A 288,358-nucleotide genomic window follows, 5' to 3' on the forward strand; every position below is an offset into this window, starting at 1 on the left:
TGCACACGGGGTAATAAGTGTTAGGAATTTAACTGTGTGTAACAATACTGGATATAATATAATGGATTTTTATATCATTGCATTTCATGTTCAGGGCATGGCAAAAAAAAAAAAAGAAAAAGATAAACAGCACCACCTGTTGGTGAGTGAGGGGGGGCACATCCTCACGCAAACCGTTTGTGAGATATGAAACAGCGGCTTCTACCAGCTCCTGCTCGTTCATACAATAGAAAGCAGCCCTGTGAAGATATCAGTGAACTGTGTGAGTCAAATAAACAAACTTAAGGAGCGTTAAAGGGGGCTTTAAACCGCCTTTAAATCGTGTTTTCTACGTCCACTACCTGGCAGCTTTCCGCTTTCTCTTCAGTGACTTCTTTTCTTGGATTGTCTCCTCTTTCTTTGCCATCCATGAAGGCAGCGACCGGCGCCTTTCTGCCATGTCGCTCTCTTTACGTACGAAAATCTACCATAACATTATATGAAAGGAAATCAGACAAACACCAACACACGAGCACTGCTGTCTGACCCAACCCACCTGAACCCTAACAACCAATCACAGCAGAGAGTATCCCTGCTATCACGGGTTGATCTAGTCGTTAGCGACACTTAGCGGACAAGGATGTAACAACACCATACAGCCTGTTCAACACTGCAGCTGTTTTCAGTGTAGCTACACAGACGTCATTGTCCGTCCGTTAGATGGCATCAGACCTCTATTTTTTTTTTTTTACTTTATTTTTTTCCCTTTTTCATTTAGAAAATCTATTTTAAAACTTGCAGATTTGAACCATTTCAAGCCAGCATCCATGGATGGACAAAAAATAAGACAAAATCATAACATGATGACACTTATATTAAAAAGATCAAAGGTGAACTTCCCAGTGGCATCATGATAATCTTGACAGCATTTGTGGCCACATTTTAAAGAAAAGATATGCTGCAGCATGAGAGATTGTGACCGTGTTTCACATTTGGCTTTGGATTCTGCATTGGTGCCCAACCTGAAGAGTGTGCACAAAAGGTGTAGAATATGAATCCAGACAGGCATGAAGGTAAACTCCAAATGGACTGGTGGGCAGAGGCATGAAACCCCAAGGCACTAATTTTAGTTTGAGGGAATGTAGCCAACCATGGTTCAGTATCTTCCTTGTGATGATTTCCTGTCAGTGAAAGTGGTGCATTTTTTAAGTGCAAACTCAATCTGCAATCATTGCCATCCACTTATAAAATGAAGAGGATTTATTTATTATGTATTAAGTACTGATGTTTATGGGTTAATCTTAGTATTTGCCATTTATACTCACCCTAATTCTCCTCCACTATCTTTATAAGAGGAGTATAGTAATTGTTTTTAAATCCACTATTAGTTACACCCCCCCCCCCCCCCCCCACCCCCCCCACACACACACACACAAAATATTAATCTCGAGCAAATAAGCAAATAAGAATGGCAAAATCAGCAGGATGTTAGTCTGACTGTAGCTGGATAGTGGCACATTTCTGTTAATGGTCATTGTGTTCCTCCAGCTAATGAATAAAGGAATACATGGGTCCTGATTTAAAAATATGTCATCTGAAAAATGCACAGTTGTATACAGTGTACACAAAATTCCACCATGATTTGTAAACCTCTTTCTCTTTCCATCTCGCGGCACATTTAGTCAAACATTTGTGCACACATATGCATGCTTTAGTTTCTTGGAATCAATCAGGGTCACAAGTACTGTGGGTGTGAATAAAGCTGTTGTAAGTCTGGTCATCTCATTTCCAATCTCTCACCCAGGACTTTTTATTGTCTCAGCTCTTCTTCAGTTTTAAGCCAGAAACAAAAAAGCAGACACAAGCCAATACCCCTTTCTGATTTGTGTCCTCCCCCTTTAAACATACGGTCAGATGGTTGCAGCTGTTAAAATGCATTCTGAGCATGTGTGGGCATTCACTGAAGCACTGGTGACTTCAAGCCATATGAGACATGGTCTTACAGGCCATCAGTAGATAATCTGTCCAGTTGCATGTCACATTTCTTCCTCACTCTTTCCGTTTTCTCCTTTCTCCTCCCTCTGTCCTTTTATCCTCCTCTTTAAATCACTGATGTTCAAAACAACCTTGCATCAGACTCTCACTTTCTGTCACTTTGTACACCAAAGCTGCCTCCTCTCACTCTGGCCTTTTAATTACGTCTCTAAAGCCCCTGCCTACAAGCGCTTAGGCTTTGATTGCAAGGACCAGCTTTGTATGTTTGACTAAATTAAAAAGTGGAGAAAATAGGGGCTAAAAAAAAATCTCAAGGCAGACAGCATGTTAACAGCGAGATGCACTCACAATGTCATTTTCCTTTAAGCGCTTAAGTTCAGTGCATTTTAAGGAAAAAACAATAATCAGCAGCCTGAAATGGTAAGAAAAAAAAATCCTCAAAATCTGCCACTGTATTATTTTTAGTTATTATTACAGGGGCTCTTAACCATCAACTAACTGTATTACTGACTCTAATTCTGCATAGCTTGGTTCTTTTTATGCTGGAATACAAAAAAGTCCACCAAGCATGAATTATCAGACAAAATGCCACCGATGGAACATGAGGGTCTCAGACGGTTCTCTCACTGAGCAGCTTCCACTTTGTCGCTTTTAAAATGCATCGGTAACTCTGTTCATAATCTTTACAACTTGTCATCATCATTAACTCACTAGCATCAATGCAAAAAAAAGAAAAGAAAAAAATGATCTAAAAACACACACACACACACACACACACACACACACACACACACACACACACACACACACACACACACACACACACACACACACACACACAAATCTTTGTAGACCCCGATATAGTATTGGACTCATCCTCCTCCAGGCTTGATGCCACATCCACAGATCAGGCTGTGCTAAGAAGATTTCTGTTTGCCAATGGATAGATAAATCTTGTCACTGCTTTTCTAGCCTGCTGAATTTGTGGGTCAGACATGCTCAAAATGTACTAAACTTGCTGACATGAGAATATCAATACCACTGTTTTGTTAAACACTTTTTTTTGTATTAATGTCTTTTCGGAGCTTTAGCAATAACCCTCTTTTTTTTTCTTCTTCTTCTTCTTCTTCTTTTTTTTTTTTTTACAGCATTTGCTTATATTCAGTTGTTAACCCTATAGATTTTTGTGAAGTGGAATAATTTTAAACAAACCTATCAGCTATGTATACTGTATACTACTGATCAGCACTATCATTAACCTAATGTTGTGCAGGCCCCTCTTGTGTTGCCAAAACAGCTCTGACCCATTGAAGCATGATCATGGGACCTCTGGGGATGTCCTGTCGTTTCTGGCACTGGGAATTTGGCAGCAGATCCTTTGGGTACTGTGAGACCTTAAGTCTCTGTGGATGGCGCTTGTTCCTGCACATCCCACAAATGCTCAATCACAACTGGGATTTGATGAGTTTTGAGGCTGCTTCATCATTTGGGTCTCAGTGCTGAATGTAAGGCGGGGCGCATTGTCCTGCCACATGGGAGTGCCATGGAGGAGATGGGCTGACGTGTGTCAAAGTGGCATCAGTGTGAATTCCAAGAGTTAAGGTTTCCCAGCAACACAAAGAACAATGTTGGTGGTTTAATCATGTGGCTGATCAGATATGTAATTATATAATATCTGATTTTCCATAGTCTTGTTGATCACATGTTCTTCTTGCTCTGAGGGCCCTAATTGGTATGAAGCAGAGTAATCTTATGGTTATCTTCCTGAGCTTAACCCTGATTTGAGTAAGGGTCATTGCCATTGGCCATCTGTCTCACAAGCCCTCCTTGTGATTGGCCATATGGTGCCAGAGAGTGAGATTTATGAAGAGCATAATGTTTAAATTGAATGAACATTTTCCATTGGATGATCTTATCTGTTGGAATAGACATAACACCTTCTCACTGTCGTATATCTGTGCTTGGATTTGCAAAGCTATACAATACCATGCAAGAGTACGTTTGCAGATGAAGCAATAGCTTTCTTTTTTTATGTGTAGCAACACACAAAGGAGACAAAACTTTAAGTGTGACTGACATTTGAGGAAAAGCAAAGATAATTTTTATGGGTCCCATTTGGCTTTGGTTACAAAACATATGGGAGCCAGTAATTCCCATTTTCCAAGGATTTGGATGAAAGCAACCATTCACTCTTTATTCTCTGTGTTTATGTGCATATGCTTTTTTTGAAGTGCATAGATATATGTTCAACTGGAATTCCTCATGACATAGATATGATGTGGCTCCCATTTTGCTGACAAGCAAATATGAAGGAGTACCATCAAGTTATAAACACAAGACTGAGATTAAAGAGAAACAGCTGTTCATCTTATATCGTTAGCACCAAAACTGATGTCATATGGATTTTCCCTTATGCTCTTTTGAACGCTTAATCTATAGTTCTCTTTCCAACATTTGTCTAATGAGGTCATTGTCCTTGCCCTTCTTTCTTTCTCTAATCTGTTGTCATGCAGGCCTGAGATCAGTATAGCGTTTAGGGTCAGTGCTTCCTGCTTCATGATATCACATATGTCTAAATCTCTCTAGGAATGGGACGTGTGTTCACACTCAATGGCTGGGTCTCCTGGGTCAACCTTAAGCTGGCTCTTATGTAAGGCTTCATCTATGAGGATGATTAAACTTCAAGATAAATTTCCATGTAGATCATGTTTTTGACCTTTTTGAGTACCTCAAGACCAAAAAAAAAAAAAAAATGGAAAAGGTCAATTATGTTGCAGGTCTGATGATGAAAGACTTTTATTGCCGCACCAGACAACCCAAGATGATGTTCTCAGCTGAGTGTAGGATTTAACACCGCAGACTATGCGTGAGGGTGATTAGTTGTGACATAATCTACAGTTGTAATATCCCATGCCCAAAGGCAATAAAATCTCCAGAGCAAAAAAAAAGAAAAACATCAATGTGATGGTAAATGAGGAGTCACTGGGATGCAGTAATCTGTTGCTAAAGTTGAGACTTCAAGGCTACTGTGTTTCCTCATCAGCAGTAATAGGCTAAATCCACAGGGATTTCCTGCCGATCACAGGCTTGTGGTGGTATCTTAATAACTTTCCCTCGGAAGCTGATAAAACTGCTTTTCTTTTTTTCCAAAATTCATCAGCCTGTTGTTTTTCACCATGACATGCAGCCATGCAAATAAAGGAACAGTGGCATAGATTCAAAGAAAGTCCAGACAGTGTGTTTCTGTGGCAGTAATGTGCTTAGAAAGGGTTAAAGATCCACTGGGGCTGCCTTACCCTGTTGTTACATGTTGCTGTTGAACTCCATGAAACGTCTTGCTATGTAACACGTGACCTTAAAGATGAGTCTTTCCATGACAGCTCCTTCAGATTAATAAAATAACAAAACTTTACATTCATAATGAGAAAAGAGAGACTAAAGGGAGCGAAAGTGGATTTCTCCAGCTCACCTGGCTCACTCATCCGTTAACTCTGCTAAATTGAAGATGCAAATTTCCTCTCTAATCACACGCTTATAGGAGCAATCACTTACCTCGTTAAGGCTCTAGTCAAAATGCTAATTAAAATTCCCGGCCCTGCAAATGAACTGTTTAGAATTCATTATCCTCTTTTGTGTCTCTCGTTTGATGTTTGTCGTTTTGCATTCAATTGCCAAATCTCTGTGACACTACAGAAAAAAGACAACATTACAGCTGGCCTTCACCTAACATTACTCTACAGCTGTTTAGGGGTGCTATTGATTCTGTGCATTAAATATAATCTGTGGGATTATTGTTCAGTTTTGCATGTGCCATTCAATTCATACTGAATATACTAAAAAACATTGGCATTCATTTTTTTTAATAAAATGAGAAACATTTTGAAACAAAAAAAACATGCTAACTTTTGTTTTGTTTTACATTTTAGTTCAGAAAATGCAAAGCAGGCATGACGATCTCACCATCAGCTCCTTTACTGACTGTTCTTGTGCTTTTTATAATCTTATTTGGCAGATGACTTTTGCCCAATTGTAATGGAATAACAAATGTTTGAATATCCTATTTGTGAGCATTTTTAAATCTTCTTGTCCACTTCAGTGTGAAGATGAGATGAGACCAAGATGTTATTGTTTTGTCTCAGAAATTGTTATAAAATGTAAAGAGAATAACAGACAAAGAAACTTGTTTTCTTTCAACACATGTATTATTAACCAAATCAGGTTGCTTGCAAGCATTGTATTTATATTAAATAGCCTATTTCATAAGCTTATTCACAGAAGAAGGAGCCCACACATAAGCAGGATGATTTTATAGATCAGGAAATCCTAAAGATCGGAGAGCTCAGAAAAATTACAGGACTGTAGTAATATGAAAGGAAATCAGAAAGACTGAGGAAACCTCAGTATTACTCAGATTTTACCAACATTACAGTAACTCACAGAGGAATAAAAATCAACAATACTGCTCCTGGCTTTTCCCTCCTGGAGCAGCAGCGCACCTTTTATTCCGCTTTGATCCCCGTCTCCGTCAGCCCTCCTAAAACCTCTGCTTTCTAGTTCTCTGATTACCTCAGAAGGAGCAGCCAAGACTCTAGTCTGGTTGCTACGGTAACAGAGATGGATTTGAATACCCTTGATGTGTGGTGAAGGTGTATCTGTATGTGTATTTATTTGCATGCATTTTACTGAGTGAGTGACAGGCAGAGGACCAGAGGACTGGCTGTGAGTGTGACAGCAGGCATGCAAAGACACTCTACCGGTGCAGTTCAGATTTCACAGAGCTCAGGGTCAAGTGGAGTTTCAGCACTCTTGTCCAACCAAACACTCTCCTGTTCAACCAGAGATACATGAAATGATTCATGTGTCTCCGAGACAACACCCTCACATTACAATCGGTCAAGGGGGGATAGTGTTGTTTTCAAACGCAAGCCCCGAGGACACATCTTTGTGATAGTGTGCATACTGCACGAGCAACAGTGTTTATCTCCTGTTGACGTATTTACCCTGAGGTTGATCCCGCCTAATAAATAATGATGGCCTTTGGCTTTGGTTTGTGTTGCTCTGTGATTGGAGGTGTGTTTGTGAAGTGTGGTGGCTGCTGATTTTCATCTGTTGTAGATTAGTTTAAAGTTTGATGTGATAAACAGAAATTCAGATAAACGGAGGTAAGTAAATATCCTTATTGTCACCACAGACTGTATACAAATGATGGACATAGCCACCATGGCCCAGTGGTTTGTGAAGTCCCGTTCTGAAGGCTTCAGGTGAGCATCTTGGTTTATTGAAACTGGATCTGAGGAGCCAGGGGTGGATCTGACCCAAACTAAGGGACAGTCAGTTTTTCTGATTGGAAGTTCATAAAATCTCATTCTAGGTTCCTCAGTCTGTTAGCAGTGAGTCAAATGAGACAGAAAGCTTTAAGCCATTTTTACCTGTTTTGCTAGCAGCAACTAAAAAGGAAGCATCTTCATATAACTCAAAATCATTGGAGAGCCATGAAGGCAGGACCTAAATGCTCTCTCTACACACAGTAACTTCTCATACTGTGCCTTAAAGCGCACCCTTCTTTATTGTGTATTTTACAGTACCATAGAGTAAAGTAACATAGTATTAATAAAGTTTAAAAATAATATACTATGCTGTATTAATTAGGACTTGAAGCTAATGATTGAGATGATAAACTCATCTGATAAACATTGACTGAGGTCATAGATCATGTTAGCAGTACAGTGACTTTCTCATAGACAATGGGTCTTCTTTTCTACCCACAGGAGTCACCCCCTGCTGGTCATTGGAACTGCCGATTTAAAGCACGTTGGCATTGGCTTCATTTTTCAGATCAGAAAGCTCCTATACTCTTTTACAAGCCCAATGTCAAAAAAGTTGATACACTGTGTAAAATAAAAACAGAATACAATAATTTGCAAATCTCATAAACCCATGTTTTATGCACAACAGAACAGAGAAAACATAGCAAATGTTTAAACTGAGACATTTTACTGTTTAATTAAAAATATTGATACTGGCTGCATGTGTTTCATCAAATGAAATCATGAAACCAAAAATACCACAAAGAAGACTCAGGACTGCTGAGCAGCTCAAATCCTAAATCGGGCAAGAACGGGACGACCTCCCTCACCCAAAAGTCCTCCTTAGTTCACGTGATGTGATGCTCCTGTTTAAGGACTGTAGTTAAAAGAAGAGGGGATGCTACACAGTGCTAAACATGGCCCTGCCCCAACTGTCTGAGATTTACTGTCATCAGAATCAGAACTTTTTTTATAATGGTATATTCTAGGGGGGGCAGGGCTGTACTTCAGCTGAACATTTCAATTTTCAGCTACTTTCAACTTTTTCTCAATCACATTTTTTAAGGATTTACTGTACATTTAACTCAAATGCTTTTACCTGATAACAGTATTTATTTTGCAACCTGAGGCTTTGATATATGATTATTTTTTTAACATAATAATTTCCCACATAACAAAAACTTGTACTTGTTATAAGTCATTACTTATAACAAGTACTTTAAGCGCTCCTGAAAATACTTGTATTTTTACTTAAAGAAATACTTTGTAGGTTCAGGAAAAAAAATGAGGAAAATATGATGATTTAGGCAAAAATAAATTTTCATTAAAAAATTACCCAGGCCGTTATTTTAAGAAGGTCACGAAATGGTATAAGACATGGTACCAGTTTAATATATTCAGATGTTTTTGCTAAAATAATTAGTTGTATACTTGCACTGCAAGTGTGAAAAGCAAGGAGGATAAGGAGGTTGTGACACATCTGTTCAAGTGAGAGGAGCATGGGTACAATGTCCCACTTCTTGTGCCAAGCTGCTGATTTAAAGCGAGTATATTCACCCATAAAGGTACAAATCCTCTGGTGGACGTGGTGAGTAGTTTTCAGTAGTTTTGTCGTTAAAAGCCAACACATCAAAGGGAACTCTCCACCCCACCTACACTTGGCTTCCATTTTCATCTCTTTCTGGCTCGAGCCAGCTTTTTGGGGCTTTAGGTGATGAGTGTCCTTGGTGAAAAATGAGAAGACTAGAGCCAATGTGTCCATGCTCCCTGCACTGAATAGAAATTCACAGCAGTGCACCGACAGACTTATGCTCAGTGGGCTTTTTGGCACGGTCCCCCCCGCTGTGTGTGTGTGTGTGTGTGTGTGTGTGTGTGTGTGTGTGTGTGTGTGTGTGTGTCTGTCTGTCTGTCTGTCTGTGTCTGTCTGTCTGTGAGAGTGAGTGTGGTGCCCAGTACTGGCTAATTAAAATTTGAAAAATGGAAGATCCCGATTTAATTCATCACTACGCCAAACGGGCGATTGGAGGTTTATCATATATCCCAATACTCATAAATGATGAGGCACATGCGCAATCAGCTTTTCCCCTCGTCTAGCGCCAACTGAGCTCAATCTTAAAACCGCAAACTGCCGCAGACAGATCATCCGTTTGTTTGACGTTACACTGAGATGCGCAGGAACCACTTTCTTTGCCCTGGAAAACTGTTCATTAAGCGAAGACCGATGATGAATCAGAAGTTCATCTGCTCGTTTTCGCACCAGCAGCCGCTCTCATTTTGACCAACAGGATTAGGATGGAAAGGTGAAAGTTGGATTTTTCCAAATAAGTAGTTTTAACGTGTGCTAATCCGCACCACTGATATAAACAGGGGATGTGAGAGACACACAAGTTTGAAAGCAAAACTCAGGAAACGGAGCGCAGCTGCGAGGATGAACCCAGGTAAGAGAAACCATTCATATCGGCATAATTTAAAGGAAACTGTGTATTTTCTTTACTGAGGGAAGGCGGTGAGAGTTGTTGGACACGCGGGGGGGGGGGGGGGGGGGGGGGGGGGGGGGGTGAAGTCTGGTTTTTAGATGTTGTTTTCTTGACTGTCTTCTAAGATGTTTGTACAGTTACCTTGTCCACACACAAAAAAAGCCACAAAAGATGGTGCAAAGGCGGAAAAACACATTTCTTTGTTTTGAAAGTTTCTCTTGTGCGTCGATTCGCGGTGCTGAAGTAACAGCTCCCCTCACTTGCTCAGTACACTGTGCTCTACGACTGTAAAAGTAAAGAAAAATAAGAGAAAGAAAATGGATGGTATGATAGAGATTTAAAAAAAAAAATCAAAGTAGGAAATCCGTTTTCCCCTTTTGCGTCAGCGTGTGGTGGCTCAGTGCCTGGGCAGGAGGAGGATTTGGGCTGCTGTTGCTGCTACTGCTGTCTCAGTCCTTCCTCAGCACTCAGCGTGTTCTCAGAGGAAGGGCTTTAGGTAAATTTAACGCTGAACAAAAATCCTTATTTTGTCATGCAGCATTATGGCAGTCAGGTACAGAGTGCGCTTTATTTACCTTATTGTAACACAGTTTTATTAAAATTTTCAGATTCATAGTGTAGTTCATAAATGAATAATAATTTAAAGATTTTAAGGATATTCTGTATTCACTGTAACATAAGAAATGAATATAACACACAAAGTGTCATTTGAACACAGAAAAGCGATTAATAACAAATCAACTCGAGTGGCTGGAGGACAGAACAATATTTATGGTGACGGGAAAATGGAGTTAAAAGCTAGAAGTCGGTCTTTTCCCAGGTCACAAGCTGTCATAGCCAGGACAAACGTCCACAGCCTATATCATAACTGTCATTTTGTGTTTTGCTGTTTGTCACTGGATGTGCAGCAGCATGCCAACTTGCCACTTTGGTGAAAACTCAAAGCAAATTCTAAGTAGACTGGTGCCCCTGGGCAAGATGATCTATTTAGGTCACATTTTATGTAATAGGTACAAATGTGGTGCAAGATATGATTTCATGAAACACAACTTTTTTTTTTTTTATTTACCATTAAATGTCCTTGAACAGATTCTTAGCAGACAGCAGATTGTCAACTGTCCTGCCTCTCACCCAGCATTACTTATAAACCTTGGGGGGGGGAATGCAAAAATAGGAGTAAGCATTAAGGAAGCAGATGGTAGAAGCAGCATGTTCTCTCGCTGTAAAGCTTTGAACTCCACACCCTTGCCATTTATATACATTCAGGGATTCTGCTGCTTGTACTGAAACAACAAGCACAGACAAACAAATCCTGCTAAGCTCTCTCTTTTCCTTTATTCCTTGATTGTACCCCTCCTCACTGTGATTTCACATACTGCTGGCTTCCATACAGTCTGGATATTTCTCCTGTTCATTGAGGGGGGATTTGCACTGGCACAAAAGATTAAAGGTAAGATTGTAATCTTTACTGTGCTCCTTGGATAAATGGACTTCTTTATACATATACATATTCTACTTTCATTCAAGATTCTTTTCATTTTTACACGAATATGTATATAACTGCATTTTAGATGCCAGCAGTCATTGTAACGATAATTTTTGTATGCTTTGATGCCACGTGCAGATGCAAGTGCAGGATCAAAAGCAGTTAAACCTTCTCAATGTGGAAACTGGGTACGAACCACTGATGGCGGCACCTTCAGTTCCCCAAACTACCCAAATATGTACCCTCCAAACAAGGAGTGCCTCTATGTGCTGGAAGGTAACTGACACAAGGCACACAAGCCTGCTCATTTCAGTCCCGTGAAAAAAGTTCAGATTTTGACTTTGATCTCTCTCAATTCTTTTGTTGGCTCAGATTTTAATTAAAGTGAATCTGACACTACCTCCACCATTCTGCCTTCCATCATTGCTTTTAAATTCTGAATGCCTGCTTTGGTGACACCGTCTAAGAAACATATGTATAACCTATTATGTGCAATGCCTCTTTTTTCTTCTCCTGTCCTTAAAGACAAAAACATGTTGTCTTAATATATTGTTCATTAACTTTCTGACCATCAGTAATGATATACAAAGATCACGCAAGACTGAGGAATATATGAAAGGAGCAAACATGTCTTTAGCATTATGTATTCCTGAATCATCTCTTCGGCAGTAAAAGAGTGCCAATCATTCCGCAGCCCTGCCTCGCCAGAGAATAGAACTGCTGTTTGATGAAGTCTTCCACATCGAGGCATCGTTCGAATGTCGCTTCGACCACATTGAAGTGCGGGACGGTCCCTTCAGCTTCTCACCGCTCATCAATCGCTTCTGTGGCTCAGCCAGTCCTGGACTTATCCTGTCCAGCGGACGCTTCATGTGGATCCGCTTTTTCAGTGATGAAGAGCTGGAGGGGACTGGCTTCCAGGTCCAGTACAGTTTTACTGCAGGTGACTAAAATTCAGTTGAGTTCAATTCAGTTTTATTTATACAGTGTCAAATCACAACATCAGTCACCTCAAGGTCCTTTATATTGTAAGGTAAAGACCCTACAATAATACAAGACAGCGTGGTGGTTAATTATGCTCTTACTGCTCAAAAATCAAATATCTGTTCTCTGACTAGTGATTCTGTGACTCTCTGATATGTCTGTCTGTGACCCCCAAAGATCCTGAATTTCATCTACATGTGGGAGGACTTTTAAACCCCATCCCAGGTAGTGTAACCACATATAAAAAAAAATAGCTTCAGGTGTGCTTCATTAGACTAATATGTGAAATAGACTTGTCATTTTCCATCTAATCACATGTCTTCCTTTTTGTTTCCACTTTTTTTTTTTTTTACCTTCTGTCACTGTGTCTGGGTCAGACTGTCAGTTTGAGCTGTCTGGAGCTGACGGTGTGATCCGTTCGAGTCAGGTGGACGAAGAAAACAAAGTGAAGCCAGACCAGGCAGTGGACTGCATATGGACTATACGCGCCCCAACAAAGAACAGGGTAGGACATTAAAATGACATTGTTAAATTTACATTTACACCAGTTATCTGTTGCACAATTAATGATAACTGGATGTTCATGGAAAGGAAAGGAAAGGAAAGGAAAGGAAAGGAAATGAAAGGAAAGGAAAGGAAAGGAAAGGAAAGGAAAGGAAAGGAATTGCTTCTCTACAAAATTAATTTAAGGAGTGGGGATATGATTCATTGGGAACAAAATAACAAACAGTACAGTGGCATGAAAGATGAGTCTGCAGCCTGCAGCTTATTTTCACCCTTCACCCCCTCCATATCTGTTGTGATATATTTTTCCATATTCTTTCCATTATTTTAAAGACAAAATGTGAAAAATTGTGCTTTTTTAAAAAAATATCAAGCAACCACTAATCTGCAGCTTGTGCATATAAATTATAAGCATATGCATCAAAATCTAGAGGAACCATCCAGCTTGTTATGAACACTCACTTAAAAAGCTTGCATCTCTGATGGTAAGGGGATGGTAAGTCCATATGGTATGGCACTTCCATAGAGCCTATGGAAGTGGCAACTTGCACATCTGGAAAGATACCATCCAGATGGCATCTTTTTCGAGGAAGACCTTGCATATTTCAGCAGCTAGATTCTAGCAACAGCTAGAATCCTCTATCAGACAACATTCCTTTCCCAAAAGTCTAGCAACTGGTCTCCTCAGTTGCCAGATATTTACTGACTGTTGTTAACAGAGTATAACAGTTGAAGTTGGATCTATATACACATACATGTCAAAACAATGAGCTAAAAATTTGAACTTTTATACTATTGCATGATGTAAAAACACTGATTGCTGAAATATTTCATCATTAGCAGGGATATTTTAAAAGAAGAGGGGATGCTACGCAATAGTAAACATGGCCCTGTCCCAGCTTTTTTGAGATGTGTTGCCAACATAAAAATCCACCATTTTTCTTAAAATGATGCATTTTCTCAGTGTAAATATTTGATATGTTTTCTATGTGCTGTTGCAAATAAAATATGGGTTTATGAGATTTAAAAATCATTGCATTCTGATTTTATTTACAGTTTTACACAGCATGCTAACTTTTTTGGAATTGGGCTTGTACATGGAAAAATTAGCACAATGTGCAGTGTATTCCTCTCCATTGCTTATTTCAGATTTACCTGCGATTCTTGGAATACCAGATGGAAAACTCAAATGAATGTAAGAAGAACTTTGTGGCTGTTTATGATGGCAGTAACGCCATTGAGGACCTAAAGGTAATTCATTGTATAATGTCATATCTGTTACTCTGTTCCTGCACAATGCACTAAGTTTGTCACACATTACACAGCAATATGCTTTCAGATCTGAGGTTCTTCTTCTTCTGCTACAGGATTTATCTCTCTTTCTTTGCTGTACATGCTCCTTTTTAATGACATGTTTAAATCAGAACTATGTAGCAACTGTTCTACAGACCTTGGCCTCATTGAGTCTACACATCAACAGCTATAAAAGAAAATGGTGTGTGGTTTCTTGCAGGCCAAGTTTTGTAGTACAGTAGCTAATGACATTATGCTGGACACTGGTGTGGGAGTAGTAAGGATGTGGGCCGATGAGACAAGCCGTCTCAGCCGTTTCCGGATGCTGTTCACATCTTTCGCTGACCGTGAGTGTCTCTATTAGATTATTCTTACCCCCCCCCCCCCCCCCCCCCCCCCCCCCAAATCGTTTTGCATTTTTACATTTTTACTCATGCTCCTCCTGCTTAGTTTCTTCAGCTATGATGGGAAAGTGCATGTAAAGATAGGGTTAGGGTTAGTGGGGTTAGGGTTAAGGTTACAGTTTTTGTGGTTACTTTAAATCACCGCAACTTGTATTGTATTAAAATATGACAAAATGCTTAGCAACAGAGCATATCCATAGTTTGACAGGCATTTTATGGTTGGATCCATGCTTCCCTGGCTAGGGCTATATGCCACAAATGGAGAAATTTCCTCTTTCTGCTAATAGCATTAGTTACTTTGTCAGGTTGTGCACATACTTCATACACACTTGTGTTTGTGTTTTAGCACCCTGTGTAGGTGGTGCATTCTTTTGCCACACTAACATGTGCATCAACACTTCTCTGGTGTGCAACGGCATACAAAACTGTGTCTTTCCTTGGGACGAAAGCAACTGCAAAGGTACCCCAGTTCTGCTGAAGTACTTTGGTAGAAATACTTCCTTTGGTCTGCTGTGCTGTGTCACATTGTGTAGTTGTGTCATGCTTTGTAAAATGATGGATGTCATGTCTGCCTTTGCTGTGTCACATTGAGTCTCCTTGAGGATCATTATGAAACACACATAGGCTGCAGCAGCTACATAACAGTTAATATCGATGTATTTCCACTTGGCAGGGAAAGCATAATCTCATCATTTTGATGCTTTTCCAACTAAAAGGCCTTCAAGGCTTTTTGGCTGATAAGTGGAACTTAAGCATCTCCAAAGCAGGGATGGGTGTTTGTCTGTGCTTTAGCTTTTAGTAAAGGTTCCGAATTGTTGCCGGCATCCAGAGATACAGAATTTCTCGAAAGGGGAGGAAACGAGTAAATGACTGATGTACTCTCAGTATCTCTGAAAACCTCTCATATTTTAACTCTTTTGTCTTCACCTCTATCCTCCAGAGAAAAAGAACAAAAGTGTTTTTCATCACATCACAAAGACTCACGGGACAATAATCTGTGTGTCTACGGGGGTGGTGCTCTTACTCCTAATTGTCTCCATTCTGGTGCAAGTCAAACAGCCACGTAAGAAGGTATTTAAGAAAATTCACTGTCAAATTATTCAACATCATCCCACTAAATTTGGTCAAAGAGGCATTTTTTTTTTTTTAATCATATTTTGAAGGTGTTGGTTCGTAAGAACAACTTGTTTCCCCGCGCTGACCTCCAGGAGGTGTTTGACCCTCCTCACTATGAACTTTTTAATCTCAGAGACAAGGTCAGTTTGTTTACTTTGATACATTATAACTGGTTCATGGTTCTATAATTTTAAAGCTTCTGATTTCATAACATTGTCGTTCATAGGAGATTTCTTCAAGAGACCTTGGCGAGTTGTCAGAGGAGCTCCAGTCCCTACAAGCGCTCAGGAGGTCCTCATCAGGATCACGCTGCATTCACGAGCACCACTGCGGCTCTCTGGCCTCTATCAACTCCATTAAAGGCAGTCTAGGTGCACAAGGCCTGGGAAGAGGATCCATGGAGCTTCCACCTTTCAGAGGAGACTTCCAAAGTTCCTTACCTCCCCTAAGGGATTTTAACAGCAGTCTCCGGAAGAAGAGCTGGCCTAGTATGAAATCAGGCCGAATACAGGGCCATCATGGGATGGGGGAGAGAGCTCTGGGACAACAGGACAGAGTTATGGAAGAGGATGAAGAGGAAGAGGAGGATGGAAGGTATGATGTGTATGTGCGTAGAGCAGGAAGCCGAAGAGGCTATGAAATGGCTCAGCAAAGATCTCTGTCCATGGACTTTTGAACAGAAAATGCGAGATCTGAAGTAGGGTAGGTAAACACTGCTGCAGACCTTTTCAGATTTACAGGAAAGAGGAGGAAGAAGGAAAATTAACTGTCTTTTGCCAGTTTTACACTGTCCTCCTTCTTACTAAGGTTGAAAAACATAGGCTCTGTTAAGGAGCAACATTCCATGAACTTTTTAAAAGATCCTCAGGCACTGCCAAATCTGCTTGTACACTGAAAGAGCAAACAGGGAGCTCTTATCATATATATGGCAAAGGTGTAAAAGTGAAAGTAGAAGACAATGCTGTGTACTGTTGTTGTTTTTGATGTACTCTGTTAAATACATTTAACTGTAAGGCAAATAGATGCTGTTGCAGTATTTTTTGAATCAGTGCATAGAAGAAGTGTGATTACAGTTTGCGCTGTCAATGACAAAACTACTTTTTGCACCATGGAGTCAGAAAAAGCCAGCTCAGAGTTAGAGTCAGTTTCAACTTTGCAGGAAGGAAGTGTGTGTTGACGTGCTGCGTTCCAATGGCTACGCACATGTGTTGTGATCTTAAAACAGAAGTATGCAAGTTGTTCTCTAAAGTTACCACAGAACTACTTACATAACCTTGGAGCTGGCACGAACCTCATTTAGAAAGCCTTGCAGTTTAGTCAGCATACCTCTGCGATCCATTTGTCATACTGAAAAAAAATTCACCGGGCAGATAATTAATGGAGCAACTATGCACAGGCACAGACAAACACCTGACAGTGCACTCTCAGTGCTAGTGTGTATGTGCGTGCTGTTAATGGCAGTTACATAATTCTCATCTGACAGGTGTAGTCTGATAAAATCAAGATTAAAATATTGCGGTGATAAAATGTTTGGATTCACTGGCTACTTTCTACGCAGAGCCAACACAATAAAAACAACTGATTAACAGTGTAACATACTCTGTTTAAAATACTTCCACAAGTTGTCCTTGTATGTAGGGAATATGAATTATCAGCTGTGGTCAACAGTCTTCTTTTTTTTAATCTCAATATCAATGAATAGGCAAAATATTTGTAACACTTCAGGTAAACCACTCCACAAATAGGTCAAAACGTGCAGAAAATGCAGGATTATCTCTGTAAAATAACTCAACTCTTCGCTATGTGAAAATCGCTAAGCTTAAAATCCAAGGTGTGTCATGGAGCTAGCCAATTTGAGCTTTTTGTGTGACGTATAGTTACCACAGAAAGTACAAAGACCACATTTGTTTTTTGTTTATTTTATTCCTTTTAATTTATTTAGGTGGAGGCCGATCCCTTTTAAATTAAAACTGTAATATACTGCAAACACTTGTGTTTTATGATATCCATCTGTCTTCTGCAGGTGAGTGCCTGACCTTCAGAAAAAGAACAATGCACAACCAGAACTGAGCATCAAGTTTATTTTTAGATTACAGTACAATAGGTCAGGTGATAACTTACATTAGAGCAGCAGGTTGGCATGCAGTCACTGAGAGTTCCCAGAGACAGATGCAAGCTTAAAGATGATCATGGGGTTTAGGGGACTTTAACATGAGACTGTGCTGATCTTGGACCTGCTGCACCTATGTTTTTATGCATGCGTAAACACTCATACATCAGGTATGCCTCATGTGTGGCCTCAGTTGCTCAAAAAACTCTCATTTTTACATGATAAACTAACAGTTGTGGTTTAACGGAGCAGACGCTCTGTCCATTTTCCTATCTGCAACAACTTAGTATTCCTCAGTGCTCCATCATATTGAACTCTCTAATGTAGCTGGGAAATGCTTCTAAAAATACACACTGTGAATGAGATTGGGAAGAATGAAGTCCAACACATTTAGCATAATTCTTGTCTTGAACTACAGGCAGTGCTAGTCCAGAATAAAAAGTACCTTACTGTAATTGTAAATAACGTCTTTATAAAACTTTGATAAAACAGCACAACAAAAGGTGCTAGTGCACTCTGACTGTTTAATACATGTCAACATCAGCAGCTGAAAATAAAAATACAACAGCTTGTTTAAAGTCTTTGAGTTTCCTTCATTATTTTTTTCTGTCTTTTCATCGCAAAAAAAAACCCCCCTTTCAGTCTAAAGTGTGCATGCAGACGGGGTTCTCAAGGCCAGAATGTTGCGTTGCAGCTCAACAACGTCCTTCCATGTGTTTATAGTCCGAGGCATTAAAGTGGGGTCCTCAGTGACTCATCAAAAAAGGGCATGTGGTAATGTGACACCAAGGGTGTGCTCTCCCCGAGAACGGCCTCCGTGAAGTTGGGTCGTCTCCAGGCGTAAACCATGCTGTTCAGGAAACCTTGTAGGGATACGCTGGCAGCCTGCAGTACACAAAAGCAATATTTTAACCTGCAACTCTACCAACAGTTGAAATTTTCACTTATTCATAGAAAATCAGTTCTTTTACTAAAACATACCTGTATCATATAAAAGCCAAATAAGCTGCGTTGTTCAACAGGTGTGTTCACCAGCAGGGTAGATAGCAGGATGAGGAAAAGAGCTAGAAACATAGATATTATCAAGATATTAATCTCAAGTTGATAATTATATTAGTTTTCAACGTTAATGCGTTGTGTACCTGGTGCCCAACAGATCAAGATGACCATCACCATATTCCTTGCTGTAGAAATTGCTCTCTTCATTCTCCTTCTTGAACGCCCATCTCCTTCCACTGGAAAAAGCCCCTCCTGCTCACGTCTTTCATGCCACTTACCGACCTTATAGTAAATAACCTGAACCAAAAATATAAATAAATAAAAATGTTTGCTTGCACTTGTATTTAGACACAAATTAAATGATCTAATTACTGCAGTACTGAAAACAGGCTTCTTATATTGCAGTAATGTGATTGTTAATAACTCACAGAACATGACACCACCACTGGTATCACCACAATGAAAAGAAAAGCTCTGATGAAAGCGTCATGGATTGTCTCCTGTGAACAAAAGAAAATATGTATCATAATCACGTATGTACAGTACATTGCATTTTTATGTCATACAAAATGCTACAATGCTAAAGAGTGCTGTAAATAAAACACACACTATACAACAAAGGTTTATGAGAAAAGTCACAAGACAGTTGTACACTCACATCTAAGCAGGAACCCCTCCAGATGTGCAGGAACAAAATACAACTGTGAAAAAGAAAAATCAAAAAGGTCAGAAACACAGGGGAACAGACCCATTTCTCTGCTGTAACATCTTTGAAAGATGGAGGCTGATTCTCTGGGTTGTGCACTCACCTAGTGCAGTATGTGTTATCATTACTGACAACCCCATTCAGTGAGTTGTCGGTGGCTGGAATCAGTGAAGAAGCTTTTATGAAAGGAGTGAGCACATACGCTAAGTAAAGTGCAAGTGGGACCAGCCTGTTATATTGGGCAGACAAAGAAGCTGAATTAAACTGTGCACACAAGATATTGCCACAACATTTATTCATTTATTTATTTATTTAAAAAAGTGTTTAAAAAAAAACAACTCACCACACAATGGCATATACAGGTATAACTACTACTTTTCTTCTATACATGTTCTATAAAACAAGACAGATAAGGAGAAACATGTCAGTGAATCTTTACAGTTTCTCCAAATGCAACCTGTCTGTCATGTCTCCTCACCTGTCCCTCCTCATCATCTGCTGGTCTTTCTCTCCATCCTTGGATCGCATTCTTTGACTTCCAGGCGTAAACGACCACCAGCAGAAATGAAATGAAATAAAATGTCTGGAACAGAACACAAAGAACAATGCAAAATGTGACCATTTTACCATTAATATGAATTAACTGTGGATCAAATACTAATATTTACATTAAATGTCAGTTAAATACAATCTCTGTAAGTATCGATGTGCTCCAGTTCTTAAAGAACAAGAGACATGACCAACAGACTTGTGTAAGGACAAAGGTCAGACATTTTCCTTTATCTTTATGAGGGCAATCTTTATGACTCAACGTGAGGACATTTTATTACTTGGTTTTACATGTGCTGCTTATAATTTTTTTTAGAAAGATGCTTCTTTACATAAGAAGAATATGAAGCATACAGCTGCTTATTTAAATGTGAATGAGGGATACAGTAAAGCTTTAGACCTGCAGCCATAAATGAGATACTAGATTAGCTGATTTTTGAAGTATAGAGTATAGTATAAAAAACATTATTATTTAAAACCATGCTCATTTAGTAGTTTAAGTTTTTTATCACAGAGATTGTTTATTACTTGTACAACTTCAGTTGTATTCTAATGAGGCTTTACTGGAGCTTAAAGATTTTCCATCTACATAAATAAATCTTAAAGAGCCTAAAAAAGAAGGATCCAGGTAAGTTCATTCAGAAACATAACCAGTATTTTATTTGTTTATTCATTTTATCTTGAACTTTTAAAAGGTTAAATATTTCCCATATCTGTATTTTAAAAGAATTCCACAATCTGAGCTGGAGGAATTTGAATAACACAGTGTTTGTTCCTACATTCTTTTTTCTTTTCTTTTCTTTTCTTTTCTTTTCTTTTCTTTTCTTTTCTTTTCTTTTCTTTTCTTTTCTTTTCTTTTCTTTTCTTTTCTGTAAAGTCTGTATCTACTCTCCTTAACACTCTAAAATCACGCTAAAATGCCATAATTCAAAAAAACTTTATGCAGTCCAGTTCACAATAGACAATTTAATGCTCAAAACAATTATTACAGCGAGCATGCTGTTCCTCCTCTCAGTCTGACAGAAGAATGTGGAGATACTTGCATAACAGAGGGCATGACACAGCAAAACTGCTCACTGTGTTGTTTTATAGAGGCAATACAAGAAACACACGGTTGTGATTTACTTCACTGTTTGAATGACGTGATGTGTACTCTGTACCTCTGAAAATATCATTTTGTTGTGTTATTAGACAGGGTTCGGATCTTTTACTGTAAATGTCGGCTATTTTAGCCAGAAGCACCAAAAGCAAAGTGAAACTGTCCGACCAGCATACCTTTTATGATTAGTTTAAGATTCAAAAACCGAAACAATTCCATTAATGATTTCTTTGCAGTGGTAAGAGCCCGCTCAAACAATGAAAGAAACTGTTCCTCACCAGTGACAGCGGCAGGCCGTACTGGCAGATGATTAGGCTGTTATTAATTGATACTTTGTTCATGACACTCATGGACATCAACACCAGAGCAGCCAGGAGGTCTGCGAGAGTAAGCTGCACCAGGAGGTGTACCTGCAAAACAGTACACATGAGAGGGTTGTGCTACTCATTTCTTCATGCACAGTTAATTTTCAACAAACTATCAAAGATATAATTAAATAATCATTTTTAATGCATACAACTTGACTCACCTGTTCTTTTAGGTGCCTCCATCTTACTATGGAAACCACCAGGACAGAGAAACTCCCAATCACACTGCAGTTAATCAGAAATATGCAAACTATTACACAACAGAAGCTATTTATTTGCATGACATATCAAAAGTTTACAAGAAATGAACATAATAAATTCAGCTTATTGTGATTTTGTACCAACACTGACACAAACCACAGTGAACCTGAATATTGCTCATGATATGTGAACTTTTCATATCCTTTACTCAGGTAAAACCATGACAGTCACACTGTAAAAGTTCTCTGTGAGATGTAAAAAAATAGTTAAAAAATACTTAGGTTAAAAGTATTTCAGTGTCAGCAGAACGATGTTCTCATAGTATTAAAAATACAGAAAAATGGCTCCTGTGATTGTTACACTAATTCATTCAGTGCCTAACAAACTTTTTTTAGACCACCACCCAGTGTAAGGTTTATGCCACATCTGCCCTAAATCTCCAGTACTGGTACTTAACAAAATCATTTTTTGTATTTTTTTATGCTTCTGTAATGGTTAATTCATTTGATCAAGATGCTAAATTACAGCCATTAATTTGCATTCCTGAACAGCAAAGGTTAGTTTTAGTGTCTGAATGTTGTGCTTGATTAGTTTCTGATTTCCAGAGTGCCGGCTCAAATTTAGGTCTAAAAACATTAAATAATTTTATTTTTTGCCAAATCAATAACAATCTGATTTTTAGTTTTAAAATATTTGTGTTTTCTTGTTTTTTTGTGACAGGTGGTCTAAATATAAATTTGTTAAGCACTTTACTTATCAATAATTATTATCACTTGGGTGGAGTTCATTTTTAACTATTTTAGTTAAATACAGATAATCACTATTTTTCATCAGGGATTACTCTTTGAGGATTTACTCCATTATTTCATTGTTTTCAATTGAAAAACTCTAAAAATAGTGAGAAACCTTGCCACAAGTACCCTAAATTCATCTTTATTCATAATTCATCCACCCAGATTTTATATTTCACTTTGTTTCTGTTTTACCTTTGTTTACAAGAAACAAAGGGAAATATGAGACTCTTCAGCAAAGAGTTAGTGTGTCTTTGTCAAGGAAGTGTTTAAATTACCGGTATCAACTGCACTAAGTAACCTAAAACTCAAACATATCAGACAACGGCCGTGGATTATGTAAGATAACTGAGGGAATTCAAAAAGAAAGTTTATCTTTGCATGCTGCCCCGCTGGTCACAATTAAGAGAGAAACTGCTATAAAGGTAATACTGTGCAAAATGGTGTTTGTTATGTTTGCAAAACTGAGCCTATGAATGTTACCCAATTCATTTTAAGAATGTTATATAATTCATTTTATGAATATTACATAATTCATAATGATAATAGTATGAGGAAGCACCTTACCTGGGAGTGAGTAACACTATGTACACCGTAGAGAGAATATCAATCTGAAAGCAGAATTCAAACACGTTTCAGAAATGTCTGGGAAGCTACTAAAGGTTTTTATACAATAGCACTTTTTCAAAGTATGATGTCAAGGACAGCAGTGAATGTAAGGCCTACCTGTTTTCCACTCAGCAAACCATTTAGCTCCATGCTGATAAGCAAAACGTCACATTCGGCATGTGCACAGCACCATAACCTGTCCCCATAACAGGCCAGTGAAAATGTAACATCTGTCAAACAGCACCTCTATATAAAGTGCACCTTGTGTTTTGACTCCACCTTCTTGTGTGTGTGTGTGTGTGTGTGTGTGTGTGTGTGTGTGTGTGTGTGTGTGTGTGTGTGCTCACGCTTGTGTGTTTACCCAGGTTAGCACTGTGACAATACTTGGTAATCCCCAGTTAGAGTGGATTTAGTTCCTGGTGTCTTCCAAAACACTAATCCATTTAGGAGAACTAGTAACACAGGAAAACTGGGGTTTTTCTGTACTCTTTGGAGTTTAGCTCCTTGTTATTCCAAACTAAGAAAATAATAGATTACATAATCTGACAAATGTTTTTAGCATACCTAACATTCTCCAGTTAAGGTGTGATGTCAGTCTAAAATGAAAGCATAGAGGAAATATAGTCACGAAACCCTCACGAAACTCATTTTACAGATGAAAACTCATGCACAATAAAAAAAAAATAATAAATACAAAAGTTTGCATGAACACTGCTGGCACAGTTCCCATAAATGCTCTTCATCACTTCAAGCTATTTAGTTTTTTTTTCACTCAGATTTTAGGTTACTGATTTTCTATAGGATTCAGTCCTGAGTAACCACCAGTGTGTCTTGTTTGCAGTAACTTACTGGCAGCCATAGCTTATATATGTACTACTTCCTCTCCTATTTAAGGGGTCATTTACAAATATCGACAGTTTCCAGAGCGTACAAAGCACACTCTTTTTCAGACCCCGCCCAAAAGCATACAAAGAAAATGTTGATCTTTTTTCACCTGGTTCTTTGGTATTGTAATGTACTCGGAAGTATTAAAAGAAAGTATTAAAAAGATTTACTTTTGCAAGATTTTGTAAAACTTTTTAATTTTAGGCCATGCGCTTCCACATTAATCTTGATATGGCGGCGTCCGTCAGGAAAGGATCGTGAGAGATTGCAGCAAAAGTCGCCTTTATTTTATAATTCAGCGGTTCCTGTTGGCTTAACCACACCAAAACTGTACAGGCATGAAGGAATGAACCTGACTGACTGTCTCACTCTCACGCCATCACTGCTTCACTGATTGCCACAAACACACACAGCGCTGCCCTGGCCCCTTCTTCTCTCAGCCACTCAGCTCATAAACAACCACAGTGATGGAGGACACACGCTGGTTTATCTATATCATATGTATATTCATAAAATAAAAGCTCAAGCTGAGTGTGTGTGTATGTGAGATCTCACAAAAGTACATCTGTCTCTTTTTTCCCTCGTTTTTTTTTTTCTCCCATGTCCCTTTCTGGGTTCTGTAAAACACATCCTGGTGTTGAAAAATTCTGTAGATCTTGGTATCAAATACTCTTTCCTACCTATTAATTGTTGCACTAATAAAAATCCATTAATTCATTCTCTTCAGCTTATCCTTTTCAGGATCGTGGGAGGGCTGGAGCCTATGCCAGCTGTCATAGTGCGAGATGCAGGATACACCCTGTAATGAACAGATATACATTAGGATTTATAGAGTGCAACAAACTGATTTGAATTTTGATGTGAATGTGTACTGCACTGCATGTACGGAAAATGTACCCACCGCCACACTGTACAGAGTGGCAGTGGAGCTATTTGTCATCTGAATAGCCGGTCTTGTGCCATCAGATATCGTTCCCCCAGTTTAACACAGGGGCTCAGTGTTGCCAACTTAGCGGCTTTTTTTTTTTTTTTTTTCAAAAAGCAACTAGCGAACACGTTCTCGCCATGTTTTGTGTACATAAAGCCTTCTTATTGCATCCCTTCGTACACTTTGGCATCGCCCAGCCCTTAATCACTTCGACTGCACCCTCCAACCCCGGAACCTTCACTTAAACAATGAACCTGCCTACTGGCTCCCACCCCTGGACCTTGCTTCAGCCTTTATCAACGTTTGAGTCAGGCAACAGCGAGTTTTCTTACACAAATTAGCAACAGTGGCCCAGATAAAAAAAAATAAAAATGAGGGTTGAATATAGCTAGCAGTCGCACCCAACAGTGTTTTCTTTAAATTTGATATTCTAACATTAAGCAAAACGGGACAAAACTGATATATGTAATGTGGGCATAGGCAAAGCATGAAAGTTATTAAGTTATTTCATTAATTTCATTTGTAGTTCTAAATATATTTAAGGTGTTTTTTTTCTACACTTTTTGTCTCTCCAAAGATAATATCTCTCCTACAGCCTCGATTGCAACTACATGCAAATGACCGATTATGGAAATTAGGGGATGACACTTTTATTTTCAGCAGCGGAAAATTTCCTGTATTTTTAAATACAAAACTTGACAGGTATGTCTGAGGCCATATCGCTGCAGGCCACGGTATGGTGCAGTAGTGTGGATGCCTCGGCCATCAGCGCTCAGATTACACAGACCGACCGACATTTTCTAACTATTTGAAAAGGGTAAGCTGGGTGTTATCCCCCTCCCCCCTGTCGTAGCTTTGTACGCTCTGGAAAATGTGAATGACCCCTAAGTATCACATGGTCTAGTAACACTCAGTGTGTTTAAACGATGACTTTTAATTCAGTCAGCAAACCTTAAAGTAGTTGCATGAACTTTTTTTTTTTAATTATTATTAATTTTAATGGCTTAATTTAATTTGAGTTCTAGGCGAACAGAAAATTCAACAAATTTTTAATCTCTAAAAAGTCCTGTTTTATATTACATTCAGTTTTTACTGAATTTTTTTAAGTGTTTGGTTTGTTTACGACTTGTACCATACAAGGTTATTCACTAGATTTGAACTTCATTTTTCATCACCTTGTTAAAATAATGGCTTAAATCATTTTTTCAGGCTTTTTTCAGGAAAAGGCAAAAAAAACTGAATCAAACATAGAAAACTAGATGATTTAGGCAAAAATAAAACTTTAGTTAAAAAAATAACGTGGCCAATTATTTTAACAAGGTGACGTAAGATGAGAGGTAAAATGGGATGCCCTGAACCCTTTTGTTTTTTCCATTCGTGTATTCAGCAGCTATAGATTCACACACATAGACACTCTCGCAGGCTGAGGACAACAGAGTGCGGCTGACTTTTTATGTCGATTTCTAGTATTAGAGCCCAGTAATTGAAAATATGTGTTACAGGGACACCTAGTGGTAAGAATTGCGCTTTACATTTGGTTCATATGAGGAAAAAAAAAACCTTATCTTATGAAATAATAAATACACTTTCTTGAGTGTTAAATACTTTCTCTCATAGCCAGCGTAACAGCGCTCGGTATGCCGTGTGACCCGACCACAAACGAGTGCAACATTTATCTAAAAAAGAAGCAGTGTCTGCTGTTTACAGAGTGCGTTGATAAAGTTTATTCAAACTTATGACGTCGCGTGTTCCACGTTGGCCCGGACGTGGCAGTAGCCTGCGCTCCTGTGGTGAAATCACGGTGTAAAAGCGGATCACTCAATAATACATCACACTCTAGTTGTGTGCTTCTTCTGTGGCTCTTAGATCTGCTCCCACGGAATCAAACGTCCTCGGACAGTCATGGGGCTCACCATCTCGTCCATCTTCGGCCGGCTTTTTGGCAAAAAGCAGATGAGGATTTTGATGGGTGAGTGCTAACGTTAGATAGCAGCGTTTCCTAAGCTACTGATGGACTTTAGAGTGGGAGAGCGGTTCTCAAACTTTTAAAATTTGGGGGGAAGGGATATAAAACAGAAACAAAAGCCGGCTAGATTCTTGTTAGAAGAAACAAACAAACAAAACAACCATTTTAACCGTGAGTTTTCTTTTATCGTCAGTGGTTCAAAAAGGTTTGGCACTGAAGTCTGCTAACAGCTTCAATTTGAATGGAATTACATTAAAATACATTTTTATCTTACTGTGGTTTTCACTGACACTAACTTTAAAAGAATAGGCCTTTGAAAGAATAACTAAAGAAACTAAAGTGATAACTAAAGTTGTCAATAACTATAAATACTAACAACTTCTTTGAAGGGAACTTGTTACGGCCTTTCACGTTGGTTAACTCGAGTAATTAAGCAATTATCTCCTGATGACGTTTGTTATTTGCGCAAATGACATATGAGAATACAGTAATTGTCTTCTGGTGAGTGATGACTAGCCCTAGAGGAAGACGCTGTTACGCAATTCACAGCTCACAGTAATCGTAAGCACTTAAATTCACTTTTAATATAAACGCTGATTCTTAACCGTGCCGTTTCCCTGCAGTTGGATTGGATGCTGCAGGAAAAACGACCATCCTGTACAAACTGAAGCTGGGTGAAATTGTAACTACTATCCCAACCATCGGTAAGATGTTTTTTTTTTTTCTTTTATATTTTGGAGTTCAGCTATGGTTATTTTATTTTTCCCTTCTGTGCACAGCAATATTAAGAGCTGTCCCTTTTCTTCTTCTTTAAAGGTTTTAATGTGGAGACAGTAGAATTTAAAAATATCAGTTTCACTGTGTGGGACGTGGGTGGCCAGGACAAGATCAGACCACTTTGGAGGCATTACTTCCAGAACACGCAGGTATGAATGTGACTGTCCCACAGCTATGGGACAACTTTGATTTAACAGCCCAAAGATAATTCAGTTCAATTCAAGTTTATTTATATAGCCCCAAATCACAACAGTCAACTCAAGGTGCTTTATACTGGATTACTAGAGAAAGAACCCCCAACAGTCAGATGATCCCCTATGAGCAAGCACTAGGCAACAGTGGGAAGGAAAAATTCCCTTTTAACAGGAAGAAACTTCCAGCAGAACCAGGCTCAGGGAGATTTAGCCATCTGCCTTGACTGGTTAGAGGTGAGGAGAAAGAGAGAAGAAAAAGGAGAGCATAAGGAGACAGAACACACCATATGAGAGGGAGAGGACATAATTTAGTTACATGCAGCAGTGGTGTGTATAGCCACCTGTGAAGTTAAAAAAAAAAAAAAAAAAAAAAAAAAAAGAGACAAGTAGAGAAGAAATGCACAGTTTATCATAGAAAGTCTTACAGCAGCCTGAGACTATAGCTGCACTACTAAGAGGTGCCTCAGGGTCACTTGATCCAGTGCTAACTGTAATCTTTATCAAAAAGGGAAGTTTTAAATCTAATCTTAGTGTATATCATGTCTGTGTCTCGAATCCAAGCTGACATTTCAAGTAAAATTCTGGTTAGACGCTATGTTACTGATGATTAAATAATCTCATGTTTAGTGGAATAGTGTGTCATTGAGCAGCTGGCAGCTAAGAAATAATCACCAGGTAAATCTATTTCAGTGCAACACTTTAATGAAACACAGGTCAAAGTATTGTCCTGAAATAGCAACAAATAGACTGAATAGTGCCAAAGCAGCCATAATATTTAATGAATGTCTTATTATATTTATCATAGTTTAAGTCATTGCGCTTTTTGCACCAAAACTGAGTTTTGTTAATTCTCCCAAGTCTTAATTTGTTTAGGTTGCAGCATGTTTAAATTCATCTTAAAATCTACACGCTGATAGACTGACTGTATTTACTGTTCATTAAATGAGTCACCTTAAATTCTAATGTCATCACTTCAACACTTTTTCTTGTCATGCAGGGACTCATCTTTGTAGTGGACAGTAATGACAGAGAAAGAGTGGCTGAGTCAGCAGAAGAGCTCTCAAAGATGGTATGTACCTGATATGTTCAGATCAGTCCCAACAGCAGCGCATTTTTAGTTTAATTTTGAATCACATTCATGTCTGACACTGGGAAATGGTTAAGTACGAAAAACTATTACATTCTTCTCCCTCCTGGCTCCTAAATCATGTAATGCTGTTCCCAACACGCATTATGAGGACTCATGATGTGAGCCTAGTCTTTAAAAGATGTACTTAAATCTCCCCTCTTGGACCTCCTGTCTCCTTTATGGCATAGTGATAGCTCTAATGCTAGATGACTGTCCTCCTTACTATAGGAGTCTGTGTGTAGTTTGAAGTGTTTATTGATTTGTTCATGCCTTAGTGGAGAAAAAAAAGGTTGTGTTCTCATAATATGTCATCTAAAAATCCTGTTTTAGCTGTGGAGTTCACTGTTCACCAATGAATGCTGAACAACGTTGCTATATTTACTTCTTCTGAGCCATCCAAAAGCAAAAAGTATCCACTCCATTAATTGTCATATTATAAATGCTTTTCTGGTGCCTTAGTGTTACTGACATAGTCCATGAAAATTATGTAAACTCTTTTGAATTATGTGTGCCTAAATCTGTCCCATAATATCAGATATTTATCCAATTTACACATATTTAAAATTTTACCTTGAAGTATGTAAAAATGTAACGTGTTACAAAGTAATCTTAAAGAGTTTACATATTGCTCAGTTTGTAGTTTGCTTATAGATTCAGATGATTTAGTTTACCAAATCTCTCCCTAGAAATGGTCAACAAAGTTGCCAACCCTCTACAATGCTTTTAAAAAGTGTTTAGTAGACAAATGACAATAATGTTGTACTGTTCGGGAAGAGCATGCAGAAGTATTTATGGTGTAGAACCATGAACCCATCGTCCCAAAAGTGAAGCATGGCGGTGGGTGCATCATAATTTGTGGCTCCTTTGCTGCCTCTGGGCTTCAACAGGGCCATATAGTCGAGGAGAAAATTAATTATCAAGTTTATCGGAACATGAAACAGGATAATTTTAGGGTAGCTGTCTGCCAACTCGATCTGAATACAAGTTAGATGCTGAAGCAGGAACATAAGTCTGATCATTGGTAACAAGACAAAGATGTAAATTCATTAGAGATGTTGTTCACCCCAGTTATCTTGGGACGAACATGAAACCTGTAATCTGATTTCTGCCCATGCAGCTGCAGGAAGACGAGTTGAAAGATGCAGTTTTGCTGGTATTCGCTAACAAACAAGATCTTCCCAACGCTTTATCGGTCAGCGAGCTGACAGACAAACTTGGCCTTCACGCCCTCCGCAGCAGAACTGTAAGTAATTTGAGTAGAAAACACAGTCTTTACACTAGTAGTAAGAGTCAAAAAATGTGTAGAGCTTTCACAATCTCACATTATCTAACCCCACAGTGGCACATTGAGTCTACCTGCGCCACCCAGGGCACTGGGCTGTATGAAGGACTTGACTGGCTATCCAAAGAGTTGTCCAAGAACTAAGGAGGGACTGGCTGAACAGAAGAAAGAGACTAAACGCCACATGATGGGACTGAAGGCAACAGACATTCAGTCCAGAAACATTACAGCACCAATGTTCACACAAAGGACAAGGCTGATGGACAATGTAGTCATCTTTGGGAAAAATTAATATCTCCTCATTTTTCTTATATTATCAGTAACATTAATATCTCTTGGCCTAGTGTCTATTCTTTTTGTTTCTACTTATCACCACTTATCATTTCCATTTAATGCCTTGGCTCCCGTCTAGGAAGCGTCTGCAGTAATCAGTTCCTTGTACTAGGACTTTATCTTCCTCGAGCCTTTGCTTGGGGATATATGAAAAAACAAAAATCTTTTATATAAAGACAATTTGTAGGCTACAAACTGTGAATGTTAAACCCAACCCTGTGTCCTTAATCTAATGCCAACTCATTTTTGAAAAAGCTTGTGGCTTCCAGTCTGAGGTGCGGGACGATTGCAGCGATTTTGTTAATAGTCTGGAATCTCATGGATCCACAAAGGAGCATCGTGCCTTCTGATCCCTCTTTGCCTAAATCTGAGTAATCCTTTCTTTAGCACATTGTTAGGTTATAGTCCTTCCTAAGATGCTTTTGTAAGACAAAATTATGCAACAAGACTGTTTTGTGTCAGATTGCATTCTGTGGTGCAGCAAACCAACACCAAAGTGAGTACAGATTTTGTACTGCGAGTTTGAACATCTGTGAATTTGGCTCATTTGCCTTGTATTGCTTTTTTTTTTTCTATTTTTTTTTTCCTGAACACCATGAAAAAAGAGGATTTAATAACAATTTAAGTTCTTTTATCCTGTGTTCTTCTGTCCTCCCAGACAGAAAATCTTTTTTTTTACTCAAAGGCGGAAGGAAGCATCTTTTCAGTGTTGACACAAGACCAGTGTCATTGCAACACAGTAAAGTAGCATATTTTTCTTTTTCTTTTTTTTTTTTTTTTTTTGTCACTTTTGTCTTTTTCCTAACAGTACATAGTACATAGTTGTATTGTGACAAATACTGTTACATTCTTGATTGTTCTGTTATCTTCAAACATACCATACCCATCAGTTTATTTAGGTATACATTCCAACTAGTGCTTTCAGATGCTGACACTTCTCAAAAATATTCTCTTAATATTTTCCAAATAAAGCTACTGTTAAACATGTTGTAGACTCCACTCATTGTTGAGGACATTCAGTTTTCTCTGTGTTTTTATAAAAGGGCAGGCTAGGTCACACGTTCTTAGTTTTCAGATTTGTTTCATCACTCAGCTTTATCAGGAACTGGGCTGCAGAGAGGAAGTAAAAGTTTTTAGTACCAACTCTGTTTTGGGCTGTAACTTGGACGGGGTCCTCGCAAACAGATCTCGTCTTCTGCCTGTCTTTGCTTATGTATTACAAGCGCTACGTTTTCCTCTTGTTAAATGTATCCTCGATGCTTGGGTATGACCCAGGGTTATCCGTGCAGCAGACTGTACTGCTTCTGCATGTTGAAAAGAGCCCCAGGCAGCAAAGTTTATTTCTGCTAATGTAACTAAGAGGTTAGAGGTGAAAATAAGCTGACTGTAATATAACAAATGGGGAGCTGGAGGCAGTACGCTGAAAATAGCTATCAGTGCTTTGAGTAAAACCTTCAGCCTACATGACCTCAGTGCAGTTTTCCTTCATTTTGATTGCTAATGGTATATGATGGTGCCTTGGAGAGAAAAGCAGCTTGAAGTATGTGTATTTCTTCTACATGTTAGTGCTAGTGTCCGGTCTGTTGGTCTTTTGTAACAATTTGAATGGAAAACGTCAAAGCTAAGAACCAGGCTCTCACAGTGATTTAACATGAATACAGATTGGGTAATAGAGCGGTTTAATCACAAATACTATGGTGCACTGGAAAAGGCAGAGCAGCTCATTCGCAGCATCTGCCCAAATTAACAGTCAAAGTAAAGAGTGGTAAAAAGTGGAAACAAAATTCACAAAGACAGTAATTTTGTAAAGATGTAGTTTTTAAAAGAAAGCTTTGTAATGTAGCGCTCCATGTTTCCCCAGTATGTCCTGTGCTGGACAGAATCAGATGTGTGAAATCTATCCACCATATGGTAACCATTTTTTAAAGGGGAGATAAGTGAGGGGAGGGCTGGAGGCAGGGTTTATCATCATCTTTTCATCATTACCATGCTGTTCTTGTTGCAGCACTGCAGGGGGCAGTATTGTCAAAGATGATTCACAATTGTGGGCAATAAGATTAAGATGTGTGGCAATTTTCTTTGGTCAGAGATGAAGACAGTCAAGTAAAATTTACTTTTGTAAATCATTAGATTAACAATTCAATTTCTCAGGACCTCAAGCTACACTATATTGCCAAAAGTATTTGCTCATTTGCCTTCACATGCATATGAACTTGAGTCACATCCCATTGTTAATCCATATGATGTCAGCCCACCCTTTGCAACTATAACAGCTTCAACTCTTCTGGGAAATTTGGAACTCACTGAGTTCCTGAGAGCGATTTCACAAAGCAGTCTCCATGCCTAGGTGATTGGTTTTATATACCTGTGATGAAGAAAGTGATTGGAACACCTGAATTCAATGATTTGGATGGGTGAGTGAATACTTTGGGCAATAATGGTGTAAGTAAAATCATGTATGAAGCCAGCTGCCAGGTAATTAGGACATACACAGTGTTTATAGGTGAACGTATAAGGATTATATACTTGGCTTGGTATGGTGCATGAGTGTCTCTCCTAATGTATTTATGACAGCTAATCAGGCTTAGTGGAGCTGGGTCATCACACAGTTTTGTTAGTGAGTGCATGTGGCGTGCATCAAGATAAATGAGCCCATGCGTACTCTACTTTGTTGATCAGCTTTTTTTGGTCATATTTCTTATAGCCTTATAGAAATACATTAAATGGGATTTACACCATCACTTTCCAACATAATCAGAAAGGTAAGCTTTAAATTTAATTGTGGTTTATTACATGTGGAGTTACACAACAAAATATAGTGGGATTGAGCTTAAAGCAGAAGTTAAGTTAATTTCAGAACTGAGACTCTTGCATAGTAAGCAAAATGGCCTAAAAGTAATACAAATACTGTCAGTTTGCAAACTGTATGTTTGCGAAAGGTGAGATATGCAAGAAGGCAAAGGGAGGCTGCTATTTTGTGCAGTTGAGGCATTCTTCACACTTATAAGAGCAAAGGCTGATTTTGTGATTTCCCTAATTTCACCTGTGCAGTATGATGCCATCATTGACCCCACACATATCAGTACCACAGCCCGCCTATTCCCAGGCCAGGGAGAATCTGGTGAAAGCTATCCCACCCAAGCTCCTCTGTCTACTGGCCTGTGGAGGTAAAGATTGTCGCTATGAAGGACCAGAGTGCTGGAAGTTAAACCAGCAAGTTATTCAAGGCACTTTCTCCTCCTGGTGAGACTGTTTGACAATCTCATACATGCCATTGTGTTGTGTGTGTTTTAGCAAAAACAACAATGGGTTCATACTGACTATGAACTTCTATGTGTCATAGGGTAACGGATGATATAATTGCCATGGCAAGACCATCCAGTTACCTAATTGAGAAGTACAACATCATACATCAATTTCAAAGGTAATCACTGGTCAATATTGTCTGTGTAGTGAGTGGATATGCATGGTGCCTGCATGCTTACAGGAATTATTACAAAAAAGGAAGGGCATAAGGCATCTTACATCACTTCTTTATAATGACATTTAATGACTTCAGTAGTTTTACAATTACTGGAACATCCATAGCAAGTAACTCACTTCTTTGACTTTTGTTCTCAGGTTAAACATCAGATCGATCATTAATATGCAGCTCCCAGGGGAGCATGCTCACTGTGGACCTCCTCTGGACCCTGAAAGTGGTTTCACATACTCTCCACAGACCTTCATGGACAATGACAGTGAGATCTTAACACACTGAAAGCAAAGCATATTAAAGAAAACAGTTTGTGTGTAGACATGCTGATAGCTTCTTATGCACCATGTTTATTTGCAGTTTACTTTTACAACTTTGGGATGCCAGATTTTGGCGTGTCATCTCTTGTTGGGTTAATTGATGCAGTGAAGGTTCTGGCCTTTGCGGTGAGGGAAGGAAGAGTGGCTGTGCACTGTCATGCAGGCCTGGGCAGGACAGGTGGGATTAACAATATAATCTATATACTCCATCTAATGCTTAAGTAAGTATTGTGTGTGGCAGCTTGTCCACATATAATGCTCTTGTGATGCTCATATTGATGACCAGGTGTCCTGATAGCCTGCTACTTAATCTACACCCTGCGCATCAGCCCCAGCGAGGCCGTCCACTTTGTGCGGATTAAACGGCCTCGCTCTATCCAAACCCGGGCACAGATAAGCCAGGTGTTTGATTTTGCTCGGCTGCTTGGCACACAGCTGGTTCAGTACCCAGACCTTAACCTGAGGCATGGAGCCCCTTTCACCCTGCAGCACTATCTAAACCGACAAGCACTGCTGCTGCATGGCCAGGAGGCTCGCAATCTCAGACAAACACCAAAGGTCTGGATTTTGTCATCATTATACATTAATCCTGTATCATGAAATGCCTCTCTGTACTCTGGAACAATTAACCTTCTCCTCTTTTCTGACTTCCACTTGATTAGGTAGTGTACCTTGTGTGTGTGCGTCTCTCCTGCTTGGCTCTGGGTCTCCCTTCTCCTCCAGAGGTCTATGCTGAATTGGAGAAAAGGTCTACAATTAGGGTCCTGAACAGTGCTGTAAGAGAGACTCTGGTGTCCAAACATTATTTGCCCTTGCTGAGAGGTCATAGAGGCTCGTGGGTGGGCTCAGGGTCAGTGTCCTCCTGGGACGATCCATTAGGGTTTTTGGAGCGGAAGAGAGAGGTGCTGATGGACAAACGCAGCTACAGTGACTCTGACCTGAGCAAAATCACAGTAAATGAGGTGAAATATTAAAATTATGCATCTAGAATTATTCAGTTATTCTGAATGTCTTTTGTAAATTCGGACTGATTACAGAGGATTTTTTCACTTTGTTGCATTCTGTACTAAAGGGACTGGAGGTGAATCCATACTACACCACAGCACTTGGAGATGAGAAACACTGGTGCGTACAGGATCTCATACGAGCTGATCTCAGACCAGTTAGTCCGGTCTTTGGTGGTCTCTCATCAGACTACCAGACCACCAAAAAGGAAACTCACATACTCAATATCCCAATGTCCAGCATGAAAACAAGCAGCAGCTGTGCTAAGCGATCAAAATGCAAGGCTAAAAAAGCTCTTCCAAAATACAACTCCAACATAGAGGTAACCCTACTCTAATTTTTATTTGGCTTGTTTTAAAAATTTTTTTGTTGTGAATGCATTCTAACCTCTGTCATGTGCTGCAGCTGTGCAGAAATCTCCATAACCCAGGCCACACCTCGATGGCTCGTCCTGTGGCGAAAGCAATGGCAGAGCAAGGTCCTCCAGGAGAAACAGTTCTGCAAAGGTCGGCTCTGCTGCAGGTAAATAGAACGAATAAACAATGATTATTATAAATTACAACATATCAGTGAATTAATACTACTACTCACCTTTTCAACAGGAGGAACTGAACAGTAGTGAGTGTGGGTGGGCTTTACTGGTCACTGAATCAGATCCCCATGTTCTCTGCTGCCTCTTGTGGACCTGGCTGGAGAAGTTAAGGGTTAGTGGCATCAAGCAAAGAATTTCTGATTAAGCTCCCTGTACTACAGTTTCTCTCTCAATTTTATCTGTTTTCTCCAACCTCATCCAGGAGCCTGTTCTGAGTGCCGAGGATATAGAAAGGTTGAGTATTGGAGCAAGTAACAGGAATCCTCTCAGTGTGCTCAAGAAGGTAAGCAAACAATCTCCAGAGTCTTCTTACCAAACAAGGTGCTCTAAATCTCCTCAGCAATGATATAAAATGTTATTTGGGATATTACATTATTACAGCCACAGAGACACACCATTTACTGTCTGCTGAGCTGTGTGAGCACAGTGACCAGCCTGTGTCCACACAGGGAGGAGGCAGTTCTTCACCGCCTGATGCGAGCACTTACAAGGGTAAGACAGTGTGGAAGTTCAGTAAGTAAATCCTGTTGTGTTTTGCTCTAAATAAAACGTTTTTTTCTTTTTCAAAGTAGTATAATTGTCTGGGTTTTTTGTGTGTGTATCTTACAGCGCCCTCAAGTGGAAGTGGAAAGCCTTGCACCTTTAATGAAAGTCCTGAAGGCCACTTTGAGAGAAACCTTCCATAACTACAGATACTTCACTAGAGCCTGCAGTACCAATGCTACACTTTGAAGAGCAGAGTCCATATAATAACAAAAACTGATAACCATGTTTTTTTTATAGCAGTATTTAATCCTGGTTACTCAGTGTGAGCAAAATCAGGAGGGATCATGACTTTTTTGACAAATCACAGTAGGAAAAGTAGAGGTGCAGTTACATCTAACTGCTTCAGTTGTAGGATCCTGTCAGCGTTCTCTGTCACACTGTTATGGCTTAGCCAACAATGAAGCTGCACTTGTGTTTCTTTTCCCAATATGACAAAATGGAAAGCCTGCTGTGGAAAAATGCCTATTATAGTGTGGTGTTTGGGGTGCATCTCGAGCAGAATTTGACTTCTGAAGACCTCCCTTCCTCTTCATATCTCATCTTTATTATCTTACCCTTTTTAAAATATCACAATTTCACAATAGATGTGGGCCCAACAACATGGCTATCTCCTAATATTTTAAATGTAACAAATAAAGTGTCAGCTACACAATCTAACAAGAACTATAAACTGTCCCACTGTCACAGTCTAAAGTGTGTTAATGTAGTTCAGTTTTAAGCGCTCTCTCTGACACTATGATTTTGTGTTTGTGATGTATTCTGCTGATACCATCACACACTTCGACAGTTCACTGAGGGCAATTTAAATGTACCGGTGTCTAAAAAAAAAATGAGCTTAAGATGATTTCCAGTAGAGGACATTAATATCAAGTCATCTATTTGTGTTTCATTGGATTCCAATGATTGAGACGCCTCCTTATATGAAGTCCTTGAAACAACAGTTACTAGGCAAAAAGTAAAAAAAAAAGTCAGGAGTGTACAGCTACGCCTACAACTTCATCTGTGCCATGGACTGGTCCTACATAGAGTGCTGGAAAAGTGGTTAAACTTGAAATAAAGTTAGAATTCACTAATAATTTTTTATTGCAACAAACATTTTATCGTTTAGTTTAGCCTTGAATAACATATCAGGTACTACCGTTAGTCCAAAGAAGTTAAATCCAAGCAGTGTGTCCACAGTTTGACCCTGTAGCTGAACAGTATTTCATACCTAATAAATCATTTACAACATCTGCATAATGTATTGCATGTATTTACACTTCCTGCATATCTCTGGTTAAATGTGAGTGAGTGAGACAGGCATTATAATACAGAGACAAGACACTGACTAGAAACTTTTCAAGGGTTTATTATTTTTATTATTAATATTAATATTGTATTTTTTTTAAATTGGACTACACTGGTTAAAGAACTTTGTATTCAAAACATATTGAGAATGAGTGTCAGAGAGTCATATCCATGGCAACGTTGTCATAGTGAAGTTCACAAGCATCAAACAATCTGTATTTGGGTTCAACGCACATGCTCAGTTCCGCGGAAAAAGCCGGACACGGACTCACAGCAGGATCGGGATTTTGTAAGTTAAAATCATGAATCTGTTTTAAGTCAGTAACTGAAGAAAACTCTGTGCGGTTATTCAGTAAATTAGCACGCACATGGTAGAAAGGGATTTCGTTAGCAGCTTTTACTGTTTTTGCTGTAGCACAAACTGTTATCAACCACAGGCCTCTGCCAAAAATGTATGCCCAAGTAAAGGAATTTATGATTCATGAACTTAGCTTGGTGCTTTATATAACTCATTAATATGCCAAGTGCTTGTGTTCACAGGTGAGTGCAAAGCTGTTTTATAATTGTTTATCACTTACGTTCAATCTGTGCGAGTTAGCAAATGATTGGTGTTAGCGTTCTCATTCATCTGGAATGAATTATTATTATTATATTATTATTATTCCAAATCTGTTGCTATTAGCTCCGTGATGTAGCTGTTGGAGCCACACTCCTATTACCAATGAGCCATTCAGAAAGAACTTGTACTGCATCAAGAACAAGTTCCCTAAAGAGAACTACCTTCATCCATAGTAATGTACTTTCTTAAAAGTTGTTTTTTTGTAAACTGCTGAAGAAATACAGCACTTACTGGGTCTGCAGTCTGATCTATTAGCATTTGTAAAGTGAGCTAAACTTCTAAGTAATAAAGGAAAGAGACCATGAGAAGGCACATGTCAATAGCTATTTAAAAAATATCTTAACCATACATTTTAGTGCCTAGATTTTTATGCTACCGCCTAACAAAAGATGAGCGTGGTTTCATATTATAGTGGTTTACATTTTCGCCTAAGTGGAAGAAGACTGGTTCGATCCTGGGAAGAGACACAAATCCCTTTGGGGTTGCAACAGGCAGGGCATCTGGTGTAAAAAAAAAATATGCTAACTCAAACATGTGGTGATCCCTTGTCAATAAGGGAGCAGCCGGAAGAAAGATGAGTGAATTGTTTGTGTATTTTTAGATTAGGTGCAAGTCTCCTTTTCTCATCCATTTTTTTCATGACTTAAATGCCAACCCATTTCTGTCTCAAGGTAATGATGAGGAGTGAGCCTTGGGTTGGTACCTGGAGGCCCCACAAGCCAAGAGGGCCTATAGCTGCCCTCTATGGTAGCCCTGGGCCCAAGTATGCACTGCCTGGACTCACAGGTAGTATCAAAATTGCATTTAAAATTTTTTTATTATTATTAGCACTATTATTATATTTAGTTTGACAGTAATGATGTGTCCTTGTTCTTTGTTAAAGGTGTGTCTAAACATGACCCTACTAAATACAAAGCCCCAGTATTCAGCCTTGGGGCACGTCCTAAGGAAGTAAATACTAACCTTTCCCCTGGGCCAATATACATGATTCCTTCCAACATCACCAGAGAGGGCCAAAGCGGCACACCTGCCTTTTCACTCCACAGCCGTCCAAAGGAACCCAAGTTCTTCAAACCTCCTGGACCAGGTCAGCAGAACTCCTCACACATTAAATGCACAATAAAATGCTTTACTCCTGGTCTCTTTATATAAATCTCTTTGTTGTGATCAGGGCAGTATTCCCCAGACCACTCAGAAAAGCTGACCTTCCGCTCCGCTCCTGCTTATTCTCTGTCAGGCAGGAACAAGGAATTAGGCGGTAACAGAACACCAGGTAACATTTGTCTTTGGTGTTGTGTGCTTACACTATGAATGTCAAAGTTTCATAATACAAAATCTGTAAACTTTATCTGTTGCTCATACTGCAGGTCCTGCCACCTATTCTCTTCCTCCTGTGATGGGGACAAAAACTGCAGTTGCATCTTCTGCTCCCAGCTTCTCAATAAGTGGCCGCTGCAAAACTGGAACCTTCTATGAGGACCTGAAGAAGGTACATAGTTCTACGAGTAACATATGTATCAAAATTTATATTTCACCAAAAATCCACCATCTATAGATGTTTGATTTTTTTCATGCTTATGTATATTTATTGTATTATTTGATATTTTTGGGAACCTCTAGTTTCTTTGTGCGACCTTTGACTTCACATGTGTAACAGTTGGGTTGCGTTCGGTGGTGAAGAGGAGGCAGCAGACGTACTTAGCAGACAGTCAAAAATGCACAACCACACTGGTACTGGGAATTCCACAATGTTGTCCTTTAATAAACATACTCTTCACCAACCTTATAAAGGCCGGTTGAACGGCTGCTGCATTATCATACATGAAAATAAGCAGTGTTCATACAACCTATAACTTTACAAAGAGTTAGGGAGATAGAAAAATAGAGGTACGCCTGGATCCATGCGTCCGTCTGCCAAAATGTTTCTCCCACGCTCTCTACAGAGGAGCGGTGGCGCACACTTGTGACATCACTAACAAACGCTTAGACTGTCGTAAAGAGACACCACACAATTATGACTGTTACACATGGATGCCACTTCCAGTGGTTTCCCACTATGCTCCTGTTAAATGCAATAGAAGTGCTAAAAAGGTGTTAAAACCTCACGTCTTACGTCTTGTTGTTGGGTGTTTTTAGTGTAAACTGTTGTTTTCTGCCAAGTAGCATCTTAATTTGCCAATCTGAAACTAGGCTGCAAGGGCATGCAGGTGGTTTCAGTGAGTGTGGAAAACACATCCAAGTCCCAAATATGCAAGGTTTCCTACCACTGCTTTGAGTATACAGACTAGTTTGCAGTAAGCAATTTTTGATGTCTTGTCTTCTAAATGTTAATTAATGTTGAATTAATACTGATAAATATAGATAGTTATGAGTATGAGAGGTAGTTATGAGGATGTGAAAAATAAGAGGGTTTTTTGCATTTTCTCTGAGCATTGCAAATTCTGATCTTGGGCTGAATTTGCTGGGATGTCCACTGGGAAGATTGTGGCATTGCGTTGAGGAAGTTTTTGCTTCAGCTCACCGCCAGAGCCGCACTTCACTTGGCATGCTGGTTAACACAATACCACAATCCAGACCAGCAAACTAACAAAACTTTTGCTTTTGTAGAGGCAATCACGCTTGCCAATAATCAGATAATCCGTTCATTTGATTATCAACATCTGGCTGTGACTTACTCTCTTAAGTCCAATAGAAGAAGGAATTTTTTTTACAGGACTGCATAGAGTCCTGTGAAAACTTTCTTTTTCTCATGACTGTAGCAGTAAAGACAGTGTTTAATAGTTGTAATGGTTATACATGGTTATAATCCCATTGCCATTTTTCTTTTTAATAAAATATATCTAAATCATTAAGGTTATGTTTTCATGTTTTAGATAAAACAGGACATGCTGTTGTGTAATAGTAGAGGGATTTCTCCAAAAATGAGTGCTGCAAAATCTGCTCTCTCAAATATTAATTAAGGATTAATTATCTGCCCATTCATCCATTTTCTTCCTCTTATCTGTGCCTGGGTTGTTGCTGAGGGATGTGGTCGAATGCCTTCTCCAAGTACACAAAACACATGTAGTCTGGATGGGCAAACTCTCACACACAGTTGAATATCCTCAAGAGGATAAAGAGCCGGTCTAGCATTCTGGAACAATGGCAAAAACTGCATCTGAGGTTCAGTTAATGGATGAACTCTCTTTTCCAGTACCCTGGTATAGACCTTCCCAGTGAGGCTGAGTACTGTGATCCCCCTATATTTACCTCTTCATTTATAGCATCCTCCCCAGCTAATTGATCCAACTCGCCACCAGGTGGTTATCAGCTGACAGCTCAGCTCCTCTTTTTACCCGAGTGTCCAGAATATACAGCCACAGATCTGATGATACGATTACAAAATTGATCATCAACCTCTGATTTGCACAGAAGTCCAATAACAGAACACCACTTGGGTTCAGATCAGGCAGGCCATTCTTCCTAGCCATGCCCTTCCAGGACTAACTGTGGTTGCCCATGTGAGTGTTGAAGTCTCCCAATAGGACGACAAAGTCACCAGACAGAAGGAAAAACTGTTTATGTTTCGTCTGTCTAAAAGAAAAAAAAAATGAGCCAATGTATCAAATTTTTAAATCACCAAATACCGTTATCAGTATCTTAAAAATGCTCTATTCAGGCTCTATTCTCTGTTAACAAAACTCTACCTTATCTTATCTTCCACCCACCAGTGGCAATTTCATATATTTTATAAATAACAATTAATTTAAAACAGTGAACATACACAAGTGTACATTACCACACTGAAAGAATTATGAAATAACATAAAACAAATATGCAAATATGGCATAAAAAATAAGGAGTGAGCTCACTCTCACTCCTAGCAATTCTGATTTCTTGTTGTTATCTATGCTTTTGATTCTCTTGACCCTAGACTCCTGGCCCTGCTGCCTATAAAGCTGTAGACCCCTGTATTTCTGGGCGGAAGCCTCCCCAATTCAGCATGACAGGCCGCAACTTCACTCCGAGTGAAGCCACAGGGAAACCAGGACCAGGAGCATACTACCCTGAGCAGGTAAGAAACCTCATCATGTCTTTTTGATCCCAGATGCCTCACAAATATGAATATTTCTTATTCATCAAGATTTTTTCTTCCTAGGTAAACCTTACAAAAACCCAAGCCCCGAGCTTTACCTTTGGACTGCGTCATTCTCAGTACATCGCACCGATCACTGTGGATGCTGAATACTGTCATCTATGATCTCTTAATTTACATAGAAATGACCACAGCAGTTTTTGAATAAAGCATAAAATACAAACAGCTCAGCTCAAAATTAAGATTGTATTTTAATCCCAAAAGTTTAGGCCACATTTTAATTGGTACTTGTCCATTTGTCAGTATTTCAGGTCAATTAAATACAATGAAGGAAAGAATTTGAAATATATATCTAAAAAAAATTATGGCAGCACAGGAACAAACTCTAAGCATGAGATCGATAGAGGCTGGGGTATACCACACAAGGCAAGACCCCAGGTGCAGACTGTGTAGAGATAGTATACAGGAACATTTGTGCCGAGTATGACCTGGAAGTCCCGAGGTCAAAATGGGATACGCCCCCACGGATCGTATCCCATGATAGAATGATAGAGCTAAGATCCTGTGGGGACTTCCAGATACAGGCAGATAAACTTGTAATAATTAACCATAGTATTTGTGGACAAGCAGAGGAAGAAAGCTGTAGTGATAGATGTTTCAATACCAAACGATGGTAACATCAAGAGGAAGGTACACGAGAAGCTCGATAAATACCAAGGGCTGAGAGAAGAGGTAGAGAGGATGTGGACGGTGAAGGTAATTGTTGTCCCTGTGGTAATCCGAACACTCGGGGCATTGATTGATTGATACACCTGTTTCCATAGAGAGCCAGTGTTACTCACAAATAAAACATCTATGTAGACAAGCACATTATTATATCAAGAACTTTGTTGCACCAATCACAAACTCCTAGTGAACACAACCTAACTGCACAAAGACCCATGCACCAAAACAGTGAGCATGCGTGTACCATCAAAGTCTTACAAGAAGCAAATCTTGCAACTTAGCACACATCTAAAAATACATCTGGGCACTTATTATGGGCATTTATTTTGAAGCGTTATCCAAATTAGCTTTAATTTCAATGGTGGCATGGCATAAAAACTGCCGTACAGAGTCACCAGTCAAATCACACAATGCTTTACAAAAGAAGCTGACTTTTTCCTAGAATAAGATTTTTAAGTTGTTTTTTTTAACCCAGGAAGTTATATTTCTACCACCTTTGCTGTTACATAATTCTCCTATAGAGTATAAATTCATTCAATTTTCATACTAAGCTTTATGGTACATATAAACTACATTATGAATGAGCTTCCCCTTCTTAAATTAGCCATTAAATTGTCATATACAGGTGAGAAAGGAAATTTAAGGCCTGTAGATCCCAATATCAGCAGCTTATGACACACATTTTTTTGAGTTGGCTTTTTAGTAGCCTGTTTGTATTAGAGGGAAGTGAAAAAAAAAAAACCCAAACAATCAAATATGTGGAAATGTCTAATACAGCTGTGAAAAAAAAAAGGTTTTCACAGGATTTTATGCAGTCCTGTGAGAAATTACTGCTTCCATAGGAATTAAGTGAGTAAGTAGCAGCCAGGTGATAATAATCAAATGCATTTCATAAACTGATCATCAGTAAATCATGCCCAGGCCTTCTTGTATACCAAAAGTCAAATGTGAGGCCATCTGTCCAACATCTTAAGCATGGACGAAACTGGGTCATAGATTAATTCAAATTATTGCTGCTAAAGCTGGCTAGGAGCTACTGAATCAGGAAGTGTACTTAGTTTTTCACAAACTGTTCATCTCAGGTTGTTTTTATCTCATTTTACGACCTTTTACTATGTAAGACCTTAGATTTGACAGAAGGTGTATCGTTTATCTTTCGACAAGCGCCCTGGTTTGATGTGCAGAAACTACAAATGAATCTACCAGAATGGTTGAAGATTTTAGACAGGCGCCTGTAAAGACAGCCAAATCCAAGACGAAGTGGTCCTGCGGGCGTCCCCGTTGCATAGAAACGAAAATCGTCGGAGACGTCGTGCATTTACACTTTTGAGCTACCTATAAACCAAGATAAGTGGAGAAAAGCGTTTTTCTTTTCATATGCTGTGAAAGAATAATATTCACACCACGTTTAGCGATATTTAAACGGACCTAACAACTGCAACCTACGCTAGTTCTGTTAGCTTACTTGCGACTAGCGGTCGTTCCCTCCTGTCTTAAGAAGTGAGCTGTGAAAGGTAGTGCACTTTTAGAACGAGAATGTAATCAGTGACAGGCTCAGTTTTGTTGTCAGCTTCTGTGAGCATCTGTTTTTGCTGACGCGAACCCCAACGAAACGATGAAATAAGTGAAGTAAAGGCGAACCTCAGCTAACTGATGGCAAGCTAGCTAATAATACTCCCTGGGCAATAGCCGTCAATCGGACCTCCTGTAGGAGCGTAACGGCATCTTTTTTCAGGGATTTATAACAGCAATAAAAAGGTGACGGGAAAGTAGGGAAATATGGCTGTCGACGCTGGCAGCATCCCTGAACTGGACCAGAAGAAATACGATGCAGAGGAACAGGTGAAAATCATCTGCCTGGGAGACAGCGCAGTTGGTAAATCTAAGTGAGTATTAGCGTTCAGCAGCATTTGAGCTTTTCTGAGCTATTATTTGTTAGCATTGTCTGTGGTGTTCACACTTTTCTCCTTCTCTCAAAGGCTGATGGAGAGGTTTCTCATGGACGAATAGTATCCTTTAGCTGTTAAATGGATCTAGAGAAAGCAGATGCTAGGGTGCCACAAGAGGTATGGTGGTACTGCACGAGGAAGTCAGGAGTGGCAGAGAAATATGTGAGGGTGGTGCAGGACATGCATGAGGATAGTGAGACGGGGGCGAGGTGTGATGTAGGAGTTACAGATGGGTACAAGGTGGGGGGTGGGATTACATCAGGGATCGTCTTTGAGCCCCTTCTTGCTTACAGTGGTGAGGAACACATTGACAGATGAGGTTAGGCAGGAGTCTCTGGGGACTATGATGTTTGCAGATGACTTTTTGATCTGTAGTGAGAGCAGGGAGCAAGGTGAAGATAAGTCTGGAGAGAAGAGGAATGAAAGTCAGTAGCAGGAAGACAGAATACATTTGTGAATGAGAGGGAAACGGGTATAACATTGAAGCTGGAAAGAGTAGAGATAGTGAAGCTAGATAAGATTAAATACATGGGGTCAAGCATTAAAGTCAACAGACAGTGCACATGAGAAGTGAAAGAGAAAGTGCAGGCAGGGTGGAGTGGTTGGAGACAAGAGACAAGGGGAAGGTTTACAAGATGGTAGTGAGGCCTGCTATGATGTGTGGTTTGGAGAAGGTGGCACTAACAAAAAGACAGGAGGCATAGCTGGAGGTGGCAGAGTTGAAGATGAAGGTTCACGGATGTAGTGAAGGAAGGCATGCAGAGGGTTGATGTGACAAGAGGATGCTAGGGATAGGGTGAGATAGCAGAAGATGATCCACTGTGGTGACCCCCAAAGGGAGCAGCTAAAGGAAGAAAAAGAAGGAGTTTATAAATTGAGTTTGTATCACTCAGTTTTAGAGCTTGTATTATACACCCTGAGTCACAGACACTTTCTCCACATACTTTTAAATTCAGAGAGGTGTGCTCAGATCAAAGAGGGAAATAACAAAGATGGACAAAGATTGTGTTAACCTTAAGATGAAGGGAAACAAGGTGCATATTGTTAAGATCCTTAACTCCTCATGCAGTCGTCCCCACCAGTTGTCAACCTATGCCTTGACTCTCTACAAACACACAGCCACTGTAGGAAACAAGTCCATAGCAGTTGGTAAGTATTGTGCATTTGCTGTGACCACATTTGCTTGTTACTAACATAGAGTATTTGTAAGCAGTTAAAAATAATCTGTAAAGCCTAAATCATCAAGGTCTTTTTTTTTTTTGATCTACAGATTTCTGGGACACTGCTGGTCAGGAGAGGTTTCAAAACATGCATCCTTCATATTACCACAAAGCACATGCATGCATCATGGTAAGAACACATTTATTCTGTCCTTTTGCTTCCTGCCACAAATGTGTATGGAGGGAAAATTGCATATTAAAAGTTCTCAGAAAAATGTAACCACACTGTCAGCAACAAAGGTGAACTCTTTGCTAAACCTTCCTTCTTTTGCTTAGGTTTTTGATGTTCAAAGGAAGATCACGTATAAGAATTTAGCCAACTGGTATAAGGAACTAAGAGAGTACAGACCAGAGATACCCTGCTGTGTGGTTGCCAACAAAATTGATGGTGAGTCTGCACATTAAAATCAATGTGTAGTTTTTATGATTGTGTGCAATGGTAAAGTTAAAATTGGATGTGTGGCATGACTTATTTGGTTTGCAGTAATTGTTTTTGTTTTTTTTTTGTTTTTTTATTTATTATTATTATTGTTTGTCCAGCATAAGTTGACTGTAGGTTTACAAATGTGATTATTTTTCTGCAGCTGACATGAAGGTCACGCAGAGAAACTTCAGCTTCGGGAAGAAGCAAGGACTCCCGTTTTACTTTGTATCAGCGGCTGATGGAACAAATGTAGTTAAGGTCTGAGCGTGTTTGTTCTCCTGCAGTTTTCTGGAATGTGACAGGAGTGTTCATTTTATAAGCCAAGTGTCAACTTAATTCAGTGTAATCTTTATAACATGTCAATCCCACCTGAAATGCTACTGCCAGCAGATAGTTGTGACTGTGTATCTCTCTCGTTAGATGTTCAGAGACATGATCAAAAGAGCAGTGGAGTACAAGGAAAACCCCAGCGACTTCATGGATGAAGTGATGCAAGAATTAGAGGTACACTGACTTCTCTGATCACTAATGTGCTCATTCTTATACAACTGTACACAGAATATTAATCTGATCAGCATCATCAGCTTAAATTTAAATTAATGTCTGCTGATATCTGTGATGTAAAGTAACACTGACCATGAACACCACAGTCTGTTCTGCACCTGTTTAACTTAGTGCAGGTGCAGAGCAACTGCACTAATATATATATATAAATATATTATATTATATATAATATATTATATTATTATATATATCATATATATATCTATATATATATATATATATAATATAGGCATATCAATATACTTCGATATATCATCCTCTCTCTATCTCTCTATCTCTCTACTATATAAATATATCTATATATCTCTCGCCTCTCCTCTCTATCATCTTCTCTCTCTACTCTCCTCTCTATCTCTCCATACTATCTCGCATCTCTAGATCTCTCTCTCTCTCTCGCTCTCCTCTCGCTATCGCCTATCTCTCCTCCTCTCTCTCTCCTCTCTCTCTCTCCCAGCTCTCTATCTCTCCCGCTCTCTGTCTCTCCCTCTCTCTACTCTCCCTCTCTCTCTCTCACTCTCTCTCTCTCTCTCTCTCCTACTCTCTCTCTATCCCTCTCTCTCATCTCTCCGCTCGTCTCTCATCTCAATCTCTTCGCTCTCTCACTCTCTCTATACTCTACTCTCTCTCCCTCTATCTCCCTGCTCTCTCTCTCTCTCTCTATCCTCTCTCTCTCTCTCTCTCTCTCTCTCTCTCTCTCTCTCTCCTCTCTCTCTCTCTCTCTCTCTCCTCTCCTCTCTCTCTCTCTCTCTCTCTCCCTCCCCCTCTCCCCCCCCCCCCCCCTCCCCTCCCCCTCCCCCCCCCCCGCCCTTTCCCCCGCCCCCTGCTCCCACCCTGTACCCCCCCCGTTCGTGTTTCGTGATGTTTGTTGAGCTGTATGAAAAGTTACATTTGAAATCAAATAAAAGTCACTGTTTATGTTCTCTCCTCTTCTGAAGTGCCAACTAAGATGATGAAATTCCACAACTTGAACTTTATTTACATTTGCACTGTGAATGCACCACAGGGATAAGAAGGAACAAGACTTGTGTTAAGGGTGTAAGCAAGACCATGGGATGTCATTGTTTTCTTATTACTCCATGCTGTCGGCTGGAAGCACCTCCAGGCTGCAGCACATGAAAAATTAAATCACTCGGCGGTATTATGTAGCTGTTATTCTTCCTATCAGATTTAATTACTCATTTGATGAAGGTGCTGGAATGCCATTCCGGATTGTTCCAGCCCACTTTAACCCCTGCTGCTAAATAGTGCTAAGCAACACACAAATTAAATCCTTGTTTCGCTGGCCAAAACTGGAAGATCAGAATTCTTACATTTATACAAAAAGCCCTATCAGATTATTGCATTAAAAATAGGTGAAGCCCAGTGGACAGCTGCCGACTACAACTGCCAGTGTTCACTTGTGTCATTTAAAGTGGCCCTAATTTGTAAGCTGTAACAAAATCAATATAGATTTATTTAAAAAAAAAAATCAAATGTGGAACATGAATTTACTGACACACTGTTATGGAAATTAATTATATCGAGCAATTTTGACTTTCAAAATGTTGATTAGTATTGTATCCTTCATTCCCTCTTTTCTTACAGAATTTTGACCTCGAGAAGAAACATAATTCAGAAGCAGAAGAGGACGGACTGAAAGCAGAGAGTCCGGAGTTGGGTTAAATGATTTGTGATGACCTCTAAAGGATAATTTATGCTGCTTCTACCCAGTGTCAGAGATCTGATTCTCTGTGAGTGACACCATCATCAGGAACACTTAATTGTCATTTTGGTGGTCTGCTTTTTAATTGATTGGAGGGTGCCACGCAGTCATTTAGTCATGTTTTAAATTACTGCCCTCCATCTGTCTAGTGACAGTAACAGGGAAATAAATGTGATGGAATGAATAGGATTTTTGTTGTTTACAGAACTCATTTAGCTGCTGTCATTCATACTTTGAACAATATCTACTCTTCTTATGGTAGAAAATGAATGTATGCGTAAGTGTGGCAAAATTACTTTATGAAGCATTGAAAAGTGACTCGCACGGCAAAGAAAACGTGTGATTATAAACTCTATTTGCTGCTGTTCTCAGTGTTTGTGTGTAGTGTTGTGTGCCGTGCCAGCAGGGAGGCTGCATCTGTCGGCTGCTTTAGCAGCATTAATTTTATGATTTTAAATTCTGTTTTTTATCTCTTCAATAAATGAAAACTTAATGTACCATGTAACCAAATCTGTATCATGTCTCTTTCCATCTTGCTGTAACGCAGTAATAGGGACAGAGCACTAAATAATCAACTTAAGCTGCCAGTTTTGTAAGTAGTTACGACTTCTCTGTGAAAGTGTTAATGTGCATTTGTATTTAAAGTATTTGGACAGTGACACACTTTTGTATTTTTGCCACCACAGTGGATTTTAAATCAGTCAACATGTGATTGAAGTTCAGACTTAAAGCTTTAATTCCAGGGGTTTTCCAAAAATGTAGCATTAACCGTTTAAGAGGAGTAACAGCCATTTTTAGACATTTTCAAAGGCTTAAAAGTAATTGGATAAACAAACATCATTTTAATTATTAGGATTGGTTGTAATACTGGGATGAAAATCTTTTGTACTCAGTGTTTCAGCCTGTTGACATCACTGAATGCTGCGTTTCCTCACTTTAGATGCTCCAGCAGGCCTCTACTGCAGCCACTTTGAGTTGCTGCTTGTTTGTGGTGCTTTCCACATTCAGTTTTGTATTTAATAATGGAAAACCATGCTCTGTTGAGTTGAGATCATGTGACTGACTTGGCCATTGAAGAATATCCCATTTCTTTGCCTTGAGAAACTCTTGGGTTGCTTTTGCAGCATGCTTTGGGTCATTATCCATTTGCTCTGTGAAGCTCTTATCTGATCAGTTTTGCAGCATTTGGCTGAATCTGAGTATAGCCCTGTACATCCTGCTACATCTATCAGCAATCACATCATCAATAAACACTAGTGGCCCAGTTCCACTAGCAGCCATACATGGCATGACATTAACTTGTCCATGTTTGACAGATGATGCTTTCGATGAGCTGTTCCTTTTTTTCCTCCATACTTTGTTCATGGTTTTATATGTTCAAATAATTTTTTTCCCCCAGAAATTGGCAGGCTTTTAGATGTTTTATGGAAAATGTCTAGCCTTGTTGCAATGAGTGGGTTACACCTTGTAAACCCTCCATATTGCCATTCATAAAAGCATCTCTCAATCATAGGGATAAGCTTACCTCCTCAGGAATGTTCTTGACTTGATTGGATGTTGTGAAGGGTTTTTCCCACCAATGAAAGAATTCTGAAATCATCCATTTTAATTGTCTTCTGTGGTCTTTTAGGCCACTGAGCTGGTAAGTGTTTTTTTTTTTTTTTTGAGTGTACCAAATTGTTGATTTGACCACTTCTAAAGTTTTTGCTTCTCTCTGATGCTTTTGTTTTGTATTTTCCAGCCTAATGACGGGCTTCTTCAGTTGCATTGACATCTCATTGGAACTTATATTGGGAAATCTAGTGAAAATACAAATGAAATTCTTGGAATCAACTCCAGGCCTCACCTGGTCATGAAACAGCCGATCAGTCGTCGAATTACTTTTCAGCCTCTAAAAAAATGGGGGACTATGTTTAAAAAAAAAAAAAAAAAATGTCTGTAATTCCTAAACAGTTAATGCATTTTTTTTTTTTTGGTAAAAACCCCTTGAATTAAAGCTCAAAGTCTGCATTTCACTCACATCTTTATTGTTTAAAATCCACTGGGGTGGTGTGCAAAGGCACAATTCCCAAAATTGTGTCATTGTCCAAATACTTATGGACATAACAGTATATTTGCCACTTTGTGTGGTATTTACATTCAATAAATCACTTAAGAGATTGATGGAGAAACAAGTACACAAGCCACCTCATGTTTTAATTATAAATTTATTACATAATATAACAAACATATATCTCTGTGGTGGAGATATCCTGGGCAACATCTCAGATCTTGCCTCAACTTATACTATCACCCTTACTCTGTTTGCATGAGGAATACTAGGTAGCTTCTGGTTAACTCATATTTTTTAACATGGGATTTTGTGTATTAGAATGTAGAGGGACTCTGAAGTGTGCAAAGGGAGAATAGTTACAGATGAGTTGCCTGGTCATTTGATGCTGATAAGGGGAAGTTTCACCTGTGAGACAAGGCTGAGGCGTTGCAGTGATACATCCACCAATCTAAACTTCACAGTGCAAACAAGGAGAAAACTGACAATGAAAGGAAAAAAAAAAAACCCTTTTGATGATAAGATCACTGGTTTCAGCGGGTCACTGGGCCCCAGTGGGTTTTTTAAAAAGGTCACACTGCTGCCCCTACGCTATGTAGATTGTGCTTTGTTGATTACAAAATAAGACTAAGATAACCCTTCACAGAACTTATTTGACCAAATGATGTGTGCGTCTGTTACACTTTGCTCGTTTTTAATCTGGATTTGTGATAATCTTAGCCAACAGTCCAACCAGGTATTTAGTATAACACTGATTCTCCTAACCAGGCCAGCCTGTGTCAAACTTCAGACTGCATATATTCACCCATTCAACACAGTAAATCAAGCAGTGGTCTCCAAATTTCATTTAAATTCATAATTTAATAAGAGATTTTATATAAGTAGACTATATATATATATATATATATATATATATATATAATATATATATATATATATATATATATATATATATATATATATATATATATATATGCCTACTTAAAAAAAACAATTTTTTTCAAGAAAATAAAAGCAATGACTGTACTTCCAACTGCAGGAAAATACAGAAGGATCTAACAAACATCTGTTCTCAAGATTTCCAGGAGATGGCACCATATTATCATATCTAACAGCTTTAGAGTGCTGTACCTAAGATAGTCCTAAAGCAAAGACAAATATACAGTTAAAAGTTCATTTACTTTTTGGCACATTTTTCCTTTGTGTTGTTTGTTCCTCACTGGATCACCTCATATAGCATATCCAAAACTCAGAAACTGAAGGTCTGAAAAAGGAAAAAGGAGTGCTGCCAGACAGAGTGGAGGGTAAAGAGCACAAATGCCATCTGGGAATGGGTGTACAAAACAGTGATACTGTATAAGCCATACCTACACAGTTACAAGGTGAGCTGTGGTTGTCTTAGAATATAAAATGTGACTGTGTTCATCAATAACTTGGTAATCTCAGTCTGTTGCTCTTGAGCAGAGCAGTCCACTTTATGAAGACGTCACATAGTACAAAACAAGAGTGCCGGACGATGATATTCAGTTTTGAAATGAAGATTAATGAATGTGTGCATTTTTATGTTTGTGTGCGTGTGTTTTGTGAGTGTGTGTGTTTGTGTGACACAGCCACTGCCGGCAATCTCTGATGGTAATACAGTAAGGCTATAGTGGACCAACTCCAGTGATGTAAACCCTAACAGTTAACCACACACATACACACTATCTCGGACTGTCGCATGCATTCTCATTGTCTTTCTCCCAAACACACAAAAATGGAGACAAACAAGCATTTACACACATACACACACACAGCCATACACACACAGTGAAGAACGACCACACAGAGATTCAGGGAATCCAGATGCACGCATGCTCTTGGACGATGGGTGGCTTTTATGTTAGCACCTTGTCACCTTGTTTTGTGCAAATCATCCCCTAGTTCATAGTTCAGAGTTCAAAAGTTCAAGAGTTCATAGAAAGAATAAAATCTGCTCACCTTTTTTTCACAGGTGGTTAACTATGCATATATGCCAAACATTCATATATAGATCTATATACTTTTTGTTTTTCAAAAATTTATATGAAATCTATTATATATACATTGCTTGTGATTTTTAAAAAAAGCAAATATTTGTAGTTTGTTCATTTTTACAAGTGTAAGTATGTTTAGAATGGACAGGAGATTTTTTTTTTCTTTTTTTTTTTTTTTTCCCAGTCACTCTAAAATTCAAATGAGTCAAAGATTGAAGTATCATGTTCCACACGCTACAAAATCTACCCACAGTGTCCGAGGGTAACAAATCAAACGACAAAAGAAGAACTGATAAGAACAATAAAAAAAACCCAAAATGTTCAAATGAGTCAGAGGACGTCGGAGTCAAAAATCAAAAATAATCAGTGAGGTCACAGTGAGGCAGTGAGTGCTATTCCTACAACCCAGATACAAGTTAAATTCCCCACCCGCTTTTACAAACTGCGAGTGAAAAAGAAACTAGAGATGCACGCACTTTTTTTTTTTTTTTCTTTTGCCAAGTGAAAGCGCCCTGGCATACTGAGTGGATTCTGCTGATGTACAGAGGTTTTTACTGGTAATAGACATTTACTGGCATCCTGTCAGAGAAAAGCTATAAAATGCATTTCGTTGTGTGAATAAAACTCACTGTTTCTCACTGCCAGCAGAAGCTACTCATGAGTACAATTGTAGATTTGTATTGGTAAAGGAAAATTCAGTCTTTTTTTTTTTTTAAAACAACCTGTGCCTTATTGTCATGAGTTGTGGCTGCTCCTGTTTATGATATTTTACTCACTTAGACAATGGTAAAGATAGAGGAAGGCAGCATTGATGCCAGGTTGTAAAATACTGAATTTTCTTTAAGACCTTACAGAGGCTTTCCCATCCCCACAGCCTGAGAAACTACAGACATTTCCTGCAGTGGTATTTCAGAAGGGCATACACATCAAGCTCATTTAAGCTTGTATGGCAAGTTTTTATTGGTTACACAGGTGAAGAAAAACAATTATTTGCTTTTTTTTTTTTTAACAGTTAAAGCTTATTTCTCCAGGTTCTCAGATCTGGAAATTGATACCAGAACTTGTGGAAACTGGTCTGAGTAGCATTATCAGGGACAGGGATGGAATCTTTACTAGCTCTCTAACAGACTACGGTGGTGTTTAATTGTTGAAATGTAACAAATGAAATTTCTAGTAACAAAACAGCAAGCAACCTCTTCATGCTAGTGCCCCAAACTTCCATCCCTGAGTGATAAACAGGCATAAGATGAAGAGCCCCTTTTAACCAATCAGCTTGTGCATAGGTGGCCCTTGCCCTTGGTATGTCATTATGGATACACAGACAGTGAGATCTGTTGCTGAAGCAGTAGGGATGGGTGTCAACTGGGGTCTCAGCCTCACATTATGGGATGCCCTTAAGTATGGAAGGAAGACCGTAAGAAAATAAAAACAAACAACAAACTCTTTGTCAAAAACATGAAGCAACTCGTCATGCTACGGTTCAAGAAAGGGTGACCATAAGGAAAGTTGGATACCTATGACAAAAACTTCATTTCCATATCTATATACTTTTTTCTTTCAAATATATATATATATATATATATATATATATATATATATAAAAGTATGTATATAATTGGTAGAAATGAGTAAACTATTGGTGGAATAGATTTAAAGATTTCTCTCTGCCTTCTATACTAAAAACCAAAAAACAGGTGCAGATTAATTTATTATATTTCCTCTTTGCAACATTGTCTTTTCTCCTGAAAGCTATATTTAGATACATATATATATATATTATATAATACCTATATATAATATTCCCTTTGGAAAACCAAAAAAATTGATTATGAAAAAAAGCCACGAGTGTTGGTTAAACATTCTCCAAATATAATAGATAGCACAGTCTGGGTACCAAGGCAGAGAGGGTTTTCTCCCACGGTTTACTTTGTGGAGCTCCAACTCTGGGCTCTAAAGTCTTCGGTTTAAAAACTGCACATATGCAGAAGACACACCTTTTCAGGGTTGTGTGTCCGTAGCACTGTGTTCATCACTGTTGATCTCTGTATAAATATTTTGAAAGGCAACTGAGCTTTCTGTGTGGAACAAAGATTCTGCCTCCTCCTCCTTTACTCGAACTGCAAAAAGGCTTTCAGTGGCCCAATAGAGGGACGGGTGGGAATTTTGGAGAGGAGAGGAGTGAGAAAGTGGGGGTGTTACTAAGGAAACAACTGAACCTTTCACAAACCAAATGTTTTAATTGGAGCTTGTCTGGCTCTTTCAGCATTTTTTTTTTCAGATATCATTTTAGGTCTGATTTAATTGGCTGCAAAAACAGGGAGGTGGGCAAGAGAAAAATTAATGTATCGACGACTCCTCTTCAGTGCATTGCCAAGTGCAGGGTGTTAATACAGAATGGAAACAGAGTGTGTCTAAAAGCCGCAGGTCAATATTTGTGATACCAAACATAAAAGCAGCCAGAGTAAAAGAGGAGTGGTCCCTATCGCATCTCTTATTTTCATCAGCTCTAAATCTGTCTGTCTTCACCAATCTCCATCTGTGGCTGTGTCTCAGGGCAGGGGTCAGCTCTCTAGCAGCTGTTTCAGTGCTCGCTCAATGTTCATGCGGTGTCCGACTCGTGTCACTCCCAGCTCTGCAAAGTCATCCTTGGTTAGAGCAGGGAGGTGAGAGCCTTCAATCTCATGTTCCTGAAACCCGGCTCTGTGCTCCCCCAGGTTGATGCTCTCCAACCAGTCTCCAACATCATACTTGTTCCAAAGGTGGAGGGGTTTTTGGTGGAAGGGCCGTAGAGCTAAAAGTGGTGACCCTAATCCAGGCGAATGGGAAGGTGAAGGTGATGGCGAGCGAGAACGGGAACGGGCGCTGGAGCTCCTCATTACAAAGCGGACCTCTTTAGGCTCCTGGGGTAGGCTGAGGCTTGAGGATTTGAGGATAGTTTGTGGTGGTGTGGTCGGTGAGGTTGGTAGGCCGTAGCCTGAGAATCGTCCAAGAGGGTCACCCCGATCAGGTGAGCCTGAACCTGGGCTAGGGGTGCGTCGGGTGATGGGGTAGCGACTGCCAGGGCGGATGGTGTATGTTGTTCCGTAACTTCTTTGAGAGATGGTGTGGAGCTCACCTAGGCTGCTGAAAAGTCTGGTGGAGACAGAGGCACAAGGCTTTAAGAATAAGGAAGACTGTGTTAACAAAGTTAAATTAAAGAAGAAAAAAAGAGACCAAACTTGGAGCTATACAGTACTGTGAGAAAGTATTTGCCTCCTTCCTGAGTTGTTGTTTTTTTTTTACATATTTGTCACACTTAAATGTTTCAGAACATCAAACCAATTTTAATATTGGACAAAAATAACCCGAGTGAATAAAAAATGCAGTGTTTAAATAATGATTTCATTTTATTAAGGGAAATAAGTTATTTAAACCTACGTGACCCTGTGTGAAAAAGTAATTGCCCCCTAAAGCTAATAACTGGTTGTTCCAGCCATGGAACAAGAAGTCCAACCAAGCATGAGTCAGTGAGTCTTTCACAACACAGTGGAGGGATTTTGGCCCACTCTTCTTTGCAGAATTGTTTTAATTCAGCCACATTGGAGAGTTTTTGAACAGAAACAGCCAAAGCATCTCAACTGAATTTAAGTCTGGACTTTGACTAGGCCACTCAAAAGCCTTCATTTTGTTTATTTGTTTGAGCCATTCAGATGGACTTGCTGGTGTGTTTTGGATCATTGTCCTGATGCATAGACAAAGTGTGCTTGAGCTTCAGGGGTCTCTGGAGCTTGAAAAAGGCGACTGGACTTCTTTTTGTTTCTTGAAGACGTTTCACCTCTCATCCGAAAGGCTTCTTCAGTTCTCAACCCTTCCCACCTGGGCACATGTGTTCAAGCACATGATCAATAGAGGGTCATAACCACCTCCAGGGGACTACGCCCACAGGGGTTTAAATACCTGGGTCTCTCCACCATTTGGTTGAGAACTGAAGAAGCCTTTCGGATGAGAGGTGAAACGTCTTCAAGAAACAAAAAGAAGTCCAGTCGCCTTTTTCAAGCTCCAGAGACTACTATGACCTGGATAACTGAGAATCTACACAGACATATTGAGCTTCAGGGCATGAACTGATGCGCTGGATAGTCTCCTTCAGGAATTCCAGGTAGAGAGCAGGATTCATAGTTTCATCAATTACGGAAAATTGCCCAGGTCCTGACACAGCAAAGCAGTCCCAGTCCATCACAGTACCACCACCATGTTTGACTGTTGCTACGCTGTTCTTTTTATGAAATGCTGTGTTAGTTTTATGCCAGATTTAATGGGATTCAAACCTTCCAAAAAGCTCAATCTTTGTCTTGTCAGTCCATAGAATATTTTCCTAAATGTCTTGGGGATCATTGAAGTGTTTTTTTTTTTTTGTTTGTTTTGGCAAATGTGAGACAAGCCTTTGTGCTCTTTTTGGTCATCAGTGGTTTTCTCCTTGGAACCCTCCCATGATGCCATTTTTGCCCAGTCTCCTTCTTATTGTTGAATCATGAACTCTGACGTGAGGCCTGCAGTTCTTTAGATGTTGTTCTGGGTTCTTCTGTGACCTCCTCAATGAGTTATCGATAAACTCTAGGAGTAATTTTGGTAGGCCAACTACTCCTGGGAAGGTTCACCACTGTTCCAAGTTTTCTCCATTTGTGGATAATGGCTCTCATTGTGGTTCGCTGGAGTCCCAAACCCTTAGAAATGGCTTTGTAACCCTTTCCAGACTGATAGATGTTGTTGAGTTCCTGTATCATATCGACTTCACTTTATCATACAGGTGATTTCTTGATTCAACAGCTCTGGCAGTATCTAGGCCTGGATGTGGCCAGTGAAATTGAATTCAGCTTTCCAAAAACTGTGGTTAATCACAGTTAATTCATGATTTTAACAAGGGGTGGAAATTACTTTTTCACACAGGGTCAAGCAGGTTTGGATAGTTTTTTCCATCTTAATACATGAACTCATCATTTAAAAACTGCATTTTGTATTTACTCCGGTTATCTCTGTCTACTATTAAAATTTGTTTGATGATTTGGGCCAGCATGGTGGCGTGGTGGTAGGTTTGAATCCACCTTGGCCCAGGCCTTTCTGTGTGGAGTTTGCATGTGCTCCCCCCTGTTTGTGTGGGTTTTCTCCGGGTACTCCAGTTTCCTCCCACAGTCCAAAGACATGCATTTACTAGGGTTAGGTTAATTGGTGATTCTAAATTGCCCATAGGTGTGAATGTGAGTGTGAATGGTTGTCTGTTTCTCTGTGTTAGCACTGCGACAGGCTGGTGAGCTGTACAGGGTGTACCCTGCCTCTCACCCTATGACAGCTGGGATAGGCTCCAGCCCCCCCGCAACCCTGGACAGGATAAGTGGAAGAAGATGGATGGATTTGAAACACATGACAGACATGTAAAAAAACTAAGGAAGGGGGCAAATTCTTTCTCACAACACTCTATAAACAGCAATCATTAATTTTAAGGTTAGTGTAGGAGAGAGGTTAATGGCTGTTAGAAAGATCAAATTAACAATCAACACTATGACTGAGCGGCACTGAGTACATCTAACTATGCAAGGGACTCTAGGGTAGTTATCCGGAATGAGAGCCCTAGCCCTAGGTTTTACTCACACCCATCCAACCCTTAGTCCATGTAACAAACATCTTTGTTCTATAATGAATTAAAATAAAGTTGAATCATACTGTACGCATCCCTGAAATGGTTACTTTGACCCACAAATAATTAGAAATGCAGTGTCAAACAGATGTATTGCTTTACACTGAAACTGCTGATAGCACTAACCTGAAAGCAGAATTCATTTTCTAATGTGTGACAAATTCTGTAGAAACAAATGCACACACACACACACACACCCACATTTAGATGCAGAAGGCAGATCTAAAAGTAGAAAGTTAAATTTGATTTTCAGCTCTGTGTTGCACATTAGTTACATTTTGTCTCACTCAAGAAAATTACATACAGTAAATATTCAATTTTATGACCAAGAATTACAGTGTATAAAGAAACAGGCGACAATTATGCTGTACAAGCCTTATTTAATCAAATGAGTGGCTGATCCTGAAAGTGTGTCTAACGCTTAATTCAATGCAGTATGTTTTGCATTTAGGAGCAAAGGATTAAGGGTCATACTAACATGAACACGCAGGTATAACCATTCCTTTGTCATAGAAATCTGATGTGGGACAATAGTTCCAATAAATTCTGGTCTGTTCATCTTTTTATATATCACCTTCTTTTGAAAACTATTAGAAGCATAAATCTGTGACACTGTCTTAGAGATTAAACATTACTATACTACTGATCTAATGAGGAAAAGAACATTAAGAAAGAGGGATGGATTAGATTAAGAGAATTTTAGCTACCTTGGTACAAGCAAGGAGAAGCTAAATTTTAATAAAGAGTTACTATAGTGGTATCTAATTCATGCATGTTAACATGTCTCAGTGTGTAGCACATGTTTTTCCTCTACTGCAAGTTTCTGAAGCATTTACTATGGGTGAGATTTGGAGTAAAAGAGTGTAATGGAACACGGGTAGCTAGGCAGCACACAGGCTGGAAAAATGATCAGACTACAGGGAGCCAACAGATATGAGATGAGCTCCATGCGCACTTACACAGTCGTCCTGCCCTCCTGGGCGCACAGTCAGTTCTAGACCAATCAGATCAGAGCAGCAGGGCGGAGCATGCAAGGTGAGCAGAGAGAGAGCAATGGGAGAGAATGTTAGCATCACTCAATGAGACGCAGCCTGCCAACCAGACTTATAGTCTGCCTCGGCCCACTCTGTTGTCTTTGACATGCTTTACCTATACGTACACGTGTATGTGACTGTGTTGAGTGTTTGCACTTGTTCATCAGTAGATGTGCATGCGTGCATTTCTGTCCTCGTGTTGCTAATGTGTCAGCATGACAAAGACAGCAGAGTGGGTTTCAGCACCGGAAGGTCTGACCAGTGGGCTACATGAGAGAGAAATGAGCACACTGTTCACATATCAAACACTGCACAAAGAAAAACGAACAAATAAAGAAACACAAAAGGACGGCACATGTCTCTTGACTTTTAAAGCCGCTTTTGTACTCATTTTGAAAGAACTATTGCACGTGCATTTATATAAGAATATACTCTTTTTTATTTTTTTTTAATGTACATTTGCATGTGCAGCATATGTGTTTTGGTGCAACATATTCAATTTTATCATGGTTTAAGAAACCTACAGTGTCCAAAACGCAAGACAGTCAGGGACCATGGCCATCCTCAAAACAAACACTGAAAAACAAAACAAAGTTATGCAACTTTCATTAAAAACAAAACAAAAACAAAACAAAACCAAAGAGCACAAAAGAAACAAATTAAGAAACACACTTTTGTAAATAACCCAAAGCTCTGATACACAACACATGAACAAGGTGGAGGCAAAGTTCAGCAGTGTAGTTTCTGAAGGGGTTTAAATGGGACACAGAGTGGATGGGGTGAGTGATGGAGGAATGTGACAATTAAGAATGCTGAGATGCCTGTGCTCTATGTGAAATGCTCCAGAAGGTGAAGAGACACAGAGGGAGAGAGAGAGAGAGAGAAATAATGGTGTGCGCAGTCATCTTTGTCACAGCCAAGAACAATCAACTGTCAGCTTGTAGACAGTGGTGATGTCTTCATTTGGATAACATCAGAAAGGCGTGAGCCCAGTCTGAACCGGGTGTCACTTGATATGTTTGATATCATGCGCCCTTCATATTTAATTTTTGGTCATCCAAGAATGCATAGTCTTATACAAACTGGGATGCAGGAGCCCAAACAATTATGTTTCAAATAATAGTAATGACATTGCTTTAAATACCTGACCTGCCTACATTTAAGGAGGCAAATCCAACATTCAAGATGTGCAAAATCAGCAACAAGAAGTAACAGAAAACTTCCAGGGATACCAAACTATACTCAACAGTAAGGATTACTTTAGATTTCTATGTGCCACTGCTCCTGTGAAGGGTCATTAACTTGCAGCTCTATGCTGGTTAGGTCTAAAAAGACATCTTATTGTTTTTTCTTAGTCAGCACTGTAACTGACTAGTGGATGGAAACATGAAAATGTGATGCACAAGCTTTGGTGTGTGAAGTTGATCCTCTTGCTGATGCCACTATGATGAGAAGACTGTGAAAGGTCTGTCATGACATCTTCATCAATCTAATATCTTCATATCTTTCAGCTCCTCTTAATCAGCAGCAAAGTATGGTGGAAGCAAAGTCTTCCATTCGCATTATTCACATAGACAGACTACAATGAAAGAAGACATTAGAGGAGAAGCAAGGCTGTGAAAGAAAATCCAACTCAACTGCATCAGAAAAGTGATCACAAACTTCTGAGCTCTTTTTAAGACTGAGACAGATTCATGACTCCATGATATTGCATTTAACATCAGATACTGTCAGTTTCATAAAATGAGTAGCTCTTCAACAGACTGCCAAAAAAGACATTGTCTGTCCTTCTAACATCAGATGTTAATTTCCAGCCTGTCATGCCATAAACATAGCCAGGCTGAAACAGGTTGTTTTTAACTGGAGGAGATCAAAAGAGAAGATCCCACCACGTACATGATAACGTGACTCTTGAGGACTTTTGACAATTGTTAGACTTTATCTGGTAATCTTGGCATTAACAAGGTTGTTAATGCCAAGATTTTGAGCGGATGGATTTCAACATGGCACACACCATTATAGTTCAGACACGTTCAAATACTTGTTAAAATACATCCCTGAACCTTTGAGGTTATCACTGATTATAAATTTTCTGGTCTTATCCAATTTATATCAGTGATGACCACAAAAAGCAGTGGATATGAGGATGTATTATGTATTATTTGAACAAAGGCTTTGGGAAATGCTGAAGGAAATGCTGGAAGGGAAGCTACTAGCAGGGTCATAGGCTAGAACCCAAAAGTGAGACTGTGCAAGAGATGAGGAGAAGCTTTCAGGAAGTACGTGCCTCGGAGCCCTGTTACCTTGTTTGCACCAACAGATAATACACACACTACTACACACACTCACACACACACATACCTCTAGCTTATCAACTGCTACTGTCTACTCTTACCAACAGAGAGCACTTAACAGGAAGCAAAGGAGTACAGATGTAACTATGGAAACAAGGAGCAGTTTAGACCCAAGACCAGAGCCATCAACTGTAGTACTACTGTACTGTACCTCTAAAACCAATCATTTCTTGAAAAGCATGCTGTAGTAATACTTCAATTTTCTTTTTAATTGAAACTGGAGAGATTCTGAGGATCAGTGAAGAGATCAGCTGATGCAAACAAGGTAACAAATAACAGTACAAAGAATATTCATGAAAAACAAAATGTACTGTTCTCTTTCAATGGGCTGATAGGCTCGTTATGTAAAATATAGTTAAAAAAAAGCTTTGGTTTACCCTAGGGTCTATAACCTTAAGGTTTACTGTCTTCGGTGTCCTCACATCTGCAGAAATATAAAGGATTTCATTGTACTTTCAGGTATTGTGTGAAAAAAGGAGCCCACAGACAGACAAAAAATGTACTTCAGATAATCCTGAGGTTGCTGTGTCAGACATTTTCTACTTAATGATGTTAAAACACAAGGTATGGCCTGCTGATGGGTATATATAGCATGTATTAACTATGTTGTTCTACTAGGATTGTTGGGGAAACTAACACCAACAATGCAAGTGACCTCTGATCTCATTACTACTTAGTATCGCAACAGACTTTATAAACTCAGTGCATCTTATAAAATGATGCTCAATAGAACATAACAGATACTGATGCAAATAAAGAGTGATACAATTAAAAAAAACTAGAGAAAATAATTAAACTCAGTGTCAACAATTTTAATCAATCAAAGAGACACAGTGGTTACTTGAATTTCTTTAACTCTCTGCCACTATATAAGTAAGGATAACAGCCTTTTGTTCTGTCACTTTACAATATCTTCTCTTACCTGGCACCTGCCACAGGTGACTTCCTCCCTGGATCAAGTGATGCTCCCAGCGGTTCCTCTCCCAGTGATCTAGTGTCTTTATTTAGCTGCTGTAGTCGTGAACTGAGCTCTCCCATAACAGATGGTTTGGCTCCCTCATCTGCACCCAGCCCCAGTCCCAGCCCACCAAGATTTCCCAAACTCCCAATTCCTAGCCCTACCCCTGGCCCACGGGGCTCCACTGGGTCCCCCCACAGCTTGGACCTCCGCTGGAAGAGGTAGCGTGGCTTGGTGGGGGCTAGACCAGTCACTGAGGCTGAACCACCTGGGGGGAGCCCAGCTCCTCCAGCTGCAGCAGCAGCCAGGGCAGCAGCCTGCTGCTGTGATAGCAGCTCGCTGTCAGAGCTCTGCTTCAGCAGAGGGTCCCTGAAAGTGACGGGGCCTTTACTGCCTCCTATCTGGGATTTCATTCGGGGCTTAGGAGGCACTGGCGGCTTGTCGAGCACAAAAGTCTGCCCGTCAGCATAGGAGGTGTGCGTGGTGTGTGTGTCGGCAGGCTCGCCGCTTTCTGAGGACAATGTGGACATGCTGGAAACCGTGGAGACGGTGCTGGTGGTCTCGAGATGGTGGTCTCGCTCTCTCTCGCTGGAGCTGCGTGTGTCAGCTTCCTCCACGCCTGAGTCAGCCGCAGAGCCAGATTCACCCACCGGTGGGGGCTCCAGAGGGTCAGAGGGCTTCCCTGAGACAGCTGCTGCACTGGGCGGAGGTGGGGGTTGGGGAGGCTGAGTGGGGGTTACAGTTGGGATTATTGGGGTTGAGGGTGTTTGTGGCGTTGGTGTTGCAGGGGCGGCAGGAGACACGGCAGGTTTAGCTGGAGACACTGGCACCCCCTGTGCCTGTAGCCCATTAGCAAACTCATCCGGTGGTGGAACAACTCCAATCTTACGTAGCTCCTCTCTTGTTTCCTCATCACTGGAGGATAACATGGCAGGGGGCAGGGTCACTGTGTATGGATCCACATCCTCCTCTGAGCTTCCCTGAGCCAAACCCTTCTCTTGGACTGGACTGGCAGGACGCTGAGCTTGGGGTAGGGTCTGGGGCTGAGCTTGGAGCTGGAGCTGGGCCTGGGGCTGGGAGACAGTGGGACTGGGGGATTTAGCGCGTGGACTTGGTGATTTACTGGGCTCCATGGAGGCTGGGGCAAGTGTTTGCTCTTGTTCTGAATCCACTCCAACAGCCTGTCCATTACTGGTTGCATGGACCATGATTAGCCCTGCTGTCTTCTGCTGTGATGTATCCATAATACTGATCAACATACTTTTTTTATCCTCTAATCTCTTCTCCTCCTTCCTCTCCTCTATTCTGGCCTCCATCTCTTGCCGGAATGATACAGGTGACGAAGATGTAGCCCACTGTGGCTTGGTGGGCTGTGAGGATAAAATTGATACTGGGGAGGATCCAACCCCAAACCCCGCTGCCTTGGCGCTTTTAGGTGAAAAGGGGGGAGATGTAGCTGCCCCCTCCCCACGTGGAGACTCTTTGGTCTGAGTGTCAATGAATATTACACCCTGGCCTACTTGCTCTTGTTTAGTCCGAGGCTCTGGGCTACTAGTTGGGGACTGGCTCTGGGAGGTCAGTGCCCTCTCCCTTGCGGCCAGCGCAAGAGCCAGTGGTGAATTGGGGTCCAGAGGCTTTCCTGTAAGTGGATGGATAAAGGTGGTCCCACTAGGTGAGGGGCTCAGAGCCAAGGCAGGGGGAGGCAACTGTCCCAGCTCTCGTGTCAGCATCCGTTCATCGATGGAGTGAGATTGAGTTAGAGAGGGCGAATCAGAGCTGGTGGTAGATGCCCCCTCCATGGTCCCAACGGAAAGGAAGACAGTGGATTTCCTCCGTTCTTCTAGGCGACGCTCACGATCCTTTACAGCTCCAGCAATTGCAGCGGCAAAGGGGCCCTTGCCCTGAAACATCATCTCTCCTTGGGCACGCATACGTTCTCGCTCAGCCATCAGCTGCTGCTGATAGTAGTCTGCACGGCTGGTGTGTGTGTGCCCGTAAGTATGTGGATGTCGTCCTGAGGGTGAGCTCTCACGTGAGTGGGCAGCAGCTAAGGCCAAACTAGCTTTTTCTTGTGCATCTTCCACCTGCAGTGTAGAGGTAAAAAAAAAAAAATCAGGTCAACATCAGTTTTGTTTTTTTTTTTCCATGAAAGTAAAAAAACAAACAAACAACAACAAAAAAAAAACCCCTAAATCAGATACCACCTGTAACATGCAACCTACCTGTAGCTGTTTCACCAGAGGACTTTTCTTTCTTTGGGGCTTGGTAGGTGTGTACAGTCCAATGCTAAACTGACCCACATTAGCATAAGGGTTGTCAATAACCCGGCCCTTCCTTTTGATTCGCTCAGGTGGAGTAGCAGCAGAAGGTCGTGGAATTTCTGTAGGTTCAACAGGTAAATGAGAAGAATCCTGCAGGATGATCATGGAGCGTGCTTTCTTCTGTCTCTCTATGTGTGTGGCCTGCCGCTGAGCGGCCTCGTAAGGCAGGTCCAAGGAGGAGGGCTTGAAGCTCGAACGTCCTGCAGGCTCATGGCCCTGACTCTGTGTTCTAGATGGAGGTGGAGGCGGGCAGAAAGCTGGGGGAGGACCAGTGTCTAGGTAGTAAGGAGGAGGAGGAGGTGCCGTTTGTGGAGGTGGAGGAATAGGATGGGGTTGTGAGTGGTCTCGGAGGCTGTCTGTCATAGAGGAACTGCGGGGAAATCGGTGCTCGCCTGCAAGAGCAGACAGCCGATCCTCCTCAGTGGCACCTGAGAAAAGAGCAAAGAGCACCTGGTGATCATCAGGCTCTTGAAAAAGGACCAAGCTGGCCCACATAAAAAAATGTACTGGAATGCATCCATCTGTAAAATCTGCTTACTTACATAGTCAATAATGTATCAGGTGTCATAAATGTGGTTAGAAAATATTTTAATAAAACATATAATTCAATCTATTTTTGACTCAAGTAGCAATTAATTAAAGATTCATTTAATGAGTATACTTACAAAAAGCAAAATGTTTAATAATACAGTTGAGTATTAATAATATATATGTTTATCTACTTTTGAAACAAGCTCTGTACTAGTTGAACAACTGCTTTCTAAATCTGCTCCAGTATCCAGTATTCATATTTACAAATTTTCAACATTTAATGCCAAGTAATTATGTATCCCAAACTGTCAACTGTCAGCACTTGTTAATCAGTGAACGTTCGACATGGCACATCATGTCTTATCAATGAGCTTCAGTCTCAGTCTTGCCTAGTTGCTCTTCTGATGCCTAAATGCTAGTGATACAATTTATGAAAACAGAATGAAGCTTTCTTATATTATATTCTCTACTTTAGGTACAATTACACTATCATTCACCTTATTTGAATATGTACAGGATGGGTGATTGCTTTACCAAAAGACTTGGTCCTGGACATGCCCTTTGGTAGTTGTATATGACCTCTCTCAATCCCTGGATGAAGACCTCCATGTAGAGTCATTCCTTGTCTCTCAAACAGTGACTGCATCACAACCCGACCCCCCCAAAAAGGTAATTTAGAATCTTTAAAGCACAGTATGACTCCTGCAAGTTAATGCCAATAATACCAAGAACAAAGTAGCACCAGGCAAAACGTGTATAAATGTGTGCAGTGGTGCATGTTGTGTTGGCCAGGTATTTTTGCATGTGTGCTGAGTTTGTATGTATGCCAGCAAAACAGCATATGCTGTCTGCCAATGTGCTGTGTGTAGGTGCACTCACACTGATCTCTGCTGGGGTTATTCTCCTGCTGGTGGGTCGTTGTTTGACAGTGGCTGCTCTGTAATCTGCCTCCGAGGGCTGAGAACGCAACATAGACTCCTGTGATGCCAACATCTCATCTAGTCTCTCTGTTAAGAAGAAAATCAGCCAGAACTAAATACTGAGACATAAAAATGCTGTGTCATCTTTTTGATGTTGACATCACCGTAATGAATACAAAGGCACCTCTAACATGTAGCTATGTGTGTGGAGTCATGCTCTGTGGCACTGCACAAAATCATTACGCTGTCTTAATGAAATAAAGGAAAAAGAAAGAAAGCGGAGACAAGTGACAAAAAGTGTAGACTGTCCTTCTGTTCTGCGCATCTATTCTAGTAAGTGTTACTTAAATTGACACATCATTGATAAATCATCTTTATGACGTTCAAAGAGGTGTCAATTTCTTTCTGCAGACTCACCTCCTCTTCTCCTCCGAGCAGAAGCTTGGTGGGAAAAAGATAGCGTCAGCAGAGGAGGGAAAATGACAAGAACAAGCCAACAGAAGTGACTATTCTAAAAGTTAGGAGACACACCAAGTTTTAATGACAAAGTGAAAGCAGAAATATGACAGAAAAGGAGGAAAAAGAGTGTCGAGCTTGCATACCACTTCTCTGGCACTCACCTAGTTCCTCCAGCTCAGCGGTCATGGACTTAGAGCGCAGTGTCAGGGTGGTGCTTGGAGCTCTCTTGGGTGGTGGTGGAGCTGTGGAGACAAGGCATGGTGTTGAGGATGAAGTTGAGGGGGATGAAAATCCTTTGGCTTTGCGGCTCAGTGCCCTCCTGGCATCCCCAAGGCGGCCAGCCCATCCTGTCTTTGCTGATTTGATTTGGTCAAATTCAGCTGAACTGGATGCTTCACACTTGGCCAGGACCTTGTTCACGCTACGGCTGGAGCCAAGCTTCTTCATATTTTGTTCTCTGTTGGTCAGATGGCTTATAAATGTATCAGTCTGTCTTGAAGACTTTTAGTTTTTTAGTCTTTGTGCTGCAAGAATTCCCCTCTGTTGAGGAGCCCATTGGGTGTAAATGTGCAGGTCAGTCCTCCCATTAAACAATGAACAATAGAATTTGTCCGCCACAATAGGCAGAAAAAGTAAGACATGTGCAGAAAGGAGAGGGAGAAAGTCGTCCATCTTACTTTTAATATGGTGCCTGCCTGGAATTTAGCAGATGTGTATCAGACAGAGACACACATTAACACACCAGCTTATACAAACATGCATATCCTCCCACAGAGAAAATTCCTCGAGGGTGCACATAATGACATGTGGGCTGACAGATGAAGAGATGATAGTAAATTCAACAGCTAAGGAAAAACAATGCGCTGCAGACTTTATATCCCACAGCTTGTGGGAGCCTCCCAATCCTACTATACACACAGGGCAACCGTCCCAGTCAAAGCAGTAAATCATACCTACCAAATATTAGCTTCAAAAGCAAACTGTAGATTTACAGGTTTCAAGAAGGCTTACAATGAGCACTGAAATTACCCAAAGGAAAAAAATGCAGTAATTTATGTTAAAATCATGTTAAATCTCCAGTAACAATCCCAATGTCATGCAGTCTGACAGTGATCTTGAAACCACATATAGCTGCATTCTCTACATGCTATAACCCAGCCAAGTTTCCCAACAATACCCCACAACAGAACTAGATGAGCTCACGCTATCTAAGATCGACCAGCCAACACTCCACTCAATGCACCACTGTAACGCGATAGATCTCCAAATCCCACAGATGCCTTAATGCCTTACTAGAGCATAACTATCATGCTGTCGTCAGCAGCTGCAGATCTAGTGTACATACGCCATCCTGGGTACTGTCCTTATCAAACATCTTCATTTCCTCACCAGCCTGCACATTCTGGTACAGGAGCAGGGAGCAGAGGAGATGGAGGAGGATGGAGAAAGAGAGAGGAACAGACAGACTCAGAGGGAGAGAGAGTTGCTTTTGCTGTAATGTAATGCTTAATTCAAACATGCAGTGTAGTCACCATGGCAACGGTGGCAGTAGTGAGGCCACGCATGGTGCAGAGAATGTGTGTTCGCTTGCGGGTCTGTGTGTGTCTGCATGTTTCTGTACGTTTGTGTAAAGGTGCAGCAAGTCCCACTGGAGGATCTGAGCAGCAGGAGAGGTTGTTCAGTACTGATTAGGGTGCAAAAAAAAAAAAAGGCATTTAAGAGAAGTTTGAAGGCGGAGTGAAGAATTTCATTCCCTCTCAGCTCTAAAGCACCAGATACACTCCATCTAGTCTATGGCTGTTTGCACTGTCTGTCTCTCAGTGCTTCCATCTGCCTCCACATTTTCTTTCCATTTTATAATAAACGAATCAGACCAATGATTATTTTTACAGTCTAATTCAGTTTCTCTTTCACCTACCAAATATCTATGTTCTTAGCAGCTTAGACACTAGCAGTGGTAATAAACCTTTAATGCTGGCCACAATAAAGCAGCTTTAGGACACAATATCACAGAAAGCAAAGGATGTGAACTATTAACAGGTAAGCCAACAAAAACTGGCCTACAGTTGCTGTGCATCTGCAAGCCTCTCTGCAACCCACATTAATGCCAGCTCCTCTTTGCTGTCATTTGGTCTGAATTAACAAATAATTAATTATATATTTATAAATACTGACAACGTGCTAAAACCTATACCAAGATGGTATTAGAAAAAAAAAAAAGCTTTAATATACAGTACTTAAATCAAGTAATAACAACAGTTGTGTAAAATAGATAGATCATCACCTTGGGAATATACTTTTACTGAATATCTAAGAATTAAATTAGATGGTCAATACCACTCTCACATGTCCGCTAGCTCGTTTAGTTTAGCACAAATGGTGACATCTGTCTATCAGCAAAGCCTGAGCTTAAGTATAACCCAAGTATAAACCTTTTTTTTAATACTTGCCTGCATTTCTTTTTCACTCTCCATGTGTTTATACACCACTGTTGCATTCAGAGATTTAAACCTCAAGTCTGGCTCTCTCCTATAGTGTGTCTTTCGTCCTCTGTTCTTCTGCTCTCTTTTCTTTCCCCTAACCCCTCAACTGCTCATGGCAGGTGGCTGCCCCTCCCTGAGCCTGGTTCTGCTTGAGGTTTCTTCCTGTTTAAGGGGAGTTTTTCCTTCCCACTGTTGGCAAGTGCTTGCTCATAGCAGGTGACTGTTGGGGCTTTCTCTATAAAATGCCTTGAGGCAACTGTTTTTGTGAATTGGCACTATATAAATAAAACTGAACTGAAACTGAAGGTGTAAATGGCAGAGTATTTCTTGGCTGGAACCAGTAATTGGACCCAGTGCTCTCTTTAGGGTCAAAGAGGAGTCTGACAAAACCTACATAAAAAGGCAACCTGCCATTTTTACATTCCAGTTTTTGCATAGACTGCATTAGTGTCAATATCGTGTTAAATTGTTTGGTTTGAAAGTACAGATTTTTAAATTACAGGGTAGACTTTAGCTGTTTACAATCTTTGTATTGAATTAAGTGCAAAGACTGTAACCGCTCATTAAACAGACAAGAATGAGAGAGGTAATGAGCTTCTTTTTTTTGTCTTCTTCTTTTTTTAATCTACATGTGCACCAGGAGATGGTGGACAAAAGATTATGATTGGTGTGGTTAATCAGCTAAATAAGACCATGACGAGAAGTTCAAAGGTTAAAAAAAGGCTAATAAGTGGAATTTTCAGGGGGTCAAAACATGTTAACTTGACTGCTACATAAATGAATGATGCCAAATGTCTAACAAGGAGACTGGGTTTGTTTAAAGGTGACAAGGATGAGAAATGTTATAAAGGCAAGAAAGACAGACAGAGGAAGAAAGAGAGATTAAGAGAGACCATTAAGCTCTGAGTAGCAGAATTAAGTTGATACAGTACTGTCCTAGAAACTGGGTCAAACTCATTTATCACTGTCTGTATCTAAAAAATCACAAAGGACATGCACACACCACTCTACTATGCATAAAAGCACACACACAGACAGACACACAGCAGTGTACACAATTCTGAGGTCATTGTGCCAGGACTGTGTGGGAGCTGAGTAATCTGAGCTGTGGTTGACATGGAAACTACATGAATTTACAGCAGGGAAATGTGGTAGAAATCACCCGGACAATGGATACACACACACATCCCGCTCTGTACATAAAATCAACATATATGTCTCCATTACATCTTAAATTAAATCTTCAAATGACAAACCTCCTACGAGAAGTTTCACATACCATGTAAAATATCTTGAAGGACAACGGAAAGTACGCTTTAATCAAGCCACTCAATATAATCATCATAATCATGTTCTACACTTCAGTTTAAGAATCGGCTAGAGTCCACTGTTTCATCAATGATGTAGATTTACCTGGGCAAAGGTGTGACTACATTTTGCATAGTCAGTGAACAAAGCAACAACACCCCCACATTTTTAGATGACCTTTTAATTGTCCAAATCAAAGGAGCAGATGAACGCATTTGTACTTGATACATACCCAAGACTTCACAGATTCACAGACCAAAACTGTTCCTCAAAATGGGTAAGGTCATGTTTTTTCACACAATCCAGCGCAACAGATTAATTCAATATTTTTTTTTTAAAGAGAAATACAATCCATAAAATACATATTACTGTGGTAATACTGTGCTGAATACAAATAAGGATGTACCTTTCTTGCGAACGACTTCCTCAGACTCCGGTTTGCGAGTGACTGAAACCACCTTCATCAGCAGTCTGTTGCCCCCTTGCCGGATCAAGGATACCACCTGCTTATGGCCCACCTTCACTACATTCACCCCATTTACCTGAGAGAAAATACACACACAAAGAAAGAATAGGAAGCAGCAAATATACAACTTAGTTGTATATTAGTATACAGTATAGAGTATTTGTATATTTGTATACTTAGTAAGCAGTATCTTAGTTATTAAAGAAATAGAAGTTTTGTCATTAATACTGTATTAGCAGACTCTTTGAAGAACTATTTCTTGTATGTCTGCATTTTGTTCTGGATCCACAGCTATGTCCACTTTTTTTCAGGAGTGAGATATATATATATATATATATATATATATATATATATATATATATATATATATATATATGTATATATATATATATATATATATATATACACACACACATGAAGATGAATCAAGAGCTGCCCTTAATTACCTCAATGAGGAAGTCCCCTGTCCTTAGACCAGCCCTCCAGGCCACTCCCTCCACATCAACGGACTCCAGATACTGAAGGGCAGGGAACGCCGGGGTGGGGGTGAACTCCTCAATGGGCGTCTCGGCTGGGAAGAAATAGTTTTAAAAAGGTTTTAAACCCACCTAGTCACGTAAAGGAAAAATTGGCATCACCAGTATCACCAGTAAGTTGCAACAGGTATTACATGTTCCAAATACTGCTTTACTTTCTTTTGAGGCAATAATAATTATTTGAAAACTTTTCTTTAACCAGACTGTTTAATTAAAGGATTAGCATTGTGTTTGGTTTTAGTCAGTAACTAAAGACATCTGAATACACTAGGAAGGAATATTTTGTAGTGGATCCACTGCTACTGCCTGCTGTTTCTAAACAGTATTACTGATGCTTATAGCTTCTTACAAGCATACTTGATTTTGCATAACTAAAAAGCAGACATGCAGTACTCTAAAATACTTTGTTAAGTGAGCGGGCTTTCATATACTCCATTTAATATTGGAGTGAATCCAACTAAATCACTGACACACGAGAGCTCTCAGAGGACCACTAAGTGAACTGCAGTGTGTGTGTTTAAGGGTAGTGAGGAGTAAAAGACCGACTGAAAGAGAGAGTCGGGTGAGCCAAGATCTATGGTAGTGAGTGATGGAGCAGTAAAGCACACTCAGACTCCCGGCAAGGTGTCTGAAAGGGGTTACCATGGTAACCGGCCCGAACAGGGAGGGAGCTGGCACGTGCATGAGTAAAATGAATTTGTGGTGATGGAAATGAGTAAAGAGCCGATTTCGGTTAAAGTGCAGAAGGTGTGATAATATTTGGAGAGGATAATGAACAGGAAAGATGAGAAAGAGGTGGAAGAGAGCAGAGAGGAACAAAAACAAGAGACAAAGAGGAGAGAGGAGGGGAGAGAGAGACGAGTGTTTCTCTACTAAAACTCAACGCCATGTGCGGGGAACAGATGGGACATCTAGCTGACAGCTCAGCCAAGGATGACACCACCAAAGGGGCCACATGCACTCACACAAACACATACCCAGAAACCTGAGTGCAACTGAGTACACAAGCTGAGTGTTGACCAAAGCTGGTTGTGTTGTTGACTCACTCATAATACTGACTGAGCCGTAGTCAATGACTCAGAGCAACAAACTACTTCTCAGACCAAAACACTCGCACACCTTGAAAACAGAGACAGTGAATGTGAATGACAGTGGTGTGTATCTGTATGTGCATCGCTCACCTTTGGCTCCCCGCAGGACAAAGCCAAACCCCTCATTTTCTTTCTTCTGTAAAACAGCATTCTTCTCCTCTATGATATAGTCACTGTGAAAAGCAGAGCAGGGGGACAGCAGGTATGAATCCAACATCGTCCTCACAGACACAAAGAGGAGAGGGGTGAGAGAAAGGGCCGGAGAGTAAAGCGGGTTGGTTGGTGGGAGTTGAGAAGCGTGGGGGGGTGGCGGTGGAGGTGCACACACAAGCGCGCGCGTGCGTGCACACACATGCACACATTCATGTGCTTCCTTTCTCAATCAAGTTAAAAGCCAAGCGAGACACCATAGCTCAGGTTTCCCAGGAGCTGTACTAGCATTTTAAGAAAGAAAGAGACACACACACACACACACACACACACACACACATAGATAGAGAGATTGAGAACAAGAAAAAGTGCGCAAGAGAATGAACAGGTGAGAGAAAGTCCTCATGATTGAAGTATCTATGGGATAAAACCTAAGAGTGAATCAATCTTTTCACTGATCCTTCAGATGAGACTGCAGCTGAGGAGTGTGCTGAGGGACTTTGTGAAAGAAACTGACAGAGATGGCTCAGATGTAATATTGTACCTTGACTAATGACAGTGGAAACAGTAAGTGCGCAGTTCATAACTGTCTGATTTTTCAGTGGTGGAGGCAGGTAGGTGGTGTTAAGCTGAGGTGCTCTTTTTTTTTCGTTAAGCCATGCATATGTTTTCAAAGCCCGTGAGTAGAAAGTAGAGTTAGTAAAGCAGCAAAGCAGATATCTGCAGTATGGAATGCTGTGTGACCATTAAGTCTTAATTTCTGATGGTCCAAGATGTAAATGAAGGGAGGAAGTTAACAAAAATATATTTTAATCGTGCTTTATGATAAATGGTAACATAAAATTTTCAATAGGATGGAAAATTAAAGAAAGGTGGGCTGAATAATGTAATATTCCTTAACCCAAATATAATGAATCTAATAAATGTTCCACTCTTTTAACAACACAGACTGAGGGTGACTGCTGACACTTTACACCCTGAACGTCTTTACACAATCTATGAATTTTGCAGAATTTTGAGAGTTTCAGCATTATCATTCATCTTTCCTGACAGAAGATGCAGATATAGAAAGCGCTGCGGTTCAGGTTGCAACTCAGTGGGTGGCTGCAGAGTCATTAGCTTAGTTACACTCCACTTTCTCAGACTTACCAAGAGCTCCTGCTGCTGGAGCCAGGAGAACCATAACAAACCTTTCTGCAGGAGGGAGGTCAGAGGTTTGGTTTCATAAAGAGATATGAAACCACTTATGTACTAATTATTATGCACAGAAAACTGTGTTGGTTAAGCATTACTAAGATACTTTGTTTCAGTCCAAACCCTTTTATCCACTACGCTTTCATCTCTCCTCTGACACAAAATACTGCATTAATGCAATGTGCTCACTGTCCTTGTTTAGAACCTCTATCCACCTACATAACTCGAGAAAGAAAAAAAGATTCCCTTTTCACATATCAGCGGTAAATGTTTCCTCAAAACAGACCTTTGCTTTGACATTTGTGTTCTACTGACTGCAGCTCAGACCAAGAAACTCAAGCGTAACTCAAGTCTCTGCTCTACATGTTCAACTTGTATTTTATTGAGCCAATTTTCCAAACTGGACTGTTTGAGAATGGATGTTAACTATAGCTAAACAAACAAACAAACAAACAAAAAAAAACATAATGCAGACTATCATGGCTTTAGTAATGGAAACTCAACAAACCTGGAGTTGTGATAACAGAAATGGCATTTAATTTGGCTAAAACCTAGATTGCAAGTAGCTGACATTTTATGAAAGGCAGAGGAAGTAGGGGGAAACAATGCTCATGCAGACCAGCTCTGTGTCTCTAACTGATAAACTGTGGCATTAAAGTAGGAATTTGCATCATAACAAAACATCATGTAGCTTGCTACCCCATGCTCAGCAAGTACATCTGATTTAGAAGAGGGATCTACTCACACTCTCTACATAATAAATGTCATCTTGAGATACGGGCAGGATAACAAAAACATGCAAAAAGATTATGAAGAACTTGTAGCAAATCAAAAAATGATGGATGTGAAGACAGCCATGAATTGAGAGACTGTACTATGCATGCATGGTGAACACCCATAAATGCAGACAGTAGGAGAGAGTTATGTAATGTCATTTCTGTGTGCTTTAGAATCTGAACTGTGTGCACTGGCACCATCATGCCTTTAGATGGCAGCACCTCTACAGCACAACACACTTTTTTACATGGACTTCACTGACCCTGTTTAGGCAAGGACACTGTGTGTGATATGACCAATAGTAAAGTGCACTGGCCAGTACACTATACACTACTACACAATGCTGTAGCACGCTAGCTCAGAGCAAAGAGGTTGTACCTGTATGAGGTGAAGTTGTCGTAAGATCCCACAGTGTAGTGTCTGAACAGTCTCTTAGTACGGTCCTCCCGTGTCTCTGTAAAACAGATTAAATGCCTTTTAATCTAATCGCGTAATCCAATATAAGTGGAATAAGATCTCCCATATTACTGTAAGCTAACATCAAAATCTGAGGACATAAAAAAATAATAAAGACCTTTAGGTGAAACACAATAGGTTACTTCTCACTTGGCCTCACTTGGCTTATTTTGTGAGCATTTTTTGATGGTTTTAGTGTTTGGCTGAGTAATACATTTATATGAAAATTCATATAATGGAGGTAACTGATTTACCTACAAGGTCATATGGACCAATACACACTTAAATCATCAAACTATCTAGATTATTATTATGATTTAATAATCGATGTCCAAGCGCACTGTATTGTCTTGACAGCAAAGTTAGCCAGTGTGCGGTGTCCACTTAGAAGTTCATCACAGTTCTGAATAAATGAGCTGAAACTACAAATGTCCCAATAATGCTTTGCTTGAATATGCTTTAGGAAGTACACAGTTGATTTTTTTTCCTTTAAAAATTAGATTTAGTCCAGCTAATGACTTTATACAAATCCACAAGATTCCAAAAATGTCAAGGCTGTGTCTCCCCATTTCTTAGCATGTTAGTATAAAAATGTCAGTAATAATCTAATTCAATGAGCACAGAGAGGAATTAAGCTACCACAGAGAAGCAATTATCATTAACATGCTTCATTTATCATAACCTACCAGAGTATAATTGTTCCATGGTAATTTTTTGCTTTTGAAACAGTGAAATAATTGCCTAATTCTGTCCTTGAAATGTTTCTTTTAAAGGAAAATGTGTTTGAATGGAAGCTCATTGAATACATTGTGTGTGTATGTGTGTGCGTGCATGCACACTTGTGTGTGCAAGTGCTTTCTGTCACTATATGTGATTTTATCCTATAGGAGTGCTGATGCCCTCTCTCTCTCTCTCCCAATAATACACAGTGCAATACATCTCCACTAAACAGCAATCTGCTGACTACACACTGCACGACACACACAACCTCTTAATTGGAGGAGGTTGTGAAAGCAAGAGCTGCTGTGGTGTTGATGTGAGACACGCAGCATGTTCCCATGATTCTGCTTGGTAAACATGGTCACATGCCTGCCTCCTGTCAATTACTTTCTAATACAGGCAACAAATGAAGATGTTAAAGATAACCTCTATATGTGAAAAAGAAGACAAGCAAAGAACAAAGATCAAAGTAAATGAGCAGTCTTGAACTGGCTGGCATCTCCAGATCCACTTCATTCTGTCAATCTGATTCGCTGTGTGAGTGACTGACTGTCGGCTGAGAACAACTTGAAGCTCTGATAACTGCATCCACTGGCGCTTGGTGACACGACAAAAGGGCAAAAAACTAAAAGGGATTCAGCAGCAGTTAAGTTTAACCTCTCATCTGCTGTTTTTACCCTGTGACCTTCCTCCTCATTTTCTTCATTTGCTTTTTCACTATTATCTTGTTAGCCTGTACATGTCTGTTTTTCATAATTAAGGAGCTGGGCTCTGTGAATCTGAATCACATGTTCATTTGTTGCAGCATGATTGCAACTGTATGGTTTTCTTCATCCTTTGTATGGCACAGTGAGTGTTCATGTCTTATTCAGCTCAGGTGAGAAAGTAAATTCGATTTTCCTAATGGACAGACTTCTTTAGCCTTTTTTTTCTGATACCAAAAAGAAACTCAGCCAACTTAAAATGTGTACAGTTTAAAATTTCCAACTAAAATACAATTACTGTGTGGGTGTACACCTATCAATGAAAGTAAGGGGGAAAAGAAGGGTGAGAGGAAAGCTGGATGGTATTTTCTTTAGGTTAGAAGGTTACTTTACGTCCGGTCTGGGGAGGAAAGACATGGCATTTTGTTAGCACTGGCTGTCAAAGGTAGGTAGTAATGGAAAAAAGAAGTGATATTTGGGGAAAAAGTCATAGATGAGTCAGGATCTGTCTCCTCCCACACCTTTAGAGGCTTTCTTTTAAGGCTAGCAGTCAGCTTTCATGCACACATGCACGCATCAGTTTTCCCAAGATCAGTATGAATAAGAGTTAGGACTACCGGTAATGACAGAATTTCCTGTAACTTAAAATTTTAGGTAACTGTATTTAAATAGTAAGTGTCCACACAATTTACAAGCACTGTTTTAATAGAACTAAAAGCTACTTCCAGCGGCTCCCTTCGCTACACTATGAAGCCACACTGTTATATGAAACAAGATTAAGTTTGGAATGAGATAGAGCTAACGTGTAAAAAGCAGTTGACCATAGATTTGCAATGGCCACATTAAGAAACAGGTGAGTGGTTTCTAAAATGGCCATCAGTATTAGGTGGCAAAACTGAAGGGTGTGCTGAATAAATAAGGACCAAGAAAGGACCCCTGTGGAACACCCACAATAATGACAGGGGAATATGAGTCTCCTGATTGAGTTCTACCACAGAGTGCCATAAAACTATTTAGTGGACTAGTTATACTATTTAAGCATAGCTTCTGCCCATGGGAACACCATGATCAACATGAACAAACATGAACAAATACTAGATAAGTCTAGAAAAGATAGATAAGAGATGTCTACTAGATAAGTCTAGATAAGTCTACAAAAAGCTCAGCACAATATTAATGACTAACGAGGGCTTCAAACACACACTGAGGCTGTTGTCTCAATCCTGACTGTCCAAGTTGTGACACTATACGACACAAAAGTTTTGTAATAGGAAACCTTTTCAAACTTCCAGATTTAATTAATTTTATCTGATGCAAATAATTTAAACACATAAGCCAGTGATGTAATGATGAACTTGGAATACAATGGATTTAGGGATGTAAAGTATTGAGTGATAAAGAAAATAATATACCAGTATAGGAAATATAGAGGACCTACAAAGTAAGAGCCAGCTTTTAAAGTAGTAGACGTGTAAACACAATGCCAGAAGAAATTAAATGATCATTTAAACCCTCACATACATTTGATTTGCTTGTTATAATTCTTTCTTCCAAAGTGATATTTTTGGGGGTAACAATGAAAGAGAATTAAGTTTTTGTTTGTTTTCCAAAGCATTTCCAGAGGGATTTACTAACAAGGACAACTGCAATTGAGGAGTGCAGAGACATTGTGTCAGTGTTCAACATTTTGCCAGTCATCCTGTTGATTGGTGGTTTTGCCCATTTTCTCTGCTGCAAGGACAGCATTAAAAATCAAGGATTAAAATGTTTTTATTCTGAAATTATTTTATTCTGAATTGTATGATCCTGAATTGATTATTTTTTTAGGGAGCTAGGTTGGATGTGAAAATGTTCAGTTTGTTTCAAGTATTAAAAAAAAAAACTTTTCCTAATCATGCAAGAGGTTATGAATGGTTGCTGATGCCTTAACAAAAGCTGCTCCAGCTGGGTACTTGTTTGTTAATATCGATCACAGTTTAGTTAAGAGGATTGCATTTGTTTGTGTAGGGCTTGAAAGCAACTGATGCAGTATTTGTATTTCTGTTTGTACAAGAGGGAGGGCATCTAAGTTTGTGTGTGTGTGTGTGTGTGTGTGTGTGTGTGTGTGTGTGTGTGTGTGTGTGTGTGTGTGTGTGTGTGTGTGTGTGTGTGTGTGTGTGTGTGTGTGTGTGTGTACCATGTGATACAAGATGCGGTCCAAAAGTGTGAAATGCAGCTTATTCATCACGACTGTCATGTACAGCCTAGAAGCATCTAAAGGCAGGGCCGTGATAGCAGAGATAACCTCCACTCTTCTTCCATCTATTACACACTCATACATACACAAGCAGGAAACAAAATATGTGACACTTAGGGTCCACTGTAAGTAAAAACTTCATATAACTGTATACACATATATACTGTAGACTCAACTGCTTGGTAAAGGAAATATCTAATCAGCCAATCCAATAGAGGCACCTCAAGGCACGTAGACACGGTCAAGAAGACCTGTTGAAGTTTAAACTGAGCATTAGAATGGAGAAGAACTGTGATGTAAGTGACTTTGAATGTGGCATGGTTGTTGGTGCCAGATGGGCTGGTCTGTATTTCAGACACCCATCTCTAAGGTTTACAGAGAATGGTCTGAAAAAGAGAAACTATCCACTGAGTGGCAGACCTCTGGGTGAAAACGCCTTGTTCATGTCAGAGGTCAGAGGAGAATGGCCCAACTACTTCAAGCTGATAGGATGGCAACAGTAACTCAAATAACCACTTGTTACTACCAAGGTATGCAGAAGAACATCTCTGAATGCACAACACATTATTGAACCCTGAAGCAGATGAAGACCACACCAGATGCCACTCCTGTCAGCTAAGAACAGGAAACTGAGGCTACAATTCACACAAGCTCACTAAACAGAAGATTGGAAAAATGTTGCCTGGTTTGTTGACTATCATTTTCTGCTGTGACATTTGGATGCTATGGTAAAAATTGGGCATAAACAACATGAAAGCATCTATCTATCTATCTATCTATCTATCTATCTATCTATCTATCTATCTATCTATCTATCTATCTATCTATCTATCTATCTTTAATAAGAGCGATGTAGAGACAGAAGGACATTTTCAGCAGAACAATGTTGGTTTAAAACCAATTTCCATTTTTTGGAGATATCATTGATGTTCAAGTGAAACATTCAGTTCCTGTTCTCCTTTAGAATTTTATACAATAACAGAAGAGCTTACAAAAATAAACTGTAACGTCATAGTTTTGAAAAAACACTAAGAAAAAGAAAGAGATGAAGGTCACATCCCCCTGAGAACAACACAAGGGTCAAACGCCTGTGAGTGCACACTGGAACTTGGCCTCTGAATGCTTTTTAATAAGAGAGATGTAGAAATAGGACATTTTCATTAGAACAATGTTCAACATCTGGTGGCAGAAACATTTAGCCATAATTGCCTCTTGAATAAAACAATGTGTGACACATGCAAGATCAAATGGTAAAATTCTGCCAAAGTCAAAGTTTCTTTTGAGTTGCCAAATGGATATAGATTCATCCAATCACTGTCACAGAAGTGATATGACTGAGCAGTACTTGCTGCTATGTATTGTAATGTATTTATATTTCTTTAGAAACACTTGGAATTTTGTTGTTCCTTCCTGGCTTCTACCTTGTGAAGCTCCAATCTGCTGGCTCAAAATGGCTTGATATCATTAATGAGATGTTTGAGAGATTATAGTCAACAAATCATTTACAACAGTTTAAATACCAGCAGTCACTTTTTGGCAGATGGTCACTTGGCATGACACCTGTCCACCCGCCCAATTTAACCCCTGAGTAGAAGCCATAACACATAGACAGGCAACAAAACAGCAGAAAGTTTAAGAAAAAAGGGGGAATTAAGCTCTGAGGCTTTCTGGTTACGGCTTAGCATTCAAGATCGCAAGATATTATTATTATTATTATGCTGTCTGAAATTAAAATATGTCTTAATGTGTACCTTGGAACTAACTTACAATTGCACAAACAACACCAGTAAATGCACAGGGTGGCTTCCAGGCTGCACAGTTTGTTTAATAAGTCATTTTCTGTTGTATGCTCTACTAAAATATCCTGTGAACTCACTGTGGTATAGTAATACTTAGTAAGATTTATTAGATTACTTTCAAAAGTCTCAAACTTTTTATTTTGCTAATCATGGTAACAGTTGGTTACAATACCACGAAAAAGTACTTTCATCCCTATCATAGTCACCATTTTCCTGAGTGAGTCACTTGACTAGAAGTATATCTCTTTTTACCTTGTTGTCAAAATTATATAATTTATAAGCCAAGATTTTTTTTTGAATTACCCCAAAATTTACACGCATCACAAATTTTTCCTGTGAAAAGACTTAATGTGGTATTGACTGAGAGGTTTTGTTTTTGTGTGTTATGAGTGATAAATTGTCCATAGAAATGTGAGAATAAGCTGTTTTTCATCTTGGTGAGATGAAAGCATATTCTGCACATCAAGCTATATGTCACGCTTTCTGTAACTCAGTTAACCTGCCACATCTTCCCCACCGTGCTTCTCTGTTCTGGACAGATTGCAACACCTTTGCTGTCCTTGTCTGAAGGACGCCAGAATCACACTACACACACGTGCACACACACACACGCGCACACGCGCACACACACACACACACACACAGAGTCTCCATGCTGAATGGGAATTAACCTATGCTGTTTTAACACTGATAAGAGCTGCACACAAACATGCAAACACATCCACACAAGCACACACACTTATCAAGTAAGCCTCATTGACTTTTTAATTCATTCCTGCCACTCTCCCACGCCTACTTCCCTCTTCTCCTGCTTTCTGCCTCCTCATATTTTTGTCTTAACCTCTTAAACCAGGTGGACAGGAGAATACACAGGAGGCATAGTAAAATCTGTGGGATTCTCACACCCTGAATACTAAAAAGCAAATAATTAAAAAAATAAATAAAAGGTTACATTCTTTCATGTAAAAACTTCCAAAGAACCATACAGCCAGTGAGGAGGTTTCTCTTTTGTGCTGTCACCCAATGTGCCTGTCACTGCACAGATCCAACAGGGAGTTGCTGGAGCATGCAGGTGGATGCAAGGTGAAGTGTCTTCAATATAGTACAGTGGACAGGCCAATGTCTTCATTTTCGCTTTTCCTCTTGTGTCACGATTATTTATTTCTATGCGATCTTCAGTAAGAGTTTAGAAAGAAAGGTGAACCCTTTTATCCTTCACTGAGTGAAATTAGTTATGCTCAAAATATAGGAGTTTATTAGAGAGGACACTGAAGGAAAAGAAAACACACTACAAAAGAAAGATTAAAAGTGGATGTAGGGGATCCACATAAACAGTATTCAATGCTGGAACTCCAGGATAGTAGTCAAATTCAAAGGTGTCACAACGCTTACTGTTTAATGTTTACTGTTGACTTGACCTTGTGAGAGCTACAAGTTAGAGCTAATGACTTTATTATTTTATAGTCCTAGCAGAATCACTGCTGCTATACCACTAATACCACTTAGCTTTTATTTCTAACATATTAAAGGAAACTCTATTTTGGCACTAAAACCTGGTTTGTGTTGCTGACAGTTATTCATTAAACAAAGAAAACAAAAGAAAAATCCATTTAAAAAAAAAACAGCAACTTTACATCAGGACAGGAATCATTTTCAAGCAAGAAATCATGCTTTTAATGAATCATGAATATAATATATCCATTTTGAGTGCACCATAAACAGACAAGTTGCTCTTTTTGGCATGTACAGTGTTAAACCCCACGTGCTCTTACTAGTGATGGGGGTCACTGTTGTCTTCCAATCAAGGGTCCATCATAATGTTAAACTACATCTAATTTTGCTTCTGAAGAACATGTTTTTACACTCAGGATGGATAAACACCAGTGGTGTTGTGTTTGTGCATGAATGAGCAATGCTATAATTTTCTTAAAGCACCTATGGTCCTCCAGTGGGTGTCTAACACTGTAGAAGCCACGAAGAGAAAAGAAATGGAAATGAAAAGTTTGGCCAGAGGCTATTTCTCAATTTAAACCTAACAGCCACAGTTGAGCCTGGGCAGTCATAGTCTAAGTTGCTTTGATCAGAATGAGACAATGGCATTCCAAGTACTAATGATTCATTAGCGAGAAAGAATTTTTAATAAAACAGAACAGCAGATGAGATGAAATGATGCCAACACTATAGGAAAGGAATTCATCATAGAGATCAAGTGTGCATGCGGAACATTTTGTTGCATTGTTGCAAGTCAAAATGCCATCGCTTACTTCAGTGAGAAAAGTGGGCTGACATAAATATATAAAAAAACAAAACAAAACAAAACACCAGGAGTCTAACAACAGAGATGCAAAACAAATGTTTGAATAAAACAAACAAAAAAGCTTTTCCTGCCTTTTGGAACAGGGCAGGGCTGCAAGGAGGAGGAAAGTGACAGCTTGAACAAAGGAAAATTGGAAAAATGCTAAGATCTTTAATAATGACAGCAAACGGACACTGAGAAGACCGTTAATGAGTTATTTTTTGTAAAATTATTAACTAACAAATAATTGATACCCAGCGTTTATGATTCGTTTCCCTTTCTTCTTGCACTGTAGTGAGCTCCAAGTCATATTTAAATGTGTAGTGTAGTGAACATTCTCCTCTTCTAAAAATGGAAACAGTTGTACGCTAGCAGACACCATTCTTCTACTACATTACTCCATATGCTGAGTCATATTCCAAGTTTCTCACATTTGCAAAAAGGGGCTATTTTATGTTTGACAAGATATCATTTTAACATTACATGCACTGTGACTACAACTGAGCCCTCCACTGAGTGTGTTTACATCAAAACGGTGCTTAGTGCAATGAGACTTACCCCAGAACAGGTCATAATACGCGGAGTTGGTTTGCTCTGTCTTCACAACTGTGACCACTCCATCAATCCTGCTGCACAGCACAGGCAAATCTGACACCATGACTGGACAACAGTCCATTTTTCAATTCCACCTTTCAGCCTTGCTAAGACTTGAACAAGAAGGTTGTCTCTCCCACTCTGTCATTTGAATCACTGAGAAGGGCTAAACTCCCTCTCATCTTTACCTTGAGGCGATTAAAAGCATTCCTGAAACATCCATGTCATGCAGAAAACTGCTCAAGCTGTTTCCTCACCACCACCATTTTCCTTTTTTCGTTTTACCAGTGAAACAGGAATTCCCGGACAGGCAGCACTAAATTGTCATTGGCCTTAACGTCCCATTCTGTTTCAGCCTCGAGCAAACAACTCTAGCACATATTTCATATCTCTGCTTTTTCTGCAGCCTTTCTCCTCCTCCTCTCCCTCAGAATTGGTTGCTTTGTTGAAGAGCCTTCAGAGAGCTTGCTGTTACCGCGTAAGTGTCAGAGGCAGAGGCCGACGCCTATAAATACCTCCGTTCTGTCAAAATGGAATAAGCCTTGAATAATTCAATCAAATTCAGTCAACAAGAGGCAACTGCTGTACAAGACCCTCAAACACTGTGATGCTCATCGCAGTACACCTTTGAGTCGAGGTCAAGACACTATCACTCAGACAGATACACAAACATCCCCAAAGGGAAGTGAACAACTTGTTTTATAAACAAAAGAGCAAAATCTTTGGACTGATGTAAATAATAAGTGATCCAGAATTTCCATTATCTAGCTCCACAGGAGAGTGAGAGACTGATGCTGAGAGAGAGAGGGGGGGGGGGGGGGGGGGGGGGGGGGGGGGGGGGGGGGGGGGGGGGGGGGGGGGGGGGGGGGGGGGGGGGGGGTGAAATATGGGAAAAAGGAAAACAAAGCTGGTTCTTCTATAGTACTATGCAAAAGTCTTGAGCCACCCCTCATTTCTTTATGTTACTAGGAAAATGGGAAGCAGGTGCAGCAATTTATTGAAACCTATGCAAACATGCATGGGAATACAGGATATGAGGCAAAAACAGAATGTGTGCAATTGTCAATATTTGGTATGACCACCTTTATTCTTCAACATAGCCTGAACTCTCTTAGGTAGCTTTCTTGTAGTTTCTTCAAGTAGTCTTCAGGAATAGTTCTCCAGGCTTCTTAAAGATCATTCAAAGCTCTTCTCTGGATATTGGCTCCTTTTGTTCCATCTCATTTAAGATGATTCCACACTGCTTCAATAATGTTGAGGTCCGGGCTTTGTGGAGGTCAATCCATGACGGATGGTGTTCCATTGTGTGTTTTTCTATCCAGGTATGTTTTTACTGCTTTGGCAGTGTGCATGGGATCATTGTTATGCTGAAAAAAATCAAGCTGCTTTCAATAATCTTCTGCACTCATAATTTGACCAGTCTTGACAAGATCTCCAACACCACTGACTGAACTGTAGCTCCAAACCTCCAACATGTTTTAAAGACGGCTGTGGACACTCAGTGTTGGACCTCTCCCCTGACCTCCTCAATACACACAGATGACAAACCAAAATCTTCAGATTTGGATTCATCACTCCATAAGACCCGTTGCCACTGATTTTCAGTCCACTTCTTGTGTAATCTGGTATGCCTCAGCCTTTTATCCCTGTTCCCCTTCCTTATGAATGGTTTCTTGACAGCCACCCTTCCACTGAGACAATTTCTGATGAAGCTTCAGTGAAAAGTAGATGGATCAACTGAAGAGCCAGATGCATCTCTGAGGTCCTGTATCAGGTCTTTGCTGGATTTATTCCTATTTTATAAGGACACGACTTTCAGGTACCGTTAATCTCCTGTAGATAGTTTTTTACACCTGCCACTTCTTCTTTTGTCCTCCACTTGTCCAGTTTTAAATATTTTAAGGACACACTGCACAGCATGCCGAGATATGACCGAGTTTCCAGCTAATAGTTCTTTCTGAATCGTCTTGTTGATGAAAAATACTATTTTATGCACATCAAACTGTGTTTTTGTGACAAGCTGCTAGTAATAAAGTGCCTAAAGATACAATTTAAAATTGGTTCTTTACTAAATTGTCTGTTATGTGGAGACACAAAACTGGTTCCTCCCTTGAATTAGATGCTTTTCTATGCTTGAATGATCCATAGGTCAGTGTTAAGTGGCTTAACAAACAACAACAAACACAAAATAATTCCTCTGAGAATGGTCAAGTAAAAGAACTGAACTTAAAATGAATGAAGAAGCATCAAATGTCCAAAGAAAAATTTGAAAGACCTTCAGAAAGCCTGAAGCACTATTGCTCATGAGCACCTGAGGGGTGCCTCAAGACTTTTGGACAATACTAAATTAGGGGCTATTTTACATCTCTAGCAGGTAACCTCTATGTAACACACCACAATAGTGAAACACAGTAGGTATCAAGTCATGGCAGTGAAAGGATTCATGAAAACAAAATGACTCAACCAACTGCATCTACAGATTACTTGAAAGAACTACAGGTGAACCGTTTCTGAGAGCTGCCATGACACTGTGAAATAGACTAGACTTTAGAGAAGTGCCCTAACCTGCCTATGTGTGTATGTCCTTGTTTACTTTTGTGTGCGCACATGCATGTGTGTACAAGTGAGTGCGTGCATGTGACCCGCTCTCATCCAGTGCAGCCCCTGTCAGATGTAATATGTCTCTGCTCCACTGTCAGACCTGTTTCAGCTTTGATTCATTGTTCAAATAGCATCGCCATCTATTATGATTTGATATGGATCTGTCCTCCAGAGAGAGATGGCTCAACACACCCGACTGACTTCTGATGAAAAGTACAGATAGTGGCCATCACTCTGTGGCGAACAAACAAACACAGCGCTCATGCACACTCACTGGACACTTAGTGTAATTTTTTTTTTTACAGGGTTAAATGGCAGGACTCCTCTTGAACTGCCAGTCTATAACACTGACTCAGCTAAACTTTAATACCGAAGACATGTCTTCCAACCTGTGGTTTATTGTCTCTCTCTCTCTCTCTCTCTCTCGCTCTTTCGCTCTCTCTCTCTGTAATAAGATGGATTAGTTGGCTGTGCTAATCTATCTGCTGACTCGAGACAATAACTAAAGTGCGTGCGTGTGTGTAAGCATATAGGTTTAAAAAAAGCCCGTCCATTTGAATGCGCATGCACAGCTCTGTCGTGTCAGCATTTGCATATTCACTCTGCATTTTACAAGTTGTCATTAGAGTTACTGACTGAACTCACGATGTAATTTGTAATCCCGGCCTGTACAGACTAATTTATGGAACCATGAGAGAAACGAAAGGGGCTTGTCATTGAAAGGTGAATGCTTTTCTGTTGTTTTATGAGCTCGCTCAGTATCACGCTAAAATTACAGACTTCAATAATGCAAACTCAAATACATAAGATGTAGAATTGCTGCTATAATAAATCACATCAATACATGGACAAGGTGACCATGAGTGCTTAAGGACACCGGGGAACGCAAACAATTTATGCTCAAAAGGCTATTCTGTGTGTTTTCATGATCTTGGATTAGACTGTACTGGCTCAGAAAAATAAGATGCAGCTTATCAATTAAGTAGCCTGCCTTTAAGGTGACACTGATACTTTTATGGTTTGTTGCACCAGTCTTACCAAGGACAGCAAAGAAAGGCAGTTTCTCCAGACTAACCAGTTAAAACTGGCAGGTAGATGTTGCTTTATTAAAGGTTGCAAATTTCAGTATTCATTTTTTTTTTCCTCCGCTTCACAGCTGCTGATGAGATACCATTAAGCTCCTCTCTTTCTTTCCTTAAGCCTAAAGCACACATGGTTTATAAAAAGGTAGAAAAAAAAAAGGTAGAAAAAAAAAGGGGGGGGGGGATGACAGTGAATTCTTGTCTCCTCCAGCAAGCAGAGGAAAAGGTGTGATAAGAAAGAAGGTGTTGCCAGCATGTCTTCAGTCTGACTGGCCTTGTTAACGCACAAAAACATTCATATTTGTTGTGTTAGGGTGACATTTTTGGTGTGAAGGGTGATGATTGGACCTGCTCTTGAATTGCTGATAACATAAAAAAAATATATGTATTGGAAAGGTAAGATTAAAGGATGAAAGCAAAAGGTAAGGATAAAAAACACTCTCACATGAGGACCTGACATGTACTATATTTATGAACTATACATTTGCATGTGATGAAAGGCTTTTCCAGAAAGACACACATATTTTTAACACATAAAAAAAAATCTAATTAAGCGTACTTGGAATATTGCTGATTGCCTTGAAATAAAATAAAGTAACAGCTGACAGTAGCAAAACAGATGCCAGTACATCTTTCCTAATGAAACCTAAAGGAAAAAAAAAAAAAAGCTGATCAGCAGCTGATGTCCTTGAGCTCCAACTGTTCATTTTCAAAGCGGAGCGATATATTGAAAAAAACAGACTTCATACATACGGCATAATTGGTACTCACTCGCCACACCATCAGATGAAAAATACAAAACCCGTCACTACAGAATTCATTCATAAGCTATTTGATTTGAGCCCAGGAAAAACATTTTGTGCTACACTACACAGACATTTTACATGTCTCCTTCTCTCTTCTTTCACAGAGTCCTTTTGTAGCTCCTCTTGTCCTCAAGGACTTTAAGAACATTTCCTGCATATGTAGGGGCTGCCCTTTACTGTATCTCTCTCTTTGTCCCAATGCTTCAAGAGCGATCATCTCCACAGCTGACATCATTCATTAATCATTGAGTTAAGATTTTTTTTTCTTCATTTTTCATTGAGCCTTTTTAATTTAACGTGTAGCATGTTGTTCCATGTGTACAGAATTGTCTCCTGTTTCCAGTAAGGCTTTGCTTTGGTTCATCCTCAAACAGAATGGCTGAATATAGATATTACAAGCCAACGTGTTTCTCCAGTCTAATGTAATATTAAACTGTAAAATAAATAGCTCTGACTGATACTGATATTTCAGCAATATAGAGAAGACTGCATGGTATTTACAATTGCACCATCAAAGCTGAGCATTACGTTTTTTTTAAATGCCAAGAAAATATTATATTGCATTGTCAAACACTGTCAACAAGCAGGCACAGATAATTACAGAAAAACATCGCTCTGAGTATTGGCCTTGCACCTCAGACGTGTGCAGAATTGAGCTACAAAAGGGAAATTATGCTGATAATACCACACTTTTGACCAGATGACTTCCTGTGTGAATCCTCTCCAGTCCATTGCACCACCTCCCTATCGCTCCTTACCTCTCTCTTCCACCCTACCCTCTGTGATGCTCTGTTCATGTCAGTCTCAGCTGCCGCAGCAACACTGATGTTTAAGCATTCTAGGGGAGTGCAGACACACTCCAAAACTTCTTAATGGGCAGGCTAAAAATAGCTCAGGCTGGATCTGACTGGGCTGATTCATGCGGCTGTGAGTCATTCAACTGTGCCGCGGTCTGAGGAGAGCAAGGGAATGGAGTGAATGAGCACTAAAAGAAAAGAAATGAAACTTTGCACGCTTGTTAAGACATAAAACCACTGAAAAATGTGCCCTTGCTTATCCCATCAATGAGAAAAATGTGCATTTTATGCTGTGTGAGTGTGTGTGTCTCTAATTCCTTAAGGACATTTGACACTGCAGAGCACCGAGAAAGAAAATTAAGGCTAATATAATGGTAACGGTGACTGGTAAAAACAACTTACTGTTTCATTTACCATTAGCTGCAACTTGCCTTTTTGGTTATTGCTTGTTGATTTCTCTTTTAAGGACAGAGAGATAGTGGGTGAGGTCTTTAGGCTGGTGGGTTGCAGGATCCCAACAGATGGCAGCCAACAGATTAACAGTACCACTGCTAAAAATGAGTGGCGTGGCAATTTGTTAGCATCATTAGGAAGGGAAAACCAGTTCATACTCATATCATTATTCCCTCCATTAACACGGGTAAACATCTACTATTAAACCTCCCCCCATACAGGCCAGTAGCATCTGTGTGTATATGTGTGTGATGGGGTGTCGGATGTTAGTACAATGCCTATTCTACAGATGGAAAATGAAATTCTGATTTTTCTTTAACCCTAAATATAATAACACACTTATATATTATACCTCACCAACAAATAGACACATGAGACTACTAGGACCCCTTAGATCAATCCAATCAATATTTTGGTCCCTCCCCCTCCCGACTTCTACACTTAGGCTTTGTCTCACTTCCGTCTGTCTGTCCCCTCAAGCACTGGTTGAAGAACTGCTGGCTGCAGGTAGCTCTGTCCATGCTGAGAGCAGAGAGCCATGTGGTGACAGCCAAGAGAGTCTGCGATTGTTTAAACTGTCACATGGTCTCCCGCTCTCTCTCCCTCTGTTTTCACATCCCCTATTCCACACTGAAACTCATTAATTTTTTAAACATAATTTTTGCTTTCCCCCTCCTCCTTCACTGCTCTTTCAAACCTGTCAAAAGAAACAGAAAAGCGATGGACGGACGGATAAAGAGAGATACCACTTTTGAGTTTAGGACTCATGGCGCAGTGGAGCAGAGAGAAAGGAAGCACGTATAATGGTATTTGGAATACTTAATTGTAGACAGGGCTGTCTTTCCTGCTTCACTAGGCTGAGACGTATTGCCCTTACTGTCAGTGATGTCTGAGTGGCTGCCTGCTGTAGTGTGTCCCAGTATGTGTTACTATGTCATCCTGTGTTGTCTTGCTGTTGTACTGCTGATGAATCTAGGGATGAGGATGAGATTAGTTTTGAAATGCCTCAGTAGATTCAGAAATTGTATGTTAATCACTGATATATCAAATGCCTATCTTGTACTGCACAATTTATTTTTATTTAGATAATTATAGGCTAATTATGAGCACCCAGTTAAATAAAAGAAAAATAACTATTTACTGGAAAGATACGGAAGGTAGACAACACTTTAAATCCCTGTGAAAAAGGTATCTAGATACTGAGTTTTTTAGGATTTATGAGTGAGTGGCGCTCAGTATCAGATCCATCCCCTCCTCCCTCGTTTTCTCCTCTCTGAAAGACACGCTCTGCCATCTCCACTTTGCTGTCTTTTAGAGTATGCTCCACCATCCGTCTCCCGTGGTATCTGGCCCTTTCTTTCCCACCTTCCCCTATCTTTTTCTCACAATGCATTTAAATGGGGTATTTAGAGATTCCGCCCTTTCTCATCTTTCCACACCTACTCTGAGGTAACCTCAATCCCTCAACAACCCTTTGAAAAAAGAAAATTCCCCAGCTGCTCCAGAAATAGGCCCCAGGAGACGCACGACAAACACACAAGGAAAGGGGTGATATTTACGGAAAAAAATGTCCTTGCCTTATTTCCTCTAATATGTACCCGCTGTAGTCTTTCGTATCAAGGTAAACTTTTTCACCCAATGACCAGATGGTTTTCACGATACTTGTTTACGATGCTGCACAACATTTAAATCCAGCATCACTGCTGCACATGTTGTTCCCCCTGGGACCGCACCAAACAAAATGTGCCATCTGCTAATTAAATGACAGTCTAAATGGAGATGCGTTCACATTAATCTGATGTACTCCGAGTTGTTTACAAAGTTTACAATGTTACCTTTAACATGGATGCTAAGGTCATCACAATCGGCATATATTTACACACAAAACGGTATGTCAAAAAAATATAGAAGTTTAACACCATTTTATCAAAGACAGGAGCTGCTTTGTTGTTAGGTGGTCTTTTTTTTTTTTATTGTTGCTGTATAATTTCTATGTATTGCAGCCAGACAACGACACGTTTATCTTTACCTTTGACCATCCTTTGAATCCATGTGAAGATTTTTACCAGATTTGGAGAAATTCCGCTCAGGCATTCAATATTCATCGCCCTTTATGAAAATATGACTGACACGACTGGTGCCAGTGTAGAGACGTAAAGATGTTTGGGTGCATAAACCATGCAAGCATGCTTGCTTTCTTCACCTCCATAAAACTCTAATACTAAACATTTTTTCAAGGTGTCGGTTAATTATTTTAACAAAACTAATAAACATGAAATACTGCTTAAACTATAACTACCTAAGCTAAGATTGTCACAAGTAATGTGTGTTTACATATGTGTTTGTGTATGTGAGCTTTCCACAAATGATAACACAGCATTCACATTAGCTGCATTATATAATGCTTTCAATTCACAAGACTGAAAATTAAAAGCAAGCATTTTTAAATAAGGAAAATATGCCAGAGAACTATTCCATTAACCTGTAACTTGCTGCTAAATTTCCTGAAATTTTCACTTGATGCAAGCCCTGCCTACATGTTCCAACGCAGGTTAAACCATTTGGCCTTTCCAGTACACCTGCATTTAATTAGGCAATAATAAAGTGCCCCTAAAAGCTTGAAAATCTTTAGTGGAAAACTCAACAGCCAAATGTCAACTAATGAAAAAGGGAAGATTAGCTTTAAGTACTCTGAGGAAAACAGACTGTTGTTATTACAGTGTCTCTTACATCTGCATAACTGTCTTTCCAGGCAGATTATACATTTTCAAAAGATTTACTTTGGTTTCTATTAGAATATTTTATTGAGGACACAATTTTACTGTCAAAACAGCTCTGAATATGTGCAAGGGTTGGAAATATGGAGCAAATAAACTCTTCTAAATCCTTCTTTTTACGGTTTCTTTTTTCTTTCTTTTTCTTTTTTTTTTAACTTCTGAAGAATAACTTTGAAGTACAAGTGGGTGCTTAAAGCCACCCACCTTTGTCACAACAACCATGGGCTTTATTTTTTGCCTGTATTTAGAAAGTGCAGCGTAGACAGACAGAAAATGTGTGGGGGATTGACATGCAGGGAAAAGTCTGGCCGAGGGTTCAGTGACTAGTATATATCAGTACCCCCCCCCCCCCAAAAAAATAAAAAACATTAAAGGATAAGATTACATCGCCAGGTGGGTGACTTGTTTGATTTTTTCCATTTATTAGTGAAGTGTCCTGGAGATGTATAAACAATGTCATTGTCACTTTGGCCTTTGTTGTTCAGTATGTTCCAGATTATTTCAATCCACTTAGAATTTATCCTTAATAGCAATACTTAATTTTAGTCAGCTGGGGATCATTACAGGAAAGATACTTCTTTAGTTGGCACAGGTAGTTAATTAATAAGCCTGAAATTTGAAATGCTTTAGAAAAATCAAGAAAGTGATTAGGATGAAGGCAGTTTACAATCAAATAAAAAAAATAATTGCCAGTTAATTTATAGCGCCCCGTTTTTAATTTCTAGTTTCAGGGTATTTGCAATTAATTAATAACTACATCACAGAAACACAGATGTTACACTATTGCTCCTGCAGAGAGAGCTACAGGACTCTGACCAAACAAGTGCAAGTCATTGGAGCAAGATAATAACTTGCCGGACTTTGACACCATCACTGCACAGTATGTACACGCATGTGTGTGCCAGTGCACATGTCTTACCTAGTCGTGGATCATATTGTCTCATCTGGACTTCTTCCACGCAGTCTGCTGGGAACCATCCTGTCCTTCCTTTGACTGTGCCTTCCCAGAAACCTCCTTTCCCAATACTCAGCACTGACAGAGAGAGAAAGAATGGGGGACTAAATCAGCCAAACATTTCATTAAATGAGCTTTAGCTGTCATCATTGTGAGGTTGTGGAGTCTTGGGAAAGGGACCAAAAAGGACAAAGGGCCACATAACCCAGTGAGGTATTTAGCTTTTTTATGTTCTTGCTTCATAAATTATACAATGAAGTGTGCACATGGGGAGTGGGAAGAAAGGACAGGAGTGAATGATTTTGTTTCACAAACACACAAAATACACTGACACAAAGAGGAGAAATTGGGAAATGGAAATACTGGTCTGTAACTAATGTACCATACCAAGGCACTTGGGCAACATATTTTTATTCCCTTCATACCAGTAACTAAGTTTAAAATCTGAAGAAGTCATAGAGGGACAAACAGATTTAAAAGTAGAGGAAAGGAATGATAGAAAGGCAGTGGAAGTTAATGAAAGGCAGAAAAAAAAACTAAGTAGAGGTGGTGAAAGAGAGCAAGAGAGTAGGAAGGAAAAAGAAAGAGATCCCTTCTAAGTTCCGCTGTGGTAATTAGAGATGAATGTATAGTTGATATTGATCTTCCCTGCAGGACTGAGCCAGCACACTCATTTCTACAACACTCATCCATTATCCCAGCGGGCCAACACACACACACACACACACACACACACACACACACACACACACACAACACACACACACACACACACACACACACACACACACACACACACACACACACACACACACACACACACACACACACTCCTCAGAGATCACCAGCTGGAACTGAAGCTCTGCCTGAGTGAGCCCTTCTTCTAAACTGGTTGCTATGATACGCCAGTGTGATGTTGCAGCCAGCAGACAGTCTGCTAAATGATGTAGTCTACTTCCTCCAACTATATTCCACTCTGGCATGGGGACATGTCATGGTGATGTAACCTGGGGCACTATGAGAAGCAACAGACTAGAGTGACACTATAGTAAACGTTCAAATATCATTCACAGGATTCCTTGCTGTATTTTGGAAAAAAAAAACACATTATTTCATCGATAACTTGCTGCTGCACTGGGTCCACATCTATCGAAATTTCCCCCTCAAATTTATGTCCTTCTATATTCTGTTCAGAGGCACAAAGGCACAAATAAATCAGAGTAGCAAACTGTGCTTCAGTGCATTGTGTGATATTTAAACCAACCCTGTTACATTAATCTTAAAGCAGACTTTCTCTATTGTTGTTGTTTGCTCCTCTGGAAATATTATATAACTTATAGCTTAAAGTTTGGTTGATTACAACATTCTTTAGTTTGCATAATCCATCCATCCATTTTTTTCCACTTATCCAATTCAGGGTCACACGTGGGGTGGAGCCTATCCGAGCTGTCGAGGGCGAGAGGCAGGTTACACCCTTGGCAGGTCACTTGTCTGTCACAGGTTAGTCTGTCATTAGAATACAAAATGTACTGCAATCTTTTGAATCTTTGCTATCTGATAGATTCCAATTTGTTGAAATCTATCAGATAGAAAAAGAACAGTCTTCTTCATACATGAAAGTTAGTTGCGGAGTTCCACATTGTTCTGTGCTGGGACCAAAACTGTTCATTCATAGAATAAACTCCATAAAGTCATGAATTGAACAAATTATTTTAAACAAAAAAAAAAAATGATGCACTCAGACACAAAAATATGCATGTCACACCAATGATCTCTATATACATATACTTTCACACCAACTGTTATTATTTTGAGCTGAACTGTTTTATCGTCTTTGTTGTGATCGCTGGATAGCACATGGACGCAGTTTCACTGGGGTCACAGCACACTGGATAGAGCCCGAAACTATGGAGCGATGCTGTGTTGCTTTAGCATGCAAACAACTAAAAGGATCATATACCTTCTCTGCACTTGCTGCTGCCCTGAATGGCATACACACAAAGTACAACATCCAAGAAGATTGTACACACAATTGATAATGGCTCAAATTTTATAAAAGCATTTCAAATATATGGTGAACTGGATGAAAACAACAATCCAGGACAACTTGAGGGGACAAGTCCAAGTGAAATAGGAGGAGAAAGTGGTGAAGAAGATGGTGAAAACACAGTGGACGTTGAGTTTGTTGAAGCTGGAACCATGCTGGATGAAGATTATGGTCGAATATTATGCCAAAGCACCATTACTGCGCCTGCCATCTTCTCAACTTGGTTTCAACAGTCGATGTCTCAGAAGCAAATGCCAATATAGTCTATAAGTGGCTCTCTCATTCAGCATTCTCAAAGTGCTTAAGCCTCTGGAATATGAGTGCTAGAGCTACCACAGCTGCAGAGATAATCAAAGGAAAATGCAAACTTCAGCTCTTGAGGCCAAACGAGACAAGGTGGAATTCTCTTTTCCTGGCTGTGGAGAGGATTATAAGGATCATGAAAGAACAAGGAGAACGAGACATTATAGCTGTGTTCAGTCCACTAAAAATTCCAGTGTATATACCTACAACTTTATTTTCAAACTGACAGCAATAAAAGATGGGCATATTTATTAAGACATCTTGAGGGTAGATTTTTTTTTCTCATTTATTTATTATTGGTAATTAATACAGTCCTTTGTAACAAAAAGTGCTAAATGCATTATTTATCTAAATAATACAGGTTTAATAATTATTTATATTTAAAAACTAAGAAAAAAAACCCCAAAAAAACTTTCATTAACAGGCCATGACAACTACAGTAGTTTTCTTTTAGAAACAGTTTCAGCAGTAGCTAACTGTAATGAGTTATATCATGTAAATTTGTTTGATATTTCCCATGCTTATTGATGAATGCATCCTAAAACTTGGTGGGTAATACTAAAATGTTACTGTATCCGTAACATTAAGAAATAAGTGATATTAATTTTTGTAAACACTATGCTGACCCTCATGTTATGTGTCAAATTAATTTACAAAGCATAAAATGTAATTATTCTTTTTTTAAAATCTAGGTATCACAAATGTGGTGTTTGAATGGGAAAATGATTAAAAGCTTCTTTGGTTGTGTATTACATAGGCTTTGATAATGGTAAAAGTACAACCTATGGTGCAACAAGGAGAGACCAGTCCCATTCCCAAGAAAACGCCAAGCAGCTGGAGTCCTATCTGAGCTGCCCAGCTGAGGCAATGGATGTACTAAAGTCTTTCCCAGCAATGTGCAACTTGTCATTGTGGCTTAACACATCACTGCTAGCCTCAGCTGTCAGTGAGGCTGGCAGCTGATTTTTACATTAAAAAGGGGATGCTTTGATTCAAAGAACTTTGAAAATCAGATGTTGCTAAAGCTAAACAGAAGATTTTGTTAGTTATGTAATGTATGTTTTAATTTGTTAGTTTGTTTTTATTGATTTTGAAGGGGCTCAAGAACATTTTGCTCATTTTTATTGTCTTTCTGTTAAAGAAAATATATTTAACAGATGGTACAGATATTTACTAGTGCTGATGTGTGCAGCACTAGCACTTAAGTTCGTTAAGTAAATCTGTTACTGTTGTACTAATTGTCAGTCTGACTGCAGCAACCTTAGTTCAACGAAACACTTAAGTGGAAATGTATACTCTGCTCTACATCAGTTCACTATTAAGTGACTCTTTATCATAAACCTGTAAGGTTTGGTTCCCTTTGACAATGTTCCATATACTGTAGAAATGGGATCAAGTATAAATTATGTTTATGAACCATTTAATGTCTATTTACATTCCAATAAAATATACAGTAAATGTCACTTTACTGAGTCTGTATTTTATGTGTCAATTATAGCAATATGCTGATTTTTTTTTCTGTTTAGGTGTGAAAGTCACCCTTTTACAATGTTGGCAACAGGGAGTAGAGCTATCTTTTTTATCTTTGTTTTTCTCTGCTTATGTTCTACATAATAGATGTTCAAATTTAGTACATTGATTAGAATAACTAAAAGTTGAAATAACATCCCTGACTTTTCATTACTTCTAGGCTGAGCTACTGTAATTCATTATTTTTCTAAAAGTTCTGTAAAAAGCCTTCACTGCAGTGAGAGCCCTAACAGGGACAAGAAAGAGAGACCATATTTCTCCCATATGGGATTCTTTTCATTGGCTCTTTGTTAAATCCAGAATTGAACTTAAAATCCTTCTCCCCACATACAAAGTCTTGAAGTACACATCTTAAAGTACCATATCGCCCCAATAGAGCACTTCGCTCTCAGACTGCTGGCTTACTTGTGGAGTACAATGGGACGCAGAGCCTTCAGCTTTCAAGCCCCTCTCCTGTGGAACCAGCTCCCAGTTTGGATTCAGGAGACAGACACCCTCTCTGCTTTTAAGATTAGACACAAAACTCTCCTTTTTGATAAAACTTATAGTTAAGGCGCACACTCATTAGATTGTTGGGGTTCTTCCAGCATACTGTAGGGTCATTATCTTACAATATAAAGCGACTTGAGGGGGCGGCTGTTGTGATTTGGCACTATATAAATAAACCTGAATAGAATTGAACTGAACTGAACTGGAACCCAAGAGGCAACCATGCTAACCACAGCACCACTGTGCTACCCTTAGTTTGCATAATGTTTGAAAATTTAGTTTAAGAATATTCTCAGTAGTTATCCCCAGAAAATAAGCAAATAAGCTATATTAACTATTTACTATCATTCCTGAAAAAATAAATAAATAATGGTTAGCCTAATTTCATGATCCTTTTCTTCCCCAACAGCTTTTTCACTTGTGTACCCAGCTAATCACTCCAAAGGCTGCCTCTTTTAGGCTCAACATTCACATGCAAGAGGAAAGTGATGTGGAGGAGAGAGGAACGGCTGTTTATTGACTCCCCACTCCCTGCTGTAAAAAACACGACACTCGGCACACAGAGGATACATGGACTGATCCCACTCTCTGATCTCAGCTTAACACAACTTTACCCCACCTGTCTCCCGAGAACAGACTCCCTCTCTCTCTTTTTTCTGTGCTTAAACCCTTTATTCTCTCTCTGTTATACAAGTCTTTCGTTCTCTGTGCTTCTGAATAATTTCCCAGCTATCGTCTCCATCCACCCTCTTTGTCTCTGACAACGTGCCTGCCTATACTGTAATCACGACCCTGCAATAGACAGGTGCTGGCTGTGCTTTCTGTTCCCCAGTGACAGAAATGAAAGCGAAGGTGGGACCTCTGATTGATCTTTGAGGCTGCCCTCACTTAATTCCCTCACTCTGTTATACCACGATAATAATCTATTTCTGGTCAGAACACAGAACACATTGACCACCAAATATCTTAGAATGTAAGGGAAAAAAAAATCACTGTTTTATATATATACTGTATGTTTGTCAGTGTATAGACAAAGATCTTCTTAACTTTAGTCACACCCCAGCCACTATAAAATTTGAAATCAATCCAATCGATTGCTTGTAAGTAAAATCAAGAAAAGATTAGTGAAACAACTGTGTGCATACAGACAAGCATAGATGCAATTAAATGCATAACATGCTTATTAATTCTAAAAGGCCCTAAGCGTTTGAGAGACTGCTTAAACACAGAGTGAAAAAATAATGATAATAGCTACTGTTATTATTTGGCTATTACAATGTTAAACGATACCATGTTTATAACAGAACAAATACTATAGACACCACAGTTACTGGAATTTATTCACACGTGGCACAAAAAAAATAACATAAAAAATGTGTGTGTGTACTACACTACACACACCAAAACAAAATACCTGTAAAGTAAGCATATGCTCTGGCATAACACTGAGAGTTCCCCGCTGTGTGAGTTCCCTCCACTTTTCATTGCCACTACATTTTGTCACTTGCCAAAGCTGGCATGACAGCTGTCCCTGTGAACCAGATGTGGGCTCACAGGAGCCAAGTGACAGGAAGGAACGTGAACAGTGCATATCTGCGCAGGATTAACAGTACTGTATGCGTAAGACTGCTTTCCTACAACTGCCAAATGGTGAGTCACAGTTCCAGACGGTAGTTGGAAAAACTTCCCTACTTTTAAGTCAAATTTTAGATAAGTATGAGACTTTTTTGACAAATAGTTGTGCTCTACAGTGTGTCAGGACAAGTATGAGATACATTAAGTGAAAAGACACATTCTTTTTTGCATTATAGGTCCAACTGGTCAAAATGTGACAATGTGTGTGTGTTCTGCTGTTGTTATTCTGTACAGTTTTGAATTTAACTTAAGGGTTCTTTACATACACTGATGAAATCCAAAACCATGTCCTTCTTTCCAAGTAGGTCTGTTTGGACTTAAATAAATAACACTGTACTATATAAACATACAGTAATCAACACCTCAGCTGGACATGAGCCTTTCGCTCTACTGCATGATGAAAGGTCAGTTCTACTTCAGCCAAATCACGACGTGACCTGCCACACTGAGTCATAATCACCTCAGCAGGTAAACTAGTGTGAGTGGCATGTGGTGACGCTCATTCATACACGTAGTATCACATCAACACACCACTGCACACATGGTTTCACACTAAGAAACCAGTTGCAAGTCGTGCTGTTACTCTAAATCTGCAAAGTGGAGCTGGATGCATTAAGGGGGAATATTTTACAATGTAGAATTCACTGCACAGTCATACTGAAACCTCCCTTTGCTCATCCCAGAGGAACAAACCAGGGTTGAGATTTAAACGGTGCTGCTTTTCTCCATACACACTCTTCACAAGCTGTATGTAGGGCACCAAGTGCTGGAGGGCCACACTGACAGGCTAATGGTCATAATTTGTAATAATAATCACAATTATTTAAATTTATGTCCAAGAAACGCAGCCACAGGCAGGGCCACAAGGCAGTGTACTTCTAGTGCAAGTTCCAAGCTCAGATAAATGGGAAGGGTTGTGTCAGGAAGGGGCCCTGGCATAAAATCTTAGTCAAATCAAACATGCAGATCATCAATAAGATTTCCATACTGGATCAGTCGAGGTCCGGGTTAACAATGACCACCACTGGTGCTGGTGGCCAGCAGTGTGCTGGTTGAAATTGTGCTACAGTTGCCTGAAGAAAAAGGCATGGATGTAATGAAGGTGGACATGCAGAGGGTTGGTGTGGTAGAACAGGGATAGTGTCAGATGGAGGCAGATAATCTGCTATCACAACTCTTAAAGGAGGGAACTGAAGGAAGAAGATTTAAATTTATGTCAAAGTATCCCTACTATATGCACCATATCACCACTCTAGTAAATGCAAGAAAAAGTAAATAAAAAAATTGTAGAAGTAGTAGTATATTGTTAGTATTTCTTGGGAAACCCAAAGACATTTTAGAAATAGCCAAGGCAAAAAATTACCACTGTGATGAAATCATTTTTTAACCAGTTTTGTTAATTTTGGGTTTCATTTACTCAAATTAGCTGGTATTTTTACTATCAGAAAATATGCATAGATTGCTGTTAAACAAAGTAGAACAAAATCATTGCTTCACTGCAGACCAACCATGCTTATGAGCATTGCCATCCCCCAAAGATCATTTCAGAACCAAGAAAAATAGAGGTAGTGATTGCTGTATGATTATTTTCTGCATGGATGTTTCCCATAACTATATGCAAGGGGGTGACCTCTCCAAATGAGCTTGTTGACGATGGAAACACATTTAACTCTTGTATAAGTTACTGTGGCTGGATAAATTACCATTACATTAAAAATATAATTTCCCAATTGTTGCCAATACAAACAAAGGCAGTCGAATTTTAAGCAGCGATTTAAAGATAAAAGACATTTTATGAAAGTTTGACCTTATTTGACTTTGAAGAAGAGGTCAGAGGTCCAAGATAACATGATATTTAGAATCCCCATATATTATTCCCTATATGCTATCAATATAAACAATAACAGAAAGAAACATAATTTTAAATAGTTTTACAGTATATAGCATTATTATCACCTTCAGATAAATCTACTGACCTTTAAGGACAGGTCAGAGGTCAAATATGACATATTTTAAATCTTTGTATGCCACTTTTATATGCTGACAGCACACACCACACTTGTAAGAACCATAGTTTCCAAGTTTACAAGTCCAAGGCTTTTTGTCAATTTTCAACAAATAAATCATTCAGTTGACCTTGAAGACCTTGGTGGAAGTAAACCAAATTTTAATAGGTTGTTAACATGACCCCTCTCTACACCCCTGCAAAGTTTTATCAGAATTTATTCAAAATTTTGAGCTATTGTCTTTACAGACAGAATGACACACACGCACTCATGAACGCACACACACGCATGCAAACACTACCAAAAACATAATGTCCTTAGTGTAGATAACAAAATGTCCATTTTTCTTTGGGAGATCATGAACACCACATTTATCAAATCCAAATAAATATTTTTTTTTATTGGTCAGGCCACAAGACAGTTTTCCACTTCAGCTCAAGCCATCTTAAATCAGTTCAGGCCCAGCAAAGGTGGCTGAAAATCTGGATGTTGTCCATTTATTCATGATAGAGTTTCAGCTTTACGCATGGAGTGACAACCTATGGTAACTGACAAGGATTTTCAGAAATGAGAGGCAAGGTACATCCTGGACAGGTCACCAGTCTGTTGCAGACTCACATTCATACCTATGGAGAATTTAGAATCACTAATTAGCCTAACCGCACTAAGTGCATGTCTTTGGACTGTGGGAAGAAGCTGGAGTGCCCAGAGGGAGCCAACGCCGAAAAGAACATGCAAATGGTGGATTTAAACCCAGAACCTTGGTGCTGTGAGGCAATAGTGCTAACCGTGCTGCCCCACAGTACTCTACTAAATTCAGTAATTACATTACAGTTACAATTATGCCATTACTTATGTTCCAAAGGTTCTTCAGGTATCTGCATGCCACGGATGGAAAGGGGAAAAAAATCTAAGATGCCTTTCTCTTCCTGCACACTTGTGCTACAATCAGGTCATGTTACAGAGTAATACGAAAGTAATGTAATGAGTAGTGTAACAAATTACCAAGTAATTAAGTAACATTTCCATTACTTTTAAGAAACGTAATATGTAATACATTACTTTTTTGAGCAATGACTGCAACATTGCTGATTTCTATGGATCACTGCTGCCACACCATGAAGTTTACATGTCTAAAAAAGATAGACATCGATAAACATGAACAATGTTGATAGAGGCTGACTATTAAACACTGCTCATATGCAGTGTACTGTAGTCTATATACAGTATTTTAAAGCTTCATAAAGATTCAAAGCATGTCGCTTCAGTAGACTGTACAGCTCCTCACTGGCTTCTTAATAAAAAAAAAAAGGAACGACACATAACAGAGAGCCCCCAAGAATGAAACAAAGGCAAATTAAGTGGCAGGAAGTGGTTTGCATTTAGTGGTGACAAAGAGAGATGAGAGCCAGTTACAGACGTACACAAGCTGACAAAAAGGAAAAGCCAGGATTCAACAGACGCCTGGTTATTCATGACTGTCCAAAAAGTCTGCTGTCTGGTGAAAAGTCTTATAGAATTGTTCTGTATGCATGCTGCGACTGTGTTTTGCCCTCCGTTAAGACAGTCACGACTCCTGGTTTAAAAATAGCATCAGTGAGGATGCAGAGCTATTTATACTCTTCACACACCCTGCCTGCTAGCTCCAGTGCACCCCTGCTCGAGTGTGTGTTTGTGTGTTTCTGTCAATGTGTCTCTGGCAACTGATTGAGCTCATTTTAATTCTTGATTTGTTTCATTCTAATGCATTGAGCTGAGTCATTCATTTAGTTTCTCTGTCTCTCACTGCCTTTGTTCCTCCTTATGCCAATACCACAGAGAGTCGTTTTCATCAATCAATGAATGGCAGATGATGAGGAAGTGAGTAGATTTTTAAAGACACACACACAAACATATGTTTCCCAGGTAACAGGGGGCTGCGTCAAACTCCTGTATTTGCCCACAGAAGCAGACAAAGGATGCAGCTGTTCTGAGAGAGGGTGATGGCTTTCTGCCACTGATGCACTCACACTGATTCAGACAGAAACACCACGGACAATTTGCCAAAGCCAAAGTACACCTTGATTTCCATGAAATGCCATGATGGCATTATTAAATATTGGATTTATTGCAAGAAACACAGAAGAACTATGATGTCACAAGAACTAAATAATGCACCGGGGGGGGGGGGGGGGGGGGGGGGGGTAGTTTGTGCAACTATTTAATTCAAAGTGGTGAATGAAAGTAGGCATTTTGTGGTAATAATTCTTTTACATTCACTCGAAAAAAAATGATCTCACTTACTTTTCCTGTCTCCACCTATTAACTCTTTGGGCCAACATAAATGAGGGCAGTAACATATCTAAAAGAATCACATTAAAAATGATGCCCCGCACATTTCTGCAGTCACACGACACAGCTGCACAGGGCAGACATACTGTAATACCACAGGGAAACAGAAAGGCCATGAGACAAAGTGAAAAGATGACAGCAATCTACCTAGTGGAGCCACCTGCTAGCTTGTTCGAAAGATCCATTTACAGTTACATTTAAATTGTTCTAACCAGGGGCTTCCTGATGAAACACAAGCTATTGTAATTTTTTCATCATTCTGTTGCTGCTCCCTGCTGTTCACTTCATGAGCTGTGCTCCTTTATTTCTTCTTTGAGTCTTAGGCATCATGAGTAGCAAACAGACAAACACATGCTGATCACCAGTGTTCAGAGGTGCTAGAGAGTGAGACAAAAACATCAAGTGACTCGCAGTTACAAAAATGCAGCTTCTGTTGCATCAGTTAAATACGTGAAGACTTGATCTAAATAGACTTTAGTGTATTTGCACTTCCCGGCCACTTTATTTGGTACAGCTTTGAAATCTAATGCAATCCCATACAACACCACTGCCATAAATTTTACTTTTACAAAGCTTCTACATTTGCAGCTGATGTTGTCAAAAAGGTGATAATTTTACTTTATGTTTTGACCACCTCCACACATGACAATTTGAACCAAAAATGTAAAATTTGGATTCCCTTCCTTAAGAATGGGTTGTTGACTGGCACCCTTCCATTGAGACCATTTCTGATGAGGCTTCAGTGAACAGGAGACGCAGCAACTGAAGGGCCAGCTCAGGTCCTGCGTCAGCTCTTTGATGTGTTTTTTTTTTTCTTAAGGACATGGCTTTCAGATACTGTTGGTCTGCTGTAGAGAGTTTTTTTTTTTAGAGTTGCTACTTCTTCTTTTGTCCTTCACTTGTCCAGTTTCCTCTGGACAAGTGGAGGACAAGTGTGCCCTAGTCTTTAAGGGCGCACTGCACAGCGTGACGAGATATGCCAAGTTTTCAGCTGCCAGCTCTTTGGGAATCACCTTATTGGTACAAAAACACTATTTTGCCTGTCAAATTGTCTTTTCTGTGGCATTTCTCAGATTCAGCTGAAGAAATGGGATGACATTATGTGTTTTTGCAACAGGCTGCTAGTAACAAAGTGCCTAAATATACTAGACAACTGTCTGTTATGTGCAGACACAACACTGGTTCATCCTGGTTCAACCTTGAATTAGGTGCCCTTTTTTATGCTTGATTGATTCAATGGTCAGTGTTAAGTGGCTCAACAAACAAACGAAACAACAACAACAAAAAAACATCTTAAGAAAAAAATGGTCAGGTACAAGGACTGGACTGAAAATGAGTGAAAAGGCAACCAGTGTCCAAAGAAAAACATTGAAAGCCTGAAGACCTATTCCTCAAGACCACTTTCAAAATTAAAATAAAGTCTGGCTACTTGGTAGCAAAATATAAAGAAATGAGGGGTGGACTTTTGCACAATACTGTGTTAGGAACATTTTACATCAGTCCAGTACACCACAACACCCACTTTGACCTCAACAACAAACAAAAAATATAATGATCACATTGTAAAAGTTGAACAAAGTGGCCAGTGAGTGTAGATTAAATATTATTATACCTAAATGCATCAGTATAATTCTTGTAATTTGGCCTCTGGATCAGCTCCCATAGCCCTTTGTGAGGATCCATCTATTCTCCATTAAACGTCACTGATGTGACACACTAATAACATTATTCTGCATCTTTGAATGCTTAAAGTAAGTGTTATATTTTGTGAAATAGGCACTTGCTGAGTAAGACATTTCAGGGGAGTATATCTCAGCCATCATAGCAGTGTGTGTGTGTGTGTGGGTGTGTGTGTGCATGAAACCAAGTGTGTGAAGGTGAATGAGAGCATTCCAATAAGCAGAGTGCAGCTGTTATTAGATTTGGATCCCTGTGGTCTTTATTAAACCTCGGTTCAGTTCGGTGTAATAGAGAGAGAGAGCAGAGCTGCATCTTTATGAAACAAGGGGGACACAACCAGAGACATGCTAACACATGCATACACATGCGCACACAAACACAGACATACACACACACACACCAAAGAGCAAAGAGGACCATGTACTTTTGTACAACAATGCAACTGAGATAGTTATTGCCTACAATATGTGAGAGGGAGACTACATGAAGGGAGGACTCTTGGAACCATGAAGATTAAGTAGCTTTTATAAAAACTGAAAGATTAAAAAAAAAAAGAAAGAAATGAATGGGGAAGAAAATTATGTGCACTGAAAAAGATGAAGGTGGACACAGAAAGGAATAGAGGTGGCAAGCAATTAAGAAGGTGGTGTGCAAAAGGGCAAGTGGACCCCAGAGTAGATACAAGACAGAATGGAGTACAGGGCCAATAAATAACAAGGAAGAGGGATGGGTCACACTGCTAAGAGTCAAATATGTGCTGTGCCGTGTTCATCCTCACAGGACTTCCTTTGCTTAGAAGAGGGTGAGAGAGTGGTGCAGTCTCTGGCTCATCAGTATTCCACTGAGAGAGAGAAACTGAAAGCAATAAAGACTTGACAAGTTTAAAAAAATATATATAAAGAAACATGGAAAAATTTGGAAAGCTTTTTGTGAATGACAAGAGGAGGAGGAGTGGAGCAAAGGAAGAAGGGTGCAGAAAAAAGAAAAAAAAAACGACAGGGTGGGAGTGTCATAAATTATAGTGGGAGGCGGAGGAAGAGAGGAGTGAGGAAAACTCCAAGGCTGAGTCAGAGGGATCCCTCTTCACTTCTCATCTCATCTCCCCCCTCCACTTCCTTCTTCACAGCCTTGAAGGGAGCTGCATCACATTCTTTCATGCTCATTTGCTTTTTATTCATTCTTTCACTCCTTCTGGATCGACCCTCAGGTGGAGACCAAAATAGAAAGAACAGCTTCCTTAATATTTACCATCTTTCTTGGCTCCTATTTTTTTTTTTTTACTAACTCCAGGGCAACATCACATAAAATTCTGGCTGGGCTGTCAAAGAAATAGGAGGGAACATACATTAAATAAAATTATGATTCATCATGGTTTACTTGATATACTGACCAATAGGACCAGAACATAGCAGTGATCAATTAGCTGCAGACTAGCCACTGATTATCTGTTGATTTTTAAAGATGGATTGTTTGTTGTTGAGTCTTCAGTCACACAGCTAATTGTTTGATTGACTAGTCACTAACCATTTTCACATAAATGATAGCGTTTACGCTGTGACAAATAAACTTGCTGTAATGACCTGCTCAGCACCCATGCAAACAAATCATTACATGACAAAAATGTCTGTTGCTGACTGAAACTGCACGTGATTAAGGCTGGTGAGTGGATATGAGGATGAATTTAAGGGCATTAGTAACAGCTATAACCTTGAAGGGCCATAACACTAGGGTATTGCCGCCATCATGACAAAAACAAATTGTCAATTATCACCACGCATTGATTAACCACAACAATAAACCCACCTGCCTACTATTGTGTAAATCTCATTCGTGGTGACAAGTCAGCTCTGATGCTGTTCAGGCACTGTTGACAGTGGTTCCTTTAAATCCTGTAGTTTAAGCTGTGCGGCATCAGTGGATCGAGCTTGTTTCAGTGCTACCTGTAGATGCTCAATCTAATTTGCATCTGGGATTTATGAGGTTTTAAGAGGTTAGGGTTAGGTAAACACCTTTGGCTCTCTCAGTACAGTTGATCACGCTGTTCCTGAGGATCACAGTGCAATAAGGTGTGTTATTCTGCTGTTGCAGGCCAGTGATACCAGTGAATGCTCTGCACCAACAATTGGGTGGGTGGTAGGTGTAAGTCACATCCACAGGACTGCAAAAATCAAAAGTTTTGCAGCAGAACATCAGCATTATTCACTTCACCTGTCTGTGGGTTTAATGTTGTGGTTGTTCGATATAGCTTTGTGACAAAATAAATAAAAAAAATTGGAAATTTTTCTTAATTAAAAAATGTAGAGTAATTATTTTGCTATAATGGCTAGTGTAATGTCTTAAAAATAATTCATTCATGCTGAAATGTTTTACAATTCTGGGAAACCGCATGCATTAAGAAACAGAGCTCCACAAAAAGAGGTCAAGACATAAGGCTTTTTGAAATCTGCTAGAAGTCACTCTACCTGACACCACACAGTAACGACATGATGCACATTTCCATACCGGTGACTGCTAGAGAGGTTGGTAATGCACAGAACAGAAAACGCCAGTCCGTAACAAACACCTGGAGTCTGTTCAACTTCAACTCTGTCACACTGTACATGATGGAGTGATTGTTAGTCAGAAGCATAACAATGTTTCTGTTGAATATGTATCCGCATCAGTAAATGGCTTCTGTTTATGCCGCACTGTTCCTGTTCATGTTTATTCATATGCTGATTAACTCTGCAACTGCTGTTTCTGCTGTGTTTCTAATTAGCATTTTGTATCAGGCTACATCTCACTAAGTTAGATGTATTTTAGGCAAGCACGGGTTTTAATTTCAGTTAGAGGGCAAGTGTGGGATGATCCTGTCAGCCAGGATGCACCATATGGGGATATTTGGAAAACAAACAAACTAACCAGGAAATAAATAAACAAATAAAATAAAGGATGAGAGTGTAATATGAGGACAGGTGGTGTGTTCAGCAGGGAGCAGGTAGGTGCGTGGGCAGGACTTTGCACCCTACTGCTACTCTGATTGGACAGCAATGTCCTTGCCTTAGGCTTGTGACCCTGTCCAGTATCAATAGCACAGACACACAGCTTGGGACATTATGAATAACCAACAAGTGAAATCTGTTAATATACTTACTAGCTTCAGGTCTATTTTGTGATAACATTAATTGCTCCTGAGAGACACTGGGCACAGACTCTAAGCACCTCATCCCTCAAACCCTTTTGCAATATTTTATTAAATATCTTTATGATCTCTCGGGCTCTCCTTGTATAGTTAAGCAAGCATCAGAAGGATACACTGGGTATTAAAATTATTTTTTTTAATTCACTTTGAGAAGTATAATACATTAATTCATACAGTTTATTGCATAAAAAGGTGTAGCTAGCTGGTAGAAAGCGAGGTGATAATTTCTCGAAGCACATTTAGTGACAATGCTTTTTGGAAACAGCTCACAAATACAAAAAATAGAAACAGAAAAAAATCGTAACTTAAGTTTTATATAAATGTTTACTTCTCTTCAGTCTTTCCACTTGATATCTGAGAATAAAATCCTCAGTAAACAGAGGTCATGTGGCTCTTGTTTCTCTGATGTTCTAGTTAATCTTTAATTATTTAAAGCAGGGGATCTCGAAGTTTTAGCACAAGGAAAGAAAGACTCCCTCATGATCCTGACATTGATTAATCAAATGCTTGCTACCATTTGCGCTCATAGATGCCTTTCAAAACACTTCAGACACATGTGGTGTGAAGCATCATAAATAATAACAGAATTTATTGCTGTTTAGTTGCCCTACGGTCCCCAGACTAGCTTCAGGTAATCAAGATAATAATTTCTTGATATTTTAATAATAAAGATTTTTTTTTATCTTGATTACTATAAATTTATAATTAAAAGTCAGTTATTTTCCAGATCTCTTGGCTATGGGCTCCCCGAACCACTGATCTAAAGGTGCTACAGTCACCATAATTTGGCAATGGACATATTTTACAAACTACTTTGTAACACTTCAAAAAGAGATGTTCAGAGACATCAGACAAGGGGCTATACCTATAAAAGAATGTGGACACATGTACACTGTATATGAGGACAGGTGGTGTGTGTGTGTATACATATATATATATATTATTTAGGTAAGCCAGTCTGTCTATTATTTTTTACCTGAGATTGCATGTGCACCTGTCTCATTTCAAACATGCTGACAGGTCAGCTGGTCACAACCAATTGGTAGCTATATAGCAAAGTACTTGGAATGCGGTAAATGCAGGTAAATGAGCTCTTTTATGAGGTAGTATAATCTATGTCTAATTCAGTGTTAGTGAGTAGCAAGTAAATGGAAGGCACAAAAAGAATAAAAAGAATCAAAAATCACCAAAGATGCATAAACAAATTGTACAACAGCTCCTCATAAAATAGTGTATACATATGTATGTGTGCATCAGTATGCAAGAGGTATAAAAACACAGAAAAAAGGAAAAAAGCAGCAGAGAGAGAGACAGAAACAGCAAGAGAGACATTTCGTCCGTATGTGCCTCGGATATTAGGACAGCTGGCTGCTGAATACTTGAAGGATGCTGTTTATCTAACTTGTGGGAGGCAATTACTTACACTATGCTGCACAGAGACAAGCACAAAGGTGCGTGCACACACACATGTACATACATGTGTACACTATACATACTTTATGCTGCAGATAACAATGGTGAGATGCTCACACTTACAAATGCATAATTAGACAAGCATAGACACACACACACACACACACACACACACACACGCACACACACACACACACACACACACACACACACACACACACACACACACACACACACAAAACAAGGGCGCTCAGAGGGTTCACTTAATGCTACCACCAGACTGAGAAGAAGGATAATTAATTCCCCCTCAGTTCACTGTGGGAAGCTAACAATGATATTTAGTCTAAATTCAACACTTAGAAAGGGGGCTTTTATCCAACTTGATTTGCAGACAAGAAAATGGAGGAATTTTCAAAAAAAAGCACAGAAAAAAAATGTAGGTAAAAGAATACTCATTTCCAGAACCAAATGGAATTTTCAGAAAAATCGCTAAAGCCACAATTTCATCATTTTTATTTTTGTCTTAAATGACCTGCCAGAGCTGTAATGTGCGCTGAGCACCTGTTGCTTGGTAACTGACAGATCCATATGCATTTTACTGTTAATACAGGCAAGCTGTGTTATTTAAAAACATAATGCACTGTTAACTGTTTCGTTTGTGTAATCTACTGCTTCTTGGCCTTAACAAAAACATAGATACACAATAATGTATCTATAGCTACTGTTGGAAGTAAAAGTAAGTGCAACAGAAGCATGCCTTCAGAGAATGGGTTCAACTGATAATGTTTGCAGTTCAGTATGCATGCTTTAGATAATGGCTAAGCTACTGTGTGTGCTCCCAAAGAATGTGACTGCGGTAACAGATGCTTTCTGAGGTTGTGTAAAAGTAGACCTGGAATAATCCATTAAAAGCCAGCATATTGGTGCGTATTTCTGTATTTTTGCCCCTATGGCTGGTCCAGGTATCCTCCATTGCCCACAGCAGTGTTAATATTCTGCACACATTGGGTGCGGCCAAACCCCATTAATCATGTTTGTGAATGTCTAATCTCAACATTACTTGCACTGGTTTCATTTTCATGGCTGTCTGCAAGATTTATAATGGCGTTTGGCGAAGGTGTATGTGGTGTGTGTGTGTGTGTGTGTGTGTGTGTGTGTGTGTGTGCGCAAGAGATGTAATACACTGTTACGGAAGCATGCTCTTAAGTGTGTCACCTTGTTGAGGAGAAGAATGTCCTGAACGTTTGGTTAATGCTCCCTGTGGAGGTGGGAGGTAGGGAGACAGCATGATGGCGCGCGCGCACACACACACACACACACACACACATTCCTTTAAATGTAATTTGCGTCCTACGTGAAATGAGTTTGAGCAAGTGTATATAATGTGCGTGTGTGCGTGTATGTGTGTGTGTGTGAGACAGCGTGCACACAACAAAATGTTTGACCTGGCTGTGTCCTCATTCGTTACCATAGTGACAATAAGTGGCCTTTCAAGAGATGTCCATCTCATTGATGAGATCAGATTACATCAATGAAGGGAAAAAGCAGAAAGAAACACTGAGGGGGGGCAGGGGAATGAGTATAGACAGGGATGGAAGAGGGTCTACCATGATATTTGATCATCTTGCAAAAATTAATTTCTTTGAACCACCGTTACTGGCAGGAGCACAGAGATGCACAATCAGAAACACATCTTAAAACACAACATGATAGCAGTAACAGTCACTGAGTGACAAAAGATGAATACTTCTCATTACCTAAGACCAGCAGTTTGCTTGGAGAGCTGGATGACCCTGCTAAATGCGGGACAGAAGGACTGTTTGTCTAGAAGAAGGCTGTCTACAGACATTGATTGCAGACAACAGAGCAATAGACTGACAATCACATAGTAAAGAACAGGAGGATGTCCAAGCAAATAGAAACTGGTTACGATCAAACACACGCTAATGTGACTCCACTGTTGGATTCAGACACTGAAACTAAATCTCATCTACTGTCACACGTGATGATTATGAAGGATGAAAAAGTAGAACTGTGACATTGAATTTGCACATTACTGCAATCTTGGAGATTCTTTTTAATCAGATAACACCACAAATCAACACTGCAAAATTAGATAAAAAAGCCTGAAGATTCTCACTCATTGAGTATTAGATAAAGACTACAGTCCTCCAGCAGTCACTTTATTTATTTTTGATAACAGAGCGGTACACAATTGTGGCTCCTTAATCTTTTAGCTATTTAAACACTTTGTCATCCTTCTTTTAAAAAAATAAAATATCATTTTACCTTCATGTTCATCATATTCATCATCAGTGTCAACAAAGCAATCATCAGCATCTTCACTGCATGGAGTGTCAGCTATAAACCATCACAAGTACTGTATCAGTACAGAGCTGATAAAACTGTAACTTCAGAACTGTAAATGGCACAAATAAATAAATCAATAACAGCACAATTTACAAAACTAAATGTAAGTACTGACCACACTTAAGATCCTAAGACTATCTGACCACAACATTCACTACTGTACGCCCTAACAGGGCACAACACAGACTGTAGAATATCATTTTTGTTGCATTTTAATTTGCACACTGCCAGAAAGAAATGTAACAAGGTAAGTAAGACACTTCACTCTTCCTGAAAGCCCTCCTGAGCTGCAAATTGAAGCTGGTTAAACAATTTACTTTTATTAAATATTGAAACTTATTTCAAAGAATTTCCGATGAATATCTTGCAGTGAGCAAAAACCAATAATAAATAGTTGTGTACATATAAGTGACATCATATGGTTTGCAATCATTTGCTTTAGCTAGAGGTTTTACATTTACAGTGGGGGAAATAATTATTTGATCCCCTGTTGAATGTGCAAGTTTGCTCACTTCCAAAGAAATGAACAGTCTTTATGGTAGTTTCATTTTAATGGAGAGAGACTGTGGGCCATGTTCTTGTGTTGTTCTGACAGATCTTTGGTCTTGCCTATGGTAGTGGAGAGGTTGGAATGTATGAAATTGATTCTGTGGACAGGTGTGCTTTATACACAATAGGAGTTGAGATCAGAAATATCTGTAATTGACTGTAATCTGCATGCCCCTGTGGCACACAACCAATCTCTGGGAACCACAATTGTGGCTGGGTTTTCAGGGATCAAATACTTCAATGACATGCGACTCAATTTCTAACTTTTATGTAATGTGTTCTTTCTGAATTTTTGGTTGATATTCTCCATTAAAATGAAACTATCACTGTTCATTTATTTGTAAGTGAGCAAACTAATTATTTATTATTCAAATAATTATTTCCCCCATTGTAACGACAGGCTATGGGAAGTGTTGCAGTACAGATCTATTGTATTTACCATCTAAGTCCAGATAGTCATCGTTCACTAAAAGTGACAAAAGACAAAAAATTGATACATCTTAGTTTTACAGAATTAGCGATTAGAGATATGTATATTGCAATAGATGAAGAGATGATGACAGACATATTTAAATTGGAATACTGCATACTACAGTCTACTGCAGAGAACATCATTATGAGTCCAATTAGAAAAGATCTTCATTAATTGCATAATGTTTCAAACTCTTTGCATGTACAACATATAATAATCTATGCCTCAACGGGCTGCCAATCGTACAGGTAAGCTAATGAAAGCCATGGATGCTAGCCAAAGTCTTACACGGACACTCACAAACACAGACATCATTTAGTAAAATTTACCCCGGCTGATCTCATCATAGAGATGCTCCTCTGATGTAGCAGGTGATTAATAAGGATGTGCGGACATTAACAGGAGGACAGAGATAAACTTTGGTTGGATATTGGGGGGTGGGAATTAATTATCTGAACATATCTGAATAATCAACAAGCAGTACCTTAGTTAGCTTTGGGGAACAAATACTACTGATGATTTTTACTTCACATAAATGTAAATTCATGTAAGCACACAAACTGAAACTATTCTTAACTTTGGGGTTATCAGCATCCCTAAACGTGTGGATGTTTTTCATCTGTTCACCATAATCAGGAAAATGAGACAAGAAAAGATAAAGAAAAAAAAAATCATCCTATCTCCCACCATCTCTTTCACTTGCCTTACCTTCTTTTGTCCTCCATCGTTAAAGAGCCCTACTACTATTAGCAGCTCATCCATTTATGAATGCAGATTAGATGAAATCCATTATGTATCATACCAAAGGTCATACAGCCCTAAAGAAAAAAGCTCCTCAAGCTAAGCCTCTCCTTGCGCCAGGAAAGCTGGTCATTCCCTTTTAAGACAGTAAAAATACACTAAACAGGGTTTTTCCTGGCTCTGTGGGATAACATGATAGTAGGGCACAGAATTACTGTGTATTACCTTTTCTGATAAAAAGCTTTTAATTTTCTTGTCATTTCTGACATTCAGAAAAAACACAAATGTGAATTACATTTAACAAAATGAAACCTTGATTAACAAAATTAGTTAGATTTTTTTTTTTTTTTTGGTCCATGTAAGAAAGAAAAAATCTTTTACATTAAATCTGAACTGCCAGGACTTTAAGCCATTTAACAACCAGTTGATATCAGTGACATATTCCTCAATTTATATCCTAAGACTATAGAAGAACAGTAAATGTTACACAGTTATGGTTATGATGGTCAGTGTTGCATAACAGAGCCAGATGGTTTATTTGGCTGGGCCATGGTACTGGCAGCAATGCAACAATAAGCTCGTTTCCTGCATGGCTAACATGAAATGATGTCAAAACAGTGAGTTTTCACATTAGTGGCAGGTTTATGGATTTGGTTGCACTGACAGAAAAGCTACTGACAGCAGATCTATTCAGTGGACGGAAGCATACTAGGCTGCTGTTGAGTCATCACATTCACAATAACATTTGTGTCAAACTCAGTATGCATCACTGTTTCATAAAATGCTGTATCACTTGGTTTTCTACAGCAAAAACAGCTCTGTTCATTTAAACAACCGTGCCCTAAAACAGACAAGATACTACGAAGAGGAAGCATCAAAGCACACAGGAGGAGGACTGCTGAAAAAAAGTTTGTCAGGGAAGCTTAAAGATAGAAAACATCTTGGAAGGAGTGTGAATACTTCTGGATGTATAAGGACAGGGAAGGGGTCATGCCACTAGATTTAGAGTGGTGTTTGTGTGACTGCTTACTGATTGTTTTTAAGGAGGGAATAAGAGGTAAGAGGCCTGTGTGTTTGTGCATGCCCAGCATGTTTGGGGACATTTGTGTGTTTCGGCTGTTTGCACAACATCCAAATTGAAATGCCAAATTGACCCTTAATCTGTACTTCCTGTGCTTCTGTAGGTCTGAAAGGAACATAAGAGGTCTCAGCATGAGTGTTGCCTTGCTCTCTCTGGTCTTTCTAAGGACATGAGGGAACTGTTTCCATTAAGCTAATGTGGGTTTGATCCATGGTGATGTATGTGAAGTGGCAGGATGTAGGGATGGGATGTGGGGGTCAATGTGGGTGTCTGTGGACAGTAGATAAGAGAAGGGAGAAAAGCAGTTGTGCGTTCAGGGGGAAGCACTCTAAGAGACGAGGAAGAACACAATATATGTATGCAAACCAACAACCAATAGCACACGGGACCTGTTTGAATTTGCATGCCCTCTCCTTGAAGTAATCACAAATTTGTACTGAGAATGTACACACATCTCAAGTGGATTCAAACAGGGCCAAGAACCGCTTGCTTCACTGTAGGTGTAGGGTTGACACACTGTGGTGTGCGGGAGAGGTACAGGGTGAGAAGAATATTATTGCGTTTACCTTCTACGTCATTACAGTCATAGTCTTGAGTGAAGCATAAATGGAGACAAAAGCACACACAAACACATGAAAGAAAAACCACTATGCCTCTGTGTAAAGCAGAAAAGAGCACATTTAAGAAGTTAATGAAATGATAATTCAAATGTCAAACTCAAACATCACAAAAATGACTTCCAGACTGAATGGTTATATAACTGCTATGCAACAAAAATCACAGTGAAGTAATGGTTTGGTCAGTTTCAGAGAAGTATGTCAGCATAGAAATGTTTGATTTTTCTTATATTGCAACAAACCCAACTTTGATACTCATGCAAGCCACATGTCATTATGGGCTTCCCAGCAGATCCTAAATATTGGTGATGATGGAAAGTTTCTGACATGCTATGGAATACAATATATTAACAGCAGTAGTGTTACTACTACCTACGTAGTAGCTAGTCAAACATGTAGTAGACATCCTACCTTTGACCCGTTCTCCACGGTTGAGTTGGATCTCTCCCTCCCCCTGTGGCGTGTAGGGCTTGACCACTATGAAGGTACGTCCTGGGACAGCACTGTAGAGTTTCCGTTTGGGCCCACGGGAGCCTGACAGAACTGGAGGGGTGTGATGAGGTGGGCTAGGGTCTCTCTGCACAGAGCCAGGGCTGTAAACAAACACATATGTCACTGTGGTGATTCCAGGGAGCTGGTAACTGAAGCCCGTGGTCACCGACATGTTCGTCAACAAGACAGAAACCTGGTGACACCCCCTGGTTGTTATAGTGGCCAGGGAGGGATTCATAAACAAGCCCCAGCACCTGCCAATCAAGAGTCAATACTCAGTGTTCCATGGGAGAATCATGAGTGGAGAGCACACCCCTCATAGCCACTATCTCACCTTTCTCTTCTTCTTATTCCCTCTCTTCCTTCCTTAACAGCAAAGACAATATCCTCCTTGCTCTCTTTTACCTTCTCCTTCTATCTCTCCCCTCTCCCTCGCATCCTAATCGAGGTAGAAACAGAGCTATATAACGGTTAGAGGAACTGCACTGTTTCCTTTTCTGTGTGGTTCTGCCAGATCCGTCTGGAAGCCCCTTCCCCTTTGTCCAACACATCCTGAGTTGGGGGTCCAGCAGAAGTCCTCTACAGAGAGGGACAGAAATCTCCCACACGTCCCCAGTTCCAGATGCTCCAGGCTGGGCTACAGATCTTGCCTCGTCCTTGAGTCCTGGTTCTCCTGCTGTGGAGGAGAGAGGCTGGGTCTGCTCCCCAACTCCCTTTCCCTCTCCCGGGAGTCCCGCCGCGTCTGCCTCTCCTCTCCTCTCCCCTCCACCCCTCACACATACACGCTCTCTCCCACACGCTCACACACACTCTGGCAATACTGCTGCTACTGCTGCTGCTGCTGTGCTCCGTGGCTCCCCTCCCCTTTGACGGCTTGCTCACATTCACACACCACAAGCCCTCTATGTGCATTCTAGCTGTGCGCATAGGCACATACACAGACAGCCCCCTCTGCTCCCGCTAACACTGCACCTCCACTAGCACGGCACATGCCACCACCAGCATGTTGCTAACACATCGCTTACAGACATACACATTTGTCCCAGAGCACGATTGATCTCCTGCCTGTCTGCCTGCGAACGTGCACGCACCATGGCTCCCTGAGGCAGTCTGTGATAGTATGTGTATGTGTGCGCGTGTGTGCTTGTGTGCAGGGGGGCGGGGGTCAAAAAGCTCCAGCCTATTTGGTTTAATTGCCACTCCTCCCTCTTTTCCCCTCGCCTCGAATCCTTTACTTCTCTCTCCCATTCTCTCGCCTTCATTTCACCCTGTTATTCCTCTCCTCAACATTTCTCTCTGCTGCATCTTCATTCTCTCGCTTTCCTTTTCTCTCTCGCGCGCTCTCTCTCTCTCTGGCGGTGAATTCTAATACAGCAGCAGCAGAGCTCCGCCTAGTCTTCATTCATCACTTCTTTGCCACCACTGTGGAAGTTGCACTCAGTGTCATTCTGGCTCTTGTGTCGTCAGAGCTTCAACACAGATTAAAAAATAAAATGTAATATTTCTATGTTAATCACAAATAAACAATTAACAAAATCAAATGCTTAAAATAGTACTTCGCTGATCTGAGATGTGCCCATTTCTGTTGCACATACAGACAGCAGACTGTTTACTGTAACAAGTGGTTTTGTTGTGTCCTGAACTAGGACCTGATGCTATTTTCTGCAACATTCACTTAAAAGACAAGAAATCTCTAAACCTCTTTATCACTTTCAGTCTCTTTTACTCTTTGTCAATTGCTCCCACAGCATACTATATCAGTCACTTCATAGCCTTCATTCGATCATTCACCAGCCTCATCTGCCCCTTATTTCTAAATCCTTCTGTCCACCCGTTCCCTGATTTCAAGCCTTATTTGTCTCTTTCTTGCCCCCACTCTCTATTGCTTTTTTTGCTCTCCTCATCTGACCCAGCCTCCCTTTTCTCTGCCTCTCTCTCTATCGAAACAACGGCTTGCTGACGGCTTTCCAATTACCGCAGGGACTGAGGCCCGGAATGACTGCCGCATTTTAATGCCTGAGCCCCTGCACTGAACATCAGCAGTGTACATAGTGGAAGGGTTAGAGAATTGGACAAGCAAAAAAGACATAGCCTCACTGTCAAAATGACACATATGTGGAAAAAAATATCTTTTAACCCTCTGGGGTCCAGGGTATATTTGGCCATTTTTGACTACTTTTGTTTTTAGCTTTATAGTTGACCTTAGAAACTGTTTACCTTGCCTTGTTTGGTATCATTCTTTTCAGCACCTCCTCATGTGTGTGACTGTATAGTTATTCTTTCATTTTGGCATACTGTGTTAACACACTGGACTTAAAATCACATAAAAACATAAAATCTGAGTAGAAAAAAGTTAGATTTTTTACAGTAAAAATCACAAACATGCTTAAAACTTAAAATGCAAATATAAGTTGTAAATTTTCAAAACTTGTGTAAAAATATAGTAAATAATAAAGTTATGTACAACTACATTAAAATGCAGGAAAGGCCTCAGGCGTTTTTCTGTACAACTATTTGCAGAGCAATCAGGACTCACATTAAAATGCTAGACAAATTAATAAAATCAAACAGTTTCTGTCCTCCACAAGACTGAGGGGCCCATCACAGGCAAAACATGCCAGTAATGTTGTCTCTTTTACCACTTTTTCACCTGTTCCTCAGCAGCCAAATGCACCCAAATGCATCACGGTACCGCATAATTTTCTGATTGGTTGAAATGGTGCATTTTTCCACCAATAGGAAAGGGGTTGTCGGGATATATTTTGTTTTGTCTTGTTTTTATTAGCAAGCACTTCCTGTTAGCGAAACTCCCGTATTCGCCGTTTATTTCTGCACAAACCGCGCATCGAAGGTGAGGACAATGTACAGGAAAAAGCACGGCGTAATTCATTGGGCATAACTCTGGTTTTACTTGGCCGATCAGCGTAATTTAAAAACTGGTACGTAGTTTAAAGCCTGCTCTTTCGATCCATGTTGAAATGGAGACTCAGCAGCAGCGTTCCGACGCTACGTCATCTCAAATCGGCGATGTCATTTTGACGCGCCGGCACGTCCGTGGACTCCAGAGCATAGACGGTTGGCCCGCTGATAACTGCATATTGGAGTCGCCTCACCAATAACATTGATTGGGAAAAGGTTTGGATGCTCCCTCATAAATTTTTAATTACAAACAAAGTTAAGGAGGTATCATATGAAATTTTACATAAATGCTACCCTGCCAACCATTATATGCAAAAATTCAAGAAAGACATCAATACAAATTGTTCTTTTTGTAACTCCCATCCAGAAACATTTATTTTGGCATTGTTCGCAGACCAAACAGTTTTGGGGAGACCTCAGCAGATTTTTCATTGATCATATCCTCAAAGATTTTGTTTTACACTGGGAAAATGTTGTCTTTGGTTTTCATAAGTATGCCAAGAAAGAAGGTAAATGCTATTCTTTAATAAACTTGATTTTGTTTCTAGCTAAATTCTTTATTCATAAAAGTAAATTTAGTAAAGAAAAACCCTTGTATTGTAGCATTCAGAAAGGATATGGAGCATTATTTTAAATTGCTTGCTGATTCAACAAACAAGAAGGCTATCAAAACTTTAAATGTATTTTCCACTTATAACTTTTTTTTTAATGTAGATAACTCCTGGCTCACCTGGCTCATTTGTATGTTGTTATGTTCTTGTATACTGTTCATTGTATACTTACTTTTGTGAAACTTAATGAAAAAAAAAAAAAAAAGGTTGGCCCGCTGATGTTACGTAACTCTGTGTCCGCCATATTGGAGGAGGCAAAGCTGCGCTGTGAACTAATACAAGTGAATAGACTGAACTTCATAAAGCACCTTTCTACAACAAAGTTATTTAAGGTAATGCGTTCATTCACACATTCAAATATGCACTAATATTCTCTGGGAAACTGTTAGGCACAAAAAATAATTTTGTTTTCAAAATGTTAGAATGGCCAAATACGATCAAAAACAATTCGTCAATCTTACCTGTGAAAGTAATCCCACGTGATCCCGTTTTGACTGTAAAATGGTTCGAACAACTCCATAGGGCACCAGAGTGCAGCATCTCTCTCATGTTGGCCGCTTTTGCCACCTCCAATATGGCGGCGACGTTGACGTACGAGTCAGCGCTCAATGTGGCGTCTAGGTATATATGTCTATGGTCCAGAGGGTTAAAGGACATTCATTTCAGTAACTCATATATACCTCCTTCCACCCAGTACACTAACTGAAAGGTTATGTACACAGTCTAACCTCTACTGCTCCTTGCAATTAAGCTGACCACAACTGGGTGGCACATGTTATCTACTGAATGTGTCAGACACAACAGAGATGTTGGAGCTGGTTTTTGCCCTCTGCTTGCCTGCCTGTAATGCCTTTCTTTTGTTTCAATGGATGAGGTTTAAACTGCTCTTAAACATTTCAGATTTTTTTTTTTAAAAAAGAACACAAAAACTGTATATCATAATTTAAAAAAAAAAAAAGAGCAAAGTGTATGAGCTATGTCAAGTAGAAAATTGCAGCTGAACTGCACACATCATACTCACTTTGCCTCACTTTTCTCATGTAATTTACTGAAACACCCTCTAAATTTAGCGATTTAATTAGCAGCAAACTTCCCATGTCTCCCTCTGCCATGTCATTGGTGTTGCTCCCCTGCCTAATGGCACCGCTGTTTTATTTCACCCCCTCGACCACACCAGCATCCACTTGGAGGCACCAGGGGATGTTCACTCATCACTCCCCAATTTGTTTGCGCATTATGTTTGTGGGAAGTGACGAGCTTGGAGCCTAAACGCCAAATTGTAATTATATTCTTGTGCTGTAAAAAATTATTCCAAGCTTTGATTTGTTTGACTGAAGGCGTGCCTAAATGTCTTTTATTACACTCTCTACTTTCTGCTGTTTAACTTCTCATTGTAGGATATCAACATTTTTCATTGGAAATTTCCATTGCAAGGATTAGTAAATTGGTCGCTTCAGGTATGTCTTAGATTATTTCACGTTCTCTTTGGCTATAATACTGTTTAACAGTTTGCTGGAACAGCCTACCAGTAAGCTTTGTAAAATCAGTTTCAGATGACATGGACTGCAAAAACAGGCTATTCTTTAATGTGATAGTGATAAAAAGCTTTAAAAACATTTAAGGGATTTCTAATTTATTTCTCACATGCTGTTCAGGGACAGGACTAACTGTGTCCTTGTCTTTCTCTGGAGCTGTCTATATTACTTAAAAGGTTTTGTGCATATTTTTATTTTTTTATTTCCTTCTCTTTTGTTGTGCAGTATTAAGAGTAGCTTCAGAAAAATACAAATGCAGGACCCATACACAACCTACAATATGATGGATACTCATGGTTTCCTAGGACACCAGGACCTGTCTGTGTAACGATCACAGATCACAGTGACCTTGACACTCAGTATGATTTTATTCCATGCACAAACATAGTACAGGGATATCAGATAATATAGGGTGCAAAAATAAATGTTATTCTAGTAATTGCACTATAGTTCGGTGGTTAAAACCTTTGTGAAAAAGTGTATAATGGATATGAGACAAAATTTTCTGATTTGCCCCCCCTGCAAATAATTAATTTGCTCATTATCAGCTGCCTAATTAGGATTGATTTTTTTGTGCAGGTAGCTAAAAAACAGATTAATATTGAAACAGCTTGATAATAACTCAAACTGTTTCAGTTTGTCTGTGTGTGTGAAATCCCAACATAACTGGAGATGCAATTGCAAATGCCCTTTTCACAATGCCATCAAAACTAAGCTGCTTCAGTGCAGCATTTTCTCACATGACTTGTCTTCTCAGGTAAATGGCTTTTTCCTCAAATAGCACAGCTCTCTAAGGTGAGATGAGCTCATTATAAACACAGTCATAATCAGCATCACACTTGGCATCCTAATGATCATCAGTCTGTCCTTTGCTTTGCTGCACATGAATGGACATACTGTATGCTCTCTGATTCGTTCCAGGTCAACATGGGAGTGTTAATGGCTATCAAGGCGAAAGCAGAATTTGGACTGTGCTCACTGGGCAGAACATATTAAGGTCTTGGACAGCAAATCTGTTTGTACATAGACAGCTTATACTCTGCAGTGTCTTTACCATTAAGCTAAATTAGAAACAAGCGTCAACTTGTGTGATTAACACATAACTCTAAACTGAGCTTCAATCTGATATGGGGGAGGAACTCAGCTAAACAAACCCCTTAGCTTATACTGAGAACTGAGTCTTTTCACTGCACCTCCAACACATAAAGCAATTGCTTTTCACTTTTTACTCAATACAAAATTTACCCAAGATATGAAATAAGGTACAGGAGGTGTGCTTTCTAGTGACCAAATTGCAGTCTTGGGACTTGGATTGCATGTAAACACCTTTATTTTATGTTTGGCATTGGGCCATTGGATCTATAAATAGTTGAATAGGTGTTCACTTCAGGTGAAAAAGGTTCTACAGTATATGCTTCATACTGTAGAGGATGTTCAAGGCATTTTCTATGAGAGCGCCTTAGCATATTCGTGTGAAGGTGCAGAGGAATTATGGAGTTACAAGGTCCTTGTCGGTTGTGTTAGGCGCTATATAAATGAATAAATGAATACAGCTAAAAGAGTGTGATAAACAATTTACTCCTTACTGAAATGCATCCTGTGGTACTGCTCACAAGTGAGCCTGAAACAGCAACAAAGATTGACAGCTCTTATCGTTATGGCACCTGCAGTGATTTAGGTGCTGTACTGTGAAAAGGGACCCGATCAGAATTTCAGCTATCACCTGTGGTCATGAGCTCTGGAAACTGACAGAAAACAAGACAGCAAAGTTAGTTTCCTTCACAGGTTTCTGGACCCTCTGGGAAGAGATGAAGGGCTGAGGTATGCGAAAGGAATTTGGCATAAAACCCTTACGGGCACATGCAACTGGCGAAGACCCTGGGGTAGACCCAGAACATACTGAAGGGATTACATACTGAATATGAACTGGCAACACCTCAGAATCCCTAAAGTAGAGCTGGAGTATGTGACTGGTGGGAACAACATCAAGGCTATCACAATTATCAAACTGCTACCACAAATGAGTGTCAGAGGATGCTGAACAGTGGTTAAGCTGATTGAAGTACTAGTATGTTAAAGATCTGTGTCATCATATTTGGAGGAAGACCGACTAAATGTAAACCACATCTATATTTCTGATGAATGCTAATTCTGATAAACATTTAGCAAAATTAAAGCCATACATCAATTCTTTTAAACACCAATCCAATATAAGATTGCTGACATTGGCCAAGAGGACTTTGGACAGGATGTTAGTCCATCACACTGCTAAAATAGACAGACAGAAAAACCACTTACACTAAAATATACACCTACCTCTAATTTAAAACCATCTACATGCATGTCCTTGGACTGTGTGAGAAAACTGAAACACCTGAAATATAAGCAAACAACCACAAGGTACAAAACAAGAACCTTAATGCTGCGAGGTGACAGTGCTACCCATAGAAACATGATGCCAGACTAAAATGACTTCACTATGCTATGTGAAATTGCCATATTGTGGAACTACTCTGTGGCTAAGCCAGTCCACAAGGGAGTACTGTTTTAAACAAAGATGGAAGAAAAACAGCTAAATGGACCTGTGTTAGATTACTGTAAAAGATCAATCCCACATGTCCTTCTTTGATGTATGAATTCTCCACAGGTAAAGCAGAGGAAGCTCGACTCTCCATCTCCTCCTTTTTTTCCCCCCTACCTTTTTCCTGTCCTCTGTGCATACCCCGGGCCTTTGGCCGTGTTAAGATGCCATGAATAATCTTCACACCAGAAGTGTCTGGTGTGACTAATTCATAGAAAGGAAGGATAGGAGTTGAAAAAAAGGTGTGGAGAATAGCAACAAACAAGTAATTCAAAGTTGAAGGGAACAGCACATCTCTCTCTTTTATTTGTAACACAATGGTCATTATACAGGATATCAGCAAGAAATGAGACCAGTTGTTTCTCATTAACTATTGGCAATGTTGTGTGACTGTCCCCTGGACTCCTGTGTTTTTAGGAAAAAGGACAGCAAGGACTATTCTATCCTATTAACATAACATATTAATCTCTTGTTTATTTTACCATGGTCAGAGGGATCATTCATATATATATATATATATATATATATATATATATATACATACACTTGTAAACTGAGGAAAAATAAATTTCACAGCTGCAGTGAAAGTTGGATGCAAAAGATAAAATATGGTATCTATTGCTCAATAAAATAACGTGGATTCATTCACACACAAAAGTGTCTGCTAAGGTGCACAGTTCAACATCACAATTTCTGACAATGATACTGACAAGACAATGTCCTATTCTTGATGATTAATTATCCCTTTGTGTTGTCAGCACATTAGGGCAAGTAGCCAATTAACCTCTTATGACAGAGCCAAATTTGCTTTGTCCTGATAAAATTGTGCCATATTATCATATTAACATCATGAATCATGTTAAATCACACTGTCTACTACATCAGCAGGAGCTGGAGTGAAATGTTTACCCACAGCTTTGATTATTATTCTATTTTTGATATTTTCAATCAAAAAAAAAAAAAGCCTAGATAACCTATCTTTACCCTTTCTATTGTCTCCATCTAAACTTTTAGCTGAAGGCCAGCCAAACCCTGGCAGCACTGAGGAAGTGATGGTGAGTTCCACAGGAACATGCTAGAGTCTGCCGTTGAGCGGGCTGTTGACTGGCCAAGTAATTTCACACTCCCCTGGCACCCATAACGCCTCTAGAGTTACCATGGGCATAAACAGAAGGTCAGAGAGTGAAACATAGAGAGGCAGTTAGAAATATTACAGAAAAAAATATCCAAGGACAGCATTAGTCTCACTCGGGTGCAGATTCTGGCCATGGAGACCAGCTGCTCATTTTAGGCTTTTTATACACTTTAAACCATGGCATAAGGCTAATACACATTTAAGAACAAGGTCTCGACTTCCTGCATGCAGAAGACTGCTATACTTTATTTTTCTTTACTTTCATCTTTCTCTCTTTCTTGCCACTTTATATAAGCCTTGTGCACAGTCAGGACCATGACAGACAAAAGACATATATCTCTGCCAGTGACTGTTCATGCCAACGTGGCACCAGATGCACGAAGAAAAGAAAAGGATGCACTTAATTTGCTACCATTATTGGGCATAACATTCTTGACAGAAAGACTGGAGGCTGCTTTAACAATACAGGGAGGTTTTCTTTAATTAACTAAATTTACTTCATATATTCCACTTCATTTGTTTCATTTTATTTGATTGTGGTACACTCATATATGCATATACTTCAGACTCTAGAGCTTTAGTGTTTAGTGATGCATGCAAGTACTTTATATGATTTAGCAGATTATGCTGACTGCTTTCTGGCTGCAAACTATAGACTGATGACAAGACTATCACAGAACGTGCATGTGTTTATGCACGCGTGCGTGTGTTAATGACAGAAAATCAGGTAAAACGTGCGTGCATGTGAAAATGTGTGTGAGAGAGCCTCTTTGATGGATGGAGTAAAGCGACAGGAGAGTATTAGAGAAGAGAGGAGTGCGGCTGGAGCTGTGTCCGTAATGCAATTCCCCTGTCAGACATCAAGCTGTTTCACACAAACACACATACATTTACACGGCGTGTGCGGCATCGAGGAAATACATTAGGTGGTTGCTGTATGTAGGTGATCTTGTGCTGATATATGACCATAATAAAAAGCTTAACAAACCAAGTGTCTGCAAACCAGTTTAATCTTTTGCTTCAAGATGTGATCAGAGCTCTAGTTCACTGTGTAGTTTGTCTGCTGGTTCAGAGGGGAAGAAATTTGTTCCGGCATCCTGCAGCATCCATTCATCTGCTTTATCTGTTTATCTATCCACTGGCTGGCATTACTTATATCTCTAATTTCAGAATGTCACCACTGTCTCTCAGACTCTCTCACACAACCCAACATCTGAGCAAACACATATTGGCAGCTGTCAATTGGTCCCAGTGGTGATAATTATTAGTCCCTTTCCATCTGCCTGTCTCTGACCTGTGCACACAGTTGTGTGCAGCATGCAACTGGCCACATACGATCACATATACACAATTTGAATCTGCCCTCCCAGCAGGATCATGCAGATGGACTTGTTACATAAACAGGGTTTTTATTTATGCCCAACACTCATCATGTCACTGATCATACCATAACACCCTGAGAACCCATGGGGCACCCAACAGCTACACCAAATGCAGCTCTAACAGTTCTCATACCGATCTGTATTTCAATCTGTCACTGCCACTTTATTAACATACATTTTCCGATCCAATACACAGTTTTTTTGGGGCATCGTGCACTTTCACATGTCAAAGCCTGAATAAATAAACAAGATTCTGTACTGACTGATATTATGTCATGTTTATCACAAGTAGCAGACTGCAGCAGATGGAATAGGATGCAGAAGGCTGCCTGGTGACTAACAAGTGATTCAGACACATCACATGGGGCTCTCTGCTCTCTGAAATTAGGTTTAAAAATCAAAGTAGGAAGCAAAAATCACAAGGCCAATAAAAAAATGATCTGTTTAAGTGCCAAGACTGACAAATGTGAGCCATGAATTAGAAACAGGAAATAAAAAGAGATTCACTTTTTTATGAAGCGCTCTGATAATGTATGTGGTTGAGTAAAAGTCGAAATAAAAAAACTGAACCTGAAAGCAGATTATTACAAACCTGAGTCTTCCACGAGGGCCATGCCCATGAGGGTAGCCGTGGCTGTGGGATCGTCTGGGAACTGGTTTGTCATCTTCATGCATGTGATGTAGTGAAGGCGAGCGGGAATGGGAGGATCTGGAGCTGCCAGTACTCTGGAGACTGCTGTCAGGGATCTCTCCATGACGACTCTGACATAAGACATGTGTGAAACATCACTTACATTACCTCAAATTATCTTTCTCATGTAGTCCTTCGCTGGCTTCTCCTGAATTCATTCACTGTTTCAGGTTTAAATCTGTCTGCTTTTCATATCTGCCTGACTTTACTTACCTCTCCAAGACTGCTGTGCTGTTGCCCAAAAGCTGGCAGACTGCGCAGCGAGGGGACAGGGGAGTGACCCTGTCGGCCACGGACTTCTCTGGGTGGTTGAGCATGGATGTGATCGTGGTCCCCGTTCAAGTTGTTGTCACTTGCAGAGCGAAGCAAGGAACGGGGTGAAGGCAGGGGGCCAGGCATTACGCGTCGACGGTTGGTGTAGGAGGGAGTCTCCCTGAAAGGCACTGAGAAGAAAAAAATATACATATTAATATGCACTGTTGGCATTTCAGCAAAACCTTAAGATGAATTCCCTAACCCAGGGTAGTGCTTATAAATCTTAGCAATTACCATATTTCAAGATTGAAGAATGAAGGACCAAGTACAGAATACAATGAAAAGATATACAGATATAAAGGGATTACTAGATTTTTAATACAGCAGAGAGTTAACGTGCTTCAGCTTGAAAATGTTTGCAAGAAAAATCATGGAAATTATGTAAATTTCACATTTTTTAAACTATTTGCATGTAATTCCCATTTCAGTATGCTGAATGTAAGAAAAGATACAATGCCTGTATAACAAGACTGGGGTATTACATCCTGTCCACACCAGATGGCAGAGTTTTCCTGTATACTATTTCATAGAGAAACTACTAAACTCAGGAGGCAGCCAATAAATAAGGAACCTCTCTAGATCTGTTACATTTTAATCTCCTTCAGTTCTTTTTCTTTACCACTGTATTCAAACCATAATCACTTCCCATGACCTTTTTCACTATCTAGGTCTAGCGTGATGTCTCTCCAAGTCTACTTTCACATAATTGACCTGTAATAACCACTGCTGTCAACTTACCAACATCTGATGCTTTGTGAACCTTAATGATTTCTGCCAAGTCAAAGTTTCCAGCTATAATAGCCACCTGGAAGTGGGAAAAGAGAAAGCTACACGAAATGGAAAGGAGCAACATGTAAAAACATTTCTGTCCTCACTCTTCCAATAAATATTTTACACTTTCAGCACCTTGAAGCAGGATAATCTGTATCTGTGTGGCTATGTTTCACGCACTATATTAACCAGCAACCATTATGTAAAAGAAAATTATGTTTAATATGCATGAAAAAAAAAAAACCTGTCATTGTTAATTTTACATGGATGTCATCAACTAGAAAGGCTGGACCCACAACTCTCAGTCTGCGCAGGTAGAAGCCATGATGCTACCTAAATTTATAATTGATATGATTGTATTAAAAGTAGCAACATTGGGTTGCATATTTTAGGTAATGTAGCTGTGACATGCTATGAGTGTAAAGGATACTACACATAGAAACATGCAACTGTTTTGGATATCCCACATACCTGAAAAGCCGTCTGGCTGTTGTAGTTTTTTATCTCCTTATTGGCTCCTCGGAACAGGAGAACTCGTGCACAGCTCTCCTGAAGGACAACAGAGAGTTGTGTTTACCTATAACAGTATTATATGTCACTCTACTTGATTTTATTGTATGCAACAGCTTATATGTACACAAGCAAACATTTTGTCTCAAAAACAGATTCTAGAATGACACAGCAGTCAATTACTTAAGCAACTTATGCGGCACCCGTGGGTGCTATTTTGCAGCTTCTAATTGGCCTCTCAATTAGATGTGGGCAGTTTAAGAAGTATAAGCCATGTCTGATGAATGGCTTCAGAGCTACTGTCTGTATCAGTAAAGAGGGGTTTTTAAATGTCACATCAGACAAAGTGTACCTAAACATCCATTTAACTCCCCATCTGTTAACCAGTGCAGCTATTAATGGCAGTATCAGTGACACGCCAAAAAAAAAATACACATTTCCAGACTTTTTATCTATTTTCCTACAACAAATGCATGTCTGAATACTGAAAAAGGAAGGCCAAGAAAAGTAGATGCCACGCTGCCATGGAGGCAGGATAAATTATTTCAAATTTGTTAGCAAAAAACTTGACACAATTTGGACATGGTTTTAGAAAGTCAAATATCAAGTGGAGTATAATCATTTGTGTGCTATGCAGCATGACAGTTGTTGCCAGAGGCAGCATTACAAGCAAGCTCTTTGATCACTTCTAAAAGAAACAGACTTACAAAACTGTTTTAAAATGAGTCTGACAGAGGTGACAATGTAAAAAGAACAAGGATGTTTCTTGAGAAATGCCTGTGGCTAAAACATGAATTTGTGAATTCAGGAAGAAGTCCCTTCCATGAGGTGCTTCTGAAAAATACAAGCTAGACATGTTTGAATTTTAGTGTCTCAGTATCTGAATGTTTGACAACTAAGAAAACTCTTTTATGATGAGAAATGTTAGTGGATTAACATTATAACTGCTGCAGCTTTGAATCTAAACAAAAACGTGATCTAAACAGTGTTACAAAGATTTAAAAAAAAAAAACATTAGTCTTACAAATGTATTTAGTATGTAATGCAAACATTTCTCCCCCAAAGTGCTTAAGGTCTACACGCACATACATGTTTATATCACTTCAGATGACTTACGCCATAACTGTTACTAGTCTAACCCAAGAACTAAGTCTTCACAATTTGCTGATTTAATTTATGGCTTTTGCATGTTCTCCCCTTGTCTGTGGGTACTCCAGTTTCCTCCCACAGTCCAAAGACATGCAGTTAGTTGGGGTAGGTTAACTGGTGAGTCTAAATTGCCCATAGTTGTGAGTGCAGATGGTTGTTCATCTCTCTGTGTTAGCCCTCCGACAATACTGGGAACCAATCCAGGATGTACCCTGCCTCTCCCCCTATGGCAGCTGGGATAGGCTCCAGCACCCCACGTGACCCTGAATTGGATAAGTGGAAGAAGATGGATGGATGGATGGATGGATGGATGGATGGATGGATGGAAGGAATAGCTTTTTATATCCAAAAGTCAGACAGGTCTATATAGTGTGACTGTGTAAATAGATTCATGTGTGCACAATATGTGAAATACTCCCCACAACATTGCAGAAATACAGTACTGTGCAAAAGTCTTGGGCCACATCTGATTTCTTTGCATTTTGCTTCTGAGGAGCCAGACTTTCTTGCATTTTTTTAAACCTGGTCCTGAGCAATAGTTCTCCAGGCTTTCTGAAAGTCAGAAGTTTTTCTTTGGACACTGGCTGCTTTTTTCACTCATTTTCAGGCTAATATTTTGTTGATGTTGTTGTTTGTTAAACTACTTAATACTGACCTAACAATCATTCAAGCATAAAAGGGCACCTAACTCAAAGAATTAACTAGTGTTGTGTCCATAACTTAGCAAAGAACCTATTTTAAATTGTACTTTAGGCACATTGTTACTGTCACATCATTTGTTCCCATTTCTTTTAGTTGAATCTATAAAAAATGTCAAAGATAACACAATATGACAGACATAAATTTGTCTTTTTGCACCAACAAGGTGATTTCCAAAGAGCTATTAGTTAAAAATTTGGCATTTCTTGGCATGGTTTGCTGTGTATCTTTAAAAAAATTTGAGGAAACTGAACAAGTGGAGGACAAAAGACGCAAAAAAAAAAAAAAAAGAAAAAAACTGTATACAGAATACAGACCATATCTAAAAGTAATGCTCTTAAGAAATAGGGGAAAAAAATCCACCAACGACCTCAAATAGAACCTGAGAGATGCATCTGTCCCTTTCATTGATTTGTCTGCTGTTCACTGAAGCCTGTCAAGAAGCCATTCTTAAGGAAGGGAAAAGGAAGAAAAGTCTGACATATGCCAAATTACAAAGAACAGGTCTCATGGAGTGATGAATCCAAATTTCAGAATTTTGATTCAAATTGTCATCAAGAGGTACGGAGGAGCTCAGGAGAGAGGTACAACAGTGAGTATCTACAACCATCTGTAAAACATGGTGGGGGCTTTGTCATGTTTGGGGCTGCATTTCAGTCAGTGATGTTAGGGATCTTTTCAAAACTGATGGAATTATGAACACAGAACAATACTGTCAGATTTTGATCGACCATGCAATACTATCTGGAAAGCATTTGTGTGGTAACAACTTCATTTTTCAGCATGACAATGATCCCAAACACTGCCAGTTCAGTGAAAGCACACCTGGATGGAATAACACACAATGGCCTCCCCAGAGTCTGAACTGAATGAATGAATGAATGAAGGTTTTATTGCCATGTGGGTGAACAGGTTCACACATTGGAAATTGCAATTAACAAAGCACCCATCCAAGAACTTCAACATTATTAAAGCAGCGTGGGGTTATCTGGACAGAGAATGCAACAAAAGGCAACCAACATCCAAGGAAGAGCTTTGGAGTATCCTTCAATAAGCCTGGAGAATTATTTCTGAAGACGAGTAAATAAATAAATAAATAAATAAAATTACAAGACACATTTCAGAAAATCACTGCATTTTTGTGCCTTTGTGTATTATATCTTGAACATATACTGTGACACCAGAGTCATCCTTTGGCAGTGGCCTTGTTTGTAAACATGACCGACAAGCTGATGTAATCACAATACAATTTCTAAATGTGCAAATTGCACTGTGCCTGGGTAGTAGTACACAAAGTACTTTAGACTCGATGTACTTCAGTATATAAGCAATATTCAGCTAGCAAGTGTGGAAGCTCCCTTAATTATTGAAAACAAAAAATCGTGGCATGAGATTGTGCAGGTGGGCGTATAAAGGCAATATTTACAAAAGGCATTTAACATAATATAGAGCTATTTTGCAAAGGAACTGATTAATTTGAATTAAAAACAATGTGGGTATAAAAACATGGGCTTTATTTAGTATAATAAAAGGAATACATTTCAACAGTTACAAAAACAGCCTTCCTGATTAGTTCACAGCCACACCTTTCTCTTAACTCTGTGTAGGATGAGTGTGACATATTGTGTGTAAATGAGTACACACCCCCTGGCAAAAAAGCCCAACTGTAGATTGACTGATGGGGTTATGTGTCCATGTGCTGGCTGGATGAGGGTCAATATGTAATTTAACACAGAGAGCAGAATTAATAGGACTTGCCTTTCTCTACAATCAGCACAATGACTCTGGTGACTCCTGTCGCTACACACATCCAGGAACATGCATACCCAGATTAACTGAATATGTTGTTCAGTTAATCTGTCCATGTGGTTTTATTCTTCAGGCTGGGTATATGTGACCCACTCTCGTATGCACTGGAGCACCCTCTTCTGGTAAAACACACAGATGCTAATTTTGGTGTGGGATGTTACTCATCGTGCCCTAAACTGAGCTGTATATTAAGCATGGTACCAGAAACAAAGAAATGTGAAAAGTACATGTAAACAGATGGTGAAGACACTGGGTATATTTTACAAATGGAGCCAGTGTTATGATTAATATATGATTATTCTTTATGCTAACATCTAAAACACAATTGGGTCTAAAATTGCCTATATATATATATATATATATATATATATATATATATATATATATATAAACAAAACAACACTGTGACTGTTGCATCACCCACTCGTGAGTTGTTGATTTTCTATGATATGTTTTTGTTTCGTTTGTTGATGTTTTTATGATGTGGCCATTTAATTTAGATTTCTCCTTCAGGCCATGTAGATGTCATTACTCTTCTTAAACAATCCATTGTTCCTCCTGGAAAACAAAGGAAAGAATACCATATCTAGGACTGGATGAATGATATCCAATGAGAAAGACTGGCCACAATAATGTATGAATGAGACTTGGCAAATGATTGAATGAAATGAAATGTGAACACACTACTGTTGAGGAGAATCTTATTTTATGTGCCAGCATTTCCCAGACCCTGCTCTTGTGTATATGCACAAGCTTGCCTAATAAACAGAAAATATAAAAGATAGACCTATCAACTGTTAAGTGATTCCTAGTGAAAGTAATATAAGTAATATAAGTAATGCTAATTGCCAACATGAAGCAACTGAATATACACACACACACACACACACAAATGCAAACACAGACATTTTTCAGTGTAAAGCATCATAATGATCATTATTCATGGACAGCTAAATGGGTATGGGTTTTCATTCAGGCAGACCTGCGAGTGCACATGAAAAATGTACAAGTATATTTCAACTCTTTGGTGTGACAACAATGAATAGTGGAGAATATATATCAAGGTTAGGGAGCAAAAGAACAGAGAAAGATACAAAACACAATCAAGCGAATCACAATAACTATGATATAATCACTTCAACTTGTCCTTGATTATGTGAAGGTTGTTTGAAGTATAACATGTACCACAGTCTGCCTTTCTAGTAATGACAAATCAAGGCTAGGCTTTGTTTCATAAAACTTCTCCAATCAGCCTCCGTACCAAGCTAAGCAGATAGAAAGAGCTGTTGATTTGTCACACAGACCTCATCGGGTGGACCTGAACCTCAGAATTACTAATGCATATTAATGCAACTGGCATTTAACCTACAAGTTAAGGAAACATGTAATATTGATATTAACCTCGAGTAATTGCCTTGACTCAAACATGTTATAATCAAGTGTGAGTACTGCAACACCTGAACCTTTTGACACACAGTTTCAAAAATGCATAAAACATGCATGCACGCACACACACACACGCATGCACGCACGCACGCACGCACACACACACACACACACACACACACACACACACACACACACACACACACACACACACACACACACACACACACACAGTGTTTAATTACAGTGTGAACCACAAGTGTTGCTCTTCTCTTTAAGGTTTCCTATAGGAATCCAATAAGGAAACTATTCCAGTTCTCATTGTGGTTTGCTAGATGTGATTACTTTAGCTTCATGAAATGCAAACGGAAGCGAGTTAAGTCAAGTACTCTAACGATGCAGGTCAGTCGTGTGTAAAGAATGTGACAGATGGTTCCTCTCACAGACATGTTTATACATTTGAGGATTCCTTCTGTCCTTAAAACTGAAGCAGCAGATTTGGCATCCTTCACTGAAAAGTGAGCGTGCTTTTACAGTAGTTTGTGATTAAAATTGAAGGCACATAAAGTGAATCATTTCAAACTGAAACATTTATATAAGAGCTAATATGTTCTTCTTCTGTGCAAAACAACAGCATAATGCACAATATTGTAGCATTAAACCAAGTGATCCCTCCCTCCTAAGATTTCATTGGTCTGACTGGTTTGGATAGTTTGGTTTGCGTCTTGCACCACCTCTCTTTAATTTCACTCATCAGTGTTGCCATTTCCTACAGTACTTTGTCTCACCTAAATCGTTAAACCAACAACCTCCCAAGGATCTGAGCTTTGCCTTCATTCACTGCTACTGCCAAGCTGGAATCCCACTAAGTAACTTTAATAGCCAGACAGACCCAAGCAATAGGGCGTTTGGAGCAGTGCTCAAGTACATTTTATTGAAGATTACTGCATCCTGTTAGTCAGCGTCTCTCTTCCATCTTTATCTATCTGTCCCTTTTTGTGACGCATGCCATATGGATCTATTGACTTCCAGACTAGTGGTTTCCCAGTTGATTCTAGCAGTGCATTTCTTACTTTGATTGTACATAATCATTGATGTAGGCCTGCTTTTGGCCTTCTGGAACCCCGCTTCGACACACTTTTCCTGGGATTGATCAGCTCAATGTGGTGTTCGTCTCTACTGGCAGGATAACAACCATCCTCATCAGCAGGAGCACACAAGAGCTGGGACAAGAGCCATTACCAAACTAAAAACTTAGAAGAAGTTGCATTTAACTGTAAATGAACCCATTTACCCATTCTGTCTTTGATTGTGTTCCCTCTCTTCACAGGCAGGCACACATGTGCATCCATCACTTTAGAGAACTCTATTTTGACAATATTTTCTTGAAACCCAAACATAATCTAGTGGTGTAATTCTTCAAAACCATAGTTCAATTCATACCTTGTTTTCTCTTTAGAGGGGATGAGTAACAAAAAAAGGCAGGAAAAAAGATTTTCATACCACAGGCCAGCTCACCAGACTAGCATGATCTAGGCATTAACAGTTAAAGTTACAGTGTGTAATATTTTTACCACTAGATGTCAGTAGAGTGCAGTCAACTGAGTTCTGTTTTCTTACCCCTCCCAATCCTAGCTATGTTGGCTGCTATAGGACAATCATGTTTTAGTCAGCCAAGAGCGATCAAAAGCATTGAATTTAGACTGTACGCCATAATGGCCACAGCTGGCTTGACGTGTTTCTGCTACTGTTTGTATACTTTAATATATTTGAATAATATCAACACTTAGCAAAAAAAAAAAAATCAGGAAATTAAAAACGGAAATGGTCAATTAAATATTTTATTGTATTTCATGTTTTTACCCCTGAGTCACGTCAAAAACTCCACCATTCACATGCACTGAGTGTACTCAGATAGCAAAGTGACTCTGGATTGGATCTGCCCCGGAGTTTTTCGCTGTTGTGTGGGCTGTCAATGCTGGATGAGAAGGATCCACCTTTATTTTCTCTGGAAGAGGCTGCAAAACTTTGTGAAAAGATTCCGATACTCTGGTGAGTTGTTGAGGATATCCTGAACTTTTCTGTTGGTAAGTGCTGCTGTTTTTGCTGCTGTTAGCCAGCATTAGTGAAACTGTCTATGAAGTGGATATAACTTTGATAGACTCTTAGACTTAGTGAATAAACTCTCATACGATGTGAGAATGTAATCAAACTATTTAACAGAGGGAAAATGTGATTTTTGGGACACTCAAACATTAGCTGGCATAATGCTAGCTTATAACCAGCTGCTGTTGTTTAGCTGGCTTGTCAGCTGTCTGGAGATGGGAGAGTCCCATGTCTAATCTGCTGACAATACATACTGGCGACCACATTAGGAATAAATAAGCATGTTTATGCACATTTCTGTGCGTTAGAGCCCTGAATACAGTTCAGGAGATGAGGCTTGAGGTCAGAAGGGAAAGAATGACATTTTATTTAAGATGCCGGTTATGTTGTCTCTGTCCTTCGTGTTTTCGCTTCTTTGTTGAAGGGGACCCCTTCTCAGATGATAAAATATAGGTATGATGCCTCATATCTTGAGTCTAAAAGTGCAGGCATGAATTTAAATGTCCCTTAACGGCACATTAATGCCTACGACTCCTCTTCTCCTTTGCTTTTGGCATACTACATATGTGGCCGGTCTCTAGCCACGTGACATTGTGTCCTTCCTGGCCACTGTATTTAAATATGGGTGAACATTGCTTCCACAAACTGGTTCCCACGCCTATGTATTTTTAATGGATTAATTATATGTTTATGAAAGTGCATCAGCTTGTTAGTTATAAATACAAAAGGCAAACTGAATGAAGCTCCCCTGCCACCCACCCTCTCATCCCAGTAACCCTGAATTGGATAAGCGGAAGGAAATGGACAGATGGATATAAAGGTGCATTAAAAATGCAAAAGTTATAGTACATAAAAACATCAGCTGATTTTGAGTGGGTCGGGCACTCACTGATTTTTTCATGGCATGATGCTCCTAATTCTTAGCTAAGCCTGAATCTTAAACCAAGTATTTATACTAAATTTTAATGATTTATGTTATGGGAACTTCCTGCTCTAAAAAGAGAGATTGGGATAATGTGATTGTGTAAACAGGTCCACGTTCCCAATACATCAGTAATAGATTACACACACACACACACACACACACACACACACACACACACACACACACACACACACACACACACACACACACACTCTTCTGAGAAGTGAACATGAACTACCTTAAATCACAAACAGCATGTATTAAGTATTTATGCTGTATTCACCAAACACACACACACACACATATATGTATGCATGGATGCACAAACATACTCTCTTGATAATGTGGTGTTCCAGTCTAGCTGAAGCAGGTCATTCATCGTGGCTGAAATTAGCTGTGTAGCACTAAGTTAAAATCACAACATGCCAACACACACATACACATACACACATCTTTCACTTGTTCATTTGGGAGAGAGAAAGCGAGAGAGGAAAGTGCTTATTTATTGTTCATCAACTCTAATTCCCAAGGAAGCAGCACAAAAGCTTCTTCTCTTTGAGAAGCCTTAAACGAAAAAAAGCACATGGCTGTTCTACATCTACATGGTTTTCACAGGAGAGTTCTGGTATTTATTGCCCTCATCCCCCACTATTCTAATCTACTTGTCATTCATTCCTATTATAAAATACTGTACTTTAATCTACAGCATTTATCACAACTCATTATTATTACAGTATAATCTTATTTTAAGGTACTAACATTTAGGTTTTCTGGTAGATTACACAGATATCAAACCCACTACAGTCATCATCTCACTCATAACTTCGGGGACTACAAAACCTGGCAGACATGTAAATCATAGGATGTGACTGAAAGAAAAAGGCTGGCAATGTTATAAGACTTTTATATTACTAACAAATCCTTTTGATTAGAACAAAATCATATGAATTCATTCTATAAGCAAGTATTTACTATCTCACCAAAGCTTGAAAATGTGTGCTATATCATGGACATTTTCAATTATTTGAAACTGTTAGAAACAATTAATTTGGACCGCGTGATATTTGTTAACACAGCAATGGATACAGGTACACCAGCCTCCTGCCATACATATTTAATGTGTGCAAACCCATAGTGGGAAATGGTGTCCTACACGCACCATTTACTGTTTGAGTACGATTTGCTAACTAAATATATAATGCCCAGACCAAATTTATTTCTAAAAATAAAACAATTTATGTATATACACTCTCTAGCCACGTCATTAGATACACTTGTTCAATTACATGCTAAGGCAAATATCTAATCAGCCTATCACATAGCAGCCGGTCACTGCACTTAGGCATGTTGACACGGCCAAGATGACCTGCTGAAATTCAAACCTGGCATTAGAATAGGGGGAAAAAAGGTGATTTAAGTGACTTTGAAGGTGGCATGGTTATTGGCTTCAGATGGGCTGGTGTGAGTATTTCAGAAAGTGCTGATCTATTGAAATTCTCTCACACAGCCCTCTCTAGGGTTTACAGAAAATGGTCCAAAAAAGAGAAAATATCCAGTGAGCAGCGGTTCTTTGGTTGAACATGTCTTGTTGATGCTGGAGGTCAGATGAGAACGGCCAGATTGTTTTCAGCTGATAGGAAGGCAACGCAAATAACCACTTGTTATAACCATAACATGTGATTTGTTAAGAAAAACAATATATAGAACAACACCACCTTAACCCTTTAAGAAATACTAACCAGCAAGCTTTAAAAACAGAACAGGGTAATATCCTCAGTGTATGCTCTTTGCTCTTTTAAGGGACAGCCCAGCATTCATCCCATTCAGCTCAACACTGCCACAATCTGACACTGACCTGTGGTTTCGACTGCATGAATCTGCAAGCACACACAAACACTACGTGCAGCACGGTGCAAAGACATTTCTGCAAATATACATACAGTGTAAGTAACATCTCTGGAGTCTCTGGGTTTAATAAATATCCTTGAGTAAGACACTTGAGTCGCACAAGATTCAATGTTCTTGCGCAATCACTGCTTCTGCTATTCATGGAAAACAGGCATAGATAAATGCGTAAATTAAAAAACATACAGTCACCTTGGAGTATTCAAATTCTTTCACCTTTACAATCGTTTACTGTATTGTAGGAATTCAACTGATTGGATAAAGTATAGAAAGGGAGGGTACCACAGTTCACATTGGTGAACAAGGCACTGATCAGAGCATGGATGCAAAACCACTTCTTATGCTTTGATTCTTCCTCAGTGGCCTCAATAATTGTGAAGTGTGTGACTATTCCTATATATTTGGCCAAACTGAGTAGCTTAGTGGAAGTGTCTCAGTCAAGGAGGCAAACAAGAACCCAGTAGTTGTACTAACAGAGGACAAGTTTCTGACAGTCTTTGAATGGTGCAGCCAAAGGGCAAATGGAGCTTGGGAACATCTGTCGGGAAGATTAAAATAAACTGATCAAATCCAGGTGTGTAAAGCCTGTAGAGACTGATCCAAGAAGACCCAAAGCTGTAATGCTGCCCAGTGTTACATAAAAGGTCTGAAAACTTTTGTAAAGCGATTTTAGTTTTAGATTTTAATAAAATATGAAAAAAAAAAAAAAAAAAGGTTTTACTTTGTCGTTTTTGGTTATTGAGCATCAACTGATCTGAAAAAAAAAAAAATGTCAATAAAGTTTAATAAAGGATTATACATACTGTACACATCAATGCCACCAGCCTACTCCCCAAACAAACCACCAGTACTGGATTCCTCAGACCTACTTCACAGACAGTGCTTGAAAAGGTGCAATGCAAGCTTTTTTGAGTTACTCCTCATCTATGTATGATTTTAGTTTGGTTTACACACACACACACACACACACACACACACACACACACACACACACACACACACACACACACACACTCAAACTACTAGGGTAAAGATTATTAAGAAAGCTAACACACTCTCAGATGGGAAGCTGGCTCTGGTGCCTGGTCTATATTGTAAATGCATCAAAAAGGCCAATGACCACCATGTCCTGTATTTTTCACCCTGCTGCTGAATGTGACATTTTCTCTCCTGTGTTGGCACTAAACATTTGCACTGGATGTAAACTGTGTAATGCATAACCATACAATACAAATGTAATTCCCTCTATTCTCCAAGGAAAAAGTCCATCAATTTTGCTTTTCTTTTCCTGAAACAAGTCGTACCTGGTTGTAGAGGGCACACACATGCAGAGCCGTATTTCCAGATGCATTTTGGGCACTCATATCAGCTCCATAGAACAGCAGGTGTTCCAAATGCTGCACATGGCCATAGCGGCATGCCTGAAAGGACAGAGATAACACATTTACACTAACAGAGTCAAAACGAAGTAAACACAGAGTCCCTGAGAAAAGAATGCAAACTAGTGGGATAGCTGACTTAACAGTCAAATTTATAGAGAAACAAGATATGTTAAAGAATGACAAAGGGGCCAGCCCGGAAATTAATCAGGGATGTAATCAGTATTTGCAAATTAGCCAAATTAGTCAATTAGTCAACAGTATATTTTAGGGTTTTAAGATTCATCAAGAGCCAACGTTGAATCACTACTGTATTTTGTGAGTCTGACTTGTTAATTAGGGTGTTACTGACTGAAGCACAACAGAAATTTTTGCTTGACCATCAAATAGTCTGGAATAACAGGCAAATGTATCAATCTTTCTCAAATAAGGTAACAGAGACTTGTTGCTTTTACTGTACAAGACCCCTTAAATGTTCAGTCACCCCTGTTAGAAGCCAAGAAAAAACACTTCTTGACATGGTCAAATTAATGTAATGTTAATGTAACCTTAATCTATTCTTTGCCACAATATACAATTGTATACTGGAATGCTATACCCGAATAGTTTGAATGTAATCAAATAAAAAAGAAAAGCCAACATATGTCTTTCTATAGATTATCTTATCGGTTGAAAACTACTGAATCTTTAGCCCATGCTGTTCCTTGGGCGAATTCCATTGTAAAATTATTCTCACCTACGTTGCTAACAGTTTCTAAAAGGAAGGGGGACCTCTTATTTGTATCACCTGAATATAATCTGTGAAGCTCTTCTAGCAAGAATTATGCCTTTTCCTACTTTTTCTGCTTCTTGCTTCACATAACTGGGAGCAATAAACTTCATCTAATCTCTATCTTTTTTCTCCTTTTTCCCCTCCAAATCCGTGGTTTGCCCGCGTTATTGACAAAGAGGTGCACAACTCGCCCCAGCAATTGTTCTCTCACTTCTGTATTCTGTCTTGCTAACAGTGTATGACAGCAATGCAACTCTGCACAAATGATTCTGGGATTGTTGTTGGTTATCAGCCCTTCTGCAGTGTATTCTATTGTATACAATACATGCCCAAGGAATGCTAATGCTGGGAAGGACAAGAGAAGGGGAGAGATGTGGAGGGAGAGTTGAAAGGAAGGAAATGGGGTAAAAGTGTGATGGACTGAAGGACTCTTAGATTTACTCTCATCTCCCAATGGTAGCAGTGAAAACACAGATAAGGAACAAATCATCACAAGAACATCTTTGCACTCTTACCCTAAAATTAACCTTTTTCTTTGAGGAGGTTTATTTAGAGTACAGAGTGTTTCAGGGTGGATTCACCAAATTCTTTAAATGCTTTAAATTTAAATGCATTTACTTTAAATGCACAATAGCGTTGTTATAAACTCCTAGTAAGAAGCTGTATGTTGTTGAGATCTGTTTATTAACATAATCTGCTATATCAGTGATTCTCAAACTATGGGGCACGATCAACCTGGGAGAAAGGGTCATTTGGAACAAATGTTGAACATCAGAAAATGTTAGCAGGTATGCTAGCACAGAGACTAGCGAAACTCTACACAATCGCCATCTGCTGCTCTCCCCGGACTTTGCTTTGACACCAAGGGGGACCCCCTCGTGGTGTGATGTAAGTGGGGTATGGTGGAAAAAGTTTGAGAACCACTGTGCTGTACGGATGTCCGTTTTGGGGTGTGTGGCCAGGGGCAAAAAAGCTATACACAAAATTACAAGTGTAATTTAGTAAAACAGTAAAAAAAAATTAATTAATTCTGCTGCAGAAATCTTGCAAGACACACAAGACAATCCCCACAGCTCCAAATGCCAAAGTGTCCTTTGGTAAAACATTAAACTCCAAGTTGCTGTGCCAGTGTTCGTGTGACCAGTTGAAAATGCATTATAAAGAGCTACACATGCACAACCACTAGGAATAAAAAGTAAGAAAGTGCAGATTGTCTCAACATTTCACTATGGAAATATAAAAACTGAGTGAATGCCATAAAATCTCTTAAATAACATGTAGATACCACTTCGTGCAGGAGTCCTTTCATCTTTCCAGTACAGTGAGCTTCCTTTGAGCTGACATATTCAATAAAACTCTCCCAAGCACAATGGTTGATGTAGTTCACAAATAACTGTTAAGTCTCTTTTTTTATTAATTTTCTTTATTATCACAGTTCACTTCAACTAATCCCTGAAATCAAAAACAAACAGAATGTTTCATGTTGCTCATAAAAACTTCCAAGAAAGAATAACTGAAAGACCTTGAGATCAAATACACTAAGATGATGTTGTCTAAATAACTACATAAAAAAAGTAAAACTGACAGATGAAGGTGAAATTCATGACAACGTGTGTAATGAAAGGTTTGTGCAGGAGACAGGCAAATAAATACTGAGATGATGCAGACAGCCTTTCTTTAATGAGCTGTGTTTCTCTTGCTACTAACTATTATTACAACAAATGTTGCCATTCAACATTTCTTCTACATGTCTGTTTGGTTACATTTATAATACAGGAACTTTCAGGCCTCCAGTGTCTGTCACCACTCACATATTAAATATAAAAGGCCTGACACAAGCAAAAACAACATGCAGACACTATCCTGGATTATGTTTACAGGGCAGAGCAAGCCTGTATGTGTGTATCTGCGTGTGTGTAAAAAGCTAACAAAAGGCTGCCTGCTCTTTGTAACAATTCTCTGCTTTAAGGTCCACTGCATCACTACTTGGACTGCCAGGTACAAGCTTGGATTCAGTTAATTACTAGGCAATCTATGTAAAATTATAAAATACTTTTTGGGTTCTTAGTTAGTAAGCAGGTAGAATACAGAATACAGGAAAAAAAATACAGCGGGAATACTAAAAATATCCATAAATGACTCAGTGTGTATTTATTTACAAGCACATTAAGCTGGTAATAACTCAGACATAAGTGCACATTTTCTAGAAAAGTATGCAACAAGTACTTAAAAGCACTTCACTTCACCCATTAATTTAAGTAACAGTTTTTCTCCATGGTCTAGCTTGGCCAAAGCCCAAGTTTAATAATGTGCTTTCTATAAATTAAGATATAACTTCCAATTCTTCTTATACAGTCATTGTTCATGGCTATACCCCTTTATAAAGGCGTCTACAACCCGACTCAGTAAGTCTTTCCACTTGTGTAACTTTTAACAAGTGCTTTATAAGAGGTGCACCCATCATAAAAAAAAACAAAAAAGAAAAAACCAAGCCGAACCATGGACAGTTTCAGTAGGAGGGAAGACGTGCTTACTGCACAAAGTCTGCAAGATATGTGCGTTCAAAAGTATTTGTGTGTATTACTTCAATATAACTGCTGTAATGACTGTCCCAAACAAATGCAAGCACAAACCTACTGAAGAAAAAGAAATTCTACAAGTCCTGAACTTCATCAAAGTATAATATATATCTTGCGCTTTGTTATTTTCAGAAGCGATCTGCGCCCAGTGATTTCTGTTGACACTTCTGCAAGTTCTTTGTGCACTGGGAGACATTTCATAAAACTCAGACTGATACTCGACCCCCCCCTCCGCAGCTTTCCCAGTGTGCCCTGCTACATCTATGTGTTGAATCACATTCGCACCCACTTCACATATTTGTTGGTGAGTCCATAGGTGAGAAAAGAGCCAGATACTGGACTGATCTGACATAATGTGTCCAGTATAAGGTGGCCATACAACAGTGGTGTCAGTAGTTCATCTTAAATGATTAGCCCAAACTTATGATGTTCAGATCCCATGCCTTTCTGATGTTCTACCTAATACAATTGATTTTGTTAAATTATGTTTAAAAAACTGAGGTTTTCAAATACACAAAATAATTTTGTTATTTCACAGCTTTAAATGTACATTCATTTAAATGACATTTTTTCTTGGACAAAAAAATGTTTTCTTCCCAACCTGGATCTTCCAAGAATCCTATTCATTCAAAAAGTGTGTGTGTGTGTGTGTGTGTGTGTGTGTGTGTGTGTGTGTGTGTGTGTGTGTGTGTGTGTGTGTGTGTGTGTGTGTGTGTGTGTGTGAGTGTGTCTGTACAGAACAATTTTAGTTTAAAGCCATTATAGTGAAGACATTTTTGTATTGTGATGACATTTTGGCCTGTCCCTAAGATTTCAAACAGATGGTTGAGGCTTAACACTCGGCTATTGGGCTTTGGTTTATTTGGTTTAGGGTAATCGTGTGTTTCACTGTGTATTACCTGGTGTATCTCCTGCCAGCCATTCTCGTCCACACAGCCCACCTGTGCATGATCGTGCAGCAGCAGCTCACAGCAGTAGGGATCTCCTCCTACCATTGAACTGTGGTAGAGAGGAGTCAGCCCCCTGCTGTCTTTGTAGTCAGGAGATGCACCCAAGTCCAACAGCGTCTAGTGAGAAAAGAGGCAAGTTTAGGGTCTTCAGTCTTCAGTTGCCAGTCGTGGTTGTATTTTTTTTTTCACAATGTACATATTATTAATAAGAGAAATCACAAATGCCAAGAACATGTTTGCACTCTACTAGTAAATAAAAGCTATTTTAAATTTATCTTATATTATTGTTATGATGCTAAGAATATCAAATTAAATGATTCATTTATGCCACACCTTTCAAGACTATCTACTCTGGTGTATTTCTTTAACTATATAAAATATTAGATAGCAGGCAATTTTCTAAAGCTCAATACTTAGAAAACAAAGGGTTTTTTTTGCTGCCTGACCAGTCATTATCCTGTTGATGGAAAGTATAGACTCTCTATTTCCTTTTGTAAAACCTATCCTCTAATCTGTATGGACAAAGCTTTGAATCTTGACTAGTAAGAATATCATTTGGTTTGCTTCCGTTTCTACCTGCTGAAAAACATTACTAAACTTAGGCCCAATGGGTCCATTAGCTGACATGGAAATTATTATAAATGCAATAATTTCCTTCTTTTCCTCCTTATTCATTTTCCTTCCTATTCTACAATTCTGTCATCCTGAAGGTCTCATTTAACTCCCTCCAAACATCCATCCATTTTCTTAACTGCTTTATCCAGTTCTGTGTTGTGGGAGGGCTGAAGCCTAACCCAGCTGTCATAGGGTGAGAGGCAGGGTACACCGTGGACAGGTTACCAGTTCTTTATGCTGTTTAACATTAAAATTAAAATCATGACTCTTGAGATCAAGTTCTGAGCCTTGTACGCTAAGGCACCTGCTAATGTTAAAGAGCTAATGCAGGGTTGTTGAGAGTTCCTCAATCCAGGCTCAGGACAAAAGGTGGCAATGCTTTTCAGGCTGTAGCTCCTGAAATTTGTAACCCTCTCCTATTGGCTCTTTAGGATCTTTCAATACCATAACTGTGCTTGGTATCAAAAATGGAAATAACTCATTTCAGTTTCAACAGTTCAGACTCAACAGGAAATATGACTCACATAACTCCTCTCATTTGGGTTACAAGCCTCCTCAAACCAGACATGTGCAAGGCCATTCAGTGGTTATGTCAGCCCATTCAAAGCGGGTATGTTCAATCTCACACATTTAGTAAGTGCCCTCTGTGCTCAGTAGCTCAAGCACCTGCTGCCATACATTACCTGCCTGTAAACTCTCCTTTTCTAGAGGGGGAGTTTGCATGAAGGCAGTTGGTCTAGCAAAAAGGTATGAGCCAGCTGTATACGTGTGTGAACTGTACTCACTATGAGCGCTGTGTGGTTCTTGCTGCGCACGGCCTTGTGCAGAGCAGTAATGCCATCTTTTGTTCTGAAGTCCAGATGTGCCCCGCCACTTTTCAGCACCTTGATGAGCTCTGCACAGCCCTCCAGCTGTGCTGCTAGCGTTAGAGGACATTCTGTAAGCACAAGGAAGCAAAAAATGTATTTGTAAACTCCAACTTATTTCCACTGACATTACTGTGCATTCTTCTCTCAAAACATCTTTCATTTGAATCGGTACATTTTATGACAAAATTAGCTGTGGGTACACAGCTCTGCATTTGGATAACTGCCTTGGCCGTTGAGATTGTCACCCTCCTGTCTGTTGGCTGCTTCCAGTTGGTGTCAAATCAGCCTATTCTCATGTTTGCCTCACTTCGCAGCTCATCTGCTACACTACAGGTCACCCAGCACTGAAATCTCCTTTATGGCTGGTCAAACATTTGCATATACATGAGGAGATTAGCAAAGAGAATAATCCAGCTTTACCCAGCATGCATAAGGCTTATTTTAGAAATCCATACATGGTCATTTGAGATGAAGACAGAAGGAGAGAAAAGACAAGTCAAGGATGGAAAAAAAAAAACAATAGTCAACAATAAGTTAACTCAAGTATGGGAGGGATGACAATCCTAGCAAAGTCTTGCTCACCTCCTGTGTCTGGGTCATGGAAGTTAGGGTCAAGGCCTTTTTCCAAGAACCTTGAGACCTTTTCAGTGTTCCTCTGCTGCACATACTCCATGAATTTCTTCAGGTTTGCCTAATGGAGGGAGACAAGGAAACAGGGAGAAGGGGAAGAGGAGGAAAAACAGCTGTGATTGGATGATGTCAGACTCCTGCGGATGGGGATGTTTAATAATGCAGTTCAGAGATGAAAGCTGAAGTCATTGCTCTCTCCGTCTGTGTTTGAAGGTTTTATTTCTGTTCTGTCATGGCAAGCAAATGGACCATGTTCAGAAGATATGGTATATAAGCTATTATAGCACAGACCAAAAAAAGACATGGAAGGAGCTGCAAAATAACACAGAGAAGAAGAGTTTTCCTTTGGAGATTAGTACCAAGAAAATGAGATCCTGAGGCTAATGTCGTATTTTGAGTCCAGATGTAATAGTTATAACACACACACACACGCGTACGCGCACACGCACGCACACACATGGGCTCTAATATTGATGTTTAAAACCAGTTAAGACCAGTTTCATCAAACAAACACAGTCAAAAGCAAAAACTCACATGTAATTCATACCTACTCTAAAACGCACACACACACACACACACACACACACACAAAACACTTAATTTCCTTTGTGACTTATGATTAAAAATATTCATCACCCTTACCAATGTGAGTGCAAGCCAGTAGAGTATAAAGTGAGAAATGAAGCTGTGAGCAAGGCACCAGTGCTAACACTTCATAACAGATTAAAATAGTCTGACAAATCAGGGCAACAATAAATCTGAAACACAAAAGTAAAGCCCAGAATTGTTCCAATGAGAATGTACTGTACTTACGGAAGACAAAAGGAATTATTGAAAGAAACTGACCAAAAAAAATTTTAACACTGAACACATAAAATGTCAATAAAATTATGGATAATAGCTTAATATCATCTCCAGGATGTAATTACAGAATATCTGCGGTATCCCAAATGAGATTTACAGAGAACTTTCATTACTCCTTCATTCTCTCAAGGTCTTCCAGCTTCTCTCATTACATAACATCCGCATGTGCAAAAGCCTCCAGACACGTAAACTCATTACATTTTACACAACTTAATGAAGACATGTAATGCAACAAATTCAAACCCATCCTTACGAGTATGAGCACTCGCATGCAAAAAACGAGAACAGCAAGCAGCAGCCATTTGACACTCACCATGTGCAGCATCATATACTGGTTATCCCACACTCTGAAAGTCACACGATACAACACCTTCCGAATTTCACATCACACACCTCCTTTCTCTTCTCACCAAGTCATCTGCAAACCGCTTGCCTCTACAAGCCTGTTTCTTGAACACAGACACCACTGACATGCTGTGAGTAGCTGCCGACTGCTACTCTCACTATCTCCAAGTCAAACTGAGAGAAATTCACTTTGGCTTTTTCCTTTTCCTCTTTTTTTTTTTCTTTTTTTTTTTTTACAATGTTCAGAGAGGCAGTTGTTATGGTGATGGGATACAAAGACAGCTCTAGCAGCCAATGTACATGAGTGGGAAGAGCACTGAGGTTGGGTTTGTGAATGTGTGTGAAGGAGTGTGGTTGTGTGTCCTGCATAACACTTAGGATAATGCCTTGAAGGTTTGATTTGCCAGTGATCAGCTGGATCTGATGTGTGTTTTATTGCCTGTTGAGCAGAGGACTGATAAAAAGGCTGGGTAATGATTTATTTGCTTTGGTGAAGGTCTTAATAAAGCCTTTATATTCTTCTCCCTTTTGCTGTCTTTTTGTCAGTGTAACACACACAGGGGGATGCACATTTATTTATTTTCCCAGTCATACTGACACATTGACACTTGACTAAATATTCTGAATATTCAGAAAATAATTAAAAGGGTGACAGTCTGCCATACATCAGATTTAAACATCAAAGCTCTTTGATTAAACACAATACATGTTACTTGTAAGGCCAATAATTTGCTATAACACTAACCAAAATATATTTTAATGATCTATACCTTCAAAATACAAGCCAAAAGATTTTGTTCAGTAAATCCAAAATACTGTATTACATATTAATCAGTGACTTTGCCTTATTTTCAACCCAACTAGATTAGCATGACTCAGTCTACAAATCAATCATAATGAAGTGAAATGATGAAATGACATGGCTTGTTAATGTTAACTGATTGGCCGAACTAAATGCACACACAGGGTTTTTTTTTTTTTTAAAGGCAAGAGATTTACAGTATATTTCAAGCTAAAATACTCCACAAATCATCCTGATTTTATCTTTGGGCAAGATAAAAGAAAAGAAATTCAAACTTTAATCTCTGCACCTCTTTTATGTCTCCTCCTTTAGATGCTGCAATTCTCTTTCTTCCTGAATAAGTTAAAAACTTCCTGTCATGTTTCGAGTTTGAACAAAATACTGAAGAAAAGCCTTGAGTGGGCTGAAAGAAATCAGTGTTCATCAATTTATTTCAATCATTTGTGCAGTGATTACCTATTACTTACACTAGGAATCACTTAACAGTTGATAGGTCTATCTTTTATATTTTCCGTTTATTAGGCAAGCTTGTGCATATACACAAGAGCAGGGTCTGGGAAATGCTGGCACATAAAATAAGATTCTCCTCAACAGTAGTGTGTTCACATTTCATTTCATTCAATCATTTGCCAAGTCTCATTCATACATTATTGTGGCCAGTCTTTCTCATTGGATATCATTCATCCAGTCCTAGATATGGTATTCTTTCCTTTGTTTTCCAGGAGGAACAATGGATTTTTTAAGAAGAGCAATGACATCTGCATGGCCTGAAGGAGAAATCTAAATTAAATGGCCACATCATAAAAACATCAACAAACGAAACAAAAACATATCATAGAAAATCAACAACTCACGAGTGGGTGATGCAACAGTCCCAGTGTTGTTTTGTTTATATATATATATATATATATATATATATATATATATATATATATATATATATATATATATATATATATAGACTGCAGGCAGCAGAGGCTCCGGCTGCGGATCAATGACAACTGCAGGACAAAGACTGCGGGCAGTCTTTGTCCTTCAAGTTCAGGTCCTCTGCCTGAAGCCTGAGAGCTCAGGGTCCTTTGCAGTATCTTAGCTCTTCCTAGGTCTGCGCTCTTCTGGACAGAGATCACAGATGTCATTCCTGGGATCTGCTGGAGCCGCTATACCAGTTTGGGAGTCACTGCATAAAGTGTTCCGATTACCATGGGGACCAGTGTTACCTTCACTTTCCACATCCGCTCTAGCTCTTCTCTCAGCCCTCTGTATTTCTTGAGCTTCACGTGCTCCTTCTTCCTGATGTTGTGATCGCTTAGTACTGCTACGTCTATCACTGCGGCATTCCTCCTCTGCTTGTCCACCATTACTATGTTCGGTTGGTTAGCCATCACCAGTTTTTCCATCTGGAAGTCCCAAAGGATCTTAGCTGGGTTATTATCAACCACCCTTGGGAGGTATCCCATTTTGACCTTGAGACTTCCAGGCCATACTCAGCACAGATGTTCCTGTATACTATGCTATCCACTTGGCTGGTGTTCCATGTATGCTCTGCCTGCTAGTATCTTGCACTCTGCTCTCTGGCAGTCATCTCTGTGATTTCTGATCTGAAATCACTTAATGAACTTCTGTAAAAAGTCATAACCCACTGACATAAAGCACCAATCAATCACACTAGTGGGAGATGGCCGGTGGACTATAACTGAGTGTGCTGTTGAGGAAATGGATTTGTACGAGAAAACCAATATGCACAGCGTAGGGCACTATTTTTAGAAAAAAAAAAAAAATTATTATTTGTGAAAAGTCACTGACAAACTCCGTAATTTTGTATAAAGTACAACTCACTTTCTTACTATCTGTCTTTAATTGCTCAGCTTGTTCATGTTGCTCAGGTGCTAGTTGCAAGAGAGGACCATCATGAACAGACAGTTTAATACTTAAAACTGATCCATATATTCTACACAACAAAATCTCCAGCAGCATAAAACCTATTCTTACATGCTGTGTGCATGATTAAAAATGGGAAATAGAAAAATAGAAAAGGGAAGGTTGGGACAAGGTGAGATGGAAGCAGATCATCTGCTGTGGTGACCCCTAAAGCAAAAGACGACAAAGATGAAGAAGGAACAGTAGAAGAAGAAGATCTATACTATTGGTTGCATGTACAAGCTTTTTTGTCCTTGTTTTGCCTTGCCCAAGTACACATTCTCACAGTTCCACAATTTGTAATCTTGAGAGATAACAATTGAATTAAGCAAAACTGTTGTCACACCCCTCCAACACAATGAGATATAAATACATTAGTTATGTTTTGCACGTGACATTATGGGCAACAACATCACCTCTGTCTGTATGAAGGAAAGGCAACCCCAGCAAAGAGGAACACTCAGAGAACAAATGCCATGAAAATTACATTATTCTGCTCTGCTTCAGCCACACATACACTATATTGCCAAAAGTATTTACTCACCCATCCAAATCACTGAATTCAGGTGTTCCAATCACTTCTATGGCCACAGGTGTATAAAACCAAACACCTAGGCATGCAGACTGCTTCTACAAACATCTGTGAAAGAATGGGTCACTCTCAGGAGCTCAGTGAATTCCAGCATGGTACCGTGATAGGATGCCACCTGTGCAGCAAGTCCAGTCGTGAAATTTTCTTGCTACTAAATATTCCACAGTCAACTGTTAGTGGTATTATAACAAAGTGGAAGTGATTGGGAACAGCAGCAACTCAGCCATGAAGTGGTAGGCCATGTAAAATGACAGAGCATGGTCAGCGGATGCTAAGGTGCATAGTGTGCAGACAAACTGTGAACTTTCTCCAGAGTAACTACAGACCTCCAAACTTCATGTGGCCTTCAGATTAGCTCTAGAACAGTGTGTAGAGAGTTTCAAAGAATGGGTTTCCATGGCCAAGCAGCTGCATCTAAGCCTTACATCACCAAGTGCAATGCAGTGGAGACGTGTTCTCTGGAGTGACAAACAACACTTAGTTCCAGTGAAAGGAACTCTAAATCTTCAGCATACCATGATATTTTGGACAATTTCATGCTCCCGACTTAGTGGGAACAATTTGGGGATAGCCACTTCCTGTTCCAACATGACTGCACACCGGTGCACCTTAGAGAGGAGACCGTGAGCCAGGCCTTCTCGTCCAACATCAGTGTCTGACCTCACAAATGTGCTTGTGGAAGAATGGTCAAACGATTCCCATAAATACACTCCTAGACCTTGTGGAAAGCCTTCCCAGAAAAGCTGGAGCTGTTATAGCTGCAAAGGGTGGGCCGACATCATATTAAACCCTGTGGGTTCATATGTGTGTGAAGGCAGACGAGTGAATACGTTTGGCAATATAATGTACATACAGTTTGAATGACAATCATTTTAAAGTTCATTACTCAAAATGTCTGCTACATAAAACAGCTATATAGAATATTTTGACCTGTCAATAAGTGTCATTAGACAGACACCATGTTGCAAAATGAGTACATATTAGTTTTTTGCTTATAAGGAATCCTTGTCTTGACCTTTAACTTTCAAAGTTTGACTAACTAATCTAAGCAGTTTTTGTGCATACACTATTACAATGGTGATGAAGCGCCCCTGCTGTCCCAGATCAAGAAAAAGAGAAAGCGAGAGAGGGTCAGGGAGGAAGAACTGAATGTCAGAATCTGTAATCTATGGCAATGTACCAACTCAATAAATCAAGAAAATATCCTTCTTTTTCTGCTTGAGGCTTGGGACAATGTTTCCCAGGAGTCAGTAATAAGGGGAGCTTTATTATTCTTAAACCCACAACATTTAAGATCTATGAAGTGGAGGGATTTGTCCCTGATTAATTCAGCATTCTGAATACTGAATATATTTTGTCATATGTGGATAGGTGACTTTGAATACGGTCACGAATCAGTGGCAAGCAGTGAGTAGAAGAGCTACTTTAGCTGGCAGGAGAAGTGAGGATAAAGGTTCCTTCTTTTAGTTCAGTACCCTGAAGAGGTTCTTGTCTCTTCCACCACTAAAGGGGGATTATCTGCCACTACTTCATAAAAGCCAGGGTAGGAGGCCAGAAATTACAGAGACAACACAAATCCCCCTGTGCAGCTATTTTCTCTTGGTCCTTTGCTCCCTTTTCCATAACTTCACACAGAATTAGATGTGGACCCTTTTTAATAACTCGTGTTCATACAGCACCTAGAAATGAGCCACAAATAAAGAAATCACATACAGGATGCAGCTACAGGAAATGTGTCAGACACTGTCACTGCCCTATATTTACACTCATTACCACATGGCTACATAGCCCCTGGTCTCACAGCTGGCCAACAGTACGCTTTGCCATGGGTGAGTGGTAATTGCAATGCTCGCCAACATGATGCGTATTCAGGAGGATCATATGCTTCTCTAATCTGAGCTGGCTCATAAAATACACACACTCTCTAGACTGTCACAAGATACAGTGAGCCTCTAGGGGCCACCAGACATCACGATGATAGGAACACACCCTAAACATTTTGGAAGAATAGATGTGGAAGAAATGTTACGCCCTGCCAGCATAGAGTCCAGCTGACAGTGCTAGCAATGTGAAGGTATGGTGTAAACCCTGATATTTGGCAACAAAGACTGTAAAGACTGTAAAGACTGTAAAAAAAACAAAAAAGTCACCGATCTAACTGTTACCACAACATAAGTGACTCATATGTGGCTACACTTCAACTTATCAGGTGCAGACTCTCAGGATGGCGCTGTCAGATGTACTCAGTATGACAATGATGCGGAAAACATTTATGACTGTGAGTGATAGCCTGATAAACCTGAACCAACACCGTCACTTAGATTTGCAGCAAAACAGCTGAAGCTTAATTTGATTTAATTACTTGTAAGTGCTCTTTTAATATATAAACACTGCATGTATGAAATTCTGTTTCTATCTAATACGAATAGCACAAAAGTAATAAAAAAAATACTATGTATTATTACCTGATATAGATGTGCTTGCCAAGTTTTTTGGCATCAGCAGTCATGCAGGGAAAACGGCATTTTTCTTGTGTTATCACATCAGCAAACACAGACACCCTTATCTGGCAAAGAGTGTTCGCGATTCTGTCGATCTACTCTTTGTTGACAGCCACTTATATAAAAGCTGGAGCAAGAGCAAGCAGGCCTTGACCTCTGTCTCCCAGATGCTTTGTACAGAGAGCTGCAGGGGCACTGCATTTTAATTAGCCACATAAACTGAGACACAACTCCGTGTTAAATATGTGCAGAACACTTTCTGCATGTATTTAATGGGGAGATTACATTACAAACAGTTAGCCTCTGTTTTATAAACAACTAAAAAAAGCCCTAAAACTGAAATGACATATTGGCTTTAGATTAATGTACTTAAATGCCACTAAAAAAAACACAAATTAATTGTTATGCCTCAGTGGAGTGCATGCTAATCTAAAGACTACAAAGTTCTGGTTAATACAGGATTTTATTTTTGTTGAGAAAATATTAACAAAATTCTGTGGGAGACGGCACAAAATGTAGTTTTTACTTTGATAAACAGAGTCAGGATGAGTCATTAACAATAAAAAAAGAAAAAAAGACAAGGTATGATTGATTAATAAAGTAAGCAGGGGGAGAGAGGTTGAGAACTGGAATCAAACCATCATAAAGCAGGATAGTAATAGAATTATTATCTTCTCAAAGGAAGATAAAGCGAGAGGCTTCATGCAGATATACTAAGATGCACCTCAGGTACTTGGCAAAACCACAAAGCAGACAAAAAGGAGGCAGTATGCTGATGCAGCCACTGGTGGACTGAATCTTCCATTTGATTCAGGCTCGTTACCAAAACAGAAGCTCCTCTTTTTAAACCTCTACTCACCAGAAGGAGAAAAACAAACAGTCAAATTACTTAGTTAGTTTTACTTGTCAGTTTATTCCATAATTCATGGATTTATTGCAGAGTATGAAGGTCTAGAAGCAGGTTCCCATTAAAAATGCAACACAATGATGTTGTATGGAAGAAAGACAAGAAAAAAGGGGGTCACGTGAGAGGGAAGAATGAAAAGAAAGAGTAGTACAAAACATGATAAAGGGAGGAAAACTACTGAGAAGAAATGATGACAGGGCAAAGCAGCAATGTATTTACAGTACAGCTTCAGTCTTGTTTTCTGTGATATTTTTGTTGACACTTAAAGCTAATAAAAGACAGCAAAACTCCTTTGATGGACACACTGCACCAAGCACAGTCATTGTGTAATAATAAAATTTACATGTATTATTTTCTATTTCAAACAATGAAACGAGACTCTATTTTACTCTCATTTTGTATTTAGTCTATTTAGAAATCCTACTGGGAGACATTTGGAGTTTGTTTGCTGAAACGTTGTTCCATATTAATTGAACCAAAATAAATAAAAATTAATAAACAATGAGAAATTAGCAATAATTTTAAAGCAAAAAAATTGAGCTGGCATAACTTGCTATGAAATTTATTCTCACCTTTCCTTTCCTCTTCAACTGCATTTCTGTTTTTTTTTTCTTTGTGGTGGGACCCCACTGTCGAGTAACTTTCAGAGAGGCAGGTTAATGGATAAGCAGCAAGCAGTAAAGATTTAAATTATTTCCCCCAGTAACTTCTATTCCTCTGAACTGGTGATCATTAGCAATTAGTAATTGAATTTAAAAAAATTGTACATTTTCTTTACACAAATAACCAATTTAGTGTCACGATTTCTAGTATCCATTTCTATCCTAATGGGAGTGGTCTCTTTCCCAAGTCACTAAATGTGAATATGAAGTAAGTCACATGCTATAGGTTTTTCTGATGCAACATGACATGATGCCATTGTGTTGATCTGTTTGCCATGTAGCTATACTTTAAAGCAGAGGTGGGCAATTAATTTTCCCAAGAGGCCGCATAAGCTTATAAGGCTTATAAGCTTCTAAAGAGATAAAATTAGTATTGAGCAGAATTGAATTCAGCTTATTGGTGCGGCCCTCCACTAAAGTCCCAGCTTCTCATGTGGCCCCTGGGGAAAATTAACTGCCTACCCCTGCTAAAGGTGTGAACATCACCTGTATAATCTGAGACAGCAGCTCTGCTATTAGCTTTTATCTGTTTATTAGGAGAAGTGTTCATTTCACCTTTATACTTACATCCATTTTTGAAGCAATTATTCACTGCGTAATTTAGAGTTAAATCAACACTGACATTGTTTTGATTGTAGCATTATTAGGTTCATATTTATTTCACTCAGGTTTGTTGTCTTGCATTAAGATATCAGACAGATCTAAACATTGCTTGGAGGTCTGGAATGAAGGTGAGTGGATCTTGCATAGTGTGTCATAATGGATGAAAACCAGTGCTGCATAAGGGATACCTTATGAGATAGACTAGCTTGTTAGAAATATTTTTAACTCTTCAAGTTCTCTCAGGTCTGTGAGATTTACCAAAGCAATACCACCACCCTTTGAGATTTTTTTTTAAACCACTAAACTGTAAACAACTGTAAACATGACAAAATAAAAGAGGGATGATATTCCTGGTGCAAATTGGTATAACTGTGACATGGAATACAGAAACAAGACACTGCTTCAGCTGCCAGTGTCTGTTTATGTTCTTTTCCTGGAAATTGCTAGCTAGTGCCTCCTTCCAAATAACATGCATGTTGACAGCAGGCTTGACTGATCGTGGAGCAGCAATCTGCCGTGTCTTTCAGTCTCCAAAAGGCCAGATTTTTAGACTCTAATCTGACAGAGTAACCACCATAACAGGCAACAACATCATGCAGCCCGAGCCCAGCTTGAGACAGTTGGAATAGTCCAGACCTTTGAATTTGTCCACCCCAAAAAAAGATGATTGATTCATGCAACATCCAAGCTTTCTGGGGTGAAAAGCCAGTGGGTCCAAAAAGCACTATGGAAGGATGTCTTGATGCATGCTCACTAATCCAGTAATCAAAGTAAGGAAATCCCAGAAGATTTTGCATCCTGATGAACTGAATCAAATTTCTAACTGAACCAACTTTCTAACACCGTTAGCCAATCAGCAGCATGGGCGGGACTAAAGCTGCTGTTCTCAAGGCCTGTCAAGCCATGTGCAATACAGACTGGGCTCCTTTTGTTCCCCCTTTTTTTTAAAGTTTGATGAATGAAAAAAAAAAAAACCTACTCTTACTCTTTCCATTGAATTGGACTCCCTTTATGCATGTTTTTAACAAAATTTGTTTGTTACAGAACAAAACAAGATTCTTGCGTTCATATTCACTGTGTAAATATGTTTAATATTACATCCAGCTGGTTGATTTAATGAAGCCAACCATTAAAGACCATATTTATTAACTTTTTTTGGTTTAAAGTGGCTGTTTAAATTCCCTGGAGACCAAGAGCTGCTGCTTACTGCTCAATGCCTGTCAGTGCAGACTGTGGTGATTCTGCTTTATCTGTGTGTGCCTATAAGTACAGTATGCTGTCTCTATTTACGCTTTTCTGGACCTTAGCCCATATTTGTCTGAGAACACAAAAGCTTCAGTAATCTCCAATATCCATACCTAACAGGCTTAAAGTGTAATGCTCTTAGCTACAAAATGGCCAATATACTGGATGACAGAGTGAGGATTTGATCCCAAGGAGTAGGATTTTCTGTAAGGGGAATCTACAACCTTTACTGTATTGCAGCAAAATAAATTGCTGAGTAATTTGATACAGTCTTAAGCTTAAAGTGAACCTAACACCACAAAAAAAAAAAAAAAGCACTGGAGGCTGAAGGATGAAATTTACTGGATATATTCACAACCATATGTACCCAGACAAATACACCACACACTAAAAAACACCAATTCATAATTTAGCACACTAAACACGCACATTTTATTCATGATGTATGAGTGCAGTAAAAAGCCTGCACTCCAACGTAGTGATGGAGTGCCGTTACCATAGCAGCAGCATCTAACACATCATTCACCAGCATAAATGCTTCTGCATAAGACACAAGTCACATTTACACCTCTCTAGCGTAAATTGCTTTCATGTCCACCAGGGGGCGATAACAAAAAGACCGCAAAAGACTTTTGGTCCTATAGAAGTCTATGGGTTTACGGCTCTCTGACTTGACCTCAGAAAACACTTTTCCCATCAGTTTATGGGTTCACTCGCACATTTAGGGTCATAATGAAATCAAAATTGAGTCTGTCTGTAAATCTTGATTGTTCTATGGTTCAGCGAGGAGGATAATCCAGGGTATGCTCTTTGGTTTGTGATTTACCCTAACTAGAGGTGGGAAGTAACGGAGTACAAATACTTCATTACTGTACTTAAATAGAATTTTCAGGTATCTGTACTTTAATTCAGTATTTATTTTTCTGACGACTATTTACTTTTACTCCCTACATCTTTACACAAATATTTGTACTTTCGACTCCTTACATTTTCAAAACAGGCTTGTTATTTTAGGTTTCAACACATCTGAGGGACGGTTTTATTTTTTTATTCAATCTGAGCCTACAGTAAATGAAGGGAACAATAAAAGACAATCCTACTGAGGAATCCATTCCAAGGCTTACTGCATACAAAGAGATGACAGAGCCAAAAACATAATTTATGCATCATTTATAACCCTATACTCAGGTAAAGTGGGCCAGAACAATCTGGAACAGCATTTTTAGTGGAGATGTTCATAAGTTGTGGTCACAGTACTTCAGCAGCTAGTTAGGGCTACAGAAGAAGAACGCACATAAAGGGAGTAACCTTTTTTTACCTGGTGTTTAATTTCAAATGTTACTTTTCTAACTGCTCAACAACTATCCGCAAACACACAAACTGTTTGTCACACAGTGTGTCTGCTAGCTAAAGGTACAGCTGCTGTACTTCCCAAGGAGAGAAAAGAGTGTGAGATAAAGGAGCAAGCAGGAAAGGGCAGTTTATATTTAAAGGAAAGGGCTGCTCTGTGACATTTGATAAACTGGAAATTTAAAGCTTACATGTAGTGTCTTCATTGTTTAAATCAGATATTGGATCTGTATATGATCTGAAGTTATCTTTTGTCATATTGTGAAACATCCTGTAAAACAAACTGGGGTATACTAACTTTGTGCTATTCAAAGGATTAATGAAAATACTTTGAAGCTTAATGCAGGATAAACAGGTTAGCTTGCTGTACTGTGGTGAATTTACAGTAAAGCTCTGTGTTAGACGGGTGCACAACAGCTGTGGTGTTCCTGGTCAGTGTGAGGTTACATCAAGTGTAGCAGAGATGAATTTGACTTTAAGCTGATGCTTAGATTCATTCATTGAACTCCACCTTAATACCAACTTTATACTCTCTAGTATAAAGACAGTATAAACAGTATACTCTCAGTGTAGGGGATGGAAAACAGCCAGGATAGCTTGTGAAATATTGAGTCACATTTTGTTGAATTCAGTTGTGTAAATCCACAAAGAGCAGTAAACCACAGAGAGGCAGCAGCATGGGTCAGCTGATCACAGCCTGTACACAAAGAAAATCTACTGGAGCTCACAATAGAACTTATTGTGAGTTGTGATTCTTTTCCCCATGCTGAGCCACTAGAATCAATCTTAAGGTTCCCCAACCTGGCAAATCGCACTTTGAACCCCGGCTGTGCTCATTTTTCTGTTTAGCTGCAGAGGCAAAAAAACTAATATTGCTGAATCAGTACTTCAGCTTTTACTGGAGTATTTTTTTAACACAAGTATCTGTACTACTTAAGTAAAGAATGTCTGCTCTTTTGCCACTCTGACCCTAACCCATCCCTCTCTTGTCATATCCAGTTTCAGCACCAAGAAAGCAATGGTGAAAATGCTCATCTCGAGGACTTTGCAAACCAGTGGGCGGGGTCATGGTAGCTACGTCGATCTTCGATACTGTTTATGATCAAATTATACAAGATGCAGTCATTATCATCATAATTGTAACATCTAAAAAACTTTTGAACCTTTTGAACATGTAGTATATTATGTAGTCCTTTAACTGAGATTTCTTTCTGTTTGTCTAGGACAGCAAGGAAAGAAGACACAGACAGAGAAGTAAAAGAAACAAAATGTCTCTGCTTTTTTAAAGCCAGCCCTGATCTGCATTCCTGCCATTTGCTGACACCGCAAGCACATGCCAGCATGGTTATTCTGTCATACGGCCTATTGCTACCTAAAATGAGGCAAAATGAGACAATTCTTCTTACAGAAAATGTGTGAAATCAGCTATTTTTGAATGACATGAAGCATATGACACTTATTCACCAAACATTAACATTATTATAAGCACCAAAAATGGATGTTTGAGCTAATGCTCTTGGTCAAATAACACATGATTTGCTGTGACACAACAACGTAAATATCTTCATACGGCTCATAAATTGGAAGTCCATAAAATTAAAGACAGACAGTTTCTACAGCACAAACTGCTGTGCATTTAACGCCACACTTTGGGTATTGAAATAAGCACAATGCCAGTAGGGTGCCTGCAAAACCTGTTGTAACAGTAACCTAGATTTACTTCTGATCTCATGAGTCATTTTAGTAGTAGTGTGCTGTGTCTAACCTCTGTGGCCCGGCACCTTGTAGCTTTCTCTGAACGTAGCAGCATGGTTCCTCCTGAGTAATCCTTTTCAGAAAAATGGATGTTTGAGGTCTGTGTAATAACTACTATTCCTCTTGATGAAGTACAATTTGTGAGGGTGGGACAGTGGGAGCTTTCTGAAAGGGTTATCTAAAGGCCTGAACAAAGCAGGATAAAGCCACTGCCTCTTTCCTGCTAAACAACTCACACACAGAGTTGCAGAGCAAAGGCTTATTGTGCGGGACCCCATACACCCCCAACGCACCCACCCATCCAGCAGCAACCAAATCCACCCACCCTCCTGGCCACACTGGCAGCATAGTTTTGTCCAGCATTGTCCCCTCCATCAGGACAACTGAGCTCTGGCTTAACTCTCAACCGATTAATACAATTACCTTCCTGAGACCCGAGCTCCTGTTTGTGATGCATTTTCAATTTCTCCTAGATATTTGTGATTAGATGGACCTGAAATGTATATATACTAAGCTTCCTCTTTGAACAGGAAGTTGTATTTTGTTATATGGTTGTTACATACTTTTGTGAGAAAAAAAAAGATGTCCTCAGATGTGGACACTGGGTTTTTTTTTATAGCATAACACAACAAAAACAACATGACTTAACAAAGTAAAAAATACTATTGAGCACAATGAAGTATAAGGTGCAGCAAAGCCAAAATGTAATGTCCCCATATGTGGACGCAGGGTCACAGGAGGTTAATTAAAAAAAAAAAAAATGGACAAACAGGCATAAAAAAATTACACAGGATAGAGCTTTGTTTAAGGGGTTTGTATACAGAGGTGCCGAAACAAGGCAGCTCAGTCATGGCTCTACTATAATACTCCATAAAATGGTTTGATATGTGGCTAAATTTGTGCCCGTTACAGTGCAGTGCAATTAAAACCAAGTGATTATAATAGGAAAATAATCAATACCATTGAGCACTGAGATGAAGATGACTTTGGCACGCATATGCATTTTGCCCAATGAATATACAGTACCAGTCATAAGTTTGGACACACTCACTCATTCATGTGAATGGGTGAGCGTGTCCAAACTTTTGACTGGTACTGTATATTTATATATATTTGTTTTTGCACATAATGTACATCTACAGAGTGGTTTTCAGATAAGTAATTAACTAATGAAGTCAACGTTCTTATATTCCATCACATGAAATATGACAGCCAAGCTCTATTGTAGATTGTAGGTGTCACTGTCATTTTGTGTGTTTGTGTTTGTAACCAGGGTGGTTGGGAAGGATGAGGGGAATGCATGCTGTCATCAGAATCAAAGAGTTCAGAGAAAGAAAGAGCTGAATCAGGTCCAGTCATGTGCTTTCAAACTGACACCAGGACAGAGCCATACGGGGACAGACCCAAAGGATGGAATACAACTAAATAAATCTCAGTTAAACCTGAGTAAAACTTATGTCTCAACAGAAATTAAAATATTGCAAAAGAAATCCACCTCTAGATCTGAACACCGACCCTGAACAGACCTACAGGCTACAGAGAGAGAACAGAAGGGAAGAGCCAGAAAGCTCCAGGCTGAAACAGGGGCTATGCGGGTAGTGGATTTATTCATCCTGATGATTATTAGGGTGAATAAATTCTCCATTGTACATTTTTGCCCCTGGCATCCTATTTTTCAGCCATCTATTCATGGTGCTTGACCTAGAATGATGACTCTCCGGTTAGTGCAATGTTCAAAATTTTTTTCCATTGTGAAAACTTGGGCAATGAGATATAACACAAAGACTATACAGAAAAGGCGGGGATGGACTAATGGAGGGAAAGGAGTGATGAGGTGTATGTGAAATTCAGGATTCAGTTTGTACTTTAGCTTGGAATCACTTTTTGGGACATTTTAAATAAATGAGTTGACACCAACTGCCAGATATCACAACAGTGGCTTGTTTCCTACCAAAGATTTCCTACCAGAGATGAAGGATTCAAAGATTTATACAAAACACCTGAGCTGTATTTTAAACTTTAGTTTATTGCCCCAAGCTGTATGTTGGCAATATGGTGTTGAGAAGCTCTAGCAGCTTTTGTCCAAGTAGTATCTGAAATGTATCATCTCCCATTGCACATTACTGTGTGTAGTAAACCAACAATCTGAACATAACATAAGTACAATACAGTGAGTAGTTAGTAGACAAATCTGTACAGTGTGAACAGATTCCCACAGTGTCTGCCAGCTTAAAACTTGCACAGTTTTTGTTGTGGGAGTGCAAATGTATGTACATAAACCTCGGTCATTATTTGAATAACATTAAGTACCAAACCTTGATTATGTTCAGGTGCATTATATTTCTATAATGCATTATCAGATATATGGAAAGACACATTTTTTCTCTAGGCTGTATTGTGCTTGATTTTTAAATACATTTCTGTTCAATATGAACCTTAATTAAACAAAGTAAGGTATGTAGAGATGATTGCATCATCTATACTGCCAGAGGAATTAGTGAACATCCAATTTGGAATTTGTTGGAAACTTTTTTTGGACACTTTCCTACAAAATAGTTCTTCCAGATCCTTTTTTCTTTCTTTTTTTTTTTTTTTTTTTACATGACAATCCTGAACAATTCCGGATTTGGAAGGCTTTTATTGTCACAATAAATAAAACTTGTTTAAACACAAAGTAATAGAAAGCCATGGATTACTGAACAGATAAAACCTACTTGAATTACAACAAGTCTAATGAATTCATATTATAAGTACCTATACTGTACACAGACACCCACATACAGATTAATGGGGTGTATTACACAGGGCCTGAGGCTATGGTTTCTACATGGCCTGGTTTCAGAGCATACTGAAAATCAATGCCTTTTCAAATCTGTGTAATCTCTCTCTCCCTCTCTCTCACACCAGTGTTATAGTTTCCATTATGAGTGAGCATGTGGGGTCAGACTGAGTGAGTGACGTATATTTCACCATCAGAGGGTGACCGTGAGGCTCTGTATGAATGTCTGTGTGCCTGCCAAATGTGACCTGTGACCGTGCACATGCCACAATACATGGCCACCAACTATGCATACCTCCTCCATCCAGAAGAGCAACTACTTGAATGTGGTATTGCAGCAGGTACAGTATAATCCCAGCCATATACACCCTTACAAACAAACTATCTCGGTTAAAGTAAAAATTATGATAGTAGATGAGACAAGGTTTCTTGGTAACAAAGTATGATGGAATAGAAACAAAGTCACAACATAGAAAGGATATAACATTGAGCTCTAAAGGATTTTTTGTAGACCATACAGTAAATTCCACTTTTCCTGAATAATTGACATAATGTGAAGATGAAAAACAAATTTGTGTGGAAGAGTTTGTTGGTCAGGTCATCCACCTGTGCAGTACTTGAATTTAGGCTGTCCACAGGGCATCCTGTTAAAAGCTGCCACTTGGTGAACCCTCACTGACTGGGACTAACAGCTCTGAGGCTCTCAGAGAAGGTTCGCAGAATATATTCTATGTGGTGGTTACTTCTGTGTACAAGATCACACACACACACACACACACACACACACACACACACACACACACACACACACACACACACACACACACACACACACACACACACACACACACACACACACAGTGAGGAAATCTCCATCACGGAGCATCAATAGCTGGCTAAGACAGCAATGTGACACAATCAGAGCATTATGACAGCAAACACTGAAAACCACAAGGCAAATTCTGTCCCGGGGAGAAGTACTGGCTGCTCCTAACGCACACATTGACATGTGCATGCGTAAACACATTTTTATACACCCATACACTCATATGTGCACACACCCACAGGCATACAAGAATAGCAGGCACACAAAATGTGTTTAGCTTGCTCAGATCCGAAAGCAAAACACACAGCTAGACACAAGCATCCACATATCCTCCAACATATCAGGTGCATACACACACACACACACACATGCTGAAACATACAAATACTATTCAGAGCCCACAGTGAGTAACTCAACCAGTGCAGAGAAAAACATTAGCATTCTGTCAGGGTTTCAGACAAGACTGCACCAGCTGCTCACACAGCCAACATGCAGCAGAGCATAACAGCAGAATGAAAGCCAGTGCATAGACAGGTAGTCAGGGAATGGTTGGGGAGTGTTTGTGAATGACTAGAGACAGAAAGTAAAAAAAAAAACAAAAAACAAAAACTGAGAGACAAAGGGGAACAAAAGGATGGCTTTACACAACAGAGGTAATGGGAAAATTAAAGAGATGATGAAAGCAACTGGGGTACCTTACTATTGAGCCTGGCCTTCCTGGCTTCTTTAGCTTTTCTTTCCTTTTTCTCAGCTGATTGTCTTTGTCTTCTGGTCAGAATGGATCCCATCTCACACACACACATGGACACACTCTCCACCACACACGCAGTCCCGTAGGTCAGCTACAGTTTGAATGCCAAAACATCCTCCACATGGCCATATCCAGCCCCCCTGCTCCTTGTTGTCTACTCCCTTCTTGTTCTCACTCCTTCTCCTTCACTACCTTTCGTCTTGTCTAGCATGTGCAGACTCACATGGTCAGTGATACAAACACTCACCCGAACCTGGACGCACACACAAACTCCTGTGCATACACAGACTGACGGAGAGGTGGTAAGGGGTTATTTTGCAGGATGCTGGAGAGAATAGAGGGAGAGTGGGGAGGGAGAGAGAAAGCAAGAGAAGAGGGAGGGAACACAGAGGGAGGAGAGAAAGTGTAAGATAGGGGGAGGGAAAACCAAATGAGAAAAACAGACAGAGACTGGGTAGCATGTTTAGGGAAGGCATGGACATCCAAAGCAAACTGAAATACAGGAATGTGTAAAGAAAAAGAAAAAGACCTGCAGACTTAAAAATATAGGAACTGATGCAATCTCCATTGTTACAGCAACCTGCTGAACAAAAACTCACATTACAGTGGAGGAATTTATTCCAGGCGACTAATGGTCTTGTTTTTTGTACTTTAGTGTTACTGAAAACACAGTTAAATTTAAATCCACAAACGGTCAAGCTTAAACACATCAAGAGCACATCACATTAGAAACAACACAAATAATTTCAGCGGTGCTCCCTACAACTGGGAGGATATTTTTTAAAAATCCCAGGTTCCATGTCTGTATTTGTTTGGGGCATGTTTGTGAGCATGAACGAGTGGAGAGTAATCTTGTTCAAACCCGATATGTCTTTACTGTCTTCAAAGCGCTACATCTCTCTCCAGTTAGGAGATTATCCACGAGGGGCGCTTTTGCGTGTGAGGGTTTCCCAACTGGAAATATCCTTTCATCCTGTGCCATGCAGATGTGTATGTGCGCGCTTGCGGGAATTTTGCGTGTGGTTATGTGGAAATCCCACGTCAAATTTCAGATTGGCTGTGGCTGCAAAAATACAAGCGTGATAGGATAGTTCAGGCACTCTGCAAAGGCTTTGTGGAAACTCATAACAACATCACACCCACAATGAGCTGCATTCACTGTGTAGTTTTATTATGAATTGAAAATAATGCAGGAATTCGCATTCATAAATACAAAGAGCTGCTAACATAAATACAAAGCCGCAGTCCAGAAGGAGTAGACTTACTATAGATTATATGATGGAGCCTTTTATGAATTATGCTTCCTCACACTTGCACATTAACAACAGTGTGGCATAAGGGTTTAGCTTGTGAATCACTGTGTATAAGACTACAGATTTTTATCCACAGACCAAGCACATTTCATACTTTGATATAGTGTGCAATTTAACAATGCAAATATAACAATAGCACCTAAATGCTCTTGCTCTGCATTGTGCTCTTTGGCATCCGTGACCACATTAACAAATAGTGCATTACTAAATGCTTTTTAACACTGTCTTGCCTCAAGCTTCCTCTAACCCCCCACACTTTCCCTGTCATCTTTATGGCCATGATAATATACATATATGTACTGTACCCATCCAGCTGTCTGAACTTACACACATAGTTTTTGCATATTTCATTGGCTACAAATAAACAAAAAGGCTGCTAAGCTTTACACTGCAGGAGACACTAAAATTACTTAGAAGGTTATGCAAAAATTCACAGTTCAGTAGGTACCTCAGTTTTAGAGTCGTACTTTGGTAAATTTTCAGTACGGCAAAGAAAACAGAACAATTTATTTTAAAAAAATACAAAAAGTTAAAAGTGTGTGATTGGCACACATTTTTTACTCTGTTTACTGCTGCTGTTTACTCTCAAGTATAAGATAAATCAAATCATTCTCCATTTAGACAAACTTAATAGGCAGGATTAATCCAGCATTTTTTTATTTATTTATTTTTTTGAATAGCAGCAGAAAACAGAACTCCTGGCAAAGCCCTGGTTCTGCTCAGGGCCCCTCACCCAGGGTCCTATTTCTTTAGCCCAGTAGTATGAGCCACTCAGCTACTGTGCTTCCAACACCGTGTTGTGCCAGACTTTAATTAAAATGAAAATCAGCAGAGCCGTTTCAGTTTTTAAAATGAAAGCAATGCTGTCTTTACCTTTTCTGCTAACAATGAGGAGACAGTCCTCTTGCCTCGTTGCCTCCTCATTACCCCTGTCCCAGCTCTTTTGAAATATGCATCCAATTTAAAATCATGTTTTGTTTTGTTTTTTAAAAAAAACAGGAAAATATCCTATTTTTTAATTTTGCTATGTTAACTTCCTGCAATTTCCCATTTAATATTGGGTCTAAATGCTTAGCAAATCATTTTGTAATCATTCTTTTTTTAGTCACATTTGACACAGTTCCCCAGCTTTTCTGGAAAAGTTCATGTATGTATGTATGCACATATAGCATATATTTAATATCATAAAACAGTGAAGTGAAGCGAGTTTTTTCAAGTAAAAATCAAGCTTAAATTATCAAAAAAATACTGGATCAATGCAAGTCAGTTGCTTAAAAGAGTATAAAGTTTTTCCTATCATTGGAAGGCCTTTTTCACTGTAAGAAAGTCACCCATTCAGCAGGCCTGTCTATCACATGGCCGGCTGCCTACATCAAACACCCACACAAATACGCTCTTTATCCCAAAAAGAATATGGTGTAAATTTTATATGAAGCCACCAAGTTTAACCAGGACAGTTGCAGGGTGAAGCCTGGTCAGGCAAAGGAAAAAATGAAAGGGAAAATCCTATCAACTATGACCTAATTTTATAGTTTACCCCATGGCTAATGAACTCCATGTGAGCAAAGTAGGGTAATGCTTGACCCCTGCCTTGCAGGGCAGCGTGTTGCAGAATAAATGGCGAGCACAGTGACAGCCAAGGCTGCAAGACTCACCCACAGCAGGATTCCCCCTCTTACCCCTTAAGTTATTATGCAACAAAAGAAAATCTGCCATTTAAAAAAAGAGAGAAAAATAAACATTCATGTTACAGTACTTTTTAACAATCCTTTTTTTTGTTTTGTTTTGTTTTTGCTTAAAGCTAATGTTCACTGATGCAAGCACAGGAGAACGTTTTGGTTTTATTTGCACTGCCCAGACAGAGACCTCAAAAAGTTTATAACACCCAAGACTGAATTATAATGACAACTGGGATAAAATAATTGGGATGCAAATGTTTGGAATTCTTCTGAGAAATACAGAAAATGGAGCAAGTTGCAATCTAAATTGGACATGACCCTGTTATAGAATAGGAACATAAGCTATGCTGCATTATTTGAGTAAGCAGTGAATGCTGTGCACAATTACAGCAGCCACTCACCTTTACAATATAAAATTTAATATAAAATATTTTAGACACACTCATATAAATCAGTCCATAGTGACAGATTCTAAATTGACTCAATATTTACAGCAACAAATAGTGTGTCTTTCTTTTGAGCAAGGCAAATAAATATTTGGACACTGACACTGTTTGTGTAATTTCACCTCTGTGCACCATTACAGTGGATGTAACATTAAACAATCAATATGCAATTTCATTACAGACTTTCAACTTTAACTTTAACTCAGTGATTCAAAAAGATTAGTGCACTACTTGTTAAGGATTTACAGACATTTTAATACACTGTACTCGATTTTCTGGGGCTCAAAAGTAATTAGACAATGTTGTGTAAGCGCTTTGAGTGCTCTGACTGAGTAGAAAAGCGCTATATAAGAGCTAGTCCATTTACCATTTACCATTTACAATTGACTGCCAAAGAGTTTCATGGTCACATGAGGCCTGTTACTGTACCTCATTATTCCATGACAAATTAAAAGATCTGGAGTTGATTCTATGTGCTGAACTTGCATTTGGTCACTTTTCAGGGGAACTCTCAATATGAAAATTGTGCCATTGTTCAAATATCTATGGGCATAACTGTAAGTTCAGATTGGATCCACTTCTGCAGCCAAATACCTTCTCCAGAAAAAACAGTGGTGTGGTTGATTACTTACTGGTGAAGTATAATGTAGCTTTCACAGTCCATTCACACTTTGAGATTTCTACTCAGTGAGCAAGGGTTACATAGAGATACACATAACAAATTCCATCTTTATAGGTGATTTATTGTATGAAATTACCACCTAAATTGCAACGGGGCAGAAACTGTTTCTCAGTTGAGCACCGCTCACTCACACTTTGACACAGCAGTGTAACACAGAAGCAGACTAAAGCATCTCATACCAGACTGTCTTGACAAGAGAAATAATTGAAAGTTCGACTCATACTTGTCATTGCTTTTCTGCGTCTTCATCTCATTCACTATTTCACATTATGCTTCCCTCTGACACTTTTTTTTTTAAGATTTGTTTTTGGGGCATTTTGACTTTATTTGATAGCGCAGCAGTGAATAGGAAAGAAAAATATGATAAGTTAACTTTCTTCTCTATATAAACAACTGATTTCAATGATGTTTATTTACCTCACAAGCACTTCTCGTCATGTTGAAATTTTTCAACAGTTATGCGTAAAATGTAAAACATTCTCAATTCTCTAAACCTAAGGATAAGTTTTTGACCTCTATACTTTTTTCTTTTTCTAGTGAAAAAAAACACTGTAGTTCTCAGACATAAAATATTCACATAGTTGAAACAAGCACCAAGCAACACAATGTGTATAACTTCTACTACCCTGTTAATATTAAAAAAAAAAAAAAAAGAGAGAAAAGCACAACTGTTTTTGAATCAATAGCTCCAAACCACTCACTGTCACTAGACAGTTGGTTTGGTTTCTGTGATTGTGAGGATTAATAATACAATCAAAGTTTCTCATGGGATTACATAAAGCTCTCTATAATCAGCCATTAAACTGCTCTCACAAGCTTTAGTCTATTAATTGTAAGAAGAGCATATCTAAGAACATTAGCCACACATAAGGGGTAACAGCGTCTCATTCCATCATCAAACTTTATGTTTTTTTTATTTTCATCAAACTGTGATGTAAAGCAGCATTTTTCAACAATGTCTGATTGCAAGAAAAGCACGTGCCATTTTCCACATGAAGTATAGTTAAAATTGGCTTTAGGGTGAGTAGAAGTGACTGAGTAATAAAAAAAAACAATAAAAACTTCTCTTCCAGAATTTATACCCTGCAGCAGCTCTTCATCCCTCTGTAACATACAAAAGTACACAAACACAGTTTGGAGATCTGGGGTTCTCTCCACTGTAAATCTCCTGCCATCTGATGGGACCGGATGCAAATGCATTCACTTCTCCATGGAGTCTGCTCCACTCCAGGCTACACACACACACACACACACACACGCGTACACACACACGCACAAAATCTGGATTTCACTAGTAACTATTTACTGACATATTCTGCTACGCCACACCTATCGGGACCTGTTCTACAAACCAAGTTTAAGATACCCAGGATATCTTTCCATTACCTGGTTTCACTAACATCAGCAAGCAGGTGATCACACAAAGGAAGTTATAAGCTCAATAATTTAACCCAGGGTTTCCCAGTCTACCTGGCTTGCAGTACAATGAAACTGCTTTAAATGTTTGCAGCCAACAGGAAAAACTCAAGGAATGAAGTTGCATCTAAAAGTCTATATATTACTTATGACACCACTGAAAAACTTTAGACCCTACTACTATCTGTGAGCTGATTTCCTAAGTATTTACTAGGAATGGTGACGCTATTTGCTTGAGAACTGATTGATCAGTAGGGATCAGATTCATACAGTATCTGCTGATCTCTAATATTGAATAAACCTAGGTCTGAAGCAGGACAGGTCTGCAGCATTAGTTACCATGGAGATGTACGGGAGTACACAAATAGGGAACCGCCTTCATAGTACAGAAAACCCAGAGCCAATCCTGAAGTTACCTGGATAAACCCAAATCCTGCTTCATAGTACAGGCCTCAGTCATCCTCACTGATTTCCCACTGTGGGTGATTATATCATCAGTCTCCTATGTGCACACCATTATTTCATGACTAATATTAATTATTAATAGTGCCCAGCAAATATGCATGCTTTGCCAGGTTTTCTAGGTTGCTCAGAAGACTGTATTTATCCTGTTCTTCTTCTCTGTATTTGTTTTTGGGACCACCTGCCTGGCCCTCACCAGTGTCTGCCAATATTAGCCTTTTGGTTGTGTTTGCCAGTTTCTACTGTATTTTTTGTTGATGTCTGTGAGCCTGCTGATCCACCAAGCTTAGTTTACTAAACCTGCCTTGCCTTCTGCAGGCTGTTCACACCCAGTCAGCAATACACCCTTACACATATTCTACAATATATGAACTGAAAGTTGTATTTAAATTACTACATACAGTATTTGAGATTTGATTTACTCTGCACTTAGACATCCTTTAGGCATAATTCTTTTTATAACAAAACATTGCACAAAATTAGTTCAGGATTACAAATCATGGTGTTTTCTGTTCTATTGCCTAGTTGGATATGAAATCATGCATTTTACAAAGAAATTACAGTGGTAAATGCTGCACATTTTGAAAAAAAAAGCAATTATAGAAGTTTGGGGAAAGTTTGGGACGAATCATATGTGAATCACAAAAAAAAAAAAAAAAATCACAAGTGAATATAATCCTATTTTTTCCTGAATATTTTATTTTGCTACAGCAGCACATAAAATCTTGTTTATGTTTATGCGACATCAACAATGCTGCTTTGTGTATGAGCACACAACGTCCTTATGCAAGCCTGGTAGCGGTCGACATGGCCTAAAGAGAGTACTTCAATTACACATGAATGAACCAGTGAACACACTGAGCAGCACTCTTACTTTGTCCCTCTTTTCAACCATCTCATAAAAATTACAGAATAAAACTCAACCAGAGCCTCCTGCAAATACTTGGCTGCTGCTACCAAGGAAGCAATTTCTAAAGTGCTGTGTTGCCTTAGTCCAATGCAGCATTTTTATCATTTCAACTGAGAATCTATAAATCCAGTTGCAAATGGTTTTGTGTTTTACCTTTAAAGACACTTTTAGCACCCTGGCCATCCTGCTGATGGGAAAACATTTCACAAGAAAAACTGGGTCTTGCTGATTAGCAATAACTGAACTTTCAAAATAAGAGTGAGGGGACTGCCCATGGATGAAAATATTTCAAAAAATTCCAAAAATCAGCCACAAAAAAAAAATTGGCTATGTTACATGGGCAGCCAGCCTGAGTAAAGTCTGTGTGTAAAAGACAATGATGTTTGCAAGAGAGATGTCTCAGCAGAATAAATAAATCAAATGCATATATTTCAATACAAACTTGTCAAACTGATTAATTTATCACATGAACAGTCTTAAATCAAAAGGCTTAATTTATGTTTCCACATACCACATCAATTGTACTTGCAGTCACTATTCCATAAGATGGTATTATATACTTCCTTTGTTACTTTCAGTGAAAGTTTCTTTCAGCTGCTCCTTTATTGACAAGCAGTCACCACAGCAGGTAGCTCCGCATATTTGATTTGACAGATTTTTACACCAGATGCCCTTCTTGACAACCCGAATGGGATTTGTGTCTCCTCCTGGTCTTAAACTTGGGATCTTTCATTTGTTAGGCGTAAACCACTGTACTATGGAGCCACAGTCATACCTTTGGTACTTTCAGTATCATATTACTGCAACTAGATTTCAACCCAACACATCTAGACCAATTTCACAGACAAAACTCTTCGCCATCATCATCAAAACACCAAAAAAGAAAAAAAGGAAAGAAAAGCTGCTCATTCCTTCACTGGAGAAACTCAAAGCAATTTCCTTCCACGCATATATCTCCAACCACTTTTTAATTACTGTATTTCATGTATATCAGCCGCTCGATCCAAAATGTTGCACAAACAAAAAGCGCACGACCGTTTGGGCTTACCTTGGTGTGGAGCTTGGACAACTGCTTTTCATCCAGGTAGGTCTGAGTGTAGACACGTCTTTTATAGCGGAACTGAAAAAAAGGACAAATATAAGAGGCTAGGCAGTATAGTTCTTATTGCTTCACTATGCAAAAAAATTACAGTTACTACAACCAAAACTGTCATGCAGCGTCAGCTGCTGAGCCCTGCCTGTGTAAAATAAATGAATTTCAATTAGCTTGCACTATGAGATGGAAAGTGAGAGAGCAGAAAAAACATATTTTGGCTTATTTAATAACTTTTAGTGTCATTAGGGAACGAAATACCGCTGCATATGGCTGTCATCTCTTTCCAGCACTCCCTCATGTCATCTTTTCCATATATTAAATCTTGTTTGAAAACCCAACATTTGTACCTTGGCGCTTGAGTACAGAATATAAATAGCACAAAAAAGCACAAAAAAAGTCGTACAGGAACAGCACTGCATATGGATTTGAGAGAAAGTAAGAAATTAAGAAAAAAAAACAAGAAGTTTTTCCCACATTTAGAAAAAATATTCTCTACAGCTAGAAATATTAGTTAAGAAAAAAAAAAAAACAGAAGCTGAAGTTGAACTCTGCTCAGCAGACACTGAATGGATTTTATCCACCCTGTCAATACAGTATGTAATAAAATAAAGTCAAAAATCTGACCAAATGAAAGACAAATAAAAGTCAAAATTCAAAAAAGGATTTAACACCAAAACCACTTGAGTACAAAAGCACCTGTCAGAAAAATACAGTAGCGATATCTAACATAGGTCTTCCTCAGTTAAAGGTAAATAAGTACAGTTGTATACAAAAATACTACAGACAACATAAAAACACACCTGACAAATCCCCACAATCCTCCATGACAAGGTAATAACTTAAGAGATATGGCATGTAAAAGGAACATCTCACAGAAGGTGACTTTTTCAGAAAGAGAGTTTGGGAGGGGTCATACTGTACACATTGTCAGCAATTTGTTTTGGACTCTTGTAATTTAGTTAGAGCTTAACAGGTGTGAAACAAAATACAGCTTTCTGAAAAAAATCTTCTCTTGGAAGAGAGTGCACTAGTTACAGGGTTTGGCATATATGGTGCAACTAGGGCTATGGATATGAGAAATGATGAAGGTTCTCGGCCAGAGGAGGTCCTCATGTTATTTTGCAGCAACAGATGATGACATGAGATTAACTATTTCAACTAGTGAAGCTCAGTGGTTCTCAAATGTTTTTGTAACAAGGAACTGCACACATTTCCAAATATCATAACAGTGTTTTTTTATTATAAAGAAGACTAAATCCAAGGCACGCCTGCCGAACTCCCGAGGTCCCCATGGAGTGAAATACACTACAAAAGTATTCACTCGCTCATCCAAATGAGTGAATTCAGGTGTACCAATAACTTCCATGGCCACAGGTTTATAAAATCAAACATGTAGGCATGCAGACTGCTTCTACAAACATTTGGGAAAAAATGGGTCGCTCTCAGGAATATGTGATATTGTTTCCTGTGGCTGTATAATTGGTTAAAGCTGTATCTAATAAATGAAGAGAGAACATGTTTATAATTGAATAATCATACCAAAAAATAGAGATGTGGTGAGTGGTGACACAAGCTTTCACTACTGCAAAATAATTCGTCAAGGTTTCTGATCCTGTACCATTCAACTTTGGTCAGTAGCCATATCAGAATTTATCAAAGGCCAGATCATTAGGTCTGTTGCAAACTGCTTGTTTTGTAGACAGGTTTCACTGAACACTGATAGCCTGTAATAGCTTTAAAACTTCTGCAACTTTTACTGCCTAGGACTCCAAGCATTTCACGTCTCTCTGCGACTGTTTGTGTACGTGTGTGCATGTCTGCTTCTCCAGCCATGTGTGGCAGCCACCAACAGAGTAAATCCACAACAGTGCACAGGATTTTGAGCTGCTAATCCAAACCTGTCAATCTTCTCTACACCCCACAGGCCTAAGGGAATAACTGCAGGTCAATACACAGTGCTCAAACAAAGTAGCAGCAGACACTTGTGCACACACAAACTGATCAATCCACCCCTATTGAGCTAAATTGTAAGTTTTAGGAACTACAACCCTAGATCCAAATAAAATTAGAGACAGTATAGGCTAGAGATGCAAATGGACAAATGGCACTGACAACATACCCACGTTGTCAGGTCTTGCATCACTTTGGCTCTTAAATTTTATCGTATCTTAAATGCTGTTGGAACTTCTGCAGAAGTACAGGAGGTAAAACTGAGTATTTTAGAGACAGGGTAAAAAGACATGCTGCAGCAAGTAAAAACCTGAAAATGTGTAGACTTATTTGAGTAGAATACCAAAATCAAAGTAATAAACTTCTAAATGAATGGTTTTTTATTCTCAAGCAGAGACATTAGATCCTCTAGATTCTTGATTTGCAGTCAAGAATCTAGCAAAGTAACATGGCTAATTTCAAACGGAAACACTCCAAAAATTCTTAACATTTCAGGGAAGAATTTACTCTTTGGTAGATCTTTATTTTGTTCTCCATCTCTTGACATGTCACAAAATCACTGAAAACAAAGGTAACTAGTCATAAAAAAAAAACTGCCCATCAGCCACTGTCTGCAATTCTCATAGATCAAAAAGCATGATGGACAAGCACTGCAATTATCTTTGAGAGATGACAGCTGCTGCAGACGACACACTGCCATTGACTACATCATTATTGCCTTTGGGTTTGACTGGCGCATCAGAAAAAACATACATCACACCTAAAATGATGCAGACATGCGTGCATCCAAATGCTGCATGAACCTGCATGTTCCGGTGAAGCGTAAACACACATATAGACAAACGATTGCTGAATGAGTTCTAAGATGACTGACAAATAACAGGAACCGTGATGAGAAAATGATCAGAGAAACTATTACACTGGCCTGTAAATGTAATCATGCTGCCATAGTAACAAAGGCCCCCCTCCCCAATAAAAACCACAGGTGCAAGATGTATTTATTACTAGGTTCAGTGCAATATGGCTTAAAGATATTAAGGCCTGGATGACCTCTAATTTCCTGCTTCTAAATTCAGATAAAACTGAAATTCTTGTTCTCGGCCCCACAAATCTTAGAAACACGGTGTCTAACCAGATACTTACTCTGGATGGCATTACTTTGGCCTCCAGTAACACTGTGAGAAATCTTGGAGTCATTTTTGACCAGGATATGTCCTTCAATGCACATATTAAACAAATATGTAGGACCGCTTTTTTGCATTTGCGCAATATTTCTAAAATTAGAAACATCCTTTCTCAGAGTGATGCTGAAAAGCTCATTCATGCATTTATTACTTCTAGGCTGGATTATTGTAATTCATTATTATCAGGCTGTCCTAAAAGCTTTCTGAAAAGCCTTCAGCTGATCCAAAATGCTGCAGCTAGAGTACTGACAGGGACTAGAAAGAGAGAGCATATTTCTCCCATATTGGCTTCTCTTCATTGGCTCCCTGTTAAATCTAGAATAGAATTTAAAATTCTTCTCCTCACATACAAGGTCTTGAATAATCAGGCACCATCTTATCTCAAAGACCTCATAGTACCATATCACCCCAACAGAGCACTTCGCTCTCAGACTGCTGGCTTACTTGTGGTTCCTAGGATACTTAAGAGTAGAATGGGAGGCAGAGCTTTCAGCTTTCAGGCCCCTCTTCTGTGGAACCAGCTTCCAGCTTGGATTCGGGAGACAGACACCCTCTCTATTTTTAAGATTAGGCTTAAAACTTTCCTTTATGATAAAGCTTATAGTTAGGGCTGGATCAGGTGACCCTGAACCATCCCTTAGTTATGCTGCTATAGGCCTAGTCTGCTGGGGGGGTTCACATAATGCACTGTTTCTCATTCACCTTATTTACTTTGTTTATACTCCACTCTGCATTTAATCATTAATTGATATTAATCTCTGGCTCTCTTCCACAGTTCTCTTCCCTCAGCCCAACCGGTCGCGGCAGATGACTGCCCCTCCCTGAGCCTGGTTCTGCTGGAGGTTTCTTCCTGTTAAAAGGGAGTTTTTCCTTTCCACTGTCGCCAAGTGCTTGCTCATAGGGGGTCGTTTTGACTGTTGGGTTTTCTCTGTATTATTGTAGGGTCTTTACCCACAATACAAAGCGCCTTGAGGCGACAGTTTGTTGTGATTTGGCGCTATATAAATAAAATTGAATTGAATTGAATTAAAAACTCATTCATCATTGTGCTTAGAAACAGCTATATACAGTACGATAGGATAAAACCTTTATAAAATATAAAGTATCAGTGTTTATATAACAGTAAATTAAAGATCACTTAAACTAAAAACTACGTGCAGTACATGAAAAGATCTGCACTGTGTGTAGGTATAGTGACACTGGTGTGCATTGTTGGCCCCTATTATGCAAAGCGAGCACCTCTCTCTGTTGGATGTGTATGAGAAGCAAGATGCCGCTGCTGTGAAGAGGATGCAGGCTGGAATGATTAGGTTACTCTAATCAAATATGAAGTGTTATATTAAGCCCAAGTTTCAGTTATCCAAATGTTGTGCCCAGGAAAGGAATTAAACAAACTGGCAGTTATTAGTCAGGTTACAGTTAAAGAGAGGGCTGTGGAAAGGTAAGTCAATTCAATTCCCTTAACAGCCATACTTACCACTGCTACAGTAATATGTACTACCACCTTTTTCTCTAACACTACAAAATAAAGAAACCCAGCATTATTTGTAATGTTGAATTGCTGTAAATTTTCAAGACTGAAACAGGATATGGGCTGAGTTGTTTCATTAAGCAGTGCAGGAGGCACTGATTGGTTGATTTGTTTGCCAGTACTTACATCTGGTGTTCGGCTTTTCCTAGCAATACTCTTGGTAATAGTGTGCTTAGTATTCGTGTATTGCTTTACCTAAACCATGCAAAGATCATTTTTAGGACAATACATCAAAATACACTCAAATATAGGAAGGAAAGAAGAGCAATTCTAATGTGAGTTGATTTTCCACCGAGCCAAAAATCATTTTTGAAGCTGCATGCAGGGAAAAAGATTATGTACGATGCCGTGGCATGTACAACTTCTTTCTCTTTTCTTATCGTACATCAGTTGAAGCCTCATAAATATACATGATCCACACCTACCTCAAGGTAAGGTACAGGAGCAATGGATGGGAAGGGGTATTCCCTTAGCCGTCTCTCCTCATCCAGAAACTTGCCAGCCCTGCCATTGTATGCCGGCTGGAATAGGCCATAGTTTAGTACATCCTTCAGGCTCTGGTTGAGAGTACACAGGATTCGCTGCTTGGACAGCCAGATTGGAGCATCCACATTGAATTTTAAACATTTCTGCAGAGAAAAGAGTAAAAAAAGGGAGGAAGGTTAACTTTATAGCATTTTTAAACATAACACATAATGCACTTATTTTAAATTAAGAGACTGAGAAGTAACATATAAGAATAATATTTAACATTAAATATATAATGACCTGTTTCATCACAGAGACATATACTGAACGTCCAGTCTCATACATGGAGAAGAAGCTGTTCATGTATATAATGAGCAATTCACATGCTGTACAAAAATTTTGAGCCACCCCTCATTCCTTTCCATTTTGCTTCCAAGAAGAATTTTTAAGTGCTCTTGAGCAACAGGATAAAAAAGGCACAGAATTTAAGGGATGAACCAGTGTTCTGTCTACACATAACAGACAACTTTTAAATTGTATCTTTAGGTGCTTTGTTACTAGCAGCCACTCACAAAACACATAATTTGTTCAAATTTCTTTAGTCGAATACATGAAAAATGCCAAAGTTAACAAAGTTCGACAGGCATAAAATTATATTTTATTTCCAAAAACCTATTAGATGAAAACTTGACATATCTTGGCAAGGTGTGCTGTGTGTCCTTAAAACATGAGGAAACTGGAGGACAAAAATTAAGTGGCAGGCCTACAAAACTATCAACAGCAGATGAACAGTATCTGAAAGTCATGTCCTTAACCCTGTAAAGCCTGAGCCATGAAACGATTGCTAGAAAATTCAAAATTTTTGAAAATGGAGAAAGGGACAAAAAAAAAAAAAAAATCCAACAAAGACCTGCCACAGGACCTGAGGGATGCATCTGCCTCATCAGAAATGGTCTCTGTGGAAGGTTGGCTCCTCCTCCATGAATTGCCACCTTATCATAGTGGAGGGGTTTGTGTGTCCCAGTGATTCCAGGAGTTATGCTGTTTGGGGGCTTTGCCCCCTGGTAGGGTCTCCCATGGCAAATTGGTCCTGGGTGAGGGGCCAGACAAAGAGCAATTTCAATGACCATATGGACCATATGGACCATACAATAAGGGAATAGCGCGGGATAGAGTTAACGGGGCTGCACCCTGGAGTCAAGCCTGGGGAGGGAGCTCGAGGAAGAGCATCTGGTGGCCAGGAATTGACTCGTGGTGCCCAGCTGGGTGCAGCCTGAAGAAGAGATGTGGGCCTGCCCTCCTGTAGGCCCACCACCCACAGGAGGCGTCGTAGGTGTCAGATGCAATGTGTGTCGGGCGGCGGCCAAAATTGGAGGCCCTGGCTGACCCATCCCCGGCTTTTGAGGTTGGCTACTGGGACATGGAATGTCACCTTGCTGGTGGGGAAGGAGCCTGAGCTAGTGCACGAGGTTGAGAGATACCGGTTAGATATGGTTCTAGTGCTCAGGCCATGTGTTGAGGGCTCACCTCAAGGGGGGGTATGAATATTGTGACTGGTTGAAGCAATTCCCTCTAGTTACCACACTGCAGAGCCTAAGCTGCAAATGGCACAGAGAGAGCATAGAAAGTACAAAACCCATAAGTAAATCACTCATTATTACCTGCAATATCAACTCGGAACCTCAATTCTATTCCATGTAGCTTCACTGCATTTCTGACACTGATACACAAAAGTGAAAAAAATCTCATTTTCTACCAGCAACATGTCACTAATAACAATCATATGCAACTGCCAACCCGCAGATGCATATTAGCTCACCCCTTTAATACTCTGAGCTTGTTAAAGAAATAACTCAGCAAAAAATATAGATTTATAAAATATAGATATAAGAAAAAAATAAAAAATTACATTGGTTCTAGGTGCAAAGAAATACGGGTATGCATAATTCGCACAGTATTATATAGTGATGTAGGATTCATGTTTTTGAAATATTAATGAATGTGAAAAACAGTCTATACTAAGTTTTTTACACATAGCTCCAAATGTCAGCTAAATCAAAAGCAGGCTTTGATGGTACCATATTATTCTACAGTCTTGGCCTGTTGCATGATGTGCTCTGTATTGAGCTCAACCAGCAGAATTGCAAAGATGTGTCTGAATCTGAATTATTACTGCTATAGGCCATTTAACAGTTTAAGAGTTGTTTTTGCATGTGTGCAAGGCTTTGTCCCTTAAGAAGCAAGTGAAGAAAACATTTTAAAAAACTGTCAGCCACCAGCGCTACCCCTCAGCCTTAGGTGGCACAAATCCCCTTGGAAGTACAAGTTCTAGAACACAAAACAAGTAAGAACCAGGAATAAGAAATGCTAAACTCATAATAAATATAAACCACTGAGAATACTGTCACCTTCTATGATTGGCATTATTTTGGTAAGAACTAAGTCGTCCAAGATTTTTAGTATTTGTTATGAATTTGAACATCCTAGGTCACATTATTCTGGAATTATTATGTTCAGAAAGTGGAAAGCTGGCTGCCCACACTCCCGGAGGGGTGACAGCAATACCCAATCAGCCTATTTAGGCTCAGAGGTAAAAATGGTTCAGCAAGTTGCTATTGATGGTGTTGTAGGTGTACATTTGAATGGAAACTCTCAATTACGCCTCTTGTCTTGAAGAGAGAGAATTATATGAGAAAATTTTAGGATCTGTTTAGCCTGATATGATCAGTCCTACTGATTAAAAGCTGATAGACAGTATCCTCTTTTATGCATCAACCAGGTGGTCATATCAAGAGTTTTTGGAGCCAGCAAGTCATGATGTCCTCTAAACAATTCTAAATAGCCCATAGGTGTGAATGTGAGTGTAAATGGTTGTCTGTCTATGTTAGCCCTACGACAGACTGGTGACCTGTCCAGGGTGTATCTTGCCTCTTGCCCTGTAGCAGCTGGGATGGGCTCCAGCACCCCCGCAACCATAAATTGGATAAGCAGAAGAAAATGAATGGATGGATGGATGAGTTTCTTTACTAAGATGTCTTAATAAATGTCTGGCTATGTAAAGCCATTAAATCAAGCCATTACTAAAACGTAATGTAACGTGGGGTTTCCAAAGGAAGATGACACTTTTCAAAGTCACTATTATTAGGCCTGTTTTTCAAACACTAGTTTTACTAGGCATTTTAGCATTTCATCTTTCAGAACAGTCTATCAGAATTTTAAAACCAATGACTGTTTCTCCTTTCTCATTGACACTGCTTTAACTTAACAACTTTTGAAAGCTATTTTATTTATCTTTCAAAGTAAGGTTTATACTAATGGTTAATTATTTCATATTTCTTAGTGAGGAAAGCAATCCAACATAGAAGAAATGCATCTTCACTTCTAGATAGGGTTTTCTTTTTCATAAAACTGTGGAACTGAGAGCTGGAGATTAAGAAGGTCACTTGTTACAGACTTGTTGACACGGGGAAATACTGTCATCTACTAACAGCAGCAAATAATCACAGAGACAATAATTTATGTATATGAAAGATTGATGAGCATTTCTTAATTTGATAAATTCCTACTGTGAGCCTGAGTGTGTGATAATATACATAAGACAAGATTACTTTCTGTTTTATTAGACTGTGCAGTTAAAAAAAATAGTCAAACCCAGGAATAACAGAAGTAACTGCTGAAGATTAAATCTGATACATGCATAAATATAACAGTCTGCCATTATAAGCATAAGCAGAGACAGAAAAGAAAAAGGATCATGGGGTGAACCCTGTAATATTGGTTTTGATCAAAACCTCCAGGATTCATCTGTCTGGGCACAGTTATATCACTGAGCAGAAGGAACTGTATTTTGATAGTGCTCACTAACCACAATACAAAAGTCTTTCTGAAAAAAACTGAAATAAAGAAACATTTGCTGCTCTGCTGCTGAATTTCTTTAGTGATACATTAAAATAATTATAATTTGTGATATAAAATACAACCTTTTTAGATATTTAATAAGGATGTATTTTGGTATTCAATTATTCAGCCAAATACAACTGAGTATATCAGTAACAGCAACTTTGTTAAAGGAGAATCTCTTTGGGGCCACAGCTAGTATGCCAGCCTAGTATGTCAGGCTCACACGTTTTACGGTCCAAACCAAACTACTGCAGCATCTGTGTGCAGCACAGAGGTAAACACAGACAGCAATTAGAGCAAGACGACAAGTAAGCACTTTGTGTCCTTTTATCTGTGATATGAACTGATTGAAAGCAGCAAGTTCAGCCTTAGAACCCAACCTAATTCACAGCCGTGAAAATTGCTTCACTTTTCTCATGTAATACACATGTAATATGGTAGAAAACTTGATATTGAGATGGCAGAGTCATGCCCTTCTGCCGCTTTCGTCACGCATTCTTGGTTCGAGACCAGCTAGTCTGCGGGGCCGGAGTTGAACCCGTTTTTTTGCAGAGCACCGAGTGCTTCCGCAGTGGAAAACCAGCCTAATGGTTCAAATAAAGGCACTGGCTCCGGAACCCTGTTGGTGGGAAAGACGCTTAATAAGAGCTTCTAATAAAGCACAGCTGTACAAAGAAAGTTACTTTTCATAATTTATCAAAGAAATGCTTTAACATTAAAAAGAGATGTGGCCAAAGCTTGCAATTTATGATTATGAGAGACAAAATGGGGATACTGCATAACTGTCCTTGATCAATTCAACATTTTTACCAGATTTTTTTTAAATTAAATAAATTATTTTCTTGCATGTCAAAGTTTACTGTCTTGTTGCATTGCCAAACTTCTCCTAAGCTCATCGTGGACTGCTGCTATAGCCCGCCCATCCATCCATCCATCCATCCATCCATCCATCCATCCATCCATCCATCCATCCATCCATCCATCCATCCAGCCATCCATCCATCCAGCCATCCATCCATCCATCCATCCATCCCTTCTGCTTATCCAGGGCTCGGTTGTGGGGACAGCCACCCTAAGCAGAGAAACCCAGACCTCCCTCTCCCCAGCCACCTCCTCCAGCTTCTCTGGGATAACACAGAAGCATTCCCAGGCCAGCCAAGAGATATAATCTCTCCAGCATGTCCTGGGTCTGCCGCAGGGCCTTCTTCCAGCAGAACAGCCCAGAACACCCAGGAGGCATCCTAGTCAAATACCTGAACTACCTCAACTGGCTTCTTTTGAAGTAGAGGAGTAGTGGCTCTACTCTGAGCTCCTCTTGGATGACTGCACTCTTCACCCTATATCTAAGGGAGGGGCCACTCGCCCACCCAGTGGAAATGAGAAAGCTCATTTCCACTGGGTGGGCAAGTGGCCCCTCCCTCATTTCCACTGCTTGTATCCGTAATCTCATTCTGTCGGTCACTACCCAAAGCTCGTGGCCATAGTTAACCCTTCAATACTGAACCTGTCGCCGGCGATAGAATGTACTTCAAACACGCTGCCATTCACTGACTTCCAGCAACAATTACCATAATAACCCTATATTGGCTGTGAAGCGCAATTTCTAAGCTTTCTGAAACCGTTTGAATTTTTCCGATAGGACAAATAGTCACGTAATAATGGTAATTCAAAAATCCTTTGATCAGCCGCCTCGCAGGTGATACGCTCCATGTTGACCAGCTGTTCACAGCAAGTAAGGGCAGTTAACGGGTGCTTCAGGGGCAATCGCCACTGTTATAGGGTTAAGCATAGGGATGTAGACTTACCGATAAATCGACAGCTTCACTTTTACGCTCAGTTTTCTCTTTACCACAGCGGACCATTACAACATCTGTATCACTGCAGCTGCAGCCCCAATCCATCTGTCAATCTCCCACTCCCCTCTTCCCTTACTCAGAGCTGGAGCACACCCTCCGGTCCCCCTTTGAAAGATGGGAACTACCACCCTGGTCTGCCAATCCAGTGACACTGTTCCACATTTCCTCATGATGTTGCAGAGGCATGTCAACCAAGACAGCCCTACAACATCCAGAGCCTTCAGGAACTCATGGCAAATTTTGTCCACCCCAGGGGCCCTCACATCAAGGAGTTGTTTGACCACCTCAGTGTCCTTACCCCCAGTTATGGGCGAGTCATCCCCCTCGTCCCCAGACTCTGCTTCAGCTACAGAAAGTGTGTCAGTGGGATTAAGGAGGTCCTCGAAGTATTCCGTCCACTGCCCAACTACAGCCTCAGCTGAAGTCAGCAGCGCCCCATCCTCCACTATATACTGTGAGAGTAGAGCACCGTTTTCCCCTCCTGAGTCACCTGACGGTTTGCCAGAATTGCTTCAAGGCAGTCCGTAAGTCCAAACTCCTCCCACACCAAGTTTTTGCTTCGACCACCACCTGAGCCGTGTTCTGCTTGGCCTGCCAGTACCCATCAGCTGCCTCTGAAATCCCACAGGCTAACCAAGCCCCATGGGACTCCTTCTTCAGCTTGATGGCTCCCTTCACCTCCGGTGTCCACCATCTGGTTCAGGGATTACCACCGTGACAGGCACCAGCCACCTTGCAGCTGCAGCTCTGTACGGCAGCCTCAACAATGGAGGTGTTGAACATGTTCCATTGGACTCAATGTCCTCAACCTCCCTTGGAATGCTGTTGAAGTTTACACATGTTTATAGGACCCCATTCCTACTAGAATGCTCAAAGAATTCCTATCATTAAATAATGCTTCAGTCTTAAATATGATCAATCTATCTTTATTAGTTGGCTATGTGCCACAGGCTTTTAAGGTGTAAGTAATTAAACCATTACTTAAAAAGTCATCACTTGACCCAGCTGTCTTAGCTAATTGCAGGCCAATCTCCAACCTTCCTTTTATCGCCAAAATTCTTGAAAGAGTAGTTGTAAAACAGCTAACTGATCATCAGCAGAGAAATGGTTTGTTTGAAGAGTTTTAGTCAGGTTTCAGAAATCATCACAGTACAGAAACAGCATTACTGAACGCTGCAAATGTTTTTCTTATGGCCTCTGACTCATCTGTGTGCTTGTCCTGCTAGACCTCAGTGCAGCTTCTGATACTGTTGACCATAACATTTTATTAGAGAGCGTGCCATAGGTATTAGATTAGAAAATTCAGACCAATAGATTTTACAATAGATTGAAACAGAACCTTCTTACTGTTAGTCAGTACCTATATAAGTTGTTCATATGCCTACCTAAAATACCAAAATAATTCATGAAACAATGAGAACAATAATTGTTACTGTGAGAAAGGATTAAGAGAAATACTGTCCTCAGGTAAGACACACACACACACACACACACACACACACACGATACATGGATTACGTCACTAGGTCTTAAACTATTTTAATACTATCTTGCTGCCACTAGTTACAAAGGTCCCTCAAAGTTTCACAGAGCTGTCTATCAATGAATGACTCATTTCTTTTCCTCATTTCTGACTTTAAACTACAATGCAGATCCAGAGTGGATATAACATTCAAAGCATCAGAGCAAAAGAAAGAGCATCAGTAGAGTAGAAAGAAAACACGCAGTTACTGAATTGGGAGGTAGAAAAAAAAACAAAAGAGCAGGATAATGAAAAATGCCTCTACACAGCAAGAAGCATAGTGTGCAATTATTGAGAATATGCAACTCTCTCTCTCTCTCTCTCTCTGTGTGTGTTAAAGAGAGAGAGAGAGAGAGAGAGAACTGTTTGGACAGTGCAATCACAAAACCTTTGGAAAGCACTGGGTGGTAGAAAATATAAGATGGAAATGTGATGAAACTTTCTTTCCAGAAAACTGATTGCCACTTTTCAGGTGTTAGAGTTTTGGCATTAAAAGACTTAACCAAGAGTAACTTGAATACTGATATTCATGATAAACAGCTGATGGCAAGTCAAATGACAAGGCTAAGCATTTCAATTGATCAAAATGTTGAAGATGTTGGTCTTATAATTTTAAGGCTTAGTTAGGCCAGATATTGAGCAAATGAGTGATCATAGAGTCACATTAACTACATTCACTGGCCACTTTGTTAAGCACACAAAGTGTTCTAGCTAGTGGTTGATCGCAGGTGCTGCGCCTTGCTGAGACTCTCTTGCGCCGGGCTGAGGATTTCACCACTTCATTTTCAGAACTCTGCTGTCACTGCATTTAGCAAACAGGAGCGCACCCCGCGGACTCCACCCCGGCTAGATCGCTGCTTTTATCGCTGCTTGAGCCTGTATGATTTCACTGCAATTTGCAATCTACCACAGAGCAGGGGCAGTTTCATTCACAATGTGCACATTTGATCTCCCTACGGTTGTGCACGCGCTTGATTTCATGGGCTACAGAAATCGAAATGACAACCGGCATGAACGTGAGGAGAAGTAAGAGGAAAAATGAAGATCAAATGAAAATTTCAGGCACGATTTAACACGGGTGGATCATTGCTGACAAGTTTTTCCACGCCTCCACTGTTCTGTGCTGTGAGTGTGCATGTGCGCATGTTGAGCAGAGAATGTCAGCTGTTATTTTTTCTTTATTTCAGCTGTACCCACCAGAATGGATTGCTGTAACCACAGTTTGCTAGCAGAGGCTGAGACGTTGAGCTCAGGTGGAGCGAAAGGAAACGTTTTTCTAGCGTCCAAAGCAGCAGAGCTTGTTCCTGTAACCACCCTAAAACCTTTACTGGGAAACATCTAGAGGTCCTTCATCAACCACCTGATCAGCAACATGAACTTTGTAGCTGCTCCATCCACCGCTGTTTGTTTCGCACAGAGAAAAATCTGCAGTACAGAAGTTAAAATATGCAGATGAATTGTTTAGACAAAAAATTATTTCTTATCCGATTGCTTGATTAATTGATGGAGTAATTGATAGAATACTCGATTACTAACATAATTGAGAGTTGCAGCCCTATTTGTATTCAGAAAGCTATAGTCAAACATTAGTTTTCAGCATCAGTGGAGCTATGAAAGGCCTTCAAGAAAAAACTACAGTTCCCAGCAAGATGATGTAACTTCCTGTTGTTGCATTAAGATCATGATAATTTATGCTCACAACATGGTGGCTGATATTCAAATGTAGGAAATGCTTTTAGCAGCTGATTGATAAAAGATCTGGATTATGTTTTTGTTGTGTATGCTTTTTACGTGATTTCTGCAAACCCATTAGTGGAAGGAAACGGCACTCTGGGACACATTAAGTGCATGATATATAAGTGTAACTCTTCTGGATTATATGCAAAAAATATCACTATCAATGTAATAAGGCCTGATTTAGAGTTCTGCGTCAGTCCTACGTACATAACCGAAAATCCTCTCTGAACCTAACCTGACATGCACCTCGAGAAATGTAACTACAGGTTCACAAAGACTGTGACTAGGCTTCAGACGTGCTTTCTGGTTACATAGGCCCCGTCACTCAATTAACAAGTGGGAGCGGCTTTCACTGGATATTTTCTTTTTTTTGGGCCATTCTCTGTAAACCCTAGAGATAGTTGTGTGGGAAAACACTAGTAGATCAGCAGTTCCTTAAATACTCAGACCAACCGGTCAGCAATAATAACAGCAGCAGTAACAACTTAGAAATACTTCTGTACAGTAATTCAAGAGGCTGAAACACCTATTAAGCAAATTTTGAAGTGATGAGTGGAAAAGCAGAATGTAGGCCAATGCAAGCCACAACTAGTTTTTCATTCTCATACTCTTGCAGTCACGCTATCTCATCTTCATCTTGATATGTGGCTCTTGCCAGCTGTTGCTCCTGCTGTCGATTGTCATCATATAGTATAAAATGTATTTTAAAAGACAAAATTAAATAAAGGCTCAGCATGACTAAAAGAAGTCATGCAGCTTCAATACCGAACACCTGACTGTTTGTAAATGGAGAGGAACTGGGGAGCTGTCCATAAAATGTACAAAATAAAAAAGAGAAGCAAAAAAAACACAGAATGTGTAATCAGTGTGAACTATGAATGAACTGTTTATCCCCAAAGTGCATTATGTATTATACTTGATCCTTTGAAAACTCTTTATTGTTAAATCAGCAAGAACACAGTATGAAGAAGTTTAAAAAGCCCTCTCTTACATGCACAATACTTTAAGCAGTCCTCTTCATCCCTGATCAGATGATAAGACTTTGACAATCTCCCTCCATCAATACCCATCCTGTGCTGCAAAGTGCTTTGCTCCATATTATCGATTAAGCTTAGCTCCCTGAAACCGACTGTCACACGTTTACACTAAGTTGTTTTAGACAGACCTTTCTTTCACTTTCCTGGTGAAGGCTATCGCAGTGCATCTTTTGGTATTCAAACTATTAACTGACAATACTTTTATGATAAGTATACAGCAGCTGAAAGTATTGCCACTGTCACTGTTTGTTAACACAGTTCACTGTGACATCCACAAATGCAGGTTAAAGCTCTATGATCTAAAGAAGAAGCCATATGTGAACATCATTCAGAAACGCCACTTTCTTCTCTGGGCTGAAGCTCATTTAGGATGTACTGAGGTAAAGTGGAAAACTGTTCTGTGGTCAGGCGAATAAAAGTTTGAAATTCTTTTTGGATTCTGCATCCTCCAGACTAAAGAGAAGAGGAACCATCGGCCTTGTCATCAGCGCACATCTCTGATGGTATGAGGGTGCATTAGTACGTATGGAATTGGCAGCTTGCACATCTGGAAAGGCACTATAAATGCTGAATGGTATATACAGTTTTTTTTAGCAACATATGCTTCGATCCGGATGATGTCATTTTCAGGAAAAACCTTGCATATTTCAGTAAGACAGTGCTAAACTGCACATTTCATTTATTACAACCACACGACTTCGTGGTAGAAGAGTCCTGATGCTCAACTGACCTGCCTGCAGTCCAGACCTTTCACCAACTGAAAACATCTGCCACACCATGAAATGAAAGTACTGTTGTGCTGCTAGAATACTATATTAGACAAGAATGGGATAACATTCCTCTCCCAGAAGTCCAGCAACTGGTCTCCTCAGTTCCCAGATATTTACAGACTGTTTTTAAAAGAAGAGGAAATGCTACACAGTGGTAAACATTGCCCTGTCCCGGTTTTTTGGAACTTCAAAAAATCAAATTCAAAATGACCCAATATTTTTGTTAAAGTGGTACATTTTCTCAGTTTAAACATTTGATGTGTTCTATACTGTGAATAAAATGTGGCTTTATGAGATTTGCAAATCATTGCATCCTGTTTTATTTACAGTTTACAAATTTTTTAGAGTTGAAGTGAGGTGTTTCACTAAAACGCATAAATGTGAATGATGCTAAATCACAGTCCACTGTACTATTACTGTACATGGAATGTGTTCTCTTTGGTTCATTCAGTGTCAAAGCAGTCTGATGTTACGTGCAAACTCTGATACCATCAGTGGGTGTGTTGTATTATACAGTTTTAGAAAGAGAGGTACAAACATGGGCTAGTTTGCTAAATAATACCAAGGTGCTAAGACCCTGAAAAGAACAGGTTTAAGAATGAGAACAAACTGTTGAAAAGGGGGTCAAAGTGATGATTCACATTTGCAGTCACTGTGGTCTGGTCTGTTTATCAATGTGCCGCCATGTCAAGCTCATTCATAATCTGGATGAGATCAGACACACTGGGATATAACGTTCTGCTATTTAATCTCCTTCCTGTCTTCACACCCTTTTAACTAAGGCCTTGATCTTTTGTCTGTCTAAATTAGAGATATTAAGTGAAAGATGATGGGAGAAGAGAAGATAGGCTTGAAGAAAGAGATGGGACACAAACTGTAGGTCACACTTGTGGGGTATGAAGGGACAAAAGATGCACAAAGGAAGATAAAAGGTGGCATGATTTCAATTAATCATTGTATTATTATGGTCTAAAGCTAGATGTTAGCTTGCTCCAGCCTCTGACGGGGACGGTCGCATTCTATCTCTCTCCCTGCCCTCCCTATCTTTCCTGCTTGCTGCTTGCTGTGAGAGCGTCTCTTGCACACTGTTCGAATAAGAATAAGATTGAGAGCAATATGGATTTGGCAAACTGGGCCTTCAAGACCATGGATCGAATTTTTTCCACTATGAGATCTGGGAAAGGGGAGCCTGCGTGTCCGAGTGGAACAGACCCGGTTGGATACGTCATCGACTCTTGGAGCTCGTGGAGACCTGTGTGCTTCTCGGCCCTAGAGGTGGAAGACGTGGAAGACGCTTACATATTTGGCTATCTGGTAGCGGTATCTTTTCTGTTTGGGCTTGGAGGATACCTGATTTACCGTGAAATCAAGAAAACCTGGACGGCAGTTCGACATCTGCAGAGGCTGCCGACCCAGGTGGATGGGCTGACCAGAATGGTACAGACTCAGACTCAAAGCCTGATGAACCTGAGCCGTAGACTTGGGGAGTAGCAGGTGAGAGGGGTTCGATCTGGAGATAAGGTACGGTTCTGCTCAGTGAGGACGGTAACTAATGAATTTGGATTATTGGATTTATTGAATGGTTTCCCAGTGAGACTGAAGGCTGTTGAAAAAACAAGCAGCCTGTTCCAAAACAACATCTGCATTATCAGAATTCGGCTCCCTAGCCGGCCTTGGCTGGCAATCATATCTCTCCAGAACTATGTGTGAAGGCCGCCCTCCCCCTCAGCCCTCTCTGTGATTTGTGAAGCTGGATCTGGTGTACCAAGGCTGCTGATGAACTTCCATCACTATCAGCAAACTGTTTGCCTGGGAGCTGGCATCTGGGCTCCACAATGCCCCCACCCTCTCGTCTCCGTCTGCGTCCCCTCCTGACCCTGACCTTACCCACCATACTGCTATCCCGGCTTTATATGTGCAATATGCTTTTTGCTGAGGTGTTTTTTGGAACCTCGTAAGGTGTTCTTTATGAACACAGTATGAGATGATTTTTTTGAACCTAACTATCCCAATGTATCTCTTTCTGTCTCTCTGCTAAAGGTAGCGCCGTTGTGAAACGGTTGCATGACCTCAGACATCTGTCCCCCCCCTGTCTGTGTTATGTTTTTGTTTTGGATGGATGTTCTGTTAACTGCAATTTCCCCATTTGTGGGACTAATAAAGGCATTCTTGATTCTTGATTCTTGATTCTTGATGTGGCTCACTGGGCATTTAGCCATTAAGTCTAAATAGGTTATACAGTATCTAAGACGTAATGATAAATGCTATATATTGATTTATTTTATAATAAATACATTTTGGCAACACTGCAAGAAGAAAACTACCAAATATATGTGATGTGAGTAAAAACAACAGGAAATCTGTACCATGTATGCAACATGTTAATTACATAAACATTACTATTACTAATACCACTACCACAACTACTACTACTACTACTACTAATAATAATAATAATAGTTTTCCATATATTAGTTCATTTCATTATCACTACTTATGGCTCAGATGAACAATTCTGGCCCGAAGTTTTACCTGTCCATTACTATCATGCATTTTGTATTTGTAATGCCACACAAATCTGGCAAAATGCATTACACTCTTAACAACATTCAGAAAAAGGCATATGGATTAAGTGCATTTATCTGACTCAGAAAAAATACAAGCCCATTTGGACTCAAGTTCAGGTGAGTGCAAACAAGTTGATTAAGTGTAAACAAGCACAAGCACACATTGCATCATTCCACATCTGAATTCAAAGTCTGAAAGTGCTTTGCTAATTAAGATGTATTGTTTGTGTGTATTTTTTTTTGAGATTATGTAAGTGAGGATGATGCATGGAGTAGGTCATGACTGTAGTATCTCTAAAGGAACAGATGGCATCCAGAATGAATAGAAAGAGACAAGGCATTGTCGTTGCCTTTTAGCACAAAGTGATGCATTGGCAGAGAAGAGAAAGATGCAGTTGTGTAGTTGTGAAGTGAAGGGAAAGAAAAAGGAGGAGCACAGAGATGATGGAGTGTAATGACTCTCACACAGCCCTGTCTCCATCTCCCAAGACCCCTGGCTGTCGCTGCCCAGATGACATATGCACTAATTAACACCGCTGAGCATCCTACTGGACGTAAGGAGAGCCACGAATCCCAACCAGTATCTTAAAGGGTTATGGTAAAACAGTATAGCCAACATGTGTTTGTTCCATTGTAAATTAGATGACATAAGGAATGAGTTTAATAAGTAAGCTCGGTCACCAGGTACTACTGTGTGATATACATATTTGCGTGTGTGCTTGCAAATAACTGTGGGCAAGCTCAGGTTTTTCTGACAGACTAAATGATCAGCCTCTGTCTATAATTCTCCATAGTCACACTATACCAGTGATTTTAACAATATTTTTTAATTAATCTCTGTTTCATAGCCCACAGTCAGGGGGTACTAGACTCCATGGGTAGTGTAGCTTTTCAGGCTGTTCACATCTGTTAGTCACCTTCTCTAGCATTTCCATATAGCTAGTTGAACAGTTGCAACAGGCAAGTTCATTATGAACCCTGAATAAGAAATGCAATATATGCTGCTAAAAAAATTAAAGGAACACTTTTTAATCAGAGTAAAGCATCAAGTCAATTAAACTTCTGGGATATTGATCTGGTCAGTTAAATAGGAAGGGATTGTTAATCAATTTCATCTGCTTGGTGTAATGAAACTAACAATAGGTATAATAGAAGAGCAACAACGAGACATCCCCCAAAACAGGAATGATTTTACAGCCCTCTGACATTTTTCCCCTCCTCATTTTCTCTGAGTGTTTTTTCACTAGTTTTGAATTTGGCTAGGGTCAGTGTCTCTACTGGTAGCATGAGGCAATACCTGGACCCTACAGAGGTTGCACAGACAGTCCAACTCCCCCAGGATGGCACATCATTACGTACCATTGCCAGAATGTTTGCTGTGTCTCCCACCAGAGTTACAAGAGCATGGAGGAGATTCCAGGCGACAGGCAATTACCGTAGGAAAAGTGGACAGATCATAGAAGTGGCAGAAGGGCGTGACTTTGCCGCCTCAACATAAACTTTTCTACCATATTACATGTGTATTACATGAGAAAAGCGAAGCAATTTTCACGGCTGTGAATTAGGTTGGGTCTTAAGGCTGAACTTGCTGCTTTCTATCAGTTCATATTACAGATAAACGCAAAGTGCGTACTTGTCGTCTTGCTCGTATTTTCTGTCTGTGTTTACCTCTGTGCTGCACACAGATGCTGCAGTAGTTTGGTTTGGACCATAAAATGTGTTCATAGCACAAGACAGGGGAGCGTGTTCTCCCACATTTGCGCTCTTTGGCTTCCATGTCCAGATGAGGACCCCCCACACTCATACGTAAAGGAGCAGTTCGCAAGCGCAGTGGAAACGCGGGCCCATTCCTAAGCTTTTCACCGGTACTTTTGGAAACAGCACTGGCACCGGCACCGGAACCCCGGCGGTGGAAAAGGGGTAAGAGTGAATCTCATCCCCACGAGCCCTCACACCAAGGAGCTGTTTAACCACCTCAGTGACCTCACCCCCAGTGATAGGCAAGTCATCCCCCTCATCCCCAGACTCTGCTTCCACTACAGAAGGTGTTCCAGTGAGATTAAGGAGGTCCTTGAAGTATTCCTTCCATCGCCTGACTATAGCCTCAGTTGAAGTCAGCAGCGCCCCATCCGCACTATAGACCATGTGAGTAGAGCACCGCTTTCTCCTCCTGAGTCACCTGACGGTTTACGAGAATTGCTTCAAGGCTGTCCGAAAATCTTTTTCCATGGCCTCAATGAACTCCTCCCACACCTGAGTTTTTGCTTCATCCACCTGTCAGCTGCCTCCGGAGTCCCACAGGCTAACCAAGCCCGATAGGACTCCTTCTTCAGCTTGATGGCTCCCTTCACTTCCAGTGACCACCATCTGGTTTGGGGATTACCACCACGACAGGCACCAACCACCTTGCAGCTGCAGCTCTGAGCAGCAGCCTCAACAATGGAGGTGTGGAACATGGTCCATTTGGACTCAGTGTCCTCAGCCTCCCTCAGAATGCTGTTGAAGTTCTGCTGGAGGCGGACTGGGGCCTCTGTCAGGCGCTCCCAGTGCACTCTCACAATACCTTTAGGTGCACTGGGTCTGTCCAGCATCCTCCCCTGCCACCTGATCCAAATCACCACCAGGTGGTGGTCACCACCTGGAGTGTCCAGAACATGCGGCCACAGATCTGATGATACGATTACAAAATCAATCATCGACCTGCGACCTAGGATGTCCTGGTGCCATGTGCACTTATGGACATCCTTATGTTTGCACAGAAATGCACAGGGAAGCAACCCTCTCATCCACTGGTGAAAACTCCAACGTACTGGCAGCAAGCCAAGAGGATACAACAATACCCACCCCAGCTCAACGCCTCTCACCAAGAGCAACTTCAGCCTGGAGCAGAGTCCAGCCCCTCTCCAGGAGACTTGATCCAGAGCCCAGGCCATGCGTTGAGGTGAGCCCAACTATATCTAAGTGGTATCTCTCATCCTCACACATTAGCTCAGGGTCCTTCCCCACCAGAGAAGTGACATTTCATGTCCCAATAGCCAGCCTCGATAGTTGGGGATCGGTCCACCAGGGCCCTTGGCCACTGCCTGACACAATGCACCCAACGCCTACGAGGTCTCCTGCAGGTGGTGGGCCTACAGAAGGGTGGGCCCATGTCTCCTCTTCAGGCTGTGCCCGGCTGGGCACCATGGGCTATTTTGCCATGTTAGACTCTACCAGGGAGACAAGCCCCCAGACAACATAGCTCCTGGGATCACTGGGACATACAAACCCCTCCACCACAATAAGGTGATGATTCACAGAGGAGCAGTACTGTTTTACTGTTTTATTAATTTGGAACATCTAATTTATGGACACTGCCTCCTTTGTAATCTGGTTTTCTACCTTTTTTATTGTTTAACTTAATTATTTATCTGTTTAACTAATAGATTACAGGTCACTGTGTTTTGTCATGTATGAATTAATTTATCTTAATGTCATATACAGATGGTCGAAATTTTAGATTTCTGTTAAATAAGGCACCACAGACTCCCTGCTGTCTTTACCAATCATACTTACCTGATGGAATAAAAAGAAACAGGATTTTCAACCATCTGTCTTTTATGGTACAGTTGAAGCTGCCACTTTTAATAAATCAGCAGCAAAATACAGCACATTAGTGCCTAATATGTGAATGAGTTGCTTCCACTCTCTTCTTCACTCCCCCTTGTTTAATCTGTTAATCTCTGCTTTTCTATCTCTCTACAGTATCTTAATCACAGTATTTTGCTGACAAAAACAATAAACACTATTTTCAACAAACATCTAAAAGAAGGCCTGCGTATCTATACTTCTAGGATGTTGCAAAACTACATGTTCTTTAGCTTCAATCCAAATATGTACTTTCTAACATTAACAAATGATTAAGATGTTTGTACTTTAAAAAGCCATAACAGATGATACAGTGTAGCAGAAGATAAACATCATGAGATAACAAACATGACATCAGTGGCATCAAGATACTGATTACATTCGCTTTGCTCTCAGACTACTGACTTATTTGTAGCTCCTAGGATACTTAAGAGTAGAATGGGAGGCAGAGCCTTCAGCTTTCAGGGCCCTCTTCTGTGGAACCAGCTCCCAGTTTGGATTCAAGAGACAGACACCCTCTCTATTTTTAAGATTAAGCTTAAAACTTTCCTTTTTGATAAAGCTTATAGTTAGGGCTGGTTCAGGTGAATCTGAACCATCCCTTAGTTATGCTGGAACAGGCCTAGGCTGCTGGGGGGTTCCCATGATCCAGTGAGTGTTCCTTTTTCATTCACGTCTTTTCACTCTATTTATACACCACTCTGCATTTAATCATTAGTTGTTATTATTATCTCTGGCTCTCTTCGACAGTATTTCTTAAGCCCTGTCTCCCTCCCCTCAGCCCCAACTGCCTTTGGCAGATGACTGCCCCTCCCTGAGCCTGGTTCTGCTGGGTGTTTCTTCCTGTTAAATGGGAGTTTTTTCTTTCCACTGTTGCCCAATGCTTAGGGTTGTTTTGATTGTTGGGTTTTCTCTATAATTATTGTAGGGTCTTTACCTTACAATATAAAGCATCTTGAGGTCACTGTTTGTTATGATTTGGTGCTATATAAATAAATTGAACTAAACTGAATCGAATTGAATCAAATCGAATTGAATTGAATTGACCCCAATACTGGCCAGGAATTTCACACTACACACTACGTTCAACACTGTAGTGCACAAACACTAAAGAACAGAACTATAATCATCAAAAAGAGCCACAATCAACACTTGAGGTACCCTCAGCTTCATTTTGAAATGGTTTCATATAATTTAGTGCTGTGACCTGGCCCTTTCTGAAATGGTAAACTGTTGTATTATGAACAATAATTTTCTTTAATCCTGTAAAACCTGAACCATGAAATAGTTGCCATAAAATTCTAATTTTCTTTACACTTAAGTGTTTATTGAACCTTCTGATAAATTTTAAAAAATAAATTAAATATCAAAATACATATTTGAGTTTGCAGCATTTTTGCATTTTTGTGCAATTTATTGCTTAAAAAATGTATTGTGGAATTAATTTAGGTTTTTCTGGGGAAAAAGTCACACCGTAGAGGTCTTAAAAACTCAAAGAAACTTATATATCAAATATGATACACTTGACATTACCGGGTTAAGGATATGCTTTATCTCTTGACTAATTACAGTCAGTTGGAATTAACCAATTAACTCTGATCATTGGATTATCAGTCGGAGAAGAACTTTCTCACACTTGAGGATACTTGAGTCTACAAAGAATGCTGCAGCATTTTTTTTTTTTTCAGTGCGAATGACATGACTAGAAGGTACCAAAGAGAAGAATGAATGGTGAATGGAAATCAGTTTTGGGCAGTGGAATTCAAACAAAATTAAAATAATGTCAGAAAGTTTGTTCCGTGCTTACGGGCGTCACTCTGTTTAGCCGTGTTAACTTCACATCCCTTTTTACATCCCAAGTGCTGAAAAGGCAGGAGTTGCTTAGCCCACATTTTCACAAAGGTCTGTTTCTTATTTCTATCTTTTGGCAATTTGTCCTTTTTTACATTTCGGTTAAACTGTGAGGTCTAACTAATCACAGGTGATGACCCTAAACTTAACCCTAAGCAAATGAAATATGCAATTTTTCTTCTTCTAAAATTATTCTCGCATTAATGTCAGGGGACAAAAAAATTACAGTGCTAACTTACACTCATCAAAAATGAATTAGATGGTTTTCCAGATAAGTACTTTTTGCTTTTCTCCAAACCCAGGGTTAGATTAGGGTTAGGGTCATCACTAATGATGACTTAGACCTCACAGGGTTACATGAACCTGTCAAATTCAAGAGGATTATCAATATTCCAAGTACCTTTTTTAAATCACTGAAATAGGGTAAGGTATTATGATAGCAGCCTTCTTTTTCTCTCTCTCTCCCATCACTGCTTGTGACAAATCAACCATGAAACATTGATGCTACAAGTGAACATGTCGTGAGGCCACAGCCAGCTACTGTAAAACTAATATAAACACAGCAGAAATCCATTTGTGTCTATCATAACAAGCATCCACACACATTCAGTATAGCATGAGACAGTCTGACCCCTTTTGACAATTACATGTTACATGTGACAGCAGGATTTTCAGTTTGATGTCAGGTATCATCTAATAAACAAGTTTATCTTAATCTTAAGATTTATGGGCCATAAGAAACAAACTGCCGATCTAAACTGCATCACTAAATCCCATAACCTAAAGTAAACACAACATCCAAGGGTTTACATCTGAACTATTACCATCCTACACCCCTGAGACGAAGAGGGGAAAACTGCATTGATTCAATTAACTCGGATTAATGGGCTACCATCAAGATTCAGACACCTTAAGAGACACTGCATTAACACACAAACTACACACTCTGTTCACATGGAAAATGCTGGTGCTGGACCTTCCCTAATTATGGACAATGGTGCTTGATTCAGGCTGTCAATTTGATACGAGTACTTGAGTTTAATTTGTGTTGAAGTGGTATGTTGTCAAGAAAGTAGAACACAAAAGCACAGGGGTGTGTTGGTAATATTTCCTAAGTGCGATATTACCAGTTTTGTAGGAATCTTAGCAACAAAAGAGGTTTTAATGTCTACTTTGTGTGCATAATATCCAGAAAAATAAATTATCTATAAAGATAGAAGTTTACTATGACTTCAAAAAGTTGATCATATGGCTAACATAAGCCTGCTACCATTTTCATAGCTTGTTGACAACAGAGATAATTTGTCAATTACAATCGCCAATAAATAAATAATTTGGCCAAAAATATTCATCTCTGTCTACTCATCTCTGTCTGTGGGCAAATGCTGCATATAATTATACAGCAGAATAACTCCAGGACTAAACAATTTATCATGAGTACTTCTAATGACACTATCCACCCCAGACCAGGCCATATGCAGATTTGCAGAAAAGCTTTAGGCAATAAAAGTAAAGTGAGCTTCCTCTAAAAATAATGTCATGAATAGATTACTAACTCTGACTTTCTCTTGCTATCTAGAATAGATAACAAACTGCAAAGAACAAAATCAATCAAATTAATCTTTATGACCTTTACATTTAAAACAGCCCCAGTTCTCCAAGGCAAGCTCTTAACAGTTCCAAAAATCTTGGGAGATCTTGCTACAGTTCTTCTGGGGACTGAGGCTGTCTCAACTGCTTCTCTTTTTTACATACTGTAATTGCAGACTGTGCTGATTATGCTGTTATCAGGAGAAGAAGAGAGGTGCTAAATGATCAAGTGAGGAACAGAGGGGAAGACAGAGAGAGTGAGAGTACGAATGTAAAGAACGGGCTGTGTCAATGCCTATAAGAGCGCAGAAAGAGGAAGAGAGGAAGTGTAATGGTAAGTGTAAGAGTTCCAACAACTTAAGATCGAGCAGCTTTAAGATTAAACTCAGAGAAACATTTTTTTTTATCTGCAAAGAACCCTGGACCTGAATTTGTAAAGAGATAGCAGGCTGTAATCTCCAGCCAGTGGTCACTGCACAGCAGTTTATAGTGAACCCCTATGAATTTCAGGTGGTAAATATGCTTCCTTTTTATATGAGACCGTATCATAATCACCTGTATACTTCTTACACCCATAGCCACAACTAAACATGGAACTAAACTACTGGAACTAAAGCAATGATGAGAAATATTTAAAACACAAATGTTTTACACAAATAGAAATTTGGCAAAGAGTGGGAGAACCTCAATTCTACCTCAGATCACTCATAAGCTACAGTACAGTGCACCACACCAAACATGCACTAATAGGTGTTGCTCCAGAGATATTCTTCAGCACCAAACTTCAGTCTCTCTAAAACACACACTGCATTTTAAATGTACACTCTATTTATCTGCAACCTCCACAAAAGCATGACACAGAGGACTATCCTGCATCTTAACAATCACATCAGGCAGGTGCAGCACGACGCTGTCTGCAGTCAAACTTACATAATACATTTTACACATTTTTTGTTTTTTTTTAAGAGAGGAGACATGGGACAGACTTATCCTGCCTCTTGGCCTGTCTTTTTTCACTCTAGTTTCTCTTGCCTTAAATTTGCATAACATTAGCCAGTTACTTTCTGGGGTGTGCCAAGGAGCAGTGCACCTCAGCTGGTTACCAAGGAAACTTGCTGAAATTTACCAGCCAGCAGGGCCTTTTGGTTAAAGCTATTTAAGCAAATTTCTTCAACTAACCTTCCTGAATAAGACACACATCCAGCCATCTGTGTAGCATTTGATATTACTGCTTCCATTTATATATTCTTTTCATTGTTTTCCTAATCACTATATTTATGAATCATTTCCCCAAAACAAGCATGCAATACAAAACACTCTCCATTTATTTTAAACTCAGTTTATTCTGTCAACTGACAATATTAGGCATTGTCCCAAACCTGGCTATCTGTCCACTGTTGCTATAGCCCAGAGTCACTCTTTAGTGATACAATCAGTCAAAGTTAAAAACTCCTTTGTGGTATTGCCAGACTTTTTGTGAAATTGCTGTAGACATGCCTGATACGGGTGCATCATCTGTCAATAACCCTTCTCTTCTTTTCAACAAATTTAATCTTTTTTCATGTCACAGCCTTCCTGCCTTTCCTACATGTCAAGTACATCACTATGGAGATGGCCTATCTTAGACTTTAGACAGCTGGATCTCTTCTTAAAGATTTTTTTTTTTTTTTTAGAGTGCTTGGCACAGACGATGTTCTCAAGGCTGTGTCAGAGAGTGGCTAGTTATCAAGTATCTACTTAAAAGGTGTGTAATTCCAGGTGTGAATATAATCCAGTTTCCTGATTTTTGTCTTTGTGTTCCAGTTCAGGTGCTCATGTTCGGGCACTCTCTTAATGTCAAAACAAGGGCATGCATATTTTTCTATGTTTGTATAACTGGCTGATATTTGCCTGTTGATAAAGGTTGATAAACAAAGTCACATTATCTTGTTCCTAACCAGCAAACTGACTTCACTGGTGATTTTACTGAAGGCCTTAACCTCTCCCCAGAGGTTGAACAACATTCTCAGCTTCATGTCTTGCTTTCTGAGAGGTGAGCATAAAGCCTGCTCCTCTGGGTTGTAAGTAAACTGATATCGTCCTTCAAGTGCCTGGAGTTGCAGCACAAGTGGGTATGACAACTGGACGAGGGAAGTCACAACCCTTCAGTCTTTACAGTAAATTCATGAAGAAACCTCAGCATAATATCCAGTGACTGCTTCCTGTACGTCTTTCCTCTGGTTCCACAAATGAGAACCGTCCACTTAATCAGCTTACCTGCATGTAAGGAATTCAGAACCTCAGATACTTTTATAACTCCCGCTTTCACGCTTTGCAAGGCAGCTGAGACTTGGAAATGCTGGCAATGCAAAGAAAATTACTCCTAAATGAGAGAGGAGTATGACCACGGCATGAGGATCGAAAATTTATGTCTCGCCCAAGCTGTGCAAGTGAGTCAGGCCCCCAATTTAAAACAGTGAAAGAATCAAAGGTCAAATGAAGTTAAATAGAATTCAAAAGTGCAAAAATACATAGAGTAAAGGAACATGAAATTCATTAAGGAAGGTTAATACTTAAAGTGACCCTTCACCTTGCCACTTCTTAAAAATCTATATACAGTACATAGTATAAATAGTTTATGTATGTAAATGTGATTTTTACATTCCAGGATCCGTTCCCTTTTCTTCAGGGAAAATTACATAATTTCCCTAATATGCTGAAAGAAAAACCTTATGGTACATCAGTTTAGTCATTATTTACAGCTGAATGGATTTGCTTGGTTTTTTCACATGTGCATCCCTCCTTTTTATATTCTGTACTTGCTTAAAACTAATACACGACTCTTAAGAGAAATCCTTCATCACATTTCTTTATCTAAATTTTATCATTGACACAAAATAAATCAAAATGTTTGCTTTTCCAAAACACTTTCAACAAAAGCTCAATATCACAACCTTGATAAAGATAAGACTGAAACTATGTGTGTCTAACAGCTGAAAGTAGTCAGGTTTATATTATGACCTAATATTTTGGTAGTTGAAGTAAATCCATCTCAATGCATCACACAGAACTCAATGTTGTTGAGGTACAGTGTCATGTTGCCCCATGCAGCACAATCTCATGACACTTAATTTCCTATAATTACTGACCATATGTACATACCAATGTAAAACAAGTGGACACAGGAAAATACAAAAGAAGGAAAATACAAAAGAAGAATGTCAGCACAAAGATTATTATAGTTAAATAAAACTAAATTAAAAGCTAAAACTATGGCTGAAATCACATTTCAGGCAACTGAAATAAAACCTAGACTTTTGGGGGAAAAACTAACTGAACCAATTCTATGTACTGACAAAACTAACTGAAATTAAATAAAAATATATAGGAACTGTCTCCAGTCTTTGTCAATTTAGTGAAATTTGTTATTGCATTAGGCTTTGGTGCATATCTTTATTAAGACTCGTGAGTCAACAGCATTTAAAATAGTGCTGTTTACACTCAGCAGCCACTTTGTTAGGTACACCTGCTGAACTGCTTGTTAACACAAGCATCTGAGCAGCCAATAAGCCATGGCAGCAACTCAGCGTATTTAATCATTTACACACGGTCAAGACAACTTCAAACCGAGCACTGGAATGGGGAAGAAAGGTGATTTAAGCAACTCTGAATGTGACATGGTTGTTGGTGCCAGATGGACTGGTCTGAGTATTTCAGAAACTGCTGATCTCCTGGGATTTTCCCAGACAATCATCTCTGAAAAAGAGAAAATATCCAGCAAGCAGCAGATCGCTGGGTGAAAATACCTTGTTGATGTCAGAGGTCAAAGGACAACTGCTAGAATGCTTTGAGCTAATAGAAAGGCAACAGAAACTCAAATAACCACTTGTTTCAACCAAGGTATGCAGGAAAACGTCTCTGAATGCACATGTCAAACCGTGAAGCAGATGGGCCACAGCAGAAAAAGACGAATCTGGGGGCCACTCCTGTCAGCTAAAAACGAGACACTGAGGCTACAGCTCACACAGGATCACCATTATTGGACAAGAGAAGATTGGAAATATGTTATCTGCACTGATAAGTCTCAATTTCTGCTGAAAGCATGAATTCATCCTGCCTTGTTTGAAAGGCTGAGGTTGGTGGTGCTGAAATGGTGTGGGAGATATTTTCTTGGCACACTTTGGGCCCCTTAGTACCAAATGATCGTCATTTCAATGCCACCGCCTACCTGAGTATTGTTGCTGACCATGTCCATCCCTTTATAACGACAGTGTAAACGACTTCTAGCAGCATGTCACAAAGTTCAAATCACCTTAAACAGAACAATGAGTTCACTGAACTCAAATGGCCTCCAGAGTCACCAGATCTCAACCATGGATATACCAACAAATCTGCACAAAGAATTAAGGCAGTTCTGAAGGCAAAAGGAGGTCCGGCCTGCTACTAGCAAAGTGTAACTAATAAAGTGTCTGGTGAATGTATATGAAAAATATGCCACTGACATCCATGTTATAATAACTGGGGGAAAAAAACCCAACTAAAACTAACACTAAACTAATAAAAACTAAGCCAAAACTACACTTTAACAAAAACAAAGTAAAATCCACATTTAAATATGTAAAAACCACTTTGGAAACTAACTGAAACTACACTGATTTGAAGACAACATTTCAAATAATAATCTCAATAAAAATAAAAACTAATTAGAAAATACAGAACTATTATAACTCTGGTCAACACATACATCCATAAACTGCTTGATTAAATATACTTATTTTATATTGCAAATGACATTTAGGTTCTCTCTTTAGAATCTTCTACTTTCCATCTGCCTCATTCAGACACCGTGTTCCTTTGTGCATACATAAATGGACAAGGACACACACCAGCACACACAACAAATATCGATTAAAGTCCTCTTTTCCATTACTGTTGACAGGCGAGACTGATATGCCAACAAGATTTACAGTTAACGTCAGTCACCACTGAGATATGAACACTCAAATAAGACACAGTCTCAGAACTGCAGAGACACATAACCACTTGTAAACTGCACATTCACACAGGGATTTGCAATAAACAAATAAGTTACTACTTTTTTTTTTTTTTGCAAGCTGGATTAGATTATTTGGAACCATTTTTAAAACCTTAAAACTGAGTAACTTAATTATTAGTAAAAATGTAACCAAAACCCCATTTTGGTTTATCAAGCATTTCCATCTTACAGTGAAATTGCAACCTGGCTGCTCAATAAGCATCCATGTGACAAAATCAAGTCAAGCCAGAGAAGCAGGGAGTTCCAGTAGGAAAGACAACACTGTGTACATAATCTCTTGAAAATCTTAGCACTGCATCAAAGCAGTGCGCAAAACTACCCTTGGACAAGAATTTTCCTGCTAGTCATGACTCACAGGCTGCTCTCAGGATTTAAATGCTACCAAAATTAATTAAGTTAATTAAGTCATGATTATTATTCAACAAAGACTGTTGTTCTATTGCTAAGTGATTTATTTCACTACAGTTAAAACAGTAGAAGCTGATCTCCTCTCCTGTTAAGAGGGCTATGGCAGAGCACTGCTGTAGTGCAGGTATTTGGAAATGTCTATATTGCCTAGGGGCTTTCTTTTTCCCATTGGCTGCAACGAAGAGAGTATAGTATTACTGTACTGATTTCAAGTACTGGGTTTGAAGTGTCTACAAGAGCACTATCTACTGTACATACCATTTGATTTCAATTGCATGGTCAAACAGCTAAGTCTCATGAAATACTATGCAATTAGATGCTTTTGGCTTAAAACACATGGCATGCCAGCCATCTCATGGTCTAAGAAATCACATATTAAAATATACTGTTCTCTGCTTTTTGGTTATAGAAACAATATTACAATGGAGAGGGGTGTCGTCCCTGTGCAAACACAATTAATATTTGGACCACTCCTGTGACCAAAGGACAGTCTGACTGGGCTAATATTAATATCTCTCAGACTAGTCTCAGAAAAAGACAGAACACAAAAGATACAGTAGGAATGGAATACCAAACTCGTAAAGGCAAAAGAAAGAAAGAAAGAAAGAAAGAAAGAAAGAAAGAAAGAAAGAAAGAAAGAAAGAAAGAAAGAAAGAAAGAAAGAAAGAAAGAAAGAAAGAAAGAAAGAAAGAAAGAAAGAAATGCAATGGCATTAAAAGATGAGCAGATCAATGAAACAGTCACAGTGTTAAATGAGAAATGACTTTCCTATAGTTAAAGCCTGGACGATTTATTGGCAGGTCAATACTATTGGCCAATATTAATGGCTGCTGAATGAAATTTTTAAAAATGTAGAGAGCAGGGTTATTATAGTTATTGAAAACGAACGAAATAACGAAAACTGAAATTGAAAAAACATTGTCGTTAACTGAAATAAATAAAAACTATAATTAAAAGGAAAAAACGATAACTAATTAAAACTGAATTGTGAGTTTACAAAACTAACTAAAACTAACTGAAATTATCAATAAACTGACTTTCATTTACTATTTTTTTTTTTTTAAGCCTTGTGGATTGATATGAAATCATTTTTTCCGCTCTCCGAGTTTAAGCTGGGAGTGCCACAGGACAACTGTGTGAGTGCGTGCGCATGTGCGTGCGCTCACCGCGCTGGTCTGCAAAGTAATGGCTGCAGTCTGCCGAGAAAGCAGCAGAGTCCCGCATGGAGGTTCTTTGAGTACAAGAGCACAGATAGAATCGAAAGTCTTGTTGTGGATGATGAAAAATGTGCGGAACATTTCTCAGTCAGGAAAAACCAGCAACATCAAAGTCCAGCTGAGAAGCGCACAGCGGCTACAGAAACCGCTCTGATCCTACCAGGTAACCTGGCCTGCGCCTCTGGAGAAGACTACTTGTCGGGTCCACGCAGCCCAGAATGTTGGTACTAAACTGTTGCGTCCTTGTGCGTTTCCGGCTACTTTATCAGTGAGAGAATAACAATCAGGAATAATAATCAAAGCATCAATATAAGGACTCACAACTGTCAGCAAATTCCTGGTAGGAGACTGCTGAAACTATCAGGATGGACGTGAAGGAATGAAGAAAGTGAAAAAAAAACCAAAAAAAAAAAAACAACAACAACAGGGATAAATATGTTTGCAGCCAAAAAACTGAGCACAAAGAGCAAGGACCAAAAAAGAAGTCCCAGCCTGCGCCGCATATAAAACACCTGCACACGACCACAAGGTAATTAACACACACAATCCAGCTACACAAGCATAAATGTGGACATGAGGTCGACAACTTCCGTAGGTTATGTACAGAGGCCGCAAAGACCCTGCAAGTCTAATTAGCGAGCATCTAACCAAGCTAGCTCCAAAACAGAAGCAGCTTCAGGTGGTGAGAACATCAGGATGCAGCTGGATTTGAGCTTTGACTCCTTCAAAGAGTTTGTTTTTGTCAAACACCACATGTAGGTGTTGTTAATCTACTGCACTGATGCTGAAGTTTATTGTGGAGTTTATTGTAGAATTTATTGAGTTTGGGAATTCATGTTTTTCTTTTTTTCTCCCTGCTGATGTTCATGTGTGTCCTTAATATTACACACATTTAGCATGTCTTGTGAACAGTTGGTTGTTGAATATATTTCTTTAAACGGTATCTTTTGTCAAGTTTTCATTACACAATAGTCACTTTTGCGCCTGGAATCTTGCACCTGATTAGGTATGAAAATACTAAAACTAATACTGAAACTAACTAAAACTAAGCATGAAACCAAAAATAAAAACTAATAAAAATGAGAAAAACCACTCTGAAAACTAATTAAAACTAACTGAATTAGAGAAAAAAAAGTAAAAATTAACTAAAACTAAACTATAATGTAAAATCCCAAACTATTATAACCCTGGTAGACAGAGGGGAAACACCCTTCAGCCATGTTATAAGTGTTGATTTTGCATAGCCCTCTCATAGCAGAGTGCCCTCTGTCCACCAGTTCAATTCAGTTTTATTTATATAGCGCCAAATTACAACAAACAGTCACCTCAAAGTGCTGCAAGGCAAAGACTAAAATAATACAGAGAAAACCCCAACAATCAGACAACTCCCTCTGAGTAAGCACTTGGCAACAGTGGGAAGGAAAAACTCCCTTTAACAGGAAGAAGTCTCCAGCAGAAAGAGACTCAGGGAGGGGCAGCCATGTGCTGTGACCGGTTGGGGGTGAGCTGAGGGAGACAGGACAAAAGACACACTGTGGAAGAGAAACAAAGATGAATAATAACTACTGATTGAATGCAGAGTCTGTGACTGTATTTTATATGTACTTCTACTGTAATAAGACCTCTAATAATCACATTTTGCTTTAGGCCTGCTTTTTAAAGAAAGTTATATATCACTGGCTGTTGCCTAGTGTCTAAGGCTGTCCTCAAGCAAAGAGGATATTACAAATGTGATGTGGCCATATATAATTAAGTTAGAAAGCCTCAGTATTCTTGATAATTTAACATTCCAGTCACTGCAATGATGCTTTGATATTTTTTTTTATGTGTGTGATTTCAATTTTGCCACTCCATGACATTTCCTAAATGCATTCATTATTATGCATCAAGAGTTAAAAGCTACACAATAAAAGATGAGAGTAGTTTAATTTCTTCTTTTGATTAAGTACAGTTCTAATGTAAGAAAATACCTTTAAAGCGACAATAATCAATGTAACAATGTGTGAGGAGGGAGGTGTAGTAATGGGGTTAGCTTTATAGAGTTTTATGCCAATTGTTGGCTTATTTGATAGCAATCCTGCTACAAATTTGCTGTTTTCATTCACTCTCACTTGTAATAGCTGTGCTTTCTGTGATAAACTCACTGCAGAATACCTGCTCAGCACCAATGAGCCAACACATGCAGTCAGCAACTTACTGCTGAACATAGGAGTCTGTTAGACACCTAGAACATTTCTAAAAGGGTAGTTAACAAAATTAAGTTTACTAATGTAACAATGTTATCAACTCTGCACTCAGTATAAACAGATAGTTAGAGCCAAGATGTCCATGTCAGTGTTGCGACTGGAAAGTTGCATTCCTTGTCCTGAACTAATTTTTTGGGACTTGGTCTCAATCCAAGTCCATTAATATTTGGTTTCTGCTTCTAAATTGCCATCCATCCATTTTCTTAACCACTTATTCAACTGGATTGCAGGGAGCTGGAGCCTATCCCAGCTGACACTGAGTGAAAGATGAGGTCCAGCCAGGGCAGGTTGCCAGTCCATCACATGGCTAACACAGCGCTAAAACAGAGAGACAGACAACCACTCACACCTACACCCACACCAATTTACTAGATTCACCAATTAACATAATACACATATCTCTGGACTGTGGATAGCCTGGAGGAAACCTATTCATGCACAGGGAGATCCTTTTCCCACACAAAAAGGCCCCAACAGACCTGTTAAATTGGTTAACACCATCAAACCAGTAGCTAATAGAAATAGTGTTCTGCCATTCCACCAATTTACTGTCTAAATAGGGCCAGCCACTTTAGCAGTACTGATTAACCAGTTACTGAGAACAGATTCCCACTCTTATTGGCTAAGTCAAGACAACATTTATCTGGGTATACGTCAAAATATCATCTGGACTGACAGTGCAGGCAGATGGTAGTTAAATAAGAACACATTAATGGGACTAAAAGGATTAAACTACCAGGAAGCTAAATAGTGGGCACTGAAAATATGATGGCCACACGTTCCTGAGATTACGTTCCTGACATAAGGCTTAACTGTCATTGGATATCCACTTGGTAAATTGTTTCTGGTATCAAAACAACTGTAAGAATCCAGGCCTGGGAAGTTGTTTTAACTTTTGAAATTTCCACCTGAAAAAAATATCCACAATATTTAGTCAGCAACAGGTCCACAACTGGACAAAATGACCAAACTTGGGGTTAATGAATAAGAGACACTTGGGAGATTTTTTTAAAAAATGAAACACGAGAATAGAATGAGATTTAAAAAACAGGAATACACAAACTGATATTTTTACTTCCACTAATCAAAAGTCTAAATAGGAATCTTTTAGACAGATTTATAACATTTAGTAAACACTGACTTTTCAATTTTATTGAGCATATTAACAGAAATCTACCATGGCAAAGCTACATTAGTGCTACTAGTAACAGACTCTCTCTAGACGCTAGGCAGCCTTTAAAAATTGGCATAGGGATACAACCTTGTCCTGGTACAGGGACCTTAAAGCTGCGAAAGACACTTTGCCATTCAAAGCAAAGTTAAACACTGCCTTGACTCCGACACATTTTCAAAAAGCTTGCTCTCCAAATTAGTGATTGTCTACTTGTGTGGTTTTTAGTTGCAGTTAATTTTACAGTATTACATTACTACAACTTGCTACATATATTTTTCAATATCCAGTGACTACATTCAAGCTACAGTACTGTGCAAAAGTGTTCAGTCACCTCTCATTTCTTTATATTATGCATCCAAGGAGCCAAACTTTCTTGCAATTTTTTTACTAGTTGAAGAATGAAACCAGGTTCTCTAGGCTTTCTGAAGGTCTTTCAAAGCTTTTCCTTGGACACTGGCTGCTTTTTTGACTCATTTTCAGTCCATTCCTTGTACCTGACCATTTTCAGGAATCTTTTTTGGTTTTTTTGTTTAGCTGTTTAACGCTGACCTATGAATAATTCAAGCATAAAAAAGCCAACTACCTCAAGAGATGAACCAGAGTCATGGCTACACATAACAGGCAAAGAACCAGTTTCAAACTGTATCTTTAGCAATTTTGTTTCTAGCAGTCTGTCAGTAGTTTTTCCAATTCTTTAGTTGAATGCCAAAAAACAACAGAGTTTAGCAAACATAAAATTGTATTTTTGTGCCAACAGGGTGAGTCCTAAGCGTTATCAGCTGACAACATTGCACATCTTAGCATGGTGTGCAGTGTGTCCTTAAAAAAACGACACTGGACACAAGATACAAGTGGAGAAAGTGGGACGGATGACCAGAATGTGATATTCATGTCTTATGGTCTCAATGGAAGGGTGGCTGTCAAGAAGCCATTATTAAGGAAGAGGAATGACTGAGGTATGCCACATTACACAAGAACTGGACTGAACATCCGTGGCAAAAGTTCTCATGGAGTGTTGAATCAAATTTGAAATTTTGGATTCAAATTTTTATAAATATGTACAAAGGATGTTAGGAGGGAAGGACAACAGTGAGTGTCTACAGCCATCTGATTAGTTGACCCATGATCCCAAACACAGTAATGCAGTAAAAGCATACCTGGATAGAAAAACACACAGTGGAGCACTACCAGTTATGGATTTGCATCCCCAGAGCCCAGACCTCAACATTATTGAGTTAAGGTCTGTGCAGTGTGGGATCATCTTGACAGAGAACTGAACAAAAGTCAGCCAACATCCAAAGAAGAGATTTGAATGTCCTTCAAGAAGCCTGGAGAACTATTCCTGAAGACTACTTAAAGAAATTACAAGAAAGCTTGCCTTAGAGAGGTTCAGGCTATGTTGAAGCATAAAGATGGTCACACCAAATATTAATTTTAAAGCCCTCTAGTATTGCACAAACTCTGTTTTTGCCTTGCATACTGTATTTCCATATGTGTTTGCAAATGTTTCAATAAATCGCGGGATCTATCTCCTATTTTCCTGGCAAAATACAAAGAAATGACTCAAGACTTTTGAACAGTACTAGAAAGTGAGAAAAGTCAAGGACAACAACTCAGACAGCAGCTTAAGACAGTAGCAGATGGGGAAAGGGTTTGCAAAACATAGGGGGCACCTTAGAAACACAATTCCCTACACAGCAACACAGGCAGACAGAAGAGGCGGAAACAGCAATGGCAAAAACACCATAACAAAGTTTGCAGTCCAGCACAAAATATCAGGGTGTAAAATGTAAGGAGGGACATCATACACTGAAACCTACATGCAGTATGTGAACAGGAAAATACACACCTAGAAAATGCAAGGGCCTTCAAGCTATCTATTTCAGTTCCACCCAATAAAGGACAGCAAATATTGCTATGAACAAGAGAGCTGAAACCTCAGGCTTTCAGAACAAGACAAATGGATCTCCAAAGAGCAAGCATACTTCATGTACCCCCCAAATTCAAAGGTCTATATAACAAGACTTGAGGGTTTTTTTTGTACTTTTTAAAAATTATTTTGCAAACATCATCATCACGACATTTCTTTATCTGACAGAAAAATGTCTTCAATGAATGGTTAAAGAAAGGGAATGCCCTGAAAGAAGTAACAAGAGAACAATCGGAGAATATGGATTAAAGCAGGTAGGGAGTGGTGGGGCAGACTGTTTATGTGTGTCTCCCTCTCTGTTGAGAGATGAATGACACCCATTAGCGGTATTGAGGAGCTATCTTTTTTGCTTCAATCATAGAAATAGAATGTTGGTGAAGCTGGGTATGATGAATACCAAATGATACCTACGATCTGAAAAAAAGCACAATCTTTACAAATAATTTCCAAAACACTATCTCCTGTTGCCAAAATACAGATAAAGGTTAAATGTTGACCAAAGGCTGAATAGTCCGTTTATGTAATGATGGACTTGCCTATAACAAATTGTGAGCTAAATGACCAAAATCCATTTAATTTTCTTCCCTAATTTATTTGGTGTATGCCTATTCATTTTACCACCACTGTTCATTCTGCTCCAGCACCTCACCAAACCCAAAGTAGAAATTCAATGCTTAAGTGTTTCAACTCTGAAATCGCCGAACACAGTTCACATACAAGTATAGCACCAGAAATAATACGCCTACTTCAGATTAATTAGGCTGAAAAAATACTGGCAACTCAACATAATAAGCCAGAGATTGAAAAAAAGGAAGTGTGAGGATTAAACTATTTTATACTCTGGTTTTACTGCACATTAGACCTTGCTCCTCCCTAATTTCCTGCTGAAAAGGGAAAGTGTTGCCCAGCATGATCTTTGCATGGTGCTTCATTTTCCTGATCTAGGCTTGAAACACAGCAGGAGCTGTGTAATCCTACTTCAGGCAGACTATTCTAGTGTAATCTCCTGCTTACTCAGAGTACACACGAGTCACTTTTGACTGCTCCATAAAAGATTCAAACTATCAGAATCTGGCCATCTGTCATCTGCCTCTATGTTTGTCTGTCAGACTTTCAGGCAAAGTCTCTGTTTGTCTTTCCTTCTATCACTGTGTCATCCCATATGTGTTCTTGTCTTCTTATCCATATATTGGACTAAATGTGATTCCTTGAAACTAAAGCTAATGCTCAGTTGAGCATCTTTACATTATATAAGCACATTAAGGCAAGTCCCCTTGCAATGAGATTAGGATTCATGAGTACGTGTGCATGTTTGGGTGTGTAACTATATGCTTGTAAAGCCATGCTAAGGTGTGTGTGTGTGTAAGTGTTCATGTAACTGTGTGTGCATCTATATGATTAAGTATTTGCATGCTGTGAGTCTTTTGTGTGTTTGTGTGGGCATAAGTTTGAGCTTGACTGAAAAACATTTTTGTCCACACTCGGCTATTCTGCAGCATCTTTGGGGAATTCTCTGCTTTCTTTTCAGCCGCCTTCCTTTTATTTCCTGCCTTTATTCCTGGCATTCGGTGCTGGAGCCTCACTAAGATACAATGGGTCATTTCAGCCAAGTATCCAACAACAATGAGGTAATCAACAACAACAAACAGAGCACCAGCCTCTTGCCTTTGCCATCAATGTCTGCAGAATGAATAGAAAAAGGACACTCAGCCTAACTTTTTGCAAAAACTCAGTAACTGAGCACAAGTATGCAGTAAATGGCTGTCAGGCTATAATCTATTTTGCTCTTCCATTAATAGAGAATTTCCCCAACATTTATGAGAAACAAGAGAAGGAGGGGTAGATAAATTGACATAGGATACATTATTAATATAAAACTTGATATTCCAGAAGAATATCACCTTTCTCTAATAGTGCGATCTTACATGTGCTACTGACATATAGACAGAATGAGCAGCAATAGATGGAGACAGATTACATGGGGTCAAGATACGTTGAAGTTAACATTTTATTTTACAGCCAATCAAGGCTAAAATGTTTCTTCTCTGCAGTTATGTGCAGTTCCAGGCAATCAAAATGAAGATCTTCCTTAACCTCAAAGAAATGATACCATGACACGTCACTGAGAGATGTTGCATTGCACTACATTACTCAGACTACAGGATAACTTTCATTGAATCCACATGAATGAAATAGCAGAGCTTGAAAACTGAATGACAGAACTAATTTACTACGTGGACATTTGCCCTGTTTCACACCGTCTTCTACAGCAATCTTATACCAATACAGACACACTTGTGAAGGTGGTCTAATGGTTTCAACAGTCTAGTGGTTCTGCATTTTTTTCAGTGGCTGCAATACTACAGAGGCACAGGCTACACATTCAGAGAAACTGCAGCTTCATTAGTGGAAGAAGAGTGTATGATTGGACCTGTTAGACTGTCTGGGCAGAGAGCAGCAACAGTGGGAAGGAGATATGATGAGGTAAAGTTTTACTGTTTAGGTATAACTGTCATGATTCTCTACCTACTGTCTTCTTGTGCATTTGTAACCGCCTTACAGTCTCCTTTACCCCTGATGCCTTTTCTCTTCCTCCCCCTTCCCTTTTCCCCCCATTCTCACCCTAAGTGGCCAGTTGTCAAAGTCAGCTGAAGCCCAGCTAATGAAGAGGTAGATTTATTAGCGAGGCAACAGTGGAAATGGTGGGGGGAGTGGGGGGTGGAACCCCCAGAAGCCAGCAAGCAAACACGATCACTAAGTGTGCATACCAAAAACAAAAGAGAGAAAAGAAGAATGTGAGGGATAGGATCGAAAAAGGATGATGAAAAAGACAAAAAAAAGGATAAACTGTTTAAAAGGACAAATAATACATAAAGCCAGTAGGAGAGAGGTAGAAAGCACCTATTCAAAGAGGAAGGGGGAGAGGCAGCTTCCCTCTCTTTTATACAGAATGAGCTCTTACCGTCTGCTGTAAGTCTGGGATTCCAATGCGGATGACCACGGTGTTGCCTGTCGGCTCCTCCATGGGTGCTCTTGCACTGTTGCTACGCTCTGCACCGGGACGGAAAGCCAGAACACCGTGAGGAACAGGAACACCACTATCCTCTTCCCGGGAGCTGCTGCTGTCAGTGCTGGCCCCCTGGCTGCCGTTTGCTGCGTGGGTGTGAGGGTGTGTGTGTGTGTGTGAGTGTGTGTGTGTGAGCTGCTGCTGCTGCTGCTGGTCCTGCCGTGGAGGGCTCGGTGGCTCATGTTTGCCGGCTGCCGGACGCAGAGGCATGCTCCGTGTTAGGGGCTCAGTCTATCTGTCTCTCTCTCTCTCTCTCTCTCTCTCTCTCTCTCTCTCTCTCTCTCTCTCTCTCTCTCTCTCAACACACATTCAAACACACACAGTCACGCACACACACACAGTCACACACACACACACACACAACACAAGCACATGCATACACCAATGGCCCTCACTCACACTACACGCACACACCGTTTGCAGCATGCATCACTCGCCTGGGAGAGGAAAAAGAGGGAGGGAGAGAGAGGCAGGGAAGAGAGGAGGGTGGCAGAGGGGGAACGGGCGAAGAGGAGGGGGTAATAGGAGATTACAGAGGGATGGAGGGTAAAAACACAAAGATAAGTACCAAGGCAAGTTGAAACTAACACTCAGATTAATAATGCAGAGCAACTTTGAAGAAATGACATTCACAGAATAGTGTAAATACTTTATCTCTGCCTACAACTTACACAGAGGATCACCCAAATGCCATTAGCAAAAGAAAGAGACAAAATCAAATACTGAAGAATGGAGGGACAGGATAAATATACATAAAAATATTTGGATCTTTAGCATTAACTATAGGCATGTCTTAATAGCATTAATGCCAGCACCACTGCCAATTAATCTGTATAATGACCTCTGCACATTGATGTCGCAATATTCATAACGTGACACAGCTGTTGTCACACACTGTTGATCTTGCTGTAGAGTACTAACACTATGGTAATATTAGGGCAGTGTGTGTGTGTGTGTGTGTGTGTGTGTGTGTGTGTGTGTGTGTGTGTGTGTGTTGGCAAGGGGAGGGGGATGTTTGTTCAGATCAATGCAGGCCAGGATTTGGCCTTCATGCTTCACTTTATCTATGGGGGGTGTCACTGATCAAAAGCCTCCCTGGTAAACAGCGACACACAAACAGAACAAACTGCCTTTAATGTTGATGAGGTTTTCGTGGGAGTTTTTCCTCATTGAGGGCTATTTTCATGCAGGTCCTGGGAAGCCCTAAAAGAGCTTCACAATTAAGGACCAAACAAATAACATCAATCTGACCTTGATTTGCATCTAAATGCTTTGTTTAGCAGGGATCCCAAAGCGTTTCAAAATTTGCCTTTTTGTTTTTTTTTTTTAAACAAAGATGCATTATTTTTACAATGACTGACATGCTTAAGGTATGTACATACATGGTTCTTTTTCTAATATATTGAATCCAAAACTCAAGATTGCAGCAGAAATGCTTATCTACTGAGATTAGTAATTGGCCTCTGAGCTGTGACTGAATACAGTCAGTTATTCACACCACCATTTAAACAAGTGATCTTCTCATGGAAGGAAAATGTGCTGTGAAATATTTGTAACAGGGCTGTAAATTATTAACTGTGTTAAGTCAGTGCTATGCTCCATTGTTTTCTCACTGAGAACCTAGTTCAAGCTGACCCGACAGCCCCAAGACAGCATTTTCTTATTAGGTGGAGTTTAAAGTGAGCCCTTGAATGAGAAAGTGATGAAAGCAAGTAGATAATGTGAGCAACTGAGCTGATGCACACATGCATTTATGCAATACTTTGCAAAAGTGGATTAAATTGTTATCCATCAAAGGATATCCACATAACAGACATCAGATTCCTCAGTGTGACTGCAACTCTAAACATCTACCCAGAGAAATAAAAATATATCCTCAACAACACAAAGAAAAGGAATCTTCACAGAGTCCTGATCCCAGCATCATCACATCACTCTGGGGAATATGAGACAGAAAACAGTGTAAACCCACTGTAAAACAGTTGTAAGTTTCTTTGTAAGGACTAGTATAAAGTACCTGCCAAGGAGCTTGACAAGACCCATCACTGATGGGGATATCCTCCCTCGATTAATGAAAATATAAAATAAATGTAGAAGTCAGGATAGCATGACAGCCCTATTTCATAACAGAAAATCCTTCAGCAGACATCTTATTACCTTGACCAAAATTATTTTTCCCTAATTTTTGGTCAGTCCTGTGTTAGTAAAGATATATTTTTGTATACCGTATTTTTCGGACTATACGTCGCTCCGGAGTATAGGTCGCACCAGCCAAAAAATGCATAATAAAGAAGAAAAAAACATATATAGGTCGCACTGGACTATAAGTCGCACTTTTTTTTTGGGGGGGGGGGGGGGGGGGGGGGTTGATAGAATCCGAGACCCAGAGCAGAAATTCCATCTTGAACGGCAATTTAAAATAATAATGGATTAAAGAACAGGACGAACACGGTTACGCCTACGTTATGCTAACGTAGCACATTCAGCTACATGACGCACAACGAACACGTGTTCGGTATGTTAACGTAACATTAAGTTATTCAGATAACCATAGCATAAAGAACATACTAACAAGTTAACCAAACCATCAATCCATTGAATTCTTCATCCTCGGTGTCACTTCTAAACAATTCCGTACACTCCGTAGACGAAGCGCCGCTTCCTCTTCTGTGTCGCGTTAGTCAGACTCGTCGTCAGCTGCAGTTCCAATTATTCCAGCCTTTCTGAATCCCAACAGGATGGTTTGGTTGTCACTGAAGCCCATGTTTTCTTGATCCATCCAATGACTTCCAGGAAAGTTGGGTGGTGCATTCTCCCAGTTGCCGTTAAGCTGTGCTCTCCATCCATCATCCACTGCGCCCACAGGTTACGCAAGACTGCCTTAAAGCTGCAGTTCACGGAGATGTCAAGTGGCTGGAGTATTTTGGTTCATGTGTTATAAATGTCACATATACGTCGCTCCGGAGTATAGGTCGCACCCCCAGCCAAACTATGAAAAAAAGTGCGACTTATACTCCGGAAAATACGGTAGTTACATAATTACACGTTTGTATCTATTATTGTATCTCATATGCTGTTTTATTATTTTTGTGTGTTTTCTAAATTATCATTTATTCTATTTTTTTTTTTAAATCGGGATCTTTTTCTTTTTTGCCTGGCATCTTTTGTGGACAGAATTTCATTGTATAAGGAAACATGTTTCTTTACTGTACATATGACAATAAAACTTGAAACTAATAATGCATATTCCAGCAAAAACATGTTTTCAGTATTAACAATATTCATTAAATCAAAACTATTTTAAGCATGATGTAAGTTATTGATATTCTGTGATTATCGTTGACATTTGTACAAATACTTTTTTGGTAACCACAACCTAGAACAGACAAAACAATTCAATGGTAAACAAATTAGTACATACTGCACTCTTGTGTATACTACATAATGCCTTTCTAGTTATATAATATATATAACAATACGCCAGATAAAATGCATACTTACAAAGTAGTCACATCATATTATACTCATGTGTGTACAGGAATACTACAACATAATGCACCCATACTGTATAATCTGCTGATATCAATGCATAATATATAATCATAAGGCAACTATGTACAAAACATAATACACACATACTTACATACATTTCAGTAATATTGCTGAGCAGTAGGTATGACTTTAATATTGTTCAATGATGAGTCATAGTCTGTACTATCTATGGCCATAAGTCATCCCTGAACAACATGTTATATAATGCTCAGCCAATCAGAAGGTGGCATCACAGACTAATCAATAAGGCTGCAGCCTAGAACTGATGTTACTATAAATCAGGGATCCTCAAGTCCAGGCCTCGAGGGCCTGGACTTGAGGGACACATCTAAAATCCTGCAGATTTTAGATGTGTCCCTGATCCAACACACCTGAATCAAATATAGAAGTCATTAGCAGGACTCTGGAGAACTTGACTGTATACTGAGGAGTATACAGTATGCAGTCAAGTTCTCCAGGATCCCTGCTATAAATAGACTGGCTCTTTACCTAGAAATTTGGAATTCCCCAGTTTCTTACTATCTAGCTACTGCCAGCTGTTTAGTGACCTAGACAGTTGCTAGATATGGGGAATCCCAGCTTTCTCCATTTCAGTCAATAATGGTCAAGTACATATAGCCAATCACACAGCACAATATGATCACATGATTAGGCTAAGCCAATCAGGCATGAGAAAGAAGCTGCATATAATTAGCATATATTATCATAGCATTAGCAGCCTAAAAGTCTCTTGACCGGAAAGGTAAAATCTCATGGACAGACACCCGGACAGATAGACAGCCGGACATATGAATATCGCGTTGCACATCTTTGATGAATAAAGAACACATATACCAAATGTCATGGCTCAACTCCCTGCGGTTTTGGAGTCTGTAGACCAGAAAGGTAAAGCCTCATGGACAGACACCCTGACGGACGGACGGACAGTATGATGACAATATTCCCCACTTTACTTTACGTGGGAGGATTTTAAAAAAACTGTACGTCTGAAGCACAGTGCATGACCAAACCCTAGAAAACTGGTGCTGATTTAGAGCACAAATACTGCACTAGCACTACATTTGAAAGCATCCTCAAACCACTTTTAGCTATTAAACAGTGCACTTTATACACAAATTGTACATGCTATGTGTCTACTTTTTGATCACAAAATTCATATTTTTATATTTTATAAACTTAGATAAAGGTGCTGATGTGCTAATTTAATTAAGAGAAAGAAGAATGTAAGACTGAATGCCAACAGGTATAAGCTCTACCAGTCATCAGATATTTTGATTTTTACAGTATCTTAGACATAGAAGATGCTGATATCAAGATCCATCCAATGCAAAGAAAAGGCTACATGCTATTAGTTAACAAATCTTACCGAAGGAAAAACTTCTCAGAGTAAAGACTTTAAAAGCCAAACATGCACAACAATATTCAGGAGTCAACATTGCAAGAGTGTCACTCACTTCTGCAATTCAAAGTAACTGTATACCAACTGTATGTAGTTAGAGCTCCTTGGCAAAAAGTATGCACTGCTTGGGAAAAAAACAAGCACCAGGCATCACGGTGTGGAAACACTTAAGTGAGATATGAGTCAAAACACATAACGTGCTAATTTGGAGGCATATCTTTGCTTTCAGTTGAAGTAAAAGCAAATATTAGTGAGTCTAGGTGAAAGTAAACCCATCTGCAAGGTTACAAGAAAACAAGAACTTATTTTAAAACTGTTCCCACACTGCCAACTCCAGCATTACTGTCAGGTGATTTGAGTCAGGACATACTCTGCACTTGCCTTTTTCCACATGAAGCACACAACAGGAAATTATTCTCCTCAGACATGGGGTCAACACTAGAAATACTTTGATTTTACTTTCTGGGTTGAACCTGCAGCTGCTGGGACACATGATACCACTGGCTATCTGTGAATTTGCTGGACAATTACCTGCTCTATTCTCACAAAGGCACAATCAGACATTACACAGACTTTGTACTAGAGAGATGGCAGGGTAAAGACCATTTAAGATCTAATCCCACTGAATCGCACATTTGAGTCTCACAGCTCTGCCAGGTAATGTAGAGAAAATTTCAGGGATGTTTGTGTTAAATAACTTGAGTCACATATCTACAGGATGATAAAGCGGTATATGGCCACATAGCACCAGGCACTACAGAGGCTTAGGTGCAAATCCGCTGCCAATGCTGGACACTTCACAGTATATAATCCCATTAGCTCCAAAGAAAGTGTATAGCAGGTAGTCCTAATGCATTAGAGGATCAAGCAGGTCACTCTAGCTCTGTGTAACTTTCGCCTGTCAGGTCGTATAATACAGAAAATTGATAGCATTAAACCTTGTAGTTCAGCTCAATGTTGGTTGTTATTAATATTGGTTAAAATGGGCCTTTTTACAGGTTTAAACCCTACATTAAGACATTTCAGAATCCAACACTTGAATTCTTTCAAAATGACTGATATCTAGAATAATCTAATTTAGTAGATGTGAAATAGCAACAGATCCCACATTAAGTCTGCAAATGTGACAAAGGGACCTTTGGCTTGCCAATAAGCAATGATTCCCCATAGATATCTGGGCAAGGGCCAGGCAGACATTTCATCCTACTTGCATCATGCAAGGATAAACTGTGTGGGCAATAGCGCTTGAAAAGATCTACATACCGGGAACAAGTTATCTTGTCAAATAAATGAAAACAGAAAAAGACAAGGAACAAATAATTGTGGTTAAATCATTAACCCAAGTAAAACTCTTCTTAAACTTTGACTTGATTCACAAGTGGAGTGGAATTTGATTTGACTGAAATATCAGAAGCTGAATACCTACTTCTGTGCTCTCACAGTGCGTTTTATGAACCTGGCTCCTTACACATCAGTTGCAGCGCTAAGCAGCATCACGTTTGATTACTCAAATTAAAAGTCCATCGGGCCCACTTGCAACAGATCCCATAGCCATTAATTCTATTTTTCAAAACTTTGAGGCTTCTTTGTATATGTCAGAATTTCCATCAGATGTTGCACAAATGACCTATTTTTTTTTTTGTTTTTTTCTTTGTTTTTTTTTTTGTTGTTTTTTTGGGGGGGGAGGGGTGGACAAGCTTGAGTTTCTCACCATTTGCCCTGAGGTTGCAATAAACTTGATTCTCCAAAAACTTTAGGAGAAATGACACTTGTAATTAAAAAAAAGAAGAAGCAGCTCCCAGTCCTGAGGTTCTATAAAAAAAAATTCTGATAAATTAGCTCCTCTATTGATAATAGTATATAATAATTTCTTTTTTTTTTTTATTTCTTGGAACAAGGTTCTTTTCCACCATCCATGAACCAAGCTGTTATAAAGCTGCTTTTGAAAAAGAATAAAGACTGTTGATGCAATGATTCTTGCTAAGATCTTAGCATTTTGCTTACATAACATACTTCCAACTTTAATTTTAGAGAAAGGGCATTCAATGGAGTAGCATGGAAATGCCTGTTTGCTATACTGCATAGTTTTGGTCTAGATGAGAAGTTAATTTCTTGGGTCTCCTTACTATATGTATGTCCACAGGCAAATGTTCACACTAATGGTGTGCAATCTAATTATTTTGTGTCATCTTGTGGGACTCACCTAAGCTGCCCCTTGTCTCCATTGTTATCTGCTCTCGCAGTAGAACTGTTGTCCATCTTAGTGAGGTTTTTGCCTTTGTTCGGTGGGATATTGTGGGCTGGGACTAAATTTAGGTTGTCACTGTATGCAGATGATTTGTTAGTGTATGTCACAGATTCTGTCCATGCTATCCATGGAATCTTATCTTTCCTTGCCAGATTTGGTTCTTTCTATGGTCATATCCATAAAAGCGAATGTTTTAAAATTAATCAATCCACATTATAAATGAAAGCAACCATTTCTTTTAAATTAAACCCTTCTGGATTCAAGTACCTGGGAATCAGAATAATCAGAACTTTAAGGTCTCTACTATCTTTCTGTTTTTCTCCTCTGATCACAAAACTAAATCTGACTTACAAAGATGGAGTAGTCTAGCGTTGTCTTCATCTTGTCTCAGCATTAATCAACACTGTTAAAATGAATATTCTACCAAAATGTTTATTTCTTTTTCAGCGTATCCCCCTAATTTTATCAAAACAGTTCTTCAAGTCTATTAATCAAATCTTTGCTTCTTTTCTGTGGTGTGGAAAAGCACCCAGGATTTGGAAATCTTTACTCCACAGGTGCAAATTCAGTGGAAGACGTGAATTACCAAACCTGCGATTATAGTATTGGTCTGTACTTATCAATAAATTGACATTTTGGTTTAGATCCGTGGACCACCCGTGGTGCAGAATGGAATCCCAAACCTGCGTTACCTCTTCTCTTACAGCATTACTCATGTCTCCTTTATAAACCAACCCCTCTGGTTTTACAAATAACCCAGCGGTAATATCCACACTTAATACATGGGATCAGTTTAGGCGATATTTCAAAGTCCTTTCAGCTTCCTCTTTAACACTAGTATTAATGAACCATTTATTTCAGCCCTCACTCACAGATGTCACCTTTTCCATATGGAATAATAAAGGCTCTAACTGCTTTTGAGAATTCTATAAAAAGTTATTCCCATAGTTATGTTGAATTGTCAGTTGACTTTAATTTACCCTCTTCCCATTTATACCATTTTTCAAGTAAGATATTGTGCCAAGTCTCTTTTCCCAACTTTCCCATCATTACCCCCAGTACACCTTGTGTCCATTTATTTAGGATTAATCCCCATCAAAGGCTTCTCTGTCCAAGATTTATGATAGGCTCATGTTCTTTGATTCTCTACCAAGCACTAAAATTAAAACTGCAAGGAAACTGGAACTAGGGGTTGTTTTCTCAGAAGTCTGGTGGGATAGAGCAATTAAAAATATTCATACTAGCTCAACTTGTTCCTATGATTCATTGATACAATTTAAAGTGCCCTATAAAGTGCATTTTTCTAAAGCCAGATTGTCTGAAATGTATCCAAAAGTGTCTGACAGATGTGACGTGTAGCACTTCTACCTGTAACTCACATTTTACTCTTGTAGTTCACTCAAAAGATTTTGGGAGAGCTACTTTACATCAATGACCATAATACTTGCAACTAACTTATCAGTTTCCCCACATATAGCAATCATTGGGCTGAAACAACCGTTGAACCAAAATGACTGGAGGAAAGAAAAAATATTTGCAACAACTTTGATCCTTAACTTGGTACCTGTTTGAGTACCAAGCAAAATACCAAACCAGCCCCAACTTTTAAATGTAAGGCTGCATTAGGTTTTCTTTGTTAGTTATTTTTGTTCATCACTGACAATAAAAGAGTTTTGGACATCTTGCCAAAAACACAAGATGCTGTATTACTTCATTTTTGAAGAGACTCTAAGAACTATTATATGCAATTTGACCATAAATATGAAATCAAACCAATTTTAACAAGCAGTAGATAATTAAAATAATTAAAGACTTAAATAACTGGAACTCTTAAAATCTTTGCAGATATCAGCTTTCATATATGTTTAACCCCATGCCATGCTACTGATAAAAACACAAATTCAGTAAGCACTTGGCAGTGGTTCAGCTACTTAATGAAATAGCTGGACTTTGACTGTAGCTTGAAAAAAATGATACTGTCTTATCACCAGCTGAATAATTTTATATTATCATTTGTAATCTTACTCTGTATAGGAACAGAAACAGAATTTGGCACTAGCCTAAAGAATACATGGGTCTTTAATACCTTTAGGTTAAAACCATAGTCCAGATTCTCTTACTCCCATTGCTTGGAAGCATTAAGAGAATGGACTAGAATTATAAAGAGACTAGCACCCACGTCTCAGCTAACAGCTCCTGCTCTTCTCTCCTCAGCTCAGATCTTTTCACCCTACCCCCCCCCATACTATCTCATGCACTCCAGTCCAGTGAAAACAAAGTGAATAATTCATGACCATACAGAGCAGTGTGTGCATGGATCCAGTTCAATGTATGTGTGTATCCGAAACATCTGCCACACTTCCACGAGAGCAAGTTTAACTAAAATCCACTGCAAGCCAACAGCCAGTCTCACCTGTTTCCGTCTAAAACATCTACACTGGAAAAACTGAGGCAGGGAAGAGGGAGGGACAAAGATAAAGGTAAGCAGTTGGCTGAGGTAGCATGAAGCAAGGAAAGTAGCAGGGAATGTGGCTGAAATAGTCAGTGGGCAAAGAAAAAGTAGAGAGAAATGAAACATGGAAGAAAAGGGGAAGTTAGTAGAGTACAACAGAGAGGGGAGTGGGAGAGCCTGAAAGAGGGTGGAGAGAGGAGGGAAGATTACATACACTCAGCCACATAGCCACATGGCCTGGAGTAAATGTGATAACTGTTCACAGACCCATCAGAGTCTGCTTCACGCTCCTCTACACTGGTAAAGCAAATGTCATGGCCACTCACAAACTGAAGTCACCTAGGGCCACATTTATTCACACACACACACACACACACACACACACACACACACACACACACACACACACACACACACACACACACACACACACACACACACACACACACTTTATCTCTTTGTTCCAGAACATATTTTCTTCAGTTTTATTCATTCTTTCATAGTGAATCTAAATTAAGATAACTCATTGGTAAGACAGGAAGCATCAAACAAAAACACAGTGTGGTCTTAGCTGTGTGTTATGGTGTTCTCTTTATCTGTAAGTCTGAAATGATTTTTCAGGATTTCCGATGTAATAAGCTAATATTTCTTTCAATTGAGCTCAGAAGAGAGCAGGCATCCATATTTAAATTTAAATAAATAAAAAAAAATATGCTGAATCTCATTTTCTTAGCCATCCACTCCACTATTAGACTTAGCATGATAAATTAGCTATTGGGCAGGTAGCAAGTGGACTAACAAAGAAAGCAGCAAGACAGCTTCATATTTAACAGGACTGGTATATGCTAGATAATAATAAGGAAGGAGAAAAGGACTTGCATCAACTGGCTAGGCAGAGAGATTGAGCTGGAAAGGATGTGCAGTAGGTTAGGTGATTAAGGACAGAGATGGACATGTACTAACGAGCAAAGAGAGTGTGTTGAGAAGATGGAAGGAGTACTTTGAGGAGCTCATGAATGAAGAAAATGAGAGAGAGTTGAGGATGGATGGAGGAAAGTTAGTGAATGAGGAAGTGCAGAAGATCAGTAAGGAGGAAGTGAGGGCAGCCGTGAAGAGGATGAGGAACAGAAAGACAGATCACACACTTGTGGAAGTATGAAGGAGAGAGGGCAGTGGACTTTTTAACCAGATTGTTTCACATAATCTTAGAGAGTGAGAGAATACCTGAGGGATGGAGAAGAAATGTACTAGTCTACAGATGATCTACTGTCGCGACCTCTAAAGGAAGCAGTGGAAATAAGAAGAAGAAAACAACATATGCTAGATAACACTGGGCGTGCACTGCATAGAACATTATGATTGTGCCCAGTGACGTTTCTTCATTCATAATATTTTTAAATAATTTACACCCTCAAATCAGGGACGAGTGAGAGAAGGCATTACCAAATATGTCTTGCATATAGTAAGGTTGCACAATATTTTCTTTCAGCACTGACACTGCAGTGTGAGTTTGCAGAATGGTTGACTTAGGCAAATTATAGCAAATATTTCATGCTACTACCCTGCAGAGTTCTCAACTTTCCATGACTGATTTCTAAGAGAAGCCTGTTTAATATACAGTACTGTGTAAAAGTCTTGAGTAACCCTTATTTATTAATATTTTGCAAGGAAATTGGGAAATAGGTGAAATGATATATTCAAACATGCAAACATACATGGAAATTTAGTATATACTGAAAAAATAGAGTTTGTACAATTCTAACAAGCTTGAAAGTCAGTATTTGATATGGCCACCTTTATTCTTCAACACAGCCTGAACTGTCTTAGGCAAGCTTTCTTTTAATTTTAAGTAGTTTTCAGGAATAGTTCTCTAGGCTTCTTGAATGACATTCAAAGCCCTTCTATGGATGTTGGCTGTCTTTTGATCTGTTCTCTGTCAAGATAAAGGCCCGGGAAGGCCAGGTCATTGTCATGATGAAAAATTAAGTCATTTCCAGTCAGATGCTTTTCAGATGTTATTGCATGGCATTTCAAAATCTGACAGTACTTTTCTGTTTTCATAATTTCATCACTTTTTACAAGCTCTCCAACACTGAAATGCAGCTGCAAACTATGACAGAGCCTACACCATGTTTTACAAATGGCTGTGAACACTCATTGTGGTACCTCTCTCCTCACCTCCTCTGTACATATCGATGCCAATTTGAACCAAAAATTTCAAATTTTTTAGATTCATCATGCCATAAAACCTGTTGCCACTGATTTTCAGCCCAGTTCTTGTCTAATTTGGCATACCTCAGTCTTTTCTCCATGGCTTCTTTGCAGAGATCCTTCCACTGAGACCATTTCTGATGAGGCTTTGGCAGTAGATTGATCTGGAACTGGAACTGAAGGGGCAGATGCATCTTTCAGGTCCTGTGTAGGACTTTGCTGAATTTTTTCCTATTTCTAAAGAATATGACTTTCAGATAAATTTATCTGCTGTAGATTGTTTTTAGGCCTGCCAATTCTTGTTTTGTCCGCATCATACTGAGATATGCCAAGGTTTTGGTTAATAGCCCTTTGAGAATCACCTTGCTGGTGCAAGCTTCAAGCTTGAATGATTCGTAGGTCAGTATTAAGCGGCTTACCAAAAGAAAAAGAAAAAGAAATATGTCTAAGGACTGGACAGAAAATGAGTGAAAAGCAGACAATTTGAAAGACCTTCAGAAAGCCTGGAAAAAAATTATAAGAATGTCTGGCTCCTTGGAAGCAATAAATATAAATAACAGAGGTGGCTCAAGACCTTTGCATAACTCTGTGATATTTATTATCATTTGAGCGTTCTTGGACAGAATTTTGTTTAAGAAGCAGAGTGTCATGTAATGCTGTGTAGAACGCAGGGATTGGATCCCAATGCAGGACTCACAGGACATGACTGGACCTTAGACATAGCTTTATTGCCGCATCACACAGCTACACTGGACTGGACAGGTGCCAGACAGGGCTAGAGACACACCATGAGAGGAAACCACCAATGACAACACAACAAGAACTGAATGAAACACAGACAATATATACACAGGAGGTAACAGGGAGAGAGTGGAAATAGCTGGGGAGAACAGGTGAATTGAATGACACTAAAGAGACAAGGAGAAGCAAAACTGAATACCAACACACAATGCAAAGGGCTGCCAAAGTAAAACAGGAAGTAGCAAACACAGAGACCAGAACTAAGACATGAGAACTTGACACAGAAACATAAGCTAAACAACACAGAGAAGAGACTGACTAAACGTGGGTGAACCAAGAACTAAGCATAGAGACAGACCAGGATTGAATGGGAATACAGAAGGGAATAAAAATCTTAACAACCAAGCAGGCAGGGACAAAGGGCATATTTGAACAGGACAGAGGGACAAGACAGACACGGGAGACAGAGAAGCAGAGTGACATGGAGACAGAAACACAAGGAAGGCAGAAACACTCAGAGAATATAATATAAACAGAACACGCAAACAGAACTAAGAAGTTAGTTGTATATGTCTGATTTTTATGTTTGTTTTTGTAATTCTTTATATTGCTCCCGGTCTTGGCCATGACTCCCTTGTGAAAGAGATTTTAAATCTCAATGGGATTTTCCTGGTAAAATAAAGGTTAAATAAAATAAAATTAAATTAAAAAATAAAAAAAACTAGGCCTATAAATATGAAGAAACAAATCAAGAATTATCATATAAAAAGTACCAAAACTGAAAAACCCACAATAACCAAGAATCAAATGGAAACAACAGAACTTGTCCTAGACCCAGGACTCAGTGGAGGTTGTTGGTAGCATGTAACTTGAAGGCTGTGTTTGTGCACAGAGATGTGAGTGAGGAAGAGGAGAACAACACTGTAAAACAAGACCCGGTTGCCAGAAAAATGTAAAGGAGTAACTATATTCATCTAATGAGGTGGAGCCTCACATTTATTTATTTTTTTGTTTTGTTTTGTTTTTTAAACCAGGCTTCATGATGTAGGCCACCTACAGTAAGACTCTATCTCACTTCTCACACATGCCTCCTCACAACCCTACTACTCTGAGTGAGTGTGTCTCCACAGCCACCTCCCTCCCTGGTATACTTAGTATGTAGCATCTCTTGAAGGTAAGACCCTCCTTGTCTTTAAGCATATTACTGAACAAAAGCAACAAAAGGCAATAACATAGGCATGCTGCGCAGTTTACACTGATTTGCAAAATGTAGAAAATGTGTTAACAGTGCCACATTGAAGCATTATACATGATGCATATGCAATGTGTTTGCATTAATGAATGACTTTAATGATCAAAGGTATTAACAGACACATACATAATCTCAGTGTCTTTCTCTGAGATGCACATATACACAAATATGCATACTGTTCACATTGATTAGCCACTCAATGTAAACAAAACACTGCCTGACCTATCCAGAGCCTGGGACCACATACAGAGGCTCAATATAGAAAATTAGCCATGCGCAAAAAGCTTTTGGAGTCAATAATCTACAGTAGCTGCACCGTATCCCAAAGCTGCTGTCTCTATCCAGTTCACATGGGCTGATACAACAAGCAGTGCTCTTCCCCCTTCTCTCTGTCTGTCTCTCTCTCTCTCTCTGTTTCAGTAATATGTGGAAAACTATAACAATATCACTAAGCTCACAGCAGGCTAATTACATTATTACAGTATGCTGTTTATGAGTTATAACTATATGTGACTTGATTTGGCAAGGATGAAATCCTGCTTGGCAAGCTCCTAAAATATTTATTTTTTAAACCATCACCTCACAGATAGAACTGCTAATGTAAAACTAACAGAGAAACATTTTGTGTTATGGAAAAACTTTAGCATCTCTTGTTGTGTATATTGTAAAGGCCACATTTGAAGATAAAGCAATTTCTGTGCTCTGACAGACACGATTCTGGGAAAGCATCACTGGAGATGATAAGACATTTTTTCAAACTTGTTTGTGGGACTAAATTCACTTACAGACACATGTATACATGTTTAGATTTTTACCCCCCACCTCCGCATCCTGAAACAACAATAAATCAATCTGAAACTGGCTCTCACCTTCAGAGATTTTACAGGACCCTCACAAATAAAGCCTAGAAATATTCAGAAATATTCAATGTTAAACACACACCTGGTCATCTACATCTGAATTCCCTATAAAGGTGAGCTCTGTAGCTTTGTAGTTCAACTTGGTGAACTGCAGTTATGCACCCAGGCTGCTGTTTGTGACATCCTGTAGTTAGAAAGCCGTGTTATGAAGGAGTGTCCCAAGAAATGTTATGCACAGTTTGTTGGCTTTGCAACAGTGATGGCCCAGTAGAGAGGAGCAGCTACACTCCTATGTGAACAGATCAATGTTAACCTGACTCAAAGACTGCATCTGTAATAAGTTAGAACTTGTGGGCCATGATGCTGTAAAATACATTACAAACTCCAAAAGTCTGAAGCTTTTCTCAGTAAATGGATTAGGGTCGCCTCCTTCCTTGTGGGTTAAAGAGGGGCAATGGGCTGCAGACAACGCTCCAAAGGACAGCAGGAAACTATTATCACATCAGACTATTTTCTTAGGACTCTACTGTCGTGGGACATTTATTTATTCTTTTTCTAAACTGACAACATTTGTGCTGATGCATTTGAGATTATTTCATATTAAGTATGACGTAAAATGGCACAGCTGACCAAATACTGCTAACAGAATTGGGGGGGGGGGGGGGGGTTAAAGTTCATAATTATATTATAAAAGTTACACTGAAAGTAGTAATAGGCTAATAAATACTTAACAAGCTCAGAGTATATAAGACCACTCTGGTTTCTGAATCATTATCATAGAGAACCCCATGCTCCTCCTTTCTTTATAAAAAACACACATTATGGGCATAGCCGTCAATAAAACAATTCTAAAGGAATTTACGAGAAAACAGAAATATAGCAGCACCCTTCTTCTTATATTTGGGTTATGCTTCTTTTTGTCTCACACAAGTCTTTCTTTCACCATCTCTCTGTTATAATTCCCTGTCTATGACCACAGAAGTTTTGGATGTACAATATCTGTTGTGTTTCCGGGATGCTGCTGGAGTGAATTCTTTGATGCAGTCTACCTATTAATAATCAATGGGGTTCCCCAGAGAGAATTTCATAAAGCCTGCCAGCCAATTAGACCTGTTTCATACCATACACAACATTATCTCTCCACACACAACCACAGCTCTTAAAGACAGACTGGGGATGCTGGGGAGGTCAAGGATGTCACTGTGCCAAGCTCCAATTAAAGCTATCAAATATATGTTACACTGGTAGGGTTCTGCTTTGTGGCACAGAATAAAGCTGTTTTCCCAACTACAAAGGATGACTAAAATTTGTGATCTTAACTCCAAATCGTCAAGAAAATCAGCACATAGAAATGCAGTTAGAGACATGTCAGTATGCTTAAGTATGTATACTTGAGTGTGCACAAGCATATCCCAGTTCAGCAACCTTTTATTAAAAAACCCCCACTTTTATCTTTGTTATATATGTTCCTATATTATCTGACTGATATTCAATATTTTGGGAAAAACTTGAAGAACAACGGCTTTTGAAGTGTTTGCAGAGATGAGTCCCATGAGTAAGCAAAAAAACATACAGCTTTTTTTGTGTTTTGTTCAATAAATAGTCCAAGAGACTTTGCTGTGAGAGACTAGACTTTGACTCCTTTGTGGGACAAATTTTTCACTTAATTTTACAACTATTTTTGCCAAGTATTTTGACGACTCCACCCCACATTGTATATGATGGTGGTGACAAAAGGGGCAACAGTAGGAAAGCAAAATCACATATGGCATAAATATGTTGATTACAAACTTGGAAAAATGAATTCCCTCATACAACACAGAGGATCAACAGATAGAGGAGTGGGTGAAATAAAAAAAATATCCAACCATTACCAACAAAGGACAGCAGGAAGAACAGCAAAGAAGCTCTCATGATGGAAGCTGGGCTCTCTCTGGAACAGCAAGCAAACAGGATCTGAGGTCCACTATGAATCCAGGTCCTATCTGCTATGCAAAAGTGTTCCTGAGACAGTCCAGGACATAACTGCTGGGTGTACCATGCAAACAGTGGCAGCGTATGCTGAGGGGCATAATAAAGTGGTTGGGATAGTGTATAGGAACATCTGTGCTGAGAATAGGTTGCAAAGTCCCGATGGAACACACTGCTGAAATGGCTTGAGAAACAGCAGAGCCAGGATCCTGTGGGATTTTAAGTTCCAGACAGACAAGCAGCTGCTCACTAACCAACCAGACATAGTGGTGGTTTACAAGGAGCAAAGGTGTGATAAATGTGATATAAACAGCCATCCAGTCATCTATTTTCTTAGCCTTTTCCAACGTAGGACAACGTCCACACTTACAGCATATTAGAACCACCAAATAACCTAACAAGCAATGCCTTTAGACTGTGGAAGGAAACTGGAGTACCTGGAGGAAACCCACACAGGCATGGGGAGAACATGCAAATTCCACACAGAACGGTATCGGTCGACAAGGAGGTTCAAACCAGAAACCTTCAGTTACTGTAGGCGGCAATGCTAACCACACCAGTGTGCTGTAATTTAAAAAAAAAAAATGCAAAAGAAGTATCATCACTAGCATTCTGTCTTTTGGATCTCACATTAAATATTTAATCCATTAGACAGTGCACAATGAAAGAAGAGCGTATGACACACAACAAATGTCTGGATGCCAGAAGTCAAACCATGCGCACTACAGTTAGGCGTTACATACGGGTGTGACACTGTGGCATTAAAAGCTATGTTGCCATTTGTGTTTATGATCATGCAGGCCTATACACAATAACCTGCAGTTAATTAATCACACTAAACCCCTTGAGGGTGATGGCTTGAAGCAAATTACATGACTTTCCCTCACTTCATAATTTGTTTGAAAGCGCTAGCTAGTATGTACTGTACAAAACAGCACACAAGAATGAAGATAAAGTTTCAATTTTACAGAGAAAGTGCAATATGGACATACACTATATTGCCAAAAGTATTTGCTGATCAGCCTTAACACACATATGAACTTGAGTGGCATCCCATTCTTAATCCATAGGGTTTAATGTGTTGTCGGCTGACCCTTTGCAGCTAAAACAGTTTCAACTTTTCTGGGAATGATTTCCAAAAGGTTTAGGTCTTCCAGAAGCACATGTGTGAGGTCAGACACTGATGCTGGATGAGAAGGCCTGGCTTGCAGCGCAGTCTTTGCTCTAATTCATCCCAAAGGTGTTCTATCATGTTGAGGCCAATCAAGTCCTTCCACACCAAACTCATTCATCCATGTCTTTATGGACCTTGCTTTGTGTACTGGCGCACAGTCATCTCGGAAAAAGAAGGGGTTATCCCCAAACTGTTCCCACAAAGTTGGGAGCATGAAATTGTCCAAAATGTCTTGTTATGCTGAAGCATTAAGAGTTCCTTTTACTTGAATTAAGGGTCTGAGCCCAAGTCCTGAAAATTAACCCTATACCATAATCTACACCAAACTTTACACTTGGCACAATGCAGCTAAACAAGTACTGTTCTCCTGGCAACCACCAAACCCAGACTCATCCATCAGATTGCCAGAAGAGAAGCGTGATTCGTCACTCCAGAGAACACGTCTCCATTGCTCTAGAATCCAATGACGGCATGCTTCACACCACTCCATGTAATGCTCTGCATTGGACTTAATGATGTAAGGCTTGGATGCAGCTCCTCGGCCATGGAAACCCATTCCATGAAGCTCACTACAGTATGCACTGTTCTTGAGCTAATCTGCCACATGAAGTTTGGAGGCCTGTAGTGATTGACTTTGCAGACCAGAAGCTGGCAACTATATGCCTCAGCATCCGCTGACCCCGCTCTGTCATTTTATGTGGCCTACCACTTTGCGGCTGAGTTGCTGTCATTTCCAATCACTTCCACACTGTTATAAATACCACTAACAGTTGATTGTGGAATATTTAGTAGCAAGGAAATTTCACAACTGGTCTTGCTCCACAGGTGGCCTCCGATCACAGTACCATGCTGGAATTCACTGAGCTCCTGAGAGCGACCCATTCTTTCACAAATGTTTGTAGAAGCAGTCTGCATGCCTAGGTGCTTGATTTTTTTTTAACACCTGTGGCCATAGAAGTGATTGGAACACCTGAATTCAATGATATGGATGGGTGAGTGAATACCTTTGGCAACATAGTGTTCCACATGTCTTCATCATACATGTCCAATCACCTAAACCTGAAATTAAATAACTGAAGTTATTGCTTTTGTTGTTGTTGTTGTTTTGTGTTTGTGTGTTTTTGTTTTCTAATCATTCAAATTATGGCCAAGAATTAAAGAACAAGTTAATCAAGCCACAGTGCAATGAGTGTACTGTTAAGTTTTTCATTATGGTTTACATGTGTGATGTCAGAGATCCCAATTTGTAAATTATTACAGGTTGTAACCAGATAAATGATGGTCCTTTAACACCACATACTTTATCTTTGGTTGTGACTAGATCCAACTTGGTGAGATAATTTCTGAACTGATGCAAATAAACTATAGCCTCAAAGAGGCTCAAACAGAGGTCTTTGCGGATAGATTTTCCAAGGTTTTTTTTTAATGTAACTCTCGGCAAATGCATTAGTCAGGCATTCTAACAGCCCTTTTTCCACTGTTCCTCTCTGCTTCAGCTGCGACCCATCCCAATCACTGTGAGTAATGGTGAGAGGAGGGGAAATGGTAAATCATAACAGCTACACATTATTACAACAGTTCCTAGATATGGCAGCTTGCTGCTAAAGTCTTAGCCACATGACTAGAGTAAATGAACCAGATTTTGTGACATCTGTGAATTTTACAATGATTTGCATGACTGCATTCTGTTATTGCAGCTGCTGCTGGAAACAAATGAATATACACTGAATCTCATAAAGCATTCAAACTCTTTCACTTTTGAATGTTATATTTTGTAGAGTAATGTTCAAATGGGCAAAAATGGCACTTTTATAAAAGCAGGGTTTTAATATCTAGATCCCTTAATCCAGTTGTTTAACAAACCCTTTTTTGCAAACATTACATCTGTGAGTCTTCTTGGGCATGTGCGTTCCAGAAGTGCTCCAGAGACTTGTAACCTAAGGACAATCAGAGACTTGTCCTGGAGCAACCCTGTTGTTTTCATGGCTGTATGCTTCCTAATGCTAAAAGGGGAACCTTTGCCTCAGTCAAAGGTCATAAGCACTTCAAAGCAAGGGTTCTTCGAACATCTCTGTTTTCAACTGTGTTCATCTTTTGCTCAGAACTGGTTAGTATCCCTGTCCCTCAGCAAGAAGTATAACCCTGATGAAGGCTACAAGCTGAAACAAACTGGTCAAGCAATAAAGTTGTTCTTCATACTACTGTACAAGTGGTTTTGCTCTTCTTCATGCAACTTGGAAGTAGGTGAAGCTGTGCCAGAAAAATCTACTCTGTTTCCTCAGCAAGAAGTACCCCCAAAGCCTGATCACAGCAAGGGAACAGATTCATTTTTCCTTAAAGTGCCTGTGCACCCCAGAAAAAAAGTCATTGTCTGGCTATGTGGAGGGTCAAACTCTTGACCTTGCAAATGAAGAAAAAAAACAAACTGCCCTAACTCACTAGGCCACTGTCATCTATGAAGTTTGGCAAACAAGGATGATGATTTGATTTAAAGTCATATTTATGTTGGGTAATTACACAGAAACACAATCAGGAGCTAATAAAGATTTAAAACTACAGTGGCACATCAGGTGTCCTCTCTTTCAAAGACAGGTGAAAAAAGGAAAAAGATTCAGGTAATGTATTTAATTCAACTCAAAAGGTAAGGATCCAACAATAATAAAGAGGAAACCCCAACAATCAGACGACCCCCTATGAGTAAGCAACAGTAGGAAGGAAAAACTCCCTTTTAACCAGTGATGGCACAGTTACCTTGAAAAGGTAATCCGATTACTGATTACTCCTTTAAGAAGTAACTTAGTTACTTTACTTATTACTTAATTTTAGAAGTAACTAAGATTAAAAGTTACTTAATTGTTACATTCAACAGCTCCGGTGTTGTGCCAAAAAGCGATCGTCTGCCAAAAAAATGATTGCCTGTATTTAAACGGCTGTAAATGACTTGTTGACCTATAATCTGTGAAACGTATGTCAAACATCTTTCTCATGAATGACATCAAGTCATTTTCAGTGAGAAACAGTATTTCTATCACAAGGTAGAAGCTGCAATCAGTTTTTAGCAAAGTTACTTTAAATGTATATATATATATATATACACATTTAAAATGTCCTTGTAAACAGAAATCAGAAGGCTGCAGAAATTGCAACAAATATAACATCACACTTCTATGAGATATTTGAAGTGGCCAAAAGCACTGGATTGATTATAATGTAGGTACAATAACACAGACTCTTAAAAGATTCTTGCAAAACAGGTTATTTTTTCATTTTATATATAAGCCCTTCATAAATCATGTTGACTGCACTCTATTTACCAATATAAGCAAAGACATTACACATAAATACACATAGAAACATCAGAATCACTTTATGGCAGACGATCACTTTTTGGCACAACACCGGCACCCCCCACCCCCACCCCCTTCCAATATAAAAATGACAACGACGAAATGAAGGCGAGTCAACCGTGTTTAAGGGCAGCATTTCCTCTACTACATACTGTCCTACCAGCTTCTTCAACTCTCCCCCACTTACTGGTTTTGTACCGACGTCCAGCTTTTGTTGTTTGGGTCGCAGCTCTTTGCTTCGCACCACCTGGTGGGACTCGCTCTGTAAGTTTGACTGTGCTGTGCTGAACTCAAAATGTTTCTTCAAATTTGACGTAGTGTTTTTGAAGCTAGATAGCACTTTGTCGCCAGCACAGAGTGTACAAGAAAACCTTGATATTGTTATCTTTAGCTGACACAAACTCAAAATAGTGTCTGTATTTCCATCTAGAAAACGCGCATCTCTCTCCTCCCTCCATTATGTTTGCGTCGCTGTGCTATTATTGTCCTCATGCTGAAACTTGACTTAATTGCCTCATCGGCCAGACGTCACTCCCTGAGACGCCAAGAAGAAAGCAAAAATATACCTTTTTACAAAGGAAATGACAAAAATAGTAACGCAGAGTGACTTGGATAACTAACTTTAATCTGATTACTGGATTGCAAATAGTAATACATTCGATTACTCGTTACCGAAAAAGTAGTCAGATTAGATGACGCGTTACTGACATCACTGCTTTTAACAGAAAGAAACCTCCTGTAGAACCAAGCACAGGGAGGGGCATCCATCTGCTGAGAATGGTTGGGCGTGAGGGAAGGGAGACAGGACAAAAGACACAACTGTGGAAGAGAGCCAGAGATTAATAATAACTAGTGATTAAATACGGGAGTGGTGTACAAACACAGAATAAGTGAAAAGAGGTGAGTATAGAAGAAACACTCAGTGGATCATGGAAGCCCCCAGCAGCCTAGGCCTACTGCAGCATAACTAGAGGAGGGTTAATGGTTACCTGATCCAGTCTTAACTAAAGCTTTAACAAAAGGAATGTTTTAAGCCAATATTAAAAGTAGAGAGAGTATCTGTCTCCCGAATCCAATCTGGGAGCTGGCTCCACAGAAGAGGGGCCTGAAAGCTGAAGCATATGTTTTTAATTCTACTTTTAAATACCCTATATTGCCAGAAGTATTTGTCTGCCTTCAAACACATATGAACTTGAGTCAAATTCCATTCTTATTCCATAGGGTTTAATATGATGTTGGCCCACCCTTTTCAGGTATAACAGCTTCAACTCTTCTTTGAAGACTTTCCAGAAGGTTTAGGAGTGTGTTTACGGGAATTTTTGACCATTCTTCCAGAAGCACATTTGTGAGGTCAGACACTGATATTAGATGAGAAGGCCTGGCTTGTAGTCTTCGCTCTAATTCTTCCCAAAGGTGTTCAATTGGGTTGAGATCAGGACTCTGTGCAGGCCAGTCAAGCTCTTCCACACCAAACTCACTCATCCATGTCTTTATGGACTTTGCTTGTGCACTGGTGGCAGTCAAATTGGTACAGGAAGGGGCCAATGCCAAACTGTTCCTAAAAAGTTGGAAGCATGAAATGTTCAAAACATTGTGGTTTGCAAAAGACTTCCTTTCACTAATTAAGGGGCCAAGCCCAAATCCTTAAAAAATGCATGCTATGTCTTCTAATACTGCTGCCTAAGGGAAGCATTTATAATGTAAATAGAACTGGTCCTCTGGATTAACTTTCTGTAAAAAAAAATCCAAAGGATGTGACTGTTTTGCATGCCTTCAAGTGTAGTGGTTTTCAAACTTTATCTTGCATGCCCCACTTCAGAAGCCCCATTTTTTTATCAGTCCTTTATAGCAGAAAATGATCCAACTTAAACTTTACTTAAATATAGGTCAATGTAATAGCACCAGCAACCAAAATTAGCTGATTATGAGGAAGTTCCATGAGAGATTTTTTTTTTATTTGATCGATTTTTTATGGAATAGTCCATATGATAGCCCACTTGAAGTTGGTCAAAGATCACAGTATTTCTTTTTCATCAAATCTTTGCAATTTTAGCAGACATGAGAGCCTGGATCACAAAGAATTATATTTGCAGTTTGTTCATTGATTGCCTTTTTGTGTGACAAGTTCCTTCATCCATCCAACCTTTCTCATTTTCTTCACTCATGAGCTCCTCAAAGTACTCTTTCCATCTTCTCAACACACTCTTCACTTGTAAGTACATGTCCATCTCCGTCTGTAATCACCCTAACCTACTGCAAATCCTTTCCATTCTCTCTGCCTAGCCAGCTGATACAAGCACTTTTCTCATCCTGATTATTATCTAGCATATATCAGCTGCCTTGGTGCTTTCTTTGTTAGTTCACTTACTACCTGCCCAATAGCTAATAAAAAAAAAAACTAATAAGAACTCATTGGAAATCATAATGAAAATGAACAAAGTTTAAAATGTTATTCTCATCCATCCATCCATCCATCCATCCATTCTCTTCCGCTTATTTGGGGCCGGGTCGCGGGGGCAGGAGCCTAAGCAGAGAAGCCCAGGCTTCCCTCTCCCCAGCCACCCCCTCCAGCTCATCCGGAGGGACCCCAAGGCATTCCCAGGCTAGCCGAGAGATATAATCTCCCCAGCGTGTCCTGGGTCTACCACGGGGCCTCCTCCCGGTGGGACATGCCCCGAACACCTCACCCAAGAGGTGGCCAGGAGGCATCCTAATCAGATGCCCGAGCCACCTCAACTGGCTCCTTTCGATGTGGAGGAGCAGCGGCTCTACTCTGAGCCCCTCATGGATGGCCGCATTCCTCACCTTATCTCTAAGGGAGAGGCCAGCCACCCTTCAAAGGAAACTCATTTCTGCCGCTTGTATTCGCGATCTTATTTTTTCGGTCACTACCCAAAGCTTGTGACCATAGGTGAGGGTAGGAACGTAGATCGACCGGTAAATCGAGAGCTTCGCTTTTACACTAAGCTCCCTCTTCACCACGACAGACCAGTGCAGTGTCCGCATCACTGCAGAAGCAGCCCCGATCCGTCTGTTGATCTCCTGCTCCCTTCTCCCATCACTTGTGAACAAGACCCCGAGATACTTGAACTCCTCCACTTGGGGCAAGAACTCATTCCTGAGCCGGAGCGGGCACTCCACCCTTTTCTGGCTGAGGACCATGGCCTCAGATTTAGAGGTGCTGATTCTCATGCCAGCCACTTCACACTCGGCTGCGAACCGTTCCACTGCGAGCTGGAGGCCACCCCCTGATGAAGCCAACAGGACCGCATCATCTGCGAAGAGCAGAGATGAGACTCTGAGGCCACCAAGGAAGAAGCCTTCCGTCACCTGGTTACACCTAGAAATTCTGTCCATAAAAATTATGAACAGAATCTGTGACAAAGGACAGCCCTGATGGAGTCCAACACCCACAGGAAACTAATCCGACTTATTACCGGCTATACAAATCAAGCTCTCACTGCGACTGAATGGCCCGCAACAACGGGCCAGACACCCCCATACTCCTGCAGGACCTCCCACAGGATACCCTGTGGGACACGGTCAAATGCCTTCTCCAAGTCCACAAAGCACATGTAGACTGGTTGGGCAAACTCCCACGCCAACTCAAATATCCTTGAGAGGATAAAGAGCTGGTCTAGGGTTCCACAACCAGGACGAAAACCGCATTGTTCCTCCTGGATCTGAGGTTCGACTAACGGATGGACCCTCCTTTCCAGCACCCTGGCACAGACCTTACCGGGGAGGCTGAGGAGTGTGATCCCCCGAAAGTTGCAGCACACTCTCCGGTCTCCCTTCTTAAAGATGGAGGCCACCACCCCGGTCTGCCAATCCAATGGCACTGCCCCAGATCTCCACACGATGTTGCAGAGGTGTGTCAACCAAGATAGCTCTACAACATCCAGAGCCCTCAGGAACTCAGGGCGAATCTCATCCACCCTGGGGGCCATCTCACCAAGGAGTTGTTTAAATGCCTCAGTGACCTCACCCCCTGTGATGGCCAAGTCATCTCCCTCTTCCCCAGACTCTGCTTCCACTACAGAAGGCGTGTCAGTGGGATTCAGGAGGTCCTTGAAGTATTCCTTCCACCGTCCGACTATAGCCTCAGTTGAAGTCAGTAGCACCCCATTCGCACTATAAACCGTGTGAGTGGAGCACTGCTTTCTCCTCCTGAGTCGCCTGACGGTTTGCCAGAATCGCTTCGATGCCGTCCAAAAGTCTTTTTCCATAGCCTCACCGAACTCCTCCCACACCCGAGTTTTTGCTTCGGCCACTGACCGAGCTGCATTCCGCTTGGCCTGCCGATACCTGTCAGCTGCCTCTGGAGTCCCACAGGCTAACCAAGCCCGATAGGACTCTTTCTTCAGCTTGATGGCTCCCTTCACCTCCGGTGACCACTATCTGGTTCGGGGGTTACCATCACGACAGGCACCAACCACCTTGCAGTCACAGCTCTGAGCAGCAGCCTCAACAATGGAGGTGCTGAACATGGTCGAATGCTTCGAATGTTGTCAAAGTTCTGCCGGAGGTGGGAGTTGAAGATCTCCCGGAATGGGGCTTCTGCCAGGCGTTCCCAGCGCACCCTCACAATACACTTAGGTGCTCCAGGTCTGTCCAGCATCTTCCCCCGCCTCCTGATCCAACTCACCACCAGGTGGTGATCAGTTAATAGCTCAGCTCCTCTCTCCAGCTGAGTGTCATCAAGCTGCGACCTAGGGTGTCCTGGTGCCATGTGCACTTATGAACATCCTTATGTTTGAACATGGTATTCATGTCATGTTATTCTCACCCAAATTTATTATGCTAAATCTATTATTATTATTATTATTATTATTATTATTATTATTATTATTATTATTATTCCACTATATAGTTACCTAGAAAATGGTTGCTCTGTGTTAAAAATCTAATATTGATACCCTTTAAAACAGAATGCAATATTATACTTATGAACATGTGAAGGGATCTGTATACTTTAGGAAGACAATGTCTGTTTTAAAATCTTCAGTGGATGTTGTTCTAAAACAAATGGTAAATGAGTTTGTTTCACCACCTAAGGTGAAAGGTATTAGGCAGTATGATTTGGTGTCGTCATTCTTTCCACATGAATATAGTAACCTCACACATGCATTTTACTGGTGTGTCTCATGTACAGTATAGGAGAGCTATGACTGAACTAAACTTTCACAGTGGTGCAGTTTTCCTGAGAGAGTTTGTAGAAAAACTGTGATACTCTTTTTCCCTCAAAACACCCACCCCCACATCTTTCTTTTCTTTTGCTTATCCCCTCCCTACACCCAAATTCGTCTGTTGTCGATGTGTCGTGACTGTCTGCCAAGCGCAGTAATTACAGTACAGCAGTAGGAGCTGAGCAATAGGGAGAGAAGCAGCATATCAAACATGACTGCACAGGGCATCGGGTGTAAAAACTAATTCTCAGAACTACAGGCTGAGAAGCCACAGAATACCAGACCACAGTTATTACTGTCTTCATTTCTCCTTATGTATTTAGAGTTTATTAATAACACAGAACAGGCCACTTATACATATTTCCACATTATCAATGACAGATTAGTAGTCCACTGAAAAAAGACAAGCACTGTGAGTCACCTAGTGATTCCCAGTCACTGCATTTCCCCTTTGTCTCAAATGCTCAGATCTTACCTGCTGACTCATACACACACACACACACACACACACACACACACACACACACACACACACACACACACTTGTTTATGTTTTGCCTATTATACTGCAGTGACAGTAATAGCAGTGGGCCCAGAGAATTGGATAGTTTATGATGTTGGGAATAATAAGTGTTGGTAAAAATAACTTTATCATCAAATGTATCTCAGTGACGATAGTTTCTCAGAGTGTTTCCTGTAGATTAAGTGGTGTGGCATGGGGCAATGTCAAATGGTAGTGTGTGGATTTGAGAGGTTGGCTGGTGTATCAAATAAGATGGGATATTAGTGTGTGATGGCAGCAATAAGAGCACTGAATGTTAGCTAATAAAAGTTAATATTTGGCATGGGTACCCTTAAGATTTAACTGTACTAAAGGCAGCTGAAAAATTAAAAATAACAGACTCAAAAAAGGGAACTTGAAGTGTTGTTCAATCAATTAAATATACCTATTTCAAACTTAATATGTCTGTGTTATCTTTTTCAACCTAGTCCCCTTGAGCAGGTTTAACTTAAAATGTGCACTTGTTAAGGCCACACAAGCCAGTTAATTTGAGACAACTTAACCAAGCTGAGTGAATCGCACAAATAATATGGTATACTAAATATGTACTAGAAGACTCCCTATAGGCCAGAGCTTGCGCATTTGCAAAAGCGCACACATGCATGATGGGAAAGTGGCGGGAAGGAAGGTCTTATTCTGAAACTGGCACATATAAATGACAGATGTTGAGAAATGCTTCCTCAAATAAGTTTTAGGAGTGAGTAGGAAATTAATTGTAAAATTGTGTGTGTACCATTTTTATCTGTGGGATTTGAGCTGATGGTTGTTATACAGTTGAACTGTGAGGCTGGAATTTTTTTTATGTAACAAATAACGTGAAAATGCTATAAGCAGCGGTGTATTAACAGGTATTGTCTATGTCTCCAAACATTGTCACTGAGCCCCGTTGTTGTTCAGTGGGTCTTTGATAGGATTTGTTGCCATGAATACAGAAAAGCAGCAGCCCTGTAACCTCAGGATAGAGGAAGCCAACTGAATAACTGTCAGAGTGAACTGGGTCTCAATTTCAAAGTATTTACTTTTCAGAAACAGTAAAACAGATTGAAATGTTGATTTATATGATAACAGAGATCTGTTGTTAGGTAATTTAAACACAGGCAGCTCACCAGGTTGGTGCTATATTGTGTTTCATTGCTTAATAAATTCAGTTTTTCACAGAACCAAAGTAGTGTGGTTTGAATTTACTTAACTACACTGTGTGGAAATTGTTGACATAATTTGATTTAGTAAGTCCAACGAAACAAATCTAGCAGTTGTCGTACTTCAGATTTGTTAAGTTGAAACTACAAATATAGATTAGTTTCTGACTGATTATAGCTGAGCGAGTTAAGTGATTAAATTTTTTTTTATGTTGGCATTAATTGACACAGTTACATAACACAGAAGAAACTGTATTTTGCTGAATTTGTGTTGGCCTGTTTAGTGAGCTGAATGTTGACTTCTTAATTAAATCCAATTTGACTGGATATAGTTGCAATTACTGAAAACAGTTAAGTTGGGTGCACATAAGTCAGTTATTTTCACTTTAATATTATTAGTAAATGAAATCTAACATAACTGAGTTTTGCTGAAATTGTTGACATAAAATTATTCCAAAGAATTCTTTTTTTGTGTGTAGGAGTACCTGTGTTATTCTTTTCCTTAACCCAGGTAGATTCAGTTTTAAGGTAGCAACATATTTTTAAATAAAGGGGTTTTGAATACTACACTACTCACGCTCTGAGCATTCTGAAACTCATTTTGGGCTAAATATATGAACAGACAAATTTCTACATAGTCAGCTGGCTAATGGTTACTTTTAATCATTATTCCATGTTTGTATAATTTAGTCAACTCCTGTGCACATTCAAGGCAGCTAGCATAAATAATATACCTGTAGCAACAAGACTATGAGCTAGGCAGTCAAAAACTGCACATTTCCTGGTCTGTATATGATGGACCTTTTCTGCATGTTTGGAGCGATTGGTTGTTTTTGTGCCCTTACATGCAAAAGACAGAACTGTCAAAACTGACTCTTGTAAAGTTCAAAAACACTTTTAAATGTTCAGTTCTCCCTGTCACTGTCACTAAGAGCAGGGTTTCTCTCTCTCTCTGTAAATCTGTGCTGCAGGGTGCAGCAGCTCTCCCTGCCTCTCTCATACAGGCTCCAAGAAACACATGTCTTTTCTGAACTGGAACTAGAGAAATGTATCATAGATAAATTACTTAATCTCTCATTGCAAATTAGAAAAAAGCTGGTCAGACAAAATGTGCAAGATTTATGTAGCAATAACAATTTCTCTAGTTTCTCTGGTGTCATAACCAAAACCGATAACGTTGGAGCTTATCATTACTCTGATCTTTAAAAATGTAGCCCCCCTACCCAGTGCCTGTTTATTAGGCTGAGTGGTTAGGGTACATAAAAAATGTGCACAAATACCCCACGCAGAGAGTCCCTGGTTCAGTTCCAGGCTGTCCAAACCATTTGCTGAATATCATTCCCCTGTTGTCATACATTACCACTATCAAATAAAGGCCACATTAACAAATTTTAAACAACATGTGGAGGCGGCAAGTTACTCAAATTTTAATTCACAACTCATACCTGGCATTTCCTTGAGGAGGCAAAATGGCCTGAAACTGAAAAACTAAACTCTACAGGGGGAAGGCTGATCAATAGCTACTCGACAGGGGTTGGAGATGAAGTGTTCATTTCTCTAAAGCTACAATAATGACCTAATACCTCCACTCGTGGGTCCACAGAGCTCTGTGCGATTATGTGTATGTGTGTGTGTGTGTTTTATGCACACATATAGCTGCCTATGAGTGTAACTATGTGTGTGATTACCTTTGTGCATTTGTCTGAATGTGAAATTGTAGCTCTTCAGGCTAATGGCCAGCTGGGAAAAATGATTCCCTTCTTTCCCATGGGCACTGAATTTAGAGCTGTTGCATCCGATGCCGAGTTGTAGATCAAACGCGAATATGTAATGTAAGAAAAAACACCTCACTGCACAACTTAGATAAGGGTTGCATTAAGGCATCGACCTCGCTGTGTAGTAAGCCCTACCAATGAATCAGATGTTTACCACATAAATGATTGAGCGTCTTCAGAGGTAGCATAATGAGGTCAGGAGTGTGCTTTTATGTGCAGCTGTTTGCTGCCACAAATACTCACATACACTGGTATAAATTTAAACTGCATATTTTTAAAAATGTAACACTTTGGAACATTTAAATTCATGTACTCAGGAAGTGTATTCCAGTAAGTTAAAGGTATCTGTCTGTTATCAGTGACACAGAGATTAAAGAAAACCTGCAAACAGTAAAGTGTGGATACAGCTACGTTTGAAAGTCTCTGCTTACAGTGTGCCGACAGTAAATAATATTAGGGCTATGAACAGTGTGTATATTAAAGGTTCAACATCATTCATTATCATAGTAGCACAAATCATGAATGATGACATTTCCGCAGTGTTCGGTGCATTTAGATGCAATTGCCTGGACAAATTAAAAACAGCACTTTTGTTAACCAGGAAGTGAAACTTATTTTTTTTTAACAATAGTGTCCTGTACTAAGATAGGCAGGGTTAACCTAGCATGTTTTTTGGTGAAGGGAGAATCATTTAAACCAATATTTTATTAAAATAGTTTGAAGTTAGCATATCATACCATCTGTCAGACCAGTGAGATACTGTATGTGAACATAGAAAAGGGAATCAGGGAATCCCTGGAATTTAAATACATCACAAATCACAGCTTCAAACCAAACTCCTAAAATGTGTGTTGGCTAAAACAACTGCCTTAAGACAGTTTATATATCTGTCACTTTATCTACAGATCCACCATATAATTGATATTCATAGTTCTAGAGCCACATTTGTTTTTTCCCTCTGGCATCATGCTGAGTGGCAGTCTTTTTTTAAAATTTTAATTAAACTATCACCTGATAAAGTAATTTTTGTTGCTCATTGTGATTTACGAAAAGGTGAAATGGCTTTTTGTTTTGTAAGACTTGTAAAGTCAAGTTTTATAGAATAGAATAGAATAGAATAGAATGCCTTTATTGTCATTATACAGGATGTACAATGAGATTGGAGGGCCACTCCTGTTCAGTGCCATGTAACAGAAAATCAAACTCTCTATGAAAATAAAAATATTATAAAAATATTATAATCTAGTATAATCAATATGATCAAGAGATATACAGAAAATAAACAATGTGTAAAATATACAAAAAATAGAATGTATAAAAATATATACATACATACCTACATTGGTGCATCTGTACATTGTAAGAAAGTAAATGCGTGTATACATATAATAATGAAGATGATGAATATTGCACTTGGTGAATGAATATTGCACAAGTGAATGAATACTGGATATTACACAATATAGGAATGTTAGATATTGTTCAGTATGAATAATATAATATTGCACAGAGATGTGGGTGTTGCACAGTTACAGTGGGTGAGTGTGTGAGTTCAGGGTGGTGATTGCTCTGGCGAAGAAACTGTTCCTGAGTCTGTTTGTTCTGGCTTTGATGCACCTGTAGCGCCTGCCAGAGGGCAGCAGGTCAAACAGGTCAAAGCCAGGGTGTGAGCTGTCCTTGATGATGTTCCTGGCTCTGCTGATGCAGCGGGAGGTGTAGATGTCCATCAGGGAGGGGAGAGGGCAGCCAACGATTCTTTGCGCTGTCTTGACTACCCTCTGAAGCCTGACCCTGTCTGCCTCAGTGCAGCTGCCGTACCATACTGTGATACAGTACGTCAGCAGGCTCTCAATGGATGAGCGGTAGAAGGTCAGCAGCAGGTTTGAGTCCAAGTTGTTCTTCCTGAGGACCCTCAGGAAGTGAAGTCGCTGCTGAGCCTTCTTGATAACAGCTGTGATGTTATCTGACCAAGAGAGATCAGCAGAGATGAGGACACCGAGAAACCTGAAGGTGTGGACCCTCTCCACACGCTCGCCGTTGATGTAGAGGGGAGCTGGGTCAGTCCTGTGCTTCCTGAAGTCGATGATGATCTCTTCATCATCATCGATATTATTACAGTATTAATAATATCTCAGATTTGAATAGCACCTTTCAAGAAACCCCAGGATGCTTTATAAAAAAACAAAACAAGTCTGCTAGTGGTTTTTCTTTGCGTTACACTCATGGCAATGAAGAATCTTCATCAGCTCATCACAGTGATCCTCGAGAAACTATGGAGGGAACCGCTGGGTTTCAGTGCTGAAACTGTTCCAGCAATCATCATGAGGAATGTGTGGTGTAATATGGACGAGCTTGGTGAGTTGAGTAAGACAAGAGGGAATGCAGCTATTGTAATTTAATGTGCCCCATAGAGTGTTGCAGCATCACAGCAAGATGTTGCCACTCTAACACAGTGTGACCATACCTGGCTTTACGACTTTTGGGGTGGAAAGAGATGTTAATCTGAGGTAAAATGAAATGTGTAAGGATTGCATTAATAGTGATTGAAAAGTGTTGTGATCCCAGACGTTACGGTGACCGAAGGTTTCTGTGGCCTGTTGCTGTTTGAATCCACACACTCTTTGGATTCCTCCATCAGCTGATACAGAGGTCATCCAAATGACTGTGGCTATGGTGAATGGTTATGGATAATTAATGGATCCTGACCACCCTCTGCACTGTTTACCGGACACGCAGCTGAATACTTTCTCTAACATCTGTCTATGCTCCCCTGCCACAAGGACAGCTCAATCCAACCATTTTCTTCTCTGCTTATCCAATTCAGGGTGGTGGGGTTATTGCACGGCTAACACAGAAAGGCAGACAACACTCACATCCACGTCCAAACTCCTAACCCTCTTGTTGTGAGACAATGGTGCTAATGGTCTTTTCTGTATTTGTGTCGTGCCACCAGTACAAACACAAAAAGGACAAATAGAGAAAATCTTTACCATCTCATACCACAATACCTGCATTCATTTTAGATTTAAGCTCCTTATTGCATTATATAAATTTTGATTTATTTTCTCACTGTTTTTGCATTTTCTGGTGAAACAAGCTCCCTCTTCAGTGTAAGGTTTTACCTTTCCAACCTATTTTGTTCTGGGATATTGTATATCTTTTATTGAACTAAGTTGTTTTTCATGTTTTGGCTGTTGTAACAGTAATTTTCCAATGTTTTGGAATTAAAAAAATATTTGCAATTCTAATTCTCATTAACATGACTCATTTTTAAGCTCTCATTGAAGAAGTTCAGCTTAGCCTTTAGCAGTGACAAACAGCTGCAGCTCCCCCCAAACACTGACACACACACACACACACACACACGTGCTGAAGGAAAATCCCCAAAAGGATGAAAGACTTGCCTTACATGTCAAACAATTATCCCCTTTAACCTTCTCTTTATTTATTTAGCTACCTATGCTATGCCTAGGGAAATGTGCCACAATCCCCTTCCCGCTATTTTATATGTAATCTAGTTATTCCAGAGTTAGGTCAAGAGGTTGTGTTAGACTTTTTCATGATCTGCCAATTTGACTGACAGGGTTGTAAAAAATTCCATCATGATCATTTATGGATTCTCATTTTAATTTTCAGTTTTTTTGATAATGAGACATATTAATTTGAATGTAACCTACATAAACAACTAACTCACAATAACTAATATACAGAACAGTTCATGAAGGCATGGAGGGAAAAAGTGACCAGAGACATTTCAATATCTGGTCACTTTGACCACGAATGTAGGCACTCCTCACCATGTCAACATCACATCAATTACATACCATAGCCTTTGTGTTTGAACAGGCAAATACAAACTAAATTGACTTAAAGTGGATGGTTGCTTAATTAAGAGGGACTGCTACAAATGCAAAAAAAAAATAAACTTTTCATGTCCAATTAAATTTTGTTCTGAATCTTGAACTCACACTTTGCTGTGATATTGAACACAGGAATTTCTAGCACCACCTAAGCTAAAGTTTTGAAGTCAGAGAACACTTCTCCCACGAAAATTATCAGAAGTCAGTAAAATTGTCCAAACACGGGACTTTCCAGTCTTGCTTTATCAGGAGGAACTACTTTTTCATTCATTTTCATTGCCACTTATCCAACTTGGGGTCGTGGGAGGGCTGTCATAGGACAAGGGGCACGGTACACTGGACAGGTCACAGGGCTAACACAACACTCTCTGCATCTCAGTCCATCTCAAATGCTCTACCCTAAGGAAGGGAGGCATGTTCCTCAATCTTTTTTATATGCATTTATTTCTTGGTATGGTTGGGTTAACTTAAAATTTGAGGTTGCAGTATTTTACAAAACTGGGTTTAGGTTAAGCTAGTTCATCCCTAAACCTGTTACCACTGATACAAAAGACCGCTGATTCACACAAGCATCAACCTCAAGGCTAAATGAAATACCCATTACGCCAAACAAAGACTACAGTCACAAAATTCTTAAATTTAGAGAGAGCTGAAGTTATTCAGTGTTCAAAGGAAGTTAAAACTGGTCTAGTGAGTAGCCGTTAGCAAGCATGTGTGCCTTCAGCTTGCTAGAAGCTTTTGAAGTTTCTTTTTCTGCCAGACACAGACTGTTGCAACAGCTTTCCCTTTGGCACTGGGAGACAAACAACACAGGCATATCTCTTCCACACAAAAATTACAGTACACATTTCACTCAAATTCACACATATATGTAAACCACATTAAATCTACACACAGCTCCCATAGGTCTATGGGAGAAACTAATTAGTCAGAATAATTCAGTAGAGCATCTCACTGTATCTCTCTCTGTAGTGTCAATGCCTTTTGCCAGTGCTAATTACCCACTGCTCTCCTAAACTTCAGGGAACACTTGCTGTGTGGGTGCGCAAATATTTGTGTGAGTATGCCCATTTAATAAACACACCTTATTGTAATTCTATTGTGACTTCAAAGTCATTACTTCATGACCCTTTTCAATTAATCACATAGGACACCTGAATTGAGCTCTAAGAATCTCATTATTCTAAGTAATCAGTCCCAAAATGGCTCAGCTGAATGTAGCACCAGACAATATTGATGTGGAGAGATCTGTTCTTTGCTGAAACTAAACATACTACAACAACATTCAGTACCATGCAAAAGTCTTGAGCCACCCCGCATTTCTTTATAATTTTCTGGGATATTGGAAAATAGGTGCAGCAATCTACTGAAATGTGCAAAATTACATGGAAATAGAGTATTTAAGGCAAAACTGAGTTTGTATAATTCTAATGACCTTGAAAGTCAATATTTGGTATGACCACCTTTATTTGTCAATATAGTCTGAACTCTTTCAGGCAACCTTTCTTGCAGTTTCCATAAATAGTCTTCAGGAATAGTTCTCCAGGGTTCTTAAAGGACATTCAAAGCTCTTATTTGGATATTGGCTGCCTTTTATTACGTTCTCTGTCAAGATGATCCCACACTGTTTCAATAATGCAGAGGTCTGGGCTCTGGGAAAGGTAATCCATAACCGATAGTGTCCCATTGTGTGTTTTTCTATCCAGGTATGCTTTCAGTGCATTAGCAGTGTGTTTGCGATCATTGTCATGATGAAAAATGAAGCTGTTGGCAATCCAGGTGATACTGCATAGTGGATCAAAATCTGACGATACTTTTCAGTGTTCATACACACACACACACACACACACACACACACACACACACACACACACACACACACACATATATATATATATATATATATATATATATATATATATATATATATGCATACCTGGTTAAAAACTCACACAGTGGAACACTATCAGTCATGGATTGGCCTCCCCAGAGCTCAGACCTCAAGATTATTGAAGCAGTGTGGGATCATCTTGACAGAGAATGGAACAAAAGGCAGCCAACATCCAGAGAAGAACTTCGAATGTCCTTCAAGAAGCCTTGAGAACTATTTCTGAAGACTACTTAAAGAAATTTCACGAAAGCTTCCCTAAGAGAGTTCAGGCTGTGTTGAAGAATAAACGTGGTCAAAAACCAAATATTGACTTTCAAGCTCATTAAAATTATACAGACTCTGTTTTTGCCTTATATACGTTGTTTCTGTGTGAGTTTCAATAAATGACTGTGCCCATTTCCCGTTTTCCCTGAAAATTTAAAGAAATGAGGGGTGGCTCAAGACTTTTACACAGTACTGTACTACTTTGTATTTTTATTCCCTTGACTTTCTGGACCTTCTTCTGGACATGAATATTTAACTATGAGCCTAATTAGGGAAAAAAATATCTTATTCAGCAGTAAACTGCATTTTACATGTAAGGATAGTCCCAGTTTGAGGTGGCAGGTTTTGTATTTTAAAAAAAAATCCTTCATTAAACACACTTGGAGGGGAAAAAAAAGCAGAACAAGTGTTGAGAACCAGTAAAAAAAAAGCACCTGAAAAATCATTAAAACCACCTTTTTAATAAAACGGCAACTATATTTTCCCATTAAAACAAGAATAAATTACTTCATGATAATAAGATTCCCTTCAGTAGAGAACATTAATGAATTTAGTGTCAGTATTTGGTGTGTTGACCAGATAAGACAAACAGAGGATAGGCAGCTATTACTTGATGGCCTCTATATAACTGGCCATACACCCTAGTAGTTCCTTTACATAACACATCAATCATTTCAGGTATAACGGTTTAAAATAATTTTAGTGCTTTTTTGTGGATGTAATTAAAAAAAAATAATAATAATGTATTTGGAAAACTGTATGAAAACTATAATCCTCAAAGCCCCTTTGGGACAACACAGACCTCCAATGACACTCATATACGCAGACTAAGTGTTGAGGCATTTGTTAATCTTGTAAACATCCTTTCACTGATCTCTCATTAATTCAGCCCAGAGGGTGACAGGGAGGTTGGGGGGGGGATAAAGAAAGGGAGAGGGAAATGCACACGTTTGAAATTGAGTCATTTAACTGCTGGTGCAAAGGCAGCTCTTCCCTCTTTTTTAGAAATATGGTAATGCAAATCATTTTAATCTCTTCTCTGCTGTTGGAACAATTTAAAAGGTAGCGGATTTATATCTGCATTTTCTAATTATTATTTTGTGTGTGTCCATTTGTCTGTGACCTCTTTGTCTAAGTGCATACACAAACATATATACATAAAAGTGAAAACTGTGGGGTCCAATCTTGGAAATCTTGGAACCCATTGGCCATCGTCTAATGATTACATTGTCTGATGTTTGCATGAGATTAGCATTATTAATGGACATTGTATGATTTAGGAATTACACTACACCTCCTCATTCCAAACCACTTTAACTCCCCCACCTCCAGCTTCACTGTAATTTAAAATTGCAGTGAAAAGTTATAAAATGCTGTAATTCCTAAACAGTTAATGCAAAATTTTTGTAAAAACCCTTGAATTAAAGCTGAAAGTCTGCACATCAATCACATTGATTGTTTGATTTAAAATATTTTGTCAGACAAAGCATTCACAGCATTAATTGTGAATGCACAGTGACTTTATTTTCAATAATTGTATATTGTATAAAATTGTACAGGCAACAGGGTGCGATACTTGATCTGAATGCATCTGCGGACCAGTCTGGCAAAGAGAACACTCAAATCAGAGCAGACAGTGAGGCAGATGGTGATTTTACACCAACATGGGAAAAGAAATGGCTCTTTAAAAATCAAACCTCAGCAAATTACTTTGAAACCAGTTGACCAGATACAAAAAGGAACTGTGACTCTGGGGAAGCAGCCACTGTGAAGCAGAGGTGCTGGAGAAATGGTAAACCCGACAAGACGGAAAGCAGCCCTTCCATACTACTTTTAAGATGTCTGCATAATTATCATTTCATTTGCATATTCTGGGAGATAGTGACTAATGTGAATGATAAAAGGCTGACAGACAAGGCAGAGAGAGAAGAGAGTGTGCAAACCAACAATTACACACCGATTCTAATTGGGTATCACTCCAAAACAATCTAATGCTTATGCTCTTAACAACCAAAGATCAGTGTGCAAAGGCCTACATGTCATTGCCTCTAACTGGAAATTCCTCCACCAGTTGACAGCCTAAATAGGTAGTACTTTGACTTTGATGATAATTCTTTCCATACTCAAAAGGCACTCACGATGTTTTGTGATTAACATAAAAAGTCCTTCGTGACACACACGTAGCATAAAGTTTTCCAAACTATATCTCTGAGAAAGACAACTTTCATGAGCAAAGCATACAAAGTCAGCTGGCCTACAATAAGGTCAGCTGGCCTAGTGCCACATGAAGATCAAGTAAGTAACCAATCAAGCTGCACACAATATTTCACATGGCTTCTGAGTTATGAGAGGTAATGCTTTTCTCTACCTTGAAGTTGGTCTGGAAAACCAGAAGCACAAGTAAACATAATTCACTGATAACCATTATGAATGTTTCAGCCTCAAAAATATCCCCCGTTAAATATGTGCAGATGTTTTTTAAGATGATATTTTATTATTATTATTTTAATTAACCAAACAAGTTACGACATCCTAATTAGTAAACAATTCGAATTCTAGATGTGCATACAATATCCAACCTTTCTTTAAAATTAATTCTGATGACTTTTCCTTGATTCACAGGCTGTGGAAAGTGGCAGGAAACATCCATGATACGTATTCCATCAGACATGCACAGCTACAGATTGTAAACACTAATAAACACTGATTATAAGACTGCATCCCTCTCCTACATCTGTTTCTGAGAGGAAGACTTCCTGATAATTGGAAATACTTCACCTCTTCCTGTTGGGGAAGTTTCTTTGATGAGATACCACAATCTAAGGTGAAGTCAGTTCTCATCAATTAAGCATGAATTCTTAATACCCACATTTGTGTAGCTTGTTACAAACATGTAGTGCACTCTGCTGTTTGTTTTCTAAGTAACCATCTGTGACAGTAAAAAATGTTGGCTGTTTCACTGTATTATAGATAGAACATTATAAACTTGTTTTTCATAAAATTATTTCATCAGTGGCTTGAAAGCATGTTACACAAGCCTTCAGAAACTCCAACAGGTCAAACAGGGCTAATTAAACACTTTTACTATAAATGTACTTAAAACACTGAAAACCCAAATAGATAAATACTGTAACACATAATCCAACACTTTTTGCCACAGGCACTCTCAAAAACACTTGTACAGAAATTTTGTTTTCCCCTTATGTAAGACGGTCACAATTTTTTTCTATGATAATTTCCAGAAGGAAAAAAAACATGTTTCCTTACTTGCAAGTTAATGTAACTTTTTGTTGTGTAGAAGAGCATACTGGAGACCTGTGCCAGTTAACAAAAAATAATGCAGTTTGATGCAGATTTGTTTCTTTTTGTTTGTTTTATAAAGATGTTTTTTTTTCCTGCAGTGCCCATGAGCACAGCTTTATATTTTATGAAAAATTACTAAAAATAATAAGACCTTTGCATGACTAATATTTTGTTGTTGCATATAAAGTATGTAAATGGATATCACCTTTGCTAGTGGGGCTAAACTTTTATTGGTCTTTATAATTCTAGTTAGATAGACTTTTAGGTCTGCACCAGTGCAAGCCCTGTTTTGGTGTTTTGGATATGAAGAAGCACCACGTCAATTTTGTGAATGAAATGTGAACAAAAGGGTATTTGCAGGAGTTTCCCTTTCAGAGAACAAAATTTGGAGAAGAGAATATATAAATGAAGCTCTCAAACATGCTAAGGATTATTGAATGCAATTGACTAGGGCTGACTCAAAGACTAACTTAAATAACTCGATTATAAAAAATCCTTGACACAAAGTTTTTGCTTCGCGCTTCTATTAATCCACAACTCTGCAGGGTTTGGGTGTCATATATAAGTGCAACCATTTTCACCCACATTTGCGACTAAAAACAGATCTGCAATAGAACTGTACTTAGGAATAAGAAGTATTACAACACTAAGTCTAGGAAGCCCCCATTTTATCAAAGAGTAGGACTGATAACACAACAGCAGCAGTGAGGATGATGCTGTCACAGTTTAACATGGAGTGTGTCTACACACACGGCGAAGCGCAAAGAGGTGGAGCTGTTACAGAGATGGTGAGCTCAGGTGGAGTGAGAGAAAACATTTTTCTAGCATGCAAAGCAGCAGCGCTTCTTCTTGTAATCACCATTAAAACCTTTACTGAGAAACAGCTGGAGGAGCCCTTCATCAAACCACCTGTTCAACAAGCTCCAACGCAAAGACAAGAGAACTTTGTAGCTGTTTCCATTCACCACTGTTTGTTTTACATAGCAAAAAATCAACAGTAAAGCTACAGAAGTTAAAATAAAATATGCAGATGAAGTTTTAACTTAGTCTGTGCAATGTTTAAATCAGGCAGCTTGCTGAAGGCTGATGGCAGCCGTCCAGCTTTACCTGCAACAAGCAAGGGGGAGTTTAAAGGGGGGCACGGAGTGTACGAGACCATATTTATTTCAGGGTTTTAGTAACATTATTTTGTAGATTTAGAGTCATTTTTTACTTTTTTTTTGTAGGCCAGTAAAAATATACATGAGCAACTAAAACTCTGAGCCACTGACCTGGGGCTGTTGGGTTGGACACTGAATTATTATTAATATTAATTATTAAGATCAACACCGTCAGAATGTCTGTTTTCTGCAGCAGAAAATGTTGCATCAAAGCACGGGGCAAACCTCAGTTCTGAGAATGCTGATATGCTCATTTTTCTTCATTGCAGCTGCCACATGTTCCTTTAAAGGCTTAAAAACGCAAATGAATTCACTAGCACACTCAAACATGCAAACGCACACATGCACACACACATATACACATGAACACACCAAATCTGCCTCATCCAGAAGATAGAATAATGTCAGAACTCTACTGATGTAAGAAAGCCTTCCAAGAAGACAGAGTGAAGGCTATTTTTATGCCTTAGTTTAGGTTATATGTAAACCTCATTGACATTCCTGTACTTTTGATTGATATTTTTGCATTTAATATGGCACATAAATACAATGAAAGGTTTTTTTTTTTGTTTTGTTTTTTTTGACAGATGTTGTATGGAGTTAAACTATTAAAAAAATTCCCATTTCTAAAATGGAAGCCAATTAGCAGTTTGTTTAAAAAGTCCTGTTTTTTTTTTCTCTCTTTTGAATATTTATTATTGCTCATTAATAAGACAAAAGTATTTCTTATCTAAATGCTCGATTAATTGATGGAATAATCGACAGAATACTCAACATGGAAAAAGAAATGGCTCTTTAAAATCAAACCTCAGCAAATTACTAAAATAATCTATAGCTGCAGCCCTACAAATGACTGAAAACGGCATTAAATTTAACCCCCCAAAAAAGGAAGCATGTGTTATTTTTTTTTTTACCTCATGTGGTTGTGACAGTTGCTACTAGGAGTATTCATTTATTTGGAATGAAAGGGGGAGATGTTATCAGAACCAGCTCATTACTGGATGGCTCAAAGCTCCGAGCACGGTGCCAAAACTCTGGCTTTGTCCTGTAACTCTTTACTCGGGCCTTGTTTAGAGCCAAGACCCACAGTTTTCTGCCCCATAGCAGAACAGAACTGAATGTGGAGTGTCAGAAGGAGGGAGGATTTATCTAGTTTTGCAGGCAACCAAGTTATTTTTTACAGTGAGCAGAGCAGTTTGCAGTGTTTCAGGCACACTGTCTCTTCTCAGAGTGCACACACTTTCTTTCTTTCTTTCTTTCTTTCTTTCTTTCTTTCTTTCTTTCTTTCTTTCTTTCTTTCTTTCTTTCTTTCTTTCTGAGCTGTTACACATCATACTGATGTAGTACCTGCAGCCTCACAGCTTGCAGAAAAATTGAGAGCAATGCATGCACTTGTGCACGTGTCACAATAACAGTATATTAATTAACACACAGAAAGCTATGGATCTGACAGTGAATATTGTTTTGTGTTCTACCTATCGTGCATGCCATCTGTTAAACAAAGACTTCAAGTTTATACAGTGGAACAGTTTGTGATAACACAGCTCTCCTCTGGGTAAATCCTGTGTTCCTCCAGAGTTCCAGTCCTCAGGATCAGCAACCTGTTCAACCGTATATTTAAACTATGATTCTCTTTCAGTTACCTCGCATTGATCTAAATAGCCATGCTGTTTCCAGAGAGGAATACATACATATAACATGTGCTTACCTGTATTTTTTTTGTTAGGATGCTGGCCACTCACTTGCTTATCATGTCTGATAGTTTTTGCGCCACTAATTTGCAGCTCTTGACAGCTCTTGGCTGGTCATGATTGAAATGAACTGGCTACAGCTTTGTATAAATATAATCAAAATATAAATGTAACTAGCACAGTATTACTATATCACCTGAGAACTTTCTCCTCCCGTTGGCACATTTTTGAGATTGCAACATCACGCTAATTCACCCCGCATACTGAATTTGGCTCTTAGTGTTATTTGGTGTTTTTGTTTTGTTTTTTTCAAATAATGTTTGGTCTTAAGTTGATGAAGAGTGAAATTGTCCATGAGACAATTTTTGGCCATATTGCCAAGTTTTTTCCCAACTTATTCTGATTATCACAGTCTTAGCACCTTATTTTCATCATGTTAAAGTACCCTCTGAACATGCATTAATGAAAAAAGATATTTATCAAGCATGAGACATTCAGTGGCTGTTGCCATTGGTGAATCACTGCTGTTATGAATGTCTGTCAAATGTATGTATTTTAATATGAAATTTACTGATAAAACTGAGCAACAGTAACTCACTTTTAAAAATGAAGTCAGCAGGGTTACAATTTGCTTCTCATGGCCTCAGTAATACAGAAATGCCTGCTAAAAAAATAAATATTAATACATTAAATTAAGTGTATCTTCATGAATATATCTACTTAAATTGCAAGACTCTTCATTTAAATCAGTATGTTGTTTTCACTTGTCTGTTTTTTGTTTTGAGGATTTTCTCTTAACATCTTATAATTAAAGGTCATATTACAAGAACAGCACCAATGCTTCCAAACAGTATGCTAGGGGAAACAATGCTGCTCTGCTCTCTGAATGTGTATTTAAATGTATATTACACTGCATCTGGCTTCAATCACAAAGTCAACACTGCAGTTACCTCTCAAAAAACGTTGCTTAGTATATCTAAGACTAGCCACTTGTCTGCCCCCATCCAGGAAAAATAAAGACAAACACCTTTTATCCTTCATTCATCACAGCTCCCGATCCACTGAGCAAAATAAAAACAATACAAAACATAAGCAACATGAAACAGACTTTGGGCAAAACAAAATGAAGTCATTATAAATATTTAACAGGGACATGACAAAAATGCCTCAAATGCAAAAGCATCCTCGAAACAATCACTGTTATTGTGTAGCGAGCCATTTAAATAACAAAAAGAATGTTTAATGTTACATCATCATATCCCAGAAGGTACAGGAATATGATTTTACTGTATTTTTTTAATAATGTTAACATATATACTGTAATATACATTGTAAATTATATATTGTTTAAACCACTGCACCACCGTGCCATCCACAGTCTAAAAATAATTTGACATGTGGAATAAAACACTCTGCTGTGGTCCTTGTTATATTCAATGGTTTTTTTTTTTTTTTTCCTTTTTTTGGGGGGTCGGGGGGGGGGGGTGCTCTTTTGTGTTTCTAGTTTGACATTTCCTCATGGCTTTTATGCTTCCCTGTCTCTGTCTTCATGTTGGCAGTTTTTAAGGCTGATTTTGTCATGTGTCTTGTTGAGCTTTTATTTCATGCCTTTTGATGCTTTTCCCTCCTTTCCTAACTGTCTGCCCCACCTCAGTCATTTCCACCTGTGTCTCATTTCCCAGTTTTTCTGCATTTTGGTCCTAATTTTAACTGTAAAACATAACACTGTCTGGACCGATAAATTACTACTGTTTGGTCTTTTTCATTTATTCTCAGTTTAAACAATTTTTTTTCCTGAAAGCTTTGTGGTCTTTCACTAAAGATGCTGCCCGGACCCCATTTTTCATTTGTATCAAAGCAAGTTATGAACTATATTACTGCACCGACTTTCTAAAGAATTATAAAAGCTTTATACTGGCAAACTGATACTGGCATACATGTAATCAGTTGCCTGACCAGCGCTTGCATGTCCTGCACATGGGCCATTTAATATGACCAACAGCCAGTCAGTGATCAGCACTGCTTCCTACCCCACTCCCCTCTTTATGCACATGTTTACGCATCATTTCAAACATCACTGATGCAAAATAATTGGATTATGAGCCAAACATTTATCTTTTGTTGGCTCAAATGGCTTTCATAACACATAAATTCTACTCTTCTGCTGTTCTACTCTTCTGAAAATCTCAATTATTCATGTAACCTGTTTTTATGTCAAAATTATTCAGGACATGTCATGAATACCATAATATTTCTGGCTGTAACATCTGTGAGAGAGAGATAGAGAGATTTTACATTTAAAAGACAGGCAACACAGCACAGAGTAAAAAGCATCTGATTATATCTCCAAAGATAAACAATATCGTTCTTTAGTGACACATACCATGAACTGTGCCCAGACCTGTTTTCTGAATGGATAGGCAAGGCCCTCAGAGGTCCTCTCAGAGTTAATGAACAGAAAAACCGAAGCTGTCCGTGTGTACCCCGTCCACTGTGGGGAATTCAGGATCTGAAGGCAGACCTACAACTGTGTAGCAGGGGTAATAGGATCACAGTTGTCCATCTGGCCTCATCCCAAGACACGCTACAGGCTCTAAATAACTCACAGCTAATTCTGTTGTTTTCTAAGATCCATTACCATATCACCCCAATATAGCACCTTTCTCTCAGACTGCCGACTTACTTGTGGTTCATAGGATGCTTAAAAGTAAAATGGGAGGCAGAGCCTTCAGCTTTCAGGCCCCTCTTCTCCTCCCAGTTTGGATTTAGTAGACAGATAACCTCTCTACTTTTAAGATTAGGTTTAAAACTTGCCTTTTTGATTAAGATTATAGTTAGGGCAGGATCAGGTGATCCTGAAACCTCCCTTAGTTGTGCTGCAATAGACCTAGGCTGCTGAGGGCTTCCCATAATGCACTGAGTGGTTCTTCACTCAACTCTTTTCAGTGTCTGTGTGCTTATACACCACTCTGCATTTAACCATGAGTTATTATTAATCTCTGGCTCTCCTCCACAGTCTGTCTTTTGTCCTGTCTCCCTCTCCTCACCCCCAGCCATTTGTGGCAGATGGCTGCCCCTCCCTGAGCCTGGTTCTGCAGGAGATTTCTTCCTGTTAAAAGGGAGTTTTTCCTTCCCACTGGGGGTTGTTTGATTTTTGGGTTCTCTCTGTAATTACTGTATGGTCTTTACCTTAACATATGAAGTGCCTTGATGTGATGATTTGGCACTATATAAATAAAATAGAATTGATTTGAATTCTGATTCTGTCCCTTCTCTGACACCTCACTCCGCCTATCAAAATTAAGGAACAGACAATTCTAATGACTTTTTATTGATCTTTACCTTTTTAACATTGATTTTTCTTAAATAACTTAAGTTGTTTAAGTTTTTCCCCATTCCCATAAATACATTTGAAACTTATTACTGCCAAGTAATAATAACAACAGGATCCTTGTTGTACTTGACAGACTTTATTCTCTGTTCAACAAAGACCAGTAAGTAGAGATTTTCCTAAAACTGTTACATGGTCACAGAAGGTAGTGTTTCCCATAGACTTAGATTCTCTTTTAGATGTTAGATTCAACTCATTGTCATTGTGCGTCCAAGGCACACAACGAAATGATGGTTCCAGATCACTCATTCAGAGACGAGCATCTGCAGTCATGCAGCCAGAGACCGGCGCTACCATTAGGTAATGTGGTTGAAGTGTCTTGCCCAGGGACACAACTCAGCACAGGGACAGGGACTCGAACCTGCAACCTTCCGGCTGCAAGGTGAGTGCCTACCCACTGTGCCACTGCCACATAAAATCTGTGGTGTGGGAAAAACTAGTTCTCCACCTGCTGCAGGTTCTGGTTAGAATGGCCTTTCAGTTCACAGCAAATCTCTAGAAGAAAGACTTCTCTGGGCACTTAAGATTTCTTTTATGACAACAGGCAGGCTTGGCCCCAAAATGCAGGACTCGGGAGTCAAAACATGAACTGAAAGTACAACTTTAATGAAGAAGATTCTCCAAATACAGTAGACCAGAATTGTGAGTCAGACTTGGAGCAGGAGCACCACACTATGTATGAGTAACAACACAACAAGGAACTGAGGAAGACAAAGGCAATATATACACAAGAGGTAACGAGAGGAGGGGAAACAGCAGGGGAGAACAGGTAACCTGAAACACACTAACGAGACAAGGGGAAGCAAAACTGAATACAAAGCACACAATACCAAGGACTGCCAAGATAAACCAGGAAGTAGACATGGAAACAGAAATGCAGACTTGACACAATACAGACACACACACAGGTACACATACGAACACAGGAAAGTAAAACCAAATACAAAACACAAAAGACATAAAAATAGAACTACTCAAGTGGGCGGGGAACAAAATGCACAAAAACAGAAGACATAACTGAGTGGGGAAACAGATAATCATGAGGACAGGACACAGAGACAAGACAGACACAGGAACACTAAGTGGAAACCAGAAAGAGAAACAAACATAATCTAACAACTAAGATAACAAACTCGGAAGCATAGAGAAATAATATAACCAGTGCCCATGAACAGAACTAAAGAACCAAAAACCTAGAAATGCAAATTTAAAGAAACAAACCATACAATAATACAAGATTAAAAAAGAAAAACAAAACTCTGGGTCCTAGACCCAGGAACCATGACAATTTGACTGCAAAACTGATCCTCTCTGAAGAGCTGACTGATACAGAGGACCAAGACAAAGGTTTACAAACCTTCCTAGTGCCTAATTCTTAGAAAATTCTCAAGATTTTTAACATTTCCTAAGAAATACCCATTAAAGTTAGAGCTATATCCTGGGAGAACAAAGTAATGTGCAATGCATCTTAGCCCTTAACAGAGCTTTTAAGGTGACTGTTAGAGACAGTCAAGAGAACTTTTAAGAAGTATACAGGAATGAAGCAGAATACATGCAGTTCACATAATCCTGTTAATTCTTCCTTTTAAGCTGTAGAAGATCTGATCACCAAAGTGTATAACATGCTTGAAGATGTGTTAATTTAATATCAACTCAAGCACAAATAAGATATTCCATCTTATAAGTTGAGCAGCACAGTGATTTTTTTTTTAATTGGGAATGAAGATAACTTCTTGACTTTGTGAACTATTCGGGCAGCCTAATGTTTTATCTTGTGCTTATTGCTGACTAATATATGTAAACTCGCTACCAGAAAACCAATGAATACAAAACAAGCTGCAATGCAATGTGCACACGCACGCGCGTGTTATCGGTGCACTCTGGTATTTAAACAAACACCTCAATGCAAAAGGTTAGATGTTACAAGGATAATGTTTGGTTTGATGTGAATCTCATTAGAGATGTGTCCCCAACTCAATCCCCAAATGATCAGCATGAAATCACATGAAAGGGATTTCATGCTGATCACTTTTATATGCAAAACCAGGAAAAATGCATCAGCGATAACTTAGATATCTCTAACCACAAGTTAAAGTATGTCTTTCAAATTATTGCTAAGATCTTGTTTTCTTTTTTCTATTTTTGATCAACCAATTATGTGTTGAAAGAAAGTGTCATACCAAGGACCCATGCCACTCATACCTCCTCACTGACATTAAAGTTTTGGTGCTTTGCTTGCTCAGCCTACTCTGAGAATTTTCCCAAATCACCTCTAAACTGGGGCTCATTCCTAATATTTGTTACACTAAGTTAGGATCTCAATGACAGGGTTCTCAGGATGTTTGTGAATATTGTGAATACAGGTCCTGGCTAGCAAGCTTGCTAGTTGGTAAATCACAAGATGGGAAAGACCTTGGCTAGCTGGTTAGCAGCAAATAAACCTTCAGACTAAAAGCATGAAGCTAAATTTTTCTTAGACAGATTTAATAGAAAAAGATACGTGTGTACAATAAAATACCTGACTGGCCCAGCCAAGTACAGGTTATGCGTAGAAAAACAATTTAAAAAATATTTTTAACTACAGAAACACAGGAAATTACTCCTATTATTTCTTTTGCAAATACCAGCTGCTGTGTGCTTTAAGACTTATCTAGTGTCTAGATTAGATAATTTACTGAATAACTGTCAAGGGTTTTATTGTGCTTGCATGTGATGTGACAAAAAAAAAGTACAAACTCAACCTCATGTTTTGCCTTGTGCATCCACAACATTTGCTAGGATCTGACTGGGGCAGAGTGAAGTAAACTTTGTAATCAGACAGTGAGCGCAAGGTCCGTGCAGACATTTGAAGTATAACAGGAATGACTACTCGGGTTGGTGAATGTGTCTGCAGTACAGTATAGCCAAGGTGTACATGTGTAGCAGGTGTAGCTTTTAAAATGATATGCATCAAGTCTGCATTCATTAGCTGTTCAATGCAGTAACAGTATAAGGTTGTCTATTCTTTGGATCTTTTCGATTCTACTTCCAATTCCACTTAGCGAGTCCATGTTTTTTTTCTCCATTTTAACTGGCAACTATTTTGATTCTCAATTTTCATGCAACAACACTATCAGTGCCAGAGACATTACTCTTCAAATAATATTAGGAAGCATGTAAGAAGCCTAGCTACCGTAATAAGAGCACTGTTGGTGTCAAGAATACAGCTGAGGTGATGAGGTTAACACACTGTGCAGCTGCCGTAAATATTGACTGCATGTGAGAGTGCATAACGTTGATCCACTCACAAATCCTGAAAATGCTGAAAGCTCCAGAAAAGGATAGCATGGTGATTACAGTGTATGCTGCATTAAAGAACAACTGAACTATAATTTAGCCTTTATTTAGCAGCCTGTACTTCCAACAAAATGTGATTCCTTTGAGACATGAAGGGCTGTATAAAAACTGACCTGAAATAAATGCATAAATGCAAATAAAGAAACAATAATGACAATTATGTGGTCAAAAATACATTTTTTCCTCTAGTTTACATGGTGAGACGATGCTATATTTTCTGTAGAAACTGGGTCGCATCATTTGAAACAACAGCTGTCAGCATAGCCTAGACAAATGAGAAAAATCTCAAATGTCAAAATGCTCAACTTCTAACAACTGCATACATTTCTCCCCCCAGCGTCACTTTCAACACCATACACACATACCTCTCAAGCCAAACACAGGATGACGTAATGTTATTAAGGCAAGTGACCTCTGGTCCCCTTCAGTCCATCACCAGTTTGAGATCTATGTGACAAGACAGAATGGAGAGGAAAAGATCTAATGAGACAGAGAAAGACTATTGCTGTGAGAGGCAGTTGATCTGTAATGCTGCCAGAGTCTGTGGTGTCTGCGTGTCAAATGCCAGTGCACTCCATAGGAATACGATAACGAGGGTTGCGCACAGAGGGAATTCCAAATGAGATATCAAACACAGAAGAAAGCTAAGAAATGCAGAGCGCAGCACTGAGTCATTTAATAAGACATAGATAGAACGGCTGCCTGCCTACATTGTACTCCAGTACTGCTATTCATCTGGGTTGTGACAACACACAAAGTGGCACGGGACATACCACAACATAAATACCATGGCATACATGTTCTGAAACAGTCCTGTGACGATATTCCTTTGCTAAAGTGCATTTGGCACTTAGTGATAGTGCACCATCCAATGATCTCATTAAAACCCTCTCAACCTAGGACTAAAGATCGTCTCCCTGATTTTGTTACAGTGATTGATAGTGCCATTAAGTTTCCTCCCTGTGCACATTTTGTCTAGAAACTCAACAGTGAACTGTATTCTCTGTATTGATTAACATTTAACACTGACATTATTTTACTTACTAGTCAGTGAAGGTAAAGATTAATCATTGATTATTTGCCAAAAATAATTTAATTAATGAATCATTCAAAAGAACAGAAATAGATTATACATTTGTCTTAGACTCTGCCTTCAACCTGCCTTACTGTCTAATGAGATGGAGTTGCGTAAGTTTGCACAAACTGTAAAATACGCACGGCTTCCAGCTATCTGATAAGAGAAAAGTCACCCCATGCCTTGCTCTGCTAGTCACAATCAACACAGAAGCCCAAAATCATGAAAATTCCTCTGAGTCACTGAATGACAACTGTCGAGTTTAGCTAGATTTATGCAGGCAGGGAGCTAAGTGTCATGCTGTGACAACACACACAGAAAGTCAGGCATGTTTTTGAGCAAAATGTATCATTTGTTGCCAAAATGTGGGTGACCTAACACTTATCTGATGCCTCATAGACTAAGACAGTACATCTGAGCTGTTACTGCTGTTCTGCTAAGGCGCTGCTTTTGTGATGCCTTCAGAGCCAGCAACTATCCAAATATGAGTCCACTCATAAAAAGCGCCTGTGCCTGATTTGAATTAGGTGTGGTGAGGAGTCTGGTGAGGGGGCATAGATGTGTGTTAAGGTTCTCATCCAAGTCATAGTAGTCTCTGGAGAAGATATCAGTAGATTGCTAGATATTGTCTTTTTTTTTTTTTTTTTTTAAGTTTATTGGGTTATTGTTATTTACTTTTTAATGAGGCAGCAGTTTGTTCTATAAATTCCTGGTAAACTTGCATTTTATGGGGAAAAATTGTCACTGGAAAAACATCCACTAGATTTCATTATTATTCAACTGTTATGCATTGTTATGCACGTGGCTAACAATCAACTAAGAAAGAAAAAAATACCACAGTGTCACAGCAAAGCGTGTAATAAGCCGCCTTTCCACTCCAGGAAATCGTGTGGTCACGCTTTGCGTGTCCTAGGCCTGAAATGGAAACGCAGGCTGACTGCAGTAACTTTTTGTCATTGTTAAACAATATTCGTTATGTGGCCAAAAATCAACAAAAAGGTTTTAGCAAATAGTTGTCTGGAAATTATCGCACCCTGGTGGTACCGCAAGTCACTGCAACTTCCTGCAAATTCCGCTTACGTGTACATTTCACCCCTACGAGAGGAAGGCTGCTCTATAACTCGCTTTGCCGTGATTGAAAATAAGAACAAGAGTTAGAAGACTTGAGAGGTAATGGGGACAGGATAACCTCACAGCCTTTATGACATCTCTACAGGAAAAAAAAAAATAGGTTAAATGCACTTAAATTAATTGAACATTATTAGCAAGTGTGGCCACCTGTATAAAAACAGAAGTTTTGGCACTTTGCTGATTCAGGCCATTTAGGTTTGCTTTAATACAATCCCACAATCTTCCCAGGAATGGACATACCATTGGGTCATGCATGAGGACAATGATCCCAAGCAGAGCAGCAAGTTCACAACAGAATGGATAAAAAAAGAAAAGAAAAGAATCAGTCAGTCAATATCCAGACCTCAACCCAACTGAAAATGCTGTGGTGGGATCTTGAGAGCTGTGTTTAAACGAATGTCCCAAATTTCAATGAACTGAAGCAATGTTGTAAAGAAGAGTGGAAATTCCTCCACAACCATGTGAGAGACTGATCCAGTCATATAATAATTAATTCAAGTTATTGCTGCTAAAGGTGGCTCTACACACTCTTGAATCATAGGGTGTACTTAGTTTAGGTCTGCACAGAGCACAATGAAAACTTTTCACATGTACATCCATTCTGAGCTAAAGCATCTGATGAAAATCCTGACCCTTTACTACATGGATATAAGCAGTTAGTCAATAAAACAGTTGCCATAAAACTTTACAAGGTTTATGCCACTTAAACTCCTGGCAAGGGAAAAGTTTAGGATTTAATAATTAATTTGACTTTGCTACCTTTTAATCTAACCAATATGCATGCCACTGTGGTGCAGCTATCATCTTAATAATGGCCCTGTTACATTAAAGTGAAGTGACAGCTGGCTATGCAAGTAAGCCAGGATGCAAAATACCTGAAAGGACCATTGCAACATGTATCAGATTGCAGCCATCATTAATTTTATTAATTAGAACAGTGCTTGACTTTGAAGAACAGTTGTTATTTTATTCTTTAAGTGCAAGAATAATAGAAAGAACTAATTGTATGTGCTATCAATTCATCTGTAACTACAAAGTACATTTCATTATTACTTTCAGCTGGTGTTTAGATTGAAACAACTAAGCAAAACAGCTTAATCCCTTTATCATTTATAGTTATGGTTGTAACACCATGCATTTGTTGGCTTCAGGTGTGTATATTTAACTCCTTAATGCCTAGTGTATCATATTTGATACGTACTGTTTTTTCTCCTCCGTGAATCGCCACCTTATCGTGGTGGAGGGGTTTGTGTGTCCCAGTGATCCCAGGAGCTATGTTGTCTGGGGGCTTGTCCCCCTGGTAGGGTCTCCCATGGCAAACTGGTCCTGGGTGAGGGTCCAGACAAAGAGCGGTTCAGAAGACCCTTATGAGTGAAAAAACAAGGGAACAGTTTACCCTGCCCGGGATAGGGTTACCGGGGCCCCACCCTGGAGCCAGGCCTGGGGAGGGAGCTCGAGGGAGAGCGTCTGGTGGCCAGGCATTAGCCCGTGGTGCTTGGCCGGGCACAGCCCGAAGAGGTTACATGGGCCCGCCCTCCTGCAGGCCCACCACCCGCAGGAGGTGTCGTAGGGGTCGGGTGCAGTGTGTGTCGGGCGGTGGCCGAGGGCGGAGGCCCTGGCGGACCGATCCCCGGCTATCGAAACTGGCTATTGGGACATGGAATGTCACCTCTCTGGTGGGGAAGGAGCCTGAGCTAGTGCGTGAGGTTGAGAGATACCAGCTAGATATAGTTGGGCTCACCTCAACGCATGGCCTGGGCTCTGGAACCAGTCTCCTGGAGAAGGGCTGGACTCTGTTCCAGTCTGGAGTTGCCCTCGGTGAGAGGCGGCGAGCTGGGGTGGGTATTCTTGTATCCCCCCGGCTTGCTGCCTGTACGTCGGAGTTTTCACCGGTGGACGAGAGGGTAGTTTCCCTGCGCCTTCGGGCTGGGGAACGGGTCCTGACTGTTGTTTGCGCTTATGCGCCGAATGACAGTTCAGGGTACCCACCGTTTTTGGAGTTGCTGGGTGGGGTGCTGGAGAGTGCTCCATCTGGTGACTCCATAGTCTTGCTGGGAGACTTCAACGCTCACGTGGGCAATGACAGTGAGACCTGGAGGGGCGTGATTGGGAGGAACGGCCTGCCCGATCTGAACCCGAATGGTGTTTTGTTATTGGACTTCTGTGCAAACCACAGTTTGTCCATAACAAACACCATGTTCGAACACAAGGATGTCCATAAGTGCACATGGCACCAGGACACCCTAGGTCGCAGGTCGATGATCGATTTTGTAATCGTATCATCAGATCTGCGGCCGTATGTTCTGGACACTCGGGTGAAGAGAGGAGCTGAGCTGTCAACTGATCACCACCTGGTGGTGAGTTGGATCAGGTGGCGGGGGAAGATGCTGGACAGGCCTGGCACACCTAAACGTATTGTGAGGGTGCGCTGGGAACGCCTGGCAGAAGCCCCAGTCCGGGAGATCTTCAACTCCCACCTCCGGCAGAACTTCGACAGCATTCCGAGGGAGGCTGAGGACATTGAGTCCGAATGGACCATGTTCCGCACCTCCATTGTTGAGGCTGCTGCTCAGAGCTGTGGCTGCAAGGTGGTTGGTGCCTGTCGTGGTGGTAACCCCCGAACCAGATGGTGGTCACCGGAGGTGAAGGGAGCCATCAAGCTGAAGAAAGAGTCTTATCGGGCTTGGTTAGCCTGTGGGACTCCGGAGGCAGCTGACAGGTATCGACAGGCCAAGCGGAATGCAGCTCGGGTAGTGGCCAAAGCAAAAACTCGAGTGTGGGAGGAGTTCGGTGAGGCTATGGAAAAAGACTTTCGGACGGCATCGAAGCGATTCTGGCAAACCGTCAGGCGACTCAGGAGGGGAAAGCAGTGCTTCACTCACACTGTTTATAGTGCGGGGGGGGTGCTGCTGACTTCAACTGAGGCTATAGTCGGACGGTGGAAGGAATACTTCGAGGACCTTCTGAATCCCACTGACACGCCTTCTGTAGTGGAAGCAGAGTCTGGGGATGAGGGGGATGACTTGACCATCACTGGGGGTGAGGTCACTGAGGTAGTTAAACAACTCCTTGGTGGCAGAGCCCCTGGGGTGGACGAGATTCGCCCTGAGTTCCTGAAGGCTCTGGATGTTGTAGGACTGTTTTGGTTGACACGCCTCTGCAACATCGCGTGGAGATCTGGGGCAGTGCCATTGGATTGGCAGACCGGGGTGGTGGTCCCCATCTTTAAGAAGGGAGACCGGAGGGTGTGCTCCAACTTTCGGGGTATCACACTACTCAGCCTCCCCGGTAAGGTCTATGCCAGGGTGCTGGAAAGGAGGGTGCGTCCGTTAGTCGAACCTCGGATTCAGGAGGAACAATGCGGTTTTCGTCCTGGTCGCGGAACGCTGGACCAGCTCTTTATCCTCTCAAGGATATTCGAGTGTGCGTGGGAGTTTGCCCAACCAGTCTACATGTGCTTTGTGGACTTGGAGAAGGCATTCGACCGTGTTCCTCGGGGTGTTCTTTGGGAGGTTCTGCGGGAGTATGGGGTGTCTGGCCCATTGTTGCGGGCCATTCAGTCTTTGTACAACCACAGTGAGAGCTTGGTCCGTATAGCCGGTAATAAGTCGGATTTGTTTCCTGTGGGTGTTGGACTCCGTCAGGGCTGCCCTTTGTCACCGATTCTGTTCATAATTTTTATGGACAGAATTTCTAGGCGTAGCCAGGTGGCGGAAGGCTTCTTCCTTGGTGGCCTCAGAGTCTCATCTCTGCTTTTTGCAGATGATGCAGTTCTGTTGGCTTCATCAGGGGGGGGGCCTCCAGCTCGCAGTGGAACGGTTCGCAGCCGAGTGTGAAGCGGCTGGCATGAGAATCAGCACCTCTAAGTCTGAGGCCATGGTCCTCAGCCGGAAAAGGGTGGAGTGCCATCTCCGGCTCAGGAACGAGTTCTTGCCTCAAGTGGAGGAGTTTAAGTATCTCGGGGTCTTGTTCACGAGTGATGGGAGAAGGGAACGGGAGATCGACAGGCGGATCGGGGCTGCTTCTGCAGTGATGCGGACGCTGCACCGGTCCGTCGTGGTGAAGAGGGAGCTTAGCGTAAAAGCGAAGCTCTCGATTTACCGGTCGATCTACGTTCCTACCCTCACCTATGGTCACGAGCTTTGGGTAGTGACCGAAAGAATAAGATCGCGAATACAAGCGGCAGAAATGAGTTTCCTTCGAAGGGTGGCTGGCCTTTCCCTTAGAGATAAGGTGAGGAGTGCGGCCATCCGGGAGGGGCTCAGAGTAGAGCCGCTGCTCCTCCACATCGAAAGGAGCCAGTTGAGGTGGCTCGGGCATCTGATTAGGATGCCTCCTGGCCGCCTCCTGGGTGAGGTGTTCCGGGCATGTCCCACCGGGAAGAGGCCCCGTGGTAGACCCAGGACACGCTGGAGAGATTATGTATCTCGGCTGGCCTGGGAACGCCTTGGGGTCCCTCCGGATGAGCTGGAGGAGGTGGCTGGGGAGAGGGAAGCCTGGGCTTCTCTGCTTAGGCTTCTGCCCCCGCGACCCGGCCCCGGATAAGCGGAAGAAAATGGATGGATGGATGGATGTTTTTTGGAGTTTTTGAGACTTGTACATCACCAGTGTCATTTTTGTCCTCCTGAAAAACCTAAATAAATTGCACAATACATTTTTAAGTAATCAATTGCAAAAAAAAAGTGCCTAAATGTAGCAAAATGACACAAATAAAAAAATTGTATGTAAAAATTAATATTTAAGTATTTTGTGCAATTTGTGAGGAGGTTCAATAAACGTTCTATTTTTAAGAAATTTTGAATTTTCTGGCAATTATTTCATAATTCAGATTAAGGGGTTAATTTAGCTTCACTTTAAGGTTTAGCTGACCAACTATGCTACCCAAACACATGTAAATTCTCTAACCAGTTAACAACAACAATAATTGTTTAGCTTGCCTTTGAAGATGAAATTGGCAAACAACCTTAGCCAAGTAAAAATTATAAAAAAGCGTCTTTACCTGAAAGTCATGTAGAAATGAAATATGGTGATGGGCCATCAGGTTACAAAACTCTTTTGAGATGAACGAGTTGCGCTATCTACAAGTACTGGCCACAGTCAGATCATTGACTCCCCACCAATTAAGAAATGAGAGACTTTAATGTTGAATGACCATCTTAGAAGGCTGAAAATTAAAAAGGCCTGACCAGTCAAAGAAGGTTTTTACAGCCACTGGGTTTGACCCTCAAAGAGCCCCGACTTCAAAAATAACACAATCTTCTTTGTCAACATCATTGGAGGATGTCACTGGATTAATTTATCGCCAGATTAATTCTCAAGTGAATTTAAAAAGAGAGAGAAAACTGATGCAGCAAGCATCCAGAATCTTTTGGAAAAATGTCCCAGAAGAAATGTTTTAATAGCATATTCCTATCCAGCAGTTCAAAAGATGTATCAAATCATTATATGGAGGTCCAACTGGTGCCAGTAGAGGAATTACAATTAGTTTTAATTGTTAATGCAATCGCAGTTGCCTCACTTTATTATCCATAAGAATTCCTCTTCTACTATTTGGTGTTTCATTGTCAATATTTCTACACCCACCCACTGCAGAAAAGTCTAAATGCCTCCACAAATATCTTCTCATTTATAATAATACAGTGTCTATGAAAACATCACAGAATGAAGAAGATATAATGCCACAGCAGGGGTGAGTTTGAAATAAAAATAAATAAATAAAAGATTGAAAAATTGATCTTTCCTCACAGTTGCCTTAGCATTCCGTTTTCCCTGAGGTTGAAGATAGTTTGCTTTAAAAGATTCATGAATATAAAATTCACTTTAGGAAGTGAAATAGCTAACTGTCTGTATACAGTCATTGATCTCCTCTTCCTTCAACTTCCTGTCAGATCAAAGAGACTAACTTGGAAAAATACAAACGTACTAGCCTCCAAAGAATATTTTGTAGTGCAGTGGATTGTTTTAAGCTCAGGACTGGGTGTCTATTTGTGTACCGTGTTCAAGATCATGACAAAGTAAAACAGGAGAACACATGCTGAGCGGAGAATACATTTTTGCATATTAAAATGATACCAAAGCCAACAAGTCCCAGGTGTCACCTGTACATAGCTTTATAATACCTATGCCTACATTACAAAAACAACAGAGAGAACTATTATCTTGTTAGCGTGCTTTCACACAAAAATATTATTTTCTGAATGTCTTAATCAGCCCAAATGAACAAAGAATCAAATCTAACATTAAATGGGGAGATTCCAGATGTGGCAGAATATACTACAACAACCTTTTCTGTGCTATCAAAGTCTGTCTGTCATATTGATACAGTAAACACATTCAGCAATACCCTATTCAAAGCAATGCACCATGGTCTACATGCTCTGAAGAAAAGTCTGATGCATTCTCTTAGTTTGTGCCTACCAGAGCAGAACAATAAGGATGACTGACCTTGACCAAGAGATGTAGACACAGGGTTATTGGAGGGTCATATATAAAGCATGTGCTTGATTCTGCCAGTGATTATAATTGCCTTGGGCCTGAAGGCAGCCTGCAATGAGGTGGGCTGCAGGAGAATATGATGCCATTTAAACACAATAATGACCAAAGCACAATGCTCTCTCAACCAGCACATAGCTACTTGAATGATTGAAATTCAGGCTGTGTCATATATTAGCATATCAGGCCTTTAGTCTTCAGCTGAACTCTGGTTGCATAAAGGAGCAGAGGGGAGAGGTTTGCTCTCTGAGTGGTTAGCTGCAAACATCAGGTTAGTGTATGAAGACAGATTGCTTTGAGAGCCCACGTTTAGCCTTGGCTGCAGATCCTTACAGCAGATCTTGTGATGGTCCTCTGCTGTTCACTTAGACACATGGGACCACTAACACAAACACGGATACAGACATTCCTCTGTGCTTCCTTGGCAGTGTGGGTAACCCACTGGGCAGTCGTACAGACCACCTCCACCTCACAATTCACCTCTTTCCCCTCTTTTACTCATTCTCTCTGTTTCTTCATCTCTACAGATTTTTGCTGGACTGTTGCCCAGAAAGCAGTGCAAACGACAGGATGTGTCTAGAACTCTGTAGCTTTGCAAGCAACCTTAAATGGAATAGGTGGTTAAGAAACAGGTGCATGTAACTTTGGGTGTTTCTATGCTAACTAGTGCATCTTCTCAATCTGTCTCACCCCATGACCCAGAAATCCCTCAGAATCTGGCATGATGAAGGATCTTCCATTTCCTTAATTGCACCCTGTGGAGTTGAAGAGTGAGGGGAGAGGTACGCTTCTGTGGGAGCTAAGTGAAAGGAAACAAAGCTGCACCCTATTCTGAAGTCAGAATCCATCCTTCATGCCATGGAAGATGGATGAATACATGCTGCACCTCCATACTTGCATCTATGCATGTGACAGTTTCTCATAGCACAAAGTTTGCAGGATCAGTAGATAATAGCCTAGATTACAATTATATGGGGAGATGCAAAATAATGCATCATCACATTGCATTTTATAAATCTAACATTTTAGAATATATATAATAGTTAAATTATGTAAAAGTCTTTTGTGTTTTAAAGTATATTCGGATTGACATCTGAACATACAGCAAAGCATGTTGCTGTATGTTCTAACCCCACTTAAACCTGACACCACGGAACTGGTGATTTGTCATTTGACTGAACCTGCGTCTATTTCTTGAATCGCTGTCTCTCATATCCTAGCTGGGAGGAGCTGAGATGTGAGGTAGTGGTTAAGAAAGCAAGGAGAAATGTTAACAAAATGGAAAAAGGTCCACATATCAGGAGGTATTGCAAGGATTAAGTTAAATGTTTCCAGCAAAGCGTTTCCAAGAACTTATAGTTGGATGGATGGAGAAAAGAAAAATCTGATTTTATTGAGATGTGCTGTTTAACACACCTTATTCTAGAACAGGCTCTCAAATTGTACCAAGTTGTATTGAGCTTAATTAAAAAAAAAAAAAAAAAAGACTGTATGAATATCCCTGCTACTTTATAATGTAATCAATTTATTGTATTTATATACAATACTGGGCAGAAGTTTTGAGTCACCCCTCATTTCTTTATATTTTGTTTCCAAGGAGCCAGACTTTCTTGTCATTTTTGAGCAACTTCTTCAGACTTTCTGAAGGTCTTTCAAAGTTTTCCTTTCGCCTTTCTCAGCATGCTGTGCAGTGTGGCCTCAAAACATGTGAGGAAATGGGACAAGTGGAGGACAAAAGAGGAAGTGACAGGCCTATAAACTATCAACAGATGAACAACAGAAGAACAGGATCTGTCCTTAAGAGATAGGAAAAAATCCAGTGAAGTCCTAACAAAGGACTCGAGAGACACATGGCCAGTTGATCCATCCACTTTTAACCAAAATGATCTCATGGGAAATGTGGCTGTCGAGAAGTTATGTATCTACACGCATGGAAATCAGGCAAGAGGTACAACAGTGAGTGTCTACAGCCATCCACAAAACATGGTAGAAGCTTGGGTTAGACTGGGGTTGTATTTCAGCCAGTGGTGTTGGGGATCTTATACATTTTGAACAACTGTGCAATACCATCTGGGAAGGGTCTGATTGGCAACAGCTTAATTTTTTAGCATGACAGGGATTCCGAATACACTGCCAATGCAGTAAAAGTATATCTGGATAGAAAAATACACAATGGAACTCTTTCAGTCATAGATAGGCCTACCCCAGAGTCTGGACCTTAATATTACTGAAGCAGCATGGGAATATCTTAACAGAGAATGAAACAAAAGGCAGCCAACATCCAAAGGAGAGCTCTGGAATGTCACTGAAGAAGCCTGGAGAGCTGTTCCTGGAGACTACTTAAAGACATTACAAGAAATCTTACCTAAGAGTGTTCAGGCTGTGTTGAAGAATAAAGCTGGTCATACCAAATACTGACTTTCAAGTTTGCTAGAATTGTAGAAACTCAGTTTTACTGCATTTCCATTTATGTTTGCATGACTCAATAAATCATTGCACCCACTTTCCATTTTCCTGTTAAATAAATGACAGATGACTCAAGACCTTTCCACATATTATAAGTATATTTATATAGAGACTTAAAAAGAATTTCACACACTGTGAAACTAAACTCAGAACTGAACATCCCTTTAACAAGCTCTTCCAGTTTAACAAGAAACCAATACAACAGCTTCCATCCTTTATGTGTTAATGAATGGGCCACCTTTTCATTACAGATCCAATCATAGCTGGTGAGTTGCATTATTTCTTTTTACTAGTTCTTTTGTAAATGAGCTGGATGCAAATGGAGTGGGACAACTGTGACCGATCAGTGAACACATGCACTGAGAAGGATAGTGTTAGCAGTGAGTGTTTATACTAAAGATATTGATTAGTTGTGGTGATGTCAGGAAAAGCAAGCCTGACAACAAGACACATCGATCACAGACAACAGGAGAAACACTATCACATGACATCTTCCCTCTGTGAAGTTTATATTCCACACACAACCACTCAAGAGACAGATGCGGAGGAAGAATTAATGAATGGAGAAAGAAAAGGAGCATAAAGAGTGAGCAACATGCAGATGAGAAACACAAGGGTGGAGAAGTGGAGCAAAATATATACCTTGCACCTGGCAGGGAAAGACTGATTGTTTGTGAAGATGGAGAAAAAAAAATCGAACAGATAATGGAAAAGAAGCAAAGTAATATAAAGACAGATAAGAGGATTACAAGTTAGATAGAGCTCTGGTTGGTTGTGAATATGTGGCTGAGTATGCAGATATAGGACTAATAAATATGAACAATGTGCTACTTAAAATTTTTAAAAATAACAGAGGGCTGAAGGATGGTGTGTCAGAGAATGAGAAACAGAGCAGAAATGGAAGTGGCAGCTTTTAGAGGGAAGCAGGACGAACCAAATCACAGAGTTCATCTCCTGGCTTTCAACCGATCCAAGTGTCTTCCTCTGTTAATCCATCATCAACTGTTCTCACATCCCTGCTGCCAGGCTGGAATGTGTGTAGTCCTCAGTGAATAAACAGCCTGATAAATGAAGGTCAGACCCAGAAAAAAATGCCCAGTCTCACAACTGTTGCTGTGAGGCTAACTGGGGCCATGTTAACCATTTACTCACCTGCAGTTTGGGTAGAGTGTGTTTAAACAGCCACATCTTTTTTCTCATCAGTAGTGTCGCTTCATTTTATATTCATGTGCAGCTTGGAATAATTCATGTAAAAGAGATTCTATTCTGTGTCCGTCTTGTCTCCAACACACTGAAGTGTTTCTGATAGCCTGTTTTGATAGGTGAGAACAGCTGGTGGTGTAAATAAATTGGACTGTACTTTTTTTCCCCCCTCTGTGTGTGTTTTTTTTGCCTATGTGTGTATTGTGCACAAAGACAGAAAGCTGGTGTTGCTGTTTGGCTCAGTGTTCAGCCATGCAGAACACAGAAACAGCAATCAAACAGAGAGGCAAGAACAAACCACCATGAATACACCTGCTGTCACACATTTGACTGGACTTCAGTGTCTAGCCCACATCCAGAATGTGCTATGTAAATAGGTATACTAACTTGAGAATATAACCGTATTCTATGAAAGACACCCATTCATGTGGGTTGTGGTTCTAGCAAGCAATAAAGACTGTGGGTCATCTTATTTCATTCAAAACTAACAAAGACTGTTTTTTAAGTGTATTTTATTGTAAACATTTAGTCAGATGAATAAATTCTGTTTTTCACTTTGTGATGAAAAAGCATTTTGTTGAACTATTTTCAGATCAGTTACAATTCACATAAAAGCAAATCAATGTTTGAAAGAAAAATGTAAAACAGATGAGGGCAAACCTCTCTGGGACCCATCAGTACAGAATTTTGTTTTGAATTAGAACTGATTAAAATAATTATTAATAATCATGCTCTGGTTCGAACTATTTTTAAAGGTTCTTGCAGCTCCTACTAGACCTTTCAGAATGTATACTGGTGCACCAGTTTTCTCAACAAACCCACCATCACTGAAAGAGCTGACCTGAACCAACTCTGACATGGTTGCCACTGAAGCCAGTAAACAAGGCTAATATGCACATTAACACACCCTTAATGACACATTCAAATTCAGTTATATGTACTTAAGCAAACACACACACACACACACACACACACACACACACACACACACAGCCTCTCGCTACACCAGTAATAATTGCCTGATTAGGCTTATCACCACCATCAGACTTCAACACATCACTACAGGGAATATAGACAACCATACCCACGATGATGATAATGGAAATGGAGAGTACTTATTATGGGCCGTGAAAAAGACTCTGATTGCAGTCATTATTAGTTATGATGACTCAGGCTGATTAATAATTCAAATAATCATGTTGCTTGGTCTTGGTGGATTACAATCTTTATTCAATGTGTTGTCGATGGTTCAAAATCATTTCTTTTGTAAACCATTTCAGAGTTTGCCACTGGCTGTATTAGAAGTGGAAACTTTGGGTTTTAGTGTTATTCAACAAATCATACAAATTCAATGTGTGGTTTCAGTTTTAAATCTCATAAATTTTTCTGCTGAATTTCACTTGCAATGTGTAGAAAGTGTGTGTGTGTGTGTGTGTGTGTGCGTGTGTGTGTGTGTGTCTGTACATGTGTGAGGGTGTTTTGTTTCTCCACTGACAGATCGTTAACGTAGCTGGGCCAATTGATGTGCTTCCTCATTAGCCTCATTATGCTGAACCCCTGTTTTGTTAATTGACATAAAAACAAACACTTGCTCATGAAAGAGAAGCTGCCAGTAATTTACTGTCTCCACCCCTTGTTTTGGAATGTGTGTGATACAGTACATTAGTGTGTGTGTGTGTGTGTGTGTGTGTGTGTGTGTGTGTGTGTGTGTGTGTGTGTGTGTGTGTGTGTGTGTGTGTGTGTGTGTGTGTGTTTTGTGAATCAGTGCCAGCTGATGGAAGATTCATGCTTCGTATAGATCCTTCATTCACCCAAAAATTTTCTTGAATTTCATTCATTGTTAAATGCATCTTTAAAAGAATCAATGATGCGTGTGATGGTTGCACCCTTCATAGCCAGGCTGAACCACATTTCAGTTGAAACAATTTCAATTTCAGGTTATGTTCTTGTATTACAGGTGGAAAAATACAAGCACAACCATTTCTGCTCCTGTGAAATTGAGAGTTGACATTGTGATATAAGTCTTAGGTCAATATGTCAAACTGTTTTTTCTTGAATGAGAGCCCCCTTAACATAAGTGAGAGAAACATGCCTGCTGGTTACCATGGAGACCCTGCAGCTTTTCTGTCAGTTTCATATCCAGTGCAAACGACCCTGTGCTTTGTGAGTCTTTCTCTCACACACAGAAAGACCCAATCGATACCAACTATCAGCGTAATATGAAATTGATTGCTGTAATGATTGCCAAGTGGAAGTAGGTGATCACTTGCAGCACAAAATACTCTCTCAGCACTCTACATAAACACATATACTGTCTACAGTATATTATATCTGATGATCGCACATTTTTATGATTGATGTAAAGTTTTGAATCTACACATGACTTCTGCTCCTAATCAAGTAATGTCTCTAAGCAGCTTTTTACTTCTTCCTATATACAGTATAAAGTGTAGCACTGGCCTGTTGAGATACGGTCATTCTGCCTCCAAAAACCCTACATGGTGACAGCCTAAATTCAAATGTGTCATGGCTAGTGTGTGTGGCAGGCAGGACTGGACCCCAGGATGCAGACTCATGCAACAAATAAAACTTAAAGGAGGATTTATTATGTAAACCGAAGAAACCAAAACTCAGCTACACAGGGGTTGGACAGGTGCCAGACTAACTAGAAAACAATGGTGCAGGGACACACACACACACACACACACACACACACACACACACACACACACACACACACACACACACACACACACACAGTAATGGAACACTGAAGACGACACAACAAAGAACAGATGAAAACTGAGGGCTTAAATACACAATAGGTAATCAGGGCAAGAGGAAACAGCAGGTGAAGCAAATGAAACGAATAACACAGGGGAAGCAAAACTAAACACAAAGCACAGGGAACACAAGACTGTCAAAATAATACAGGAAGTGGCTAAACAAAGAACACGCAGACTTGACAGGTGTAACTGGCACATGGACACTGGACAGAGATGGAGACCTGACACAGGGAAACACAAGGGACCATAATAAACTAAGGAATACAAAAGAAAACCAATAAACATAATCAGAGAAATAACTGAAACAAAACCAAGAAAACAAAACACTGGGCCACCGGCCCAGGACCATGACAAAATGTTGAAGCTTCAAAACGGGGCTTCGAGAACCAGTGGGTGGCATGATGTTGGCTACATCTCTCTTTTATGCATAGTCTTTGGCCCTGGTACACAAAAACTGTGCAGAAATGGCTCAGTGAACACAGCAAAGAGCCCAAGGCATTGACTTGCCCTCAAAATTCCCCAGATCCCAATCCAACTGAGCATCCACAGGATGCTCTGGAATAAGCTAGATCCACTGCCCTGCCCCTCAGTCCATAATGCTTACATTATCCTCCCACAGTCGTGCCCATTTGTGGAGGTATTTGCCTATGGAGAGTCTATGGGGAGGAGTTTCCAACCACTACAAACATGCTTCAATGTTGTCCTCCAAAATCCCAGCTGCACAGTGCTCAACATAGATGATGCTGTGTGTTTGTTGAATGCTAATGCTGCAGACAGTGGCTGCGATGGACACTTTTCATTGTTTTTAAATGCTCAGCTTTACTTCAGCTCTTTGTATCTTAAAATCTTGCCCTTCTCCACGGCTGGCTGATGGACCAGCAACAGCAGATGCAAAAGTAGCCCACAAACTAGTTGTACCGCATATCTCTGTCACTGCCCCCTTCTGAAAACAGGAGGTCTCTGCTGGTAGACAGACAATCCAAAGCTGCCCACAGACTGCCAACAGACTGTCCACATTCTACCACAGCTGAATCATAATTTCCACATAAGACCCAAGAGATCTGCTATCAACATTTCCATGCCGGACACCACAGGACACCTAATAGGTCTCATAGCACAGACACAGGACCTCTGTTTTGGCAGCACATGGATGACCTACACAATATATTATGAAAATATTACAGCAGTTGTAATGTCCTTCCTGATAGGTTAATCAGTGTAGTATTTGCTTGTCTCCTTACTAGGTTTTGGTTGTCTGTATAAATATTCTGCTCTGCCAATGTTCTGGTTGGGTTACTTTTCCAAAGCCCACTTTCTCAGTCCAAACCATTAAATAGTCCAAAAACAAAAACTTTTGAAGAGGACTTTGAGTGATTTCTTCAAAAAGTCTCACACATACAGAGACACATAGGCAACGGCTGGACTGGATGCTCTCCCTGGGACTTCTAACAGCATTGTTTGATTTGTGGCGATGGTGACAAATACATTGGAAAAGAGCCCGGGAGAGAAATGAGATTTTTGTGGGAAATGTTTAATCTCTTTCACATGTGGTGCCAGATGACACTACACACTGACAGAAAAACACAGAGACACACAAACACACACACACACTTATATACACTTGTGTATCCAAGTCTTAAGAGGACATTGTATTGACTTACAATGATTTTGTGGAAACCTACTCTGACCTTAACAGTAATCACAACTTGTCCAGCCATATCCAACCTGAAAAATGTTGTCCCCTTAAGATGTGATTAATATTATATGGACTTTTGTCTCCATAAACAAAAAAAGAAACATTCCCTGTTTAGGTCCCCACTACATGAGTAACACCTGGACCACACAGGCAAACACACACAGAGCTTATGCTTAGGGATGAGTTTGAACAGGAAGTGAAACGGAAATCTTTTCAAAACATGTTGTGCTTGAGCACAGAATGATTTATTACCCACCCATCCTCGCTGGAGTAAAAAGGTGACTTCATGTAACTCAACAGAGAAAATGTGATCATATAAAGTTGTGTAGTGCTAGCTGAAATTTGATTGACATTTCCTAAGCCTCTCTAGAGCATACAAACAAAGCAAGCCTTCAGCAATGTCAACCAATGCATTCAACAACAGACATGCAAACACAGAGACACACAAACGCAATGACACGAAAGTCCTGGATGATAAGTAGGGTGATGGACAGGCCAAAGAATTTTTTTTTCTTCCTGACATCCTTAGAGATTTCAGAGAGTGAAGGAGGGAAAGAGAGAGATGTACAAAGAATGTTTCTGGAAAACCAGAATGTGCTGTAAGAGAGGGGAAACATTTGTTTTTTAGCCTAAAGAGAAGCGGTTCTAAGCTCTAATTATAGGAATGTGGCTAAGCTCAATTATAATTTATTTTTCTCTAAATACTGTACTTAAGTAGAATTTCTGGAGTTCATTGTATGAAAGGATTTTTCAATTTAGGTGACTACATTTGCTCGGAAGTTACCGACCCATTTGCATTGCGGTACTGCTACTTTTGCATTTGATGTTAGCACTTTTTCTACCACTGGAAAAAAGTAGCATCAGAAGAATAAATAAAATACAATTTCCCACTGAGATCAGAACAGCTGCAAAAGCAATGAGTTCAACTACAAAAAGGATGCTCAAGAGGGGCATTGAGGAAAAAGGGGGAGCAGGCACACTTATCTTCAAAGCTGGTCTTTTTTCTTTCTCGACTACACACCTGTAAAGCTTTGTGACTGTGTTTTACTCGGTTAATTAATACCTGCCAAAGTAGTAGTTCTAGCTATAGTAGGTGTCCGCAGAACCACATTTTGCCATGATGTAAAACACGCACACACAAACTAATAGGTCAAAACAATAGCTGGAAAATGTAAAGCGTGTACCTGTATGCTGTATTCTGTATATTTGTGTGTGGGTGTGGGTGTGTTTGTTCATATATCCCCTCACTTGTCTATAGGAGAACCCCTATCTGAATCTTCACGCTTGTGAATAAGCTTATTAAAGTCATCGCTCCTAGCAGTCCAGCTCATCAAAGACTACCAATTACTATCCACAATACAAAGCCTGTACTCATATAAATGGACATGTAGTTCTGCTTCATATCCTTTCAACCAGGGACTGCCAGACTGTGGAGCTGGGCACTGATGAGTCTAACGGGACTCTGATTTACTTCACTGGGCTTTAATGATAGAATAGATGAAGTAATAGTTGAAAGCTTTTCCATTAGCGTTATGATAAATGCTACATAAATGATGTCAATAAGCATTCAGTATTGACAGAGGCAGTCGTGCACTTGTGGCAAACACATGTAATCATACACATTAATTAAGTGCCACAGATGCTCACAGTATTTCTATAAAAGACCAATGCAGCGGGAGAGACAATACTTCAAGGTCTCTCTTCCTCTCTTTCTTTTGCTTCTTGCTGCAGAGCTTTAACCAGGTCGCTATGGTAACTTGGGTTTCCTGCCAAGATCACTTCCAATGCACCAGATCTGACATTCCTCCCTTCTCCATTTCCTCCTTTTTCTCTCCCTGTCCATCACTCTGCCTTTTCTTCCTCTTCTCACTTCTCTATGATTCACCTGGACGTCAGAGAGTGACAACCGTATAAGTAATCCACTTCAAACTGCTGCTGACATCAACTGAACTCAGGTATCCCTCAGTAGTCATCTCACTCACCTGTCTCACAAAATGGATTAGTTGATTACGTGTAGTCTCTTATTTCAATGAGACATTTAACAGACTGCATTTTGTTTCACTGCAAGATAAAGCTTCAAAAAAGTCCTTTAGTTGACATTACTGCAGCATCTTGTACACGACAAATTACGTATCATATATACTGTATCCACTTGTGAAAAATTATATATACACAGTACACTTCTGTTTCTCAACTCATACAAATCACAATGAACAGATGTGTGCATCCCTTTAGGAGTTTAATTACCTGTGTTAATCGGTGTAATTGTGTTAGATATTCAGGGAGTAGAAGTCTAATCAAAGTGTGATTATAAAAGCATTTCTCCTCTGTGATTTTCCAGAGTAAAGACTTCTCAAGGGTCTCGACTCCAACAGGGAAATCAAACTCTTTGTGCCTAGCCTCCCCCGAAACCAAGTGACCTTAATATCACTGACTGTGTTGCGACAAAGTACAATGACTTCTACTTGCTTCAGTACTTCAGTTCATTGAAACTCAGAAAACTTGTTAAACTGAGGTAAATGGTCTGGCATTCATAGATTCCTTGTCTATTTTTGACAACTTAAAGTGCTTTATAGTACTTTCTATCATCTTTAAGCTGTTCCCTTATTCAGATGGGGTCATCACAGTGGACGGAGCCACATATTCGATTTGATACAGATTTTTATGTTGGATGCTCTTCTGAACACATATTTAATTTAAGTATTTGTGTTTCCTTCAACTCTAGGGGACCTTTTGCATGATGAGTGAAAATGTAAAGCCACTGCTTTACATTACTGTATTCACCTACTTATACATGTACACACTTTCTCTATCAAAAGATGGATGTAATGTATAGGCCTAAAAAGGGAAGCCACTGTGGAAATTTCTTTAACCTCAGTTCTTTCAAATGGCCAGCAGAGGGAGACTCCTCTGGTTGCAAAAAAGAAATTTGATTGCATAGAAGTCTAAGGGAAAAAATGACCTTACTTCTCATTTGATCTAAGACACGAGTGAATACTTTCTTGATAAGTTTATGTTATTACCAGGGTTATTATAGTTAACGAAAACGAACGAAATAACGAAAACTGAAATTGAAAAAACATTGTCGTTAACTGAAATAAATAAAAACTATAATTAAAAGGAAAAAACGATAACTAATTAAAACTGAATTGTGAGTTTACAAAACTAACTAAAACTAACTGAAACTTTCGATAAACTGACTTTCATTTTAAGCCTTGTGGATTGATATGAAATCATTGTTTCCGCTCTCCGAGTTTAAGCTGGGAGCGCCACAGGACAACTGTGTGAGTGCGCATGTGCGTGCGCTCACCGCGCTGGTCCGCAAAGTAATTGCTGCGGTCTGCCGAGAAAGCGGCAGAGTCCCGTATGGAGGTTCTTTGAGTACAAACACCTGCACACGACCACAAGGTAATAACACACACAATCCAGCTACACAAGCATAAATGCGGACATGAGGTCGGACACTTCTGTAGGTTGTGTACAGAGGCCGCAAAGACCCTGCAGGTTTAATTAGCAGCATCTAACCAAGCTAGCTCCAAAACAGAAGCAGCTTCAGGTGGTGAGAACATCAGGATGCAGCTGGATTTGAGCTTTGACTCCTTCAAAGAGTTTGTTTTTGTTTAACACCACATGTAGGCGTTATTAATCTGCTGCACTGATGCTGAACTTTATTGTGGAGTTTATTGTAGAATTTATTGAGTTTGGGAGTTCATGTTTTTCTTTGTTTCTCCCTGCTGATGTTCATGTGTGTCCTTAATATTACACACATTTAGCATGTCTTGTGAACAGCTGGTTGTTGAATATATTTCTTTAAACTGTATCTTTTGTCAAGTTTTCATTACACAATAGTCACTTTTGCGCCTTGAATCTTGCACCTGATCAGGTATGAAAATACTAAAACTAATACTGAAACTAACTGAAACTAACTAAAACTAAGCATGAAACCAAAAATAAAAACTAATAAAAATGAGCAAAACCACTCTGAAAACTAATTAAAACTAACTGAATTAGAGAAAAAAAAGTAAAAACTAACTAAAACTAAACTATAATGTAAAATCCAAAACTATTATAACCCTGGTTATTACTAATTTCAAGTCTTTTGTAAATTAAGTTTGCAATAAGCGCCTTGAGGCGACAGTTTGTTGTGATTTGGCGCTATATAAATAAAATTGAATTGAATTGAATTGAATTAAAGTCAAAAATAATGAGAAGACAGGGCCTTGGGGGAGCCCTATCTTGTGACTGACAGGTCGCCACTATATGAGCATGCACTGTCCTTTAGCTCCTCAGATTTGCTCAGTTTCCAAAATACCAAGCTGAAGATGGCCAAAATGCTCAAGCTGAAACTTCTTGGGTGGTTGCTGCCATCTTTCTTATACAGTCCATTTAACAAACACAGTCACACGCAAGTATCTTCCTCACTGTCACTTATATATGTGGACAGGGGATTGCACCACCCCCGCTCTACCTCCTGAGCAAGAGCTACCCTTTAGTGGAAAAGGAGATGAGTGTTCTGTATTTATTACATTTTGCAGTTGTTGATACGCTTGTGTTGATATACTAGAGAAAAAAAATGTTAATACATGAGGGAGAAATTATTTTAGTGCTAGGCAGCAAAGGTATACATTTGTTTATGGATGTATATATTGGTGTGTATCTGTAAAATATTATATGCACCAAAGCTTTAATCTCTGTTTTATTAAACACTTTCATAAATGACCAAAAAATCTGAAAAGAAAAGTCCTTAAGACTTTGCTTAAAAAAATGAATAAGATGGATTTCAAGCAGAAAATACATTTAAAACTTTGCTCAAAACAGCTTAACCTTGACTATTACTGTGAAATTTTTCATATCTTTGGACAAAGAAAAAATTACAAGGAAGTCCAAGAAATAAAATAAACCACACATCAAAAATCAAATACAGACTTTTATTAATATATTTTGAAGTGGAACCCCTGTTACCCCATTACACATCTACATATTTACTTGGGATTAAAACAAAAGATCCCTGTATCTCTCCAAAATCACATCACCAATTACAATTTGTCCTGAGTGAAGAAGATCTGAAGTTTTAATAGCAGAAAGTTTTCAGTGGCCTTGGTGTTCTGACCTTAATGTCCAGGGCTGTCACTTAGCAACAAATGCAGTACAGGACATTCAGAGGACAGAATCAGACTGAGGGACACACTTAATAAAAGACACAGTAAGCACTGACCTACACACACACACCAAAACTTTTGAAGGAACATCTGTTCTGAAAGCAAATTACATACTGAGGTCAACAGGTTGACAGACTAAATGCATAGATGCATACATGCAGGCATAAGGATGCTGCTCATATACAATAGCAGATGCCACCATAAGTACATGTTATATTGCCTTATAACCACCGTGGCCTGAATTCTGTTTCATAACCTTTACCCTGTGGGAAACTATTTTGCTAATGAGGTCTGGAAAAAAAGCACCTTACATGCAATCACTTTTCTTATGCTCCCTGGTTTTCTAGGGGAGCGTGGTGACTTCGCAAGGACGAGCCCTCTCTCTCCATCTGTCCTTTCCAATGCCTCTTTTCTGGCATCTTTTCTGTAAACCCCCCCCCCCCCCCCCCCCACACACACACACACACACACTCCCTCATAGACACACCAAGTGTGCTGTTAAGCACTAATTACTCCTCCTATCAGCCTTCCTAGTTTGGTGCTGTTGAGCCACTGAGAGACAGCGATCCGCTGCCTCTATAGGGACTGTCTGAACCTCTGCCTGGCTATGAGATGAGAGGCTATGAGACCTCTGCCCACCTATGTCTGTCCAGTGGCCACTTCTGGCAAAGCAGAGACAGACAATGAAGGCACAACTTGGGCCCAGATCTGATAAAGAGAAATACATCTGAGAGATGTGACAGAGACAGATTAATCAGGATGGTAAGGCTGTGTTTGCCCTGCCCAAATATAGATTTCAGAATCTAAAGCTAAGCAGCTGGCAAATGTGCATTAGCCTGTTATCAGTCCACAAATGTGAAAATGGACTTACTGATCCCAAGACCCCAGCAAAGACAAATGCATGGAGAATATGTTATAAAAAATTCAAAAGTGTTCAAAAACAGGCTGTGAAAGGAATTAAGGCAAATCTATATTAAAGAACAGCCAACTCCTATAACTACGTCAGATTTCTGTGTACTGCCCTATGAGACAGGACTAAGCATCACTGAGTCAAACATAAAACACACATTCTATTTATTTCTTTTCGCAGAAAAACTTTTTGCAGCCCCCACCCGAAAATAAACAAATAAATAAAAATCCAACTGGAAGGCCAGAAGAGCAGTAATGAGTTTCTCTGTTTTCTTTGTTTTTGGCCAACAGCTGAATCGTGATCAGAGTGAGTGTGCTACCAAGGCACCGACTGTAGAAAAGGAACTGCAAAAGATGAGACACATTTTTCTAACTCTATGCAGAGGGCAAGACTTCAAAGGCAAAGGCCCAGAACTCGGCTTCAACATTGTTAATTAAGAAAGATCATTTCATATGAACAAAACACAATAATTCGGTCAGAAATAGTCTGCAATCATCAAATTCGTATAACTCATTTTCTTCCATTTGTAATGGCTAGGCATTGTTAATACTGTTGATATTGAAAGTGTAACAGCCGTATTGTTTTATATGCCCCCCTGTGGTTCTCTGTAATTGGATTTACTTCATTCTCAGTTTGTTTGTGTGCACACTCATACACGAGTGCTGTCTGTGTACCTATTCTTTTGTCTGTTTCTATGGGTACCTGGCTGTGTGTCCTCTCCATCCAGCACATTAGGTATCTGTGTCTTTCTATCTCTCCATCCTATTTCTGTGTGTAGAAACCTCAGGAGCAGAAGCTGTGAGAGTCTCTGAGAACTTGTCCAAAATCTCTGCAGTATGTAAATTGCAGCCTCTCAATCAATGTCCAACTGCGCCTTTTTTTCATTTCTGAGCCCAGCCGCACTGAGTCCCGTGACTTCTTTCTGCCTGTAAACAGCAGGTTAGAGCTGCCACTGAGCCCTCCATCAGCTCCATGATAGCTCAGGCTAATGTTCCAGCTCTCACTGATTATAATTGAGCTATTTAATTCTGTTAACTACTGGGGCTTTTAATAAGGGGGCGTCAGGTTGATGAAAAATTCGACCATCTGAAAATGAGAGCAGTTAGATATTGTATACTTAATTCTGTGTATAAAGCCTTGCTGAGACTTCAACCCCACACCACAGTCACTGCAGACAGGGTCAAAGATGACACACACAACACAAAAAACTCTCACCCATAGGTCTGTAATGAAGCATTAAAACCTGATCTATCAAAGTAAGATTAATTTAATTCATGCATTTAGTAAATCAGTAAGTCAAAATCAAGCCTCAGAGATGAAGGTGTGCTGCCACTTATCCAAACGCTTCCTTCAAGTTTGCAATGAAGAAATCCAAATCCAAATATTTCCTTTCAACTTGGCAAACCAATCTGGATTATATAGCCACTTCTCACCAGAAGAGGCAGACCAACAACTGCTCACAGCATGCAACCTGCAGATCAGTACTAATTACTGTATGAACCTTGAGAACAACTTAGATGCAAACACTAGGTGAATTGCAGGGGTGCCAACTGGGTTGCACAGATATTCTACTGAGCAACTGCTGCTGCACAATGATGTGTGAAATGCCACTGCATACTGCACAAAGGTGATAGAGTGCCAGCCGGTCTGTTTGCCTAAGGTGTAACTTATGTTGTGCTGGTGTCGCAGTGGAGTGTAAAAACACCTGCATAAAATAAAGCTAAAATTGTTGCTCTGCTACCAGGAGATAAACTGGAATTAACTGAGTTAAGCACCAGTGACTCCAAGCTGACAAACCACATGGGCCTCACGGAGGTGGTTTCATAGGTGGAGGCCACGCTGGAGAAGAACAGAAAGGCCCTACTGGTGAAGGTGTAGCAGAAAGCAGTGCTTGGCATGTTGACCACCAACCTGTTTTTCAAACAGCTCTCCACAGAGCGGGTGGAATGGCCAGCTGCTCTGTGACTCACTATGGACACCTAACTGGGGTGCAGTGGTTACAGAGAGCCAATTAAGGGTCTCCACTGCCTTTGTAAACTCAAGCCAACTTCAAGTCAATCATACAGTACAGGACTCAAAAGCACATCTCTTAAAATCTGAACAGCAAAGAAGCAAAACACTCTATATACTTTATTCTTTAGGCCCTGTGTGGTCATGGAACTTATGTCAAATTATAATCCTTATTCTATCAGGTGTTGACAAGCCTTAATAGATGAAATATTCTAACTTTGCCACACAACAACATGTTTCATGCAAGAGTTCTTTGACTGATAACATTGCTTTCAATTACAGAGGCTAGAGGTACTGGAAAAAAAACAAGATGTGTATGCCTTTATTCCAGTGCGATGATCTGAGGGAAATTAAATAGATGTGGTGGTTGCAAGAGAATTACATTAGAAAATAATCAATGACTTTATTAAGCCTCTTGTTCTATTGATTACTTGCACGATTAATAGATGTAAACAAACGTCTCATCTACCAGCAGTAGTATTCATCAATCACATATGTGAAATATTGAATGAGTAAGTCTGCCACATTCGATCAATAGTAACACTGCTATTACATCCAGCAACTAAAGCATACCCACCGTTATACACAGTTGCCTAAATGAAAAGAAAATAGACTGATGGAAGTAAAATTCAAGTCATATTTCTTATTAAACATCTGCTATTTACCCATGTGTGTGTTTAGTCTTGCTGTACCTTTGGAATTTTTGGTTTCTATTGAAGGTCTAGACAAAAAGCAATTAGGAATCGGTTTTCCTGGTTAAATGATAAAACTATTTGCTTAAGTAAAACAAACTCCAAACAGTAGATTTATTATCTTCATGTGAAAAAGCTGCAAAGCTCAGGGGATCTTATTTCAGCAAGCTTTCTGTACAGTAAATCTGAATTATTCCAAGTTATTTTTCACACATTATCTTTTAAATTCTCCTGCTCAGAACAGAACATCTCTCTTTTAATGCTGTTTCCAAACAGTTTTTCAAATTTTTTTGCTGGCAAGTTGAATATCATCAATATTTCAGTCATGATTGATAGAGTCTCATCCTACAGCCATTCTTAACTAGTTCACACTCATCTCTCTCTGAACACCTCAGTGGAAGGTGTTGTAACCACAGTCTTATTTACGTTCATAAACAGGTTCTGGGTACAGTTAGTCCCAGGTAGCTGGCTGTTGTCAGTGCATTCCTCATCCCTGGATATATTGTTAACTCTTTCAGGTCCATCTTAAAAGCTGGATCTGGATCCATATTCGATTTGTACAGTAGTTTAATAACTTCTATATTTTATATAGTTGCCAACTAGTAAATTAAATATTTGCATCTGTCTTAAAAAAAAAGGAAAAAAAAAGACTGGCTTTTGCACAGGCAT

At 39.6% G+C, this 288,358-nt stretch overlaps 7 protein-coding genes across 10 annotated transcripts; 5 read left to right on the forward strand and 2 right to left on the reverse strand.

The window, feature by feature from the left end:
* Window positions 1-9,415: 9,415 nt before the first annotated feature.
* Window positions 9,416-18,235, forward strand: neto2b (neuropilin (NRP) and tolloid (TLL)-like 2b). The gene is made up of 12 exons (XM_030732424.1): window positions 9,416-9,718; window positions 11,151-11,207; window positions 11,382-11,519; window positions 11,938-12,186; window positions 12,405-12,452; window positions 12,605-12,732; window positions 13,881-13,982; window positions 14,245-14,371; window positions 14,775-14,888; window positions 15,369-15,499; window positions 15,592-15,684; window positions 15,771-18,235. The coding sequence occupies exons 1-12, from the start codon at window positions 9,709-9,711 to the stop codon at window positions 16,218-16,220; spliced, it is 1,647 nt and encodes a 548-aa protein (XP_030588284.1). The 5' UTR covers window positions 9,416-9,708; the 3' UTR covers window positions 16,221-18,235.
* A 104-nt stretch (window positions 18,236-18,339) lies between these two features.
* LOC115781440 (uncharacterized) lies at window positions 18,340-23,183 on the reverse strand. Its single transcript, XM_030731081.1, has 12 exons — window positions 23,094-23,183; window positions 22,935-22,978; window positions 21,537-21,600; window positions 21,286-21,417; window positions 19,838-19,942; window positions 19,703-19,752; window positions 19,463-19,588; window positions 19,312-19,354; window positions 19,082-19,153; window positions 18,797-18,950; window positions 18,636-18,718; window positions 18,340-18,539 (listed from the first exon to the last, which is right to left on the reverse strand). Exons 1-12 carry the CDS (start codon window positions 23,124-23,126, stop codon window positions 18,387-18,389), a joined length of 1,059 nt encoding a protein of 352 aa, XP_030586941.1. The 5' UTR covers window positions 23,127-23,183; the 3' UTR covers window positions 18,340-18,386.
* Window positions 23,184-26,534: 3,351 nt separating this feature from the next.
* Window positions 26,535-31,457, forward strand: LOC115781928 (ADP-ribosylation factor 5-like). Its single transcript, XM_030731869.1, has 6 exons — window positions 26,535-26,758; window positions 27,379-27,459; window positions 27,572-27,681; window positions 28,724-28,795; window positions 29,973-30,098; window positions 30,195-31,457. Exons 1-6 carry the CDS (start codon window positions 26,692-26,694, stop codon window positions 30,279-30,281), a joined length of 543 nt encoding a protein of 180 aa, XP_030587729.1. The 5' UTR covers window positions 26,535-26,691; the 3' UTR covers window positions 30,282-31,457.
* A 1,268-nt stretch (window positions 31,458-32,725) lies between these two features.
* LOC115781668 (protein tyrosine phosphatase domain-containing protein 1) lies at window positions 32,726-37,644 on the forward strand. Of its 4 annotated transcripts, XM_030731464.1 has the most exons (14): window positions 32,726-32,884; window positions 33,522-33,713; window positions 33,814-33,894; window positions 34,092-34,210; window positions 34,306-34,443; window positions 34,552-34,823; window positions 34,928-35,080; window positions 35,204-35,227; window positions 35,338-35,592; window positions 35,676-35,792; window positions 35,873-35,974; window positions 36,065-36,145; window positions 36,244-36,375; window positions 36,472-37,644. In XM_030731464.1, the coding sequence occupies exons 1-14, from the start codon at window positions 32,841-32,843 to the stop codon at window positions 36,592-36,594; spliced, it is 1,833 nt and encodes a 610-aa protein (XP_030587324.1). In that variant the 5' UTR covers window positions 32,726-32,840; the 3' UTR covers window positions 36,595-37,644. The 4 variants fall into 4 exon arrangements, with proteins under 4 accessions (XP_030587324.1, XP_030587321.1, XP_030587322.1 ...); XM_030731461.1 differs by having other exon boundaries at window positions 34,928-35,227; XM_030731462.1 differs by having other exon boundaries at window positions 34,928-35,227; window positions 36,244-36,354.
* Window positions 37,645-37,830: 186 nt separating this feature from the next.
* Window positions 37,831-42,614, forward strand: cimap1b (ciliary microtubule associated protein 1B). Its single transcript, XM_030731465.1, has 7 exons — window positions 37,831-37,984; window positions 38,986-39,100; window positions 39,198-39,401; window positions 39,486-39,587; window positions 39,682-39,803; window positions 42,228-42,368; window positions 42,453-42,614. The coding sequence occupies exons 1-7, from the start codon at window positions 37,844-37,846 to the stop codon at window positions 42,552-42,554; spliced, it is 927 nt and encodes a 308-aa protein (XP_030587325.1). The 5' UTR covers window positions 37,831-37,843; the 3' UTR covers window positions 42,555-42,614.
* A 1,608-nt stretch (window positions 42,615-44,222) lies between these two features.
* Window positions 44,223-49,479, forward strand: rabl2 (RAB, member of RAS oncogene family-like 2). The gene is made up of 8 exons (XM_030731480.1): window positions 44,223-45,001; window positions 45,095-45,124; window positions 46,134-46,213; window positions 46,335-46,414; window positions 46,561-46,672; window positions 46,869-46,966; window positions 47,129-47,212; window positions 48,857-49,479. Exons 1-8 carry the CDS (start codon window positions 44,895-44,897, stop codon window positions 48,932-48,934), a joined length of 669 nt encoding a protein of 222 aa, XP_030587340.1. The 5' UTR covers window positions 44,223-44,894; the 3' UTR covers window positions 48,935-49,479.
* A 6,540-nt stretch (window positions 49,480-56,019) lies between these two features.
* shank3a (SH3 and multiple ankyrin repeat domains 3a) lies at window positions 56,020-213,511 on the reverse strand. Its single transcript, XM_030731876.1, has 29 exons — window positions 213,197-213,511; window positions 177,725-177,928; window positions 172,587-172,658; window positions 146,681-146,789; window positions 146,015-146,166; window positions 144,564-144,731; window positions 140,239-140,355; window positions 128,917-128,994; window positions 128,413-128,479; window positions 127,573-127,802; window positions 127,261-127,430; window positions 116,425-116,606; window positions 115,963-115,986; window positions 113,904-113,933; window positions 113,542-113,568; window positions 112,473-112,544; window positions 93,533-93,646; window positions 75,671-75,746; window positions 73,262-73,344; window positions 71,991-72,115; window positions 71,485-71,620; window positions 67,449-67,529; window positions 67,246-67,269; window positions 66,788-66,915; window positions 66,443-66,548; window positions 65,279-65,805; window positions 63,021-65,140; window positions 59,670-59,704; window positions 56,020-56,171 (listed from the first exon to the last, which is right to left on the reverse strand). The coding sequence occupies exons 1-29, from the start codon at window positions 213,509-213,511 to the stop codon at window positions 56,155-56,157; spliced, it is 5,589 nt and encodes a 1,862-aa protein (XP_030587736.1). The 3' UTR covers window positions 56,020-56,154.
* Window positions 213,512-288,358: the final 74,847 nt, after the last annotated feature.

Source organism: Archocentrus centrarchus, chromosome 6, assembly GCF_007364275.1.
Source record: "Archocentrus centrarchus isolate MPI-CPG fArcCen1 chromosome 6, fArcCen1, whole genome shotgun sequence".
In the NCBI taxonomy this organism is placed as follows: Eukaryota; Metazoa; Chordata; class Actinopteri; order Cichliformes; family Cichlidae; genus Archocentrus; species Archocentrus centrarchus.

Excerpts from the sequence above, each read along its gene's own strand:
- neto2b (XM_030732424.1), top strand. Across the intron at positions 11,520-11,937 it reads GTGCCTCTATGTGCTGGAAG|CCCTGCCTCGCCAGAGAATA; the intron begins GTAACTGACACA and ends ATCATTCCGCAG. Across the intron at positions 12,733-13,880 it reads GCGCCCCAACAAAGAACAGG|ATTTACCTGCGATTCTTGGA; the intron begins GTAGGACATTAA and ends TGCTTATTTCAG.
- cimap1b (XM_030731465.1), top strand. The coding sequence starts at position 37,844 with ATGAGTGTCAGAGAGTCATATCCATGGCAACGTTGTCATAGTGAAGTT. Across the intron at positions 39,101-39,197 it reads TGCACTGCCTGGACTCACAG|GTGTGTCTAAACATGACCCT; the intron begins GTAGTATCAAAA and ends TCTTTGTTAAAG. Across the intron at positions 39,402-39,485 it reads CTTCAAACCTCCTGGACCAG|GGCAGTATTCCCCAGACCAC; the intron begins GTCAGCAGAACT and ends TGTTGTGATCAG.
- LOC115781928 (XM_030731869.1), top strand. The coding sequence starts at position 26,692 with ATGGGGCTCACCATCTCGTCCATCTTCGGCCGGCTTTTTGGCAAAAAG. Across the intron at positions 28,796-29,972 it reads CAGAAGAGCTCTCAAAGATG|CTGCAGGAAGACGAGTTGAA; the intron begins GTATGTACCTGA and ends CTGCCCATGCAG. Across the intron at positions 30,099-30,194 it reads ACGCCCTCCGCAGCAGAACT|TGGCACATTGAGTCTACCTG; the intron begins GTAAGTAATTTG and ends CTAACCCCACAG.
- LOC115781440 (XM_030731081.1), bottom strand. The coding sequence starts at position 23,126 with ATGGAGCTAAATGGTTTGCTGAGTGGAAAACAG. Across the intron at positions 19,753-19,837 it reads CAGATGATGAGGAGGGACAG|AACATGTATAGAAGAAAAGT; the intron begins GTGAGGAGACAT and ends CTTGTTTTATAG. Across the intron at positions 19,355-19,462 it reads GATAACACATACTGCACTAG|TTGTATTTTGTTCCTGCACA; the intron begins GTGAGTGCACAA and ends TCTTTTTCACAG.
- shank3a (XM_030731876.1), bottom strand. The coding sequence starts at position 213,511 with ATGCCTCTGCGTCCGGCAGCCGGCAAACATGAGCCACCGAGCCCTCCA. Across the intron at positions 177,929-213,196 it reads TCCCAGACTTACAGCAGACG|AAATGTTTAAAATTCAATGT; the intron begins GTAAGAGCTCAT and ends TTTTCTCTGCAG. Across the intron at positions 66,916-67,245 it reads TGCTCGGAGGAGAAGAGGAG|AGAGACTAGATGAGATGTTG; the intron begins GTGAGTCTGCAG and ends TCTTCTTAACAG.
- rabl2 (XM_030731480.1), top strand. The coding sequence starts at position 44,895 with ATGGCTGTCGACGCTGGCAGCATCCCTGAACTGGACCAGAAGAAATAC. Across the intron at positions 45,002-45,094 it reads AGCGCAGTTGGTAAATCTAA|GCTGATGGAGAGGTTTCTCA; the intron begins GTGAGTATTAGC and ends CTTCTCTCAAAG. Across the intron at positions 45,125-46,133 it reads AGGTTTCTCATGGACGAATA|TCGTCCCCACCAGTTGTCAA; the intron begins GTATCCTTTAGC and ends CTCCTCATGCAG.
- LOC115781668 (XM_030731461.1), top strand. The coding sequence starts at position 32,841 with ATGAAGAAAGTGATTGGAACACCTGAATTCAATGATTTGGATGG. Across the intron at positions 35,228-35,337 it reads GCAAAATCACAGTAAATGAG|GGACTGGAGGTGAATCCATA; the intron begins GTGAAATATTAA and ends TCTGTACTAAAG. Across the intron at positions 36,376-36,471 it reads TAAGACAGTGTGGAAGTTCA|CGCCCTCAAGTGGAAGTGGA; the intron begins GTAAGTAAATCC and ends TGTATCTTACAG.